General features: G+C 41.7%; 4 protein-coding genes across 7 annotated transcripts; 1 reads left to right on the forward strand and 3 right to left on the reverse strand.

Moving 5' to 3' along the window:
* Positions 1-10,170: 10,170 nt before the first annotated feature.
* On the reverse strand, positions 10,171-140,580 carry si:ch1073-396h14.1 (disintegrin and metalloproteinase domain-containing protein 10). Of its 2 annotated transcripts, none has more exons than XM_039767006.1 (16): positions 140,414-140,580; positions 129,658-129,808; positions 126,128-126,246; positions 116,792-116,932; positions 99,563-99,627; positions 99,342-99,464; positions 89,468-89,560; positions 86,998-87,166; positions 45,791-45,954; positions 45,149-45,311; positions 44,868-45,012; positions 43,470-43,653; positions 38,674-38,773; positions 31,643-31,854; positions 18,019-18,115; positions 10,171-10,596 (listed from the first exon to the last, which is right to left on the reverse strand). In XM_039767006.1, exons 1-16 carry the CDS (start codon positions 140,472-140,474, stop codon positions 10,505-10,507), a joined length of 2,079 nt encoding a protein of 692 aa, XP_039622940.1. In that variant the 5' UTR covers positions 140,475-140,580; the 3' UTR covers positions 10,171-10,504. The 2 variants fall into 2 exon arrangements, with proteins under 2 accessions (XP_039622940.1, XP_039622941.1); XM_039767007.1 differs by having other exon boundaries at positions 140,469-140,575.
* Positions 140,581-171,323: 30,743 nt separating this feature from the next.
* safb (scaffold attachment factor B) lies at positions 171,324-205,400 on the reverse strand. 2 transcript variants are annotated; one of them, XM_039767011.1, is made up of 22 exons: positions 205,316-205,400; positions 203,621-203,707; positions 197,332-197,419; positions 193,252-193,313; positions 192,948-193,172; positions 190,713-190,790; positions 190,017-190,044; positions 188,778-189,207; positions 188,357-188,406; positions 182,717-182,814; positions 182,340-182,489; positions 179,431-179,516; positions 177,965-178,029; positions 177,709-177,797; positions 174,255-174,400; positions 173,090-173,386; positions 172,850-172,987; positions 172,611-172,650; positions 172,439-172,527; positions 172,283-172,344; positions 171,950-172,010; positions 171,324-171,596 (listed from the first exon to the last, which is right to left on the reverse strand). In XM_039767011.1, the coding sequence occupies exons 2-22, from the start codon at positions 203,624-203,626 to the stop codon at positions 171,509-171,511; spliced, it is 2,376 nt and encodes a 791-aa protein (XP_039622945.1). In that variant the 5' UTR covers positions 203,627-203,707; positions 205,316-205,400; the 3' UTR covers positions 171,324-171,508. The 2 variants fall into 2 exon arrangements, with proteins under 2 accessions (XP_039622945.1, XP_039622944.1); XM_039767010.1 differs by lacking the exons at positions 203,621-203,707; positions 205,316-205,400 and adding an exon at positions 198,258-198,569.
* Positions 205,401-205,471: 71 nt separating this feature from the next.
* Positions 205,472-247,980, forward strand: LOC120537805 (calcium homeostasis endoplasmic reticulum protein). The gene is made up of 18 exons (XM_039767008.1): positions 205,472-205,628; positions 211,242-211,415; positions 215,019-215,188; positions 215,458-215,595; positions 221,257-221,408; positions 221,650-221,761; positions 222,924-223,013; positions 223,715-223,925; positions 228,219-228,412; positions 228,792-229,224; positions 233,715-233,953; positions 234,038-234,171; positions 235,106-235,192; positions 239,869-240,021; positions 240,262-240,372; positions 240,670-240,764; positions 242,970-243,155; positions 247,432-247,980. The coding sequence occupies exons 1-18, from the start codon at positions 205,604-205,606 to the stop codon at positions 247,467-247,469; spliced, it is 2,742 nt and encodes a 913-aa protein (XP_039622942.1). The 5' UTR covers positions 205,472-205,603; the 3' UTR covers positions 247,470-247,980.
* Positions 247,981-248,074: 94 nt separating this feature from the next.
* Positions 248,075-271,556, reverse strand: c10h19orf44 (chromosome 10 C19orf44 homolog). Of its 2 annotated transcripts, none has more exons than XM_039767012.1 (10): positions 271,470-271,556; positions 269,547-269,666; positions 264,331-264,461; positions 263,299-263,871; positions 259,655-260,033; positions 259,315-259,406; positions 258,801-259,236; positions 254,725-254,814; positions 250,886-251,052; positions 248,075-248,339 (listed from the first exon to the last, which is right to left on the reverse strand). In XM_039767012.1, the coding sequence occupies exons 3-10, from the start codon at positions 264,448-264,450 to the stop codon at positions 248,250-248,252; spliced, it is 1,947 nt and encodes a 648-aa protein (XP_039622946.1). In that variant the 5' UTR covers positions 264,451-264,461; positions 269,547-269,666; positions 271,470-271,556; the 3' UTR covers positions 248,075-248,249. The 2 variants fall into 2 exon arrangements, with proteins under 2 accessions (XP_039622946.1, XP_039622947.1); XM_039767013.1 differs by lacking the exon at positions 271,470-271,556 and adding an exon at positions 271,313-271,435.
* Positions 271,557-285,147: the final 13,591 nt, after the last annotated feature.

Raw genomic sequence — 285,147 nt, forward strand, 5'->3', positions numbered from 1 at the left:
TACTCTGACATCCTCATGGCAATGAGATCCACAGTTGCAATTGTAAAGTTTGACAACTTATTGTTGAGTGTGTACTGTCACAGAACGAGTGGGTGACAACGGCGAGACCTGATAGGGATCAGGAATGAGAAAAGAAGAAACAAGGGACAAAGTCGCGAAGATGAAAATGAAAGTGCGGCAAGGCCCAATGCACGATCAAAAAGGTCAGAGTTCAAGTACGAAAAGTTCAAAAGCAAAGGCACTGGCGGAAAGGTTTGGATTCGTATTCACAAACAAACAGCTGATACATCACGGCAACGAATACACGTACTTCAAAAACAAGATGGTGAGGAGGGAATTACAAAGCGTGACTAGAAATAAAATAAATGTTAGAAACTGTCACAAACAGGGTACTTGGGGGGGGTTAATGCACCCTTGGACACCAAATACTTTTTTGATGCACTTTTTAAGGAAATGTCACAATTCACTAAGAAAAAGTACTAGGGTGTTGTATCGTGTTAGCCATTATGAATGTAGTGAGAAGTCGAGCAAGATGACCCCTTTTAATGGCTAACTAAAAAGAGTACAATATGCAAGCTTTTGAGGCAATTCAGGCCCCTTCTTCAGGAAAGATGTAATAGAGATACTGGAGTTCCCTGTGTTTATATAGACATTAGGACAGATACAATATTGGAAAACCTTTAAGTGATACATCTTATATATAAAAAATCAATAGACCTCTTCAGGCTAAGATTCATTAAGCAAGAGAGGAGAACAGTGTATAGTCAAGATCTTTGGATAAGATAAACTGTCCAATAAAGTCTTTTTGAAGTTTCTGATGAGTTTTTCAATACAATGTGGATCTGTAGTCAGTATTGGTATTGTATGAGGAAGTCGGGAGTGGCAGAGAAGTACATAAGAGTTGTACAGGATATGTACGAGGGAAGTGTGACCGTGATGAGGTCTGCGGTAGGAGTGACGGATGCATTCAAGGTGGAGGTGGGATTACATCAGGGATCGGCTCTGAGCCCTTTCTTATTTGCAATGGTGATGGACAAGTTGACAGATGAGATTAGACAGGAGTCCCCATGGACTATGATGTTTGCTGATGACATTGTGATCTGTAGCGATAGTAGAGAGCTGGATGAGGAGACCCTGGAGAGGTGGAGATATGCTCTAGAGAGGAGAGGAATGAAGGTCAGTAGGAACAAGACAGAATACATGTATGTGAATGAGAGGGAGGTCAAAGGAATGGTGAGGGTGCAGGGAGTAGAGTTGACGAAGGTGGATGAGTTTAAATACTTGGGATCAACAGTACAGAGTAATGGGGAGTGTGGAGGAGAGATGAAGAAGAGAGTGCAGACAGGGTGGAATGGGTGGAGAAGAGTGTCAGGAGTGATTTGTGACAGACGGGTATCAGCAAGAGTGAAAGGGAAGGTCTACAGGACAGTAGTGAGACCAGCTATGTTATATGGGCTGGAGACGGTGGCACTGACCAGAAAGCAGGAGACAGAGCTGGAGGTGGCAGAGTTAAAGATGCCAAGATTTGCGTTGGGTGTGACGAGGATGGACAGGATTAGAAATGAGGACATTAGAGGGTCAGCTCAGGGGGGACGGTTGGGAGACAAAGACAGAGAGGTGAGATTGCATTGGTTTGGACATGTGCAGAGGAGAGATGTTGGGTACATTGGGAGAAGGATGTTAAGGATAGAGCTGCCAGGTAAGGGGAAGAGAGGAAGGCAGAAGAGAAGGTTTATGGATGTGGTGAGGGAGGAAATGCAGGCGATGGGTGTAACAAATCAAGATGTAGAGGACAGAAAGATATGGAAGAAGATGATCTGCTGTGGCGACCCCTAACGGGAGCAGCCAAAAGAAGAAGAAGAAGAAGAAGTGGGTCTGTAGTCAGGTTGTCTGTGTCAGTCCAAGAGATGCATACAATCCTCATATCTGGCCATAAAACTCTTGTCTCTATTTAAAACATGTTGTATTGTGATTTTAGCTGAGTTTAACTTGCTTGCTGTGCTCTGAAGTTGTCCATGAGCACTGTGATTCTAAAGTCCCTCTCGCAGTGTCCATGGCTGTTGAAGTGGGCTGCTACAGGAACATCTGTGTTCCCATGCTTGATGTGGAGCCTGTGGAAGTTCATTCTTTGTCGGAGTGATTGTCCAGATTCTTCCACATACAGTGCAGCGTCAGGAGTGTCTATATAAACACAGGGAACTCCAGTTTCTGTATTTTGTCTTGCCTGAAGAAAGGGGCTGAGTTGCCTCAAAAGCGTGAATATTGTAATCTTCTCAGTTATTTTTTATTCATGCAGAGAGCATCACAATTACTGCAGCGCTGGTCATTTTACACACTGCCAATTAAGCGTAAAAACTGTAAAAAAAAACTACTGCAACGATCTCTTATTATATGTACAAGGTGCAACTGACACCATTGATGAAATTCAGTAAATCACAGAGCCAACTGCACGTGAACTGGCTGCTCGCAAGCACACAGAGGCCAACGCTGATGATGCCGGCAGGCCAGTCTAGTGCAGCGGCTGAATCCCAGGGACAGTGGTGCTGATTCGCTAGGGGGGGAGGCGCCAGTGGTCATGAGCTGGCTGCTTAATGAATGTACGGCACGGACTGATCAGCTCCTGCAGGATGACAAATTGCATTGGGAACCAGTAATAGCTGGTTGTGGTGATTTAAGGGTTAATAACTGAAGCCCAACATATTAACCATAAATGTAGTAGAAAATTAAATTCTACATTCTATAAAACTTTCAACATGAACCATACCTAGAAATACAATTCATTTTGAGCGTTAATTTTGAGAGTTTCATCCATAATCTCGGATGTTGTATAACATGAGACACCACCTTAGAAAGTGTGGCACTGATGTTTTCTGTTTTTTTAATTTTGAGAGCTGCATCCATAATCTTGGATGCTCTATAATATGAGACGCTATTTTATAAAGTATCACACTTATGTTTTATTTGTTTTACAGTTTGAGAATGTCCTCCATAATCCTGGATGCTCTATAATATGAGACGCTATTTTATAAAGTATCACACTTATGTTTTATTTGTTTTACAGTTTGAGAATGTCCTCCATAATCCTGGATGCTCTATAATATGAGACGCTATTTTATAAAGTATCACACTTATGTTTTTTTTTTTAATTTTAAGAGTTTCATCCATAATCTTAGATGCTGTCAAGCAAATAAATGTAAAACGTTAATGTAAGAACAAAGTTACAAATTAACAACTAACACTGCAGCATTGTGGTGGTTGAGGGTAGCTTTCAATGTTCTCAGGTGCTGCAGAGCCCATCTTACACCATCCCCTATAAAAAAATATACCGTATATACTCACGCATAAGTCGGATCTTGAAACCCTAAAAATCGATCATAAAATCAGACCCCAACTTATACGCCCGTTCAAAACTACGACACATTTTTTTTTTTCACATCTTCTCGCATCCTCCAATCCCTCATCCATTTCTTAGACACATCGTATTTTGTTGCAGCAGCACAGCTACCAATTTCTCTTGCTACTTCAATGATGTTTAATTTCAAACCAGCTTCATATTTTCTTCTGATCAAACGATCCATCGTGGATAAGGGACGCTCTTACGATGAAGGTGTATGAGGGTGTGAGATACAAAAAACACAAAACAGTGCAAACGTCACTTCAGAATAGTTTGGGTATTACCGCGTGGTCACGTAGGCACAATACATAAAAAAAGGCTGTGTGCTCTGTGGTTACTATCTCAGGTGGGCATTAGCATATCATAATCCCTTGGACCAATAACTTGAGTTTTCCGCATTCGACTTATACGACCGACATTATAAAATACCAGAAATTATACAGTAACGTCAAGCCCCGACTTATCCGCAGGAGAACTTAAACGCGAGTATATATGGTATTAACAAGACTTCCAATATGACTCGGAGTCCTGCCATGTGCAAAAGTTCGCTGATGACACTGCTATTGTGGGCTGCATCAGGTGTGGGCAGGAGGAGGAGTACAGAAAGTTAATCAAAGACTTTGTTAAATGGTGCGACTCAAACCACTTACACCTTAACACCATCAAGACCAAGGAGCTGGTGGTGGATTTTAGGAGGACTAGGCCCCTCATGGACCCCGTGATCATCAGAGGTGACTGTGCAGAGGGTGCAGACCTTTAAATATCTGGGAGTGCAGCTGGATGACACATTGGGCATGACTGCCAATACTGATACTATGTGCAAGAGAGGACAGAGCCGACTATACTTTCTTGGAAGGTTGGCGTCCTTCAACATCTGCAATAAGATGCTGCAGATGTTCTACCAGACGATTGTGGCGAGTGCCCTCTTCTGCGCGATGGTGTGCTGGGGTGGCAGCATAAAGATGAAAGACGCCTCACACCTGGACAAACTTGTTAAGAAGGCAGGCTCTATTGTAGGATTAAAGTTGGACAGTTTAACATCTGTGGCAGAGCGACGGGCGCTAAGCAAACTCCTGTCAATCATGAAGAATCCACTGAACAGGATCATCTCCAGACAGGAGTAGCTTCAGTGACAGACTTTTGTCACCGTCCTGCTCCACTGACAGACTGAGGAGATCGTTCCTCCCCCACACTATGCGACTCTTCAATTCCACCCGGGGGAGTAAATGCTAACATTAATTTTACTTTAATTTTTTTCATTTTTTTTCATTTTATTACTATTTAATTTAATATTGTTTCTTTGTATCAGTATACTGCTGCTGGATTATGTGAATTTCCCCTTGGGATTAATAAAGTATCTATCTATCTATCTATCTATCTATCTATCTATCTATCTATCTATTATATAGTGCCTTTCATATCTATCTATCTATCTATCTAAGAAAATACATGAGCCAAAAGAACTAAACGAAGGTATGTTAAGAATTACAAAACAAACAGCAGACCTAGACTTTAAAACAAGAAAACAAAACCACAGTGCACTATGGGAAACAAACAAATTCCAAAGGTGAGACCGGCAACAAACCCTGACAAACCCTGCTTTACTCATCTCTAATTTTGCCAGCACAAACACTTGCCCTTCATGCAGGTGGCACTCTTGGGCTCGATCTTCACGCCTTTTTCTAAAGATATCTTTACACTCCGCATCATATCAGTATTCTCCTGTGTTTCATCCTTCCAGTTTGTAGGAGGGTCATCATGGATGGAGGACGGCACCCATGTTCATCTGAATGCTTACCCACACAAACATCTGCTAACCATCTGTTGCAATGATATACCGAACAGTGCCACCCATGTGAATGTGGTATTCTAACTGGGATAGACCACCACGCATCTAAGGATGAGTTATTCTAAGTGGAGTGGGTTCCCGGCCCCTCATGATTGAGTTATTCTGACAGGGGTGGTGTGTCATCCACATCATCGGGTTATCCTAACTTGAGCAGACTGCCACACCTATGAGGATGGAGGAATGCCCACTTTGATTGTGCTGTTCTGACCATTCGGATTGGTGCAATGTGTCAGTCACATGATCAGGGCACTGAGAGTGAGATAGAGGGCTGCTACCCACATGATCGTGTTATTCTCAGTGAATTAGGGTGCCACACACAACGTTGTTTTTGTTTTCCTGAGCTTTGCCAGACTGGATGCAATAAGTAATCTGTGGAAGTAGCAAGCTCCACTCGTATTTTAAATGAAAGAAGACTTTTTACTAAAAGTAAAGTGGGATTCGCACACTATGAATGCATGATTCCCATTTTGTGAATGTCGCCAGACCCTTTTAATAACACAGCCCTAGTTGATCTATGACATGCCCGCCATGTAGACTCCTTGGGCAAAAGCAGCACCCTTACTCTTTGATCAATTGAATTACAAAACAGGTGCCGTTTCAGATAAAGGTGGGTTTGTGCACCAGCATACAGGTGTGTCTTTGAGGAAGACAGTTAAACAAGCCGATCAATAAAACGTGATAACGTCAAGGCTTGTCCAAGCAGCTCGATCAAAGACTTACAAAATGTAACTTGATCCACAGACTGAGGTCAGGCTGCCTCCCTCACAAGCCTCACATGAACCCAAGAAGATGCCTCCTCCAAGTCCTAAGGCTAAATAAGGCTATCAAGATGCGGGAACAATGACTGGGCGCTATGCAAATCCACTTGGAGACTGACTCCAGGCATTCAGGGCTCCTTGGTGTGAAGACTAGTGGCACGTCTGCTGCCCCAACCAGACACAAATAGACAACACTAGCAGCTCAGTCCAACAAAAGCCTTTATGTCACAAGAAGGTACTCAGATCCAGAGTAGTCCCCAAGAACCGATACCAAGAATACCAATGCGTCCCTTTTCTTCAGGGCCTTGCAGCTTCTTTTCTTCTCCAAATACGAGCCTCACCAACCTCATCCTCCAACTCGGGCTCTTTTATAAGCCACACTCGGGAGCACTCCAGGTGGTTCATTAGGGAGGTCTGGAATTGCTCCTAGGTGTGGCTGAATCCCAAAGTAGGGCTGTGCAGCTCCAGCAGTTCCCAAAGCTCTCCCTTGTGGCATCCATGGATCCCAATGGGGCTGTGCTGGCAAATTGTAATTCCCACACAGCTCTGCAGGAATCCGAGGAACCATTGCAACCCGGCCAGGGGGTTTTGCCAAATAACATTTTGGGGAAAAGGGCTTCCCCTGGGAAGTCCTCTCTGACCATCCTTCCACCTCAGAGGCATCCTGGCTGGTGTCACACATGTGCGAGTAGGAGAACATTGTATGGACCAAGCGAAGGTAATTCCATGCCAGGCCAGGGGTTGGCAGGGTGCACTAAACCTTCTCCTGTTATCCTTGCAGACCAGCCGTGGGAAAACCTGTCTGACTCAGCGTTGATGACGTCACTCCCGGTTCCAGTGCCCAGAAAAACGTCACTTTCGGTTCTGATGCAAAGACTGACATCAGAAGGCTCTGAGGCTAGGGATCTGCACTGGCAATCGGAAGGTTGTCGGTTCGAATCCCGGAAATGCCAAAAGGAACTCTGCTCTGTTGAGCCCTTGAGCAAGGCCCTTAACCTGCAATTGCTGGGCGCTTTGAGTAGTGAGAAAAGTGCTATATAAATGCAAAGAGGTATATTATTATTATTATTAGAAGAATGTCACTTTCAGTTCCACCAATGTCACTTCCGGTTCCTACACATCACTTCTGGTTTGATCCTTTAAAGCCGCCATCTTTGCAAACCTTCAGCAGTTCAATTCTGGACTCCATCAGAGAAACATCTCTTGTTATAAAATCAACCCATTACAGCCAGGGATAATATATGGGTGGCTGCCCCAAACCTTTTCAAGTGTGTTGAGTCTGATCATTTTCACACTGGGTAATGGCGCCAGCCGCCATCCGTCACGTTGGAGAGAAGTGGGATGGACGTTCGAACTTCACTAAGATGCACACAAGCAGTTCAATCCTCCTTTGTCTTTATCAAGAAAACCCTTTGATATCAAGTAAGTTTCATCCATCAATCAATCGTCTAAACTTTCTGGAGTCTATCACGGCCGTGCTGACCATTAGGAAGTAGCCATACCCACCTAAGAAAGGGGCACACCTCCACTGGACCACTCCAAAGTCACCAAAGACCCAAACCTTCATGTCTTTGAGGTATGAACACCTCAAGAAAACTCATACAGGCTCAGCACGACTATGCAAAGCATCCCCGGAATTGTGAAGCAGCAACACTACTCATCGTGACACTAAGCTGTCCCACATTTATCTTGGCAATCATGTAGGAATATAAACTCACCGGCCTCTTTATTAGGTACGCCTTGCTAGTACCAGGTTTGGACCCCCTTTTGCCTTCAGAACTGCTGTAATTCTTCGTAGCATCGATTCAGCAAGTTACTGGAAGCATTCCTCCAGGATTTTGCCCCATATTGATATGACAGCATCAGCTGCACATCCATGATGCGAATCTTCCGTTCCACCACATCCCAAAGGTGCTCTATTGGATTGAGATCTGGGGACTATGGAGGCCATTTGAGTGCAGTGAACTCATTGTCATGTTCAAGAAACCAGTTTGAGATGATCTGAGCTTTGTGACATGGCATGTTATCCTGCTGGAAGTGGCCATCAGAAGATGATAAAGGGATGGACATGATCAGCAATCCTCAGGGAGGCTGTGGCATTTAAACGGTGCTCAGTTGGTACTAAGGGACCCAAAGTGTGCCAAGAAAACATCCCCCACACCATTACACCACCAGCCTGAACCGTTGATCTAAGGCAGAATGGATCCCTGTTTTCATGTTGTTGACCCCAAATTCTGACCCCAGAAATCGAGAGTTATCAGACCAGGCAATGTTTCTCCAATCTTCTGTTCTCCAATTTTGGTGAAACTGTGAATTGTACCCTCAGTTGCTTGTTCTTAGCTGACAGGAGGGTCACCCGGTGTGGTCTCCTGCTGCCGTAGCCCACCTGCTTCAAGGTTCGACGTGCTGTGCATTCAGAGATGCTCTTCTGCTCACCTCGGTTATTTGAGTGACTGCTGTCTTTCTATCAGTTTGAACCAGTCTGGCCATTCTCCTCAACAATACCCAGAGGACTGCCGCTCACTGGATATTTTCCCTTTTTCTGACCATTCTCTGTAAACCCCAGGCTGTGTGTGAAAATCCCAGCAGATGAGCAGTTTCTGAAATTCTCAGACCTAGGGTAAGCAGACATCCAGCAAAAAGAGGACAAGTCCTCCTTTCCGGCGTTGTGTCCTCCGCCCGGCAGGCACTGCCTAAGAAGGTGCAAATGTCCGACTTTCATCAATCACTGACTTGAGCGTGTTATTGGCTGAAATCATCTATTCCTGGACACAATGCCAGTGTTGAAAGAGCATTTCCTTGATCAACACACAGTGGCCAAAAGAAAGAAATATACTGTTGACTCTGTCCAAGGAATTCTTCTTACAAAGTTCAATTTTAAGAACGTTTCTCATCTGGAGATTCACGCCTGTGTTGCCGGGAACAATGAACTGCTGCGAAACATCCATCACCTCGTCTGAAAAGTATGAAACTGCATAGTTATACAATAACGTTTAATTCTGATGACTCATTTTGTCACCTGTCACATCAGTTGTTTTAAGGTTTTCATTGTAACACACAGTTCACAAGTGAATAATAGAACAGGACATGTTCTTCTTTGTGGTCCTTTATGACCTTCGGTGTCCTCCTTTGGGTTTGCAGTTATCTGGTAACCCTACTCAGATCAGTCCACCTGGCACCAGAACCATGCCACCTTCAAAGTCACTTCAGTCTCCTTTCTTCCCCATTTTGATGCTCGGTTTGAACGTCAGCAGGTGGTCTTGATGAGGTCTATAGGCCGAAATGCACTGAGCTGCTGCCACGTGATTGGCTGATTAAAGATTTGCATTAACAAACAGTTGAACAGCTGTATCTAATAAAGTGGCCGGCGAGTGTGTATATTATATAGTGACTTTCAAAGTGAAATTAACAGAAAGCTGGCCCTATGAAAAGAGAGCTTAAGAATCACTTCCATTCTTTAAATACAATTAATGACCTGTGCCACACGTACACATGGGAGGCAGCTAAAGGGCTCAAATAGTGACAGTTCCATGTCTGACCAGGGGGTGGCGAGGTGTACTGACTTTTTCTCTCAATCCTCTGTAGACCATTCACGGGAAATTTCACAGGGTACTAGTGGCCATGATGACGCCACTTCTGTGGCGCCCAAGATGATGTCACTTCCTGCCCAGACGACGTCACTTCCAGTTCTGGCCCCTGAGATGATGTCACTTCCTGCCCAGACATCATCACTTTCCGGTTCCATCATCTGTCATGACATCACTTCCAGTTCTTCCTTCCAGGATGACATCACTTCCTGCCCAGACTTTGCCACATTTCATCAGTTCTGTTTTGGCCTTTGAACCAGACAAAACTCCACAAAATCCCAACCATTTGCAGCCAGGACATTAAATACGGGTGGCTGCCCCAAACCTTTTTATGTCTCCTGTCCATTCTTGTGACACCTGTTTGCTGGCCATGAGTGAAGTCAAACGGGTCAGAGTGATGAGTGACCCACAGGATGTGAACGCTGGTAGGACACTGGTGACGATGACAGTGTGACAGGCCTGGCTGGTGTCACAAGTGACTTTGAGGCAAGATGGAGCAGCAGCCTGACTCGACCATCTTGTGGTGAAATCGTCCCTGGTGCTGTTAGGACGACGAAAAGAAGACGCGGAAAGAAAAGGAAATAAGGGGAGCTGATCCAATTTTTTTAAGGAACCTGCTTAAAGGATGAGGAATTAAAAGGGAAAGAAAGGACAACAGGCTAGCAGACATGCAAAGGGCGTCCACAATGTGGCTGTTTGTTAGGCTCAAAGCAGAAAGTCATTTTTGTAGTCAAAACCGGACAGCCACAAAAAGTAAGTGACCAGCCAGGGAAGTGTAAGGCCTGACGAATCCACCAAATAGGTCACCATAGCGAGTCTGTTCTGTACGGTCCTGGTCCAGCATCAAATCTCCTTCTGCTTCAATAAAGCAGGCACATTTACAGTAGGTCCCTCATTACAAGATAATGGAGAGAAGCTAAAGTCCAGAGTCCTGCTGCTCAAAGGGATCCACCTCGTCATCTGGGAATTGCTGCTTTCGTCTCCTTGGTCGGCCATTCTCTTCAAGTTCTGCGGAAACAACGGAAGCAAACTTATTGACAAATAAGTGGAATGTGGAGATATTCTATTTTTTTTTTTCTCAGACTGACATCCTCACACACAGACACTCACATCGCTCTGAAAGAAACGTCTGAGCTGAGAGCAGGCCATGCAGCCCACCAAAGCTCACCAGGCCTATCCACTTAACACCTCTAAAATAACATCAAGTCAAGATTTGAAAATCGTTAAAGTCCTACTGAACACCTACACTACCTGGTCGCTTATTCCAAGCGTCTGTGGTTCTTCGTGTGAAGAAAAACTTTCTAACAATTCTACAAAATTTACTCTTAACAAGTTACGGTGTCCCCGTGTTCTTGATAAACTCATTTTAAAGTCACCATCTCGATCCACTGGGCTACTTCCCTTTATAATTTTAAACAGTTCACTCAAGTCTCCTCTTCATCTTCTATTTATTATGTTCAGCTGGCACAGGAATTTAGAATGCGACTGGAAGACAAGGACGTTGTCAAAGAACCATAGCGAGGGTCGAAGCCAGGAGAACAACTATCAGTGACGTAAGCCAAGAATCTCGAGACAAGTCAGAAGGAGTGCAGAGAGATCAAAAAGCAGAGGGAACCAAATAAAGAAATGTCTTTCAAAAAGGGGTTTTAGAATCCAAGTAGTTGGATTGGGAAGCAAACCCCTGGATGACCTTTAATCCCATCATGTGGTGATTGTTAGGACACAACTTCTGAGGACACGCCCACTCTGGGGCAGTTCTGGCCACGGTAACTCAAAAGCAGTGCCGTCAGAATGGTAGTGACAGAGCAGCCCAAATAACAAATTAAAAGTATATTTCAAAAATAAATGAACACTATGGATACCTCAGGTTATAAAAGCCCCTAATGAAAGCAAACAAATCCTCAACATAGGAGTCTGCAACACTTTTGTAAAAACTGTAAAGGCTCAGCTCTTTTAATCTTTCCTCATAACTCATCCCCTGTAGCCCTGGACTCAGCCCTGTTACTCTTTTCTGGACCTTTTATAGCTCTGTTATGTCCTTTTTGTAACCTGGAGACCCAAACTGCACACAGGACTCTAGATGAGGCCTCACCAGTGTGTTATAAAGCTTGAGCAGAACCTCCTGTGACTTGCACCCCACACAACAAGGCGCTATATAACCTGATATTCCATTAGCCTTCTTAATGGCTTCTCAACACTGTCTGGCAGATAGTCGAGTCCACTATGACTCCTAATTCTTCTCATAAAGGTGGACTTTTAATTTTCTGATCTCACATTGTGTATCCAAAATAACATCAAGTCAAGTTCTGAAAGTCCCTAAAGTCCTCCTGTCTCCCACACTACTCGGTCACTTATTCCATGTGTCTGTGGTTCTTTGTATAAAGAAAAACGTCCTAATGATTGTGCTAAATTTCCCCTTAACAAGTTTCCAACTGTGTCCCCGTGTTCTCGATGAACTCATTTTAAAGTCACCATCTCGATCCACCGGCCTAATTCCCTTCATAATTTTAAACACTTCAATCAGGTCTCCTCTTCATCTCTCTAAAGGCTCAGCTCTTTTAACCTTTCCTCATAATTCAACCCCTGTAACCCTGGACTCAGCCCTGTTACTCTTTTCTGGACCTTTTCTAGTCCTGCTATGTCCTTTTTGTAACCTGGAGACCCAAACTGCACACAGGACTCCAGATGAGGCCTCACCAGTGTGTTATAAAGCTTGAGCAGAACCTCCTGTGACTTGCACCCCACACAACAAGGCGCTATATAACCTGATATTCCATTAGCCTTCTTAATGGCTTCTCAACACTGTCTGGCAGATAGTCGAGTCCACTATGACTCCTAATTCTTCTCATAAAGGTGGACTTTTAATTTTCTGATCTCACATTGTGTATCCAAAATAACATCAAGTCAAGTTCTGAAAGTCCCTAAAGTCCTCCTGTCTCCCACACTACTCGGTCACTTATTCCATGTGTCTGTGGTTCTTTGTATAAAGAAAAACGTCCTAATGATTGTGCTAAATTTCCCCTTAACAAGTTTCCAACTGTGTCCCCGTGTTCTCGATGAACTCATTTTAAAGTCACCATCTCGATCCACCGGCCTAATTCCCTTCATAATTTTAAACACTTCAATCATGTCACCTCTTAATCTTCTTTTGTTTAAACTCTAAAGGCTCAGCTCTTTTAACCTTTCCTTATAATTCAACCCCTATAGCCCTGGACTCAGCCCTGTCGCTCTTCTCTGGACCTTCCCTAGTGCTGTTATGTCCTTTTTGTAGCCTGGAGACCAAAACTGCACCCAGGACTCCAGATGAGGCCTCACCAGTGTGTTATAAAGCTGGAGCAGAACCTCCTGTGACTTGAACTCCACACGTCAAGGTGCTATATAATGGCTTCTGAACACTGTCTCATAGTTGATCGTGTTGAGTCCACTACGACTCCTAAATCCTCCTCATAAGGAGTACTTTCAATTTTCAGACCTCCCATTGTAAATTCAGATCTAACATTTCTGTTTCCTAACTGAATTTCGTGAAATCATATTGAGGGATGTGCATACAGTAATTTGTAAATCCACTCAAAACAGAAATTTCAATTCCATCTCAGTTCTTTCCCTAAATATATACACACTAGTCCACTGCCAAATGCCTGTCACTCTTACTACTTCACACAGGGACTGATAGTCACGCGGGTGTCATTGTGTCACATGAAAACTTAGTCACTTTAGTTATAGGGCCACTTTCTAACCAACAGGTCTAAATATCGAGGAGCGGCCACTCAGCCTTGATTACACTGAGGAGAAGAAAGCGGCAATCTTCCCACACAAGGTGCCCTAATAATTACTTCAGTTACACAAGAGATAAAGACACAGTATAGAAATGTGAAAGGAGCACACTGATCATTAAAGTATAAGATAAACCAAACAGAAGAAGATAATAATAGATAGCAACGTCTCGATGGATATAGTGTGGCCATGTGAGGGAATGATAGACAGACTTATAGTGATCTGGGGTGCCAACAAAGTCTTCCTGTTTAATCACAGGGCAAAATGAACAAAAATAATGCCCGTCATGGCGGGTGAAGTAGCCCTGGCTTTGGGCTTTCAACAAAAGAAATAGAGACAGTCACGACTGAAGGGTTCGTCTAGCGGTAGCTTCCTTCAGTCAGTGACGCCTCCTAATGGGAATCCAATGGCCTTATTCTCATGGGAGCAGAAGGGGTGGAGTCGGGTGTCCTTACCTTCTCGGGGCTGTGGGGAGAGAAGGAAAAAAAATAGTACTAGTGCCACGCCCCCTCCTGGTCCAGCAGGTCATTGCACACCTTGACATAGCCAATGAAGACATGCCATCATCTTCAAAAGCTTACTGAAAAGTTAGGGGTGGATGTTGTCCTGGCTGGCGTTTTGATTTAACAATTGATGTTATTCATTGGCCATGTTCTCTGACATCCAAATGAGATTTTGCTGCCTCTTCTGGTCCCTCAGATGTGTCATATTTATGTGAAAATTTCATGTGGGTCTTTGGGACATGTAACAGTGCACACATCTGATTGGCCAGCTGTCCTGAGGAAATCTTTGATATTTGTACAGGTAAAATACCGTTACAAGGAATATCTTTAGAACAACATTTTCATTACAATGAAGTATTTTTATGGTCCCGACAGGTTCTCCATATGACACGAGTCCGTAGAAATCTCATTACTATGAAATACATTCAGCAGATACTTTCATTACAACAAAGTGCCCAAAAGAGTGTGCATGTAAAAAAGAACTGAAATTCTAATACTAACCTTTAAGTATTTTGACATTCTTGTTATTCTTCTGCTGTGAAACATTCGGACCTGTCATCGTTTACACGTCTTAAACAACTATTATCATACACTGATACTTTCTGTATTATCTGTCTATTATTTATTTATTATCCTTCTATATAAAAGCGGTCGGGATTGTCCTTCCGTTCCCGTGAGTGCTACACAGGCGCGGAGTTTCACACGCCCGTCCATTTTGCAATGCACGATGGGATTTGTAGTTTCGTTGTTCCAGGTAAAAGATGATTTTCTACTCCAGACTGTGCGATATCTTCTTCTTCTTTCTTACTATATAAAAGCGGTCGGGATTGTCCTTCCGTCCCGTGAGTGGAAAGCGTAGCGGTATTCCGCTTATCACAGACTTACTACTTGCAGCTTGAGGTACGAAGTGACATGATGTGAGCAGAGTTCTGGTGCTCCCATCGTTCCCTTGCTTTTGTGCGCGATGCGCTGGAAAAATAGACAAAATGATGTCTCTGGAAATAATTAATGTTGATGGAGTACAAATGCCTCACCGCGTAGTAAATATCAGGGGGGCTCAAAAGGGCGACCTCAATATAGAAAAAAAAGTTTAAATTTCATCACAAAAATAACAGAAACTACGAGTATTAAAGTAATCCCGCTCAAATGCAATATAATCAAATTAATGAGTTTGTATAAAATATCAAATTGATCTACATATTGAATTGCCTTAAGAAGTGGTCAGCTTAAAAGTCGGTCGGCTTAAAAGGCCTAGTATTACATATTTATTGACTATATGTACAGTATGTATCTAGATTGCAAATACCATACATTGCATCAATGTTCATATTGCTTTCTACACGTCAGAATGGTTTTAGTACAATATTATATACTGTATACCCTGCCATTTTTTCTTAAACTCTGTGAAGTTCCTTGAGCATGGGAAAGGTGCTATATAAATACAATGTATTATTATTATTATTTATTATTATTGCTGCTACTTCTTTGTCTTGTCTTTGCACAATGGCTTGTCTTGTTTGTGTTTTAATTTTAATTTAAAAAAAAGCATCCATTGGAATTGAACTCATTGTCACCCTCCTATAGAAAAGTCAGACACAAAAAAACGACAACAGTTCACATTAGAAGAACAAAAAACTTTACATTTTTGCAGCTCTCGATTCCGGCAAAAAAAAAGGACGTTGCCAGTGAATTTGGAATTTCGCCATCGACGCTGTCAACTTTCTTGACAGACTGAGTGAAAAAAGAAGAAAAATCTCGGGTTGCAAACGTATGTGAACTGCTGCATTTGAAGACGTCGAAAAAGCCGTTTTGATGTGATTCAGTGATGCTCATTCAAGAAACATTCCTATTAATGCGGCACTCATTCAAGAAAATGTGAGGTTTCTAAACTCTCTTGGCACCTCCGTCAACGGGACAACATGCTGAAGAGCGTCCTGAAGTGCGATCACCGTGTCTGTCAAAGACTGTTTATATGTTGCCGGGGCAACAGCAGGCTCACAGCTCTACAGCGTCTCCTCACCGAAGCAAACAGAAAAGATCTCGATGGGTAATGCAAGGAACATTGTAAACGCAGATAACAGGATTACTTGGTCACTGACCTGGCCACAATCCTGCCTGACTGCGGTGTCTGTGTATAGTAAAATGGCAGATCACGCTACAATAAATAACCGTGCCATTCCTGTTTCAAGCTGAATAAAGCTGGTTTTGCTAAAGTACTGAGACTCAGCCTCATGTTTTGGGATGTAAGACAGGGACTTATAGCATGCCCACGATCTTTTAGGATTTGCTTCTGTGGTGGCTCACTACAGCGCTGTGAGCCTGCTGTTGCCCTGCCCCGACAACGTACAAACAATCTTCCACAGATGCTGCAATCGCGCTTTGGGACACACTTCGGCATGTCACCCCGTTAGGTGGGGAGTGGGGGGGATCACAAAAGAGTTCAGAAACCTCACAATATGCGTCTTTGCGGTCAGCAGCACTGGAGCGCCGCAGGGGGCTGTACTTTTTCCGGTCCTGTTCAGTCTATATACATCGGACATCCAATACAACTCGGAGTCCTGCCACGTGCAAAGGTTCGCTGGCAACACTGCTATCGTGGGCTGCATCAGGAGTGGGCAGGAGGAGGAGTATAGAAACCTAATCAAGGACTTTGTTAAATGGTGCGACTCAAACCACTTAAACCTGAACACTAGCAAAACCAAGGAGCTGTGGTGGACTTTAGGAGGCCCAGGCACCTCCTGGACCCTGTGATTATCAGAGGTGACTGTGTGCAGAGGGTACAGACCTATAAATACCTGGGAGTGGAGCTGGATGATAAATTGGACTGAACTGCCAATACTGATGCTCTGTGTAAGAGAGGTCAGAGCCGACTATACTTCCTTAGAAGGCTGGCGTCCTTCAACATCTGCAATAAGATGCTGCAGATGTTCTATCAAGCGATGGTGGCGAGCGCCCTCTTTTACACGGTGGTGTGCTGGGGAGGCAGCATAAAGAAGAGGGATGCCTCACGCCTGGACAAACTGGTGAGGAAGGCAGACTCTATTGTAGGCATAGAGCTGGACAGTTTGACATCTGTGGCACAGCGACGGGTACTGAGCAGGCTCCTGTCAATCGTGGAGAATTCACTGTATCTACTGAGCAGGATCATCTCCAGACAGAGGAGCAGCTTCAGCGACAGACTGCTGTCACCGTCCTGCTCCCCTGACAGACTGAGAAGATCATTCCTCCTCCACACTTAGCGACTCTTCAATTCCACCAGGGGGAATTATACAAAGTTATTGTCTGTCTTTTAAACATTCATTGTTATCACTCTTTAATATTGTTCTTTATCAGTATGCTGCTGCTGGAGTATCTGAATTTCCCCTTGGGATTAATAAAGTATCTATCTATCTATCTATCTATCTATCTATCGATCTATCGATCGATCTATATGAACAAGAAGAAAAGGATGATTTGGCTCCTGACTGATAACTGTGCTGCCCACAACATGCTTCCACATTTAGATAATGTTCACTTTGAATCCCCCCCACCCATTTGCACAGCAGTGCTTCAGTCATTGGATTTGGGCATCATTCGCACCCTGAAAGTGTATCATCGCAAGGAAATGCTGTGAAACATTCTCGTCAGCATAACTTGTAGGCAGGAGGAGATTAAAATGAACACGAAAGAAGCTATTGAAATGATTGGAGACGCCTGGACACAAGTTAAAGACAGCACTATAGTAACAAATACAGAAACTCATTACAACGTAATATTGTTTAGGTCCCTGGCAGTTCGTTGTAATGGAATTTTACCTGTATATCACTTTCCTTTCACAAGCTGTAAACAGCTTTAGATCCACATTTATTTTCCATTCTCAGATTATAAACTTAATTGAAACAATTTCTGATTCATATTCATTATCTATTCTCAGGTTATAAGTTCATTGAAACTCCTGCCTTAAGGTTATAAATTACTGGTACAATACAGAAAGAAGGCGTGAGACAGAAACACTTTCAACGGGAATTTCCTCTGTGGCTTTTAAGAGTCGTGTAAATTCAATTCATCCTAGTTTGTTAGAGCAAAACAAAAATTAAAAACGTAAGGTAAACCGCCTGCAGTTCAAAAAAATTGAAGATTTTCCACTCCAGGACACCATCCCTTAGTCACTTACCTGTTTCACTGTCTTCTGTGTGTCCAAACAAGAACACGGTGCTGGCCATCAGGGCTGACAGGGTCAGAATGGCGATGAGGATCACCCACCAGTGCGCCTGAGGGGAGAGAAGAGACAGAGTTAAAGGGGAGGGGCTCCACCGCAGAAATGAGGACCCTCAACTTCTCTTTGGCGTGTCCCCCAGTAGCCTTTGACTACATCTCAAGATATTTTCCAACATCGTATTTTGTTGTGCTGTTGACGTCCTCCAGTGATATTCAGTTTAATATGAACACATGCCAGGCCAGTATGGCTAATGCCAGGGGAAAAGAAAAATCTGTTGAAGGGCATCTGAAGTTCTGAAGAGGGGGTGTGATAACGCCTAAGATGTCTATTATCAACTGCATCCCAACACTGAGGGTTCTCATGGAGCGCAAACGCGAATATCGGCAGAGTTTCTTTAAAGCCTTTGTTGATTTTCGCAAAGCGTTCAACTCAGTTGATCGAGCTGCCATGTTGGACATCCTGAGGGTTTGCGGGATCCCCTGGAGGTTGATGGATATCATGGCTGGGCTGTACACTGGTACTGTGAGTGCTGTGCAGAGTGGAGGCAGGACCTCTGCGTTTTTCCCAGTTGATTCTGGGGTTCGTCAGGGGTGTGTTCTGCTCCTACTCTGTTCAATGCTTGTATGGACTGGGTGTTGGGCAAGGTCGTGGGGTCCAACGGCTGTGGGGCATCTGTTGGTGAAGAGAGATTCACAGATCATGACTTTGCTGACGATGCTGTGATCTTTGCGGAGTCAATGGAGGCTCTGATCGGGGCTCTCGAGAGACTCAGTGAGGAGTCTGAGTATCTGGGCTTGTGGGTGTCTTGATAAAAACCAACAGCCAGGTCTTTAATGACCTTTTGGGCACGGCCATCAGCAGAGTGTCTGTCTGTAGAGAGAGTGTCGACCTCATCGAGAGGTTTACTTACCTCAGCAGTGACATTCATGTCTCTGGTGACTCTTCCTATGAAGTCAGTAGACGGATTGGGAGAGCATGGGGGGTCATGAGGTCGCTGGAAAGGGCTGTGTGGCGCTCCCGATATCTCTACAATAGGATGAAGGTCCAAGTCTTTAGAGTCCTGGGGCTTCCTGTCTTGCTATATGGTTGTGAAACATGGACGCTATCCAGTGACGTGAGATGAAGACTGGACTCCTTCAGTACTGTGTCTCTGTTGGTTTGACTTCGTGTCGAATGAGTGGTTGCTCACGGAGTCCCGAATGAGGAGCATTACCTGCATTGTGAGGGAGCATCAGTTACGGCACTATGGCCATGTGGCGCGTTTCCCCGAGGGTGATCCAGCTCGTAAGATCCTCATTGTTGGGGACCCGAGTGGCTGGACCAGGCCAAGGGGTTGCCCACGTAACACCTGGCTGCGGCAGATGGAGGGTCAATTCCGGAGGGTAGGACTGGACCGCGTGTCTGCCTGAGGGGTTGCCAACCGAGATCCCGAATTGTTTCGACTTGTAGTGGGTACAGCAACGCAGTGTACCAGTGCATGCTCCACCAACTTGACTTGACTTGGGTGTGAAAAGAGGTCCGTTTTTAAATAAGTAATGAAGTGGCGGGTGTGTATGCGTGCAAGTGCCACTCCAAAGTTGATAGGGGTGCTCGGCTGATCACATGCAAATGTGAGCGGGTCATTCACACCTTGGAGTGGCACCCAGTCAGGCAGTATAGGGTGGGCCTGCACGGCAAACAGAATGAGATCAGATAAGGACAACGGAAGACTGTGAGTGAGCAGGATCAGGCTAGAGAGACAGAAGGGAGGCAGAGAGGTCGCTAGCCCCCTATGGATGAGAGAACAATTGGAGCTCTAGGGGGTCGAGCATCCATGCTGATTTATTTGGAGTTGCTGGTTCGATGGTGGTGGAATCTTTCCTAAGGGATCCACAAGATGGCAAGAATGTGGAAGGACTACCAAGTGGTCTGGAAAACTCCAACAGAGGCAGTCAAGATTGGGGGTCTGAAAGGAGCACCGCAGCAGCTGGAGTCTCCACCAGTTGAACCAGCCATGGGTGAGCTATGGAGAGACAGAGAGGAAATTGCACTGGACTCCTTCGAAGAACAGGGACCAGATGACTGTGTTTTATCCTGGTTTAATCTTTGGATTATTTGGTTTTTACCTCACAGATGGTTCATTGATTTTATTAATTTAATGAAGATGATTTTATGCGCTGCACTTTGGATTGGTTTTAATAAAAGCACTGAACGCATCTGCACCCACCCCTTGCCGATTGTGTGGGTGTCCTCATTTTCCCGGCTCATCTCGGTTTACGACACTCGATGGTTCCGGGTTCAAGAGGTTCCCGAAAGCAACCAGAGAGAGTGGGGTGGAGCTAACCCAGACCGTCACGAGGGGGAGGTGATATTTTGGTTGTCATGGAGACACTGCATCTACCCAGCCTTGTTGTGATTAGGAGTCACAAATATGGCGAGTTGGGTGGGAGGGCTCCAAAAATAAGCCAAGAAGCCGGTCCGAGACTTGATGCCAGACTTGACAAGCAGTTTACAGCCCAATCCCAGTCAAAATCCCATCCAATGCCACAACCTCCACCCCAGCACTGATCAGTCCATTTCAAGCAAGCAAAAAGCCCAAACCCACAAGAAGCAAACATCTGTGAATGTCAGTCCTCGGATTGGCCAGTCGATCCTTAATTTGCATGGGTGGGTGGAGCCAGAGTGTTACATTTTGAGGGTATTTTCTCCGAATGGCTAATATGCGAGGGTACAACTCACAGTGTGAAGCGTTTCAACGGATTTCTTTAAATAAATATGATGAACAGTAGAAAACAATTATGATCAGAATCCACTTGATGATATGTGTCGCATTTTTGTTTTCTTTCCAGGTGAAACAACATAACAGTGAAAGGCTGTGACCATGTGCTTCTGTAAAGGAAAAAAGGTTAAAAGGTTAATTCTACGCTAGAGAAGAAAGAAGGTTAAGTACACATTTCAGCTGTAAACCCTTTATCAGGTGCATCACTGAGACCTTCATTCACTTTGGCATGGAAATAACCTTTTAACCTTTTTTTCCTTACCACATAGTTATGTCACCACTAAACCAAGAATACAACACATTTTGGTCACATGACCCATTCTTTAATAAAAAATATGCATATCAAATGCAGAAATTGACTTTGCAGTTTATTAGTTTACTAGATATGCTACCTGACTAAGCCAGGTTAAAACCTAAGTGATCAATGTAGAACTCAGCATTAGCTCTTGCAGTGCACCATGCAATGCATATGACTCTGTTATATGCCATTTGGTGTGGGATTGGTATGAGATTTGAGAAAGCAGTTTTAACATTTGTGCACCAACTATTGGAATGAGTAATGTAGAACATTTTATTACTAAAAATGCCTGCAATGTACCATCTGTTGGAATGACTGAGGAATAGCCACTGTAAAAACACACAGACAGACACACAGACATTTAAGGTGACACTTAATTCATTAAAGTGAATTATACATGTTGTAGTCAATTAAGAAAAAAAAACATTTACCAGTTCTGTTGCTGACTTTAACCTTTATATTGTATTGAAGAACAGAAGAGATCAATTGTTTCAAAATTGGACTATATTCCCATAGCCCTGCGGTGGGCTGGCGCCCTGCCCAGGGTTTGTTTTCTGCCTTGCGCCCTGTGTTGGCTGGGATTGGCTCCAGCAGACCCCCATGACCCTGTAGTTAGGATATAGTGGGTTGGATAATGGATGGATGGATGGATATATTCCCATAGGTTCTAACACAGCGTTTTACTATATTTTAAAAAATTTTACATTACAAATCATGGTCCAACGGTAAGTTGAATGAACCATCTATCTATCTATTTATCTATTATATAGTGCCTTTCACATCTATCTATCTATCTATCTATTATATAGTGCCTTTCCTGTCTGTCTATCTATCTATTATATAGTGCCTTTCACATCTATCTATCTATCTATCTATCTATCTATTATATAGTGCCTTTCACATCTATCTATTTATCTATCTATCTATCTATTATATAATGCCTTTCATATCTATCTATCTATCTATCTATCTATTATATAGTGCCTTTCACATCTATCTATCTATCTATCTATCTATCTATCAATGGTATAGTGCCTTTCAAATCTATCAATCTATCTATAAAACTCTGTATTATAATGTAGCTAATACATCCATCCACCAATCCATTATCCAACCCACTATATCCTACGTACAGGGTCACAGGGGTCTGCTGGAGCCAATCCCAGCCAACACAGGAAACAAACCCCGGGCAGGGTGCCAGCCCACCACAGGGCACACCCCCACACACCAAGCACACACTAGGGACAATTTAGAATCACCAATGCACCTAACCTGCATGTCTTTGGGAGGAAACCTATGCAAACACGGGGAGAACATGCAAACTCCACGCAGGGAGGACCCGGGAAGCGAACCCGGGTCTCCAAACTGTGAGGCAGCAGTGCTATTCACTGCACCACCATGCCACCTGTAGCTAATACAATGGATTACATTTACTTTTGACGCAGATTATCTTCCATATAATAAATCACTCAGTGAGAAAATGTTGCGTAGAGCAGATGCTAACAGACTGGCTGACTACATTGTAATATCCACTGTTCAAGATATTAGATAAAATAATGAATTGAGTTAATCTGTCAGCTCTAACGCTGAGTACTAAATCCACTGATTGATCCGGTGCAGAGCAGCTTCAACTGGCAGCCCAGTGCCAACTTCCCTTTGACGTGTCTTCTGTTTTTGTTGGATTCAGTACAACTTTTCACATATTAAGCTCTCTTTTTTTCCCACACATCATTTGCATTTTAGTTCCTTTTATTGGAAATTTTCTGCTTTCCCTTGGAAGTCTTCCAAGCTGACAGTGACGTCTTGTAAGAGTGAGTGCACACCGGGTGGCTTCTCAGGTGGAGTCCTGAAAGATGTTAAGTGCCTGCGCCCGGTCGGGTTTTTATAATGTGACTCTCCCACAACAGAAAGCAGGTCCAGGATCAGACAGAGAGCTCACGCTACACTGACCATTGATGAATGTCACCTTTAACCCTGGCATATTAAAACCATGCCCTGCTGTGACTGGCGCCCTGCCCGGGGTTTGTTTCCTGCCTTGCGCCCTGTGTTGGCTGGGATTGGCTCCAGCAGACCCCCATGACCCTGTAGTTAGGATATAGTGGGTTGGATAATGGATGAATGGATATTAAAACCAGCCATTCTGGTGTGGCCCATCTCAGCTATCCTGAGTTGGCCATTGTGGTGCAAATTTTTCCACTGGGAATTGTTCGACGTAACAAATAAATCAGAGCAGTTTCAAACAATAATGAGATACAAAATGAGCCAAAACAGGACCAGCAAACTGTGTCATCACACAATATATGAACATAAAGAAAGGTGAAGGTCTCAGGGATGCTGATCTGCTCAGGTCCACAAAACATTTTACTTAGAAAAGAGAAAATCAACAATTTGGGAAATGTCTGCTAGGAGGTTGACTTTAATCAAGTCCTGGACACATCGCCAGGGGAATTCAAGCAACTTGCACTGCCACAGCAAAGGGTCTGAATACTTATAGAAATGAGCGATTTCAGCTCCGCACAAGCAGCAAGCAGCCTGCTCACTCATCCCCTGCCGAGGCAGCTGAAGTCAAGTCAGACTCTTTTTATTTGGGAGTGAGGTGTCTGGAGTCGTAACGGGTAAAATAATAATACCGCTATTTGGAATACGTACATCTCTTGTGTGTTCCACGTCTACAACGATCGGAGTAAATGCAGAAGTAGAGGAAATGCAATGCATGAAATGTTGAACACATACTGTAACTAAAACAGAAACTGTTTCCATGCTACAGTGGTGTGAAAAACTATTTGCCCCCTTCCTGATTTCTTATTCTTTTGCGTGTTTGTCACACAAAATGTTTCTGATCATCAAACACATTTAACCATTAGTCAAATATAACACAAGTAAACGCAAAATGCAGTTTTTAAATGATGGTTTTTATTATTTAGGGAAAAAAAATCCAAACCTACATGGCCCTGTGTGAAAAAGTAATTGCCCCCTGAACCTAATAACTGGTTGGGCCTCCCTTAGCAGTAATAACTGCAATCAAGCGTTTGCGATAACTTGCAATGAGTCTTTTGCAGCGCTCTGGAGGAATTTTGGCCCACTCATCTTTGCAGAATTGTTGTAATTCAGCTTTATTTGAGGGTTTTCTAGCATGAAGCGCCTTTTTAAGGTCATGCCATAGCATCTCAATTGGATTCAGGTCAGGACTTTGACTAGGCCACCCCAAAGTCTTCATTTTGTTTTTCTTCAGCCATTCAGAGGTGGATTTGCTGGTGTGTTTTGGGTCATTGTCCTGTTGCAGCACCCAAGATCGCATCAGCTTGAGTTGACGAACAGATGGCCAGACATTCTCCTTCAGGATTTTTTGGTAGACAGTAGAATTCATGGTTCCATCTATCACAGCAAGCCTTCCAGGTCCTGAAGCAGCAAAACAACCCCAGACCATCACACTACCACCACCATATTTTATTGTTGGTATGATGTTCTTTTTCTGAAATGCTGTGTTCCTTTTACGCCAGATGTAACGGGACATTTGCCTTCCAAAAAGTTCAACTTTTGTCTCATCAGTCCACAAGGTATTTTCCCAAAAGTCTTGGCAATCATTGAGATGTTTCTTAGCAAAACTGATGCCCTAATGTTCTTTTTGCTTAACAGTGGTTTGCGTCTTGGAAATCTGCCATGCAGGCCATCATTTAAAAACTGCATTTTGTGTTTACTTGTGTTATATTTGACTAATGGTTAAATGTGTTTGATGATCAGAAACATTTTGTGTGACAAACTTGCAAAAGAATAAGAAATCAGGAAGGGGGCAAATAGTTTTTTACACCCCACTGTATAGTAATAATTGACAAAATGTTGACGTGAAGTGTATGATGTGTGATGACTGAAGGCCAAATATCAAATAAACGCTTTCACAAAAGACAGAGCAAGACGAGTGTGCCTTCATACAAGAATATAAGCAAAGAAAAAAGAAATTGTTCAATTCACGTGTTATTGGCAATGTGGCAAAACTGAAGCCCAACTATCAATCGATACAATGAAGACACACCTGGTGCCAAGGTAAGAACCGCTGTCTCATAATCAAGAGCAGGGGTCCCCAACTCCGGTCCTGGAGGGGCCGTGTGGCTGCAGGTTTTCATCCTGCCCCTTTTCTTAAGCAGTGATCCTGTTTTTGCTGCTAATTAACTCCTTTTACATTCATTTTAATTGACTTGCTCTTGAAGACTCAGACCCCCTTAATTGTTTCTTTTTCCTTAATTTGCAGCCAAACAATAATGAGATACAAAATGAACCAAAACGTGACCAGTAAACTGTGACCATCACACAATATCTGAACATAAAGAAAGGTGAAGGTCTCAGGGATGCTGATCTGGTCAGGTCCACAAAACATTTTACTTAGCAAAGAGAAAATCAACAATTTGGGAAATGTCTGCTGTTGCACCATGAGAGCAGCAACAAGCCATGGAATTACAGGACGACGAGAATCAGCACCTAATTAACTCTGTCCGGGCTGATGTCGACTTTTGTCAAAAGGAGGAGTTGACGATGGTAATCAACTGTAAACTGTGATAGAACCAACCGTTACATTTTAGTTGGACTCTCGTTGCTAGAAGGGAAGTTAGATTCATTAGTTTGACCAAGATTCCCTGCACTCTCGTGAGTAGGAAGGCGCACACAACGGCAAAAATGGCACTGACATCTGGTGAGAGATCAAAGTGAATGCGTAAAGCAAAATCCTCCGTGGATGACGGTTTGCCTGTTATCTCTGAACTGGACTATGACTTGTAGGACTCAAGTGATCGAAAACGAATGTGAGGTTTCAGCTTCAGCTGATCGGTCCCCAGCTAGTAGTGGTACTGACAATGTTCACCAGGGAGGATCGCCACTTGACAATGATAAGAGGGAGAAACCAGAATGTAATGTACTGCGACCATGACGCGAAGACAGCCTGGCAGGAAGCCCGCCGCACATTCTTGGCAAACTGGCAGCCACAGCATGCAGCAACAGATGTTTTATGTTGATTTCTGAGTGAAACCATTGTTCATATTCAGCCCTCAAAGAGTTAAATAACTGATTGGAGTGAAAGTGGTTGCAGTTTGAGGCCCTGACTTAGCTGGTCTTCTGTCAGCTCACTCAACTTCACGTTTCATTTCTGTTTGGGTGCCATTTAATGAAAGAAATGAAAAAGTTTGGGGGAACAAATCCTAAAAAACAAGTCCATTCAAATGAAAGGTAAAGGAGTTAATTCGCAACAAAAACACGTCACCCATTAATTAAAGGGTTAGAATGAAAACCTGCAGCCACTGGGGCCCTTTGATGAATAGGTTGCAGGTTCGATCCCGGGTCCTCCTCTCATTTACCATTTTGAGTAGTGAGTTGCTATTATCGTTACTATTTACCACTTACACCTTAACACCTTAACACCAGCAAGACCAAGGAGCTGGTGGTGGATTTTAGGAGGCCCAGGCCCCTCATGGACCCTGTGATCATCAGAGGTGACTGTGCAGAGGGTGCAGACCTTTAAATATTTGGGAGTGCAGCTGGATGACAAATTGGACTGGACTGCCAATACTGATGCTCTATGTAAGAAAGGTCAGAGCAGACTATACTTTCTGAGAAGGTTGGCATCCTTCAACATCTGCAGTAAGATGCTGCAGATGTTCTACCAGACGGTTGTGGCGAGTGCCCTCTTCTACGCGGCTGTGTGCTGGGGAGGCAGCATAAAGATGAAAGACGCCTCACGCCTGGACAAACTTGTTAAGAAGGCAGGCTCTATTGTAGGAGTAAAGTTGGACAGTTTAACATCTGTGGCAGAGCGACGGGCGCTAAGCAAACTCCTGTCAATCATGAAGAATCCACTGCATCCACTGAACATTGTCATCTCCAGGCAGAGGAGGAGCTTCAGTGACAGACTTTTGTCACCGTCCTGCTCCACTGACAGACTGAGGAGATCGTTCCTCCCCCACACTATGCGACTCTTCAGTTCCACCCGGGGGAGTAAATGCTAACATTAATTTTATTTTAATTTTTTTCATTTTTATTACTATTTAATTTAATATTGTTTCTTTGTATCAGTATACTGCTGCTGGATTTTGTGAATTTCCCCTTGGGATTAATAAAGTATCTATCTATCTATCCATCCATCCATTTGCTAACCCGCTGAATCCGAATAGGGTCACGGGGGTCTGCCGGAGCCAATCCCAGCCAACACAGGGCACAAGGCAGGAACCAATCCTGGGCAGGGTGCCAACCCACCGCAGGACACACACAAACACCAATCACACACTAGGGCCAATTCAGAATCGCCAATCTACCTAACCTGCATGTCTTTGGACTGTCGGAGGACACCCACGCAGACACGGGGAGAACATGCAAACTCCACGCAGGGAGGACCCAGGAAGCGAACCTGGGTCCCCTAACTGCGAGGCAGCAGCGCTAACACTGCGCCACCGTGCTGCCCCTACCTATCTATCTATCTATCTATCTATCTATCTATCTATCTATCTATCTATCTATCTATCTATCTATCTATCTATCTATCTATCTATCTATCTATTATATAATAAAAGCTTACATTTGATTTGAGTCTGTAACAGCCGGTGTAAATGTATGGTACTTTATGGTAAACCTTAGCTCTGAAGGCATAGCCAAATGCAGCTCAGTCACTTCTTGGTGTCTTGTTGAACAAACAGACCCCGCAGTGTCTATGGTGGATGTTACTTTTCCTCGCACACAGACCTTCACATCAACATGTCATTTGAATGGTTTTTTTAATTCAAGGATCCAAGAATAAAACTGAATAAAAAAAATCGTTCAAATTAAAGCTGAAATAAAAAATCATTCAAATTCAGTTTTATTCAAGAATAATCGTTCAAATGACATGTTGCTGTGAAGGTCCGCGTGCGAGGAACAGTAACATCTTTTACAAGTACCATAAATTTACACAAGATGTTAAAGACTCGCATACATCAAATGTATGTTTTTGTTATATGATAACAATAATAGCAGCTCACTACTCAAAGCGCTAAGTACAGAAAAGATTTGAACCTATTGCCTCACCAATGGTAGCTTATCTACTGCGCCATCTGCGACAAGGCAGCGTTACCACTCTGACAACCGTTTGAAAATGAAACGCACAAACACACGTATGCAAACGTCTTTTACTTTGGACCGACTGATAGTTGGACTCCAGCAACATGTCAATTGAGCGATTTCTTTTTCTTCGGTTTTATTCCTGACTCGGTGGCACGGTGGCGCAGTGGTAGTGCTGCTGCCTCGCTGTAAGGAGACCTGGGTTCACTTCCCGGGTCCTCCCTGCATGGAGTTTGCATGTTGTCTGCGTGGGTTTCCTCCCACAGTCCAATTACATGCAGGTTAGGTGCATTGGCGATCCTAAATTGTCCCGTGTGTGTGTGGGCTGGCGCCCTGCCCAGGGATTTGTTGCTGGCTGGTTTGGCTCCAGCAGACCCCCGTGACCCTGTGTTAGGATATAGCGGGTTGGAGAATGACTGACTGGCTAACTATTCCTGACTCAAAGCCTACTTGTTTCGTTACACCTTTGGTGAAAGTGTTTCTTGGATGTTTGGGCTTCACACATCCTACACTTCACGTCAAAATGATGTCATTATTACTATGACATATGAAAATATTTTCTGTTTTAGCCGTGTGTTCAGCATTTCTTGACTCACATTTCCTCTGTCATTCTATACTAGCCGTCCCCCACTGCTTCGCCCGTATAGAAGTGAAACAGGACAGTGAAGAGGGCCCAACCTGGCTCCAAATTCCTGACGTCACACTTCCGCCTCCCCTCGGCCCGCAGCCTTTGTCTTAGATTAGCGTGACTTTTCAGTACAGAATGAATGAATCAATGGTAACAAAATGGTGTTTAAATAGCAGAAGGTATCATGGGAAAGGAAATGGTTGGCAGGAAGTGATGATTGGAGGCGGGAATATGGAAGCATCGTCATCAGGAGCAGACCGAAGCAATGGATCGTGGAACCGGAAGTGACGTCATCACGGCCATTTTGAAGCCGGAAATGAATGTTTATTTTTCTTCCAGTTTTCTGTGGGTAAGAAGAGATTTAGGTAAGCACCACGTGACAGTCCCTTGTCTCGCGAGATTTCACTCACCTTTAGGCTCTTTGACTGCCTCCAACTCGCACGTGTGTGACAATATATATAGTGTGATAGACGGCCGGCAGCTCAATCCGGCCAGGACGTCCCTGAACTGGAAGAATGGAGGAAGGCAGCTTTTCCAGGACACTGCCTCCCTCAGAACGCTAGATGGCAGCTCCCCTGGAAGGTAGCTGTGCCCCGGATTCCCTCAGGGCATCCTGGGACATGGAGTCCGCTTTCTCTGCCCTGTTGGGTGCTGCCAGGGGGAGCTAATAAAGGACCTGGGTACTCTTAATTCCCCTACAGCCCGGAAGTGCTTCGGAGTCAGGAGGAGAAAAGCCCACAGTTCTTCCGGGTTGCCTAAGGACTGATGATTCGCCATTTGACCCAGAAGAAGAGGAGGAGCACTTCCGGGTCAAGGAATATATAAAGGACTGGTTGAGACCCAGCAAGAGAGCTGGAGTTGGGATTGGAGTGTGACAGAGCTGCTGGGAGGAGAGGAGGAAAAAGGATTGTATTATTGATTATTGATTTGTGTATTATGGTGGTGGTGCTTTAAAGGCACAATTTATTGAGGAGAAAAGAAATTAAAATATTTCCTGGTGCTTTTTCCTGGTGTCTTGGACGTTTATCTGTGGGGTTTGAGGAGCGACAGCGGCCTCTAGTGTCACAATAGACATTTACACGGATCGTTATAGACACGGATAGTTACACAGAACTGTGACGGTGCAGGTCCTGCTCCATGCTCCCTCTTCTTGTTTTGGGAGCGTCTTGAACCCGCCACCATTGACAACGTAACCGAATGAGCTGGCAGAGGAGGATCAATCACACTTGGAGCAAGGGGATAGTGTAAAAAGTGTACAGTGCTTTTATTAAAACAAAACAAAAAAAGTTTGCAAATAAATATTGCAGGTCTCAAAGATCAATAAATAATCCATAAAAACAAAGAAAATCCAAATGTTAAAACCAGGCTTAAAACCAGCAGCAGTCATTGGGACAAATGAGCCAAGCACAACTCCTTCCATGTCACCCCAGCTCACCCATCACTCGCTCAACGGGAGAGTCTGCAGCAGCCGCGGTCCCCTCACTATCAACCCCCGTCTTGACTGCCTCTGTCGGCGTCTCCCAGACCACTCGGGGTCAGTTGTCCTCTCGCCTTCCCACGCAGTCAGCCCTCAGATTCCAGGAGAGGACATCACCTTGATCGTACCGACTTCTCACACATTCAATGGGTACGATCGGTCCCTCGAGTGCCAGTCCCTCGCCCTGACATGGGACCCCTGACTGCACTGACCTCTCTCTCTCTCTCTTCAGCCAGATGGCTAGTCAAATTGCACTGCCCCAATGCTGGACTCCCATTCTGCCAGTCTCTTTCCTTTTTCCTCTTTTCTTTCCTTTTTTTGTTTCATTTCCATTCTTCCCTTCTATGCCGGCCTGTACTTATACAGCTCCGTGGGTGCAACGTCTCAATTATGCACCGCAGGAAGCCGATAAAGCAATTGAGAAAGATCACACCATCATGTGTACAGGGCCATCTTAATGCACGGGCACAATGGGCAGTTGCCCGGGGGGCCCCACAAGCATAGGGGCCCCATGCTAATCAATGTATGTTGCGACTTACTGAGTGGTTGTGTAGGTAGGGCCCTCAGTGCCCTGCTTTGGCCGGGGGGCCTATAATGCTGTTAAGACGGCCCTGCAAGTGCAGTTACCTCATCAACTCCCCACAGTTGCGCGAGTGTGCCCACGGAGACCGAGACGGCTAATGGATTATTAAAAAACCCTGCCATTCCTTTGGAGCCGCAACATTACAAGATTGTTACAGACACGGACCATACATGAAATGTTGTGTATTTCAAATCGCGGCATTTCATTACCTATATAATTCCTTACAAACGCATGGCCAGGTAAACACTTCAGCACAGACTTCAGCTGTGAGGCCTGCAGCAGGGTGATGCCTTCATCTCACTGAATGGCGGGTGTAGCAGGCTGCATTCTGCTAGTCCACACTTTTGCATGAAGGCGCAGTGATAAGGAGCTACGAGCTTCTTGGCGTATGCCAGGAAAATTTAAGGAAGTCAGGGACAATGAAAAAAAAATGGTAAGCTTCCGGGATTCTAGTGTTAATAAGATTGCAAACATTTCTGAAATATGCTTCCACTTTGTCGTTATGGGATTTGTAGTGTAGATGGATGAGAAACATGGAAAACGTATCCATTAAAATGAAAGTGAAGGGGGCCTGAATACTTTCTGAGTCCACGTTATTGTGCAGTGGGTGGGCTTTGAACCCTTCAGTCTAGTGAGCCCAACCTCAGCTCTTTAGCCTCTCTGGCTGTTTTTCTAAGGCGAGTCGGCAGGATGAGCTTCCCATGTACCTTCAGAATGTCCACCCGTGAACAGAGAGGCGGCTTTCCTCTCAAGAGGCTTACCTTCATCCACTCTGCAACATCTCTGAACTCTTTCAAGTGCAGGAAGGAGTTCTTCAGACGTGCAAGGGGTCCATCCGCATCCACCAGGCGACAGGTGCTCAGCTTATCACAGTAGCCCTGCCGGTCTGAGCAGGGGGTACCAGCAGGGAGGGGAATCGGGACCTGCTGGGAAAACTCCGTAGTGGTGGCCTTCACACACGTGTCGGGATTTCCTGAGAACAGAAGAGCGAAGGGGAACAAGGTTAAGGGGGAAATAAAGATGGCGATAAAATGTTTGTCAGAATCTCCTTGAGTTTCTATTGTGCATATAATTTTTATTTTCCTCCTGTAGATCATACAACCCCACTGAAACAAATGACCAACATGACCCCCTACTCGGATATCATTCCCAGCACTCTGAAGACCAAGGAGTCTGTTGATCACAATCCTGCTCTGCTGCTCTGTGATGAAAGGGGGCGCTCACACTAACCGTCAGTGCATTTCCACCCACAGCTTCAAGAAGCCACTGAGTGAGGGCAACTAAAGCCCAGTCTGTACCTGGCACGTCACGGCTGGGTGTGAGGCGCTAGGTGGAAATGACATCAGATTTGTAGACATGATTCTGCGCACCAAATTTTTTCTAACTACATAGTGGATAATACATTTTATTTATAGAATAGAATAGAATGCCTTTTATTGTCACTACTAGCAAAATTACTCGCGCTTCGCAGAGGAGAAGTAGTGTGTTAAAGAAGTTATGAAAAAGAAAAGGAAACATTTTAAAAATAACGTAACCTGATTGTCAATGTAATTGTTTTGTCACTGTTATGAGTGTTGCTGTCATCAAGGATTTGATTATCATTATTTCTTTCAATCAGGTTCGTATTTGTGTTGTGTTCAAGTTACATTCCGTGTTTGTCAACCGTTGTAAAGATAACAGGTTTCATTCATCGAAGTGTTCACTACCCAAATCGGTACTCGTGAATCTAAGATGTTTAACAGGCATTGCCGGTATTAAGTTGTGGATCTGCCTGCGAATATCAGCTCGTCTTCCTCTTTATCTGAGACGTCACACACTGCATGCACGGGTTTACCTTTCCCAGTCCTGCAAAGTCAGTTCACGTGAGCCGCTCGGAGTACATGCATCGAAGCTTCTCAGCTGTGCTTGTGCTATCTCGTGCGATCTCCCGATGTCCACGGCTTTATTTAATGCTAGCTAAGACCCGGCACTTAAAAGTTTCTCTCGCACTTTTGCTGAGTTTGTGCCAAACACTATTCTATCCCTGACCATCTCATCTTCGTTTGCATAAGCACAGTCCTTCACCAGCAATTTTAACTCTGTTACAGCAATTTTAATTCCATTACAAAGTGATCCAAAGTCTCATTTATACCCTGCATCCTCTCATTAAACTTTTATCTCGGGAATATCGTATTCGTCGTAGGCATGACAAACGCCAGCGGCAGCCTGTCTATGAACTTAATTTAAACTTAAGGTTTACACCGTGCTTTGTTTCCGCAGTAGTTGCACTTATGAATATGCTTGTATGCGTCACTCGCTTCATATTCTTTTGCTGTCTTCTCAATTGTGTAATGCGTTTTTTGTTCAGCGCTCTTTGGAGCTCTTGCTTGTTCTCTGGGTACTGGGTTGACAGTCAGTTCACGTGAGCCGCTCGGAGTACATGCATCGAAGGTTCTCAGCTGTGCTTGTGCTATCTCGTGCGATCTTGCGATGTCCATGGCTTTATTTAATGTTAGCTAAGACCCGGCACTTAAAAGTTTCTCTCGCACTTTCACTGAGTTTGTGCCAGACATTATTCTATCCCTGACTAGCTCATCTTCGTTTGCATAAGCACAGTTCTTCAACCACGAATATTTAGCAGCAGCGTGTCTATTGGATTGCTGCCAACGGACAGCCTTATATGGGCAGGCACTCAATTACGTGGGAGGCGTGACGATGAGGGATGCAACTCCGCCTCACACGGTGACTGAGCTGCAGGCTATGGCCGTATATATGTACATAAGTAGGTTCCAGTTACGACCTTTACACGTAGAATTTCGAAACCTGCTTAACTTTTGTAAGTAAGCTGTAAGGAATGAGCCTGCCAAATTTCAGCCTTCTACCTACATGGGAAGTTGGAGAATTAGTGATTAGTGAGTCAGTCAGTCAGTGAGGTCTTTGCCTTTTATTAGTATAGATACACATGTACAATGAGATTAAAAGCAGCTCCTTCAGTGCAGATATATATGTAGAACACAACAAGTAAATAAACAAATAAACAAATGGTGCAAAAAGTTGCAAAGAAGTTGCAAAAAAAGTTCTGTGACGCTATATACATATGGAAAGAATAATAACTATTGCACTATTGGGTTATTGCATATAATTTAAATATTGCACAATAATGATGATCATGTGCAGTGAGCAGTGGATGTTGGACCCTGAGAGTAATGATATTGCACAGTTATTATCAATACCATTTAAATATTGGATATTACATAGTTCATAGATAGAAGGAAGTCCAGGGGTTGGGCGGTTAGACTGTGTAGTCAGTGCATGTGTGAGTTTAGAATGATTATGGCTTTTGGGGAAAAAACTGTTCTTGAGTCTGCTTGTCCTTGTTGTGATGCCCCTGTAGCGCCTCACTAAGGACAACAGGTCAAACAGATCAGAGCCAGGGTGGGAGCTGTCCTTGAGGATGTTTTTTGCTCTGCTGAGGTGTAAATGTCCATCAGGGAGGGGAAAGGGCAGCTGATGATCTTCTGTGCTGCCTTTACTACTCTCTGAAGTCTCTCCCTGTCTGCCATGGTGCAGCTGCCGTAGCATACTGTGATACAGTACGTCAGCAGGCTCTCGATGGACGAGCGCTAGAAGGTCAGTAGCAGGTTGGAGTCCAGGTTGTGCTTTCTGAGGACCCTCAGGAAGTGTAACCGCTGCTGAGCCCTCTTCATGACTGCTGTGATGTTGTCTGTCCAGGAGATGTCAGCGGAGATAAAGACACCGAGAAACCAGAAGGTATGGACCCTCTCCACACACTCGCCGTTGATGTAAAGGGGGGCTAAGTCGGTGCTGTGCCTCCTGAAGTCGACAATGATCTCTTTGGTTTTCCAGGTGTTCAGAGTCAGATTGTTCTTTGAACACCAGGCTGCCAACTTCAGGACCCCCTCTCTGTAAGCTGCCTCGTCTCCCTTTGAGATGAGTCCGACCGCTGTGGTGTCATTATTCGTAGGTGCCTTTCTAAATGCTCAAGGACACTGAACAATAGATAAAACACACATTATAAACAAAACTAAAAATACAAAAATTAAAATCAGAAAGAGCAATTGTAGTCAAAGACAAGAAGCAGTCTTAAATAGACGAGTTTTAAGTTTAGATATGAAAAGTGAGAATAAATCAATGTTTCCAAGCTCGGAAGGTAATGAGTTCCAGAGCTGGGGAGCAGAGCAACTGAAAACCCCGCACCCTATGGTGGTAAGATGGGCAAAGTGGACAATCAAGTGGATGGAGGAAGAGGATCTAAGGGTGCGGGAGGGAATGGCAACATGGAGGAGGTTGGTCAGATATGGAGGGGCGAGGTTGTGGAGAGCCTTAAAAGTTAACAGAAGGGTTTTGAATTGAATGCGGAACTTAACCTGAAGCCAGTGAAGCAGCTGCAAGGCGGGAGTGATATGGTGAACAGAGGGGGCTCAAGTAATGATGTGGGCAGCTGAATTCTGGACCAGTTGAAGTTTATAAAGAGATTTGCGAGAAAGGGCAAAGAAAAGGGAATTGCAATAATCCAGACGAGAAGTGACATGGCTATGAACAAGGAGAGCAGTGGTGTGGGGAGAATACGATTCATGTTACGCAGGTCTAAATATGGAGCCCAGGAGATGTTAATGATGTGGGACTGAAAGGATAAAGAGTACTGTCAAGGACGACACCCAGACTCTTAACCAGTGGGGAATGGGAGACAGTGGAATTATCAGTAACAAAGGAAAAATGATCAGTTTTGGATAATGTTGATTTTGTACCAATGAGGAGAAACCTCAGTTTTGTCACTATTTAATTTAAGAATACTAAGGGGCTCTGCCCCCTGCTCACTTTGCTCGCCAACCCCCGTGCTTGCGCTACGCGCTAGCATCTTAGCGGTTCTGCCGCTCACGTATGGGGATGCGGATGTACAATTTGCTAACTATTTTCCATTACAGTGAGTAATTAACCATATCAAAAAATACTAAAACTTAATAATTTGAATGTGAATTATGTTTCATTTTGCATTAGAGTTATTCATTACGTTATACGATTTCGTTCTGTTTGGCTTTGAAATTACTTACACTTTTACTGTCAATCTTAAGTAAAAACAATTTTTTTAATTCAATTTTCATCAAATCAATGTGACTGACTCTGTGTTTGGACTCTCATCGTAACAATGCAACGTATAACTTATTGAATTTCGTTTTTTTCTCTCTATTAAATAAAACGACTTTTTCGAAAGTTTAGCTCTGTAAATTGTCTTTGCAAAAGCTATTCTAATGGGAAACTGTTAAAGTTTTAATACAAATGGCATATCATGATCTCCTTTGTTGTATAATGTTATCCCCTGAAGATGTACTACATTACCTTTTTTGGATACATCCTTCTTTCTACAGTAATTTGTGCGGTGGAAGACCAGATGGTGTTAACGGTTGTAGATATTCTTTCATCTTCCACACCATCACCACCAACTGTTTCAGCATAGTCTATTGATACGCATTTAACCAGTTTGCAGTGTAACCGATCGACGATTTTCGCGTTAATTCGTTTGACTTCATCGTTTCTCGGTGCTAGGATTGCCCGTGTACTCATTTTTACTGTTGATAACTCTTCGTGATGAAATGTCTCGTCTCATTGGAGCAAGAACTGTGTCTGTCAAAAGCATTCACACAAATGAGCGGTGTCAGTAACGTGGGCACGGTTTTCTATGGCTGAGAGGAGGGCATGACTTGAAAACATCTCATGGCCAAAGTCTCGACTTGAAAAAATCTTCCAAAAAGTCACGTTGCAGGATTTTTTTTTATTATAATAGAGAGATTTGGAGAAAACCAGGATTTAATTTCTGCTATGCAATCAATAAGTGAAGAAGGTGGAAAGGAAAAAGTAGGTTTGGTAGTGAGGTAGAGTTGGGTGTCATCAGTGTAACAATGGAAGCTAATGTTATATTTACAAAAGATATTGCCGAGGGGAAGGAGGTGAATAATGAAAAGGAGGGGCCCCAGGACAGAGCCCACCGGAAGTAACAGCGGTGGGTTGGGATGTGAAAACTTTTAAGCTGAATGAACTGAGTGCGGCATAAGAGATAGGATCTGAACCAATCTAGTGGAGTGTGGGTAATGCCCATCGAAGATTATCAGGATGTGTCAGCCATGTATCCAAAATGGTGAATTTCAAGGACAGGTTGAGTACCAGAATGATGAATTTGATGCAACGAAGAAATGTGTAAGCATTTGAAATGCATCTGCCCTTCATAAAGGTCTGCCACTCTCGAGAATATTCCCCTTGCTTTTCCTTCACCGCTTTTGGTCAGTAGGTCTGACACTCCACCTTCTCCTTTCCGTCTCTTTAAAGTCTATAATAGCAGGCACAACTCTCCTTCCATCAGCAGAGCCTCAGATCCTTGTATTATTATTATTATTATTATTATTATGGCATTTAAATGATACTCAATTGGTATTAAGGGGCCCAAAGTATGCCAAGAAAATATTCTCCCACATCCTTACACCACCTTCACCAGAAGCTGGAACCATTAATACAAAGCAGGACGGATCCCTGCTTTCATGTTGTTGATGCCAAATTCTGACCCCACCATCTGAACGTCACAGCAGAAATCGAGACTCATCAGACCAGACAACTTTTCTCCAGTCTTCAATTTTTCCAATTTTGCTGAGCCGTGTGAATTGTAGCCTCAGTTGCCTGTTCTTAGCTGACAGGAGTGTCACCCGGTGTGGTCTCCTGCTGCTGTAGCCCTGCTGCTTCAAGGTCCGACGTGGTGTGCGCTCAGAGATGCTCTTCTACACACCTCAGTTTTAATGAGTGCTTAGTTGAGTTCCTGTTGCCTTTTTGTCAGTTCAGACCAGTCTGGCCATTCTATGACCTCTGGTATCAACAAGGCATTTTCACTCAGAGGACTGCCGCTCACTAATATTTTCCCTTTTTCAGACCATTCTCTGTAAACCTTAGAGACGGCTGAGTGTGAAAATCCCAGTAGATCAGCAGTTTCTGAAATTCTCAGACCAGCCCGTGTGGCACCAACAGCCATGCCACGTTCAAAGTCACTTCAGTCTCCTTTCTTCCCCATTCTGATGCTCAGTTTGAACTTCAGCAGGTGGTCTTGACGAGGTCTACAGGCCGAAATGCATTGAGTTGATGCCATGTGATTGGCTGATTAAATGTTTGTGTTATTGAGCAGTTAAACAGATGTGCCTAATAAAGTGGCCGGTGAGTGTAGCTTATTCAAACCTGTGAAAAAATTGCTTTACCTTGAAAATGCTGAAAATTCTAAACTTTAAAACCCCTGCACAGGAGCGTATTGGAAAGGGAATTGAATTTCCCAGCACTACATACTGCTCTGTCAGTGAAGCAAAAAGGGTCAAAGCCAGCAGATCTTAAAGAGAAACCAAAGCCAAGACACTCAGGTGGAAAGAAACAAGCAAGAGGTGAAACCTGAAAGAGACATCCAACGGTTTTTGATACTTGACTGATTGGATAAAGAAAAGAACCTTCAGCCATCTTTTTATCCTGTCATATCAATTACAAACAGAGGTCACAAATTCTGAGGTCACGGCCCTTGAAAAATGAGGAAGTAGACCAAATGACAGGAATTCAAGGACCTAAAATGGTGTCCAAGATGCTACAAAAACAGACTGCAGCACCTGAACTATAAGGAGTTGTGAGTAACTAATAACAGGAACAGAATCCTCAGCCTCAAAAACCCCCCAATACAAGTACAAGATAATACAATTTATATAGAAATGAATCAGCAGCCAAACCAAATGATGACACATTCAGAAATGACCCCGGACTCGAGTTACGTTTTCACCTGGTTTCTGGCAGCACAGGTTACACTTGTCTTTCAAGGAGGTGCCCAGACAGTCACACTGCTCCAGACCGTACTTCAAACAGATGGACCTCGCACAGATCTGTAGGTGGGCAGAAAATAAATAGAAGGTGGGTGACATAGAAATAAATAGTCGCCGGCCTTTAAACCAGGGGGGGGTATCTAACTGACCGCTTTTTTAAGTAGCAGTGAGAAGGACAGCAGGGTGCTGAGAAAGCACTGTATTGAGACAGCATCTCCACAAATTAGAGTGAGAGGCAGGGAGACCAGCAGAAGTCACATCAGGCGGGCACATAATGAGGGGCAGGCAAAGGTCTAAACCGAGAGGAAAGAGAATACCAGGGAACAAAGCAGGAGGACGACTCCGAAGAGAAGTCAGGGACAGAAGGAAGTCAAAACCGAAATGAAACCTGGCGCTACTTAACTACACTAGAAGATTTTGTTTGAGCAAATGTGTCTGTTGCTGCACGCGTTGGAATTCTAATGTAAATTTAGGGGCTTTCCCACCACAGGAACTTCTTTCAGGAACCTGGGACTTTTACAGCATTCCCCCCACCACAGGAAATCGGGCCATTGATAGTTCCAGGTACGTTTTTTAGTGCCTGCTTCAGGGTAGGTACTTTTCATTCAACCAGGAACAATCAAGGGTGGGGCTCGGGTGATGAATTGTGCTGATCGGTTGACCAGAAACACTGGCACCATCTTACAAATCTGTTAATAGTTTGGGATTTGGAGTTACTAGAAAAAATGGAGGGCCATTTTCATAGATGTCTTCCTGGTGCACTGAGTCCTGCAACGCATTAAAGCAATAATCTCAACCATTGAGTCGTGATCAGTTCAAAGCAGGAAGCTGGAAAGGGATTCCCATGAACTCCTGATTGTTGGGCACTTTACTCCACATCACTCTACGTAGCCATTTCTCTGACGCCACGCTATGCACTGCAGTAAAGCAATAATCTCTCCTGTGAAGACGCAATCTATCTATCTATCATATAGTGCCTTTCGCATCTATCTATCTATCTATCATATAGTGCCTTTCACATCTATCTATCTATTCTATACTGCCTTTCATATCTATCTATCTATCTATCTATCTATCTATCTATTATATAGTGCCTTTCACATTTATCTATCTATCTATTATATAGTGCCTTTCTCATCTGTCTATCTATCTACCTATCTATTATATAGTGCCTTTCACATTGGAAAAAATGCATAAATAAAATGTTTTATTATTACACATATTCATGATGTGAATCTCCCGTTCCACCACCTCCTAAAGGTGCGCTACTGCATTGAGATCTGGTGAAGATGGAGGCCATTTGAGTGCAGTGAACTCATTGCCATGTTCAAGAAACCAGTCTGAGTTGATCTGAGCTTTGTGACATGGTGCGTTATTCTGCTGGAAGTGTCCATCTGAAGATCATAAAGGGATAGACATGGTCAGCAAGATCTATCTATCTATCTATCTATCTATCTATCTATCTATCTATTATATAGTGCCTTTCTATCTATCTATCTATCTATCTATCTATCTATCTATCTATCTATCTATTATATAGTGCCTTTCTATCTATCTATCTATCTATCTATCTATCTATCTATCTATCTATTATATAGTGCCTTTAAAATTCTGTTTATCTATCTATTTATCTGAAAGTAACATTCCCCAACCTTGATGACAGGTGGAAAAAATTCATAAATTGAATGTTTATTATTATTATTATTATTATTATTATTATTATTGAGGGACATTCAAAAAGTTTCTGCACTTTTACATTTTCATTGGAAATGGTGAAGGCAGGAGGAGTAGTAATTAGGGTTACCCCTTAGCAGGTCATCATCAATGGGCCGCATCACATTAGCTTGAGCCAATGGAGGCTGTGGATTCTGGGGGTTCATGGAGCTTTTTCCTAATGAAAGTAATATAAGCTGCTGTTTTGTCTGACACTTTTACCCCACTTTACACCGATCATCTTCCACCTCACTGAAGAAAAAAAATGAGCACAGTAAGTGAATGAATGCATAAGCTTATTTGAATGTTTAAATGATATTTTTAATTTTGAAGGTTGGTTTAAGGCATATTTAATTAGACTTTATAAAGAGAAATGGGCTCAAGTAGATACTGAGTTGGTTTAAGTGGGTTTGTTGAAAAGTAAGCTGAAGGTATTGCATTGGTGACTTAATTAGAATGCAAGAAAGCTTTATATAAACAGGCTAGTGCAAAAGTATTCAATTCCCTGGAGTGTTGTCTTGGTTTTCTGCATGACAGGGGATTTGTGTACATGTTTGTCCATTTGGTATTTTGATGTGAACTTTTAAGCTGTGACAGTGCATTTCCGGAGACGGAGTGGACCTTTTCCTGTGGATATTTGACTGAAGAAGAAAAACTGAAAAGTTAATATTTGCATAAGTATTCAAGCCCTACACACTAATACTTTGTCGTAAACCCTTCTGCTACAATAACAGCCTTAATTCATTTGGAGTAAGTATGTACTGTACCTCTTTGCATATTTTCAAAAGTGATTCTTCTCCATACCTCTTGGCAGACTTTATAGAGAACCTCTAGGTTGGTGGGATAGCACTTCTGTACAGCAGTTTTGAAATAGTGCTACAGATTCTCAATAGCGTTAAGGTCAGGGCTATGACATGACCATACCAAGACATTCACCTTTCTGTTTTTGAGCTTATGCTTAGGATTATTATATGCTGAAGGATGAATCTTCTCCCATGCCATTGGTCCATAGCAGACTTGAACATGTTCTCCTGCAATGTTGTGTGGTAGTAATGTGCCACCACCACCTACTCAAAGCTTCATGATGCTCCAACAATGATGGATGGATTAAAAGCCAGAAGTCTACATGACCATCATCATCAAGTCCTTCTGTGAGAACCCTAAATCCAAAGAGGACTGTTTCATTTATGTTAGGTAGAATACCCAGAGGGGACTGGGTGGTCTCTTGGTCTGGAATCCCTACAGATTTTATTTTTTTCTCCAGCCGCCTGGAGTTTTTTCTGTCCACCCTGGCCATCGGACCTTACTCTTATTCTATGTTAATTAATGTTGACTTGTTTAATTTCTTACTGTGTCTTTTATTTTTCTCTTCTTCATTATGTAAAGCACTTTGAGCTACTGTTTGTATGAAAATGTGCTATATAAATAAATGTTGTTGTTGTTATTGTAATTGGGCATTAAAAAGTTGGTATCATGCTGGGAAAATTGCATCACAAACGAAGGTGACTGTGAAAAAGTGATGTGTTTTTTTTGAAAATCTTAATAAATAGAGTTAAAAAAAGGTGCAGAAACTTTTTGAACGTCACTCAAGATGTTATTATTATTATTATTATTATTATTATTATTATTGCACAATCCTTATATATAATTTGATACTATCCATATGTGTGGTGTTTGTATCAATACCCCGTACGTATGGCGTTCGCGTCAATACCCCATATGTATAGTGTTCGCGTCAATACCCCGTACGTATGGCGTTCACATCAATACCTCGACTCAATACAAGTTTGAACCACGCAATGGGACTCTGTCTCTGTAGTTAGAACATCACGTGGCAAACGCGGACGCAGTATTGCAGGATTGGCTAAGAATGTTCGAATGCTTCAGTGACGCCGCTGGAGGGCCGAGTACAGTAAGTCGGTGTTGGTTCAAGCAGATAACGGTAAATTCGGTTGGTTTTTGGAACGTTGCTTTGGTGGGGCGTACTTTCCAGGACTAACATCGTCGACTGACTTAAACCCTTCGACAGCTCCAGAACCGTAAGTAATTTAGAACGTATCGCCATTTGCTTGGTATGTCGAAATCTATCTTTGGGCAGTTCGGTTTTGGCATCCGTCCTTTTGACATCTATTGGCAAACTGAGTAATGACGGCTGGGTATTAACAACAGTCATTGTTTAAATTTTAGCCGATCTCAGATCTAAAATGACCACACCAACATAATTATTACTCCGACTCTGATTACAGTCGTAAAATACGGTTTGTTTTGGAAATTTATTTGCCGGAAAAAATCAAGTGAGGTGCGCCGAAGAGCTGAGTTCACGTCTCGCAGCCCCGTTTAAACAGGAAGCTCTTCATTACATCGGCCGAAAAGGTTTATTTTAAGCACAAATCAGTGCCATGATAACAAAATCATTTCAAGGACTTAAAAAAACAAATAATTCTTTGCAGAGAAAGTATGAATCTCACAAACGTAGAATTTGTAGCCCAATTCAATCGGGCTCCCAGTTGCTAGTAATGAAGTAACTGAAGCAAGTTCCTCTAGTCCTATAGGTGGCAGCAGGAAGGCCCAAGATGGAAGAACTGAAGGCAATGGTGAGTTATGTGTACCCGACATTTTAACTGGTAACAAGTAAGGAGGCCTGCAGTATGTCAATTGGCAACCAGAAGGCACTGTGGGCAGGGGGCCCTAGCAGTTTGTAAAACAAAAGCCCAAACAAGGAAAATGACAATCTACAGAGCACACTGACCTCAGAGATCAGAAGCAAAGGATTATTGAGAAACATAAGCAGGAAAACACAAGGAACTTGAGAAGATCACACAGTTTGAGGGGTAGAGCAGGACAGCCGCCCCTTTAATTCAGAGAGGGGGCCTGTTCACAGCTTACACACATACTTGTTGTGATTAGGGGATTCACTTTCCTCCCTGAATTTACCCACCTATCTTATTTTTAGAAAGGGCCAGAATAGGGGTGGGGAAAAGCAAGGCCACACCCCACTTTCACCGCATTGGTCTTACACAGCCTGGAAACATGAGATACTCACGCCATTGATGCAGACTTTGGTGCCAAAATTGCAGATGGTCAGGTTTGCTTTTGGAGGTGCTGGTGGGCAGGCGGCTCTCGTCCCAACGCATTTACTCTCAAAGGCGCACTCTGATTCCTCCTGGCACTTTTGTCCCTGCGGTTTGAAGATACACTCATTGCTGCAGCATTGACCTTGGCTGTGGCTGTGGAGCGAGAAAAGACATCAGACTGAAAGACGGAGGACTTCATGGAAGATAGAGAAGGGGGTGAAGGAGAAGAGCAGGGTTCAGGAAGCTCTGTCAGTCAAGAGCAGCGGGTGAGGTACAGCGCATTGGTCTGTTTATCGTTTGTAACGCCATTCAATTCCTCATTCAGTTCATCCATTTCAAGGCAGGAACTTGTCCTCTGTGGGACACTTATGTGCAGACCAGACATCATTTGACAGAATTTGTTGTCAGTGTGACCTGTCAAGATCTTTGGTGCTGATCAATGGCAAAAATCCCAATTGTATGTTTCAAGTCCATATTGAAACTTAATCATTTTGAAGGGCACTCTGACCTGACCCTGATAAAGCTGCACACCCCCCCAAAACAACACAAAAGATGGAGATTTTGTTGGCCACTTCTCCTTTGCCATCAGGCCTTAAGCAGAGCTATTGTATAATTAAACAAACTATTCTATTGCCATTGGTTGGAAAAATCTGTAACCAGTTCCAGAAAATTTGGTTTAATATACTTGCTGTTATTACACGAGATGAGTTCATTCCAGAAAGTGACTCGTGAACAGAATTGCTTATATTCCAAATTGAATTTTCCCATAAGAAATAATGCAAATTTAATGAATCCATTTCCCAACCCAGAACTGTTGAAAAACACACATTGTATACAGTGTGGAGACCAGCCTCGACATAGACAGGCAGACACCAATGGTTCAAATCACCACACACGTTTATTTACAGTTCTGTTCACAATAATCAGTCCCGCACACAACCTAGTGCCCCTGCACCACAAACCCTTAACCTGTCACACCAGGCTAAGAAGCTCCGCCCCTACTCTGAGCTCCGCCTTCCCGTGGTGTTGGATTGGTTTAGAAATGTGAACCTCCTGATTGTTCCCGCCCACTTTTAAGCACAATTTAACTCATGGTAGTCTGTATGTAAGTGTGTTTTATATGTCAGGCTCGGCGAGACTAGCTTCTGCATGGCTCCTGAAACTTTGGATGGGTCTACTGCGGTCAAAATGGAGGTAAACTGCTCTATACTGTTCTCTAGTGGCCATGTGAATGGAGGCAGTGTGTCAATGGGAATGATGGGTATAGTTGGCACAATGGTGAAGTTTAGCTGTGGATAACCAGGGGGTGACAGGAATCAAGCCAGGCATGGCTGATGCTCTTGATCTCCTTCTTCATTTTCACATACCTGCACTGTTTCTGGGGTTTCAGTTTGCACTGCAAGCTCTCGGGCTGCTTGGCACTATAGCAGCAAGGGTCCTGGTCATTGGCACCCACATCGCATTCTTCCTCAGCTTCCACAATTTGGTTCCCACAGATAGGGTGACCACTCTCTGAAATCATCATAGAAATATTTCACAAACACTTTTTTGTGGATTTTCTAATCCAGTTGGCAAATTTACGAGACTGGATTCAGCATTACTGCTGTCTTCCTTGAGTAGACGGGTAAAGCCATGGAGACTAACTTACCCACAAAGCACTGGTCCTTCTTGTTCATCAGCAGCCCACTGATTGCTTTGATGGTGCACGGAGAGAACTTGTTGTTATTCTCTTGACTCCCGTCAGACGCGTAAGGAAACATCAGGTAATTCCCCCGGTTGGAGCTTGCGACACACTCTTGGCCCTCATCGTGCTGTCACGGGAAACAAACAAATACGAAAAAATGACGTAGCCAGAAAGTGTGCCACTGTGATCTGTGGGTTTTATTCCACCTCACATTATTTTACATAAGATAGGTTTAGTACAAGCCTGCGATCTTTAACAAACAGTCTCAGGGAGAGTACGCCCCCTGCAGGATTCAAATGTTCGGGCACCTAACTTACAGATTTGATTGCTTTTGGGGAACCTTCAGGAACAGTTGCACCTGACTGGCACCGACATGTAGAAGGGAAGATGGGGAGAAGTTATAGAGTACAATACCTTATAAAAAGAGGTAAGTGTATGGGATTTGAGGCAACACATTAAAGAATACAAAAGGAGAAAGTAGAGTAATAGAGAACTCTACCAAGACATACGGAAAAAGATCTGATAATCACTTTTCATCCATTTCTCTCTCATAGGCTCCTACCAAACTCAAGCGGTCAAAAAGAGACATAGAGTATAATAACTTACAGGTGAGCCCAGGCTGTGTCCTAACTCATGGGCCAACGTTAAGTGGACCAGCCTCGGTGGAAGGTAGTGGCCATACTTCTGCAACGTGACCAGCCCGGTGTTCAGAGAAGCAAAAGATCCTTCTGTATGCTCATCGTACTTGGAACATATCCCTCCTGAGTTACCTGGAAGGTGAAGTGTACCATCAGAACGGACCACTAATGCAAAATGAAGCATTTCAAATGGTGAAGGAACAGCTGAGATTTCACATAAAAGTGTCCACATAGCCCCAGATATCGACACATGCAGCAGTCCATGACTCTGAATAAAGATGTGCATCTTCAACGGTGCAGGAATCTCCTGTCTTATATTAGAAAACTTTTTTTTTTATGTCAGTCAGTCATTGTCCAACCTGCTATATCCTAACACAGGGTCCTTTTTTTATGGACAATAACACTTTTTAAGAATTATAGAAGAAAGGCCCCCAAGTCTTTTCCCACCACAGGAACTTTGTTGTTTGGAACCAATAAGTTGCTCTATGAAGTAGGCCCTGGGCCACTCTTGCAGGGGCTCTTCTATCACAGGTCACTCCTGCCACTCTTCTCCACCCATCCACACCACCTTTACTCTCTTATTCACCCCTCTGCTGCACTCTCCTTTACTTTACACTGTTGCACCCAAGTATTTAAGTCCATCCACCTTCACCACCTCTACTCCTTGCAGTCAATCCACCACCTTGTACACCATCTCACTCCTACTGACTCTCTTTGCCCTTCTCTCCATTACACACCTCTCAACCTGCTGTCTACTCTCACCACAGACCACAATGTCATCCGTGAACATCACAGTCCACAGGGACTCCTGTCTGACCTCATGTGTCAACCTGACCATCACCATTGCAAGCTGGAATAGGCCGATTCTCAACGTAATCCCACTCTCACATTGAGCCATGGTGAATGGCACCTGCAAGAGTGATAGCAAAGGTCTATAGAACAGCAGTGAGACCAGCTATGTAGTATGCCTGAATTTTAAATCACATATTAATCAGATTTCTTGGACAGCAGTTTTTCACTTAAGAAATATAACAAAAGTTAAATCCCTTATAACTTTGCAAGATGCTGAGAAATGAATTCACGCTTTTGTTTTTAGTCGACTGGATTACTGTAACACACTCCTCGCAGGACCACCCAGAAAAGACATCAATCGATTGCAACGAGTGCAGAATGCAGCTTCCAGAATCTTAACCATGAAAGGAAAATCTGAGCACATCACACCAGTCTTAGCGTCACTACACTGGTTACCGGTGCCATTTAAAATTGACTTTAAAATCCTGCTTATGGTTTACAAAGCCTTCAATAATCTGCTCCATCTGATCTACATTACTAAATGAAGGTTGTATATATGCACGAATGCCAGAGGCCAGAAGCACTGAAAGCGCGTGCACACAGTGCCTCAGCACCCCAGAGTCAAACCCAGTGGCTTCCTAGAGTCAGTAGGTGGCGCCCAAACAACACAACCTGTAAACTAAACTTCAGGTCACAATACAACCGCCGCCCGAACGTGAACGCGCACACCACCGTATATACAACCTCCATCCATCCATCCATTTTCTAACCCGCTGAATCCGAATACAGGGTCACGGGGGTCTGCTGGAGCCAATCCCAGCCAACACAGGGCACAAGGCAGGAACCAATCCTGGGCAGGGTGCCAACCCACCGCAGGACACACACAAACACATCCACACACCAAGCACACACTAGGGCCAATTTAGAATCGCCAATCCACCTAACCTGCATGTCTTTGGATTGTGGGAGGAAACCGGAGCGCCCGGAGGAAACCCACGCAGACACGGGAGAACATGCAAACTCCACGCAGGGAGGACCCGGGAAGCAAACCCGGGTCTCCTAACTGCGAGGCAGCAGCGCTACCACTGCGCCACCGTGCCGCCCTTTATATACAACCTTCATTTAGTAATGTTTGTATATATGCATGGATGGCAGAGGCCAGAAGCAAGCCGTGCACAGTACAACAGCCACCCAAACACGAACGCGCACACCACCGCAGCTTGGTAGAGAACATGCGGTGTACAGATCCAGAATATACCAATTGGTTGTTGGAGCTTGGAAATGGAAACCTTACCAATGTGTCTGAACTTCACCCAGATACTATTCAAATCCCTCACGCCTTTATTTGTGACGACTTGGTAACAGAGGTTTTTGGTGAACCAATGTCATTAGACCAGATGCCACTTTCGACGCACCGGGCTATATTATGTCCAAAGAATATTGACGTTGACCAGATAAATAACCAAGTGATTGGATTGCTTCCTGGAGAACGCTGTGTCTTTCTAAGTACTGACAGTGTTGATTCTGAAGACGAAACTGAGCATTTTAATTTCCCATTAGAATATTTAAACACAATTAACCCGGCTGGATTACCACGACACAATCTTAACCTTAAAGTAGGGACAACAGTCATGCTATTAAAAAACCTTAATACTAAGCAAGGTTTATGAAACGGTACACAGTTGGTCATGAACAGCATGAGAGAAAATGTTATTGAGGCACAAGTGCTTACGAGATCCCATACTGGCAATACTGTTTTGATTCCCAGAATTGACCTTACAAGTTCTGACCTGGAATTAACTTAAACGACGCCAATTTCCCATTAAGGCTGCATTTGCCATGAGGATCAACAAATCCCAAGGACAAACCATAGACAAAGTAAGGATTTACCTATCTGAGCCTGTATTTGGACATGGACAACTTTATGTTGCCTTTTCAAGAGTCTGGTGTTCGTGTGACGTTACAGTGAAGGTTTTAACTACTCCATACCAGGGACAGCTGATTCAAAGGACAGGAAACCATCTTTACCAAAAATGTTGTTTATAAAGAAAATTTTGATTAATTATTTTAAATTTACCATTTTATGAATTTTTTGTTTCCAATTTACTTCATTTAAACCTTTGCACTCCAGACATTTTGAACTTAAATTATATAACAATTAAATTTCAATTTTAGTTTTAATAAATTGGTTAATTTTCGTACAAATATAATTATTTAATTAAATGAAAACATTCCCTGGACGCTCCCACCCTCTATCATCTTTCATCCCTCCAAAGATCGGAGGGAACAGAAAGTGATTGCCATTCTTGGATTTGCGATTCTTTAGAGAATCAGGGGTTTACTGGTACCTCAGAATGTCTGTCACCTTACACTCCAAATCGTAACCTCAGATCTTTAAATGAGGGTCTGCTTAGTATTCCAAGAGCTAAACTTAAAAGAAGTGGTGAGGCGGGCGGCCTTCTGCTGTTATGCACCTCAAATCTGGAATAGCTAAAAGGCTAAAACTCCTTACTTTATCATGGCTTTCTCATATTGTCAATTTAATGTGTAACCCTGATATTCTGTATATGGATTGAATGATCGTTTTTATCATGGCTCCGTACTAACCCAAACTTTCTCTGCTGTTCTTTTTCCAGTTTTCTGTGGTGCTGATCTGCACCCCTACCACCTGATCAAAACACCGTGCAGTCCCAGCATTGTTGGATTGAAGGTCAGAGGTCCACATGACCGTCTTCATCTAATTCTTTCACTTGAGGCCTGAAAGCCACGAGGACTGATTGAGATCATTTATGTTAGATAGAATGTCCACTGAGGGCTGGGTGGTCTCTTGGCATTGGAACCCCTGCAGATTTTGTTTTTTTACCTCCATCCTCTGGAGTTTTTTTTTTTTTTGTTTGTTTTTTCTATCCTCCTAGCCATCGGAACTTACTTTATTCTTTGTTATTTAGTATTGTCTAATCTTATTTGAATTTTTATATTTTTATTTTTTCTTTCTTCATCTTGTAAAGCACTTTGAGCGAAATCATTTGTATGAAAATGTGGTATAGAAATAAATGTTGTTGTTGTTATGGTTTGGTGCACAATATCAGTCTTGCTTATTCCACAACAAATAATTTACTGCACTCTTCTAGCTGAATGGAACTCACAAACACCCTGTAAAAATAACAGTCACTTCACTCTCACAGTGTTCCCAATCGTCCTCCAGCATATTGTGTCGTGTCCCTTTCCCCAGTTACCCCCATTATCATCTGCGAGGCGGTATTTATAATGCCATGGGAGTCTCCACCTGCCTCATCAAGCCTTATGGGACTTGAAAAGTATAATGAGAAAGTTTCATGGGTTCCAGGAATGCAGAGCTCAGCAAAACTATGAATACCCTGCTGTCAATCACCTGTGCAGAACCCACCCGCCTCTAGAGTGGCAATGCTGGCTATCACTATATTGTAATACTAGGGGGCTTACCCCCTGCTCGCTTTGCTCGCCAGCCACTTTGCATCTCTGCCGGTCGTGTTGTGTGGGGGGGGGGGCTGAACGCACCTCAAGGAGACACAGTCCCACTCCTCTGAAACCCCCTCTTAAACGGTGATAAAGTGGGAAATAAATACAGTATTATTTTTTTTTACCTCCTCTTTGCTCGATCAGCTGCTGCATGATCTACATCTCATGCAGTGCTTGAAACATTTAAAAGCCTGTACTTTAGCTGTCTTTGTTACCTACTATTTGTCTTTTATTTTTGCCCCCAGTGTGGTTAAATCTGTTGGCACAAAGTCTCATCTCGCAGGTTCTTGATATTTTAGTTTGTAATTTAAAAATGGAATAAGAATCTGAAAATCTAACAATAGCACATTAAAGTTTGATAAATTATGAAAAGAATGATACCAAACATAAACATGTAGGGTTTAAAATAAGCCAGATTTAAAGCGTGACTTAAAACCATTGCATGAAATCGTTGCACTTTTAGACTTTATATATATACTAGCCATGTGCGCCCAACTACGTTGTGCGCGTTAAAGTTGTCTGTGAAGGGCTCCCTGTTTAAACGCAGCTGCAAGTTGTGAACTGGGCCTTTCATCGCACAGCATTATGATTTTTTTATAAGGGAAACAAAATTACTAAAGAAAACCCTTGGACATTGATTCGATAGGAACAGCCTACTCGGAATCACTGTCCGAATCGTAATTATGTGGTGGTGTAGGAACATTTCTGCTTCTGTCCGTTCACAGTCCGTCTTGTTTTCACAACGCTATCATTTCCTCTGACGATGTCTTCTCAACCGTTCTCCAATCTCGCAGGTTGCTTTGTGACGATCCAAAGAGTAAGGCAATATACACGGAGCAATGGTTATAAAAGGGGGACACATAGGTATCCAGGCTCTTTAAAGCATAAATAGGGATCACTTCACTGACATGTGAGCAAGCCACGGTACAACTGTGAGACGCGCAGCACTCGCCGGCTACAATGTACCAATAATAATAATTTCCTGAACGTGCTGTTACGTTGTCATTCATTTTACCCACTGTCTTTTTTTCTTTCATTCATATGTTACGTAGGCACGTACCTTTTATCTTCGGCAATCTCATTCTCTAACCAGGCCTCAGGAGCTAACCAGCGTAACACTGTCCATCACCCCATTCGTTATTCCGACACATTATTGACATCCGTGAGTAACAACAACATACTAAACTGGAAGGTGGTCTACGCATGCGTGGAATTCGCGGACAAACAAAGATCAAGATCTAAATGAAGATCTCTTCAGTTAATTTAAAGCACAACAATTTGTTTAGTTTGAATGTCTGTGTTTTGAGGTGTGACTGGCGTACTACAGTCTTCAGTAGTATAAGCCTGGAGGAGATTCTTAATGCAATGCCTATGTTTTAGCTGTCTCTCTACTGCCATCTAGTGCTTCTTCTTCTAATTTATTCACGGACAAACAAAGATCAAGATCCAAATGAAGATATATATATATATATATATATATATATATATATATATATATATATATATATATATATATATATATATATATATATAGTCGATGACACTGTTAAGCACTGAATTACAGTGAGCCTTAGGTAGTCAAGACACTGGAATGCACTAAGATACATTGAGTCTTACGTGTAACCACTCCACCAATTCAAATGACACCCTGAAAGACGATGCCAAAGACTGGGCAGAGGATTAGCAATAAGGAGGAGTGGCTGAAAAGTCAGCAAAATACCAAACAGGTGTCAGCTATTAACATAAGGAATAATGAACATGAAGGGGCGTAACCTAATAAAGTGGGCGTGACCTGACTGAAGATGCTGAGAAATGAGTTCACGCGTTTGTTTTCAGTCGACTAGATTACTGTAATGCACTCCTCTCTGGACTACCCAAGAAAGATATAAATCACTTGCAACGAGTGCAGAATGGAGCTGCTAGAATCCTAACTGGGAAAAGAAAATCCGAACACATTTCTCCAGTTTTGATGTCACTACACTGGTTACCTGTGTCATTCAGGATTGACTTTAAAATTCTGCTTATGGTTTACAAAGCCTTAAATAATCTCGCCCCATCTTATATATCGGAATGTCTGACACGTTATATTCCAAATCGTAACCTTAGATCCTCAAATGAGTGTCTCCTTAGAATTCCAAGAACAAAACTTAAAAGAAGTGGTGAGGCGGGCGGCCTTCTGCTGCTATGCACCTAAAATCTGGAATAGCCTGCCAATAGGAATTCATCAGGCTGATACAGTAGAGCACTTTAAAACACTGCTGAAAACACATTACTTTAACATGGCCTTTCTATAACTTCACCTTCATTTAATCCTGATACTCTGTATATCCAATTCATTATAATAACTATTCATGGTGGTTTTTAATCATCTGTGCTAACCCCTACTCTCTCTTCTGTTTCTTTCCCCAGTTTTCTGTGGTGGCGACCTGCACCTCCACCACCTAATCAAAGCACCGTGATGTCCTACATTGATGGATTAAAAGCCAGAAGTCTACATGACCATCATCATCAAGTCCTTCCATGAGAACCCTAAATACAAAGAGGACTGTTTCATTTATGTTAGGTAGAGGGGACTGGGTGGTCTCATGGTCTGGAATCCCTGCAGATTTTATTTTTTCTCTCCAGCCGTCTGGAGTTTTTTTTTTGTTTTTTCTGTCCTCCCTGGCCATCGGACCTTACTCTTATTCTATGTTAATTAGTCTTGTCTTATTCTAATTCTTACTTTGTCTTTTATTTATCTTTTCTTCATCATGTAAAGCACTTTGAGCTACATTATTTGTATGAATATGTGCTATAGAAATAAATGTTGTTGTTGTTGTTGTTGAAGGGCGATCACACAAAAGGCGTGTGCCGCGGTATCTTATCTATGTTAAGCTATGCATTAAAATGTCTTTGTGCTCTGTGTGCTTTCTCTGCAGACACAACATGGCTGTTTATTATCTTTAGCAAAAGTCAAAACTGAAAATGAAAAGGCTTTTGGACTTTTGCATGATTCCCAGGCTTTGAATCCTATTTGTTGGGGATTTTCATTCTATAACAACTATAATCTGTTATGGGATACCCCACAAAACACCACATTGCAATAATCAAGTCGTGAGGTGACAAAAGCATGGACGAGGGTCTCTGCTGCAGTATCCAAAAGAAAAGAACGCAACCTTGAGATTTGGTAATATTATTAATGGGTGGTTCAAGGTGGAGTGCAGGATCGGCAATAACAACAATGTGCAAACAGAGATGCAATAAAACCTGGAATTTCTAATGAAAAAATGTCCATTTTCCTTAAAGTAGCAAGAGATGAAATAGACTAAAGCCTCACTAGCTTTTCAATCTTTAGTTTCAGAAAGTTATTAGACAGAAAGAGGGGCTAATAGTGCAGGAGGAGGTAAGGTTTGTGTGAGTCCTACGTGTAAATAAACCTGTGCGTCATCTGCATGACAGTGAAACCGTAGACTATGCCGTCTAATAATGGCACCATGAGGCCCCTGTCACACATGTGTGATTTGCAGACAGTTTATGGGCTCATGTTCCCGCTGGACCAGGGGTTGGTGTTGTCCTCTAACTCTTTCACCTCTACCCCTACAGAACAACCTCATATCACTTCCAAATCCTAGAAGACAACCTCACACTACTTCCTATTCCGGTCCCAAGAACCCACCTACTCCTGATGTCATATTCGGTCCCAAGATGCCACTCTACCATTGCATCACTTCCTGTCTTCTGGTGTTATATGCCAGCCATTTTGTTAAACTCTTCAGTTCTGTTTTGGACTCAGACGTATTTCCTTATCAGCAGTTTCCAAGTATGAAGTGAGAGACAAAAATGACCGGACTGGGCTTGGGGCTTTCCTGGAAAACTGTCTGAAGGTCGGCTTGATGTGAATCCTAGAACTTTATCCCCTCCTACACGCCCTCTCCAACCGCTGACTGCCTAGTTATATCCTGTAAATAGCCCAGCCAGTATTTGCACAACAATCGCTACACGAGTTGCCACTATAATGTTGGGTGAAAAAAGCGAACAGCGAAACAAGACAAGACAACTCTCCCGCGCACAATGCTTTTTCCATTCCTGTCCTCGATCATCCTCCCTATTCGCCCGATTTAGCTCCCTGTGATTTTAAACTTGTTCCTGAAAATCAAAAGTGACCTAAAGGAAACACATTTTACTTCGATGAATGAAGTGAATACAGAAACGACAAGATTATTGGAGAGCCTCAAGCAAGAAGACTTCCAGCACTGTTTCAATCAATGGAAGACACGTATGGAGCGGTGTAGAGATCCGGAGGGGGAGTCTGTAGAAAGTGACAATGCTTAGAATGCTGTAAGTCATCCATAAATATTTTTTTTTACCAATCTGATTATTTTTGTGTCTCACCTCATACATGGATAGATCCTCAACTCTTTCACGTGGCTTTTCTATCTTTTCTTACAACCCATATAAATAACATTCATCCCTTCCCATATCCAAATTTACAAACAGATATATTCCCTAAGGCTCACTTACACCACATTACACACCTTCAAACCAAAGTCCATTTGAGCAATGGACCCTAAACCCACCCCTGCACCGTCAGTTTTATATTGGACTTCAAAACCGTTTCAATCTGAATCAGGGTCCCACTTTAAGTTACCTAGCAGGGCAAGCGGGCCTTCCCCAAAGCTAAGATTTGCTTGGCTAACTCGTTGTTAGCAGATATTGATCCTAAAGTTCAGCAGACTCAAATATATCTTTTTAATAACTTTTTACAAGGTCTTCCTGATGCAATCGCTATATTAGATTCGATGGATGATCAAAGACAGATATGCTTTTAAATCCCCAAGATCACAACTCGCTTACGCCACTCTCCAATTCTGGCTAGCTCAACTTCATTTAGTTTTTCAGGCATACACGTTTTGGTTATATCTTTCTATTATAAAAAAAATTCTTGAAAGGATGGAAGGAGACGAGACGTGATTTTCTCAGAGAGACACTTTCACGTCCTGCGAGACAAGTCTTTGTGCCAAGAGATTTAACCACGCCCGGGGCTGGAAATAAAAGACAAAGAGTAGATGGCAAAGTAGATTGTCGTAAAGAATTCAAAAACGTTGGCACGATACACATGCAGAGCAGGTTAGAGATAATGAAAGTACGAAATTTCAAAAGTCTCAAAAAAAGGATAGTAAAGATGGCATTAGCACAAACAAACAGAAATTATTACTTGATGAAATAACAGAACAGCGAAAAGAGGTTGAATATATTGTTCGGATTTAAACTTTAAGTTGGGGACTTGTAGATCATCTAATTCGTGTTGCCATCAGGGATAAAAAAGTAGTGTTTCTTTCCAAAGAAGAGACGTATCCACGAGAAATAAAAGATTCCAAAAACGATGGCGTGGTACACATGCAGAGCAAGTTAGAGATAATGGAAGTACAAAAATTCGAAAGTCTCAAAAAAAGGTTAGTAAAGATTGCATTAGCGAAAACAAATGGAAATGATTAATCGGTGAAGTAACGGAACAGCGAAAAGAGATCGAATATATTGTTCGGATTTCAACTTTAGATGTAGATCATCTAATTCGTGTTGCCATCAAGGAAAAAAAAGTATTGTTTCTTCACAATGAAGAGGCGTATCCGCGAGAATTAAAAGATTTGTTGTTTGGTGAAAGTAAAATTCCGTGAGAGTAATCATTTCTCATTTTTGTTAATGCTATTGTCAGACACATTTCTTGTAGAGAGAAAGAAACAGTATTCAGTCACGGGCAGTTATAACTTGCATTGTCACGATGTAATTTCACACACGGACTCAAAATTCAATACGATATTGACGAAAAGGGAAAAGCGAAAAGAGATCGAATATATGGACATTAGTGATATGACAGGAGTACGCTGCATGAGATGCAGATCACACAGCAGCTGATCGAGCAAAGAGGAGGTAAAAAAAAAAACAATTGTATTTCTTTCCCATTGTACCCCCGTTTAAGAGGGGGTTTCAGAGGAGCGACTGCGTCTCTTTGAGGTGCGTTCAGACCCCCGCTTCACAATGCGAGTTACAGAGAAGTGAAGTGGCTGATGCGTAGCGCAGGCAAAGTGAGCAGGGGATGAAGCCACCTAGTTTTTTTATTAAGAAACAATTTTTTAGGTAAAATAATAAAAAAATTTAGGAAATATTATTGCAGCCTTTTTAAAAACATATTGGTTGGAATAATAGGAAGGATGCCGTAAAGCTTTATGATATATAGTGCCTTTACTACATATACAAAAATTTAAAAAGTTTTATTAAAACCCTAATGTTAAAGGTAGTTGATACCCTAATGTTCATTTTTTTTTAACTTTTAACATTTTTGAGTACTAAATTTAAGGGTGGCACAGTGGCATGGTCGGAGCACTTCTGCCTTGAAGTAAGGAGACCCCAGTTTACATCCCAGGTTCTCCCCATGACTGGGTGGGTTTCCTCCCACAGTCCACAGACATGCAGATTAGGTGAACTGGTGACACCAAATGGTGTCTGGCATGTGGGTGTTTGCCCCGTGATGAACTGGCACCCTGTCCAGAGTTCGCTCCTGCCTTGAGCCTTTCAAACGAATACTAAATGTATATAGCGCCTTACCTTGACACCAGTCCTAACCTTAAAAACACTTACCTGGGGGCAAATATCTTTTGTGGCCCTGAGGATTAAGAATAGAATAAGGACTTTTGGCGTTGGACCTCAAACTTTTCTTTTTTGAGCTTTTCGTTATATAGTGACTTACTGTACAACAACCCTTATCTTAAAAAGTTTTTACCTGGGGACTGTCACACCTGAGTGTGCAAGGACCACCTTCTGGGGCTATCAAAGGTAAACAATAGGGGGGTCGCTGTCGCTAAGGATATCCCCTTCTCAGCAACTGACTCTGCCCCTTCTGTTCTAACACCCATAAAAGCCAGGTACTCCCACAAGCTGGCGTCTCATTTGGACCCTGAGCTAGGAATGAGCACGGAGCTCTAGTACAAAGACCTTTTAATGGAAGGCCGAGAAGGCGGATATTTTTGTTCTTGCACGGAAATGGAAAATGAATCCACTTGTTTTGCTTATTTTATGTGTTGGAAATAAATGGAGCAACCCAGCTGGCACCCCTAATGTTTTGCCAGACTTTGTCATCTATCTGTCACCCGACCACAGAGCAATAAACCTCAAGGCCCTGAGGTTAAGGACAATGTGAAGGCTTTTAGTTACTGTATTTGCTGCACTCAACTTTTCTTCCACTTCTATGATTTTAACTGTGCAGAGATTTATTATGGAATACACTTCTCTTAGCTTCTCAATGCAGATTTTACGGTGCCCTCCATATTGTCTGGGACAAAGACCCATTTCTACTTGATTTGCCCCTCTGGTCCACAGTTCAAAATCGAACAATTCAGACATCATGATGGTGGGTTTCATTGCTTCATAAGATGCCTTGGCTTGTTTCTATCCTCTGGAGTCTGTAGCTGCCATTGTGTGAGGACAACAGCTGTGCCAATGAACATCAAAGAAGCCATTATGAGGCTGAAAAACAAGAATAAAACCATTGGAGGCATCAATAAAACCTTAGGATGACCAAAATCAACTGTCTGGAATATCAGCAAGAAGAAAGAACACACTGGTGGACTCAGTATTCACAAAGAGACTGGGAGGCCAAGGAAGACCACCACTGCTGATGACAGAAGAGGGTATGGTAAAGAGAAAGCCAACAAAACGCCTGTCTGACAGATCATACACAAACTTCAGGGGGCCAATGTGTGTGTGTCAGAGACGACTATCATATGACGACTTCATGAGCAGAAACACAGAGGCCACACTGTAAGATGGAAACCACAAATACAGGAGAGCAGATTACAGTTTGTGATGAAGGACTTCAAAGAGCCTGCAGAATTCTGGGAAAAGGTCTTGAGGACAGACGAGACAAAGATGAACCTGATCAGGGTGATGGCTAAAGAGTAAAGTGTGGAGATGAATAGGAACTGGCCAAGAGCCAAAGCAGACCACCTCATCTGTTAAAAATGGTGCTGGGGGTCATGGGCATGTATGGCTGCCACAGGTCCTGGCCCACTTCTCTTCATTGATGATGGAACTGCTGAAGGCAGCGGCACAAGGAATTCTGAGGTGTGTAGAAACATCTGATCTGCTCCAGCCTGTAATTCACTGGATGGGGCTTCATCCAGCAAGATAATGAGCCAGACAGACTGCTAAGGAGTTTAACAAAGCTAAAAAATGGAACATTTGGGAATGGCCAAGTCAGTCCCCCACTTTCAGTCAATTGAGCAGGCCTTCCATAGCCTGAATTAAAAACTTAAGAGGACAAGCCCCCCTAAACAAGCAGGATCTGAAGATGGCTGCATGAGAGACTTGGCAGAGCATCATGATGTCTGAGAATCGCAGACTTCAAGCAGTCATTGTATGTGAGGGATAAACGACAAAGAACTACAGTAAATATGACAACGGCTTTAACAGACCTGCCATTGCTTTGTCCAAACATTGTGGTGCCCTGAAATGGGGGATCATGTAGAAACGTGTCACCTCTACGTGGTGTGACCAAATGTCTGCAGATCCCCTTCAATGAAAGTCTGGGTTATGCACTTTAATCACGATGTCTGAATTGTGTGATTTGCAATCTTAAACTTTGGAGCAGAAGTGGAAATCAAAGAAAAAGGGGTCCTGGTCCCAAACATTATGGAGGGCACCGTATTTGTTTTACTGGGTAGAACAAGGAAGGTCCAAATTAACGCAGGCCATCGTGTCAAACGGACTCTTCTGAGTTCATTTTTGCGCACCCTAACCTTCCCTGTGTGATTATTTCTACACGTTGGTTCCCTTTGTGTTATTCTGACCAGGACTGTTCTTAGAAGATCGGCACTCATTGTGCTCTCAGTTGACCCCATTGCACGAAGCCGGGGGGCTGAATCAAAGAAAAACAAAAACACATGGCAGACCTTCTCTTTGAAGGGCAAACCGGTGATTCAAGCATGTTAATGGAGATCATGTTACCCAGTCAGTCGCATTACGTTCAAGAGAACAGTCATCTGGTTGGAATAGTCCTGCTGCTCTTCTCCGTCCTTCTTACCACATGCCACACATTCCAGTCACAGTCACATGCTTTCAATAAGCTTGTCAGACTTAGTGCAATGTCACCGTGTGTCCCTTTGTCTGAGGACTCATGTGAGCTCTTCCCATGGCAACGCTGGCCACGGCTCAGAGGGCTGGAATGTGAACACTGAGATCCTTCAGGGCAAGGTGAACGGCGGCCTCTCCCTGTCACATGCACGCTGATTAGACCCCCGCACACCCTCCAGCACAGCCAATAGAACGGCAGCCATTAAGACAAAAACAGCTGGTGTAACATCACTTAGCAATGACTTGGTGCCACCAAGCAGCCAACCATTGCACTGCAGGACTTACAGGGAGTTCTCCAATCTTGGTTAGCATCCACTCAGGTGGCCACAGCTTGGTCCAAGGAGTTTTCAGATTCCAATTTTCCTGATTTGACCGTGAAGCTCCAGGTGTGAGGGGTGCCCAGTTGAAGTCGCTAAAACAATCCGACCACATTCAGGTAGCTTAACGGCAGGCGATGGGGTTAGGAGGACCACAACATGGTCGTGGGGAATTCATGTCCTGATCCATCCATACAGGACCCTAGCAGATGTTTTGGACCTTTAAACAAAATGAAAGATCTGACTGTGACTATATAATGGGCTCACCATCTTGGAAGTTTTCACATTTTCTTGTTCTGCAGCATTAAAACATGGTGGACTTAATTTGGATTTTTTTCAGTCCGTTCAACAGAAAAAGACCCTTTAATATCAAAGTGACAACAGATCTCGGTAAAGTGGTCCAAATTAATGACAAATATAAAACACGTAATGATTGATGGCATAAGTGTTAACCTCTGTCAAGCCTTTACTTAGTAGATGGCAGAAGTGACCGCCTTGAGTCTGTGTGCTCAGGTCCTTTTCACTATCAGTGTTGCACATCTGGACTTTGCTGTATTTCCTCAATTCTTCTTCTCAAGCCCCATCAGGTGTCATGGGGATGGCACGTGAACGGCATTTGTTAAGTTCGGCCATCAATTCTCAGTAGGATGGAGATCTGGACTCTAACTCGACCACTCCCGGACCTTCACGTTGTTCTTTTGAAGCCATTCCTGTGTGGCTTTGGCTTTCAGCTTAGGCTCGTTGTCTTACTGGTAAGCAACCTCCATTAAACTCCGTCAACATTTCCTCCAGGATTTCTGTGGCTGTTACTGCATTCATTTTACCCTCACGTGTCTTCCAGGTCCTGCTGCAGAGAAGCCTCCCTACTGCCTGATGCTGCTACTGCCATGCTTTACGCTGGGGATGGTGCCACGTTCATGATGTTTAGTCTGATGGCTCAACTTTGGTCTCTCGTTTCTCGTATACATAGTATAGAGGAAGTATAGGAATCGAGAAAAAATTCCACCTCAGGATTTTGATGAATCTTGACGTTTTAGACCTTCCTGAGTCCCAAAATACCGTTTTTGAAATGATGCTTGTCGGTGTGTAAACACGATAACTCGAAAACGCTTTGGCCTGGTCAATGAGGTTTTGTACTCCTGCTTTGTATCAAAAATAAGGAATCCTATCAACTTTTGGGACAATTCCAGCGGCCGGAAGTGAATACTTTAGGGAATTTTCAAGTAAACTATGGTTATGATTACAGATAGATGATTCAAATTTTGTGTAGATATGTATAATGATAAAAAAGCAAACAGATATGAAATTTAAAAATAATTATTCCAAAGGAAGTAGTATTTTATTTAAACAACCCTTCGTATTTTTGAATCATGGAACTATAAATGTGTAAACGATATTAAAAACTGTATTCAATACAACGCATATTTTTTCAATAACTATTATTCATTTTATTTTAATTTATACATCACCAGTTTAACAATAACGTGTAAACATTGAACATGCCATGTAAATATAAAGATGTAATGGGAACAATAAGTTGCTACGTCCCCATCGTGTTCCTGGTAATACATTTAATTTTATGATTTTTTGCTTTATTTCCGCCATCATCATGATTAAATCCAATTTTACCTATAACAATTTATTGCAACAAATATATAATATTAACACTTTTTCTATGTTTTTAGGTGACTATAACTCTTGTTACTTTGCACAGTAATGCATATGTAATCATGAAAAAATTCCACCACCATATTCGACCTCCCTAAGTGTGAAAATATAATTTTAATGTAAAGTTTGATTATGCTGTGGTGGGCTGTGCACCCTGCCTGGGGTTTGTTTCCTGCCTTGCGCCCTGTGTTGGCTGGGATTGACTCCAGCAGACCCCTGTGACCCTGTAGTTAGGATATAGCAGGTTGGATGATGGTTGGTTGGGTTGGTTTGATTATAAATAGAGATAATCGATATTATCAATTAATTATGACGAGAAACAAAGAGATGATATTTGAGAAATATTGCACAGCTGGAAGTAGCTCTGATGACCTTTTCCTCTACGAGAATGTTGAGGGGAGCGCACTCCCGATTTATAGACCTGGTGGTATGGATGTTGGACTATCTTACAGACAGACCTCAGTATGTGCGTCTCGGGAACTGCAGGTCTGACATTGTGGTCAGCAACACAGGAGCACCGCAGGGGACTGGACTTTCTCCAGTCCTGTTCAGCCAACATACATCAGACTTCCAATACAACTCTGAGTCCAGCCATGTGCAAAAGTTCGTTGACGACACTGCTATGGTGGGCTGCATCAGGAGTGGGCAGGAGGAGGAGTATAGGAACCTAATCAAGGACTTTGTTAAATGGTGTAACTCAAACCACCTACACCTGAACACCAGCAAGACCAAAGAGCTGGTAATGGATTTTAGGAGGCCCAGGCCCCTCATGGACCCCATGATCATCAGAGGTGACTGTGCAGAGGGTACAGACTTATAAATACCCGAGAGTGCAGCTGGATGATAAATTGGACTGGACTGCCAATACTGATGCTCTGCGTGAGAGAGAACAGAGCCGACTATACTTCCTTAGAAGGCTGGGGTCCTTCAACATTTGCAATAAGATGCTGCAGATGTTCTATCAGATGGTTGTGGCGAGCGCCCTCTTCTACGCGGTGGTGTGCTGGGGAGGCAACATAAAGAAGAAGGACACTTCACGCCTGGACAAACTGGTGAGGAAGGCAGGCTCTATTGTAGGCACGGAGCTGAACAGTTTGACATCCGTGGCACAGCGATGGGCGCTGAGCAGGCTCCTGTTTTACCTATAACAATTTATTGCAACAAATATATAATATTAACACTTTTTCTATGTTTTTAGGTGACTATAACTCTTGTTACTTTGCACAGTAATGCATATGTAATCATGAAAAAATTCCACCACCATATTCGACCTCCCTAAGTGTGAAAATATCATTTTAATGTAAAGTTTGATTATGCTGTGGTGGGCTGGCGACCTGCCCGGGGTTTGTTTCCTGCCTTGCGCCCTGTCCTGTCAATCATGGAGAATCCACTGCATCCACTGAACAGGATCATCTCCAGACAGAGGAGCAGCTTCAGCGACAGACTGCTGTCACCGTCCTGCTCCACTGACAGACTGAGGAGACCCCACACTATGCGACTTAATCATCTTCTTCTTTTTTTTTTTTTTTGGATGGTCTGCTCTAGGCAGATTTCCAGCCCTGCCATACTCTTTCCATTTCTTCATGAATGGTTGAACTGGATATTCAGTCGCTTGGCTTTTTCATGTCTCCATCCCCTGACTTGCACTTTTCGTGGGGTTGCTTGGGATGTTCTTGAGTCTTCACTGTGTAGCTTAGCCCACCATACCGACGCACCACAAGTTGACCCTTCTACATTCCACATTAGACAACCATCAAGTGAAACCCCATACTGGTGACCTCCACTGAATTAATACCGGGATGTCTAAAACCAGTTGGCTGCACCAGTGATGATTTAGGAGTGTCATATTAAAGGGGGTGAATATGGTGTTTTTATATTTGTCGTTAGTTTAGACCACTTTGCAGAGATCAGTTTTCACTTTCGCAATAAGGAGTCTTTTTCTGTTGATTGATTTCAAAACATCAAATTCAATCCACTGTGATTTAGTGTTGTAGAAAACTTCCAAGGGGGTGAATACTCTTTATAGGGGCTGTATGCGCTTTTATATTATTAAAGATTTGAAGCTTTCTATTCTTGCCTATCCCTGCACAGGTAATAACTCTGGCCTGCCCTTAAGGTGGTCTCTGCAGCAAACCCTAAACTCAAATATGAACACAGTACCCCTTGCATGAAGGGTGCAGCCAGGAATGTATTTTGGATGGGATTTGAAAGTACAAGAATCAAAAAGCTGAGCGAGACCAATCAGTCCAAAGTGTCACAAAGTACATGTCAGGGGGCGTTAGGCCCAAAATCTTTCTATTCGGCTGCACCTGCGCTCTGCACCCTGATGTGCCAAGGAGACCAGTTTACAGACTCAGAAGAGACAGCTTATGAGCGAATTTAAATGTGAAGTACGAGGTGTGATCAAAAAGTATGGTGAATGTTGATGCCGAGCACCATCCAAGAGCAGCTCCAAACAATTCAATGCCAGTTCTGACAGGTCCATCCTAGAGCCGAGTTTGTGACCAGTTTCAACTTGTCGTCTGTGAGCCACTGTTGAGTTCAAGTGTGGTTTTCAAGTTTGTCGTTAATAATGGATATCGAGCAACGCATTAACATGAAATTTTGTTTCAAATTGCAAAAAGCTCAGGAAACCCATCAGATGTTAAAATCGGTTTATGGTGACACCGCACTGACAATTAAGACTGTTTACAAGTGGCTCGATCGATATCGTAATGGATCTGACCTCGGTTGAAGACGAGAAAAGATCAGGACGTCCTTCAACATCAATAACCGAGGAAAATGTTAAAATGGTTTCATTCATCATCATGACAACGCTCTTTGTCACACATCCCTTCTAGTACGACAATTTCTGTCGAATAAAAACATCGCACCGTGCGACTTCTGGCTGTTCCCTAAATTGAAAATGTCCATGAAAGGCAAATGATTTCAATCCATCGAGGACATCCAGGCAGCCACGACAGCCCAACTAAAGACTTCCAGAACTGCTTCGCAAAGTGGTGGGAGCTTTGGGAGAAGTGCGTTGGAAGTGGAGGAGAGTATCTTGACGGGGACTAGTAGTTGTAAATCTTTTACTGTACTAAACGTTTATTTTTTTTAAAACATTCACCGTATTTTTTTTATCACACCTCATACATGGCAAGATATGAAAAAAAAATGATCTGTTGTCAAAAATTAGTAAGCTAACTGGAACTCAAAGACCAAAAACCAGAGCTGGAATTTTTAAACTGGGGAGACAATTAGAAAAAGATTTACCGTATTTTTCGCTCCATTTAAGATGCACCTGACCATTAGAGGCACTTAGGTTTAGAGGAGGAAAACAAGAAAAAAATATTCTGAACCAAATGTTGTACTAATATATTTAATACAATATATCCATCCATCCATCCATTTTCCAACCCGCTGAATCCGAACACAGGGTCACGGGGGTCTGCTGGAGCCAATCCCAACGAACACAGGGCACAAGGCAGGAACCAATCCAAGGCAGGGTGCCAATACAATGTAGCAGAATAATATTTTAACCATGGAAAGTCAACAGCGGTATTAAGAACCTTCACCACTGTCATCAACAAATGAGGAGAGACTTGAAGGTTCAAGCACTCTTCTAGTTTTCTGGAAACCCCAAGAACTTCTCATCACTAGTGTCAGAATTTATGAAGCTCAGTTGCTCACAATCACTTTGCAGGAGCATTGTAGTACCTATCATCACCTGTCCAAAGCAGCATAACCTGTCCAAAGCCACCAGGGCACAAAGCACGTTTGGACCAATGCTCCCTGAAGTTAAATCGCCAGTCTAGTCCCATCTCTATTTGTAACGCCACAAAGCCCTTCATCTCATCTTTTGTTGTGGGTTTCCACTTCGAAAAACGAGAATTCGGTGCAAGCGCAGCCCACAATTCAAAAAATTGCTCTGCATACCCGTTTGCCTCATCCGACAGCAGCGGAAAGGCAGCCTGAAGAAACAACAGCCTGAAGTAGTTCAGCGGCTGGTAATCTGTCGTGTCCAACAGCAAGCCATGCTCTCTTGTGAAGTCTGGTAGCCAGTTTGGCTCCCACGGATCAATGTCTGGGTATTCCTCCCAGGCAAACCTTGCCGTAGGTGCATTGGCTGCGCAAATGCGCTCAGCTGGGGTGGCATCGGCTGGTGTCTGATCAGCTGATGCCGGCTCCTCACTCTCTCGCTCGATCTCCTGATCACTCTCAACAAAATCAGATTCTGAAAAATCAGAGTCCGACTCAGCGATAATGCAAAATGCAAAACATTGTCTGCTGAGTATTTTCTTTTCTGCACTCGCTTTGCTCCCCCATGAGATATCGATGCCATCTTGTCTTTGTTTACATTTCTTAACATATCGTAACTCACACACATGCAAGGATTAGATGCCGAGTCAATGAGTCTAACATTCCTCCAAGCAGAGAGGAAATGCCTGTAACGTAACTGTGAGTTTTGTCGCCATTAACAGCTGATTGTCGCCCTCTACCCCGGAATGTTGATTTTTGTCAAGTAATACACATCACGGTCTGTGATGCAATATACGCTCCATAACATGCATAGACATTTCCTCCCTTCTTTGGGGGAAAAAAAGTGAGTCTTATGGAGTGAAAAATACGGCAATTTGCATGAAGTGCTAGGAAATATCCACAATCTCGGATGCTCCGGTAATGCCTGTGCCAACCTTTAATAATAATAATAATAATACATTGTATTTATATAGCGCCTTTCCCATGCTCAAGGTGCTTTACAGAGTCTCAAAAAGAAACAGTAGGTACAAAATCTGACAAAAGTGAGTACACCCCTCACATTTTTCTAAATATTTTATTATATCTTTTCATGGGACAACACTGAAGATATGACACTTTAATACAATGTCAAGTAGTCAGTGTGCAGATTGTATAACAGTGTACATTTGCTGTCCCCTCAAAATAACTCAACACACAGCCATTAATGTCTAAACCGCTGACAACAAAGTGAGTACACCCCTGAGTGTAAATTGTCCAAATTGTGCCAAGTGTCAATATTTTGTGTGGCCACCATTATTGTCCAGCACTGCCTTAACTCTCTTGGCCATGGAGTTCACTAGAGCTTCACAGGTTGCCACTGGAATCCTCTTCCACTCCTCCATGATGACATCACAGAGCTGGTGGATGTTAGAGACCTTGCGCTCTCCTCCACCTTCCGTTTCAGGATGCCCCACAGATGCTCAATAGGGTTTAGGTCTGGAGACATGCTTGGCCAGTCCAGCACCTTTACCCTCAGTTTCTTTAGCAAGGCAGTGGTCGTCTTGGAGGTGTGTTTGGGGTCGTTATCATGTTGGAATACTGCCATGCGGCCCAGTTTCTGAAGGAAGGGTTCAGTATGTCACAGTACATGTTGACATTCATGGTTCCCTCAATGAACTGTAGCTCCCCAGTGCCGGCAGCACTCATGCAGCCCCAAACCATGACACTCCCACCACCATGCTTGACTGTAGAGAAGAACACACTTGTCTTTGTGCTCCTCACCTGGTTGCCGCCACACATGCTTGACACCATCAGAACCAAATAAGTTTATCTTGGTCTCATCAGACCACAGGACATGGTTCTAGTAATCTGTGTCCTTAGTCTGCTTGTCTTCAGCAAACTGTTTGTGGGCTTTCTTGTGCATCATCTTTAGAAGAGGCTTCCTTCTGGGACGATAGCCATGCAGACCAATTTGATGCAGTGTGCGGTGGGCGTATGGTCTGAGCCCTGACAGGCTGACCCCCCACCCCTTCAACCTCTGCAGCAATGCTGGCAGCACTCGTACGTCTATTTTCAAAAGACAACCTCTGGATATGATGCTGAGCACGTGGCACTCAACTTCTTTGGTCGACCATGGCGAGGCCTGTTCTGAGTGGAACCTGTCCTGTTAAACCACTGTATGGTCTTGGCCACCGTGCTGCAGCTCAGTTTCAGGGTGTTAGCAGTCTTCTTGTAGCCTCAGCCATCTTTAAGTAGAGCAACAGTTCTTTTTTTCAGATCCTCAGGGAGTTCTTTGCCATGTTGAACTTCCAGTGACCAGTATGAGACAGAGAGTGTGAGATCGATAACACCAAATTTAACACACCTGCTCCACATTCACACCTGAGACCTTGTAACACTAACGAGTCACATGACACCAGGGAGGGAAAATGGCTAACTGGGCACAATTTGGACATTTTTCACTTTTGTTGCCAGCGGATTAGACCTTAATGGCTGTGTGTTGAGTTATTTTGAGGACAGCAAACTTACACTGTTATACAAGCTGCACACTGACTACTTGACATTGTTTCAAAGTGTCACATCTTCAGTGTTGCCCCATGAAAAGATATAATAAAATATTTACAAAAATGTGAGGGGCGTACTCACTTTTGTGAGATATACTGCATATGTAACATTGGATACTAAAACACATAGATACAGGATATACAATGGCATTAAATAGAATAAAAGACAAAAAAGCAGGGTAAAATACTACATTCAGTACTAAAAGAAACCCTGAACAAATCACATCAGTTGTGATATAACACACACACACACACATTATCCTGAGTGTCTGGACAGAGAGGTGAACTGACAAAAGAGGCAGAATGTCAGGTGAAGTTTGAGCCTTCCTGAACAGATGAGTTTTCAGTTGTTTTATAAAAGAATGAATGGAGTCAGCTGATTTCATTAATTTTGAGAGGTCTTTCCAAAGTCAGGGCGCTATACAGCTGAAGGCCCCGGTGTCACCTGTAAAGTGCGGGTTAATGTGGGGCACAACAAGATGGCCAGAATCAGAGGACCTGAGTGGGCAAACAGGAGCAGAGTGATGGAGAAGCTCACTGATGGAGTCCAGTGTGAGGCCATTTAAAGCTTTGCAGGTTATTCATAGAATTTTATATTTGATCTTATAAGACACAGGGAGCCAATGGAGGCGAAGCAGGAGGGCTGTGATGTACTCACTGTTGCTGGTCCATGGTAGGACTCTTGCAGCAGAGTTTTGAATCAGCTGGAGCCGTGATAAAAGATTAGCAGCGGCACCTGCCGTTAGAGAGTTACAATAATCGATGTGGGAGGTGATAACAGCGGGGACAAGTGTCTCAGCGTTAGAATATGTGAACACGGGATACGTGACGGAGGTGAAAGTAAGAAAGTTTCTTAATGTGGTTTATGTGAGTGGAGTAAGAAAGGGAGGAATCCAAAATGACACCAAGATGCCTTGCATGAGAAGAAGGTCTGATGAGATCACCGTCAAGAGGGACTAAGGAGGAGATCATGTTCTTAAGTTGTACTTTCGTGCCAATTTGCAGGAATTCAGTTTTGTTTCAAGTTAATTTTAAAGAGTTCTGATCCATCCAGCAAGTTGTGAGCTGAGAAAGCCCTGATGAAGTCTCACTTTTAACATTGAAACAGAGTTGACTGTCATCTGCATAAAAATGATAACCCAGTCCATAGCTACAAATGATATGGCCAAGAGGGAAACATATAGATAGAGAAGAGCAGGGGTCCAAGGGACTCCTTGTGTGACCAGGCGCTGAGCTGGACCTGTGTAGTAAGTGTATAAGTTTAATATGTCACTGTGCAAATATGTTATAAATCTTCCATTTTCTACTCACATGTACAGAACCAGATTTAGCTCAGGGGTTCACCATTTAAGAACTGCTAGGTAAAGCATAAGACAAGACAGATAAAGACAGCTTGGGAAACATGCACTATTTTTCGTCTGTCAGAGTCAGCATGAAATTGTATCCTCTTTGCCTTGTTTGGAATGTCATGATTCACAGAAGTGGGGGTCTGCCCATGAAGAAAGAGTATAAAGCCTTGGAACATTGCCCGGCACACTTTTGAAGCTGACAGACGGATGGGAGATAACATCATCCGATCTGGAAAATCCTTCCAACGCAGCGACAAAAATGGCAGACTCTACACATCGGGCCCCCACTTCCGGACTGGGTTCTTGCCATTGGCTTCCTTCGTCTGTTATGCAGTGTAAGCCATCATTAAAGAAATAAAGCTAAGTTATTTCTCCTATGTGATTTCTTAATGCCGTATCACTAAGGGAGGGGTATCGCCTTTTAATATCATATATACAGTGGGATGCAAAAGTTTGGGCAACCTTGTTAATAGTTATTATTTTCCTGTATAAATCGTTGGTTGTTACGATAAAAAATGTCAGTTAAATATATCATATAGGAGACACACACAGTGATATTTGAGAAGTGAAATGAAGTTTATTGGATTTACAGAAAGTGTGCAATAATTGTTCAAACAAAATCAGGCAGGTGCATAAATTTGGGCACCACAAAAAGAAATGAAATCAATATTTAGTCGATCCGCCTTTTGCAGAAATTACAGCCTCTAAACGCTTCCTGTAGGTTCCAATGAGAGTCTGGATTGTGGTTGAAGGTATTTTGGACCATTCCTCTTTACAAAACATCTCTAGTTCATTCAGGTTTGATGGCTTCCGAGCATGGACAGCTCTCTTTAACTCACACCACAGATTTTCAATTATATTCAGGTCTGGGGACTGAGATGGCCATTCCAGAACGTTGTACTTGTTCCTCTGCATGAATGCCTTAGTGGATTTTGAGCAGTGTTTCGGGTCGTTGTCTTGTTGAAAGATCCAGCCCCGGTGCAGCTTCAGCTTTGTCACTGATTCCTGGACATTGGTCTCCAGAATCTGCTGATACTGAGTGGAATCCATGCGTCCCTCAACTTTGACAAGATTCCCAGTCCCTGCACTGGCCACACAGCCCCACAGCATGATGGAACCACCACCATATTTTACTGTAGGTAGCAGGTGTTTTTCTTGGAATGCTGTGTTCTTTTTCCTCCATGCATAACGCCCCTTGTTATGCCCAAATAACTCCATTTTAGTTTCATCAGTCCACAGCACCTTATTCCAAAATGAAGCTGGCTTGTCCAAATGTGCTTGAGCAGACCTCAAGCGGCTCTGTTTGTGCTTCCTCTGCATCACTCTCGCATACAGCATCTCCTTGTGTAAAGTGCCAATGGTTGAACGATGCACAGTGACTCCATCTGCTGCAAGATGATGTTGTAGGTCTTTGGTGCTGGTCTGTGGGTTGACTCTGACTGTTCTCACCATTCGCCGCTTCTGTCTATCCGAAATCTTTCTTGGTCTGCCACTTCGAGCCTTAACTTGAACTGAGCCTGTGGTCTTCCATTTCCTCAATATGTTCCTAACTGTGGAAACAGACAGCTTAAATCTCTGGGACAGCTTTCTGTATCCTTCCCCTAAACCATGATGGTGAACAATCTTTGTCTTCAGGTCATTTGAGAGTTGTTTTGTGACCCCCATGTTGCTACTCTTCAGAGAAAATTAAAGGAGGAGGGAAACTTACAATTGACCCCCTTAAATACTCGGATTCACCTGTGTATGTAGGTCAGGGGTCACTGAGCTTACCAAGCCAATTGGAGTTCCAATAATTAGTTCTAAAAGTTTTGGAATCAATAAAATGACAACGGTGCCCAAATTTATGCACCTGCCTGATTTTGTTTGAACAATTATTGCACACTTTCTGTAAATCCAATAAACTTCATTTCACTTCTCAAATATCACTGTGTGTGTCTCCTATATGATATATTTAACTGACATTTTTTATCGTAACAACCAACGATTTATACAGAAAAATAATGACTATTAACAAGGTTGCCCAAACTTTTGCATCCCATTGTATATATACAGTATATAGTTTCGGGTTATGTAACACGCCGCGATTACAAAAGAACTCATTCCAAGAGAGCTAACGCCCCCTGCTAGATACAACCTGCTGTTGCCAACACTAACAAACTCTGGCCTTACAGTCAGAGAGGACTTATATCACTGGAGGGTGGTGCCAGAGATACCCAGCATGCTCTCCATTCTGGACAGCTGAATGTCATGTCTGACCCGAGTGTCAAAAGCTGCACTAAGATCTAATAGAATTAATATGCTGGTCTGTCCAGAGTCTGCTGCCATAAGCAAGTCATTGGTTAACACGGATGATTTGATGACGTTGCATGTGTCATGTATTCTGGGGGATTTCAGGACAGGATTGTTCATGGAAACGACTGGCATTTTAATAAAGTGGGACAGAAAAATTCCCGAAAGCAGTAAATAGCTGAGAAGTAGAGTGTATTTCTCAAATATTCCTCTGAGCATCGTACTGTTAATCAGTCTGTCATTGTGCCAAGAAGACCAAGTGTGTATTTTAGCCATTTATTCCACAATTATGTTGCTGACTTAGCCGATTTATTTTTTCTTTTATCTCCAAGCCAATATGGCACGTTTTCAAGAGACAATGATAATCGCATTTTTTGACACTGACCGAGTTTGCTCCTATCGGATAGACTGTTAATCAGTGATATTATGGTGGACAGTTGAGAAAGCATCAGAATAAAACATCTGGAGAAGTGACATGCCCAAAACTGGATTTCTGTACGATGACAACGCACCTGCACACACCGTCGTGTCAGTCGAAGAGCTTCAGACCAAAACCAGTGCGGTTGTTGCTTTGCACTACAATCCCCCTCCACCCCCATATTCACCAGCTCACGCTCCAGGTGTCTTCTTTTCACTCCCAAAATTAAAACTGAAGACTAAAGCGAAGAAGATTCCTTATCCAATCTGCAGGTACAACACCTTAAAGACAAAATTCTGACTGCTACTCGTTTCTTCGTGATTCTCTTCGTTTTGACGTCTTAAATAGTTTTTCCTTCGATTTTTGCTTTTCATCTGGTTTTAGTGGCTAATTATATTTTTTATTGTTTTGTTTTGTTTTTACATGCATCTCCCTATTCATCTCTGAAAAATGTTTGTCTGTCTCCTGCTAAGTCAGTTTAGGCCCTGCCTGGCCCAGTAGCCTGCTGCTCATAGTTCTGAGTAAGCTGGACTCGGTGAGCCTCCTCTGGGCCAGCCATTGAAGCTCCCACCCTGCTTCTTGAGATTTTATTTTTTTTGTGGAGGCCTCATAAACTTCTTCTTCTTTCAGCTGCTCCCGTTAGGGGTTGCCACAGCAGATCATCTTCTTCCATATCTTTCTGTCCTCTGCATCTTGCTCTGTTCTTCTTCTTCAGCCAACGGTAGCCCAATTTCCGCCGGCACCCTGTTGGCTAACAGTACTGATGGCGGCCGTTGTTAACCCGGGGCTCGACCGATCCGGTATGGAAATTTGTATTGTCCACATATTGATTTGGCAAAATTTTACACCAGATGCCCTTCCTGTTGTAACCCTCCCCATTTATCCGGGCTTGGGACTAGCATGAAGAAACACGCTGGTTTGCGCATCCCCTGTGCCTGGGTTTTTGCTGTAATTAAGATTCCTTCCCACAATATTAGCGACATATTAAACTGCGGAAACAGGAACACCAGGGTCTCTGGAGATGGACACTTTCCTTTTTTAATGTTTAGAGTTTTTCAGACGCTCACTTGTCTTCAGCATTGCCAGTTAGGAGTCGCCATCATTCATTGGTTAATTCATGTCATGTGAATTCTAGGAAATTATCACAGATAGGAAACGAGTTCTTCCCATTAAATTGATTTGAATCATTCAAAAGGGTTCGTTAAATTTGACTTGATTGTATGGAATGTTATTTGCTTAAAATTAAAATCAATAAAAATCTCTCTATTATAAAAAAAATCTTGGAAAGGAGACTAGGGAGACGAGACGTGATCTTCTCGGAAGACAATTTGACGTCCCACGAGACAAGGCAGTGAGACAACATTTAAAACAAGTTCACGGACATCTAACCTAGCAATTGTTGGAATGCTTTAGGCAGACATGCTTCATGTGCTCCCAGCTCCTAAAACAACGACATGCAAAACACGCAGCTCGCCAGCAGTAGAAAGCCAGCACATGATCCGACCCCTTCTCCTCAGTGAGCGTTCAGCCCCCCAATTCACAACACAAGCGCCAGAGACACGAAGTGGCAAAACGGTAGCTGCTGTCACGCTTTGAAATGATCGACGCACAGCGCAAAAAGCAGAAAACACAGCTCGCCAGCAGCAACAAGCCAGCAGATGATCCAACCGCTTCTCCATAGCGAGCGTTCAGCCATACCATAACCCCCCATTAAACAATGCGAGGTGCACAGACACAAAGTGGCAAAAGGACAGCTGCTGTACAGGCTTTGAAATGATTGATGTGCAGCGCAACAAACAAAACACGCAGCTCGCCAGCAGCAGCAGCAAGACAGCAGCTGATCCGACGGCATCTCTTTAGAGTGCGTTCAGCTGACCCCCCTTCACAACGCGAGCAACGTTATAATTTATACTTATACGTTATACATTATACGTTATAAGTATTGTTTTTACAAAAGTTTTAAAGTAAAAGTGAAAATAATGCATATGTAACAATTCCCATGAAAATAACAATCTCTTTAAATTGTATATCCGTTAACCCAGCGTTTCTCAACCTTTACGTATTTGTGACCCGAGTTTTCATAACAGTTTTAATCGTGCTTCTCTAACATTTTTTGAAAGGAGCCCACTAATACCAATTTGTTCTTTTTTAATTAATGATGTATCATAGATGCATATTTTATTATACCTACTTAACTTTTATCGCCATTTATCAAACTCTATATTTATTTTTCTAGTATCAGAATGTAGTTTAAGTTAATTTGTTTTGGTTTCAATAGATGTGTTTTTCATATTTTCGATCCTTGTTTCCTTTTTTTCACATCTTCGCGCCCCCCTTTTTTGTTACTTCGTGCCCACCTAGGGGGGCCCACCCCACAGTTTGAGAACCACTGAGTTAAACCAAACCAGGGGGTGGGTGAGCGAAGCGAGCAGGGGGCAGAGCACCCTAGTATATTAAAAGAAATAATTGTATCAGGGTTTCATTTTTTTATTATTGTAATTGTTAGCAGTGGCACCCTGCCCAGGATTGTTTCCTGCCTTGTGCCCTGTGTTGGCTGGGATTGGCTCCAGCAGACCCCCGTGACCCTATTCGGATTCAACGGGTCAGATAATGGATGGATGGATGGATCCTGTGCTGCTCTGTATGTAGTGTGTATAGACTAGAAAGGTTTCATTCATTCATATTTTATTCATTTTCCACCTGCTTATCTGCAACAGTCTTAGCAGTGAGACCCCTATGTCCCTTTTCCCCAACCACGCTTGCCAACTTATACTGTGGGATCCCAAGATTTTCCCAGGCCATCACTCAGATATATAATCCTCCCAGCAAGCCCTAGGTCTTTCCCGGGGTCTCACCCAGCTACTCATAAAACCTCTACAGGGAGGCGTCCATATCAGATGCCCGAACCACCTCAAGTGGCTCCTCTCAAAGCAGAGGGTCAGTGGCTCCACTCCGAGCCTCTGCCAGACATCTGCGCTTCTCACGCCGTCTCTAAGGGAGACCCCAGCCACACTGCTGAGAAAGCTTATCCGTGATCTTGTTCTTTCTGACATTACTTAAAACTCATGAGCACAGGTAAGGGTGGGTTTTGAACAATTGTTCAAAATATTTAGAAGATCTTGTAGATGACATATGCAAAACAAAACGTGCCAATAATGATTGACCAAAACTGCATTACAGAGGACAATGCTAACCCACAAAGACGTGATTATGTGGCGTATCCTCAATGAAGTGTTGATATTTGAGAACTTGTGCTGTTTGCCAACTGTAAGAGGCCTTGAGATCAAGGAACTGCAGCTTTAGTTTCTCAGGTTTAGGTCAGTTCAAGGAAAGGCATTTCATTGTCGGGAGCTCCAGCCAAACCTTGCAGTCACAGCTCAAGCAACACGCCTCAGTAACTGCAGTGGAGCCCAGGAGCTTAACTGTCTGGAATTGGCACTGGGGCATGAGGAAGTCTGTCACACTTCTGTCGCATACTTGGCACATCCCCTCGTGTCTTTTTCTCCTGTCTGTGCACTAGGAGTGGTCATTACAGCACCTGCAGAAAGTGCTCAGACCCCTTCACACGTTCACATGTTATTGTGCTGCACCCTTATGCTAAAGTCATTAAAATTCATTCTTGTTAAATTCATCACATCAAACAACACTCAATACCCCAGAGGAACAATGCGAAGACAGAATGTTAGGAATTCTGGCAAATTTATTACAAGTAAAAAAAAAACTGATATATCCCATGGATACAACTTAGAAGAAGAAGTGGATAGGACTGGAGAGCTTAACTGGGCTGAATGGCCTGTTCTCTTGAATGTCCTACTGTGGGGACAAAAACATTCACAGCAAAGGGTCTCAAAAACTTGTGGCATATTTTGTTTGGCATTGTTTATTATATACAGATAATTAATGTACAGATAGATAGAGAGATAAAAAGATAGATAGATAGATAGATAGATAGATAGATAGATAGATAGATAGATAGATAGATAGATATGAAAGGCACTATATGAAACAAAGATAGATAGATAGATAGATAGATAGATAGATAGATAGATAGATAGATAGATAGATAGATAGATAGATAGATAGATAAGGCACTATATAATAGATAGATAGATAGATAGATAGATAGATAGATAGATAGATAGATAGATAGATGTGAAAGGCACTATATTACAAAGATAGATAGATAGATATTAATGTTAGTATAGATAGATAGATAGATAAGGCACTATATAATAGATAGATAGATAGATAGATAGATAGATAGATGTGAAAGGCACTATATAACAGATAGATAGATAGATAGATAGATAGATAGATAGATAGATAGATAGATAGATAGATAGATAGATAGATAGATAGATAGATAGATAGATAGATAGATAGATAGTGTCACACACGTGCGCATGGGAGGCAGCTAAAAGGCTTGAGTGAAGGCAGTTCGGAGGCATGCCGGGGTGTGGCAGAGTGCACTGACTCTTTTTCTCCCTTGCCTGTAGACCATCTGGCTCTCCTGACATCACTTCCGGGACTGAGCCAATGGAAGTCGGCCACACCAGCTCCAGTCCCTCTGATGTCACGTCCGGCTATGAACCAATGGTGGAAGACCACGTGCCGGATCCATATGACCTCACTTCCTGTCTCCCCCTTTAAAACCTGCCCCTTTTCCTTTGTTTCCTCAGTCTTGTTCTGGACTCAGTTGAATACACTTCAGTGCTGATTATTTGATAAAAACGACCTTTTGCAGCCAGGATACCACATTATACGGGTGGCTGCCCCAACCCTTTATCTGTCCATGTCTCGTTCTTGTGACAATAGATAGATAGATAGATGTGAAAGGCACTATATAACAAAGATAGATAGATAGATAGATAGATAGATAGATAGATAGATAGATAGATAGATAGATAGATAGATAGATAGATAGATAGATAGATAGATAGATAGATCTCACTGAGACTTACGTGTTTATGATTTATGTGATCATTTGAAGACGTGTCATATTTCAATTCGGACCCTATGTCTACATCATGTGGTGTCACAGTAGGACGCGTGTCTAAGTTTCAACTTAAACTAATGACATTCCGACTGGCATGAATGATGCTAGTTAAAGGCAGCATTTTTCCCCATTGGCATCAGGACTTTTGCTTGTGTTTTCCGACTTTAATTCTAGTTTTGTGTTTTCCTTCGTTTGACAGCTCACCCCTCTCTGTCTGCGCTCGTCCTCCGTGCATTTCACACGAACGACATTGTAAAACATCTTTTCTAAAGTGTCACAGTTTGTATATGCTGGCCATCTTTGAAAGAAAAAGAAACAATCGAAGTTCTGTTTATCTTTTGATGTCTTCTAAAGGAGAACGGCAAACACCCGTCAGACACGCCAAGGGGCACATGAAAGGCAACCCAAAACTAAAGAGCGAATCAACCTTGAAATCAGTAAACAGACAAAAAGTCAAAACCTGGCAACTCACATCAAACGTACACTAAGGTTTGATTGTTCCTTTTGTTTTGAAAGATCAAAACAGGTGCCACAATGGAGAGCACCATCAATCTATACACTTTAGGGGATGTTTAAATGTTTTTAGCTCTGAATGGTGATTCCCAGTGAAGCTGTGTGCAGAACTGACTGAGGCAACCAGAATCAAAAGGATGAGATGTTATTCAGACGTTGAAGGGAAAACAAAATCAAAACCAAGAGCACAAACCTAAACATCAAGTGCGAATGTAGCCAGTCCACAGAAGGATCTCTCAGTTCTGCCCCCTTGCTTTGCCTGATTAACCATCTCATCTTTTTCTTTTAATTTCTCACAATAATCTGTGGACATGTGGTGTGTCCTGGTGTATTCAACAATATTGACAATAAACATCGTAACGCATGAACACCTGAGGACCACCTTCCTGGCTCCAATGAGGTCAGTCATACCACCCCAGGATGAGATTGGGCACCATCACTAACGATCTGAAGTCCAAAGAGGTCGTCTAGTGCTCTCCACCAGTGTTGCCAGGCCTGTGTTTCCTCACTCAATTGGATTATTTTTTGATTGTCTTTTGTTTTCGCAGATTGCAGTTTTTTGGGCTACTTTTTTAAAGATGATGTAGTATTTTGGGCTATTTTTGAACCCCACTCCACCACATTTTTACTATATTTTTCATCCATCTGGCACCCCTTCAACTGCTATTTGCACTGTTCTTTACCGTTGTAAAATGCCCACCACTGTTCAGTGAGATGAGAATATATGCATTCTATCCCTCTGAAATATCTCTGAAGGTACACCTCTCCCCCACCGGGCTCTGGTGGTACGTATCAAGCCCCTCATTCTGATACCAGAACTTCCTTTTATTGTGCTGTCTGCACGTTGTTCAGTTCTTTTTTTTTTCAAGAAATTAAATGGGGTTGACCAGGTTGACTCCCCACACATTTTTGCGGACCCCCTCACCCCTTCGGATCACGACAGGCCATTTAAAAAACACAGCCTGTATTTTTTTTTTTTAAATTATTATTACGGAAGATTTTTTTACTATTCCCTGAATTTCTCATTTATAGCATAACAAATAGGCATTTTTACTAATAAAACAATACTAAATTTTAACTTATATAGCACCTTTCCCATGGTCAAGGCGCTTAGGGATAAATAATTAGAACATTAGAAAATTAGAACAATCTGGACACGAACAGACCATTCAGCCCAACAAAGCTCACTGGTCCTCTCCATTTAATTACTCTAAAATAGCATCAAGTCGAGTTTTAAAAGTCCCTGAAGTCCTCCTGTCTACCACACTACTTGATCGCTTATTCCAAGTGAATGCGGTTCTCTGTGTGAAGAAAAACGTCCTAATGTTTGTGTGAAATTTCCCCTTAACAAGTTCCCAACTGTGTCCCCGTGTTCTTGATGAACTCATTTTAAAGTCACCATCTCGATCCACTGCACTAATTCACTTCATAATTTTAAACACTTCGGTCAGGTCTCCCTTTAATCTCATTTTACTTACAGTAAACTCTAAAGGCTCAGCTCTTTTAATCTTTCCTCCTAATTCAACCCCTGTAGCCCTGAATCAGCCCTGTTGCTCTTCTCTGGACCTTCTCAAGTGCTGTTATGTCCTTTTTGTAGCCTGGAGACCCAAACTGCACACCGGACTCCAGGGGCCTCATGTATAACGCCGTGCGTAGAACTCGCACTATAACATGGCGTAAGCACAAAAGCCGAAATGTGCTTACGCACAGAAAAATCCAGATGCAGGAATCTGTGCGTACTCCAACTTCCACGTTCTTCCGCTACATAAATCCTGATCAGCGTGAAAACTAACGCTCGTGCATGCGCATTATGTAACGCCCCAAATCCTCCCAGAATTACGCCTCTTTGAATATGCAAATCAATATAAATCGCCCTTAAGCGCAGCCTTCTGTGAAAAGACAATGGGAAAAGCACGGGGAAAATATAAGAATTTCAGCGAATACCAAGTGGAGGCAAAGGAAAAACATACTATTTGTTCAAATAAACCGTAGTATAATCAACAAAATGAAGTTGATCGAGTGGCATAGCGTGTTGGAGAAACTTGAAAGCTCACGTTCACAAAATCGCACAGTGCCGGAAATAAAAAAAGAAGTCACATATCAAAGTCGCCGTGAAAAGAAGAGTTGTAAGCCCACTGTCTGAGTGTCATATGAAAGTTTATTAGGGTACAGAGAAAAAAGGCACACGGTGGGGAAAAAGCACGAAATGTCAACTTCAATCTCGACATTTCCACTTTAATCACGTAGTTTATTTTGTCATTTAGTAGAACATTATAAACTTCATCTTAAAATCGTTTAATTAACCAGTTTCTCAAATCACATCGTAATTAAAGTAGCACGTTAAATGCTTTGTTTTGTATTTGATCTTCTATGTGCTCTGTGTGTGTGAATCACTACTTGCTTCTTAAACTGGCTCTCTTCCTCCAACTGGACACAGAGTCCATTACATTTGTGATATTACAGCTCTCTGAATAACTAAAATACTGAGATGTATACGTGATGTCATTTTCATGATGATAGGAGCTAAAGCACGTTATTAAACATGTGTTTCACTTCGATGAAATAATTTATTGTCGAAATTTGTCGCGTTTTTAGCTGTGTTGTTATTTTCTCTTTCTGTTTTATATTCAATATATATTGGCGTAGCCGCCACTGCAGTCAGTGCTTTTCTTTCCCCAAGTAACCGATCGCCACACAATCAGCTCTGTAATAGACGTTAAGCCATCTGTAAGCTTAGCTACCGATTCTTCAAAACGCTTAAAGAACATTGAAATATCTTCGTAGTACATGTTTAATTATTCTATCCTTCACGACACTCCCAGTGAAGAATATAGATTATTTAAATGAAGTTAAAGTTTTATGTGTATAATTTAACAAACATATTTTGCTGCATTTCACCTTAAAAATGATATCGTCATCATATGTAAATACGCTTTATAAAGTGGCTCAGGTTGTGAGATATTATAACTGTAGTGCAAGTTTACAGTGAGGTGATTGTACTTATAAGTACAAACAGTTCTACAAGGAGCAATTGATTGAGTGCATTTAAAGTTCTTGGGATTAAACTGTTTCTGAACCGCGAGGTCCGTACAGGAAAGGCTTTAAAACGTTTTGCAGTGGCTGAGACAGCGTGTCCTTAAAGCTGTATACCGATAATTTCTTTCCGATCAGCTGCTGCTGTGATTCACACTCAGATACAGTGATATAAATACTCGAGTGGTGCAGTGAGAGTAATATGGAAAAAGATGATCTGCTGTGGCAACTCCTAACAGGAGGAGCTGAAAGAAGAAGAAGAAGAAGGAGAAGTGAGAGTAACAACGCTAAAGCAGTTATGGTATTTGGAATACTATGGCTGTTCCCTGGACCATTATATTGTTACGAGTTAATTACAATCAGATGCATTACACTAATAAACAATATGCGGTTAGTTTCTGTGTATTTATAAAGCCGCGTCATGAAAATAATGAGTAATCACACAAGAACAGTACCATTGCTTTGACGCTGGGTGCCGCCAGTTTGCAAAACCGAGCGGAGAACTTGCGTCGACAAGGCATGAGGTACCGTGGAAAAGTGCGTGGCTTTACGCCAAGTGTAGGTTTTATACATCGCGATTTGAACGTGGAAAAGTTCTTACGCAACATTTCTGTGCGTACGCACCGTTTATACATGAGCTGGAGCAGAACCTCCTGTGATGTGTACTCCACACGTCAAGGCGCTATATAACCTAACATTCTGTTAGCCTTCTTAATGGCTTCTTAACACTGTCTGGCAGTTGATAGTCAAGTCCACTATGACTGCTAAATCTTCTCATAAAGGTGTTCTCTCAATTTTCATACCTCCCATTGTGTATTCAAACTTCACATTTTTACTTCCTATGTGTAATTCTTTACATTTACTGACATTAAATTTCATCTGCCACAAATCTGCCCAAGCCTTTCAACTGTCCAAGTCCTTCTGTGATGATATAACAGATTCCAAATTATCTGCTAATCCACCTATCTTGGTATCATCTGCAAACTTAACCAGCTTGTTACTTATATTCCTATCTAAATCATTTATACTAATAAAAGGCAAAGCCCTCACTGACTGACTGACTCACTTATCACTAATTCTCCAACTTCCCGTGTAGGTAGAAGGCTGAAATTTGGCAGGCTCATTGCTTACAGCTTACTTACAGAAGTTAAGCAGGTTTCATTTCGAAATTCTACACGTAACGGTCATAACTGGAACCTACTTATGTACATATTCAGTACCCAAATGTGGCAATTGGCACCACGGCCCACCTGCCAAGTTGTTTGCCTGCCTATGGTAAAGTAATCCCTGATGGAGTATCACAGGAATCATGGGAAAGAGGGGTCCTTTCTTCGGAGCAACGTTTCAGCCGTGGAATGGCCAAATGGGGAGGCAGCTTGATGGATGAGGTCTCCAGAACTCTAAAAATATCCAAATCTTATTATGTGATATCATCTACTGTTAAATTTTGCTCCGTACTTCTAAAATTTTTATTATTATGCTGTATTAAGGATTTGTTCTGTTCTGTGTATTGTATTGTATTGCCCCCCTTCTTTTGACACCCACTGCATGCCCAACCTACCTGGAAAGGGGTCTCTCTTTGAACTGCCTTTCCCAAGGTTTCTTCCATTTTCCCTACAAGGTTTTTATTGGGAGTTTTTCCTCATCTTCTCAGAGAGTCAGGGCTGTAGGGCTGTCAAGAGACAGGGCCTGTTAAAGCCCATTGCGGCACTTCCTGTGTGATTATGGGCTATACAAAAATAAACTGTATTGTATTGTATTGTACATATATACGTCCATAGCTAGCAGCTCAGTCGCCATGTGAGGCGGCGTTGCGTCCCCCATCTCCACGCCTCCCACGTAATTGAATGCCTGCCTATATAAGGCCGTCCGTCACTCCAGTCTCTTCATTCCCTTCTTTGCTTCGCCACGGAATTTACGTCTCCCTGCTGATAACTGCAGCCTTTTTATTTAATCCACGGCTTCTCCACTGTCTTATTGTTTGTTTATTACGATTCTAGTTATTGTGTAGGTATTTTAGACTTACTTTACATTGTTCAGGTACTCATTTCTTTTATCGTTCCAACCGTACCCCCATTAACATGTCTATCGAGGTGATTACCATCGATCAAAGAACTGTCACTTACTGAATGGTTTCCATGCCCGGAGATGGCACCTACCTTTTCCATTCTCTGTGTTACATATTGCACGGCCATATCAGGCTCACTCTTGATATCCGGAGGAACATTGTGTCTTAAGTATTCACCTTTGGAGAACTGCCAATGCCTCTTAAACATCTTAGGTTCACAGGTGACGATTTGAGTAGTGGACACTTTGACGTTTATGAATGTTTCAATGCTCAAAAGCTGGGTGCGAAGTTATCGATGAAGCCGGTTGTATGCTTACAACGCTTGACAGAAGCCGAGTGTCACTTCAACACAACAAGTCCTGCAAATGCTAACGTAATTGAAACAAACCATGAAACTCAAACTGATTATGACAGCAGCAATCCAAGCTGTGAGAAAACAGTAAAATGGAGGCGTGTCAGACGCCGTGCTACATTTTCTGATGCAGCTAGACGAAAACAACTTTGTGACACTACCGCTAAATACTCGCAGGCAAATCCACAAGTTCATAGAGACGCTGTTGCTAAATACTTGCAGGCAATTCCACAACTTAATACCGGGAATGCCTGTTAAACATCTTAGATTCACGAGTAGCGATTTGGGTAGTGAACACTTCGATTAATGAAACCTGTTATCTTTACAGCAGTTGACATACTCGGAATGTGACTTGAACACAACACGTCCTCCAAATACAAACCTGATTGAAAGAAATAATGATAATCAAATCCTTGATGACAGCAACACTCAATAACACTCACAAAACAATTACATTGACAATCAGGTTACGTTATTTTTAAAATGTTTCCTTTTCTTTTTCATGACTTCTTTAACACACTACTTCTTCGCTGCGAAGCGCAGGTATTTTGCTAGTTTATATTTATTAAAAACAGCAGCGGCCCTAGCACTGACCCCTGCTGGTCACCACTCTTAACATCACCCAATTCTGATGAGGTTCTTCACACCATCACCCTCTGCTTCCTGTGTCTGAGCCAATTCTGCACCCATCTAAAAACATCACCCTGAACTCCCACTTCTTTTAATTTGATGCCCACCCTCTCATGTGGCACCTTATCAAATGCTTTCTGAAAATCAAGATAAAAAATCTCATGTGCTCCACTTTGATTATATCCTTGTGTTAGAACATTTGAACAATCTAGACGAGAACAGGCCATTCAGCCCAACAAAGCTCGCCAGTCCTATCCACTTGTTTCCTCCAAGAAAACATCAAGTCGAGTTTTGAAAGTCCCTAACATCTTACTGTCTACCACACTACTTGGTAGCTTATTCCAAATGTCTATCGTTTTTTGTGTAAAGAAAAACTTCCTAATGTTTGTGCGAAATTTACCCTTAACAAGTTTCCAACTGTGTCCCCGTGTTCTTGATGAACTCATTTTAAAATACCAGTCTCGATCCACTGTACTAATTCCCTTCATAATTTTAAACACTTCAGTCGTGTCACCTCTTAATCTTCTTTTGCTTAAACTGTAAAGGCTCAGCTCTTTTAATCTTTCCTCATAATTCAACCCCTGTAGACCTGGAATCAGCCTAGTCGCTCTTCTCTGGACCTTTTCTAGTGCTGCTATGTCCTTTTTGTAGCCTGGAGACCAAAACTGCACCCAGGACTCCAGATGAGGCCTCACCAGTGTGTTATAAAGGTTGAGCAGAACCTCCTGGGACTTGTACTCCACACATCAAGGCGCTGTATAACCTGACATTCTGTTAGCCTTCTTAATGGCTTTTGAACACTGTCGGGAAGTTGATAGCTTGGAGTCCACGATGACTCCTAAATCCTTCTCATAAGGTGTACTCTCGATTTTCCAACCGCCCATTGTGTATTCAAACCTAATATTTTTACTTCCTATGTGTAATACTTTACATTTACTGACATTAAATTTCATCTGCCACAAATCTGCCCAAGCCTGTATGCTATCCAAGTCCTTCTGTAATGATATAACGGATTCCAAATTATCTGCTAATCCACCTATCTTGGTATCATCTGCAAACTTAACCAGCTTGTTACTTATATTCCTATCTAAATCATTTATATATATTAAAAATAGCAGTGGCCCTAGCACTGACCCCTGTGCAACACCACTCATAACATCGACCAGTTCTGATGAGGTTCCTCACACCATCACCCTCTGCTTCCTGTGTCTGAGCCAATTCTGCACCCATCTAAAAACATCACGCTGAACTCCCACTTCTTTTAACTTGATGCCCAACCTCTCATGTGGCACCTTATCAAATGCTTTCTGAAAGTCCAGATCAATAATATCATAAGCTCCACTTTGATCGTATCCTTTTGTTGCCTCCTCATAGAATCCCAGCATGTTAGTAAAATATGACCTCCCTCTTCTGAACCCATGCTGACTGTTCAGAATAACTCCTGTCCTTGCCATGTGTTGCTCAATCTTATCCTTAATAATTCCTTCCATTAATTTTCCTGTGATGCTTGTTAAGCTTACTGGCCTATAGTTGCTTGGATCTGCCCTGTCACCCTTTTTATATAATGGGATGATATTTGCCATTTTCCAGTCCTTTGGAATCTCTCCAGTGCACAGTGACTTCCTAAAAATATGTGTCAAGGGTTTATATGCATATGCGGTAGCTTCCTTAAGAACTCGAGGGTAAATCTTATATGCTAGCTGTCCCCCGCAGCTCTGCCCACATAGTAGTGAATCAGGACAAACTTTAAAAACAAATAAAGACACTGGCATTGCTAGCTAGGCGGAGGCAAGGTACCCTCCAACATGTCGCTAGAGGTAGAGCAACTCAAACGGAGGCTGGCGCGTGAGTAAGGAGGGCACTGACAGGCTCCCCACTCCTGACGTCACGCTTTCCCCTCCCCTTGGCCCGCAGCCTCTGTCCTTTGATTAGCGCGAACAAATCGCTCCTGCAGGAGAACTATGATTCTTAGCGTGATAAGAGAAGTCGCAAAATCAACCAGGATGTTCAATCAAATTATAGAGAAAAACTCAACCTAAATCCATTAAGTAGTTCTCTCGTGAAAAGCGGACAGACAGACAGACGTTGGATTTTATACATATATATAGAGAGAATAACTAATTACCAAAATCTTTGGAAAGGCAATTCAGAGACATCCCCCCTTCCAGGTAGGTTGGGTGCCAGTGAGTGTCAACAATGGAGTAACTACAACACACCTGGACAATTCCGGGACCACCACAGTCAGAATAACCTTCTTTGATTTTTCCATTGTGTCTCATCAACTGGGGAAGAAGCTCAAGGAAATGAGTCCTGCTGCCTCCACAGTCTCCCGGACCACGGACTACCAGACCAACAGACAGTAATTTGTGAGGCTGGTGGTGTGTAACACTGGACTCCACAGGGGGGCTGTCCTGTCTCCCTTCCTGTTGACCCCTCTACACAAACAACTTCCAGCACAATATCGGTGCTTGCCACCTACAGAAATTCTCAGATGACTCGTCCATCAGACTGCATTAATATGAGTCAGAGTATGGGTGGCTTCAGGAAGACTTTGGTGGTGCAGATAGGACCACCTAGAGATCAACATCAGCAAGACAAAAGAGTTGGTGGTAGACTTCAGGGGTGCCAAAGACTCATCACCATTCAAAGGGAGAATGTGGAAGTGGTGCAGAGCTACGAGTAACTGGGAATCACATAACCAACAAACTGGGCAGGTGAGACAACACAGTGGCACTGTATAAGAAGGACCAGAGCTCTCCGGACTTGCTAAGGAGACTCAGGACTTTTGATGTGTGCAGCAAGCTGCTGGAAATGTTCTACCAGTCCATAGTGGCCAGTGTGGTGTTCTACACTGAGGTCTCCTAGACAAAGAAACCTGAGCTCAAAAGAAGCACAATGCCTGAACAAACTTATCAAGAAGTGCTGCTCCATCACAGGACCAATTCTGGACACACTGGCAGCTGTTGTGATGACAAAATGTGATGCCATGATGAAAAATCTCCTTCTGTAGGTGCTCTCTCTTGGAGCACAGTGTGTTAAGAAGCTCCTCTGTGGGTCGTTTCTGCCTGCTGCTATCAGGCAATTCGGTGCTTCCTCCTGGGATGTCGTGCAAATGCCTAGAGACATGCACATGTGTCCCATCCATGGAGACTTTTCAATAGCAGCAATACGAAAGTGACAAAACAATCTTCAAGAATAAAAGGAAAAGAAGAATACGGCTAAATATTGCAAATGATATTTCGGTCCTGCCATCTGACTTGAAGAAAATGGAGTTACAGCAGGTCTAATGTTTGCAGTAAGGACAGAAGCACAAGGCACTTGATGTTTGGATAAGAAATAAAAAGAAAGGCGCGATATTTGCATGCAGTGCTCCGCTTCACCCTCATTCCACTCAGGCAGATCTGTCCGCCCTGATCCTGCCTGCCAGAGGAGACGCCAAGGACACAACACCCATTGAGGCCCCTGCTATGTGTGTCAGGAAGGAGAAAGAAAAATGTTGTCAAGCTGTCCATCCAAAGCAGTTCGGCTTGCCCACCCTCATCCAAATGTCAAGTCCAAGAAATGTACACAATCTGTGTTGTTTATAAAGTGGTGCAGATAATTGCTACAAGTACATGACTTGTGTAGGAAGCTGGGCAGCGAGCTCAGCTAAGGTGTTCAAGTCGAACTTCAAATGTGTGTCACCCATCTTTAACCTCCCTGCGGTGGGTTGGCGCCCTGCTCGGGGTTTGTTCCTGCCTTGTGCCTTATGTTGACTGGGATTGGCTCCAGCAGACCCCCGTGACCCTATAGTTAGGATATAGTGGGTTGGATAATGACTGACCATCTTTAATCTGCACCCAGTGCTAATGCAGCGCACTTACCCGGCTTCCCCTCCCAGGCCAGACCAAGCACCCCACTGTAGTCGCGGTTCGTCAACAGGAAGGATAAGCAGTAACTGTTCCAGTTGGTTTCCGAGTGCATCATCAGGAGCTTCTCAGGACCAATGAAGGGAGAGTATTGTGGGCTAGAAGGGTCGTCCTCCGAAATGACCTAAGAGATGGAGAAAGTGTTTATTTTAAAGGGCTGCTTATATAGTATGTACAATGGGGAATGTAGGGGGCGCTCCAGCTCTCCAAATCCAACACAAACAGGTTCAGACACTGGTTATAAAAGCACTAGAGATTTTTAATTGTGGGAAGCACCACAGCCTCAAGCACAAACACAATAAGCACACAGCAATACTGTCTTCTTCTCTCTTCCTCTCCTTCTGTGCTGGTCACTTCTCTGCCTCATCTGCTCCTCCTGGCAAGCTTTGTCCTTCTCCCTTCCCGAATGAAGGCTTGTTTTATGCTCCACCCGGAAGTGCTTCAGATAACCTGTTAGCACTTGTGGCGGAACAAAGTAGGGCTCTGCAGTCTCTGCAGCACCCCCGGAGGCCTTCACTGAGCCCAACATGGCTGAGTCAGTAAACTCCAAGTCCCATGATGCCCTGTGGGAATCCAAGGCACATCAGCAACCCAGGAGGGCTGCCATTTAACGATCTAAGGGAGGTAATGCCCTGTAAATGCTCTCTCCTCCAGTCCTTCCATTAAGAAGGCATCCTGACCGGGGCCCTTACCCAGCCATTCACCACAGCATTATATGACAAAGGTGAAAAATCTTGGCTTGAATTAGAGAGCCGCTGATGTTGATCCCTAGCCTGTAGGAGGCAGTAAGATGTGTTCAGAGCTTCTCAGTTTTCAGACCTGCAGATGTCCATTTAAAGGCCTTGACATTCAAAGAGCAGGTTCAGCTTGTTGTGTCCATAGATCCAATATGCCAATTGAAGTTTGGTCATTCTGATGTCCCCCTGATTAAGTCACCAGCATTCTAGGGTCAGAATGAGTCACTCATTAGAATATTAGTACAGCGTGAATCATTTCTGTTCCTGAATTAATAAACGTTAATCAGAATGACTGAACTTATCTCCTGCGAGTGCCATTTTGGATGAGCAAGCGTACCAGCCAGGATGGAGGTTGGTTTCTGGCCAGAAAGAGACACCACAAGGGAAAGGGGGGTGTGTGTCTACTGGCCTTAGTATATTCCCCCCAGGTGTACACAATGGAAGCATCCCGCCATAGGAATATCCCCAGGGCAGGCTGGGAATTACAGTCCCACTGGACAGCCCTGTTAGGGTTCTTGGGTACCGCCAGGGGGAGCTGCGGAGGATCATTACAATAAACTTCCAGTGTGCAATGCTGTGGCACCAGAAATACTCCACTGTATAAAAGAAGCCAAGTTTCATGCAGAATCAGAATGAGTTTGGGAAAGGAGGTGAGGGAGAAGGAAAAAGATTTATTGTTGTGTTGTGTTATTGTGGAAGAGAAGAGAATGGTGGAGGTATAGAATAAAGGAAATCTTGTATCTGAACCCAGGACTGTGTTGTGTAGTTGTGTATGGGGGTTTGGGGTGCTGATAGTCCCCTACTGGTCACAACTAATTTTTGCAAATATAGGTCCCTGCCAAATAGACGGCCAGGAATCCTGCCGACTACGCCAGTTGTGACTACTGCTCCTGACTTTGACTGCCCTTGCATGAACCTCGCCTTCTTTTATGGCAGACCGAGAAGTACTTCAGGTGCCATAGTGTTGCACGCTGGAAACACTTCCAGGTCTATTGTAGCGATCATCTGCAGCTCCCCCTGGTGGAACCCAAGAACCACAACAGGGCTGTCCATTCCATTGGGTTTCACAACAGAGGGATGCTGCCACTTTGTGTATGGGGGAAGACTATAACTGTGGGTGGTAGACACCCCCATCCATCCATTGTGGCGCAGCTTCCTAGCCAGAACCTAACCTCTATCCTGGCCCGGGACCATTCAACACGGCATTCATACTCCCTAGGCAGTAACAGACATATTCAATCAGTATTTCAGTGAGTGGATCAAACATTTTAGTTTTAATTATAATGTACCACAATGTATTCACTCATTAGGGGTCAGTGTACGGCCTGACAGACATGGGGACATGGGACTGAGTGACTGAAGCTAAAACATTACAATTCCACTGTTTCAGGAAGTTCTTGTTTGTCATTGTTTCCTCAATTGCAGCGATTACCAATGAGTGATTCGTTGCTTATTGCTCGCTGGAACGCAGGTCTTCTGTTTGCTTCTTCAAGCCCCACAGCACCACATCCAGATGACAGCAGGCCAAACTGTGACAAGAAGTCTGTTGCTGTAATCAAATTAACTCTATTACTGTGCGCAACACTGTGTGCCTTTCCCATGAAAGCCGGAAAGGGAGTCCCACTTAATTATCCTGCTGGGAAGAGTTGACAAGAGGAAAACAAGCAGAGAGCGAAAAGTATACTTACATTAAGTGTTTTCACCTTAAAGTTGATGTGACGGATGCCATCGAAATTCGTCTTGTCGTAAATGTCGTTCACCGCTCGCAAGTAATTAGCAATCTGTGAGGGAGAGAGATACAGAAGGATTGGCTGTAAAGAGAATTAGGACATGTGAACTGCTATCCGGGATCATTTAAAGATGTCTGTCTGTTTATAGAAGAGTCACTTAATGCATATGATTGGCCAAAGGTATGCCAAGTCCTGTGTCTCTCATCATACCAACATAAACCTTTATAAAATTAAACAGACAAAAATGCAATTAAAAAATGTTGAGTACCAGAGGGTAGCCATGTTTAAGAGCCATTTGTTGGAGTAGAAGGAAAACAAAGCAGTTGAAATCATTGACTTCGTCCCCAAAAGTGCACCTTCTTCAATGTCTAGTCTCTAAACTGACTGCATGTTTCCAGTTCTAGTGGAGCTTTATAGATGATAAAAGAGGTGGGACGAGAGAAGGAGAGAGAGAGAAACCTGAGGCTGGAAGAGGAACACGTGGAGGCAGCAGTATCACACCCAGTTCCTTCCCCTGTGTGCCCATGAAATCAGTCCCCATCAAATGCACACCATATTTAGATATTTGAAAACCTTACCTTATTCCTTAACAACCTCTCAGTTTATTTTCTCAGATTCTATTAACCTCACGTTAAGTATGCATTCAAAGTTTTACGCGTCAGCATCCTTCCACATACAAATATATTCTCATTTTTACCTGTGCCCCCCGATATGTGATAATCATAAGTCAAATAAGTCAAATTTCCCCCTGGGGACAAATAAAGTTCTATCTATCTATCTATCTATCTATCTATCTATCTATCTATCATATAGTGCCTTTCTTATCTATCTATCTATTATATAGTGCCTTTCACATTTATCTATCTTTCTATCTAGATAGATAGATAGATAGATAGATAGATAGATAGATAGATAAGAAAGGTACTATATGATAGATATATAGTGCCTTTCATATCTATCTATCTATCTATCTAATAGATAGATAGATAGATAGAAAAATAGATAGATGTGAAAGGCACTATATAATAGATAGATAGATAAGAAAGGCACTATATGATAGATATGTAGTGCCTTTCATATCTATCTATCTATCTATCTATCTATTATATAGTGCCTTTCCTATCTATCTATTTATCTATCTATCTATCTAAGACACATTTATGCTATTTCCATTGTAGGAGGAAAATGGGCATCAGAGATGAGATGGGGAGAAATACCTTACCCAGACAGGAGGCCAGTGTGACAACGCAGACAGATTGACCAGTGGAACAAATAAATAACTGTGTATCCGACTGATATAAGTTAATGGAGGCACCAGCAGAAGCCGAGAGTCAGAAGTGGTTTCATCTCTCATATGCCAGATGACAGTGGTCCTCATATGGGAGCCCAGTTGGGACACCCACAGGGGAGATGCAGTTCAGAAGTGCAGCCCTGCCGGGTCCCTGGGTATCGATAGAGGGCACTGTTGAGGGAGGGCATCCCTACATTCCGTATAGTCCGGAAGTGCTCCCTTGAAAACATGGCATGGCAGGAGAAGCATTCCTGGGTCCAGCATAAAAAGGAGCCCGTAAGTGAGTCAGAGATAGGAGGCAGCAGCCAACACTCAGCGGAGTGAAAGAGGAAGATGGTGATTGGTGATGTATTATTCATTTATTGTAAAATTGTGGTTTATTTCTGAGAGGTTTCTGTAGAAGTATCTTGTGAGAGGATAAAATCTTTGGTTTGGGGTTCTCTGGCACCATCATCTGGCCACAGCATATACTGTATCACCTTCAGAATGTAATTTTTCATTTTTTTTTCTTGTTTACTTGTTTTTCCTGTTTTTATATTATATTTCTGTGCTGATTTTTGCTTGCTGTCAGTAAATTCTCATCTTTTTAGGATATTTTGCTTTGGGTTGTCTCAACAAGCCAGAGGTTTACGGTTGCCCTCTCTCTTTTTTTAAACACTTAAAAGTCTTTCTTGAACTTTTAAAGGCAGCCTCCTGTTTAAGAGTCTGGGCAGGCCGAAGCCTGCAGGTAGTAGTTGAGGGACGGCGGCCAGGAGTCAGGCCATTTCTAAGCAGGTCTATGAAGGCCTGGGGCTGTGTGTGGATTTTCTGGAGACCTAACACACTGTTTATCTCATGTTCAGGTCTCCAAATCACAACACTTGCATTTTCCTCTTGTTTTTACTTTGCTTAGGCAGTAAGGATTGTGCCTTGGGGGGATGACCCCAGAGTTAGTAGGGTCATGTGACTGATGATGCACTCTCTTGGTCCACTCATATCTTCATTCTCACTCTGTTTTTTGCTCACTCACTTAGTTGCTCGTATGGCCCAACAGGACCATCCACATAGGGACAGCGACCCATGAGGAGTTTCCGGCAGTAGACCTTAAGGCCCGTCTGCCTTTTTTTATATTGTAGAATGAACATGTTTAAGAAACGCTGAACTTGTTCACACATATCACCTCATGTAATGTTAATAAAACTCCTCCAGATGATTTTCACACACACTCCCTTCTCCTTACTTCTTCTGTGAGCTCCATTTTCAGCTCATTTTCATGCACGCCAGCAGCCAGGGTGCTCATTTTTATGTTTCCCACGGCGCCGTTTATCATATCCTGTCAGTTTGTTAGTCTTACTCAGATTGAGCAGAAAGAGCCTTTGATGGTGAGATTTCTTTTTTTTTTCTTTTTTTTGAGAAGATAAATCTTTGTACATATAAATGCAAAGACTTGCCGGCAGAGACAAAACAACTTAAGTATAACTGCTAGCCATATGCAAATCATTGATTTGTATTTTTAGGTCTTTGATATACATTCTTAGAAGAAAGTGAAAAGTCCCTCATACTTTTAATAAGGAATAAAAAAAAAAAATAATGGATGTCAGTCCATGAACTGAGAGAAAAAAGAGACATGCATCGACTGCTCGGTCAGAGTAAAGTGTTGAAGAAGAGGAAGAATTTGAGTAGGACAAAACTTCATTAGAGCAGAGTGTGGGCCACAGCTAATCAAGGTGATGATGGTTGGACTAACGGAGGCCTCGGTAACATTTCAAAGGCTGGTGAAGCTGGCACTGAGGGGGCTTTCATAGGCAGCTCGTATAGTTTACCTTCATTTTTAGACATTCATTTGATGACCACCTGGGACACTTAAGACAAGATCCCCTCCCTGTCTAATAGTAGATTCCATACAGATTCAGATTACGAGGGTGCATGGGAGACGGTTTACAGACATAAAAAGGTAAGGAAGACTGAAGTTTCAGGTGAGGTCATGGCGCCAGAGAGTGGCAACATGTTACATGATGATTTGTACGTGCTAGTAAGAACTTCAGGGTCTTCCGTTGTACAGTAGCACTGCCACATATGGAGTGTATTGAAATGTTTTACCTGTGGGTGTTGAACTATATCTTGTCTGTGTTTTGTGTGCTTTTCATCACTTCAGGATTAGGAGTTGTGAGGCAGTGATTGACGGCATTGCCTTCATGGGCAGGATCTGGGAGGCCCAACAAGCCAATGAAGGGTTGGAGTGCCGAAATTAAAACCGGCAAGAAGGAGGAATAGTTGATTTGTGTTGCAAGGGAAATAGGACGGACACTTTCGACGGCGAAGAAAAAAAAGTACAAACGTCTCGCCCCGATGCTGGGACAAGGTTAGTGAGGTGGCCACCTGCACACCTTTCATTATTTCTTAAGACTGTCCCTAGGTTCTAGACTGCCAATTTCAGAGGGTGAGATCTGTGACCTTTTTGTACTTTCTCGTATATTAAGTATAGGGATAGAATGTAATCGTCCAAAAATTCGATGTCAAGATTTTAATGAATCTCAACATTTTAGACCTCCCTGACTTTCTTGTATGTGAAGTATAAGGAAAGTATTGGAATCGTCCAAAAATTCGATTTCAAGATTTTGATGACTCTCAGCGTTTTAAACCTCCCTGACTTTCTCATATGGGAAGTATAGGAAAAGTATTGGAATCATCCAAAAATTGAATTTCGAAATTTTGATGAATCTCGATGTTTTAGACCTCCCTGACTTTCTTGTATGTGAAGTATAAGGAAAGTATTGGAATCGTCCAAAAATTCGATTTCAAGATTTTGATGACTCTTGACATTTTAGACCTCCCTGATTTTCTCGTATACAAAGTGTAGGAAAAGCATTGGAATTATCCAAAGATTTGATTTAGAGATTTTGATGAATCTTGACATTTAAGACCTCCCTGAGTATGAAAATAAATTCTGGAATTATATCTGTGTGTCTGTATGTGTAAACACAATAACTTGAGTACGCTTTCACATAGGTCAACCAAATTTTGCGTACAAGTATTAGGTACAAAATGTAGATTTCTATCAACTTTCAAGCTATTTCCGTTAACTGGAAGTGGTACTTTACCTTTTACTTACACAACAAGTGTGATTTATTCAACTTTACTTTTATAATCATTTTTCAATATAATATTAATTTGATTTCTTCTTAATGGTTCTTTAATGTACATAATATAAAAATCTTTGTTTTTTCAAGTCACATTGAGAGTTTTGTGTATATTTATGTATGTATGTAGGGTTTGTTGGGACTGGTATCCTTTCTAACAAAAAGTGGGAATTTGGTGTGTTTTAAGGGCTTTTCTATGTATATGGGATGGGCATTTGACAATTAAAGGGGACTTTTATTTTGTTTTTTCTGTTGTAGTGAGCAAAAGTGTGCGATTGTTTAGTTAAAATATATCTGTGTATGCAAAATTTTATGTTGTGTTATTCCATAAATGTTTCCTTTTGTTTTTGTCTTTGCTTAATACTAAGGTTTGAGGGGAGAAGTGGCAGGACCATCAGGTCCAATGTATTAATAAGAACTTGACAAGTTTATCGTTAATGTAACATTGTCCTCTTTGAGCTTAGGGTAATCATTACGCTATGTCCTACACAAAGGTACAGATGGATAAATATGAAAAGGCACTATAAAAAGAGAAAGGCAGATAAGGTGTTGTCTAACTCTCTGACCTGGCACCTTTTTATTTGTCTAATATAGAGCCTTTCACATCTGTCTCTCTCTTTCTCCCTCTCTCTTTTCTTCCCTTCAAATGAAATGAATACTTGACTTGTTTTGTGCCCCTAAGAAACTTATTTGAATTAAGCGATACAACATTAAAAAAAACAGTCAAACATTTTTCAAATTTGCAATGTAAATTCTAAAAACAAAAACTTCAGATGAGAGAGCGGCTGCAGTACTCTGTGTGCTAAAGTGCAGCCTGTGCCCAGCTTGACGCCTTTTTTAGCACTGCTGCCCATCTGAGGATTTTTCCCGACAATGCAGCCTTCCACCCCTGTGAACCAAAGATGCTTTTCAGGAATCGGCTGCCTGGAACACAAAGGCGGCACTTGAGGAAAAAGCTGCCGACTGTGGGCTGCGTGCCGGCCTCGTGGAGCATGTCTGAAATACCAAGCAGCCTGCCCGGCTCTTTTGGGCCCCCTTTGCTGAATTCGATGTGCAGCTACTCTTCAGATTTGCATCGACTTGTTCTTGTCAAGATTTGTTTAGTGTCGTCTGTGTGTTGGGTTTTAATTTGATTATCAGACTTGATGAATGTGCAATATTTAAAGTTTTTTATAATGTGAAAGTGAATTGCCTGCTGAACATCAAATTTATCAAGAGGGGCCTTTATTTGGCAGACAATTCATGAATTCTTTCATTTATGTTCTGGCTTGTCTGATGCCTGTGGATGTTTTCAATGTGAAATTTTAAAACGAGTCACAGGGTCTAAAATGGTGCACCTACAGCATGTGTGGGTTCAAGTTTGTGCAGATCACTTTTGTAGCACCACTTTATTTTCAGTTCTTGGTCTGTGGTAACCTGTGAGAGAACACTTGAAATGACCCCCAGACCTGTAAGAAGAGGAGTCAAACTGACCGGTGTGAATAAGAAATCACCACAAGGGGGCCTTAGAGCTGCAGACGGCCAGCGGTGCACCATACATAGACAGGGCCTCAGAATTTCTGGGTTCAAGTTTGTAGTGGCAGCTGACAGAGAAGGAGATCAGCCATTGTCACCAGGATGCACTCCGTTCACAGTGTTCACAGGTGGTTTCTGTGCGGCTGACTAACGGAATTCTGCCATCTGGCAAGGAGACCACTTCTGAGCTCGGAGTCACAGAATCGAGGCTAACAACCAGCAGCTTACCACAGTGTAAATCTTCGAAATTGAGTTACTATGTTGTGTGAGTCCACAGCAATTCATTTGGTGACGAGGATGGGATTTATATTGTGGATGGGTGGAGTGTGGTGGTGACGCTGTGCAGAAGAGGTGTGGGCTGACAGAGGGAGAATTCAGCCGATGTCGCCAGGATGCAATCAACTCACACTGTTCACAGATGGTCTCTCAACAGCTGACTAATGGTGTTCTCCTATAAGTTCACTCTGCAAGGAGACCACTTCTGAGCTAGGAGTCACGGGATCGAGGCTAACCGCCGGCAGCTCACCACAATGTAAATCTATGAAACTGAGATGCTACGTTGTGTGAGTCCACAGCAATTCATTTGGTGACGAGGATGGGATTTGCACTGTGGATGGGTGGAGTGTGGTGGTGACGTTGTGCAGAAGAGATGTGGGCTGACAGAGGGAGAACTCAGCTGATGTCACCAGGATGCACTCCGATTGGGGTGTTCACAGGTGGTTTCTCAATAGCTGACTAATGAAGATCTCCTATTAGCGCATGCTGCAAGGAGACCACTTCTGAGCTAGGAGTCACGGGATCGAAGCTAACCACCGGCAGCTCACCACAGTGTAAATCTTCTAAACTAAGATACGATGTAGTGTGGGTCCACAGCAGTTGGTGACAAGGATGGAATTTGCACTGTGGATGGGTGGAGTGTGGTGGTGACGTTGTGCAGAAGAGGTGTGGGCTGACAGAGGGAGAACTCAGCTGACGTCACCAGGATGCACTCCGATTGAGGTGTTCACAGGTGGTTTCTCAATAGCTGACTAATGAAGATTTCCTATAAGCTCACACTACAAGGAGGTCGCTTCTGAGTCAGATGTCAAAGGTTCTCAACTGACCACCAGCACTTCACCACAGTGCAAATCTTCAAAATTGAGATGCTATGTATGTAGTGTGAGTCCACAGCAATTCATTTAGCGATTTGCACTGTGGTTGGGTGGAGTGCGGTGGTGACATTGTGTAGAAGAAGTGTGGGCTGACAGAGGGAGAACTCAGCTGATGTCACCAGAATGTGCTCCACTTGCAGTGTTTGCAGGTGGTCTCTCAACATGACTAATGGAGGTCCCCTATTAGCTCATGCTGCAAGGAGACCACTTCTGAGCTAGGAGTCACGGAATCGAGGCTAACCACCGGCAGCTCACCACAGTGTAAATCTTCGAAACTAAGATACGATGTAGTGTGGGTCCACAGCAGTTGGTGACGAGGATGGGATTTGCACTGTGGACGACTGGAGTGTGGTGGTTATGTTGTCCAGCAGAGGTGTGGGCTAACAGAGGGAGAACACAGTTGATGTCACCAGGATGCGCTCTGCTCGGGGTGTTCACACGCGGTCTCTGTGCGGCTGACTAATTATGTTATTATGTATAACAGAAACATGTAAATACCTTAACATCAATATAAAAACAGTCAGAAAGGTGAGGTGTCCATGGCTGTACTGACCCAAATTTAGTTCACATCCTTCATGTGACGTTTTTTAAAACAACCACCAATGCACAGCCCTGTGTTGCAGTTTGCAGAGTACAAGTGTGTGTCTTGGCACACTTTTCTTTCTATATTTTTTTGTTTTTCTTGTGCAAGCAAGGGTAGAATGTCAGTGCCTGATCTTCATGATAAGTGTACCCCTCATGTCACTGTAGACCACCCCAGTGCAAGGCTTAGTTGTTTCCAAATTATTCCCTGACATAAACATTGATAGCTGCTGCGTTGTGAACAGTGCTTAAGAGGAAGAGTCTTTCTTATCCTTCCACTTGACCACAATCATTTTGCCTTGCATCCTTACTGATAATAAAAATAATAATAATAAAAATCTTCTTATATAATACGCTACCATGGCTGTTCGTGTGTCTGTCCAGGATTTTAAATCACCTGTAGCTCGCAAACCTTGAAATTTGGTACACATCAACTACGCAACATCTACTTTCGGATGATGATTTTTATTACTCTTTTTATTTTCATTTTATTTTATTGTAGAATCAACTCTCGGCAGCGCGCAGCAGGGCGGCTGTGTGACGCATGCGTACAGGCGCCGTTCACATCCCTACCACCTTCACCGTCACTTCCCCTACCTCTTCATATCTTTAATCATTCTTCAGGCAGATTGAAGATTTAAATGCCAGCTTAAGTGAAAAATTAAAGTTTCACTGCTTCAGTTTCAGTTTGTTCTAAAACTGGCTTTACAGCTTTTCCGTTCCGTTTGAAGGCTCCGCCCCACTCATAAATATTGATGAGTTACCATAGAGTGGTAAAATGCATAGAAATATTCTTTTTTTTTTGCAAAAAGGTGTTATCTTTTTGGCAGCACAATACTGCACCATTTATTATTTGGCGTAATGCTGTACATCGGACCTTAACAGCCAATCCCGAGTTATACTCTGGGTTAATCGTCTTTACATCAGGCTTTACATAGGCTAGAAATTAACACCAAGGGAGTCAGTAGTTTGGATGGAGGTAGGCAGCTTGTTCCACCAGCTAGGAACTACACATGAAAAAAGAGTCTGTTTACATTATTTAGAGGTGGCATCACCCAGATGCCATTCTTTAACAGACCTGAGTGGGTGAGAAGGAGCACAGAACATCACAAGTCACAGACCATTGACAGGCATCAAGGATTTGAACTTATTGTGTGTTGTTAGTAGGGGCCAGGGCAGTGACTAGAGAAAAGGAGTGACATGTTCCTACCTCGGCTGGTTGTCACCAGAGATGCCTCTCCATTTTCAATCATCTACAGTGGCTCAGTAGCACATGTAGGTACTCCAGCTAGTAAATAGTTGCAGTAGTCAAGATGTGATGAGGCCAATGCTGGGACCACAAGTTGTGTCGCGCTCGCTCTCTCTCTCTCTCTCTCTCTCGCTACACAGGGAGAGACTGAACACGTGCGGAAATCATCGGCGTGCACAAACCAAAAGGGAAACTGGCTTGTTCATATACCGAGTGTGTGGTTGTGAACAGATGAAAAAGTTTAGCGAACTTTTTGGTCGCAACCCGATTTGTACATGTTCAGAGACGTTCATGAACCAAGGTTCCACTGTAGCTGGTTATCAATCACCACCCACAGATGGGGTGCTGAATACACAGACAAGCTGGGATAACAAGGAGGTCCGTCTCCACCAAGTTCAGCTGGAGTTGGTGCTGTGATACCAACGAGACATATGGAGTTTCTTGCGTTGTCCACTGAAGGGAACAGCAGGCACTCATGCAGCTGTCTGATGTTTTTCATGAATTCTTTAGTTTATTTTTGAGGTTTTACATCCCCTATAATTTTTTTTTATTTAATTTTGTTATTTTGTTTCCCTGCAATGCCATTTTGGACTTTCATGGGTGCTACCATTTTGTCTATCTCAGCTTCCCAGTTGCTGAAGAGTAGATGAGCCAGCACACATCCTTAGGGTATCCCTGTGCATGTCTGACGCACCCTTGACCCCTCTTCTTCATCAGGACAAACAAGTAACCACCTTACATCCAGGGCTGGCAGGAGAGACCCCAGTTGTCTACGGTCCTGAATTGAAATAAGCAGGTTCACCAAATACAGAAGATGGTTGAATGCAGGTTGAATATTAAGACACACATCTTTCACGTGGTGTGTATATAAGGAATTCCCTTACCCAACCAACTGGGTGAAGGAGCCCACAAAGAGGATACTGACCTGCGCAACCACCGCCTCAGTACTGCCAAATCTTTTGAAAAAGAGAAAATCAGCTCTCAGGTACATCAGGCAGCTTGTCCTTGCATAGTCGACTGTTCTCTTCGAGCGAAGTACAGGAGCTTCCTTTCAGCAGAAGAAGAAATAAGTGATCAATAGAGTGTTAGACATGTTCATCCTGGGAAATATTCAACCACATAAAAATATACGTCGGGTCCCCCTACCTGTTGCACATATCGTTGTAATTTTTCGCAGAAGTGTGATGTTCCAGTCTCCAGCTGGGAGTGGTCTGGAAAAAAAAGTGAACGCTCTGCTTCAAAACAGGGTCATTGAAAAAAAATAGAAAACTATAATAATAATGACATACATTTATTGTCTTAATATAGGTCTTTTGGTCTTGTATACGATGGGGGAACCCAAAAGTCACAAGAGTTTTTTTTTTCTGGAGGCATGAGGGGCGTTAGTTCTGATGCTTACTGGCTAGACGCGTGTACTAGACTGCCCTCTGCATCATCTGGCCAAGCAGCATCCTTGAAATGCTCAAGCGATTGAGCGATGCAGTGCAGAGTAAACGACCCGAATTGTGGCGATCAGGCGAGTGGCTTTTGTGTCATGACAATTCACCCGCCCTCACAGCATTGAGTGTGTGGAAGTTTCTCACGTAAAATGGGATGACAATGGTTTCCCACTCCCCCCCACTCCCTGGACTTTGCACTCTGTGATTTTTTTCTTATTTACAAGAATGAAGAGGACCCTTAAAGGAAAGCGTTTTCAGGATGTAGTGGAGGTCGAGAAGCAAACGACGGAGGCACTGAAGGCTATCACTTTGCAAGAGTTTTAGAACAGCTTTGAACAATGGAAAAAGCAGAGGAACAAGTGTATTGCGTCTCAGGGAGAGTATTTTGCGGGTGATGAAATTTTGGAAATGTTCTGAGAAATATAGCTTTTTTTTTAAAATCTCATTCTTTTTGGGTCCCCCCTAGTATACAGCAGTGGCCAAATGTTTTGGCGGTGGCACAAATGTCGTCCATCCATTATCCAACCCGCTATATCCTAACTACAGGGTCACGGGGGTCTGCTGGAGCCAATACCAGTCAACACAGGGTGCAAGGCAGGAAACAAACCCCGGGCAGGGTGCCAGCCCACCACAGGGTGCGCACACACACACACACACACCAAGCACACATTAGGGACAATTTAGAATCGCCAATGCACCCAACCTGCTTGTCTTTGGACTGTGGGAGGAAACCCACGCAGACAAGGGGAGAACATGCAGGAAGTGAACCTGGTTCTCCTACCTGTGAGGCAGCAGTGCTACTCACTGTGCCACCATGCCACCCACAAATGTTGTGTTTTGCAAAATATGATGCTTCAGTTTTTGTGGTGGCAATTTCCATTGGTTTTAGATTATTGTGCAGAGTGATCAGATGTATATTAATTCATTACAAAGAGCTTTATTAGCAGAAAAAGTTCACTTTATCACAAAAACTAATTTTCATTTATGTCGGCCCTGGCATAAAATGATCAGCTGAAAGTGCCCAGCGAGCACCGGGACCGTCTCCTCCTGAGGGGTCAGTTACAGAATGGTGTTGCCACCAGTGCCACACTTGCTCAGTATTGGCAGCAGGTGGGTGTGCAGTGAGGTGAAGACTTTTGGACAATGGCCTTGTGTCAAGAAGAGCAGCAAAGAAGCCCAAAACATCAAAGACAGGCTGAACTTTTGCAGGAAATACAAAGATTGGACAGCAGAAGACCGGAGCAAAGTTCTTTTTTCAGATGAATCCTCCTTCCGATTGTTTAGGGCATCTGGAAAATTGATTTCCAGAGAAGGAAAACGTGAACGCTACCCCGAGTCCTGTATCACTGTGCCAACATTGATGCATCCTGAGACAATCCATGTGTTGGGTTGCTTCTCACCCAAGGGAGTGGGCCCACTTACAATTCTGCACAAGAACCCTGCCATAAATATGGTATCAAAACATCCTCCAAGATCAACTTCTCCCAACAATCCAGGCTCAATCTGGTGATGATCTGTGTATTTTCCAGCATAATGGAGCACCGTGTCACACGGCAAAAGTGATAATGAAGTGGCTCGGAGATCAGACCACTGAAAGTTTGGACCCGTGGCCAGGAAACTACCCAGATCTTAACCGGTGGTCAGTTCACAAAAAGCGGATGGACAAGCAGGAATGCACAAATGGTGATCAACTCCAAGCACTAAAAAGGCAAGAATGGACCACCATCAGTGAGGATTTGGCCCAGAAGTGGATATCCAGCATGGTAGAGCGAATTGCAGAAGTTACGAAGAAGAAGCGCCAGCACTGTAAATATTGACTCTTTACATACATTTGATGTATTTGCCAATAAAAGAAACTTATGAAATGTTTATAATTGTTCTTCAGTATTCCATAGAAACATGTGGAAAAAATCATCCGAAAATGCTGAGGCGGCAAAGTTTGAAAAACACAACATTTGTGTCACCACCAACACTTTTGGTCACTACTGTAGGTGTCCAGTTGGGGAGCCCTTTGACATTTGCTACCGAGTATGACATGGCAGGGATGAGGGTCAGCACCTCCAAATGTGAGATCTTGGTGATGCTCTCTCCAGGTGAGGTGGGAATAACTGCCCATAGTGGAGGAGTCAAAGTATCTCGGGATCTTGTTCACGAGTGATGGAAGAAAAAAACGTGAGATCGACCAGCAGATGGAAGTGGCAGCAGCTGATCCGCAGATGCTCTGCTGGTCCATCTTGGTGATGAATCTAAAGACCAAACTCTCCGTTTACCCGTCAATCTGCATCCTCGCCCTCGCGTGAGGACATAAATTGTGGATAATGGCTGAAAGAAGGCGATCGCGATTGTAAGCAAAAGATATCAGTTTTCTTCAGGGCTGACACTCACCTATAGGGTGAGAAGCTCAGTGATTTGGGAGAACCTCACAGTAGAGTCGCTGCTCCTTTGAAGTAAGAGGAGCCAGTTTAGGTGATTTAGGCATTTCGTAAAGATGACCCCTATGTGGTTCCCCCTAGAGCTGCTCTGGGCGCATCCCACTGGGTCGAGATGTCCTTGATGGGTTATATCTCTTGGCTGGATTGGCAATACCTTGTAATTCCCCAAGAGGAGCTGGGATCTGTCACTGGGTGAAGGAAAATCGGGGCTGACCTGCTTGGCCTGCTGCCTCCATGACCCTCACAAGGCTAAGCGGTTTTGGTAGATGAGATGAAGAAACAATAAACGTATTAACATTTTGAACATGACACTGTATTCATAATATTAATTAATCAACAGTTATCAACATGGGAATAGAGCCTAAACATGGCGGTAAGAGCAGCACAGACATCACGGAGGGTGCAGTAAATGCACACATGCAGCAAAGCAGAAACCCACAAACATGTGTGGAGTTCCCTCAGTGTGTGCTCAGTATAACTTGTATAGGATTGTCTGTGCCCACGTCATCTATAATCCTGGCACTGGTGACGTCATCTCACTCTGCTTGGAACCTGCTTTACTAGCACAAAGTCAGTCCTGTCACCGTCGATGTGTGATTCTTCACTGTGATATCAGAACAAGAAGCCGAGTCATTTCCAGTCTTGCTCGGAGATGAAAGGATTTTCTGCTCTTTCTAATACCTACAGTATACCGCCATTTTATTTAATCTGCAACTTTTCAGTTGCCTGTTTTGGTTTTTTTTTAATCCCTTAATCTTGCTGAGTTATCACATCCTTTCCGTAATAAATTGCAGGTTTCACTATCTTATCATTACTACAATAATAATGTCGAGATGCTTATTGCTCATGATATAATTACAAGGTCATACTGGAATATCCTGTTGAATTTCCAAAGTTGGGTGGCACTGTGGCACAGCGGTAGCGCTGCTGCCTCTCAGTAAGGAGACCTGGGTTCGCTTCCCGGGTCCTTCCTGTATGGAGTTTGCATATACTCCCCGTGTCTGTGTGGGTTTCCTCCCACAGTCCAAAGACATGCAGGTTAGGTGTATTGGTGATCCTAAATTGTCCCTAGTGTGTGTGCCCTGTAGTGGGCTGGCGCCCTGCCCGGAGTTTGTTTCCTGCCTTGTGCCCGGGATTGGCTCCAGCAGACCCCCCATGACCCTGCAATTAGGATATAGCAGGTTAGATGATGGATGGATTGATATATATATACAATATGCTTCCCGTATGGTGCTTTGCATACTTGAAAGCCCAAACAGCACGTATTGATTTTTGATTGTTTGCTTTTCTCTCTCTCTCTGGCATTCTCTGCTCCTGACGCGCACTCATTTGAAGAGAAGATATGTTTGCATTCTTTTAATTGTGAGACGGAACTGTCATCTCTGTCTTGTCATGGAGCACAGTTTAAACTTTTGACTAAAGGGTGTTATTTCATGTCTAGAGTGCTTTAATAATGTTAAAAAAAACGTATTTAGAAGGTCGTAAACAGGTTTTCTATGCTCTTAACTGCGAAAATATTAGATTTATAAATAAAGAATCCTACTTCGCGGAAATTCGTTTATCGCGGTAGAGTCTGGAACAGATTAACCGCGATAAATGAGGGTTTACTATATATATATATATATATTGTAACAAAAAGGGGGCGCTATCGCTCCCTTGAACCATTGTCCAAGACGTCAGACACCAGGTAAAAGTCCAATAACCCTTTTTATTTGGATAAATACAGTGCACAAGCACACAACTCTCCACAATACTCATTAAACTATAATCAATACTCAATCCTCCACTCCCAGACACGTTGCCACCCTTCCACCCAGCTCAGCTCGTCGTCTGGAGTTCCCAGAGTCCTTTTATATTCCCTGACCCGGAAGTGTTCCCAGTCCCCAGTCCATGTGATTCCTTAACACTTCCGGGTCAGATAAAACGTCTTCTTTACCCCGGAAGCACGTCACTTCTGCTGTCGCTTTGCCTATGACGCACTTCCAGGTTATAGGGCACATGTGACTCTCTGGGCATCCCTGCAACGTCCTCTGTTGGCCCCTGGGGTATCCAGCAGGTTTGTAGGGGAAAACTCCATAATCATGATTCCCTGCTGGTATCCAGGGCACCTCCATGCTGCAGGGAGAGGTGGGGTTATTGGCCAGGCTGACAAGCCGGCCATAGACCACAATAGATATAGTCACACATGTGCACTTGGGGAACAGCTTAAGGGCTTGCATATATCCATTACTCCCCTGGAACACATGAGGGCGCTAAGCACTAATGATTTCTTTCCTCCTTTTCCCTCTGAAGAAGGGAAAACCATGACATCACTTCCAGGGTCGCTCCACCTAGCCACGCCTCTTCCTCCCAGAAACCATCACAAACGGAAACGTAGCCTACTTGGACAAACTCTGTGAAAAATAATAAGAAGTTGCAAAAGATTGCGCGTAACACGCATTTTTTTGCCCCTTTTGTGCCTTTCAATATACGGGTTAAGAGGTCCCGTGCCGCTCAGATTCACACCGCCGTAGGAACGGTGATTTGTTTATTTTTTTGGTGGGGATCCCAGGAACGCACCCAGCCCTGGCCCGACTTGCACCACTCACACACAGAGACGTGAATCAAATAAACAGCCATGCGGTATATTGAACGAAACAAAAGCACAAACAACAAATAAACAGGTAACTCTCCCTTTTCACCACGATAACGATATTAAATGCTAACACAACAATAAACATTTAACATTAAACACTAATGAGCCATTCCATAAGCAGTCCAAACGCAACAGTAGCAGATGAAGTGGACTGGAGGAAAAGGTGATGATCCAGGGAAGTAATGTATAACAGTCCTGCCGGTGGTCCTGATGCGATGTGTTATGATTTGTTATTCTAGATGTACGCCGAATCAGCCTGCACCTTCTAAGGCTTCTGGCACTGAGCCTAAGCGCCAGAAGAAGTTTAAAACACTCCAGGAGAAGGTTGAACTACTGGATTTGCTCCGGGAACTGAAAAGTTATGCTGCAGTAGTGTGCCACTATGGCATTAATGATCGCACCGCACGCTACATAAAGAAGAACGAAGCAGCGATCTGGAGTGTCTTATCTGTAAGTTTCTGTGATAGTGGCAAAAAGGTAACGACCTGGAAGAAAGGAAAAAAAATATCGTCAGGATGGAATCTGCCTTGGCATTGTGGATCACCGACTGCAGGAAGAAGCACATCCCCTTGGACGGTAACATCATCTGCGAGAAAGCACAAAAATTGTACCAGCAGTTCGCTACAGGAGACAATGTAGAAACTTCCTATCGCAATGTTCGTGAAACCTATAAAGAAAAGCCAGCACGAGACCCCAAAGATACGACTCCGCCTGAAGCGCCTGAAGAAGAGGCGCCAACCGAGGAGTTTTAAATTCTCTGCATCGTACTGCACAGCTACTTCATCATCATCATCAATATCGTTCATCATTGGTGAGTACTCGTACATTTTACTGTATTTTAATTAAATAAAATTATTATGTATTTACTCTACTTATAACAAAGAAAATGACAGCGCATAGCAAAGAAAACGCGCTTGCATGACTTACAGTACGTATAGCGCTAACATTGGCATTTTACATTCTAGCACCGCGGGAGACATAGCAGTACAGTACTGTACAGAGGACACCTTTACCTTTACATTCTGTTTTTAGGTAATGTATTACTGTATTAAGCTGAGTTTGCCACGAAATTAAAGTGCTTTGGGGGCATACTGTATTTAGGGTGGCATTTAAAGGCATTTAAAAGGCATTTTTTAACCACATTCAAAAGTCGCGGTTTTTTACAATTTGCGGGTGCTCTAGGAATGTAACCCCCGCGAATTTTGGGGGTGTACTGTATATATATATATATATATATATATATATAGTGGGGGTACAGCCCGGACACAGACTAGCAGACATGTTGGTTCGCCACACACGTTTTATTTTCACTATTATTTACAGTGCCGCAGCACCAATCACCCCTTCAAGTCCTGGCCGCACAATGATGCCTTGCTCAGTCCCCAGACCGCCTCTACTCCTCTCCTCCGAGCTCCGTCCACTTCCATCCGACTCTCGCTCTCGACTGGAGGGAGGCGGCCCCTTTTATACACGCCCAGATGGGCTCCAGGTGCTTCCTGAGGAGCCTCCGCCGACACACCCCCATGTGGCGGAAGCACCAACTGTGTAGCCGGAAGTCCTCCGGGTGTTCTTACTCCTCTTCCCCCCAGCACTTCCTGGTGTGGCGGAAGTACTCGGTCCAGGGTTCCCAAGGCACTGGGGCACCCCCTGGAGGTAACCACAGGCCCCTACAGGGTTGGGCTCCCATGCCCTTAACCCATGGCCCCCAAAGCAACCAGGGTGGTGGCCCCCACGTGATCCACGGTGGGCGTAGACCCTCCTCCGGTTCCTCAAGGCGTCCCGGCCGGGTCGTTGCACCTGGCATCCTTGACAGTGCCCCACAGCCAGCGAAGACCACTCGGGAGGAGCGACACATCCCGCGAGGGCAGCTTACCCCCGAAGCGGGTCCTACTCCAGGGCAGCCGTCGCATGAGGGCAGGTTCCCAACGTAGAGGGTCCTATTGCACGTCCAGGGTCCAGTCCTGCAACAAACAGAAAGACGGGGGCAGAGCCGCTGCCTGGACACCCTTCCCTGGCGTCCCCCTGTGCCATGCACTGGTAGCACTCCCCCCTCCGACCGGCACCCCGGCTGCCCTGGAGTAGGACCCGCTTCGGGGGTAAGCTGCCCTCGCGGGACGTGTCGCTCCTCCCGAGTGGTCTTCGCTGGCTGTGGGGCACTGTCAAGGATGCCAGGGGCAGAGGAAACCCGTGAAGTCAGCAGGGAGGAAAGGACTGGAGGCAGCCCCTTTTATACACGCCCAGATGGGCTCCAGGTGCTTCCTGAAGAGCTTCCGCCGACACACCCCCATGTGGCGGAAGCACCAACTGTGTAGCCGGAAGTCCTCCGGGTGTTCTTACTCCTCTTCCCCCCCAGCACTTCCTGGTGTGGCGGAAGTACTGGGGTCCAGGGTTCCCAAGGCACTGGGGCACCCCCTGGCGGTAACCACAGGCCCCTACAAGGCTGGGCTTCCATGCCCTTAACCCGTGGCCCCCAAAGCAACCAGGGTGGTGGCCCCCACGTGATCCACGCTGGGCGTAGACCCTCCTCCAGTCCCTCAAGGCGTCCCGGCCGGGTCGTTGCCCCTGGCATCCTTGACAATATATATATATATAATATATATAGGGAGTCCTCAGGTTACAACATCTCAACATACAACACTTTGAGTTTATAACACTCACTCCCATAAAAACGTAAAAAAATTGAGACATGAGTGTTTTGGCTTACGCCGTTAGCATCGTACTTACAGACTACGTGGGCGAACTAGTTTGGTTGCACGCGAAGGAAGTGTTCTATTTGTGTTGCTTCGTTTGGTGACTTATCATGGCTCCTAAACCAAAGGCAGAGTCTTCAGATGGTAGTTCTTCGAAGAAGAGGAAAGCCATCATGATGGAAGTGAAATTAGACATTGTAAAGAGATCAGAAGGAATAAAGGGAAGGAATTTTTTTACACTCATTTTTTGTTACTACAGTACAGTATATTTATGTCCTTTTCCTTTTTCTGTGGCTTAGTTGTGTTTTTATGTTCTAGATTATGATTTTGCACATTTGTTAGGATAGGTAAGTAACTTAGGCTAGGGTGTGTTTCGACTTACACCAAAATTCGGGTCACATCGCTGTTGTAGGAACGGGACTGTGTCGTAACCCGAGGACCCCCTGTGTATATAATAATAATTGTTCTGCCCCACATGTTGTTAGCTATGAGCTGTTATTTGTTGAGCTGTGTTCCCCCTTCATTATTTATTAACATACTAGTCAGTCACGTCCCATACTCACAGTGGTGTCATAAATGTCTATGAAACTCACGTAAAGTATGTAGGTCCCATAAGAAACATTTGAATACAATACACCCCATGTGTCTCCCCTTTATCCCCTTTATCTCTTGTTTCGGTAACGTCCGAAGCGTATATTTAAGGTATATACAGTAAGCCCCTGGGTCTGGTTAGTTGTGGTACCCAGCAATATGAACCTCTGTCTAGGTGCTTCTCTTTGTCTTGATCCAACCATGGAAATCACTCGCCTTGTAAGTGTCTTTTAAAGCTGTATTTTTTAATGTACACTGTCTTCTATGTACTGCTTTGTAAATCATTCTTTATTGTCTTTGGTTGTACACCTGCCGGGATAAACTCTGCCAGCTGAAAAATGAATTAAGCGGATTCAGGGAATGGAATAATGGAGAATGTAAAAGTGGAAGGGCAGCACGGTGGCGCAGTGGGTAGCGCTGCTGCCTCGCAGTAAGGAGACCTGGGTTGGCTTCCCGGGTTCTCCCCGTGCCTGCATTGGTTTCCTCCCACAGTTCAAAGACATGCAGGTTAGGTGCATTAGTGATTCTAAAGTGTCCCTGTGGTGGGCTGGCGCTTTGCCCGGGTTTGTTTAAATAATAATACATTTTATTTATATAGCGCCTTTCCCATGCTCAAGGCACTTGTTTCCTGCCTTGCGCCCTGTGTTGGCTGGAATTGGCTCCAGCAGACCCCCAGTGACCCTGTAGTTAGGATATAGCGGGTTGGATAATGGATGGACGGATGTTTCTTTTGTATATATTTCAGTTTATAACGAAGTACGTCCAGTAAAAGCCTTCAAGAAAGCTCACCCCTTGTCATTTTTATGTGGATCGGCCAAGTTGTTTAAGCTCTCTGCGGTCGCGCTGCACGGATAGCACAGAGTGAGACAGAAAATAATAATGTATGTATTGTGAAGAACAGCCGGGTCCCATGCCCGGCAGGGACGCCCCTGCTACTTATGTTCCGGGGGAGCCTCCATGGGCAGTCCAATACCTCTCCCCGGGACGCTTGGTGGCAGCCTCCCTGGCCGACGGTGATTCCCCAACCGCCCGCAGGGCTCCATGGGAGATGGAGTCCTCCACAGCTTGGTTGGGGCCCGGGGTGGCCGCTAGGGGGGGCTGTCTGCTTCCCACAGCCCAGCTGGACGAGCCCAGCCACCACCACTCGACAAGCCAGAGTTGGGAGGAAGGAGACGAAGCTTGTCTGGGAGGAGTGGTGGAGAGTTGTGGTGTTTGAGTTTTGTGCTTGGTGATTTTGGGACTGTGTGGCACGGGGAAGACGTGTCCCACAGCTGAAGAAAAATAAAAGTCATTGTACTTTTTATACGTGCCCCCGTGTCTTTCTGTGTCGGGCCAGGCGCCTATATAGCGCCTTTTCTACAGTATATATCTATCTATCTATATCTATATATATATATAAATATAAAATCAAAAACATTTGTCTGCTTGTCTGTATGTCTATCCACGTTTCACGAGACAACTACTTAACGGATCGGGTTTTTTTTTTTTTTCTAGAATTTGCTTGAACATTCCGGTTAAATTTTGCGACTTCTCTCATCGTGCTAAGTATCATAGTTCGCTTGCAGTATTGATTTCTTTGTGCAAATCCGAGGGAAAGGCTGCGGGCTGAGGGGAAGGGGCCAGGCCCTCCTAACTCAGGCGCCAGCCTCAGTGCGAGTCACTCTGCCTCTCGCCACGTGTTGCCTCCGCTTAGCTAGCGATTCCTGTTTGTTCAGCAGACATTATCATCTAGAGATTGTTACGGAGTAACGTTTGACATTTTTGAGAGAGGTAGATCAGAGCTCCGTGTGTTTTAGAGGGTATCTGCTGATTGGCAGAGATATCACGGCCACGTGCTTTTCTCCCATCAGCGCTGAACATGATCAGATATACAGTGGCAGCGTTTGACTTGGGAGCGTACCTCCCTTCCGCTTGGCCAGAATTATATTTTTTTGGTTTTTAAAGTTTTTCCTGTTTCTGTACTACGTGGGTGGAATGGCGAGAGACCACTGTAAAAAAAAAAAAAAAATGTGACAGTATTTTTTAGGTCTTTAAAAATTTTATTTTTACGATAAAAAACTTGCAGCTGGGTTGCCAAAATTTTACTGTAATAAAGAAGGTGACAATATTTTTAGGTCTGCCGTACAACTTTGTTTTTTCTTTGCAACACATTCAAACAGAAGGGAATGTTTAACCATACCCAGAAATTCATGTAGTGTAATAAATATGCCAATCAATAAACCATTAGAAAGTACTGTCAGGGTCAAACCGCAGTACACAGCTTGCATCAGTAAAGTAACAACAACCAATAGCAAACAGGTACCATTTAATTATACACATTGAAAACAATTTAATGTTTAAAGAAACTAGGGTACAATGTCTGGTGGGGAAGAAAAGTTTGCTTTTGTGGTGTATGGTTTCCTACAGGTGTGCCAGCTTATTGAATACAGCCAACCATAAATCAGCTTCCATAACCTCAAAAAACCTTCAGCAAGCAGGGAGAAATATGTCTGCTCACTAACTGTGTTTAAGTTTTTTTGCCCTACTATTCGAAGGTATGCGGTTCACCAGAAACAAGATAGTAAAAGGGGGCGTGGCCTTATGTAAAGATCGTAACCGGTTTTAATGAAACAGCGCTTTACCGTTTGACATTTTATGGTTGTTTACCTTCGCTATTTAGCAGTTTTACATTGTAAAATGAACAGAATTTTTCAGTGTAATTGTAATGCATCAGTAAACGGTATTTAGCATATTCTGACGGTAGAAAAATATCGATTTTACAGAACTTGGCTGTAAAAAATGACGAAATGTATTGTTTACGATATACAGGTAATTTTCAGTAGAACGTAAGGTAACTTTCCTTTTTTAAGAAAATGTCTTTTACTTTTACCATTTACAGTATTTTTACCATTAAATTTACTGAAAGGGGTGGCACAATGGCACAGTGGTAGCGCTGTCGCCTGGCAGTTAGGAGACCTGGGTTGGCTTCCCGGGTCCTCTCGTTTGCATGTTCTCCTCCGGGTGCTCCGGTTTCCCTCCACAATCCAAAGACACTCAGGTTAGGTGCATTGGCGATCCTAAATTATCCCTGGTGTGTGTGTGCCCTGCACTGGGCTGGCACCCTCCCTGGGGTTTGTTTCCTGTAGTTATTAACAATTGGTGGTGATCTGTCGTTGAATAATTAATTGAAGGAGATGGCAGTGGTTACCTAGACCTCATTGCTGGTTGCAAAGCGGTCCTCATTACAGTTTATCCTGGTGCTGCAGTTTCCTCCCACAGTCCAAAGACATGCAGGTCAGGTGCATGCAGGTGGGGTTTGTTTACTGCCTTGCGCCCTGTGCTGGCTGGGATTGGCTCCAGCAGACCCCCATGACCCTGTAGTTAGGGTATAGCGGGATGGATAATGGATGATACTTAATATATGGATGATATTTAATATATATATGTTAAAACTAAAGTGAAATTCAAGGGTCCTCATCTCACTTTATGATCCACGAGGACACAGCTACCGCATTGTGGGTGTGCCATTTATTTTTTTCGCTAGGGTCACATCTTAAAGTTTTCATGCCAGGATGAAAAAAAAAAAAAAAAGAAACCGAGCAAGTCAGACACAGAGGCACCAGTTTATCAAGCGGAGAAGAGCGTTAGCCATAAAGCTCTTCATTAGGAGCGTGGGTTTCATTTTTTTTACCTTCTCTCACACTGAGGTAACCTGACTGTCTTTATCAGAGACACGTGTGGTTTATTGGCTTGGCTTCCCATCAAGTGCTCCGTATCAAAGTCCTCCAGACATTTCAGGAAATGATTACTGATCTGTCACAGCGGGCAGGAGAACACAAAATACTTGACCTGCTTTCGAAGAAAACAAAACCCTGTGGTTACACGGGCAGATTTTCTTGGCCCTCTTACTAACTTACTAACAAATGTAGCTCGATGGACGGACTTGAATCAACCGGCCTCCTCTCATTTATTAGCGACACAGGGCACCCACCTGCCTTCTGCTCAGGACATACACAACGCTGAGTGCGTCTGCATGCGCTTTAATAACCCGCTTAGTCACAGTTTCTAAAATGGTCTGGTAACAGTTAGAGAAGTTGGGCTATTAGTCTTTGAGAAACCCTTTTAATAGACAACGACTTCTCCACAAATTACGTTACCTCTCTGATCATGTAAACCCTTAACCTGGTTACACGTTTGGTCTTTGTAGTCTGCACATGTCTCTGTTTGCCTGCAAACTGAAGCATTAGAAGAATCAAACAATCAGGAGAAGAACAGGCCATTCATGTTAACAAAGCTTGTCCCATTCTTGTCTGATATTGGATTCAAGCTGCTCAACAGTCCTGGGTGTTCTTTGTCATATTTTTGTTTCATGTTTTCAGCTGGTGAAAGGTCTCGACTGCAGCAGGCCAGTTCAGCACCCAGACTCTTAAGCCATGCTGTTCTAATGGATGCAGTATGCGATTTAGCATCCATCTTGCTGAAATATGTACGGCCTTCCCCAAAAAAGACATCGTCTGGATGAGAACAGATGTTGCTCTAAACCCTGTATGTACCTTTCATCATTGATGATGCCTTTCCAAATGTGCAGGCTGCCATTTCCATAGGCACTAATGAACCCCCACACCATCAGAGATGCAGGCATTTCAACTGAGCGCGGATAGCAGGCTGGATGGACCCTCTCCACTTTAGTCCAGAGGACGCAGCATCCATGTTTGCTAGAAAGAATGTCAAATTTTGATTCGTCTAACCACAGAACAGTTTTCAACTTTGCCACTTTGTTCATTTTAATGGACATGTCTATCTATCTAATATATAGTGCCTTTCACATAATCTATCTATCTATGTGTCTATCTATCTGATCTTTCAAATATATCTATCTATCATATAGTGCTTTTCATACTATCTATCTATTATATAGTGCCTTTAACTCTATCTATCTATCTGTTATATAGTGCCTTTCACTCTATCTATCTATCTATTATATAGTGCCTTTCACTCTATCTATCATCTATCTATCTGTTATATAGTGCCTATAACGTTATCTATCTATCTATCTATCTATTATATAGTCCCTTTAATATCTATCTATCTATTATATAGTGCCTTTCACTCTATCTATCTATCTATCTGTTATATAGTGCCTTTCACTCTATCTATTATATAGTGCCTTTAACTCTATCTATCTATCTATCTATTATATAGTGCCTTTCACTCTATCTATCTATCTATCTATCTGTTATATAGTGCCTTTCACTCTATCTATCTACCTATCTATCTGTTATATAGTGCCTTTCACTCTGTCTACCTATCTAGCTATCTAATCTTTCAAATCTATCTAACTATCTATCTAGTATATAGTGCCTTTTTATATCTATGTATCTATCTAGCATATAGTGCCTTTCACTCTATCGATCTATCTATTTATCATATAGTGCCTTTCACTCTAACTATCATTTAGTGACAGTCTATCTATAATAAAATTTGTCTGTAATAATAATAACAACAATATGGCCTGCCATTCGCCACCATTCCTATGATCATATATCAGTAACAAGTCAAGGCGGCTTTACGTTTTTACTTTTCCTGCACTGGAAGGCCCTGAACACGTTGCACCGTCTGCCATGTGCCAACTCCCAAATTGGGACAGCTGCGGGGCGCAAGATTTCCTGGCTGCGTGCCTGGCAGCTGCACAAGTCAGAGGGAAACACAACGTGATTGTCTGTCTTTCGGCTACTGGATCATACACTGCAGTGGTGGGAAAAAAATGGTGCTGACTTGTAGCGCAGCTGAGCCATTCAGCTGTCCTCCGGCCATGTCAGCCTGACAAGGTCTAAAGCTCCCTGTGCGACGATGAGCACTCGGAGTGAAATGGGAAATCCTGCCCAGACGAGTTAACCCCTTCTGTGTGTAGTGTGCATACCCAACTCTGACACAACAGGACCGCTCTGAAATGTCATTTATTTCTTTAGCACGTTTTCATACAAGTGGTGTAGCTGAAACTATTTTACAAGACGAAGAAAGAAAAGATTATAAAAAAATTGAAATTTAAAAATAAGATTAGGCAATACTAAATAACAAAGAATAAAGTAAGGTCCGATATCCAGTAGGACAGAAAAAAAAAAACAAAAAAAAAAACTGCAGACGGCCTGGTCTCCCATCAAAGCTTTGCGCCTGACTTGTGCCCGATGCTGCCAGGGTATGAGCCTGACTGAATTAAAAAAACAAAAACGATGGACAGAGATTTAGCAGATGCTTTCAGACCAGTCCTGGTGGTAATCAAGACGACAAGAGTGCGCGTCTCTAGACAAACAAGGAGAGCAGAATCAGTTATTTGGCACCCCCTGGAGGTTGCAACTTGTATTTCTGTTCACTCAGGAAGCTCATACAATACGTCCCTCCATACTGTGCACAAGTAGGTTGAGGGAGGCAAACACTGCCGTCCGGAATAAGAACCAGCTGCCAAGGCAAGAGAGACAGATTCAAATGGTCTAAAATTGGAGGTGTGCCAGGCCTGGCAGCCATCTTCACAGCTGCTCTGAAGATTCATCTCCACTCCTCTGGTTTGCTCCTCTCAATGAGCCAATTGACCGAAAGTGAACATCATTTTTATTTATTTTTTTGTCTGTTGGGAGGAGGTGTACCAGTGTGGGGCCATCTTAACATATTGTTGCACTGGGTTCTGGACGGGGGCCTCAGGCACATAGGAGCCCATAATGTTTCTGATGCCTATGTATATTTCTGTTCTGCCTGGGGGCCTATGATACTGGTAAGATGGCGCTGGTACCAGGAGAATACCCACCCAATCAATCCAGTAGATTTAGTTCTGAATGTTGTTTTCCTCCATGAAAGACATTAAGCAAAGCTTTATCTTGTTTTTTTATTCATGCACTCTACTAAAAATAATTTAAAAACCAAACAAAAAAAACTGCATGCTCACAATTTCCTTGTTTTGCATTCCATTCATGTCACACTGTGGGAAACCAGCAAACCTGCCAGTGTGATGGAAACCTGGAGGCTCAAATTTCAACCTTTTATTCTCTACTCAAATTTCTGTTCTTGTTGGCTGTGAGCAGGAGACCCTTGAGATCTGGACACTTCACAGTAATCCTCCCGCGCCAGCCTTGAATTGGCTCTCTCTGCCAAGGAGTGTTTGCCCGTAACTGCCATTATTAACCTACTTCTGCCTCTGCCTTCCAAAGACCTCCTTTAAAATACTGGCCTTGCACACGCTAATGTGTACCCTGGCATATCTGTGTGGGGATGGGGACCAGCAGTAACTGGCCATCTGGGCATCTGAACTAAACACATGAAAAACACACACGCTGAACTGAATTGAACCGAAATGAATGGATAGAAGAACTCTGACTGATGGGCTGGAGTCGAACCTGCGTCTGTTTATTAGCATTTACACATCCACTGTATCAGTATGATAGATAGATAGATAGATAGATAGATAGATAGATAGATAGATAGATAGATAGATAGATAGATAGATAGATAGATAGATAGATAGATAGATAGATAGATAGATAGATATGAGAGGCGCTATATAATAGATAGATAGATAGATAGATGTGAGAGACACTATATAATAGATAGATAGATAGATAGATAGATAGATATGAGAGGCACTATATAATGATAGATAGATAGATATGAGAGGCACTATATAATAGATAGATAGATATGAGAGGTGCTATATAATAGATTGATAGATATATAGATAGATAGAAATTAAAGGCACTATATAAAAGATAGATAGATATGTGAAAGGCACTATATAAAAGATAGACAGATATGAAAGGCACTATATCATAGACTACTTGCACTTCTTGTGTTCTGCCAATTCCAGTTCAGGTGACACTGAGGCTTTGACGTTCCTTACTATTTTTCTGGTGGTCCCAAGCAGTAGTTCCAGCCCAGGGGTCCCTTCTTCTCTAAGTCTCCCTTTGGTTTCCTCCTGGCCCACCTCCCATGTAGATCTCATTTCCTGATGGTAGACTCATGCACTTTGACATCAACAGTGGCAAGCACTACCTGGTGGTCCCGTGATGAAATTCTGCCATTCTGGAAGACGTCTTTCAGCATCTTGCATTGTGCTGTTGGGATGTCATTTTAATTTGACACATGTGCCATCAGTGGGGTCCCTGCACTTTCTATTTATTTTTTTATCCTTGTGGAAAAGATGACGATGGTAAAATTAGATGCCATCATGAAGAAGTTCATTCCACCACGGTATGCTAAGTGGCACCTCTGGGTGGTCTTTTCTGCCCATTGCTATTAGGCAAGTCAACGTTTCCCCCTGATGTATTTGTTAAGTTTAATTTATTTATTTCATTGATTGATTGATTGATTGGCTGTATTATCTGTCCAGTCTTGGTGTTTCTGCTGCTGTATTCATCTGAATGGGATTAGTAACGTTTATCTAATCTAATCTGACGATATTAACATTCTGTTGACAGCATATACAACCTGGTTAAGTTTGCAGGTGATACCAAAACTAGTTGGAAGAGCAAACAATTTAGACAGACCACATTTTGGGAAGCAGCGGTGAACTGCATCATGGGAGGTATGGCGGCACAGTATTAAACATCACTGTTAGTACTCACCGACGTCGTCCTGGTGGTAAATAACCGAGTGGTATTCCCGTTGGCTCACAGGCTCCACGTAGAAAGTTCCATTGGAGGTCTGGATGAACCCTTCAAAGCGGCCGGAAATGAGTGAGCCATGGCAGGAGGAGTTGGCGTCCCCTGTGGGTGACACAAACACAGTTTCATTTAGCACCCTCTTGTAGGGGAACACCATCCTAGACACTAAATTCAGAGTCGTAGTATAATTTCGCTTGAGTATGGTCGACATTTTGAACGCGAGGACACACACGGTATATCACAGGTATACTTTGATTTGTGTCCCTTATGACTGAAGACTCAACATTTCCTCTGCTGCGGTCTCAGCGTCTGATAGGGAAACACGGCACAGAGCGCCTTCCTTGTGATTTTCAGAATTTTCTTTCCATATCTTTTCCATTTGGAATTCTTCACGCTGTGTGGCCGGCCTTTACAGCACCGCTAAAGTGTTGAACGTGACCCCCGACTCTTTCAGCCAACGGTGTCCAAACAAATTCAGCTACGGCAACCAACAAACCTATCTGGGAACAGCTGGACAAAGCATTCTTCACAAAGACCCCACTGGGAATTTAAAAAAAATGAAACGAGCCAGCAGAGAGGTAGGTGTGTGTGCATTTAGCGGATGACTTACATGAGGTCACTTCATGGGCCTGCGTCTCACCCGACGTGGGAATCTTAAAGTCCATCCAGAGCGTCACCAATTGTAGAGTTGGGCTTGAGAAACTAAAGCTGACAGGGGCTGGGATTGCTCTGCCAACGCGTGTTTTATAGAGCGCCTTACATTGGCGTCACACTTACAGAGGGCTAAAATGGCCTCTAAGTCAAGTGTCGCAATTGGCGTTTTTATTTTATTTTTTGGTGAGCTTTCAGTAATGGTTTATAATAAAGTATAAATTTTGCCTGTGTGCTTTTTTTTTGTCAAATTATTTTTTGATACTTGTGTTTTGTTTTTTTTTTTTGCTTAAAGGCTTCTTGCAGAATCAGAGAGATAGAAAGATATAGATATAGAAAGGCACTATATGAAATAGATAATGAGGTGACCCCTGCTTTGGAGCATCTCAGTTACACAGTTTCTGGAACCAAAGGGGCGGAGTCAGTTGCCCTTGCTGGCAGTGCCCCCTCATGTCCCGGAGTGGTAGTGCGTACCCCTGATGAGCCTGGTAGGTAACCCTCTGACGTGCAGGGCTGAGCTCCAGGAGGAGAAGCGTCACTGCAACAATCTGCAGTCCAGTTTGCAAAAAGGGTACTGTGGACTATGACCTGGCCAATACCCCCAGGCCACCAGAGGGAGCCCTCCCTGCAGCATGGAAGTGCCCCAAATGCCAGCAGGGAATCATGGACTATGGAGTTTTAATGCACAGCACCGCTGGATAATGTCAGGGCCGCCAGGAGACGCTACAGGGAGGCACAGAGACGTGTATTTTCCCTACAGCCCGGAAGTACGTCCGAGTCACACGGACAGAAGAAATGACGTACTTCTGGGTTGAAGAAAAAAGGAGTTTTTATCCAACCCGGAAGTGTTGCCAGTCACATGGACAGTGAGAAGAGAAACACTTCCGGGTCACGGACTATAAAGGATTGTGTGAAAACCCAGACGAATGAGCGGAGTTGGGAGGAAGGGAACAATGCGTCTGGGTGTGGAGGATTGAGTAATTGATTATTGTATTGACTTATTATTGTATGAGTATTGTGGAGTGCAGGGTGCTTAGTGCACATTATTGTTCAAATAACTTTAATATTTGGACTTTTAACTGGTGTCTGGCGTCTGGTCTAAGGGTTCAAGGGGACGACAGCACCCCCTATCTGTCACAGTACCTAAGCAGTGCTTCCCAACCTTTTTACATCCAAGGACCCCTTTTCCAGTTGCATACGTATAAATTGCACACCAGCAGCTTATAATATGTAATATCGCAATGCCATTAACTACAATTGGTTTCATTTGATAGATCAGGGGTTCTAAAACATTTTAATCTGAGGACCCAAATCAGTGCCATACTCAGGGCCGGATTAGCCATTAAGACAAAGGAGCCTGTAGTTATATGTCAATGTCAACTTTATTTAAATAGCACATTTAAAACAACATAGGAATGCTGGGGCTTTACAAAAAAAAAAAACATACAATTAACATGAATAGAAATAAAATAAATGAACATAAATAAAATAAAAAATAAATAGAAGTAATGTTATATAATCACAAAGAGGAATCCATCAGTATTACTAAAGGTCACGGAATGCAAGTGAATAGAAATGAGTCTTTAATCTCGCTTTGAATTGTAGACGACTCCGTTATGTGACGAGGTAAAGAGTTCCACAGGCGAGGCTGTCAAAGTCCTGTCTGTCCCCTTAGTTTGACACTCGCTACGAGGGACAACAAGAGACAACTGACCAGAAGATCTAAGCACACAATTCAGATAAATAGGCAGCAGCGAGCCCATGTAAAGATTTAAAAACTAGCAAAAAGACTAAAATCAATTCGAAAACTGACAGGCAGCCAGTGTAAAGAAGCTAATATCGGAGAAACAGAATCAGACTTTCTTGCCCCAACCAGAAAGTGAGTGGCACCATTCTGGACCAACTGTAGCCTACGTATCAGAGATTTACTAATCCCAGAATACAGCGAGTTGCAGTAATCAAGGCAAGAGAAGATAAAAGCAGGAGTAGCTTTCTCAAGATCCCTGGAAGATAAAAAAAGGCTTGATCTTACCTAATAGACAAAGCTGGAAAAAGCAACTCTTGACTACAGAATTAACTTGTTTCTCAAAAGAGAGGTTACTGTCAAAGATAACACCAAGACTGCGGACTTCAGGTTTGCAAAAGACAGAGAAAGAGCCGAGAAGTCCAAGACCAATTTAAGCTTTAGCTGATGGACCCACGATAAGCACCTCCATTTATATAAAGAACACACATCCAGCAGTGGGATGGCTGAGTGTCTGGAATAAATAGATAGATAGATAGATAGATAGATAGATAGATAGATAGATAGATAGATAGATAGATAGATAGATAGATAGATAGATAGATAGATAGATAGATAGATAGATATGAAAGGCACTATATAATAGATAGATAGATAGATAGGAAAGGCACTATATAATAGATAGATAGATAGATAGATAGATAGATAGATAGATAGATAGATAGATAGATAGATAGATAGATAGATAGATAGATAGATAGATAGATAGATAGATAGATAGATATGAAAGGCACTATATAATAGATAGATAGATAGATAGATAGATAGATAGATAGATAGATGAAAGGCACTATATGATAGATAGATAGATAGATAGATAGATAGATGAAAGGCACTATATGATAGATAGATAGATAGATAGATAGATAGATAGATATGAAAGGCACTGTATCATAGACTACTTGCACTTCTCTGGAATAAGTAAATTAATTTTGATGTTATATGGCGCCCTGTCTGGGATTTATTCCTACCTTGCGCCCTGTGCTGGCTGGGATTGGCTCCAGCAGACCCCCATGACTCTATGTTAGGTGTGGTGGTCGGCGGCCGAGCGGGGGCTGTGCCCAGTTGCAACACCTGGACGGACCAGGAGAGGGACCTGCCTGGTTTGGGGGCCATGGGGTCTGAGCATGGAAGCTGAACCCTGTAACGACCTGTGGCCACCGCCAGGGGGCACCCAGACGATTGTGGAGCCTTGGACAGTAGCGCTTCCGCCACACCAGGAAGTGTCGCAGGAAGTCCATCGGAAAGCACCGGGAGCACATCGGGGTGAATATAAAAGGGACCACCTCCCTCCAGTCGGCAGCTGTAGTCAGGAGGAAGAGGACAGAGCTCAGTGGAGAGGAGTGGAGGTGGTGAAGGACTTAAGAAAAGGGTGATTAGCACAGGGGCAACTGTGTGTTGTAAATATTTCTGTTAATAAATGTGTGCTTGATAGAACTATTGGTGTGTGCCTGTCTGTGTCCGGGGCTGGACTTCTACATAGGATATTGCGGGTGTGGCAGATGACCAGGGACCTTGCCCCACCGCGATGCCTGGATCACGGAAGGACCGCGAAAGGGGCAATATCTCGCCTGGTCGCAAGAGGGCAGCCCCCCTGATTTCCAACAAGGACCACAGATACGGAGCTGGGAAGCTCAACCCTGTGGGGGTCCGTGGCCCAATTAAGGGGCTGCCTGGATGGTTCCTGAGCCCTGCAGGACAGCACTTCTGCCTCATCAGGAAGTGATGCCGCTCCAGGAACTGTGTATGCCTGGAGTGCTTCCGGGTGCAAGGGATACACTTCCGCAACACCAGGAAGTGCTACTATCACGGAGCACCTAGAGCACATCCGGGGCCGGATGAAAGGGGCCGTCTCACTCCCTTGTGAGGATCCAGAGTTGGATGGAGGAAGACGGAGCTTGCGAGAGAGGAGTGAAGGTGGCCAAAGAGAGTTAAGACTGAGGAGTGGTGAGTGAACTGGTGGAACCAAACTGTAAATAAATCTGTGGGTTTTGGACATTTGTGTCGTGTCTGTCTGTGGACGGGCTAGCTGTTACACGGGTTGGACAATGACTGCCTGTGACGATGCGGGTTCTGCTCCATACTCCCATCCAGCTCCTGGGAGCTCTCGAACCCGACACCATCAGCAATGTCACTGATGAGCTGGAGAGTGAGGCACAACAATGAAGCAAGGGGATGGTGCAAAAAGTGCAAAGTGCTTTTATTAAAAAATCAACAACATCAAAAACAAAGTGTCCAAATAAATAAGTGCAGTGTCTCCCAAATCTTCAAATAAATAATCCAATAAAAACAAGTGAACTGTGGAGGTTAAAAACACACTAGAAAAATACTTTTTAAACGAGGTTAAAATAACGGTCTTTCTTTTAAAACTAAAGCCAGGTGCATTCTTCTGCTGGTGGCTCCCCTGCTTCTCCCATTCGGGCCCCGCAACAGGGGAGTCACCCTACCAGCAAATGCAGCTCCTTCAATACTGGTCTGGTAGCCCAGTAGTGGTGTAGTGGGTGAGGATTTGGACTTCAAGCCCTAAGGTTGTGGCTTCAAATCCCACTACTGACACCAAGCGACCCTAAGTAAGTCACTTCAACTCCTCGTATTGCAATTAGAAAAACCAAAAGATATGGAACCAGTTGTATCTTGGAACTTGTAAGTCACCTTGGATAAAGCTGTCAGATAAATGTAATACTTGGAGTTATTACTTTATTATAGTGGCTTACTTGGTTAGCTAGTTTTCTTTGACACCAGCACAATGTAACGGCATTTCTTATACCATGAACGTATTTTAGTTAGCGTGCTGTAGTGGTTAAGGCATTGGGCTTTTAAACCCTGAGGTTGTGGCTTCAAATCCCACTGCTGACACCAAGAGACCCTGAGCCAGTCATGTGACCTGCCTGTGCACCAGTCGGAAAAAGAAAGGAAAGTAAAAAAATGTAAATGTAAATGCCACTGCTACCGCTCTACAAAATGTGCTGAGCCATATCAGCCAAAGAGGGAGCTATGGAAGGCTGCTCTTCAGAGACTACAGTTCAGTATTTAATACAATAATCCCTGACATATTGCTAAGCAAGCTGACACACTTAGGCCTCCCTCTCCTGCTATCTGACCAGAGCCACAAAGACCATTAAGGATCCTTCACACCCTGCCTGCTCAGCACCTGTTTCAACTCTGGCCCACTGGTCGGCATAATAGATCTTTGAAAGTACGGACCGATAGATTCAGAAACCGTTTTTATCCAATGCCCATAATACGTTGAACAAAAATAAGCAAATTAAGGCGGGTTGAATACTTTTTGGTCAGTGTTTGGGAATGGACTTATACATACTGCTGCTGCTCTCGTGCAGCTACTCCCCAGTGAAATGGCATTATTTATTTTATTTATATTGCTTTCAGTTTTTTTACCTAATTTGTTATTAAGTATATTTTTACAGATTTTTTTTTGTATTATGCACTGATTTGTTTTTTACAAAAGTAATGTCGTTTGGGTTTTGTACCCAGTTGGAGTGTCACTCATAATTTCGTTTAAAATTATTTTACAATGACAATATAGGCTTTCTATTCTATTCTAGTCTATTCTATACTGTTCTAGTTTAATTTAGTTTATTCTATTCTATTCTAGTTAAGCTTATTCTTTTCTTTACTAATCTAGTCTAATTTAGTTTATTCTATTCTATTCTATTCTATACTAATCTAGTTTAATTTAGTTTATTCTATTCTATTCTATACTAATCTAGTTTAATTTAGTTTATTTTATTCTATACTAATCTAGTCTAATTTAGTTTATTCTATTCTATACTAATCTAGTTTAATTTAGTTTATTCTATTCTATTCTATTCTATACTAGTCTAGTTTAATTTAGTTTATTCTATTCTATTCTATTCTATTCTATACTAGTCTAGTCTAATTTAGTTTATTCTATTCTATACTAATCTAGTCTAATTTAGTTTATTCTATTCTATACTAATCTAGTTTAATTTAGTTTATTCTATTCTATTCTATTCTATACTAGTCTAGTTTAATTTAGTTTATTCTATTCTATTCTATACTAATCTAGTTTAATTTAGTTTATTCTATTCTATTCTAGTTTAGCCTATTCTTTTCTTTACTAATCTAGTCTAATTTAGTTTATTCTATTCTATACTAATCTAGTCTAATTTAGTTTATTCTATTCTATACTAATCTAGTTTAATTTATTCTATTCTATTCTATTCTATACTAGTCTAGTTTAATTTAGTTTATTCTATTCTATTCTATACTAATCTAGTTTAATTTAGTTTATTCTATTCTATTCTATACTAATCTAGTTTAATTTAGTTTATTCTATTCTATACTAATCTAGTTTAATTTATTCTATTCTATTCTATTCTATTCTATACTAGTCTAGTTTAATTTAGTTTATTCTATTCTATTCTATACTAGTCTAGTTTAATTTAGTTTATTCTATTCTATTCTATTCTATTCTATACTAGTCTAGTCTAATTTAGTTTATTCTATTCTATTCTATACTAATCTAGTTTAATTTAGTTTATTCTATTCTATTCTATACTAATCTAGTTTAATTTAGTTTATTCTATTCTATTCTATTCTATACTAATCTAGTCTAATTTAGTTTATTCTATTCTATTCTATTCTATACTAGTCTAGTTTAATTTAGTTTATTCTATTCTATTCTATACTAATCTAGTTTAATTTAGTTTATTCTATTCTATTCTATTCTATTCTATTCTATACTAATCTAGTTTAATTTAGTTTATTCTATTCTATTCTAGTTTAATTTAGTTTATTCTATTCTATACTAATCTAGTTTAATTTAGTTTATTCTATTCTATTCTATTCTATACTAGTCTAGTTTAATTTAGTTTATTCTATTCTATTCTATACTAATCTAGTTTAATTTAGTTTATTCTATTCTATACTAATCTAGTTTAATTTAGTTTATTCTATTCTATACTAATCTAGTTTAATTTAGTTTATTCTATTCTATTCTATTCTATACTAGTCTAGTTTAATTTAGTTTATTCTATTCTATTCTATACTAATCTAGTTTAATTTAGTTTATTCTATTCTATACTAATCTAGTCTAATTTAGTTTATTCTATTCTATACTAATCTAGTTTAATTTAGTTTATTCTATTCTATTCTATTCTATACTAGTCTAGTTTAATTTAGTTTATTCTATTCTATTCTATTCTATACTAATCTAGTTTAATTTAGTTTATTCTATTCTATTCTATTCTAATCTAGTTTAATTTAGTTTATTCTATTCTATTCTATTCTATACTAGTCTAGTCTAATTTAGTTTATTCTATTCTATTCTAATCTAGTTTAATTTAGTTTATTCTATTCTATTCTATTCTATACTAGTCTAGTCTAATTTAGTTTATTCTATTCTAGTCTATTCTATTCTATACTAGTCTAGTCTAATTTAGTTTATTCTATTCTATTCTATACTAGTCTAGTTTAATTTAGTTTATTTATTCTATTCTATTCTATACTAATCTAGTTTAATTTAGTTTATTCTATTCTATTCTATACTAATCTAGTTTAATTTAGTTTATTCTATTCTATTCTATACTAATCTAGTTTAATTTAGTTTATTCTATTCTATTCTGTTCTATACTAGTCTAGTCTAATTTAGTTTATTCTATTCTATTCTATACTAATCTAGTTTAATTTAGTTTATTCTATTCTATTCTAGTTTAGCCTATTCTATTCTATTTTATTCTACCCTGTTCTTAATGCTTTTTTGTATTATGTGTTGTAGCATTGGCTTGTTTTTCACAAAAGTAGTGTAATTTTGGTTTTGAACCCAGTTGGAATGGCACTCATAATTTCCTTTTAAATTATTTTATAAAGATGAAGATTTATATTTTTCTTCTGTTCTTCCGCCCCCATGGCACCCAGCAGGGCTGTGAAGTTGAACTCCATCTCCCACGATGCCCTGCGTGAACTGCAGGGAGGACTCCATCTAGCGGTCTGGATGTGTTGGCCAAGATAAGCTGCTGGGCATCTCTCACAGCTTCAATATACTTCCGCTAAACTTCTTCACCCACCCGCCACTCGTTTGTGCTGCGTCCTCTTCATTTTTAGTCCTAGTGTGCTTATTAAAGTTCAGTAAGAACTTGTCGTTTTAATTACTTTTAGACACGATTTTGATCGCAGCAACATGTGGAGGGGGTTCGATCGTCGATAAATAAGATTTTGTTTTTCTCCAGCCTAATTAGAGTTTTTTTTTTTTTCTGTCCTCCCGGTAATCTGACTTTACCCTTGTCTTGTTGTTACTTATTCTTTAATATTATTGCCTAATCTGAAAAATTCTCATCTTGTAAAGCATTTTGAGCTCCATTGTGGTATAAAAAGGACGTGCCATAGAAATAAATGTTGTTGTTGTTGAATTGAAATCCTAAAAAAGCCTCACTAGAGAAGCTGACTTCAATTTTACATCTACTGTGACAAACGGGCAAACAATCGGACTGTCTGTCTGCTGTTACACGCAATGTCCACACCCTTTGAAGCGTAAACAATTTCATCAAATCCATCCATCCATTATCCAACCCACTATATCTTAACTACAGGGTAACGGGGGTCTAATGGAGCCAATCCAAGCCAACAAAGGGTGCAAGGCAGGAACAAATCCCCAGGCAGGGCGCCAGCCCACCACAGGGCACACACACACACACCAAGCACACACTAGCGACAATTTAGGGTGCACCTAACCTGCATGTCTTTGGACTGTGGGAGGAAACCCACGCAGACACGGGGAGAACATGCAAACTCCACGCAGGGTGGACCCGGGAAGCTAACCCAGGTCTCCTGCGCTACCATACCGCCCGTAAGCGATTCCTTACCTTCCAATTCTCCGGAGTAGAGATGAGATAATGTCGGCAGTTCTGATCGATTTGTGAAATGAACCTGGAAATCTTCTGTAAATCCAGAGATGTCGGGTTTCAGCCTCATCTGGAAGTGCCTGGACAAAGTGACATATAAAAGGCGTGGTCAGCAGCTGGAAAATCAGATGTAAAAGAGAGCTGGTGAGCTGCTACAAACAACGGAGTTAAAGGTAAGCAATTCACTTGTTTTCTTAGCCTTATCCGATTTGGAATTCCAAGACGTTAAATGGGAAATGTACGGGGATGAAAGTGTGTGTAAATATTCTTTAATCCTACGTGTTGTCACCAAGCTGATCGGAGTGCTATATGGGCGGGTTGGACCGTGTAGAATATGTGTTGTCATTTCTACACGGTGTGACCAAAATGTCTGAAAATCCCCTTACATTAAAGTCTGCAATGTGCCCTTTAATCACGACATCTAAATTGTGTGATTTGTCATTTTAAACTGTGGAGCAGAGTGGGGGAAATCCACGAAAAAGGGGTCTTTGCTCCCAAGCATTATGGAGGGCGCTGTAAATACATATACTAATGAAGCACTGCTTTGCATTTATGGAGGCACTCACATCATACAGCTAATTATATGATAAACGCATTTTTAGGAGTCTTATCGCAGACAATGGGTACCGACTGGCCTCATTTCCAGGGCTGTGTTCAGCTTTTTGGCTGCTGCTGTAATTAAAGCCTCATAACTCCTAGAATTTTTAATTAGGTTTGAGAATGGATAGATCTAAACATACAAATTTTTCCTCATACACTCGTGTTTCTAACAGCTACAAATAACTCCGCTTTTTAGGATTTTAGCAGATGATAACAAAATGCCCCTCATATTCTATGTGGAAGGTCATGAGAAAACTGACCAAAGTTCCCCAGTGGGATTTATGTGAGGAACGCAGCACAGCACACTGGAAACTAAAAGGTTTTCCAAGAAACTGAGAACTCCAAGTACAGAGCCTCCTGGAGGAAAGAAAAATGAGCAGAGAACAGAAGGTGACAGGAGGATCTGGAAGCTTCACCAAGCAGGGGAAAAATAACATGTCCTTCATTATACCATGGAAGTGAAGAACACGTGTTACACGTACAAAGTGACCTGAAATAGTGGAGCAGTGGGAGGATAGAAGAGTGGGAAAAAAACAGAAGAGAAGTCTACTAGAGAAAGAGAAAGGTGACATAAACAATAAAGAACAATACAGACAGATATGAAAGGCACTATATGAAATAAAACAAGGGAGATAGATAGATAGATAGATAGATAGATAGATAGATAGATAGATAGATAGATAGATAGATAGATAGATAGATAGATAGATAGATAGATAGATAGATAGATAGATGAATGAAAGGCACTATATGATAGATAGATAGATAGATAGATAGATAGATAGATAGATAGATAGATAGATAGATAGATAGATAGATAGATAGATAGATATCAACTCCACTGACAAATGAGGAAAGACATGCCTACCAATGAAAATGTCGGATTACAGTCACATGATTTAAATGACAGGTGTTGTTGATTCGTGAAAAAAACACAATATTGTGTATCCATGAAGCTCGGTAAAAATTAAATCAAGAGATTGTTAATTATAACGGTGACATTGTTTTCTCAGTTTGCCGAAAACTTGAAAGATGTGACGTACTTGGTTTTCCTATCATTGGTGAGTAGTTCACTCCTCTCAAAGGTAGCGAACCAGGAGTGGACCGACATATCCGCGACTCCTGGCTAGAGGAGAGCTCTTGGAGAGGCTCATGGCCTTTACTAAGGTCTTCCTAAGTTCACTCCTCTCAAAGCCGTCTTCCGTCAGCTGGCTGGAGCAGAGCTTTTATTACGTCTTCTGACCCCTGCTAAGGTATGCCAAGGAGGACACTGAGGTAGCCAGCCTCAGCCATTGTTACAGTATGGCAGAGTGAATGTGAACTCCTTATGGAGAAGGTAACCTGCCCTTACTAAGGACACTAGTTTAGTTAAAGAGGTTAGTACTGCATTTAGGCATATCCATGATTACCTTCTCTGCCAACAAAAGAAAGAACCTTGAAGGTCTTTTTGTGAACGCTTACATGATAAAGTACCTCTCGATTTGGTTGAAATTAAAGAAAAAATCAGCCACTGATCACTTCATCGACTTCATTTCAGCTTTGCTATCCATCTTTTAACATCAGCAATACTCCCATCAATACATCCTTCTGTAACCAATTCCACCACTTCCATTATTGGTGGCCACACAATTTCAATTTCAATTCTCTAGTAAGATTGACTGCTGCAATGCGGTGTTCACTGGATGTTCAAACTGTTCTTTATTCAGCTTCCAGTTAATCCAAAATGTGGCTGCAAGAATTATTACAAGAACAAGAAAATACGAACACATCACTCCAGTTCTTAAATCCTTACCATGACTCCCGGTTAAGTTTAGGGCAGACTTCAAAATCCTCTTTTTAACATATAGGCTAAAGCCTTAAATGGCCGATGTCCGGCTTACTTATCTGAACTTATCACGACTTAAAAACCTGAATGCATGTTAAGATCTCAAGATGCCAGTCTGCTTCTGATTCCAAGGGGGAAGGTCAAGATTTTAGTTACAGGGCCCCTAAACTGTGGACTGGTCTGCCTGCTACTATAAGAGATGTCCCCTCAGTCTCAGCTTTTTAAATCCCGGCTGAAGACTCACTACTTCAGTTTAGCACACCCTGACTAGAGCTGCTGATGAACTGTGCAGACTACAAATCTTTGTTGTCAGACATTAGCACTAAAATCTAAGTAACATGATAGTTCTAATTTGTTACTGACCCTCACCCATTCTGTTTCTCTTCTCAGTACTCAAATGTGGCACTTGGTGCCACTGCCCACCTGCCTGCCTAAGGTAAAGTCATCTCTGATGGTGAATCGCAGGAGTCATCAGGTAGAGGGGTTCTTTCATCGTATTGGCTGGCCCAGCACTGAATCAGCTGTGGAATGGCTTGATGGCCGAGGTCTCCAGGACTCTAAACAAATCCAAATCCTATTATGTGATATCGTCTACTGTTGAATTCTGCTCTGTACTTGTAATATTTCTATTGTATTGAGGATTACTTGTGTTCTGTCCTGTATATTGTATTGTCTCGTATTGACCCCCTTTTTTTGACACCCACTGCACACCCAGCCTACCTGGAAAAGGGTCTCTCTCTGAATTGCCTTTCCTAAGGTTTCTTCCATTTCCTTTTCCCTAAAAGGGTTTTTTCCTCATCTTCTTAGAGAGTCAAGGCTGGGGGGCTGTCAAAAGGCAGGGCCTGTTAAAGCCCATTGCGACACTCCTTGTGTGATTTTGGGCTATACAAAAATAAATTGTATTATATTGTATAATTGTTTTTCAATTCAGGTTCAGGTGGGTCAGGCGACTTGCTCAGGGCCACAAAGACAGGAGATGTGGACATCCCCAGAGTACGCAGTCAAGCATTTTACCTTCTGGGCCTGGCCGAGTGCCACCAAACATGTCACGAACAAGTGAACGTACCTGTGGTAGGCAGTGAAGTCCAGGCTGACTCGCCGATCATCTTCATGGATGGCCCGCTTGGCTCTCTGATGCTTCATTTCAAGGGCCTCTCGGCTGTAGGACAGGCCTTCATAATATCTAATGAATGGACTCGGCCCATTCTCCGTGGATCCTGAAAAATGAAACATGATGCACGTCTATGAGTTTCAGTTTTTGTCTGCTGGATTAACGCACGTCCTTGTCAACATGTCGCAGCACAAAACCTCAAAGTAACATTTGCCCCCAAGATGCTGTGCAGGAATTTCAAAAAGAGGCAGAAAAAAAAAGGAGTGAGGGGGCAAAAAAAATTCAATCCATTATAAAACGCTGATGCCATCCAGCTTTGGGTTTCCCGTTCAGTTTCAGGTCAGTTCCTTCAGTCCAATATGGAAAACCAAATCAGCATCTAGAAATTTCACTAAATTGATTTCCTAAAATGTCATTCAGCTTTTTAGATATTTGAAAGTAGCATCCATAGACAGCAGAGCAGGATCTTCAAGGTCAGCTCCGTTACTCCATCTCCCATAATGTTGGAAGGTGAAGTGTTAGGAGAGGGGGAATGTTTCGCCTACCTTGGTTGGGCACACGTCAATGGTAGAGCCAGGATCAGCAGCTAAAAAACGTTTGGGGATCCGGAGAACCGTTCATCACCACCAAGATCAGGTCCTTCAATTAAAACGTGAAGTCAAGTCCTACTCTACGGAGCCAACACATGGAGGACCACCACAACCATCACCAGAAAGGTCCAGATATTTACTAACACCTGTCTGATAAGGATCATCTGGATTCCCTGGCCAGATGTCATCAGAAACCAAGAACTATGGTAGCAAACAAGGCGAGAGCCAGCGGAGGAAGAGGTTCACAGCGGCTTTGGAGGTAGTTAGGCTCCATCTTTGTGAGCCAGTCTCAGACACCACAAGGCAAGGCCTCACATGGAAAGAGAAAAAGAGGCCAACCAAGGATCTGGAAGCAGATACCAAGAGGACGGACCACACCAGGGGACAATTGGAGAGGCTGGCCCTAGACAGAAATGCCTGGAGAGCTCTTGACCAACAGGGGCAAAAGGACTAAGTAAAGTAAGTATGAGAGCCATTTCAAGATATTTCACATGTAAGTCCTGCACTGGACCCTTTCCTGGCCGGGACGCCATAACAGAAGGACAATATGGAAGAAGGCACAACCCGGCCGGATTGGTGCTGTTTCAACATTCCATACAAAGGGATAGATAGATTAATGGACAGTAGGGGAGCTGGGATATAAAGAGCAGTTTAGTGCTCCACTGGTGTGAACCCAGTAAGGACACACGCAGTGATGTGTGGGAGTCGTAGTCCCGAGGGACAATCACGTCGGGGTCCTTGGGTGGCACAAGGGGATGCTCCCTGTTTCAGGAAGCTTCCATCTAACCCGAAGGTGCTTCTATCAGGTTATGCCCTGTGTGAAAGATGGCTGGCCATTTATCCAGGCCAATACCCCCAAGCCGCCAGGTGGAGCCCTCCTTGCAGCATGGAGGTCCCCAGAAGACCAGCATGGCATCATGGACAATGGAGTTTTTATGCAAAGCCCTGCTGGATGCCGTGGGGGCCACAGGAGGGAGCTGCAGGGAGGACCGAGGGCTTCTTCGTGCCCTGTGACCCGAAGGTTCGTCATAGGAAGAGCGACGGACTTCCGGGTTGAAGAAAAGGACTATTTACCCTGACCCGGAAGGAATAAAGACTTGTGGACTGTTGGGCAGAAACACCCCTGGGTCAGGGAGTATAAAAGGACTATGGGAACTCCCAGACAATGAGCTGAGCTGGGTGGAAGGGTGGCAACGCGTCTGGGAGCTGGAGGATTGGTTATTTGTTATTATTGTGATTTATATGAGTATTGTGGTGGAGAGTGTGCTTTGTGCACTGTGGAAGAAAAATAAAGTCAACATTTGGACTTTTACATGGTGTCTGGAGTCATGGACAGGGGTTCAAGGGAGCGAGAGCGCCCCCTATCGTTCAAAGTGGCGTAGCCGGCAGGATTCTCTAGCGTCATTTGCAGAGGACCTGAAACAAAAATTTCTGTGGGAAACGAGCCCTGAACAGACAACGGACTCAGGAATCGTCACAGCATCGCCTGAACCCGAAAATTCCGAGTCCAAAATGGGGAAGAAGAATGGCAAGCAGAGCAATATCGCCAGCGGGAGTGACCTGTGTGTAATGGCTGACGCTCGGGAGGAGTTAAGGAGCGGCCTTTCAAGTCCGGAGAAACCTCCAGGATTCAACGAGCGCTCTGAGGTACGTGATGGGAACGTTATAGAGAATCCTTTTGTTATAACTCACTTTGTCCTATGCATGTACCTCGGAGAAGATCACCTGGAGGCTCCGCAGGGAAAAGGAGACTGCCCTGGAGACAACGGCCCGCTCCTGTCGGAACCTGAGCACAGGGGAAAGGACTTCCGCATGATGGCAGCCGACGAAGGACACGGTAGCAAACCCGGTGCATTCTGGGAAGGAGAAGCTCCGCGTCCCGCTGTTTGCGCCTTCGAGCCCGAAGGAACGGACTTGGTCTTTCCGAAGGGAAGGGGAGGCGAGCAGGCATCGCCAACCCACAAGAAGGTAAGGAGGGTCGGGAAGTAGCTGATCGGGATGTCGCAAAATATTAAAGACAGACCGCAGTTCGCCGAAGAAGGCAACTCGACCCTCTGAGAACTCCAAGTCCCAGAAGCCTCCGCGAGACCCGTCAGAGCACGTGCCTGAAGCGGGCGTGCTCATTGGCTCCCGGCCAGCAGAGAAGACAGACAAGGAAGTAAGTCTTATGCCGGTCGAAATAAATAATGACTTGCGGGAACTTGAACGGTTAATCGAGCCCGTAGCAAGTTTCTTACAGGTCCTGACGACCATTGAAAAGATCGTCGGGGAGTTGGGAGCTGCATCCAGAGAGCCGTTGGAGAAGGTGAGGGCCTACGTGCGGCAATTTGGTGGGGAGCCTCCCGTAATGAATAATGCAGCGCTACAGGTAGGCGAGACCCGTATCGTACATAATAGAGGGACGCAGTGTGATCCGGGCCCGCGTTTATTAAGTAGCGGGTGCCAATACACGCCGTGCCCTACAAGAGAGGCCGGTACGTTAACCGAGTAGTCAGCGGAAGGGCTAATCGATCCGAGGCAGCTAGGCAGTGCTGATTCCCGGAGCAAGACGGCCCTTAAGACGCCGCCACCGGTAATTTGTAAATCAAGAGGGGTGCAGACAGTAAAGGGGCTCTCTTCTTGTAATAGAGAGACCCAGACTGTATATAAGCCCCAGATTAAACAGGAGGGCTCTAAGATTAAACCGAGGTCTCCTGACAAGAAAGGAATAGAGACAGAAATAGAGAAAGCACCGTTAGAGGCGGCAGGGGTTTCTCTCCCAGCAAGACAAGGGGCGGACCTAACATTTCCTAATTGTTTTCAGTCCCGCAGGGGGAGAATACCAGGAGGACAGAGGCAGTGTTACGGGTGCCGAAGGTTGGGCCATATTTGGCGGAACTGTCCTTGGAGAGAGGGGGACAAGATGTCGATTTGGACTAATATTTCCCCTAGGTTCTCCAGGGACCAAGATGGTCGAATTAATCAAGGCTCAACCAGAACGTCCTCGTGGAGAAAGACTTCCCTCTCGGGGCAGGCCGCTCCGAATAATAATTTGTCGCTGTGGGGGGGAATGCTGTGAAGGATGGCCGGCCATTTATCCCGGCCAATACCCCCAAGCCGCCAGGTGGAGCCCTCCTTGCAGCATGGAGGTCCCCAGAAGACCAGCAGGGCATCATGGACAATGGAGTTTTTATGCAAAGCCCTGCTGGATGCCGTGGGGGCCACAGGAGGGAGCTGCAGGGAGGACCGAGGGCTTCTTCGTGCCCTGTGACCCGGAGGTTCGTCATAGGAAGAGCAACGGACTTCCGGGTTGAAGAAAAGGACTATTTACCCTGACCCGGAAGGAATAAGGACTTGTGGACTGTTGGGCAGAAACACCTCCGGGTCAGGGAGTATAAAAGGACTATGGGAACTCCCAGACAATGAGCTAAGCTGGGTGGAAGGGTGGCAACGCGTCTGGGAGCTGGAGGATTGGTTTATTGATAATTATTGTGATTTATATGAGTATTGTGGTGGAGAGTGTGCTTTGTACACTGTGGCGACAAAGTCAACATTTGGACTTTTACTTGGTGTCTGGAGTCGTGGACAGGGGTTCAAGGGAGCGAGAGCGCCCCCTATCGTTCACACCTGGTACCTACTCCTGGGTCATTAAAAGTTTTTTCCACATTTTATTCGCCCAAACAAAATAGAGCAAAATTCTGAAAAAGTGAAGCACATGAGTCAACAGCGTGACTCCAAACTGCTAAACTCTAAGCACAATTCCACTGACCTCAACTCAGATATCATTCAAATTCACAGTTTTGCACATCTCTGAACACGAATTGCACCGTTTTAGCACACTTTGTTCACTTTGAAACACTGGCCTCCAAAACGCAACACCCTGACAACCAGTTAGTCTCGTTCATGTCGCTCCTCGATTGGAAGATCACTTCAGTCAGGGGGTCAGGGAATAACAAGGCCTCGAGTGAATTCTACAGGAAGACGGAGCAGCGAGAACACAGAGGAAGAGGAAGAAGAAGAATCAGAGGAGGAGGAAGAGTGAGAGGAGGCCCAGCAGGCAGCGGAGGCCATCCAGGATGAGGAGGAGGAAGAGGAAAGTAAAGGCGAGCCAATATTTCCAATGAAATACGTGCCACTTGGGTGGACCATTTAATCAATCCTGGCCTAACCATGACTGAAGCTGGGCGGCGAGTCCAGCCGAGTTTGAGACGCTTCACAGCAGCCTCAGCTAGAGAAGAGAACGGGTAAGTAACCACTTGAGAAGTTTCACAGGACTCTCTCCAATAATGACAGATAGCATCACGTTATGGTTTCTATGGATATCTACAGTGCTCACAGAAGTATACCCTATAGTGTAATGTTTTGTCTTACACTTACGTAGCTGTACGGTGTCACGCCTCGTGGAGTGGCAAGCTTGGCACCAGACTACACTTTGGGCATCTTGTAGTTCAGGGCCAACCGGGATTAGACTTGAGGGAGTTGTCAGACATGGAGTCACTGACACAAAAGTGATATTTTCCAAAAACAATAGTGGGTTTCATTTACAAGCTGTAAGCCACTAGGGGGCGAACTGCATCCCTAACCCCTGACACCGACAGGCAGGACACAGGTTCAACTCACCACCCGTGTTTTTTTAGAGCTTTGTGCATAAAATGCCAACACCACACCAATATATAGTCCCTTCTTACTGCCAGTCCATCCGCCTCCACTCCTCCTCAGGCTTTGTCTCCTTCCTCCCAACTCTGGCTACCCCAAAGTGAGGCGGCTCCTCTTATTCAGGTCCTGGAAGTGTTCCAGGTGGCTCCTTAGTATTACCTGGAATCACTCCCAGGTGCGCTGGGGGTCCTCTAAAGGGCTCCCCCTGGTGGCCCCCATGGAGCCCAACTGGGCTTCACCAGACTCCAGTTCCCGACATGCCCTGCGGGAATCCGTGGTGCCACAGCCACCCAGGAGGGCTGCCCTCTAGTGTCCCAGTGGAGGCATTGCCTCATCAATGCCCTTTCCCCTGGACCTTCCACTCTGCTGGCATCCCGGCCACCCATCATAAGTTGCACAAAAAACACAAACATGATGTCCCAATCAAAAATAGTGTATGATCTTTAAAGTGAAACTCTGCCAGTCCTAAAATGAAAAATAATCCATCATCAAACCCGCTATATCCAAACTACAGGCTCACGGGGTCTGCTGGAGCCAATCCCAGCCAACTCAAGGCACAAGGCAGGAAACAAACCCCGGGCAGGGTGCCAGCCCACCACAGGGCACACACACACACACACATATAAGGGACAATTTAGGATCGCCAATGAACTTAACCTGCATGTCTTTGGACTGTGGGAGGAATCCCACGCAGACACGGGGAGAACATGCAAACTCCAATCTGAGAGGACCTGGGAAGTGAACCTGGGTCTCCAAACTGCGAGGCAGCAGCGCTACCCACTGCACCACCATGCCGTCCATGAAAAATAATTAAAGACAAAAATTATGTATACACAAAAACAGTGGTCTTTCTAAATGAAGAAAATATGATCAGGAAGAAGCTTCATTAAACAAAATTCAATGAATCCCAAAAAACATTTACAAGGAGAAGAAAAAACCCCAATGAATATACAAAAAAAAAAGTGTACCACAACCCGGACTATATAAATACCTCCACTAACAATATTACAACAATATATTCTTATATACAAAAAGAAATTATATACATATTCGGCACAAGCAGCCATGCTTGGTACATTTTGAAAGCTAAGCTTCACACGACTGAGCACATAGACGGCCCCTGTAGGCGGGAAGTGCCTTTTATTTCACAGCCAATCCTGCGTCACGCCACTTTCTTTGACCAATAGCGGCTGATGCTGTTGCACTCTGTGCATGTCCTATGCTCAAACCCTGCAAGGAATGTATTAAATAGGCTGGTGGCCTTGTGTACGCGTGAGCATGCGTGAGAAATTTCAAAGTGAACAGGGTATCATTACAAGTGTGGGCACTCCAGCTCCCCAGATGCCCAACACAAGCAGGCATGGACACAAGTTAAAAGCACTTGTGGGAAACTCTTCTCAACAAGCATTTCCCACCACCACAGGCACAAGTACAATCAAGCACTAGATAGCGCACAGCAGCTCTTTGTCTTTCTTTCTCTCTCTGCCGCTCGCAGCCTCCTCCACTCTTCCTCCCGACTCTGACTCCTCCATGTGAGGCAGGCAGCTCCATTAATCTAACATCCGGGGAGTGCTTCCAGTGACATGACACAACAACTCCAAAGCACTTCTGGCTGAGGTTCTAGCCCTATGGAGTAGGGAGTGCCAGATCCCACATATCCCCCTGACGCCCCCCCACAGGATCCAACAAGGCTGTCCCCTGGGACTACAATACCCAGCATGCCTTGTGGACACCCGTGTGGGGATCCAAACATGGGCTCGCTGCCATCTAGCATCATGGGGGAGACAAAGCCCCATGTAAGCTGTCTTCCCCCTGTTCTTCCACCTCAATGGTCTCCCGGCCGGGTAAGAATACAAGTCATCCTTCACACGGGTGCTATCTTAAAATGTATCTTAAAACAGTTGTATTTTCAAATATCTGTAACTCATTTTTAAGATACCTTAAAGAAGAGAGTGCAGGCAGGGTGGACTGGGCGTTGACTGGGTGAAGAAGAGTGGCAGCAGTGATATGTGATAGAAGAGAAGCTGCAAGAGTGAAACAGAAGGTCTATAGAATGGTAATAAGAAAAGCTGTGTTGTAGGGCTTGGAGATGGTGGCTCTGACGAAAAGGCAGGTGGCAGAGCTGAAGATGATACGATTTTTGCTTGGAGTAACAAGGGCTGATGGGATCAGGAATGACAATACAGGTATGACAGTTTGGTGACCAAGTGAGAGAGGTAAGATTGAGATGGTCTGGGCACATGCAAAGGATAGAGATGAGGGGTACATCAGGAAAATATGAGATGAGGATGAAACCGCCAGGCAAGAGGAAAAGAGGAAGGCCAAAGAGGAGGTTTATGGATGTAGTGAAGGAGGACAGGAAGGCAGTTGGAGGCAGAAAATGATATAAAAAACAAGGAGAGATGAAGACGGATGATTCTCTGTGGTGACCCCTTAGTGGGAACAGCCGAAAGAAGATTATCCATCCATCCATCCATCCACTCATTATCAAACCCACTATATCCTAACTACAGGGTTTGACTTGAGGGTGTGTGCGTGTGCCATGTGATTGTGAAGTCACTGAGGGGGTACAGGGGGTGCAGACCGCGCTGGGTGATACCATCAGATGCGGTGACCCCTAAATTACCATCCATCCATTATCCAACCCGCTATATCCTAACACAGGGTCATGGAGGTATGCTGGAGCCAATCCCAGCCAACACAGGGTGCAAAGCAGGAAATTAACTCCAGGCAGGGCGCCAACCCACACACCAAACACACACTAGGGACAATTTCAGATCACCAATACACCTAACCTGCATGTCTTTGGACTTTGGGAGGAAACCCACACAGACACGGGGAGAACATGCAAACTCCACACAGGGAGGACCTGGGAAGTTCCCACTGCGCCACCGTGCCGCCCATTATTATTATTATTATTATTATTATGTTACCTATAAAAGATACCTGAGAAAAAGACAAGTAATAAAAATAACTGTTGTCACACACGTGCGCATGGGAGGCAGCTAAAGGGCCCGAATGACGGTAGCTCCATGCCGGAGCAGGGGAGGTCGGAGTGCATTAACATTTCTTTTTCTCCTGCAGACCAGTCACAGGAAATCCCACCTGGCCCCGATGACATCACTTCCGATTCCAGCCCCGATGACCTAATTTCCTCTAACTTTAAAAAACCGCCATTTTGTCACCTATGCATCAGTTCTGTTAGGAACTCTGCAGAAAACTCGTTTCTTTGCCTTACCAGCAGCAAACTTCAATATACGGGGTGGCTACCCAAAACCTTTTGTGTGACCCTTTTTCCTTTTTTTTTTTGTGACACAGTATTTGATATCTCTTTTCCTATGTGTACCTTCAGTGACTTTTTCTTTTTTTTATACCCTTGCGTGTCCGAACCTTTCTTGCCTTGCATGAGTTGCTGTAAAGCCTGTCGATATTTGCATGGTGCCTCACTCGCCTCTTGTCCATTTTTATACTCCTCATCTGAGATAGATAGATAGATAGATAGATAGATAGATAGATAGATAGATAGATAGATAGATAGATAGATAGATAGATAGATAGATAGATAGATAGATAGATAGATAACTTTATTAATCCCAAGGGGGAAATTCACATACACCAGCAGCAGCATACTGATAAAAAACAATACAGTATTAAATTAAAGAGTGATAACAATGAAGGTATAACAGAAAAAAACTTTGTATAATGTTAACGTTTACCCCACCAGGTGGAATTGAAGAGTCGAATACTGTGGTGTCTCCTCAGTCTGTCAGTGAAGCTGCTCCTCTGTCTGGAGATGATCCTGCTCAGTGGATTCTCCATGATTGACAATGAGTCTGCTCAGCGCCCGTCACTCTGCCACAGATGTCAAATTATCCAGCTCCGTGCCTACAACAGAGCCTGCCTTCCTCACCAGTTTGTCCAGGCGTCCATCTTCTTTATGCTGCCTCCCCAGCACACCACCGCGTAGAAGAGGGCGCGCGCCACAACCGTCTAATAGAACATCTGCAGCATCTTATTGCAGATGTTGAAGGACGCCAGCCTTCTAAGGAAGTATAGTCGGCTCTGTCCTCTCTTGCACAGATCATCAGTATTGGCAGTCCAGTCCAATTTATCATCCAGCTGCACTCCCAGGTATTTATAGGTCTGCACCCTCTGCACAGTCACCTCTGATGATCACGGGGTCCATGAGGGGCCTGGGCCTTCTAAAATCCACCACCAGCCACTGTATGCCATCTATGCCATTACTCCTCCTCGTCCGTTTCACACTTGTACTTCCTCTTTCGATTGCATTACCGATGCCAAATTGACCAATCTCACTAAAGCGGAACTGACCAATCAGATAGCTTGGAGGAACCGGACACACACATAGACCTAAGCATTTTATTATATTTATAGTAAACTAGTGTCCCCCAGGGCTCCGTCCATGTAGAAGTGAAATAGGACAGTGAGGAGGGTCCTGCCCACTCCCCACTCCAGACGTCACGTTTCCCTCTACCCTCGGCCCACAGCTACTCTCTCGGATTAGCGTGAATATAGCGATGCTGTAAGTGAACTATGATTCTTAGCGTGATGAGAGAAATCGCAAAATCAACCGGAATGTTCAAGCAAATGATAGAAAAAAAAACAGATCTAAATACGTTAAGTAGTTCTCTCATGAAAAGCGGCCAGACATACAAACAGGCGGATGTTTGACTTTATATAAATATATATATAGAGAGAGATTATTACTTGCAGGGTCGCAGCCAATTGGATGGCCAATAGTTCCTGGTCATCCCTGACCACTTGGGAGGCACGCAGCCATTTTTAAGGACAAGCCTACTGCATATTTGGCTGAAAAATGGCTGCAGCTCCCATGTGGCCTAGTGGACTAGCTGGTGATCACTAAGACCTTCTCTGACCACCTTTAAGACCCCATCCAGAATGGGATCTCCAACTCCCAGAGGGCCTCTTTGGCATCCTGTCCAGCACAACTCCAGGATGGCACATTGGCATTGTTTCCGGGCAGAGGCCTTAACCAGTTCCTGAATGGGAGGATAAAAACCCTGCAGTGCACCTCCACACCCTGCATGTCCTTCACAGCATTTTCTTAAAATCTCTGGCGTTACCAGTCTGTCTATTTAATTCCTACTTATGTTATAGCAAAGAAAACCAAAAGGATTATGACAAAGTCATTTTGATTGCACTGTAGGTTTTCAGTTATTTTTTGATTGCTATTTTGACCCCCCAGTAGTCAATACTGACCCCATACTCCTTACACTGTAACCTACTACTTAAAATTTACATTTCCAGCACAGCAAAAGCTACGATTGTTAACAAAACAGAACAAGTCTTCTCGTCTGCAGATCTGAAACACTCGGCCGTTGCGCCTGAAAACGGCAAGTCGAGACAGGAAGGCAACACTTAAACCTCACAGCCATTTTCTCCTCACATCCCCTCATTTACCTTCACGGCTATTCATTAAGCAACATGGAAAAAGAAGGACTCACCCACACTGGAGAAACATAGTGGAAAGGAGAGGACTAAAAATAAAGAGGTAGGCACCTTCATGGTGAAGATGTCGCCATGAAGCTCTTCTCAACTATGCGGGACCCCAGGGCACATTCTCCAGGTACTTCCTTAGTCGGAGCTGCACGAACACGCGGAGGGAGTCACATCACAGCCCCAGGCTCCGGCCTTGTCCTGTCTTCTTCACCACATCCCGTTATCCGCGAGGATGGTTTGCCCATCCCAACAAAGGAATGCAGGAAGGCGAGTTTGGAGAAGAGCTGACTTAAAAAATAAGAATTCGATTTATTCCAAACAGGCTGAGGACTTTGTTATATAGTGCCTTTCACTAGCCAACAGCATGAGTACATCGTAAAACAAGACAAAACAGAGACCATAGTGTAGCAAACACTGGAATAGTAGGCAAGACTAGAGAGATATATGAGACCGAGTATGAGACCGAGTCCGAGTGAGACTGAAATGGAAGGTGAAGCGGTTGGGTCTTTTATAGGTGGTGGGCAGGAAGAGGCAGAAAAGAGGTCAGTAGGAGGGCATAGGCTGGCAGCAGAAGCAGGTGGAGCTCTAATTGGTTTTCTCTTCAGGGAATCTGTGAAAGACGAAGAAAAGACATTAGTGCAGCTCATCCATCCCTGACCGCTTCCCAAGCGGTCGTGTGTGACAACATCATCAAGGAATACATCCATCCATCCTGCTATATCCTAACTACAGGGTCACGGGGGTCTGCTGGAGCCAATCCCAGACAACACAGGGTGCAAGGCAGGAAACAAACCCCGGGCTGGGCACACACACACTCACCCGGGACAATTTAGAATCGCCAATGCACCTAACCTGCATGTCTTTGGACTGTGGGAGGAAACCCACGCAGACACGGGGAGAACATGCAAACTCCACACTGGGAGGACCCGGGAAGCGAATCCAGGTTTCCTAACTGCGAGGCAGCAGCGCTACCCACTGCGCCACCATGCCGCCCTCAAGGAATACAACACTAAGTAAGTAAAACTGAAAGGCACAAATACGACGACATCTACACAAGATCAAGAAACGGCGGACAACAAAAATTCTGCTTTGAATCATCATCATCATCATATCTTATCACGCCACTGCCGTATCCAGGTAAGATGGGAGTCATCATCATCCTTAAACTCTTCGTCGGTGCATGTAGGGCCTCGGGAACATTCACGGAGAACGTGGTCCATTGTTTGAGCGGGCTCACCACATTGACATTCGGTGCTTGTTGTGAGGCCCCATCTAAATAGGTTGCCCCTTGCTTTGCCCACCTTTGACCTAACTTGGGTAAGTGCTGACCCAGTCTTTCCTAGAGAGGGATGCTCCATTGTGCAGAGGCTCTTGAGAGGTAGGAAGAGCTTCATTGGGAGGGCTCCGGTCAGTCTCTCACCACCTCTCAAGCCTAAGCGTTGTGGACTGCTTTGGATTGAGGGGTTCCACTGTGGCGAAGCTCCGACGAGAACGTTGTTGGCAATCTACTTCCTGGTGGTGGTGGTGGAGTGGGTGTCTGGAGTCCATCAGTTGCTTGAACCTTTCTACTCTTGAACGGGTTTCTCGTCGTATATGGGGAGGTGCGATCCCGGCCAGCCTGTATAAAGCAGGAAGGCACGTTGTTGCTAATGTGCTGGAGATGGTACGGCAAGCACTATTTAGCATAGATTCAACCTTGTTGGCATGGGCTGACCTCGCCTACACTGGTACACAATTTGAATAATTATAATTAGAATGTAAAGCACTTTGAGCTACTGTTTGTATGAAAATGTGCTATAGAAATAAATGTTGTTGTTGTTGTTGTTGAATAACAGAGTGCCATGGCCATTGATCACAGGGTCTTATGGTCTGCTCCCCAGTACGTGTTTGCTAGTTTGCTAAGGAGATTATTCCTGCTGGATATCTTCTTTTTGAGTTTAAGAATATGTTCTTTAAAAGAGAGCGTCCTATCCAGGGTGATGAATTTCTCCTTGGGATTAATAAAGTATCTATTGTGGAGGTTGACCCGGACGCAGACAGGCTAACACATTCATGTCACCCACAAACACGTTTATTTACAAATATATACAATAATAATTGGTCACTCAGACCCCACATTAGTGCACAAACCCCAAAGTCACAGTCCTGGCCACAATGCCTTTCTTCGGGCCGCCTCCACTCTCCTCTCGTGCCTTGTCCTTCTTCCACCCGACTCCAGCCTCGAATGAAGGGAGACGGCCCCTTTTATACAGTCCCCGGTGAGCCCCAGGTGTTCCCGGCATTCCTCTTCTGGCCACGCCCCAGCATGGCGGAAGTGCCGGTTGTCCTCCCGGCAGCTCTCCGGGTGCCGTCCTAATTCTTCCCCCCAGCACTTCCTGGTGTGGCGGAAGTGCTGGGGTAACAGGTCCCCAAGGCATTGGGGCGCCTCCTGGCGGTGACCACGGGCCCCTACAGGGTGGAGCTTCCATGCCCTGTACCCATGGCCCCCAAAGCAACCAGGAAGGCGACCCCCCCGTGATCCAGGATGGGCACAGACCCACATCCGGTCCCTCATGGCGTCCCGGCCGGGTCATGGCCCCTGGCATCCCTGACACTATCTATCTATCTATGCCTAAGTAAACAGGATGTGTGGTGTTCTTCAGTACTTCATTGTTCCATCTGATCTCTACAGTTGTGTTTGCTTGTCTGTTGTTACAATGGAAGGTACAGACTTGTGTCTTCCCTGGATTGGCATTAAGGGACCATTTAGTGTAAGACTCTGAGAGGATGCGGAGGGCATTGGTGAGTCTCTTTTGGATATCTTGGAAGGAAACACACTGGGAGGCTAAGCAGAGATCATCTGCATAAATGAACCTCCTAAAAACAGAGGTGTCGAACTCCAGGCCTGGAGGGCCTTTTCATTCTAACCCTTTTCCTAATCAGCGAGCAGTTTTCACTGCTAATTCACTCCTTAATTTTAATAGCCCTGTTTTGGAGGATTCAGTCCTCTGAATTGATTTGTTTCCTCACTAAATGGTAGCCAAAAAGAAATGAGGCGTGAAACGAGCTGACGGATGATCAGCTAAACTGGGATTTCAAACTCCAACCAACCTCTTAATGAGAAGCCGATTCTTGCTGTTAATTAAACCCGTTATTTCATTCCATGGCTTGTTGCTGCTCTCATTCTGTCACAGCAGACATTTCCAAATCTGCTGATTTCTCTGTTTTTTTCTAAGAACACCAAACGTCAAAATTGTTTGGTGACCTAAGAGATCAACTTTACCGAGACCTTCACCTTTCCTTATTTTTAGATATTGTGTGATGGGCACAGGTGAGCTGGTCATGTGGCAGCTCATTTTGTGTCTCATTATTGTTTGGCTGCTAATTAAGGAAACAGAGACAACTAAGGGGCCTGAGTCAAGTGAATTAAAACAAAGGCAAAAGAAGTTCATTAGCTGTGAAAACCAGTCACTAATTAAGATGGTTAGAATGAAAACCTGCAGCCACTGCGGCCCTCCAAGACTGGAGTTCGACACTCGTGTCCTAAAACAATTGATCTCTTCTGTTCTTCAATCTCTATATATAATCTTCATTTGGATCTTGATCTTTGTTTGTCCGCGAATGAATTAGAAGAAGAAGCACTAGATGGCAGTAGAGAGACAGCTAAAACATAGGCATTGCATTAAGAATCTCCTCCAGGCTTATACTACTGAAGACTGTAGTACGCCAGTCACACCTCAAAACACAGACATTCAAACTAAACAAATTGTTGTGCTTTAAATTAACTGAAGAGATCTTCATTTAGATCTTGATCTTTGTTTGTCCGCGAAGACCACGCATGCGTAGACCACCTTCCAGTTTAGTACGTCGTTGTTACTCACGGATGTCAATAATGTGCCGGAATAACGAAAGGGGTGGTGGACAGTGTTACGCTGGTTAGCTCCTGAGGCCTGGTTAGAGAATGAGATTGCCGAAGATAAAAGGTACGTGCCTATGTAACATATGTATGAAAGAAAGTAAGTGAGTAAAATTAATGACAACGTAACAGGACGTTACGGAAATTATTATTGTTACGTTGTAGCCGGCGAGTGCTGCGCGTCTCACAGTTGTACCGTGGCTTGCTCACATGTCAGTGAAGTGATCCCTATTTATGCTTTAAAGAGCCTGGATACCTATGTGTCCCCCTTTTATAACCATTGCTCCGTGTATATTGCCTTACTCTTTGGATTGCCACAAAGCGACCAGCGAGATTGGAGAAAGGATGAGAAGACATCGTGAGAGGAAACAACAGCATCGTGAAAACGAGACGGACTGTGAACGGACAGAAGCAGAAATGCTCCTACACCACCACATAATTACGATTCGGATAGTGATTCCAAGTAGGCCGTTCCTATCAAATCAATGTGAAAGGGTTTTCTTTTGTAATTTTGCTTCCCTTATAAAAAATCATAATGCTGTGTGACGAAAGGCCCAGTTCGCGTTTAAACAGGGAGCCCTTCACAGACAACTTTAACACATGCAACGTAGTTGGGCGCACATGGCTAGTACAAAACAAAGGTTAAAGTCTACATCACAACTGGTAAATGTTTTTTTCTTATTCGAGTACAACATTTATAATTCACTTTAATGAAAGGACAAGTGTCTGCATCTGTCAATGTGTCCGCCCAGTTGCTATATCTCTGTCATTCCAGCAGGTGACACGTCACAGACGTTTCTAGTAATTAAAGATTCTGCATTTTTCATTCCAACAGGTGGCGCATAAACATTAAAACTACTTTCTCGAATCCCATACCAAATGTCATATTACAGACATATGCATCTTATGGTGCACTGCAAACGGTAACACTGAGGTCTTTGTTTTCTTACTTAGATTTCAACCCCCCTCAGACGGGTAGCACAGCTAGTAAACACTAATAAAAGGACAAGGGTCTGTGTTTCTGTCTGTGTGTCTTTCCAACAGATGGCACATTACAGACATTTTTAGTAATAAAATGTTCTACATTTCTCATTCCAACAGTTGGTGCACAAACATTAAAACTGCTTTCTCAAATCTCATACCAATCCCATACCAAATGGCATATAACAGAGTCATATGCATTGCATGGTGCACTGCAAGAGCTACTGCTGAGTTCTTCATTGATCACTTATGACTTAGTCAGGTAGCATATCTAGTAAACTATTAAACTGCAAAGTCAATTTCTGCATTTGATAGTATATTTTTTATAAAAGAATGGGTCTTATGTGAACAAAATGTGTTATATGCTTAGTTTCGTGGTGACATAACTATACGGTAAGGAAAAAAAGGTACAACACAAGTAAAAACTGAAAAGTTGTGAGTGCATATGTATTCATCCCCTCTGCTATGAAACCCCTTTATAAGATGAGATGCAATTAATTAACTTCATAAATCCCATAATGAGTTGATTAGGATCCAGCTGTGTGTAATCACATGATCCGTCACATGACATCTGGATAAATAGACCTCTTCTCACTCTGCAACACCACTAAGCAAGCAACATGAAGGTCAAGGATAGCGATTTTTTGATTTTTTTTTTTCTTTAATTGCAATTCATTCCAGAACAGAGGGTCAAATTCCAGCTCATGATCATCGACAGAATGACAAGAGGCAGCCCGTCTGGTGTCACGGGTCAGAGCGTTATCAGAGGATGCAGAACATTCCATTCGGATTTGGGTCTCGTTGCCCAATTTAGATGTTGTAAGTTGCCTCCTCCTAACTTGTATTGCACTGAGTGTGAAATTGGAAGGCGCTGTTTAAAAATATAAAAACACAAGCCCACAAGTCACTGAGCGCTCCTGCCTTGCCAAGTAGTTCTGTCAACTTTTCCACTTCAGCCGCAAGTGTGAGCCAAGTTTTAATTTCCATCTAAAAATAAACAACAAGCTGTGACGTTAGAAATGCACCGGACTGACATACAATCAGTCATAAGGTGTTTACAAGCACTAAAATGTGCCAAGTGACATAAGAACGTAACACGCTTAAAATACAATAACTGAGCGTTTAGTAGACGGAGATCCAACATGACAGACCCTCAGGAGAGTGCGGCTCCTACAAGTAGCTGGAAGTGACATTCTCAGAATAACAGACAAAGAATGGAAAAGTGCCCACCACTGCCAGGGGTTATCTGCTGTTTGTTATGTTCTAACGCCCTGCCAAGGCCTCACCTGCTGGCTGACATTTAGTGAATTTCTAGGGCCGATGGGATAGGAGTGCAATTCTGTAACGGGGCATGTGAAAGGCGCTATATTATGGGTGGAAAAGGTGAGATAGATAGATAGATAGATAGATAAAGAAAGGCACTATATGATAGATAGATAGATAGATAGATAGATAGATAGATAGATAGATAGATAGATAGATAGATAGATAGATAGATAGATAGATGTGAAAGGCACTATATGATAGATAGATAGATAAATAAATAGGCACTAAATATTACATAGATAGATAGATAGATAGATAGATAGATAGATAGATAGATAGATGTGAAAGGCACTATATGATAGATAGATAGATAGATAGATAGATAGATAGATAGATAGATAGATAGATAGATAGATAGATGTGAAAGGCACTATATATAGAGATAGATCCCATTCTGTTGATCATCACTGAGATGTTTCTACACCTTGGTTAGAGACCACCCGAGGTCAATTCAGTGGACTGCACATGATTAGGAAAGGCACACATCTGTCTTTAGAAGGTCCAACAGTTGTTGAAAATCAGTCCTGCCTGGAGAGCTTACAGACAATGGCCTTCACAATTCTTAAATGGAAGACATTTGAAACAACCACAACTTCTCCTAGTGCTGGCTGTATGGCCAAACTGAACATTCGGGGGGAGAAGTGCCATAGTAAGAAAGGTCACCAATAACCCAATGGACACTGGCTGTGCCCCAGAGAGCCTGTGTGGAGATGGGAGAAACTTCCAGAAGGAAAATTACCACTGCAACACTCCACTAATCTGGGCTTTAGGTCAGGGTGGTCACCTAGGAGCCTCTCCTCAGTTAAAGACACATGGATGTTCCCTTCGGCTTTGCACATGAAGGACTCTCAGCCTGTGAGAGATAGAGGATTCTCCGGTCTGATGAAACGCCAATTAGCGTCATGTCCAGGGGAAGCCAAGCACTGCTCATCCATGCAATTCCATTCCAACGATGAAGCAAGGTGGTGGCAGCGTCATGCTGTGAGGTCGTTTATCAGCAGTGGGGTTGAAGGAATGCTGAATGAAGCGAAGGACAGAGCGACTCTTAATGAAATCAGATAAGGAGACCCTAGGAATGGTCAGAAGGTCCAATGACCCTAAGCACAAAGTAGAGAGGACACAGGAGTGAGAATGTCCTTGAGCGGCCCACCCAGAGCCTGGACTTGATTCCGACTGAACATCTCTGAAGAGACCTGACAGTAGCTGTCCACTGGTGGCCTCCATCCATCGTGACAGAGCTTGAGAGGATCTCTAGAGGAGAATGGCAGAAAATCCCCAAATCCAGAATGGTGAAGCTTGTCAGGTTGAACTCGAGAAGACTCCAGGTGGTAATTGCTGCCAAAGGGAGATTCAACAAAGTAATGACTAAAAGGTCTGGACACTTGTGCCCATGTGAGATTTAATTTTTAATAAAATGTATAAAAACATCTAAAATTCTGTTTTTGTTTTTTCATTCTGGGGGTATTGAGTATTGCTTGATGAGGGAAAAACTGAAATGATTTTACCACAAGGTGGCGATGTAACAAGATGTGGATGGGGTTGAATACTTTCCAAAGTATTATTTATAATTAATTTCCAAAACTGAAGTTATCGTAGGCTGACCGTAGACCCCATTCCAGTAAGCTCATTGAGTGCAGCGTCAGTTACAGTTAAATACAATAATGTCAAGTGAGTGCAATTAAACAGAAGTATAAAAAATAACAAAGAAATGAGTCAGGTGAGCCCAGCTGAGCTGCAGATGTACAACCCAAGTAGTCTTCCATTTGCTCGGCGTTAACGACAGGCAGAGACAGTGCAGCTGCCAGGAGTGGGGGGGCTAACTGACAGATTCTTCCGCCTCCCACTCTTTGGTAAGGGAGCAGATCTGCCAGTGCCCTGGAGTAACCACCCAGTGGGAGGGGCTGGCCGGCAACTGGCCTTTCTTAGGGACAGCCCACCAACCAAATCAGGCGGCCTGCAGTGGCCAATGGGGAGGAAGGGCTCGGCTGAACTCGACCTGCTTGACTTTCTGCAGCCACTTATTTGTGTCATGGAAAACGAGAGCAAAGGTCAGAATGAGGAATAAGAGAATCAGAAACAAAAAATAAATAAAAATGCATCGGTGAGGTGACATTGAGGGAAAAAAAACAACAAGCCTTACACCTACTTGGCACTTCTCCATTCACTTAAAAGCAATGTGTCGTTTGCTTTTAGAAAGACACCCTATAAAATAATGGACCTTTGAAAATGTGACTGCACTGGCACGACGGGTGGAAATACTTAGTATTTCTTGATCATACCTAAGGGGCAGTCAGGCTTCAAAAAGACACTCCATGAAATACTGCAATTTGTGTGACTTTGATTACTTTGTATCTGAAGAAATCATCACAAAGGCGCTAAATCAAAATATAATTGCGCATATTTTTTAAAGATGTTAGAAGTTATACACTCACCTAAAGGATTATTAGGAACACCTGTTCAATTTCTCATTAATGCAATTATCTAATCAACCAATCACATGGCAGTTGCTTCAATGCATTTAGGGGTGTGGTCCTGGTCAAGACAATCTCCTGAACTCCAAACTGAATGTCAGAATGGCAAAGAAAGGGGATTTAAGCAATTTTGAGCGTGGCATTGTTGTTGGTGCCAGACGGGCCGGTCTGAGTATTTCACAATCTGCTCAGTTACTGGGATTTTCACGCACAACCATTTCTAGGGTTTACAAAGAATGGTGTGAAAAGGGAAAAACATCCAGTATGCGGCAGTCCTGTGGGCGAAAATGCCTTGTTGATGCTAGAGGTCAGAGGAGAATGAATGGGCCGACTGATTCAAGCTGATAGAAGAGCAACTTTGACTGAAATAACCACTCGTTACAACCGAGGTATGCAGCACAGCATTTGTGAAGCCACAACACGCACAACCTTGAGGCGGATGGGCTACAACAGCAGAAGACCCCACCGGGTACCACTCATCTCCACTACAAATAGGAAAAAGAGGCTACAATTTGCACGAGCTCACCAAAATTGGACAGTTGAAGACTGGAAAAATGTTGCCTGGTCTGATGAGTCTCGATTTCTGTTGAGTCATTCAAATGGTAGAGTCAGAATTTGGTGTAAACAGAATGAGAACATGGATCCATCATGCCTTGATACCACTGTGCAGGCTGGTGGTGGTGTAATGGTGTGGGGGATGTTTTCTTGGCACACTTTAGGCCCCTTAGTGCCAACTGGGCATCATTTAAATGCCACGGGCTACCTGAGCATTGTTTCTGACCATGTCCATCCCTTCATGACCACCATGTACCCATCCTCTGATGGCTACTTCCAGCAGGATAATGCACCATGTCACAAAGCTCGAATCATTTCAAATTGGTTTCTTGAACATGACAATGAGTTCACTGTACTAAAATGGCCCCCACAGTCACCAGATCTCAACCCAATAGAGCATCTTTGGGATGTGGTGGAACGGAGAGCGTGCCCTGGATGTGCATCCCACAAATCTCCATCAACTGCGAGATGCTATCCTATCAGTATGGGCCAACATTTCTAAAGAATGCTTTCAGCACCTTGTTGAATCAACGCCACGTAGAATTAAGGCAGTTCTGAAGGCGAAAGGGGGTCAAACACCGGCTTAGTATGGTGGTCCTAATAATCCTTTAGGTGAGTGTATATCCTGAAGAACTTTTTGCAATATTGTGTTTTATTGCTCATAATGACCCGGAAGGGGGCAGAATGATCGATTGAGAGATGGAGTAAAAGAATGAGCCTCTTTACACCGATTGAGGCTGGGTGGCCCTGAAAAGGTCTCTTCAACGACTGCTCATGTCTTCGACAGTGATACGCACTCCCGGCTGCTTTGTCCCTTTGCCCACTCCACCCACACCGCCCGGGGTCGAAGCAAACCCGTATACCACACTTCTCTCCCCGGCTCAAGCCAATGGTCCAAATCTGAGCCTCGTTGGTGGTCACACATCCGAGCTGATGGACCCCAGAAGCTGGGAGACGCGTCTGAAGTGCTCTCCTCTACCTGCTGTTCACGGAGCTGCTATACAGCCGACTTCCATAGGTATTCCTGTCTGATTGGCAGTCTGTGGTCACCTGAGGAGCGTATCTGTCTCAGGTCTGGACCCCGAGGGGCTCTACAATATGAAGTGCGAGGTACCTCACTATTGAAAAATGTAAATGATCGTAAAAGAATTGGAGTGTCTCAGATAACAAAATGGTGAAAAGATGTTTAGCATTGAAAGAGCCAGAGCTTATACTGGCAGCACTGGGCACAAGGGGCACTGGTCCATCAAAAAGCATTGTTTAATAAGCAGTGCTTATTCAATTGTATTCGGCTGCTGGTGCATTTTCTTAATGGTGAAAGGCAATATGGGCGGCACGGTGATGAGTTATCACATCCTTTCCGTAATAAATTGCAGGTTTCACTATCTTATCATTACTACAATAATAATGTCGAGATGCTTATTGCTCATGATATAATTACAAGTTCATACTAGAATATCCTGTTGAATTTCCAAAGTTGGGTGGCACTGTGGCGCAGCGGTAGCGCTGCTGCCTCTCAGTAAGGAGACCTGGGTTCACTTCCCGGGTCACTTAAGAAACATAAGTAAAGTTAGACCTCTTATGTCATTGAAAGATGCTGAGAAATTAGTTCACGCGTTTGTTTTCACTCGACTAGATTACTGTAACGCACTCCTCTCAGGACTACCCAAAAAAGACATCAATCACTTGCAACGAGTGCAGAATGCAGCTGCTAGAATCCTAACTAGGAAAAGAAAATCCGAACACATTTCTCCAGTTTTGATGTTACTACACTGGTTACCTGTGTCATTCAGAATTGACTTTAAAATTCTGCTTATGGTTTATAAAGCCTTAAATAATCTCGCCCCATCTTATATATCGGAATGTCTGACACCTTATATTCCAAATCGTAAACTTAGATCATCAAATGAGTGTCTCCTTAGAATTCCAAGAACAAAACTTAAAAGAAGTGGTGAGGCGGGCGGCCTTCTGCTGTTATGCACCTAAAATCGGAAATAGCCTGCCATAGGAATTCACCAGGCTGATACAGTAGAGCAGTTTAAAACACTGCTGAAAACACATTACTTTAACATGGACTTTCTATAACTTCACTTTTAATCTTAATTTAACTTAATCCTGATACTCTATATGTTCAATTTCCTCAAAATAACTATTCATGGTGGCTCTAAAATCCGTACTGACCCCTACTCTCTTTTCTGTTTCTTTTTCCGGTTTCTTTGTGGTGGCGGCCTGCGCCACCTCCACCTACTCAAAGCATCAGGATGCTCCAACAATGATGGATGGATTAAAAGGCAGAAGTCTACGTGACCATCATCATCATCAAGCCCTTCTGTGAGAATCCTAAATCCAAAGAGGACTGTTTCATTTATGTTAGGTAGAGGGGACTGGACGGTCTCATGGTCTGGAATCCCTACAGATTTTATTTTTTTCTCCAGCCGTCTGGAGTTTTTGTTTTTTCTGTCCCCCCTGGCCATTGAACCTTACTCTTATTCGATGTTAATTAATGTTGATTTATTTTGTTTTATAATTGTGTCTTTCATTTTTCTATTCTTTAATATGTAAAGCACTTTGAGCTACTGTTTGTATGAAAATGTGCTATAGAAATAAATGTTGTTGTTGTTGTTATTGTTGTCCTCCCTGCATGGCGTTTGCATGTTCTCCCCGTGTCTGCGTGGGTTTCCTCCGGGTGCTCCAGTTTCCTCCCACAGTCCAAAGACCTGCGGTTTAGGTGGATTGGTGATTCTAAATTGGCCCTAGTGTGTGCTTGGTTTATGTGTGTCCTGCGGTGGGTTGGCACCCTGCCCGGGATTGGTTCCTGCCTTGTGCCCTGTGTTGGCTGGGATTGGCTCCAGCAGACCCCCGTGACCCTGTGTTTGGATTCAGCGGGTTGGAAAATGGATGGATGGATGAAAGGCAATATACAGTCTATATATATATATACATATAATACAATTTATTATTTGTATTACCCAAAATCACACAAGAAGTGCCGCAATGGGCTTTAACAGGCCCTGCCTCTTGACAGCCCCCCAGCCTTGACTCTCTGAGAAGACAAGGAAAAACTCCAAAAAAAACCCTTGTAGGCAGTTCAAAGAGAGACCCCTTTCCAGGTAGGTTGGGCGTGCAGTGGGTGTCAAAAAGAAGGGGGTCAATACAATACAATACACAGAACAGAACAAATCCTCAATACAGTATAAAAATAAAAAATTTAGAAGTACGGAGCAGAATTTAACAGTAGATGATATCCCATAATATGATTTGGATTTGTTTAGAGGCCTGGAGACCTCATCCATCAAGCTGCCTCCCCCAGTTGGCCATTCCACAACTGAAACAGTGCTGGGCCAGCCAATCCAATGAAAGGACCCCTCTTTCCCATGATTCCAGCGATCCTCCATCAGGGGTGACTTTACCTTAGGCAGGCAAAACAACGTGGCAGGTGGGCAGTGGCACCAAGTGCCACATTTGAGTACTGAAAAGAGATATACATAGAAGCGAAGGTCTGTGATACAGCTTGCATATTTATAGCTAGAAATCCACAAAGGGAGAAGTTGAGTCAGGTATCTTAAAATAGTTTGCTATTCCTCAGCTTTAAGCTGCCACCAGGAGTCATCATCAGTGGAAAATGATTAGACATACAGGAATCAAAGGTAACATATAGCAAATGCAGAAGGGTTAGATTTTTATATATATATATATATATATATATATATTGTGGTAGATAGGGGCGCAGTCGTCCCCTTGAACCCTCAGACTTGACTCCAGACACCAGGTAAAAGTCCAAAGTTTGGATTTATTCTAATAATCCAGTGCACAAAGCACACTCCACTCCCCAAAACTCATAAACACAATACTCCAATACAATAAACAATAATCAATTCCTCCAATCTCCTAGACGCTTCGCCACCCTTCCTCCCGACTCAGCTCACCCATCTGGGTTTACCATAATCCTTTATACTGCTTAACTCGGAAGTGCTTTATTCCTCAGTCCATGATTCCCCATCACTTCCGGGTTAGATAAAAAGTCCTCTTTTGTTCATCCCGGAAGTACGTCGGTCCTTCCATTCCCGTGACTATGACGTACTTTCGGATTGTAGTGAATACCAATGTCTCCGGGCCTCCCAGCAGCGTCTCCTGGTGGCCCCCGTGTTATCCAGCACGGTTGCACTGGAAGACTCCAATTCCCATGAGTCCCTGCTGGAATTTGGGGCCCCTCCATGATGCAGGGATGGCTGCACCTGGTGACCTGGGGGTATTGGCCGGGATGACTGGCCAGCCATATCTTACTATATATATATATATATATATATATATATATATATATATATATATATATATATATATATATATATATATATAGTAGAGTCTCGTTTATCCGACATAAACAGGCCGGCAGAACGTCGGATAAGCAAAAATGTCAGATAATGGGAGGTGTTAAGAAAAAGCCTATTAAACATCAAACTATGTTATAATTTTACACATTACAAACCTCGGTTCACGAACATCTCTGGACACGTACAAATCGGGTTATGACCAAAAAGTTTGCCAAACTTTTGCATCTGTTCAAAACCACACACTAGGTATACGAACGAGCCAGTTTCCCTTTCGATTTGTGCGTGCAAGAGAGAAATTCTACCCCGGAATCTGAACACTGCTTTGGAATCTGACCGCCCAGCACATTGTTCGTGTGTGTTTGTACGTACTGTAGAAGCTAGGCCTTGGACACAGACAGACAGACACCGTATGTCCAAAACACACATGTTTTATTAAACAAAGGTCCTGCACACAACACAGTGCTCCAACACAGTATTCAGTTCTTCTCTTGCCTTTCGATGCCTCTACCCTTATCTTCCCAAGCTTTGTCCTCCTTCTCCCGACTCTGGCCCTGAATGGAGTGAGGCGGCCTCCTTTATAGTGCACCCAGAAGAGCTGCAGGTTGATTAGCCTCCGGAATCCCGCTCCTCTTCTAGCAGCAATTCCGGGTGTGGCAGAAGTGTTGCATACCCAGACACTGGTGCTGTCCAGGTGCCCCCTGGTGATGGCCACAGACCCCCAGTGGGTTGAGCTTCTGAGCTCCAAATCCGTGGCCCTGATGTAAACCCAGGGGGCTGTCCTCATGTGTCCCGAGGGAGGTACTCCTGGTAGTGCGCCTATCCCCCCGGTCTTCTCTTATAAAGGGTGTCCTGTCCGGGCAGGATCCCCAGCTGTCCATCACAGTAGCGCTCGGGCCACCCATATGCTTTGTCATTCAGTTTCGTTCCTGGAAGCTGTAGTGAAAGCATCTCATGTGATTTTCGTTGCTAATTTCATGCTTTTTTGCCTGTTTTTTTTTATATATAACAAGTTAGTGTATTCACCATGGGTACTAAAAAGTGTAGTGAGGAAAATAAGGGTAAGAGGAAAGCCTTCTAAGCAATAATCTCTCTCTCCTCCTCCTCTAGCTTCCACATGCACCATCATCATTCCTTTTAAAGTCATTAGTCATCAGCCAATCAGTCATTGTCCAACCCGCTATATTCTAACACAGATTCACGGGGGTCTGCTGGAGCCAATCCCAACTAGCACAGGGCGCAAGGCAGGAACAAACCCCAGGCAGGTCGCCAGCCCACTGCAGGGCACACACACACATACATGGGACAATTTAGGATCTCCAATGCACCTAACCTGCATGTCTTTTGGGAACCCAGATGGGTCTCCTAACTGCGAGGCAGCAGTGCTACCACTGAGCCACCGTGCCACCCAGGTAAATACAAGGTTTTTATATTTTTTATTTTATTAATTTACATTTTTATTCAAATATTATTATTATTTGTTAATATTTTACCTTAAAATCCAGTATATTTACTGTTAAAATCGTTTTGAGAATTCAAGTTCGTGGGACCCAGAAATGGATTAATTCAGTTTCTATTTTTTTAAAGGGGAAAAATTGTCTTGTAACTCAAATGATTTGGAACTCGAACGGGGTTCTGGAACAGATTAAGTTTGGATTCCAAGGTATCACAGCATATTATATATATATATATATATATATATATATATATATATATATATATATATATATATATATATATATATATATACTGTAGTTGTGAGTTGAGGGTGTGACAGAAGTGAAGAGGAAATGTTGGAGTGTCAACTTGGTCACCCCAAGCAATAAAAGATATAGAAAATAACAAGCACTTGATGGCACAATAAAGTAACAAAAGCAACAATTAGCCATTGGCTGAGGTTCTAAAGGCTCTGGAGAGCAGGGTAGGCTTCAGGGTAGGAGCGCCATAACAAGGGAGTCTCATCTCCTGAATAAGACGTCACCTTTTGGGTGCGCCTCGTTTTAATATCTCGTGGACCAGAAGGGGCGGGGTCAGTGACTTCAGTGGGCATCTTCTCTGAGTTGTGGATGACAAAAGAGACGGGTCTCCCTGTGGGGTGGACCTTATCTTTGATGAGCCCGACAGGTGACCTTCTGATGTGTATGTGTGACACATCATGTATGTAGCCTCCACTCCTCTCTCGTTAGCTCCATCTTCTCCCTCCCAACTCCGGCTCCTCGAATGGAGTGAGGCGGCCCATTTTATCCCTGTGATGGTCTTCCGGCAGCACTTGCTAGTGTGGCGGAAGTGTTGCCCTTGCACCCGGAAGCACTTTGGGTGAACACAGTTCCTAGTTCGGCAGCACTTCCTGGTGTCCTGGTGATGTGTCCTCCAGGGCTCCAGGACCATCCACAGGGTTGAGCTTCTAGCTCCATCTCCGTGGCCCTGATGAAATCCTGGGGGGCTGCCCTCTTACACCCAGGGAAAGATCGTGCCCCTCTCCCGATCTGTCCTTCTTCTAGGTGTCCAGGTGGGGCAGGATCCCTGGTCATCTGCCACAATATATACATATATATATATATAATTGTATATATACATACATACAGACACTCCACATTTGATGGCCGAGTTTCATTCCTACAACTAGGTCGTTAAATGAGTTGGTCGATAAGCGAAGTGTTGCCCCTTACCGATATTTCTGGTAGTACTGATACCCTGATTATGAAGCCTGGGGTTGGGTTGCTTCCTGCCTTGCAGCTCACACTGTCCGGTGGGAGGCTTTGGACCCTCATTTGGTGTGGCGGTGCTACACTAATGCCACGTTTACGCTCTATTATTAAACAGGCATAAAGTCAGAGTTTCCGAGTTGGGCTGTCGCCTGTTTACAGTATGTAAGGCACTATATAAGGGGCAGATTATGTGAATTGGCGATCCTAGATTGGCTCAAGTGTTTGGCTGGGGTGTTTCTTTGTTCACCCTGTGATGGACTGGCGTCCTGTCCAGAGTTTGTTCCTGCCTTGCGCCCCATGCCAGCTGGGATGGGCTCCTGCAGACCCCTGTGACTAAGAACTAAGCAGGTTTGTAAATGACTGACTGACTATATAAAGTTGATGTGTTGTATCTTTCCTTTTGAGCGTCTTCTTGGCACTTGGCTCGACTAACTCTAGTATTTTGCTTTATTTCACAAATCAGAGCAGTGCTGTGCTTACTGTGTAAGGCACATAAAAGCTGATCTGTTTTAAATTTCCACCTGTTAAAATCATATTACAAAAGAGTGAAGGCTGGATATCGTCACTGGCACGTCCATCCTCTTCTGTCCGGACTCATCACTTGACCTTCGGCCGGGAGGTCAAGGTCCAGTCTTCAATGGTGTTCAATCCTCGTCCCCTGATGTTTATTCTGACTTGAGCCTACTCACCTAAAAGATCTGGTCAATGATTTGCAAGGGTTTAGACATTACTGGTGCCCAGTTAAGATGTTTTGTACTCCCTTGGGGTCTTCAGACGGTTAGTCAGTCTCCAGCTGAGCGGGGACGGCTGCGTCGGACTCACCCACTTGACCGCCAGTGTCCGCATGCCCGTCACACCACATCAGTTTCATCTCCTTCTTATGACTCCAGTGGAAAATCTAAAGGATAATTGCAATGCTAAGGTCACAAGGCGCTCATACATTTCTTCATCCTGTTAGAATGATGACTGCAGGAAGGAGGTGGGAATGGCCTGTCCACTTTATGAAAGGGACGCCAGTCGGCATTAAATTCACAGACGTCAAGTGAAAAGGACATCTGTCTGGGAACAACTGCCAAGTTCTTTGGGATATTTTGACAAGTACTCACGAATTACCATGTAAAAGTCAGCCAGAGGGCCGACAGCGAGGGGATGGGGGGCTCCAGTCCACTTGACCACGGGTTCAAATCTCTTTGTTGTCTCCCCTCTTTGTTTGACCTCACCTTAAGAAAATCCCTTAAATGGTTCCAAAGTGTGCTGTGCACTTGAAACACTTTGATTCGCTCTCCATCGTGAAAGGCGCTATATCAGAGAAGGGCTCGTTGGTTATACAAAGTCACTTTCTTTCAAGTCATTTTCAGTAGATCTTTTTCTTTTCTTCCAGTAGCATGGTATCACCGCTTCAGGGCATGGGGTCAGATGCCATCTTGGTTAATGTCGGAGTGAAGTTCATATTTCTTCTTATGTCCATGTAGGATTTTATTAAGGTACCCCCATTTTACTTCCACATACCAATAGGAAGGGCAGCACTGGTTAGCGTCCAGGGTTCACATTCAATGGGACATCTTCTCCTGGTGTTGGTCTGGTTTTCCAGCAGACCTTCCAGTTTCCCTCCATTCACTCTAATTTTGACCCATTTGATTGAGTGTGTGTGTGTGTGTGCCATGTGATTGTGGAGTCACTAAGGGGGTACAGGGGGTGCAAACCGCACTGGGTGATACCATCAGATGGAGTGACCCTTAAATTACCATCCATTATCCAACCCTCTATATCCTAACTACAGGGTCACAGGGGTCTGCTGGAGCCAACACATGGCGCAAGGCAGGAAACAAACCCCGGGCAGGGTGCCAGCCCACCGCAGTACATCCATTATCCAAACTGCTATATCCTAACACAGGGTCACGGGGGTCTGCTGAAGCCAATCACAGCCAACACAGGGTGCAAGGCAGGAAGAAAACCCGGGCACGGCACCAGCCCACCACAGGGCACACACACCAAGCACACACTAGGGACAATTTAGGATCACCAAGGCACCTAACCTGCATGTCTTTGGACTGTGGGAGGAAACCCACACAGACACGGGGAGAACATGACAACTCCATGCAAGGAGGATCCGAGAAGCGAACCCGGGTCTCCTAACTGTGAGGCAGCAGCGCTACCACTGCGCCACCATGCCAAATTACTGTCTATAAAATTATTGTGCAGTGTCTCTGACTGAAAAGACCCCCAATCCACGCTTGATGAAATAATTGAGTGTCCGCGGGCTGAAAACACCCAATGGGGATGCAACGATCAAGCATCCGCAAGCCATTAATGGTGAGAATTACTGCATCACTGTATTTTCTGCATTAAATGGCTGGGTGGTCAAACACTGCATTGTTAACAGTGTAATAAACTCTCTGTTAAGGAGTTCTGCTCATCAGGTAACCCAGGGGGCTATGGGGGTCTTAACCCAGCCTTGGTTACCACACTGGGTGTCACCATCAGAGGGGATGGCACTCTATAAAACTTTTGTGCACTGTTTCGGGCTGAAATGACCCCATCAACTTGATGAAATGATTGAGAGTCCATGGGCTAAAAACACCAAAGTAGGGGGACACCGCCCACACCACCATCTCGGTATAACAATTGAGTCTCCAACACATCATTAAGAGTGGGAATTACCAGACTACCAGGTGCCCATGCGCTGCATTGTCTCTCTATTATAAACAAAATCCTGGCAGGGAGACCAGGGAGACGAGACGCGATCTTCTCGGAAGAGACTTTAACGCCACGCGAGACAAGGCAGTGAGACAGAAGGACAGCTGCTGTACAAGGATTTAAATGATCAACGAGCAGCGCAACAAGCAGAGCACGCACTTTGGCAGAAGCAGCACAAAGCCAGTAGCTGATCCGTCTGCTTCTCCTTAGCGTGTGCTCAGCTCCCCCCGTCACAATGCGAGTGGGAGAGACACAAAGTGGTAGGAGTGTGGTGCGCCTGTGGAGGGCGTGGAGCAAAGCAAACGAGAGCTGCTCATCTCAGAGAGACACTTTGACGACACGCGAGACTAGACTTTACAACCTTAGGAAGCAAAACCCATGAGACGATGACTTTTGCACATCATGCCCTACATACAAACAATTTAAAACCAGTTGACGGACATCTAACCTCGCAGTTGTCGGAATGGATTTGGCCGACACGCTTCATGCGCTCCCAGCTCTTAAAACAACAACAAGCAGAACACGCAGCACAATAGCAGCAGCAAGTCAGCAGATGATCCGACCGCATCTCTTTAGCGTGTGTTCAGTCCAACTTCACAACACGAGCGGCAGAGGAGCGAAGTGGCAAAAGGACAGCTGCTGTACAGGCTATGAAATGATCGACGTGCAGTGCAAATAAGCAGAACACGCAGCTCACCAGCAGCAGCAGCAGCAACAAGCCAGCAGATGATCTGACCGCATCTCTTTAGCGTGCGTTCAGCACCCCCTTCACAACGCGAGTGAGAGAGAGTGTAGCGCGCCTGCGGAGGGGGTGGAGCAAAGCGAACGAGAGCTGATCATCTCGGAGAGACATTTTGACAACACGCCAGACTAGAGATTACAAAACCCGTGAGACAGTGACTTTTGCACGTCACGCCCTACTTACAAACAATTTAAAACCAGTTGACGGACATCTAACCTCGCAGTTGTTGGAATAGATTTGGCCGACACGCTTCATGCGCTTCCAGCTCTTAAAACAACAACAAGCAGAACATGCAGCACACCAGCAGCAGCAAGTCAGCAGATGATCCGACCGCATCTCTTTAGCGTGTGTTCAGTCCAACTTCACAACATGAGCGGCAGAGGCGTGAAGTGGCAAAAGGACAGCTGCTGTACAGGCTATGAAATGATCGACGTGCAGCGCAAACAAGCACAACATGCAGCTCGCCAGAGCAGCAGCAGCAGCAAGTCAGCAGATGATCCGACCACATCTCTTTAGCGTGCGTTCAGCACCCCCTTCACAACGCGAGTGGGAGAGAGTGTAGCGCGCCTGCGGAGGGGGTGGAGCAAAGCGAACGAGAGCTGATCATCTCGGAGAGACATTTTGACAACACGCCAGACTAGAGATTACAAAACCCGTGAGACGGTGACTTTTGCACGTCACGCCCTACTTACAAACAATTTAAAACCAGTTCACGGACATCTAACCTCACGGTTTTAAGTTATTGTTTTTACAAAACTGAAAATAATGCATATGTAACAATTCCCATGAAAATAACAATTTCTTTAAATTGTTTATCTGGTAAACCAAACCTGGGGGTGGGCGAGCAAAGCGAGCAGGGGGGTAAGCCCTCTAGTTTAAAATACGATTAACTCTCTGTTAAGGAATTCTGTTCATCAAGTCACCCCGTGGCCTGTGGGGGTCTTAATGCGATCTCGGTTGCCACACCAAGTGACACCCAAATGGCTGTCTATAAAATTTTTGTGCACTGTTTTCGGCTGAATTGACCCCACTAACTTGGTGAAATGATTGAAAGTCCATGGGATAAAAACACCAAGACGAGGAAGCCCCCCTTCCCATTTGATGCAACAAGGAGGGCAACTCCACCCACCATTAATAGTGAGAATTACTATGGTGCATTAAATGACTGCTGTGGTGGGCTGGCGCCCTGCCCAGGGTTTGTTTCCTGCCTTGCGCCCTGTGTTGGCTGGCATTGGCTCCAGCAGACCCCCGTGACCCTGTAGTTAGGATATAGCGGGTTGGATAATTGATGGATGGATTAAATGACTGGGTGTTCACACAACAAGTTGGCTAAAGAATGACCAACTCTCTGTTAAGGAATTCTGTTCATCAAGTCACCCAGGGGGCTATGGGGGTCTTAATCCAGACTTGACTATCTAAAAAATTTTTGTACACTGTTTTGGTCTGAAATGACTCCCCATGATGAAATGACCGAGTGTCCTTGGGCTAAAAACACCAAGGGGGTACTGGGGGACCCCCCCCCACACACACCCCTAATCCAATGGTTGAGTCTCCCCGTGCCAATAATAGCAGAAATAACCGTAATGCATTAAACAGCCAGTTGTACATGCACTGCATTGTTTGCAGTATGATCAACTCTCTGTTAAGGAGATCTGCTCATCAAGTCACCCAGGGGGCTATGGGGGTCTTAATCCAGACTTGACGGTCTATAAAATGTGTGTACACTGTTTTGGGCTGAAATGACCCCAACAGCTTGATGAAAGGATTGAGAGTCCCCTGGCTAAAACTACCAAGGGGGTGGGGGGGTTGCCCACTCCCCATTTGATGCAGAAGTGGGGGTAACTTCATGCGCCATTCATAGTGGGAATTACTGCACTGCATTAAATGTCTGGGTGTCTGTGCCTGGCATTGTTTAAAGTATGACTAACTCTCTGTTAAGGAGATCTGCTCATCAAGTCACCCAGAGGGCTATGGGAGCCTTAATGCAGCCTAGGTTTTGGTCCAGGGTAACACCAACAATAGTGATGCCACTGCCCTGTGATAGACTGGCACTCTGCCTACAGGTACTTCAGCCATTGTTGGGATCGGGCTCAGCTGCCTGCTGGTTTAAAAAGCTTAAAATCGATTGGCCACTCTAAATTGGCCCATTGTGGACAGAAGGATGAGAATGCCCAGCTGTGGACTGGCACTCCTTTCAGAGCTGAGTCCTGCCCAGTACATGGAGCTGCCGGGGTAAACTATGCCAGCTGAAAAATGAATTAAGCGGATTCAGGGAATGGAATAATGGAGAATATAAAAGTGGAAGGGCAGCACGGTGGCACAGTGGTACTGCTGCTGTCTCGCAGTTAGGAGACCCGGGTTTGCTTCTCAGGTCTTCCCTGCGTGGAGTTTGCATGTTCTCCCCGTGTCTCCCTGGGTTTTGTCCCACAGTCCAAAGACATTCAGGTTAGGTGCATTGGCGATCCTAAATTGTCCTTGGTGTGTGCCCTGTGGTGGGCTAGTGCCCTGTCCAGGATTTGATCCTGCTTTGCGTCCTGTGTTGGCTGGGATTGGATCCAGCAGACCCCCATGACCCTGTGTTAGGATATAGCGGGTTGGATAATGGATGGATGGATAATGAATTGATGGATGGATAGATAAAAGTAGGATATTCACAGGGGAGTGCCGCCTCGTAACGAGGATGCCAGTGTCCATGTGTCCAAGTCCTCCCTGTGTGGAGTTTGCATGTTCTCCCTGTGTCCACATGGCTTTATTTCCACAAGGAAAAGATGTGCAGGTTAGGTGATGTGACACTGGCCTATGTGTGTATTGTGTGTGTGTCTCTCTCAGAGTTTGCCATATGACACTGCTCAAATGCTACTTCCCATTTACCTCGGAAACTGGATGATGCAGTTGGGAAAGTTATCGCACACGTGTTGCAATACAATATTAGGAAAACCAATATGGACATGTCCAGGTAAACGTTTGCTGTGCTTGCTCCACCACAACAAATTGCAGTTGATAACAATGCATTATGTTGTACAGTATTTTGTGCATCAAGGCACCGTAGCATCATGTCCGCAGATAGAAGTTGGACAGCCCTATGTGTACGACTGACATAGTTAGACACAAACTGACAGAAGTGCTAATAAACCATACAAGTTTGCAGTGTACGTCGCCATTTTAGATTGACGTCATAATCTGAAGCGGGACAAAAATTTAGATTTAACAGTTTCCGAGTAAGAAATCCGATTTAAATTGACGCTCCAGTTGGAAATTCTGACTAGAAACTCGCGCAAACGGAATCCAGCAATAGTAAAGTTGGCTTGGAAGACTGATGAATGGATGGAAAAACAAATGTAAAATGTGCAAACCGGGCCGGGGTTCAAGCGCCCAGTCTCCTGTCGGTTAACAAGCAGCAGCCAGCAAATGCACACATCTACATATAGCATCAAAAATAGAATTAATAAAAACGCACATCATACTCCATCGCATACCAATCTGCAACTCACCTTCAAATATCTCGCCTGCTTGAATCAGACATCGTACAGCGGACAGCGAGAGACGAGCGTAGCGGATGAAACCTGAAGGGAGTGGTGGAGAAAGAGCGACATCTAGTGGTGAGTGAGAAGACAGCACTGACTGGGTAATGCTCGTCCATTTACAGGTGCTGGTCATAAAATTAGAATTTCATGACAAAGTTGATTTATTTCAGTAATTCCATTCAAATCATCAATATTAAAAGAAATAAACATTTGAAATACATCAGTCTGTGTGTAATGAATGAATCTAATATACAAGTTTTACTTGTTGAATGGAATTACTGAAATAAATCAACTTTGTCATGATATTCTAATTTTATGACCAGCACCTGTGTAAGTCAGCTTTCCGTGTTAACGTCCTCGTTCCCTCCACGTTATAAATGGAGGCAAGGACACCATGAGGTCGATTAATGCTGTGCGTGAACTGAAGTTTAAAGTTTCTGTCTATCTATCTATCTATCTATTATATAGTGCCTTATCTATCTATCTGGAGCAAAAGTTGCAGAATAACAGCATGAAGGAAGTGTGGGATGGGATGAAGATCATCACTGGCTGCAGCTCGAAGCGGGGTGCCATCATCGAGGGAGACGTGGAGAGAGCAAACCAAATGAACAACTTCTTTAATAGTTTTGACCACCCTAACCCACTTTCACCTCAGAGTACTTCATCCTCCAACCATCCTTCTTCTGATACCAGCATAGGTGAGACATCCCCACCCACAATTACAGCAGCCCATGTGAGCAGAGAGCTGAGGTGACTTCGTGCCAGCAAAGCAGCGGGTCAAGATGGTGTATCGCCACGACTGCTGAAGGCCTGTGTGTTGGAGTTGGGGAGTCCTCTACAGCGCATCTTCAACCTGAGCCTGGAACAGGGGAGAGTCCCGAGGCTTTGGAAAACATCTTGTATCACCCCAGTCTCAAAGGTATCACATCCTAGTGAGCTGAATGACTTCCGGCCTGTTGCTTTGACGTCACATGTGATGATGACCATGGAGCAGCTGCTGCTTCACCACTTGTGGCCACAGGTCCGTCACGCCCTCGACCCTCTGCAATTCGCATACCAGGAGAAGGTGGGAGCGGAGGATGCCATCATCTATACGCTACACCGATCCCTCTCCCACTTGGACAGGGGCAGTGGTGCTGTAAGAATTATGTTTCTGGACTTCTCTAGTGCCTTCAACACCATCCAACCTCTGCTCCTTAGGGACAAGCTGACTCAGACGGCAGTAGATTCATATCTGGTGGCATGGATCATGGACTATCTTACAGACAGACCTCAGTACGTGCATCTCAGGAACTGCAGGTCTGACATTGTGGTCAGCAACACAGGAGCGCCGCAGGGGACTGGACTTTCTCAGGTCCTGTTCAGCCAACATACATCAGACTTCCAATACAACTCGGAGTCCTGCCACGTGTAAAAGTTTGCTGATGACACTGCTATGGTGGGCTGCATCAGGAGTGGGCAGGAGGTGGAGTATAGGAACCTAATCAAGGACTTTGTTAAATGGTGCGACTCAAACCTCCTACAACTGAACACCAGCAAAACCAAGGAGCTGGTGATGGATTTTAGGAGGCCCAGGCACCTCATGGTCCCTGTGATCATCAGAGGTGACTGTGCAGAGGGTGCAGACCTATAAATACCTGGGAGTGCAGCTGGATGATAAACTGGACTGGACTGCCAATACTGATACTCTGTGTAAGAAAGGACAGAGCCGACTATACTTCCTTAGAAGGCTGGCATCTTTCAGCATCTGCAATAAGATGCTGCAGATGTTCTATCAGACGGTTGTGGCGAGCGCCCTCTTCTACGCGGTGGTGTGCTGGGGAGGCAGCATAAAGAAGAGGGACGCCTGGACAAACTGGTGAGGAAGGCAGGTTCTATTGTAGGCACAGAGCTGGACAGTTTGACATCTGTGGCAGAGCGATGGGCGCTGAGCAGAGTCCTGTCAATCATGGAGAATCAACTGCATCCACAGAACAGGATCATCTCCAGACAGAGGAGCAGCTTCAGCGACAGACTGCTGTCACCATCCTGCTCCACTGACAGACTGAAGAGACCTCACACTATGCGACTCTTCAGTTCCACCCGGGGGGGTAAACGTTAACATTATACAAAATTATTGTCTGTTTTACCTGCATTGTTATCACTCTTTAATTTAATATTGTTTTTTATCAGTATGCTGCTGCTGGAGTATGTGAATAGGATTAATAAAGTATCATCTGTCTATCTATCTATCCTTTTCCACCCATTATATAGCACCTTTCACATACCCAGGTACAGCGTTGTACTCCTCTTCCATCAGCTGAGCCCCTAGAAATTCATTAAATGTCAGCCAGCAGGTGAGGCCTTTCATTTCTATCTATTATACACTCACCTAAAGGATTATTAGGACCACCATACTAATACGGTGTTTGACCCCCTTTCGCCTTCAGAACTGCCTTAATTCTACGTGGCATTGATTCAACAAGGTGCTGAAAGCATTCTTTAGAAATGTTGTCCCATATTGATAGGATAGCATCTTGCAGTTGATGGAGATTTGTGGGATGCACATCCAGGGCACGAAGCTCCCGTTCCACCACATCCCAAAGATGCTCTATTGGGTTGAGATCTGGTGACTGTGGGGGCCATTTTAGTACAGTGAACTCATTGTCATGTTCAAGAAACCAATTTGAAATGATTCGAGCTTTGTGACATGGTGCATTATCCTGCTGGAAGTAGCCATCAGAGGATGGGTACATGGTGGTCATGAAGGGATGGACATGGTCAGAAACAATGCTCAGGTAGCCCGTGGCATTTAAACGATGCCCAATTGGCACTAAGGGGCCTAAAGTGTGCCAAGAAAACATCCCCCACACCATTACAACACCACCACCACCACCAGCCTGCACAGTGGTAACAAGGCATGATGGATCCATGTTCTCATTCTGTTTACGCCAAATTCTGACTCCACCATTTGAATGTCTCAACAGAAATCGAGACTCATCAGACCAGGCAACATTTTTCCAGTCTTCAACTGTCCAATTTTGGTGAGCTTGTGCAAATTGTAGCCTCTTTTTCCTATTTGTAGTGGAGATGAGTGGTACCCGGTGGGGTCTTCTGCTGTTGTAGCCCATCCGCCTCAAGGTTGTGCGTGTTGTGGCTTCACAAATGCTTTGCTGCATACCTCGGTTGTAACGAGTGGTTATTTCAGTCAAAGTTGCTCTTCTATCAGCTTGAATCAGTCGGCCCATTCATTCTCCTCTGACCTCTAGCATCAACAAGGCATTTTCGCCCACAGGACTGCCGCATACTGGATGTTTTTCCCTTTTCACACCATTCTTTGTAAACCCTAGAAATGGTTGTGCGTGAAAATCCCAGTAACTGAGCAGATTGTGAAATACTCAGACCGGCCCATCTGGCACCAACAACCATGCCACGCTCCAAATTGCTTAAATCCCCTTTCTTTCCCATTCTGACATTCAGTTTGGAGTTCAGGAGATTGTCTTGACCAGGACCACACCGCTAAATGCATTGAAGCAGCTGCCATGTGATTGGTTGATTAAATAATTGCATTAATGAGAAATTGAACAGGTGTTCCTAATAATCCTTTAGGTGAGTGTATAATGCAAACTATTAATTTGTTCAAATGAATTATTAACTCATTTAAACAAATTACTAACTTGTTATTTTTATTTGTTTCCCTGACTCTTATTTCAGTAGTACGGAGACCATTTTTGTATTAATTCACTGTAACAGATTATTATTTCTTTTCCACCTTGTAGTTCACTTTATATTAAGGAGCCTTGTACGGTTTTCCTGGCATAGACTTCAGTGAACCGTTACGTGTGTTTTAACATCAAGAACTGGAAGAGGAACTAATTGGAAGACCACCTTGGTTGAAACAGTTCTTTGAGGAGTCCTGAAACGAGTTTAAAGCTCAGAAGTTATGAGAATGGATTTATGGGATTTTCTCTGAGAACGTGATATTCCAGAGTCAGTGATGGAAACTTTGATAGAAGAAAAGGTGCGTTTAAAATTTAGTTGATAATGGCACTGAACAGTGTAGAATATATTGACCCCCCATTCTCTCCCAATCCGTCTATTGACTTTATAGGAAGAGTCACCAGAGACATGAATGTCACTGCCGAGATCAGTAAACTTCTCGATGAGGTCGACACTCTCTCCGCAGACAGACACACGGCTGACGGCCATGCCCAAGAGGTCAATAAAGGCCTGGATGTTGGTTTTTATTAAGACACTCAGACTCCTCTCGAGCTCCCCAAACAGAGCCTGCATTGACTCCGCAAAGATCACAGCAAAGTCATGATCTGTGAATCTTTCTTCACCAACTGATGCCCCACAGCCACTGGACCCCACGACCTTGCCCAACACCCAGTCCATCCAAGTATTGAACAGAGTAGGAACAAAAACAGACCCCCTGACGAACCCCAAAATCAACTGGGAAAAACGCAAAGGATCTGCCTCCACTCTGCACAGCACTAGCAGTACCAGTGAGGATATCCAGTAACTTCAGGGGGATACCACGAAGTCTTTTAGGCCGAGTTTATACTTCACACGACGTGACGCTGGCTCCAGCGGACACTCCTGCTATGCAAGCGTTTTACTGTTTATACTTGTGCGCGTACTTTACGTAAATCTGGAGAAATCCAGCAGGTGGCAGTGCGAGATATCACGGTGAAAACAGGCTCGGCTTCGCTGCGTTGTGAATTGCCTGAAATTCCGATGACACCTTACCGCAATATCTCTGAAAAGGATGTTTAATGAGTAAATCCATTAATCCAAGGATGTGTCCATTCCAACAAGCATGGGGCACGAGGCAGAAACAATCCTTGGACAGGGCATCAGCTCATCGCAAGGTGAATAGAAGCACTTACATACACTAGCGTCATTTTAGTGTCACCAAATCTGCATATCTTTGGAAGGAAACCCAGCAGGAAAACGTGCAAACTGCAGGCTGGGAACACCAGGGACGTGACTCGCTGCGAGTCAGCAGCGCTACCCCTCCGCCACTGTGTCACCCATATGTGTGTAATTTACAGTATTCATTATTTAAACGAAATTAACAATTTATCTGTAAAATGTAACATACATACTTTAAAACATTTCATCACGAAAGCGATATCAAGTATAAATCCAAGGATTCTAAACGTGCAGAGAACTGGAATATCAGAAATGTAATGTGTTCTTTGTTGCGAAGTATTGATGCTTGCCACTGCTGTCCGGTCAGGAGGAAGCCATAGAAGCGCGTAGCGATCAACAACTGGGTCGGTTTAAAGATGATGTTTATGACGGTCTGCTGCAATCTCTATATATAATCTTCATTTGGGTCTTGATCTTTGTTTGTCCGCGAATGAATTAGAAGAAGCACTAGATGGCAGTAGAGAGAGCTAAAACATAGGCATTGCATTAAGAATCTCCTCCAGGCTTATACTACTGAAGACTGTAGTACGCCAGTCACACCTCAAAACACAGACATTCAAACTAAACAAATTGTTGTGCTTTAAATTAACTAAAGAGATCTTCATTTAGATCTTGATCTTTGTCTGTCCGCGAATTCCATGCATGCGTAGACCACCTTCCAGTTTAGTATGTCGTTGTTACTCACGGATGTCAACAATGTGCCGGAATAACAAAAGGGGTGGTGGACAGTGTTACGCTGGTTAGCTCCTGAGGCCTGGTTAGAGAATGAGATTGCCAAAGATTAAAGGTACGTGCCTACGTGACATATGAATGAAAGAAAGTCAGTGGGTAAAATGAATGACAACGTAACAGCACGTTCCGGAAATTATTATTGTTACGTTGTAGCCGGCGAGTGTTGCGCGTCTCACAGTTGTACCATGGCTTGCTCACATGTCAGTGAAGTGATCCCTATTTATGCTTTAAAGAGCCTGGATACCTACGTGTCCTCCTTTTATAACCATTGCTCCGTGTATATTGCCTTACTCTTTGGATTGCCACAAAGCGACCAGCGAGATTGGAGAAAGGTTGAGAAGATATCGTGAGAGGAAATTATAGCGTCGTGAAAACGAGTCGGACTGTGAACGGACAGAAGCAGAAATGCTGTTACACCACCACATAATTAAGATTCGGATAGTGATTCCGAGTGGGCCGTTCCTATCGAATCAATATCCAAGGGTTTTCTTTTTTTAATTTTGTTTCCCTTATAAAAAAATCAATGCTGTGCGACGAAGGGCCCAGTTCACGACTGGCAGCCGCGTTTAAACAGGTAGCACTTCACAGACAACTTTAACACGCGCAACGTAGTTGGGTGCACATGGCTAGTGATAAAATAAACTTGGAGTTTAAAGTGGGCATTTTGAGATTGAAGCCAAAGCTTAACACTTTATTCACAAAATACACCTCTTCACAGAGTCTGCAAGTTTATTTCTCTGTGGATCAAATACTTTGCAGTAGATTCTGATGATGGCACAGAAGATGGTATGCAAGACTTTTAAAATGTATCGTGTTATTACGGTCGGGAATATGCGACGCTTTAATATAAAAGCGCCATGAATGCATTTGTATTTCGGCATTTTGTTTAACATCGAACCATTCATCAAACATCGAAGCAGGCACATCAATCCCGGAGGATCCTTCAAGTGGCTTTCTGTCACACGTTGATAGTAAACAGACTCTGATGTCACATTCCAACTTTTATCACCTATTTTTTGCCGGGACTGTTTAACTCAAGCAGGTCCTCAGAAATATGTGACGCGTGCGCAACTCCTAGAGGACACCTCAAATGAACACTGGGAACGCGAGGCAGCCATGATGCATGCGCGTTCTGAACGTGAAATATAAACGAACCTTTAGAGGTGTGACTCCAGCAGAGAGGATTTCCCACACACACACCATGACACTTGCCCCTCCAAACGTGACTTTTTTTTTCTCTAGCTCAACGTCAAACACTCTTTCCCACCACTAGCTCAATTAAAGTTGCTTTCATCACTGAAATTAACTATGAAGCAGTTCTCCTCAGCCCACACAACATGCTCCTCAGTAAAGACCAGGCTACCATTTTTTTAATCTCCTTGCTGATGAGAGGCATGGTCACTGCACAGTGTGCCTTCAGTCCCAGTTCTCTCATGACGACGAGACTACATCGAGACAAATTCTTGCCCAGTCCAGCACTGAACTGGTGAGCAATTCCAACTGCAGGGTTGAACCGGTCTGCCACCGGTCATCTCTGTATCTTCCAGTTTTCTTGTGTGCTCATCTCAAGAGTGAGACTGGCCTCCCCACCCCAGACCTGTATGAATGTTTCTTTGCACAGCTTTATTACTTTCATCTGAACAACCCCATCACCACGTTTGGAGCCTATCAATGGAGACGAATTGGTTAGGGTTGCCTGGTATTTGAAGACATTGGCAGATCAGAACCAGACTTCTGCTTGCTTCATTTATTTTGTTTAAATATTTTGCGATGTGGGACAGCTATTACTGATGAAATATGACTAAAATACTGTCTCTCTCTCTTCATGTTGAGAGAACATTCAATTTTGATCAGCAGTGACTAAACATTTGTTCTCTAATTTTGATCGCTAGTGTGTATCAACATACAAGTTGGTTATGTCTAAAAGAACAGCTAGATATTTAAGAGACCATTTAAAGCAAAAATGGATTACATCTATTTGGAATTTATTGTTTTAAACAAAGGAAATCTGGAATGACAACAAAATGTGAATGTAAAAGTGACAGATTTAAAAACCAAAAAGTTTAATTTAGTTACATACGTAACACTCCTCACAAAGGAAGCATTTAATAAAAAAAATTCCATTGACATGGCTCGAACTGACAACAGCAATAAAAAAAAAAGTGCACACATATTGGAAAAATTACAGGTTCTTATTTATATATATATATATATATAAAAAAAATTAGTAGCGTCTTCCAAATGCTCCACCCTGCATCATCTGGCCAGAAAGATTCTGAGAACCACCACCGCCCTGCATATAGCCTCCATGGCTGAAGGTGGAAAAGAAAATTTAGTTATTAAACTCCATGTAAATCTGAACACAACACACAGGTTTTGTTACATAAATCTAAAACCCTATTAAGCAAAATATTGGGGGTTGTGGGGGAATCAGGAAATGAATTAAGTCAATACAATGTAAAAGATTACACCCAACATACATCAAAACTCAAGTTTCAAAGTCAAAAGATTCAAGTCTTTTCATTTAAAACATTAAAAAAAATAATCCTACTCAAAACCAAGCAGAAATCAGCTGTGTGACCAACTTAACATTTTAAACAGTGTTTTTAACAGAAATCTATGAAACTGATAAGATTGCAAACTGAAGTTTTAAAGAACAGCTTACCCAGCTAATCCTCCTCGATTCATGGGTCCCTGTCCAGAATGACCAGGCATGCCTCTGTCTCCTAAGGGTTACAAATTATATATAAGCAATACACATAAATCGTTATGGTTTATTAAGTTACCTACTGTCCTACTCAATTCAGTGAACAAGGACTACAAGAAGGCCTGTCAATGGTCTGAGCAGTGTTTTTTATAGCATGGTTTAAAGTGCAACAGGACCACAAGATAAATCCTCTGTCAATCAAACCATGCAGAACCTTCCACAACCTCAACCATCCAATGCTCCCGTTTACCCAAGTATACAATCACAGAGAAGTGTAAAATGAGGACTTACCTTGCCAGCCACGATCTCCCTCCATTTTTCTCCCATGATCCCCAGTCCAATCACGGCCATCTCTGCAATTCGAAAAAACCCCAGACATTAAAGGTAAACTGCAGTGGAAAAACAAGAGCAATAAAATTCACACACACAAAGATGGCAATATCCTACCTTTGATTTAGCCCTCGCTTGTCAAATCCACTGTTCCAGCCATCACGAGAATCACGACCGTGACGGTCAGGGCGGTCTTCAGAAAAGTGCTATTAAAAAAATAAGTGCAATTAAAAAATATCTATATATCAAATGAGGACCCAAAAAAAATCTTGCAAATTACAATACCAACCTGTCCATCCCTGTCCATAATTGATCTTGACCCATCTCTCCTGAAGAACAATGAAAAAACATTTACTTTAAGCCAAATGCATACTCAAACTACTGATGCAGGTTGTATGTAGCGAGAGCAATTTTTAGAATGATTTAACAATTCAAAGGATTTTCCAAAATTAAGATTAAAATCATTTTCCACAAGCTCAAGTAAAATGAAGTTTTGGCCATCAGCATAGCTATCTGAAAAAAACCTACCTATTCATAAGCAAGTCCTCCTGATATCGGCCTCTATCCCGGTAATCAAAATCCTGGAATCTCTCTGGGCGGCCAAATTCAGGACCTCGACCATACCTATCATCAAGGGCCAATCTTTTCTCATGCCAGTCTTCTCTCCTGCAGTGACACATTCCCACAAAGAACACAGCTAAGCATTTTAAAGGATCAAAAAAAGATGATTTTAAAAACAGCAGAAGGCTTGAAAAAAGATTTTTCTACCTTCCATCCAGATCATAAGGCCTCTTCAATGGGCGTCGCTCCTGTTCAAAACGCAGCTGCTCCTGCTGCCTTCTCAGCTCTTCTCTCTCCCGTTGGATACGTTCTTGCTCACGCCGTCTTTCATATTCTATCCGAACACGTTCTCTCTCTAGCCGTTCACGTTCCCGTCTTTCACTATCAAGGCGCTGCCTCTCTATATCCAACCATCTGCGCTGTCTGATCAGTCGTTCTCGCTCTTCTTTCTCACGGAAGAGACGTATACGCTCCCGCTCCTTCTGATTATCTCTGTCTCGATCACTAAAAACAACCCATATATGAAAGAACATTAAATAGACCTTATCAAAAGTTTGTGCAATCAAGCCAAGGGCAGCAGAACCATGTGTTTAACAAAAATTACTCTAATCAACCTAACATCCAAACATTTATCAGCGTAACATGTTCAAATTACTCTTTATAGCCCAATTCTACATGAATTCACTATGGAAAGATCAGTGGTAAAATACTGCCTAAACTTTTAAAGCATGAGAGATGTCACTACTATTTCACCTACTTCAACCATACACCAACTTAAAATATGTAAATGATATTTTACGGACGGGCGGCACGGTGGCGTAGTGGTAGCGCTGCTGCCTCGCAGTAAGGAGACCCGGGTTCGCTTCCTGGGTCCTCCCTGCGTGGAGTTTGCATGTTCTCCACGTGTCTGCGTGGGTTTCCTCCAGGTACTCCGGTTTCCTCCCACAGTCCAAACACATGCAGGCTAAGTGGACTGGCGATTCTAAATTGGCCCTAGTGTGTGCTTGGTGTGTGGGTGTGTTTGTGTGTGTCCTGCGGTGGGTTGGCACCCTGCCTTGTGCCCTGTGTTGGCTGGGATTGGCTCCAGCAGACCCCCGTGACCCTGTGTTCGGATTCAGCGGGTTGGAAAATGGATGGATGGATATTTTACGGAGATGCATATTGAAATTAGCATTCACCCTTCTCTGTGTACTAGCTTAAGAAACCAATAAAGACAAAAAAGTCAAAGGTAACTGGTACAGGATCATGAAATTAAACTCCATACACCCTACTGTAGGAAAAAAAAAAGTGCAAGACAATCCTAGTTGAGACATTAGAAACAAGACAGACAAGAATGCTCAAGGAATAGTTACAAGCATAGTTCAGAATTTACCCAGAGTGTCTGCGCCTCTCCACCTCCCGAATCTCTCGTTCCCGCTGCCGCTGCCTCTCTCTCTCTCTTTGTTCTTTGATCTGATCAAAGGACAGGATGTCCTTCTTATCTTTGCTTGAGGACTTGCGATCACGACTTTTGGAGCTCTACATCATAAAAATTCACAAGTTTACTTCTTACCGCCTACTTCTTAACAGTTAATGCTCAAGAATGTCTAATTTCTGCATTTAATTGGCTATGAACATTAATATAGCTAATTAAATTTAAACAAGCTCTATTGAATAATTAGGAACATAAGTGATAATTAATTTTGCTAAACCTTACACAGAATCAAAGCTACAACAATTCACCAAAGGCTTTGATTCAAATGAGAAATGCATTTAAGGACTTTATAGTGTAAAGTTATCAGAACAAAGTGACAACAGACTCATGATAGGATATATAGCAACTTCACCCGAACACTAACACATGCCTCATATATTATAATTAGCAGGTATTAACGCAGTTTAGAAACTGTACAAAGGGACAATTTCTCCCAGATAGGTTAAAAGTAGAACAATATAGAGAATTCTAGTTAGTGCTGGGCAGTATTACCAAAACTCCATACCACAGTTTTTTTCAAAATTATACCGGTTTCACAGTATTTTGACGGTTATTTTTTTTACCATGCATGAGTGGATGTTAACCACATTTTCCATTCTACTGCAATGTCTGCAGTAGACTGGCAAAGAATAACCTATTCCACTGTCATGAGAATTGTACATTGTACAAAAAAAACCAAAACATTCTAATGTGCACACAAGTATTAATACAGGTTTGCATGGCCCCATAAAGTGATAGTTTTCAAAGGGGTGGCACTAATGAAGAGAAGGAATCACATTGCATGACATTTGCTGTCAAAATATAGAACATTTTTATATAACAAATTTTGCAAACAACTTAAACTATAATTTTGACAACATATTTTCAACCATCCAAAGAGGCATTTAGACTTAGTAAAATATCCAGAGGTGCTTGCCAAAAGTTGTACTGCACATCTTAGAAAATAGTAAATATTTTTTGTAAACCAACTACACTTTCTGTTCATGTTAACAATCTCTGTCCACTGACATGTTAGTGACTTTTTAAACAACTTTACCATCTTTAAACTGCATATTAAAACTAATAAATACATAATAGTGCAACTTCCAGTAATAATACTATTACTTCAAGATTCAAGCCCAGGTGCATTACACAATATCCACCAAATTAAAAAATAAAACAAGTGCAACTTGGTGATGACATCTTTACCAACTGAACCATTATTAAGGCAAATTGCATTAATATGGATCTTGCTTCAAGCTAAGCTACATACATAAATAATAAAACTGCAACTTGCATTTATAATGCTATTTATGGTATAGCCCTACAGAATCTTATTAGGGCCTCACCAAAGGGAAAAAAAAATAAATACGGACACGAAAAAAAAAACACTGTCGAGAATAAAGTTAACATGTCGACTTCCACTTTATTCTCAGTTTACTTTGTCATTAAAGTAGAACGTCGAAAACTAAACTTCATCCTAAAATCAATGTTTAATTTACTAGATTTTCTCAAATCCCGTCATAAGTTAATGGACCACATTAAAAGCTGTGTGTTAAGTGTTCCCTGACCCAGTTGTTAATCGCTACGCGCTTCTTAAATTGACGTCCTCTACACTAAGAGGAGGCGCAGGCAGCGATCGCCACACAGAATCCATTCACTTTATTCTATCTCTGCTCTCTGAAAATTTAGAATGCTAAGATATATACTTGATATTTTCAGGATGAAATGCATTAAAGCAGCTATTAAACATGCACGGTAGTGTGGCAGTAGTGCTGCTCCCTTGCAGTAAGGGGTCCCCAGGTGTAGGTTCAGTGTAGAGAACTTTATGGCAGGCTCCAAAAAACTGGATGTATGAATGGGTATTGCACAGGTTTAACATAAATGTTGTGTAAATGTTGGGTTCGTGATCTGGTGGTCGGAGACACGAACACAGAATTCAATGGATGTTCATCTGAGCGGGCTTTCTTAATTGTATGCGTGCCTTCTCTGTCTGACTTACCAAACTTCCAGTTCCTATCCTTCCTTTTTCTTTCTCCACATAACCAATCACCACATAAACATCTTTGTGAGATTAAAACTAGATATAAACTTAAACCACGGAATGTTCAGAACTTAAAAAAAAAAAATCTTCGTTATACATGTTTAATTATGCCATCTATTCAGGGCTGCGCCCATCCCAGCAAGCATTGTGTGCGAGGCAGGAGCAAATCCTGAACAGGGTGCCAGCACATTGCAGGGTGAATACGAGCAACACATACACTAGCAGGGTCAATATAGCATAACAAAACCCCACATCCTACATGCCGTGCTTCAGTTTCCTTTCAAAGTCAAGTAAACCCACCAGAAAAACATGCAAACCCAAGGCTGGGAACACCCGGGACCCCCTTGCTGCAAGGCAGCAGTGCAACCTTCACGCCACCACATGATTAATACCTGCTTTAATGCATTTCATCATGAAAATTATATCAAGTACTTATCTTAGCATTCTAAATGTTCAGGGAACAGGAGTATCATGAAATGAACGTATTCTGTGTGCTGCCTGCGCCACAGTTTAAGTCAGTTTAAGAAGCAAGAAGCAATTAAAATGGCTCAGGGAACACTTAACACAAAGCAATTAATGTGCTATAATAACTTATGACGGGGTTTGAGAAAATACAGTAAATTAAATAATCATTTTAAGATGAAGTTTAGTTTACGATGTTCCTACTTTAACAAATTACAAGAATAAAGTCAACATGTCGACTTTAATCTCGACATAAACGGCGAGAATAAAGTCAACATGACGTCACACTATTACACAGTACCCCAGATACATTGCACAGTATTGAAAACATAAAGTACAACTTGGTTTGCAGTATTATCCAGTAGTATAGAAACAGTATTCACACATTTGAACATAATGGTCCACATCCGACCTTTTAAATCCAAAGTATCTCCAGACAACAGACGGGACTACTTTTTCCAGCAAAAGTTCTCCTGTGTCATCTTGTTCAACTTTATCTGCTACAGCTTCAGTTTCGGAATGTTCTCTGTTCATTTTCACCGCGCAACACCTCCACTACCGCATGTGGTCCATTGCATGCCTGTTCATCGGTGAGCAGTGAAAAAGAGCCCAGCCCCCGCGTAACACCTCTACTAACGCATGTACTCCGTTGTGTGTGTTTAGCGGTGTAGCAGTGAAAAGGGTCCCCCTTAAACAGTTTCCCGCTGCGCCACGTTCCGAACGTTGTTTAGGCAATTTAAACCGCTGTTGCGGTATAGGGAAAATTCATATCATAAAAATGAAAAACTTTACGGTATGAACCAGTATACCGCCCAACAATAATTAGTTATTTAAACAAACACCAGAACAACAAGAGTTTCTACATACATGTCGGTCTTTACTTTTGGTCTTGACACTTATGACTGGTTCTCCTTTAGATTTGTCCATTACCACAGTTCTTTCAGTACCACGATTACCTGCAAGTAAAAACAGAAAAGCATGACCTGAACTAATTCAGCTTGAGGCAGACACTGTTCAATTAAATTTAAACAAGCTCTATTGAATAATTAGAAAACTACGTGATAATGCCTTTTAAATAGTAAGGTATGTACAACAGCATAAAGTTACACAAATTAGTTCTTACCTTCCTTTTTATCTCCTGCAGCATCCTCTTTTTTATCACCATTTTCTTCCTTTGCACCATCAGACCTATGAAATAAAAATTAAAATTGTTAATTATGCCAGTTAAAGACAAAGAGGCTAAAAAGCAAAAAATTGTGTGCCTCAAACTTTGAACCAGTGGTTACTACAAATCTTGCAATAACTAAAACAATGAACGTATTAAAAGTTTACATTATATCACAAGTTTTAAGAGCTTTGTTCCCACATTTTAATCATACCTAATGAGCACAATTCAAATGCATCCTTCTGCTAGGATATTTTAACTAGTACAATTCAGGGTTTGAATTTCACTTCTGGCAACAAGTTCACTGAACTGAAGACCACCCTAAGCAGCTGAAGGAGGATCAGAAAGATAATGGACTCACAGAAAGCAACTGCTTGCAACTTTCACAACACTAAGTGTCACTAAGAAAAGAAGATTAAAAGGAACAGCTCGAGTTACAACTAGATCTGGAAGGCCAAGAAAAGTAAGATGCACCAGGATTTAGTTGTCACGGGAATAAGTGGGATACCAGTCTGTAAAATACAAACATTATGAACATAGAACAGCCATTAGAAAGAAACATTACATTTGATTTCACCAAAAAAGTCAATGTCCAAAGTATGTACACTTAGGACCAAGAGTCGTAGTTGATGAAGAAAAAAAATCTCTTCAGTGACAATCAAAAGGTACATCAACAAGGGATTTGAAGGATATTTTGCCAACTGTTACACGTGGAGTGCATATATTACACTTTGAGGTTGTCATACATGCCACATTTGCATTTTTACTATTACATTCAGAAAATAAACAGCGATTAAACATCATTGAATTTTAAATTAAATCTTATAAAGATCACCAGGGAGCCAGTTAACTCCACACTGTTGAAATCAACACAGGAAATAAAAGTAATTAAGAATAACGATGTTGGGTATACTGTGCCGAGTACAGGGAAGGTTATTAGTATTTCAAATGAAGCCTTGTTTTTTTTTTCTGTAAATTAACTGCAGAAAAGAGTAATTCTCCTTAACTACAAGAAGCAAAAGATAAGAAAAATAAAGTTGTTTCAGTTTAAACAAAGTGAGAGTAAGAGGCAACATGCTAGTGTTCAAAATCATGAGATCTGGTACAGTAGATGCCATGTTGTTAAAAAGTAAAATGTGGCAACAAATGGAAGCCAATTAAAGGCAAATTTCATAGATATACCTTTTCTTCACAAAGACAAATGGATACTTGGAACAAATAACTGACCACTGTGATAGACAGAGGCACAGTGGAGACCTTCAAAGCTGAAAAAGTATTAAATAGCTATTAGCTAATTAGGCTCAATAGCTTAAATGTCAAAATGTTAACACCAGTTACAAAATCCACATATGGGAAAGTTGGGTGTTAATATTCTGAAAAACTTGCCCCGAGTTTAAGCAATCTATCAAATTTTCCACACTTACTTTGAGTCAGATGAATGATGTCTGTCACCAGTTTTAGAGTCTCTCTTAGAATCTGAAGGTTTTTTCCCTGCTGGTTCATTTTTTGCCTAAAAATTAAAAATAAGGGTTACTTAAAAACACAATACAGACTACAGAGATGCATGCCAGCTACTTGAGAGTAGAAAATGCATGCAAAAGCTAACAATGAAGTACTGCAAAATTATTTAATGCAACAAAACCTTGGATTAATACTACCCACACAAATTTGTGTACTCCTAGATGCAGTAAAACTAAAAAATCTGCATCACTTGAATGAACTTAAGTAAGCCTTGAAACTGGAAAAACGTGATAAACCTGCATCTTCATTAAATGTTTACTAACCTACCTTTCAATGTACCACAGAATATCTAGAAAAGAACAAAGCAGAAACAATTCACTAGAACATGCAAGACCCTTTTGACCCTGGGAACAATTTTTTGTACAGTGATGACCTTAAACTGCAGTAATTTAAATGTAATCTTCCCAAAATTGTGTAATGAATATTGCAGCAAATATGTATACTTCACATTTAAGCAATGTACATAATAGACGAAATATGGTACTCATCCAAAGAGAACTCAAAAGGTAAACTGGCTGATAACAAAAAAAAAAGCTTTTTAGCACCTGATTTTTAAGCATTATGGTAATGTAGTTAGTGCCCCTTTACACTAGGCATTATGGTAGCAGAGCCAATGTGAAACAAAGTGGAATATTAAATTGGAAAAAAGGAATCTGAGAAGTTTTCCTGTGCAATTAAACGGCAAGAAAAGCTACCTTTAATGAACTCAGACCTTTTTATTTTGTCCTTTAAACTGTTTGACTTCAGACAATGAGTTTGTTAAGAAGAGCAGCTTACATTTTTAATTCAAAAACGATGGATTAATCCTTAAAAATGCTTAGTAAACAAAAGGCTTGTTGGATAAATGGCAAAATGAGTAGTATTTAGTCATTAATCCTCATTACGAAGAGCTTAAATATTTGATATATTTGCAGCTTTTTAAAAGTTTTTAACCATTTATTTGTATTAGTACTGTTGCTGTGTGTTATTCAGCTTAAGTTCTGGCAAGAAACAAGAACTACATAATAAAATGGTAATCCATATTTATAATTACACCCCAAGAATTACAAATGTCTAGCTGATAAACTAAAGAAGAAAGCACACCTGTATAATTATAGTAAATGTATGTTTTTACAGCAAAAGGCTGTAATGCAAATAAAATTATCAAAAATGATTAAAACCTGTAAGTGCATGTACACGTGCTTAATTGCCAGACTGAACTGTCTGTGCTAAGTATACATATTTTTTGTAAAGAAATGGTGAAAACTACTTTTAGTTGGGCCTTTTTCCCCAGGTAGGCACATAAATTAAATATGACAGGTTATAATTAACAAAAATATTTTTCTTTCATGCTGTGTATTATAGATACATATTTTATTATGTACGTATTAAGGAAGTTTTATTATTTTTCTGGTTACTTAAGCCTACAGAATTTCATTTTGTTAATAGAAATGAAGAGCTGACACCTGTGGTTTATAGTTTAATTATAAAAATACACTTTCAACAAACTTTAATATACAGTAGGACATAAGGCTTCCATGCATCTAGTTATGCAGGAGCTTTGTGTAAAGTTTTGTTTAAAGGAATAAAGGGAAAAGAAAAATCTGAATTGGAATTAGTCCAACAAACAACATGAAATCAGTGATCGGTATCAGCATTACAGAGCATCCCTACTGCAATTGTGTGCAAATTCTTATATTTGGCAGTTTGATGTGCCGGCTGGCTTGTTGTACAACACTCTGGAATATTTTCTGTAAAGCCTTGATATTTTTTAAAAAGTTAAATATTTACTTCCGAAAGAAGCATGTTTCCTTGTCAAATGTCTACAGCTGAAAACTTCATAATTTAGTTTGGCAGTACCATGTCACAGATAACATACAATGGCCATTGCTCCCTCTGCTTCACAGTAAACCTATACGTCAGAAAATACGGACTGTATGATTAACATTCCTGTTCAGCTTACGTTTTTGGGATAAACATTGTGAAGCATATACTGAACTTGAATAGTTTATAGTCTGTGATCATACAGATTCATTTAAGAACTTGTCCATGTTTGCTGGCCATTTAAAGAAGCATACAGTGAATAACAGGTAGTCATCTGCTTATAACTGAACTGTCAGTCAATTCCTCAGTATGCAGGAGCAAAATGTCCTCTTGGAGAGGTGCAAAACTAAAATTGACAACCCCTAAAACAACTGATTTTTTTTCAATTTAGGCATACGCCAACTACCCAACCCATGGGTTAAGAAACACAGATCTAGGATAAACAATTCCATTTTGAAGATAAATTTAAGGGTGGCTAAAAATTCTCCTCCTACCTCAAAAGCTGGCCTTGCTTTATAGAATATCTCAGTGCACACCAAAAAGTATAATGCCATTAAGATACTAGTGTTCTTAAGGTGGGAGGTACAGTGTTCAACTCCAGGACTTAATTATGTGACCCATCTTGCTTAAGTAAAAGAAACACCATCTGTTAAGGTATGTAAATTTAGAATTCTAAATTATTTCTTTTTTGCGGTAAACTTGCCATATCTCATTTATGTTTAACTGACTTTGCATTGCCATGATTTTTTAAATAAGATTTCTGTTTAATTTGAGATTTATGTAAATACCTACAGCTTAGGAGCTTACTGATAGTGTTATAAAACTTAAGCACTAACCAGAAAACTTCAGCTAATATGATCAAGATTTAAAGCTTTAATAATATGACAAGACGATTTTCTATTTGAATAAAATCCTACAGAAAACAAAAAAAAAAAAACACTGAATTATAAAAAAAAAAAAAAAAAAAAAAGACGCTGTTGGTTAACAACTAGGAATTTTAAATACATACTCTTTCCACCGAAATCATTCTCCCATGCAGCTCTGTTCTATGAAGGTGACTAATACATTTTGTTGCTTCATCAGTTGAAGACATTGTGACAAATCCATAGCAGCGGGCACCAGGACTACGTGCATTGGTCACAACTTTAGCACCAATAACCTTAAAAATAAAAATGAGAACTATGAGTCCCCAAACAGAGATGCACCTAGCATCCAGAACTTGTTAAACAGTAGGATAGGTAAGAAAGCAAATTAAAGAAACAATAACTGCCTCTAAAAGTAATAAAAGCAGTTTAGTTTAGATTTCCACGGAAAAATGTCTTAATGTAAAAGTACAATTTTCAAGGCTGTACTATCAGACACAAAAAAGCAGGAAAAAAACACCACCTTGCCATATTTGCTGAAGAGATTCTTCAAGTCAGTTGCTCTTGTGGTTGAAGACAGTCCACTAACCCACAAATTCCTCCCAGAGCTACTAGTCTGGCCTAAATGAGAGAAAGTTAGCATGTTTTATAAATATTTAAATATGTTCATACTTGCAATCACATCGCAAAAGTCAGAAATTACTCAATAGCTACAATTACTAGGTACTGGTTAATGAGGCTTAAAACGAATTTACTAAGACCTTTACCCTGTTGACAAATATTTATCAAATCATAAAGCTGCAGGCTAAATCCAGGCTGTACTATTCCTACATGCCATACAAAGAAAAGAATGTGAACTGCCTTCAAGACATACCTAGCTAGTCTTGTATAACGGAAGGATATACAAACAAATGGGATGTAATTAAGCACAGTGACAACAGCACCATTAAAAAAAGAAAAAAATCCAAAAATAAGAAATCAGGCGTGTTCAATGTTACATTGCCCAATTTAATCAACTGTGCTTTATTTCAGCTACGGGAAAGCAACCTTTATATGATGCTCAGAATGTCCAAAACTAATTTGAAACTGGTTTAAAAAAATAAGTTTAAAGGCAATAGTGCTAGTCAGCAGCACTGAGTATCTGTATGTAACATGTGATTTCACTTTTTATGTGGTGGAGAAAGGATAGGAAGTGTGGACTAAGCGTGGGAATAAATTACATGTACAGGATTGTCTCTCTGTTAATTTTAAGTCTTTTGTACTGAATTTAAATAAATGCTTCGAGACGAAAGCTATTAAACCACAGAGGTTACATAGGACAAAAAATGTAAAGCAGCTTTGATTTTAGGAAACAGACATTTCACTTATCTCTTAAAGGAGGCTGGTGACAGTTGTACAACTACAGAGCAACTTTTAAAAAAAGTCAGTAAATTAACTTAGCTGGATTTGACATGCAATCAATAAGAGTTCCATTTTTAACAAAGCTTGGGGGCATGTTTCCCCAAAATGGCCACCATGGGATATCTGAATAAAAATAATCATTAATTTTTATTAATGTGTTAATAACTGAAAGAGAAATTGTTCTTCGTGACAAAGATAAAAAACAATCAAAACTTGAAAACAAAGTTATAAGCACATTGCAAAAACAAATGATTGGGTAAAACATTTAACAGTAACCTTTTACAATTTTAAACATTTTAAAATGCTGCTGCACATAAATGGTCACAAGGGCAATAAAACTCCCATGGTTCCTTTAACAGTAGCTGCGTAATTATAAACAAAGTAAAAGGAACATAAATCAGAGTAGAAGGACTGCAAACAGAAAGCTCCCAGGATTGTGCCAATGGGGGCAGGTATTATGGGTTGTTTGGTGCTGTGCCATTCAAGAAATTACAAATGCATTCATATAACTCAGGAGGGGAAAAATAAAAAAACAACTCATCAAGAACAGAATAACCTATTTAACACATGCAGCTTTTTTCCATAGCGAGTTTAATTTCTAGCATTTCTTAAAATAATGCTGTCTAATTAATCATTTCAGTGCTAGTACTGCCAACTGCCAAGACAGTTTTGTTTTCTCTTATAGCTTTGAAGAAGAACTGTACTTTATCATGGGACCAAATAAAAAGATGCTTAGTGTGTGCAGATACGTACAAGTTGGCAAAGAAAGCTTTTGCCCTTCAACTCCACAGGACATTTCCTTCCTCCCTAAACTCATCTGAGTTAGGATGCATAAGTGTGACTAGTAATCCACTTATGTCAAACTTCTCACCTGTCACTCTCCCACTTGGGCACTGCTTCTGGCAGTAAAATCTGTTTTAGAGCAGATCACATAAGTGTAGTTTTGGTGCGAGGTTCTTGTAATAGATGATAGAAAATGTTAAATGTGATACAGCTTGTTCTATAGTATCAATCTGTTATAATAATGTGACATATATCTTACTTTTATAAATCTAAATTTGTTTATAGTAGAAGTACAGAGAAGTAGAAATAGTTAACCACTGGCGAAACTAGGGTTAAAGTGTAAAATGTTGGAAAGGGCAGGGTTCTCTCCCTCCCACTGACAAACAATTGAAAAAAGTCATAAGTTACATACACTCGCTCACCCGCCCGCCCATCCATCCATCCCTCCATCCTGTGCAAATGTGTGTAACTCATACAAGGGAGATGTGTGCGTTTGTATCTGGGGTGTGACAGAGTCTGAAGAGCACAAAATCTATTTTTTTGGATGAATTCAGATGGAGGCAAACAAATTGGTTCTGTGGGGGAAAATAAAGCGCATAATTTTGAAAAGACACGTAAGCAACTTAATACAATGTGTTCCGATAATTATGCACAAAATGTGTGCTTTAGAGTTTGTTTTGAAATGTTTCTTGTTGCATGTCATTACCAGGTTTTGGGAAAAAAAAAAAAAAAATTTTAAGTTTAACTTGACTGATTTTTCCCATTTTCCATGCAATTTTAAAATTGTTCCTTAAAAACCATTAAAGAATATAAACAAGTAAGATGTAATGCAGACCTGTTGCAGAATCAAAATGGATTGAATAGGCTGTATGAATTAAAGGGTTACAGTAATACCTCGCTATATCGCGCTTCGACTTTCGCGGCTTGACTATCGCGGATTTTAAATTTAAGCACATCTAAATATATATCACAGATTTTACGCTGGTTCGCGGATTTCTGCGGACAATGGGTCTTTTAATTTATGCTACACGCTTCCTCAGTTTGTTTGCCCTGTTGATTTCATACAAGGGACGCTATTGGCGGATGGCTTAGAAGCTACCCAATCAGAGCTTGCATTACATATTAACTAAAAATCCTCAATGCTAAGATATGCTTCCGGTGCGGTGCTCGATTGTTTGCTTGTCTCTGACTTTCTCTCACCCTCTCCGACATTCTCTGCGCCTGATGGAGGGGCTGTTTGCCTAGTGGATACGGACGCTCCTCTAAAAAATGCCGCTTTATCGCAAAGCTTCCAAAAGCTCTCTCTCTCTGACATTCTCTGTGCCTGACGGAGGAGATGTGAGCAGAGGGGCTGTTTGCACAGAGGCTGTTTCTCGGGACGCTCCTCTGCAGCGGCAAACTTAAAAGCACACGTATTGATTTTTTGATTGTTTGCTTTTCTTTGCGAGCTCTCTCTCTGAAATTCTCTGCTCCTGAAGAGAAGATCTATTTGCATTCTTTTAATTGTGAGAAAGAACTGTCATCTCTGTCTTGTCATGGAGCACAGTTTAAACTTTTGACTAAAGGGTGTTATTTCAGGTCTAGAGGGCTCTAATAATGTTAACAGTGTGAAAGAGTTTATAATGGCTTAAAATATATAAAAATAACTACACAAACATATGGTTTCTACTTTGCGTATTTTCATCTATCGCGGGGGGTTCTGGAACGCAACCCCCGCGATCGAGGAGGGATTACTGTATATCAAACATTTATGAAGTACTTAAGAGGAAATTTGAAAATAGGAATGTATATAAACAGAGTAACATTAAAAATATCAAAATAATTTATAGGCTATATCGGCCAGACCTACATGAAACCATAGCTTTTCCATAATTGCACTGAAGGACACACTGTAGAATTGAAACAAATTATTCACTCTCTGTGAGTGGTTTGATAATTGATCACACCACCGACCAAGTAAAATGAGCTTCATCATTGTTTGGAAGTATCATCTTAATGCTAAGAGACTATTTAAATTGAAATATAGGAACAGCTAATTTTAGATTAAGGAGGAATGCACATAAACCACCACATTAACCTCCGTATCAGCTGTTTTTGGCAAGCAATTAAGCTGGATGAAGTGTGAAAAGTAGTTTGTAAATAGTACACTGTTAATGGAAAACGGTAGACACTGTGAATGTAGGTTTAAAGTGGAACCAGTATTCGTATGTTCTGTAGAAAGGGTAAACAGTATTATAAACAACTGCTGTGTCAGATAAGCCGAAGATAGCATTTAACTGTGAAACAGTGATGATGGGATGCATTATTAATTTGTTGTAATTAACATAGTATTAAATGATTGATTCACTCTAAAATGATTTTTTTTGCAAAATAAAAAGAATGCCTAATGACATAAACCACAGCTATCAGAACTGTCCAGAAAAACTACTATTGGGGAACCCCAACACCTTCCCACTTCCAAGAAATACATAGTGTAAATCTGAATGAAGATACAAAAGATCTGGTTACCTAGATATACATATGGCTCACCCAGGAGAAAATGCCTCCCCCTCTATCCTTAGTTACTAGATGAGGCATTTACCTGCAAAAGCACCCACGTGGAGTTTCATCTTGTGGATAGTTTAAATGCCACATTTTCTATGATTGACATCGACTACCATTTTAAAAAAGGCTATCAAATCACCAAAAAAAAAAAAAACACCACGGAAACATGTCAGAACATGGACTATTTCGCTTTTCATTTTTCAAGGAACATTATATTCTCTGTCTGTAACAGGTGGAAAGCATACACCAATTTTACTAGATTTCAGGATTGTTAACTCAAGTTTTTAATTTACTCATAAGGTCAATCTTCGCCCAACAGTATGGGCTCCCATTGGTTTTCCAAGATTAGGAACCTTCTATGTTGCACCAGTCTTCACGATTTAACCCATCTCCTGTCAAAGAAAATCTGAAACACATGATTCTGCCCTTTGTTTCTTGTTTAGAAGAGGTTGCCAGAGAATTGTACAAAGCTGAATTCAAAGTTTTTGCCAGCTTGCTACCCGATCTGCATTAAGACTTCAACTAAGTGTTCTTGAGCAAAACAGCTTCCATCTTCTTTTCATTTTAGATTTGCGGAGAACTGGAATAGTTCATGGACATACAGTTGCTGCTCAGTGAAGGAATGGGCTTTTCTGAGTACTGCTATTTGTCACTAGGCAGAATCAACAGTTCCAAATACTTCTCATAATGACAAATTCTCGAACTAGTCACTGCAATGAATGCTTGCTCCTCCCAGGTGTGCATGGCTGTACTGTCATATCCCAAAAGTGTGCACTTTATAATAACCAGCAACTTTAAACAGTCTCAGTGAGAGCAACAGATAGTATGTCCTACAAAGAAATGTTGCTTTATGCAAGAACAACTGCCAGAAGACCCTGAACTAGAAAAGGTAGGTTCAAAGTGGACAGATTAAGTCAGTGCTCTGACACAACTTCACCCTGGGAACCCTTAGAAAACTACTCTAGTTCTAGAGTCTTTGCTACAAAAGAGATGCCAAACTTCACAGAAGGATATCAATGTGGCGTTGCATGGAACACTCACAGATGTACTATTTTGTGCTTGTGTGATAAATCACTGCTTTTCTAAGCTATGTAAAACAGCTGAACCAACTATCAACCAACAGACCAAGACACCCTAAGGGGGGAACTTGCATCTCAATTTCAGGTTACTGATGACTTGCATTCAATATTTATGATACTGACCCAGCTTTACCTTACTGTAAATAGTTTAGAAGAATATTTTCTCCACTTTGTACTTCATTAATAGGCAACGCACTGCCCAGCATTATAAGAAGCACATCATGTTTAACACTCTTTCCCAATATGCTTTTAACTTTGCCTATACAACAATTGGTCAGGTCATGTTTAAATGAATTAACAAAATTAACTTCTGAGATTACAGTAATTTAAATTGTTGCTTCAATTTAAAAACATACCTTTATCATCTTTTGTCGCAGTCTTACCATGCTTTTCCTCATTCCCAGGGCTAAAGACAGAAAACGCAGGTTATTTCCAACTATAAAAACAAGGACCATATTGAAAATTGCAAAAACCAAAATACCTACCTTGAACCACAGCTTTCAAAGGCAAAAATGTTTAAGGTAACATACTGTGCTCGAGGCCAGAAAGTTTAATTGTGAAATAAACTGCACTGATATGCTCAGGTTGAAAAGCAACCTTTGGAAGTATATAAAAAAGCATTATTTTAGTTAATTTAAAACTAATCATGAAAAAATTACACGCAATGATGAAGATAGAACCAATTTGACCTGCTACTTTGCACAGAACTTTGGTTATTTTAATAAGGACCAATGAAACAAAAGAGGGTTTTTTTCTAAAATGTAGGAAACAACAAACCTCGTCTTCTGATCAGCGCCCTCAGAGACGGGCTCTTTCGTAGCGGCCAAGTCCTCAGTTTTCTGGCTGTCTTCCGTTTTCGCTGCTTCTTTCTTGATTTCATCGTCTGCTTTTATGATCACTTCTGATTCTGCAGTATCCCCTTCAGTTTTTCCCGCTTCTTGTTTAACAACGTTCTCATCTTGGTTGCTCTTGCTATTCGCAGAAATTGTTTGTGTGTCCATTTTTTCATTATTTTGTTCTGTGTCCTTAAATTCAGTGTTACTCTTTTCCGCATCATTAGTTTCACTTTCACACGCGACAGTGTCTGCCTGAACATTGCATGAAACGTCTTCTGCCTCCAAGGTAGTAGCATCTTGAGCAGACGGTAGCTCCAGTGGTTCTTCGTTAAGTTGCTCAGATTTACAAGACCCGGCTACTTTTTCATTTTCTACGGATTTAACAGGAATAGAATGGCACATAGTTTAATTACTACTAAAACATAGCATTTAAATGTGGAACTAGCATGGCTGCCACGGGACATAGCTGCTTCCCCCACCCCAAATTCTAGGCAGAGACTGGAAACCTAAAGAGCACAAAATCCAATACCACTATAAATTTCTAAACCTTTAACAAACAAGTTGAAGACCTAAATTTGAAGGCTGATGTCACAAATCGATGGACTCCAGTGAAGCAAAGTCTTCAAGAGAAGGGAACTCTGTCCATGATGAAGCAGAAGTAGCTTTAGGTAAATCTGAACGATTCCTTTATTAGCATTTTATCTGGATGCAAGTGTTCACAAGGAAGGTTCTCTCCCAGGACACATACAAATTAAATTGAGAACTAAAAGTTGCTTCATTTTCATATAACCATTTCCAAGATTCAAATGTCCAAAACTCCTCTTCTGGCTTCTTCACGTTGTTAATCACCTACACACAGCATATCACCTGAAATACCTGCCTAATGGTTCATTTCCTATGAATACAGAGATGGCAGTGCTCATGAAAATTACTGTCGCTGGAGAGAAGTAGGAAAACCAAGGTAGCAGAAACTCAGAGCAACAACTCTTGCTCTAAAATGTAATTATTTGCTTGCTAAACAGTTAAACCTTAAATATTTACATGAACCAACACTCCAGATCCAGTAATTCTTTCTTTAGATACCCAGTCTCTACAAAAAGAAACAGTTTAACCAAAAAAAAATACCAAAGTTTTGTACAAAAAGATCAACCAGTAAGATTGTGACAGACATTAACAGTACCTGCACCTCCAGAAGAATCTGCTGACCCCTGTCAAGAAAAAACACATTTAAATCATACAAAGCAAATCACCAAAAGCACACACACAAAAAAAACATATATAAAAAATACTTTAAAAACCCACACTTAAAGTTGAAGTGTACTAAAAAGTAAAAAATAAGTCTCATACATCACATGCAAAACAATTTTTTTTTTTTTTTTTTTATACGAGCGATGCATGAGATTTATTTTTAGTACACTTTTTAACTTAATATAAGCTTCTTTAATAAAAAGTATTTATATATATATATATTTATTATTTTTAACTTTTTAGTCTTGGGTTTGTTTTAGTATAATTTTGTAATCAATGTTTTAACACATCCTTTGATGTTTATATACCACGCATCTACAAAAAGTGGATAATATTTCTATCCATTACTAGCGCCATCTATTGGTGAATCTTGAACTATCCTTCATATGAACAATTTAATTAACATGGATTAATTGATCAATTAGTGAAATTGATTATTGATTCATGTATTGTCATCGGAAGTGAGTAAGTGTGCAAAATTTCAAGTCATTTGGACAACAGGAAGTGGGTTAAATATCAATTACAAGATTTGTACCAGCCAACAAACCGGTGAAGTATGGTAATAATAATAATAATAATAAATAAAAAAAAACTGTCAATCCACTCAACAGGGGTGGGGAAAACATACCTTCTTTAACTGGGCTGGGTTCACAGAAGAGCCTTCATTTGGATTGTCTTCATTAGTATCAGCACTGGAATTGTCTTTCTATAAGAAAACAGAACAAAAACTTGACATAAAAATACATATGGTTAAGTGATTACATTTTTCCATACATTTAACACAATGTGCAACAAGTGGCTTGTTTCTGTCTTTCAAATTAGTATGCTGGAAACTAGGCACACTATCAGATACCCTCTCTCCCCCACAATAAATAAATAAAGACATCTTTTGACATAAAGCCTTCAACTCCTTTCACATTTGAGAGTCATGAAAAGCTTGGGTTAATCAAGTATTTACCAAGATTGGTTCAGTCACATGTTTAAAGGTGTCCTAGCATCTACCCATGGAAGGTCTATCCTTGGTAATGCGGTGGGGGAACCCTAAAATTTGAACAAAAGGTTTGGCAACTATAGACTGCTCTATTGTTGACGTCTAGCATAACATTGTGAAAGCAACTTCATCCAATTTAGGATTAACTGGAAACAAGGTAGGAAATTGCCATAGAAGTTCAATAAAATATGGCAGTTGGCTGCAAAAGCACATTAACACTAAAGATCATAAGCTGAAAAACAACACTGATTAGTACATGATAGCAATAATGTAAACATTTACGATATTGCAGTACACAGTGTAAGCACCTCTGTTAGCACCATCTTTGGTAGTAACTGGGCATGGTATGCTTTTCCTTAGCTGTGTAGAAAGAGTGCTTTTACTTCATAATCCCAGTTAACTTCGTAATGGTTTCACAAACTGTTTTTGTTAATGGATCATACTAGCTGCTTGAGTGACTTCAAACAAGCTCACTAGCATGGTCACTGGTGTACCTGCAACGATGCTTACAATATTTCCATCAATTAATTGTTTGGCTCTAATTCACAAATTCCAATCTTCAGAAATTTCTGGGAGCACTACTAGAACATGATAGAAAAAGCAAGGGTTTCACACACAATGGACACCCCTGGGTAACAGGCTAACATGGGTAAACCCAGAAAATGGACATTAAGCCAGTAATGTACTAGGTCTTCATCAAAGAATTTGATGGGGAGACTTGACTGTAATTTCTGTCTGCACTGATGAGACACACACCCACCCACCCCTAGTATTTACTGGCACACACCCTAGATAACTGTCAACTGAAACTTGGCCTTGTAATCAGCATCCCTAAAACAGAACTCAAGCCACAAACTTCACTGCTTATCACCGATTACTGATATATCCAACTATCAAAAAAAAAATTCTCAAGCCTTAAAATAGTCTATGGCAATAGGCTGGGGTTTTTAACTTTGGATTGGAGGTTATTACAGAAATAAAATTCTGTTATGTAAGCATCAATCATATTTCAAACCTTTCCTTTTGCTAAACAAAAAACTAACTGAAATAAGAGGAAATTGCAATATTTGATGTTAAATATGTAAGCAACTTTAAACTGCTTCCTCTTTGTTCACAGCTACAAAAAAAAAAAGAGAAAAAAAAGAACAAATACCCAAAACAGATTAACGACAGACAGAATAATCAATAATTGAAAGTAACTGAAAAATATTAACAAGTAGCATTTATTTTTCTTTTGAAAACATATTTCAGTTCACCAACAGCTTTAAGAAACACACACAAGTCCCTACAGCCTAGAGGCTATCACTACTGCCAATGTTGATGTACACAAGAAGTGAATACCTGCTTTACACATTTGATCTGTATTATGCCCAACAGTACTTTTAATACACTTGAGTTGTTCTACAGCTGGATACACAGTATAGAAACAAGCACTAAGTTTAATTTATGACATGAAGCAAAAAAGATTTTATACTTCACCTCCTTCATCTTTTACTTTTCCCAAGCTAAGCTCCATTTAACTCATTTTAAGGCTCTTACACCTTCCCTAGCCTTAACCACCTTTGGTGCTCTTGAGCAAGGGCTTTGAATTGTGCCAACTCTATGCTTACAGCATTAAAAAGACTAAAACAGCTCACACACCATTGACCACTGATATTATCATCATGATTGGTCAAACTGCATCACCATAAAAATGTGTAGTGTTGCAGCTTTAAAAGTAATCTCCACCTTGTTTACCACTATGTTATGAACCTAAAACAGCCATAGCCCAGGGGAAGACAGTCTATTCATAAAACAATGACTAAAGCAACACCCCCATATCATGCCTCTAAACATTTCTTGGGATAAACATGCTTAAATTCAAATACTAACCTCCAGGCTTTCATCTGACTTTGGCACAACCACAGCTTGTGAATCTAGCAATTTTATCTTTTCAGATGCCCCATCAGCTCCTTCCGATACAGAGTCCAAGGTTCGATCAGCATCATATTCTTCACATTCTGCAGGAATACCGTTATCAATCTCCGCTTCATCCAGTACGCTCATTTCCATTATATCCATATCATGTATGTTGTCAATGCTTGCATCAATGTCATCCTGCAACAAAGAATTCAATTTAACCTCTACAACAAAACATTTTATACTAATCAAAATCAATTACATTTACAGTGCCCACCTGGCCGTCTGCAGAATCTTCCTCCATAGTAATATCTTCAGAACCTTCCTCAACTTTCCTACCTAGAATAAAGTAATGTGTTAGTTATGATTCATGTACATTTGACTTAGAACATTTGGGAGGCAAATGGTTAACACTGCCACCTCGCTAATACAACTTATGTTAGCAACCAGCCCCCCAATCACTTCTGTGACATTTGCACATTCTCCGGAGGAAGATGTATAGGTTTGCCTCTAGGCGCTCAGTTCTTCTCCAATCATTCAAAATACACGCTTGTTAGGTTCACTTGTAACTTCAAACTAATCCAGTGAAAGAGTGAGAGAGATGGTAAGGGGTGTGTTGGTATGCCATTTAACTTGCCTACGACTGGGATACATAAATGTGCATAAATAAAGTATTTTTTTTAAAAAGCAACTTTCTTATTGAATCAGTGCATTTTTTTAATTTAAATAAGGCAAATCAAATCACTTCTGAAACCACGTTGAAGAAAAGGTACTCTGGCCATTTAAACAGTACCAACTTGTATTTACTGCACTCCAAATCCAAAATTTTAAGAAGCGGAAAAGCAGCAGAGGCCACCGTTTTCGGGCTCTTGTTTATTGTTTGGCTGGAAGAGAGTCCAAACTGTAGAAATTATGCACGTCTTTCAAATGGCATCTTCAATGTAACTCCTTTTGAGTTTTATTCAATGTCAGTACCAGGCAAGTAGTTTTTCCCAGGGTAGTTGGGCCAAAAATACAAGGGGAGGAATGTGAATCTTGAATGATCATCCTCCAGTGCTTGCGAGTGTGGGCACAGCTAGACTATTCTGGACTGGTCCATCCAGGTAGGGTCAGTATTTAGTGCTGCATCATTCATGTTTAATTTATACCTCTTCTCATTTTTAAAATTAATGTAGCAGCTACTACATGCTAACATTTTACCAATGCATGATACCGACTTGCTATTCACATAAACACACTAGAGTGTGTCACTATGCACGGGCCTATAAGAAGCCCAGTGATGGGACTGGTGACCTGTGTAGGAAGGAATCTTTCACCCATTGCGTCCAACATCACCGAGATAGGTAAGCAGTAGACTGAATCTAAACTGGATTCGGCAAGAAATGGCTACTTAAAATTTAATACAAATGAAATGCTAACAAAGCAAATTGGAAAACAAATATATGTAAATTCATGGCTAGCAAACTTTTAAAGATTACCAAGGACTTAACTAAACTTGCAAGCTTTTATATACATGCAGCCTTGTTTAAGCAAACATCAAATCGGTCAGCCAAGCCACAAAGAAATTACTGAAAACAAATGTCCCTTTTGACTTTAAGACAACCACTCATTATGTGTAAAAGAAAGCAGCACCCCCAGTACCTTTCCAAAACAGGAATAATGCTGCAAAAGGGTAAACAAATTTCTCCACTGAGATACTGCCAAAAAAAAAAAAAAAATCCGTAATACTTTTTTTTTTTACATTAATGGATGACTAATAATTAGGAATATTACACTACTTCAAGCAACATTGTGCAGTTTCAATTTTGTGATTTAAAAATTAGATGATGTGCATCGTGGATATATAAAATGTTCATCGCCATGACATGGAATCTTTCTAAGCACTAACAAAAAGTTAAGCATTCTTTATTCTTCTTAAATACTCTTTTTTAAAAAACAAAGTATGTAGTCAGTATCATACATGCATAACAAGCACTGGCCTTAGTTTAAGTGTGTGTGTGACCAAGCTCAGAGTAACCTAAATAATGGAAACAGACAAAATGGAAACTGATGATACACCATTGTCTTAAGTCTGATGTCTGGCAGCATTTTGTGTTTGCTGTTAAGAGAAAATAGCTGACAAAACGAAGACCATTTGCAAGTAATGAAAGTGAGGGGACATAACATTACAGCAAAAACTATAAACATTCTAAACCATATACTCCATCACAGTGACAAATGCAAATCACCAGCTGGAAAGAAGCAATTGTCTAAAGGTCAAGCATCTCTTCCAATTGGCAGCACTGCTTCCAGACGAGTGAGGGCCAAAGAAATAAGGTGTAGTAGTATTGGGAGTTTAATTGCGAAGGACACAAGACAACTTTTTATTGTTGAGAATAAAGGGGTTTCAGCTTGTTCATGATCACGCTGCAGCCAAAGTTCAGCATTCCCTCATACCAACACTGCACAATGAGGGCAAGAGGGTTATTTATAAAAAAAATTAAAAAAAAAAGAAGCAAAAACTTGCTCTTATATTCTGTTTCAAAATCAGGACAATCCACAGAAGCTCTACGTCACTATTCCGCACGTTCCATTCGGCTTTGGCAAGAAAGGCAAATTCACCATCCCCCACACAGCCTAGCTTGTGGCAATATCACTATTCCAAGAAAAAAGCATGCTAGTTTCCCTTGACACTCCATTTTCATCCCCAATCACTGCCTCTCATTTGCTCCTTGCATTGAGGGCAGGCTGATGCAGTTCCTCTGTGCTGCTCCAAGTAGTCCTATTTGAATGCCTCTTGTTAGGACTCTTTTGGGGACAACTACTTAATGGAGCTTTTTGGCCAGACCATTACAATGCATTTTGACTACAACCACGACAAGGTGATTGCTAATCTGCTTTCACAAAAAAATTAAGATTTTCAATCTAAATATATCACTTTAAACCATCAATTTAAATTAAACATGTACTCTTAAGGTAAAAAGCTCCGTGTTAACCTAGAATATATACATTATCACCTATATAATATTCATTTTAGAAATTATTTAAATTTCATAAATTACACTGATGCTCCTCTGCCACATCTCCCAAGCCAACCAAAAAAAGCACATGAACTGACAAAACCTGAAAGGTGAGACAAATCTAATTTACGAGAATCCTACACCACAGGAATGAAACATAAGGGAGTCAATAACGAGCACTTTTCATACTCCAACAAAAACTAACATTTAAGCCCGGAATGCATGACACATTAAGCAGAAAACTGAAACTAAATTATATTTAACCAAAAATAAAATACAAAAAAACTAAATTAGGACAAGCAAACATAAGTGAACAGCTGAGATACACATTTACAACTATAAACTGTGGGCTGGGATGGAGATGGGTCTGATTCTCCAAAATAGGGAAATTCAAGAGATTGTTCCTTTAAAGCCTGTGGGTTACCCACAAGAGTACAGGTGTAAATGCCAATTCCTACCAAATGCAATTTAAGATTAACTATGCAAATATAAAAAAGCTAAGGGAACACATCCACGTAACATGATGGAAAACTTCCACCTGAAGAGATGCTGATGTTAAACTCTCTCAAAGGTAAGCTCCTGTTCCCACATTAATCCTACCAGAAAAAAAAGAAATGCAAGTGGCCATCAATGTTCCACAAGGATGAAAGCAAAAAATTAGCCTCTGAACAAAATGAGGTGAAAATGAAGCCTGCACCATTTTTGGCAAAGGAACAGCAGCAATCAGTAAAGCAGAGGGCAACTGCCTTGAGAGGGAAGAAAAATGTATACAGCCTCTTAAGAGATTAACTGCAATGAAAATTTGGAAGTCACAACAACTCTTATGCTCCAGAATTCAAAACTATGCCCAAAGATGGAATCCACCATCTGCAGATATATCAAATTAGGGAACCAATAAACAAAGTACTCACTTTTAAAAGAAAACTTTTTAGAATTTAATTTTTTTTTGGTCTCTTGTGCATTTGCTAACTGATTACCAACACACTATATCACTTACATTCTTTATTACTAAGGCATTTTTGTATAGTTTTATTTATGCTGCACAAATATTTTCCAAAGTTAACGAATGGTTTGGGCAGTCATAGAATGTTTTTACATTTGATTGTATTTGTCATTATTATTCATTGCAACCTAGCATTTTATTTCACATATGTTCATCTCCTTACGCTTTCGACACGATTACTGTACAAATTAAGCTACTAGCCATCAATAAGCCCGCTGGATATTAACTAGCATCTTTACTGGTAGGGTTGCGAAAACAACCAAGGCTAAATGCTAGAAAAGTTCTAAACCACCTGAAATAAATGGGGGTTAATGGGGGAGGGGGGATCACAATAAAAAAATACTGTTTGACTCACCTTTGCTTGTTCTCTTGGGTGTTTTTTTGGAAGCAGGGTCCGGAGTAATGACTATCTCATCCGGATTTGCCCCCTCATCCTCTAAAGCCTATAGAGGGGAAAAAACAGTGATCATGAAAAGTACAAGCGCACAGGACACATTGCCGAGACAATGTCTACCTTTAGCGATCAAAAACGTGGTCATGTTTTAAGTGCTCAAGACTACACTAGAGTCAGTTCGAGAAAACAATTGATCTAATGTGCAATGTTAGGTTCGACAACTATCACTCAGATACAAAAGTTAGGAGGAAAATAAACCGCGATTTTTAAACATTTTTTGAAATGGTAAAACTTGCACTCGTGGTGAACCAGTTCATATTTTATCTTAACTCTGAGTCTAAATCACATTTTATAAACACCTCTTCGTTATTTCTGACGATCACGCCTTGCTGATCACATTAGTAAATGGGGGAAGTAATCGTCTTTAAGAAAATTGATTTAAAAAAAATACATTAGTGTGATTCATCAGACCGATTACAAACTATTCTGCGCTTTTAAGCACCGTCTACGCACTACCAGGTAAGTGTGCAGGAAATATGTAATACTGAAAATCACAACGCGATGCTGTACATAACCGTAATTCTCAACACCCATGAGGTTTGGAAAGCAGTTACGTAAAAAGTAATGCAAAAGAACAAGTTTTGTTTCTTGCATAATAAACTTTATACAATATAAATGCCATTTACCCAGATTTCTAACGATATCTTTAATTAAACGAAATCACTGGTTAAATAAGACAAAAAAGTAACAGAAAATAACCCGCGGCCTGCATGAAATGGAGACAAAGCACGCCATCTTGTTCGAATACCATTTCAGATATTACAGCATCTTTTTTCATTTTGCAAATCCTACCAAGCAACTGCTATATTTAACAGCCTTTCATGTACCTTTCGTAGTCGATCCAGCAATGCACTCTTGTTACCGTTGGTGTCGAGATTTCTTTTTTTCAGTTCACTTTTCAGGTCTATAACTCTCATATCTGAAAGCTTTCGCACCTCACCTCCTTCACCAGATACGGTAGACTCTAACGCACCGTCCGCCATTCTGGATATACTTCTGTCGGACAAGTGGCAAAATTAAATAATTGTGTTTGTATGCTTAAAAAATCTCCCCAAAAGTATGACTGGCGAGATATAGAGCCGACGTTCACCAACGCAAAATGGCGTCGCTCTCCTTCTCTCTAGTTAAGAAAAGTGAGGTGGAGGGCGCGTGCGGCTCAACCTAGTGTTCTTGCGCAGGCGTATGAGGAAGAAGGCGGAGCTCACGTCTCGACCGTTTCGCGCGCTACGCAGGCGCACAGCGTCCTGTGCCTCTTTTCATAGCGAGTTTGAATCCTTTCTCCTAGCTGCTGGTATAGTCAATGATGGATGGAAAACTCTATTCGTTCATACGCTCAAGCTAATCAACCAATCCTTGTCAAAATAATTTGTATGATCGATGTCAGTAATGCATACCGAATCATACGTGCTTGATAAATTGATTTTGCCGTGCCACACAAAACAACCGTATCTCTGTGTTTTCAACTTAACAGGTAATGTCCGTTTATATGGAAAAAAAACATTTGTAATCTCTTTACAAATATGCATATTTATGAAACATATCTAGCGACAAAAATATGAACTTCCATATTACAGGAATATTTAACTTTTTGTTTCCTGCGATAATCTACATGTGATACATCGGGCGTAACCCCAGAGCTATCACATTTACTCTGTTAAGAAGACAATTTGAATACAATTAAAGTAACATTAAACCACCTTGAACAATTCAAACCCAAGCACTTAATCAGAATTGTTTAGACTTTTTTTTTTTACAACTGGTGTATTAGAAGATTTAACAACAGGTCTTGAAAGTGTAACTATCCCCACTACAATAAATGCCTTAACTGTACATACAATCTCAATCAAAACTTCGGACACACCAAAAAAAAAAGTTTTTGATCGAAACTGATATATTTTTAAATCCAGATACCATTAAAGTCATGTCACCAGCGAATTCCTAGTGTTTCTAATGGCTACTACTGCTTGTACTAATTTTAACTTAATATTTATGACTGTGAAGCCCCATTTTCAGCAGACCAATCATTCAGTGTCCTACTGGTGAACTCCCTTAGCTTGTCCTTAATTACTCATGTATACATGGCAATTGGTTATTACAGAAACTTTTGTAATTGTATTTGCACTGCTGAAACCTGTTATTCTGTTAACTTGGATTGCAAGGTACCAGCATTCCTAAATTTCAGTTTCCTGTTTCAGAAATAGCCAAACTTGAATGGCATTCAAGAAGCATGTCAATCTATTGTTTTGTTTTTTTTTTCTAGAATAAAGGTTATATCCATTCCAAAAGATTGCCAAAAAGCTGAAGATTGTGTCTAATACTGTGTTGAGAGAAGAGGGCAAACTGGATCTGACCAGGATATAAAAAGAAGGGGAAGGCACAAGTTTACAACTGCATCAAAGGAGAAGTAGATCACAGTGTGTATTTTGAGAAACTAATTATTGAAAGTCCTTAGTTGACTTCTTCATTAAATATACGCCAAATACCAATGTCATCTGCAACTGTGAAAAGACAACTCTGGGATGCTGACCATAATTTGCTTATCAATTAATCTTTGTCTAATAGCTATGTTTTGTGTCCATTTTAATCTTTTCTTTTTATTTGTCAGTTTGAGATGTAGCTTTTTCTTTGATATTCTGCCTCTAAGGCCAGTATCCCGGAGATATCTTTTCTCTGTTGCAGATGACACAATGTACTGTATATTTAATGAAGACGCCAACTCAAGACCTGTAAGGTGTTTGTTTCTCAAACAAAAGACTCTGATGTGCTTATCCTCTTCTGCAGTTGTGTACCTGGGCCTTCTCCTTCCATTTCTGTTCTGGTTAAATCCAGTTTTCCCTCTTTTCGCAAGACAATAATAAACACCTTTGAATGAAATCATCAGTTTCTTGGAAATCTATAGCATGGAATACTATTTATTCTGGGGAAAAAAAACAATAGACTGAAATGTTTCTTGAGAAAGGTATTTCATTTCGGCCATTTCTGAACCCAGAATTGAATTTAGAAATGCCTGTCTACTTTGCAACCCAAGAGAAAAGAATAACAGGTTTCATATAATGTGAATTTCCCCTTGGGATTAATAAAGTATCTATCTATCTATATGTGCTAATGGAATTGCACAGGTTTCTCTAATAATCAGTCAGTCACTTTCCAACCCGCTATATCCTAACTACAGGGTCACAGGGGTCTGCTGGAGCCAAACCCAGCCAACACAGGGCGTAAGGCAGGAAACAAACCCCGGGCTGGGCGCCACCCCACCGCAGTCTCTAATAATCAGTTAGCATTTATACATGACTATTCAAGGATAAGCTACAGGAGTTCACTATTAGGACTCTAAATGAATGGCCATTGAAAATGTGGCTTTGCAATCATATGCGAGCAATAAATTAATTTAAAAAACAGTAATTTCAACCAGTAATAGCCACTGGAAACATTTGTAATGTCTTGGCCATATTTCTAAATTAATTTAATGGTATCTTGATTAAAAAAGGTATCAATTTATATCAAAACATGAAAATTTCTGGGTGTGCCCAAACTTCTTACTGGTAGTGTATACAGAAAGATTAAAATTGTTTTCCTCCCATGTATCCTAATTTTTGTGTCCTCGATATACATAAATAAAAGACATGAATTACAGTGTCTTGTTAATCACTGTAATATGGCTGTCAGATCGAATGCCATTATTCAACTTGAATTCTAATATATTTGAAAAGTCTTATTCGAAGGCAAAACTTGAATTCAACCATAAAAGAACAATCTTAAATTTTACCCTAAACTAATTTTGTCATTGTGTGTCTTTAGACACACATCAGTACTGTCATATTTTTCAGATTTTTTGCACATCCCGTTCCCTGATCAGCCTTTTGATAATTTTGAATGGTTAGCCTGCTTCTGCTTCTTAAACACACCCTTTACAATGCAGTTTGAGACAGGTTCTTCTACCCCACAGCTCTGTATTTTGATCAATAGTCCACTAAGAACAGTTTTTTGAAACATTTTCCCAGCACCATAAATGTATCATTCTGCTCCTGATCTTGTTCCAGTTCACTCTTAAATCCCCACTGAAACAAACAAACTCTGCTTGACTTTCTCAATAATGACAACGCAAAATAACTTCCATATTTCTGATTTTCCTTTTATAGTAAAGGGCTTATAATATTACACTATGGATGTGGTAAGAGAGGAGGACATGCAGGTGATGGGTGTAACAGAACATGATGATAAAAATGATTTCATACCTGTAGTTCCAACATTTGAACACCTTATGGTGTTGGCTTCATTATGGAAAAAGTTTTGTGGATCAGTACAATTTGATTTTATATTCACAGATGTGTACAATTAAAGCACTATGGCACCATACACCTATTAGTTATTAACATCAAGCAAATAATTATTTAATTTTAAATAAAAAGATGAAACTAAAGATGAAAGAATTTAACTGAAGACTCGCCTCTCCCCTCGTCCATTTGTGAAAAGTCCTGTCTTCACTTCAGAAATATACCATTATAGGAATGGGAATGTGTTTCATGTTTGTAATGTGCGCTGATTTTTACAGAAGTACGTATTTACCAATTGTTATTAGCAAAACAGCCTGTGTTTTGCACATTTTGAGCACACAACTAGATAACTGACATGTGGATTATGTGACATAAGTAACAGTATTTTTTTTCTTTTTTCTATGGATGTTTTAAACATCATTAGCCACCATTTAGCATTGATCACTATTTGGTCCTGTATATCAAATTTTTTTCATTTTATTGTGCGTGAGAACATGAGATTTCTTCTCGGCCAGCACTACAAACTATATGAGGTACAGTAAATGACATAAAAATATTTTTGGATGGCTTATTCCCTTAAGTGATAATGACTAAACTTTAATCAAAATTCAGAACCTTTTCGTGTTTTGCTGCATAAACATTCTTTCGGTTTTTTGCAGTTAGGTCCCAGTTAATAAAAGACTAAGACATTTCATCAGTCCAAAATTTAAATCTGGGTATTGAAAAAGCATTGTTATGTCTTTTACACACTCCCACTCTTTTTATTATTCATATATACAACCAGAGCTGTCTCTAGAAGGGTGCAGGGGCCCACTTATCCGGTTCATATACATTTCTAAAGTTTAAAGGGTTTGCTCCTTATGCATTTAGACATGGTACAGCAAATGCAAAAAATGTTTCAGGGACTATTTGCTCATCCAGGAGGGCGTCGATGACGTTTGTTAAAAAAATGTGTCCATTGATATATATGAAGTAAGTGTTCCACTTTTTAAAGGTAGCAATTTTATTTTCAGATAGACATACACTTCTGCAGTATGCATATTGGAGGTTCAATTTATCAAGAAAAGCAATTTTGTTTAGACATGAAACACATTAGGAGGATGAAATGCTTTCAGCACATTATGAACCATTAAACTATCAGTATCGTTTATGCAAAACATAAGAACATAGAATATTATTTAGAGAATGTCACTTTTGTAGCTTTTACTTAAGTGGAAGCACTGCAGAGCTACAAGTACTTGGGGTGTCACACAAACAACAAACTGAACTGGTCTGACAACACAGTGGCACTGTACAGGAAGGGCCGGAGCAGACTTGACTTAATAAGGAGACTCAGGTTTTCTGATATGCGCAGCAAGCTGCTGGAAATGTTCTACCAGTTCATAGTAACCAATGTGGTGCTCTGTGCTTTGGTCTCCTTTGGAAGCAACATAGGCTCAAAAGAAAAACAATTCCTGAACAAACATATCAGGAAAGCCTGCACCAACACAGGGTGAAACCTGGATGCACAGGAAGCTGTTACGGAAAAGAGGATGATGGGAAAAAGTGAATGCCATCGTGAAAAATTCACTCCATCTCCTCCACGAGGTGCTCCCTTGTAGCCACCGGCTCATTCCACCATGGTGTGCTAAGAGGTAACTCTTGGGATCTTTTCACCCAATGTACTTAAGTTTATTTATTAACTGATTGATTGGATGTATTATCTGTCCTGTAAACCTGTATTCTTGTTTTTTATGGTTTTGCTGCTGTATGCATTTGAAATTCCCCATGGGATTAATAAAGTTTATCTAATCAATATAATTAGATCTTCATAATACAAACTTTATGTGTGGATGTAACCCATTCTGCTATTATCTCTGCAAGTTGTACCTAAGGAAGTTAAGGAACACTAAACCATCAGTTTTCTCAGTACTTACGTTCATTTTAAGTTTTCTTTTTCAACTTCTGACTTTTTCGTGCTCAATAGGTGATTTTTTGTGATCATCAATCATTAATTTACAGACCTGTACAAATAAGCAGATGCTAATAAGTTGAGAACTTACAAAACATAGTCAGTTAACATGAAAAAGAGAACAGCAAATACACCAAGCAACAGTGTTCTCTTAAAAATTTAGTTATGGCGTTCAAGCAACTGATGTCCATGGCCCATTTCAGGCTGTCGTGGCAGCATTAGATGCAAGGCAGACATGCCTGCTTTAAAGGGATTCATTCAGTTTGAGGCAAAGGGCTCAACCAGTGGTCTGGCAGCATAAATACAGGGAACAGACCAGAGGTACTGCAGGACTGCCATTATAAATCACAGAAGGTACCACATAGCATTATCAACATGAAAGTACTTAAATCTCTAAGCATGATTTTTCTAAAGTGGTTTTCCTATGTTTCCTCTGACAATCCAAACATGTGCAGGGTAGGTGGACTGGCAATGCTAAATTGGCCCATTGTGTGTGTGTGTGTTCACTAAGCAATGGCCGTGCACCTTATGCTTGCTGGGGTAGGCTGCAGCTTCCCTGCGTCCCTGTTTAGGATAAAATGGGTTTGGAAAATGACAGAATGAACTAATGTATCTACTTAGCAATTAGTACATCTAAAATACTCATCTAAGGTCACTTTACTACAAGACGTTGTTCTGAACCATGGTCTTGTTCACCTACAGTAAACACAAATGTAAGAAGACCACACTTTTGGTATCTTTAATAGGCCCCCTGAAAGTTAGAAATTTAATTTTTAGAATGTCCAGAAAAGAGGAATAAGGTGGGGGCTTCAGTGGCATCAAAACTTACCCAACCCAAGATACAGGCCTATTTTATTGATTGTAAAAGGAGATTTAGTCATGCAATCTCAAGATGTACATTTCAGACTGATTGCTGATTCTAACCTCACTGTATACCTGCCAGTGTATGGTGCTGGCATATCGAAGGTTGTTCCTGCCTTCCAACTGATGCTACCAGGTTAGACTCCATTCCCATGAACAGGAAAAACACCCATTGTTAAACAGATTAAACAATTACATTTGCGTTGATTACTTTTTTTCATTTTCATAATTTAAACACAAGCAGGTTAAATGACTTGCTCATGGTCACACTGCCACTACCAGGATTTGAACCCACAGCTTCAAGGGTTGAAGTCCAAAGCCTTAACCACTACATCACATTTCCTGTTTTTCTAAATGCAGAGTAAACGTTTCAGAAACTTTTATCATCAGAACAATACGTACGGATGTATTTGAAAATCTCAGGTGAAAAATGCCTTAGTAAATCACAACATGGCGAGACTTGGGGTATACGTAAGCCAAAGACAGGTTGCGTAGTGCAAGTGATTCGTTTAAACACAGAAAGCAATGTATTTAAATAGTATTCAATGTTTTCAAATTGCTTTTCTGATTCAGATGCCAAGGAAGTTGTAGAGATTTACCAACACAATGGTTATTTTCATACACTTAGGATCGTGTTCGCCATTTTTAGTAAATCACGGAACTTGCCAATGCCGACCCTCTCAGTGCAAAACGACACCAATTTTATTTTTCCACAACCGTAAAAAGTATGTATTATACAATTAATGCCATTTAAACATGAGTTACTTAAAACAAATACGTTAAATCAGAAAGCATCCACCTGCAAACCGAGCAAATGCGCAAATCCCCCCAGGATGATCGGCGCAGCTAACGTTCAATTCCAACAGGCCTGATAGTGGCGGGAGTGCTGCAAACGCTCGTGACTACTGAGCGCATGCGCGTGTGTGAACGCCGACGTATGACGTACTTCCGACGTAGAGACGCTGGAGGCGGGTGCGTGTATGGTGTAGCTCACTCTTGAATGTGTTGTTAGTTATTTAGTTTGTTTTTAATCTTTCTCTTTTACCGTGAGCCGGGGGACCCCTCCTGATTTCACAGGTTAACAGCTATGGACATGCCGCCACCTCCTGAAGGTAAGGGCTGTAACCGGGCATCACCTGTGGCACGGAAATCTGGTGCTTTGCCTTAGAGGCCTTTTTGTCGTGACGGCTGTTGGTTGTGACCTGTAGGAGAAACAGTGAGGCAGACCCGCCAAGTCCTTAACGCGTTTTCAGGTTTTCCAAGAATGTGTATCAGGAGGGCTGGGAAATTATTTTAAGAACAGTTATTATAATTGTTCACAATCGGTATATTTTACAAATGCATACGTGTACATTGGTATACAAATGGTATGAAGGATTGGATGTTTTTGTCACACTTGTTACATACATATGTATGTATGTATGTATGTATGTATGTGTGTGTGTATACAGTATATATGTGTGTATATATAATTATAATATATAATAGTTTTGTGTGTATATATGTGTATATATATATGTGTGTGTATATATATACAGTATATGTGTGTGTGTGTGTATATATGTATACACACAGTATATATGTATGTGTGTGTGTCTCTCTCTCTCTATATATATATATATATATATATATATATGTGTATGTATATATATATATATGTGTATGTATGTATATATATATATATATGTGTATGTATGTATGTATGTATATATATATCATCTTATATATGTGTATATGTATAGATAGATGTAGATATATATTAGAGGGTGGTTCAGATCTAATTATGCATATCCAGATCGTCTGGATGACTTTGATTTATGCAGGGACGATTCCAGTTCAGCGTGAAGAAGATTCTTTATATCGTCAGTTCGCACACTTCTCGATGGTCCGAGATTTTTTGGGTGATTTTCTATGTAATAAACTTAATAAGATATAGCGTAATGAAAATTGCGTAATTAGATCTGGACCACCCTATATATACATATTTCCCATCTAATTCAAAAGCTGAAATAGGTCAGGATGGTTTATCTAGGGCAGTAGTTATCCGCTAAGAAAGGAATTTTTAATATATTGAGATTTAAGGTTAAGCCCCCCCACCCATAAAAATAATGACTACACCACAATCTCAAAAATGCCTTAATGGAATTAATTAACGTTTGGTTATGTTATAAACAAAAGAAAATTGGCCAATATGTTTTTTTTTAACTTGTTGATGCATTTTTTATTTGTTGGTATTTATTAATATTATGCTAACTTATAGGCCCTGGACTGAGACTGTGCTTTATGCAAAAGAAGGATGCTGCAGAAGTGATTGACAGGCCACATAAATAGCACTACGAACCAAATAGGGTGGACAGATACCTGAACACAGGGCATTGTCCTGGAAAGGAAAAATAAGATGTGATCATGTTGTAAAATGGAAAGGGAAATTTTGATGAAGCTCAGTGGTTAGCATGCCCTGTTTTTTGCTTTTGAATACCGGCTCTCATCTTGGTTATCGGTTCTGCTCTGTCGACCACCAGCCCGCAGCTGTGGCACTGAAACCAAAAACACAACTGCTCTTTGATCACAGTGCTGTAAATGCCAGGACAGAACAGTCAGTCTTGGATAGTGGCTCTAGAATTTCTAATAGGGAAGCCACAGAAACTGTCATGATGCTCGAAGCTAGTGCTCTGCACTCTTCACGTTAATACATCAGCATAACATGGAGGGTACCAGCAGTTATGTTTCCACTTCAAATACTGCTTTGCATATACATTTTCATTTGTGGACTTTAAAGGGGTACCACAAACAACTGATGATAAACACATAAAGAAATATTGTATTTGAGTGAACAGTGTAAACAAATGAAAACTGCAATCATCTAATAATTACAATAATATTCACTGAAATGTCACAGTATTCCTACTGATTCAATTGAAAAGCTTGTTCTAGAGTAAGCAGCTCCACTGACCTAATAATATTATTATTATTAATTATTATTTGATTGATGCCTTCACCCAGGGTAGCTTACAGCATTTAAGGTGCAATTGATTACATTTCTTTTGTTTTTCCAATTGGAGCACAGGCAGATGGAGTGACTTGTTCTTGGTCACATGGTGTTGATATCTGGCTTTGAATCCACAACTTTAGGTTTTGAATTCCTTGGTCCAAAGCTTAACCACTACAGCCGTGCCTATGCTAATGATAATGAGCATAGCTGAACAGAGTTGGGGTGCTAAATATACAGGCTGGCTGGGATGAGAAGAAGGTCTGTCTTTTCCAGGTTGTGCTCCTACGTCCTAGTTGCAGTATCAGTGAAATGTAAGAAGATTCTAGGTGATATCATGTGGTCCTCTGTTGGGAATGACAGATAAAGCTGGGTGTCCAGGGCATAGCACTGGTAAGAGACGCCATGGGACAGGATGATAGGGCCTAGTGAGGAGGTGGTAAGAGAAAAGAGGAGAGGGCCACCCCCTTACTTGCTTGCTGCATCCTTGTCATCTCTCATTGTCAGAATGATTTGCACAAGAGGTAAGACTCTAAACATCTCAGGGCAGTACCAGTAATGCCAAGGTCAGAGAGAATGGCAAAGAGGGTCTTGCTTTTGATTGTGGCAGAGGCAGAGGAGAGAGATCAAGGAGGATGAGGACAGAGGACATGTTGGTAGCTCTAATCTACTATAACATGTCTGCAGCGGTAAGTAGCACTTTCTTGGTGGAATGACCCTTCTTGAAGCTGTTCTGTTGAAGAAAGGAAGAGACTTGGTTACATACAGTTAAGTTGTTATGCAACATGCCCTGTGCTATACGCCTTTTTGTATCTAAACATTAGAGAAAACACCAAACTAACCTACATTTTAGTAAAATAAAGTAATTTTTAGGTCTTAAGGCTAACAACTGATTAATAATTTTATAAGCTGAAGGCCTGGTGGTACTTGTTTTTTACCTCACCTGTTTGCTTTTTGTATTTAGACTGCACATTCTGACTGTGTCTGAATGGGTTTAATTTTATTTCCCTTCCCAAGAACTTGTGCCTTAGATTAACTGGTGATTAAACCTGCTCAAGCTGTTGTATTTCACATGATGCGAAATTATTATATTTCAGAGGTTGAAATAAAAACTGCAAAAATTAGATAGTATTAGTATTTAGTCATTTCAAATAAAAGAACATTTCTAGTCATTCATGAAATATGATAAGTCTATTGACAACAACTTAGGAACTATTCCATACCAGTTACCAGAATTCATTTACTTCATGATATTACTGCCCTCTGAACATTTAGAATGCTAAGATGTATACTTGATATCATTTTCATGATGAAGTACATTAATGCATCATGAATTCTAAATGTTCAGAGAGCCTTAATATCATGAAGTGAATGCATTCTGTGTGGCGATCGCAGCCTGCAGCTCCTCTCAGTGCACGAGGAATTCAGTTTAAGAAGCATATAGTGATTAACATGGGTCGGGAAACGCTTACGAAGCATTTAATGTGCTACATTAGTTATGACGGGGTTTGAAAAATCTAGTAAATTAAACATTCATTTTGAGATGAAGTTTACAACGTTCTACTTTAATGACTAATTAAAGTACTTTTTTTTTTTTTCTTCACTTTGTCCATATTTTTTTTTCTTCCACATAGCCCTAATACTCTTCCATATCTTTTAGATAGATTGAACTTTTTGTCCCCAGGGAGAAATTTGGCTTTTTGCAGAAGCTCTTCAAATAAAATAACATTCAGAAATAAAAATAAGTAAGAACAATGGATTTTAGGGCTTTAGATCAACAATAGATTAAAGCAGCAAACTACACAGTTTTGAGTTGGAGAACATGTCAAATTTTGAGACTGCAGTTACTGGATTCCGTTGCTTTGAGGATGACAGATTATATGGTTAGGCATGACAGGGGATGATGGGCCACACAACTACCTCATGACTTTTTAGCACAGTTATAAAGTTACAAAGTATTGTGAGCTCGCTCCATTTTGATAGACAATTAATGTGCTCCCTGACAACATGGATGGCTGTATGAATGTTTTCCAGTTATAACAAGTTCAGCCACAGTCTTGGCCCATATTTTTGGATAGACAAATCTCTCTTCTGTTTGCACAGTCCAGAACACCTGCTTTCATTAATTTATTGTTAGCTCTTGAATACACAGGAGCTCATCTCTACTACTTAATACAAAATATGAACAGTTTGATTTGGCTGAATTGCTGGGGATGTCGAAACATACAACTATCAGACAAGGATGCACACTGCAATTGGCTCCAACATGCTAAAATTCTGTAAATGAAGACTACAGTTGTGACAAATGCTTTATAGTAGGTAATGCCATGACATCCATGCCTTGGATCTCTGAAGAATTATATATGTTACAGCCAAAACCCGAAATCAGCCAAAGCGGGAAGTGTCCGGCCAAAATGGGAAATGGCTAATGTCGCTGTAAATTGAAACACAAATGTCTGATCATTTTCTTGGTTTCGGGATTTGGCCAGCCAGTTTACGAAATAGCATGGGTGAATCGGCCAAAGTCGAAAAAAAAGGCATGAGCAGCATTTTGTTGTGCACTTAGTAGTGCAATTGCATTGAGTGTCGCCTTGGTGGCTCTTGTTCAGAAAGCAAACGCCACTTGGTTGTTTCACAATTATTAAGATTAGGTATATAAGTAGGTTTCACATTTCTGTTATCATTTTAGCCCTAAAATAGTGACTTAACATCAAGGACCTATTTTATTGACCTTAAGGTTAGTGTTTGGGCGAAGGGAAGGCCGTCTTAAGTGGCGTCCGCTTTCTGAACAAGACCCGCCTTGAGCAGAGTCTCATGCAGAATGGAAAACTCACTTCTGAATCTGCATCTGAAATTTTTAAGCATCTTTGTACCTTGAGCGGACAGTCTTACATCAGCACATCGAATTTTGGTCAGGGAGTTCTCGCCACTTCACGAAATGGCCAGCCGAAGTAGCATATACACTGGCCATTTCTAGTAATTCAGACTTTGGCCCCACCACTCGGCCAAAATGCGAAACGGCCAGCCAATTCGGGAACTGGCCGAACTTCGGGTTTTGGCCGTAACATACATATATAAGTATATACATATATATGTATATATAATTTTGGGGCCTGTTTATATTCCAAATGAACAAAAGTACAATTGTTTTAAAAGAATTTGTTAATACTGTTTGGCATAATGCACTGGAAGAAAAAGATAGACTTATTATGTTAGGTGAAGGCTGTTGTTTAGGTCTTTTTAGAGCATTAAAAATATTGTAATGAGAACAGGCAATTTCTCCAAAATGACCTCAAGTTTAACTTTGTAGGTCCCTAAAGTCTTGCTCTCTACTGCTTACTTACCATCTTATTTAAAGTATTTAATTGGGCTATTTAAGTTGAATTTGAATAAATCTTCAGATAGTATTATTGTAACTCCTAAATACTCCTAAATGTAAACTACTGTGAGACAGGTAAAGTTTTCAAATTTCAGCTTACATATAGAGCTGTTTATGATTTTAATCAAATGCAGTATATTAACTGAATTAATTGACCAGCCTGGGTGTAATCATTTCAAGAAGGTTTTCATTTAAATGGTTTATTTGCAGAAGTCTCTGTCTAGCTAGCAAGCAAGCACAGATAAGGACACAGACACTTTAATGCAAGTAGCATGACATAGTTAATTTTGTTTCAGTTACAATGCAAGAAAGACACACAATTGTTTTATAATTTTTTTTTTGTTTTTGTTTATTAAGATCAAGAGCTGAGGAATGTGATTGACAAGCTTGCTCAATTTGTGGCTCGAAATGGACCAGAATTCGAGAAGATGACTATGGAGAAACAGAAAGAAAACCCAAAGTTTTCCTTCCTGTTTGGTGGAGATTTCTTCGGTTACTACAAATACAAACTTGCTGTGGAACAACAGCAGTGTGAGTTTTCATTTTAATTTTTAAAGACGGAATTGGAAACATAGTATACCCAGTATCTACGTGATATCTCACTATGGGGGCTTTCACACTTAAATGCTTTAAACAAATTATTCTAAACTATGGCCTTTGTAACTCTTGGGGCAGTTTCATTTGAACTCTCTCATGCAAAAAAACTGTTGGTCCTGGCTCATCTAAAAATTAGTTTGATCCCTGCTATGGACCTTTATCAAAACTGGTCACTTAAAAGCCATTAAGTGTTAATTATTTAAAGTATCCGATTAATAGTTTATTTTGGGGCTGGCATGGAGGCTCAGTGATTAGCAGTGTTACTTAATGGTTCAGATGTCTTTGGTTTGATTCGTGCATCATGCTGATACCCGTTTGCAGTTTATAAATTTTCCCTCTGTCTATGGAGGCTTTCCTCCACATCTCTAAAAACATGCTTGCTAGAGTAATCAGCATTTCCAAATTGGCGAGTGTGTGTGTGTGAGAGTGAAAGGGCCATGTCATAGACTTGCATAGGATGTTTTCTGCCATACTTCCAGTTTTTCCAGGATTGGCTTTGGCCTTGACCTCACTCTGTAACACATTTTAATATGTTAGTTTGCTGTGGATTAGTATTCTAGTAAGAAACAGTCTGTTATGCAGACAAACACAGAAGCCTGCTAAAAACAGATCCCAGAAACTGGCATGGATTGCGAGAGAGTATAAAAGCCTAGTTCATGTTTATAAAGAAATTTACAAAAACCTTGGGAGAAAAAGTATAAGCTCTGAAATATTTAATGTTTTTGTTGGCAGCAAAGCACTTAGTAGACTTACTTACACACAAATATTATAAATTAATGCATAATAATACTGTGGCTTTAAGATGGATTAAAAAAGTCTCTGATAAACAGGTGATTAGACACTTCTCAATTTCTTATTATTCTTCATTCATGGTATTTGCATGTTCCAATTCTGAGTGAGGCATTTATGCATTATGGGAATTTTCAGAATTACTGTTTTTGATGTCACAACTTCCAGCTTTATTCTATTGACTTGCATTTTTGATGAGAATTTTGGAGGTGAGGTAACTGTTGATTTACTGCTCGACTTGTACAAAAACACTTAATTCTTTTTTAATGTGAAAACATGAATAAAATCAGAAAAATCTCTTAATTAAATATTTTGCCTTCCTTTGACTGCCAGGCATTAGCTTGTTTTGAAAAATGCTTTGCTACTCACAATGTGCCTTTTTGAAGCAATATGTTTTGGCCTCTTCTGTGAATTGTGTGATCTTTCCCTGTACATTTAAGTCCTTAGTTTCACATTACCTTTCCAGTTGCCATTAAGAAGTTGCAAAAACTATTTTCACCGAACTCTTAATATATTTTTACATAAACCATATTACTACTGATAAAAATCTTTGGCTAGTTTATCACAATTGTGTGCTGAGATTTTTAAGGTAACATTTTTCTACTTACTACTTACTACTGCCAGAGAGTGGCGATATGTTGTGTTTTGATTAGCACATATAAGTAAGAATTTTGCTGTACTCGCACATGACAAAAATAAAAATTTTAGATCTTAATTTTAATTACATTTTTTTTATTTGCACTTCGTTGTTACACTGTGGACCCCGAGCTTTGCAATTTCGTCTGTCTGTATACTTGTATATGGTTACAATGGCAATAACATTCGCTTTGACTTTGACAGTAATGGCCCTGTAAACCTATATGGTATTTCTGAAAACTGGAACATGATGAATGTATGAAATGGGTACACATAGCAGCAATGATGACTTCTGAATACGTTTGGTTTAGAAAAGAGCAGTTTCAAGGTACACAAGTATATGATAGTTTTCATAGACTTAAAGATTTAAGTATACACTGATAAGTTTAGAAGCATTTCTTCATGTCTAATTTTCATTTCTAGTCTCCTTTACAAAATACTTGCACTCTATGTAAAATTACTAGATCAGTTCTTATTAATCCATTAATCCCCACAAATTGTGGGAGTATTTGCAGTCAATTTAATAAATTACATGTTGTCCTATTAAATATGTTAAAAGTTCCATTCTAGCAGTATTGTTCTGCATTAAGCAAATGTATCCATCTGCTTCAGTGGAACCTAAACTGAGTTTATTATTATTATACTGTAACTAAATACAAACATTTTTTTTCTTAGATGTAATGTTTGATTGTTTTGCTCAAGTCAACGATTAAACTTGAATACTAACTTATGATGCTTACATCAACATATTAAAAACACTAATCTCTAATTATAGTAAAAAAATTACAAAAATATTGTGCAATATTAAAACTTTAAACTTTACCAGAATGATTTCCTATTTACCTTCACATTAGTACTACTATCATTGTCTTGTAACATCTACTGATTTGTTTAACTTAAACAAAAGATAATTGGTATGAGTAGCAGCGCACCTTTTCATTATTAGAAATGTATCTATGTTGTGACCTGTAGGGGGCGCACTTGCACCCCCGACACATCCAAACCACAAAGTCATGGGTTCAAGGAAATATGTTTTTAATTTAAACAATACATTCTACAGGTTTCTATCACCTCATAAATTAGTCACAGTTCAGTTCTGTTTCGTTTCTTTCCTTCCTTTCCTCATTCTTTCCACCTTCCCCCTCCACCAAGCAAGTCTTGTCCACTTCCTCCCAACACTGACTCCTTGATGTAGAGGAGGCAGCTTCTTTTGATAATGTAAATTTGCCTAATGAGCCCATTACACAGGAGACCACTTCATAGCTCAACTGAACTTTTTTGCCAAGTGGGGTTAGAAAAGTAAAACTGCAAAATCAAAGTGTGCGAAGTTATTTGACATGTATTCGCAAAGACCTACTGGGGTGGTCAAAGCAAAAAATACTTTCACAAAGTTCTGTTTCACAGTTGTACATCGTTAATGCAACTGTAGCATTTAAAATAATACTCCACCTAAAAGTATATTTTTTATAATATTATTTACACTCAAATTCAAGACCTGCCTCTCCCCCTCATTAACTGGTCAGGAGTCCCCTATAATAAGATTTTGGCAAAAATGCATGTGTTTTTTATATATTCTGAATGTATGACTGGATGACTTGACGTGTGAATTATGCCACACAAGTAACATGCGATTTTTTCATGGACATTTTGTATTGTTTGCTATAGGCCAGCGCTGCTCACCATTGGGTTATGTTCTGTAAGAAACTTTGTTGTATTTTCTCCACAAAAGCAAGGTTAAAATATATTAAAGTCCAAGTCTTTTTCATTGAAAGTAACCACACACTGGTTTGAAAGCTTTTTTCATTACACAGTGTATAAATAACTAAAATGCTTTTTTTCCCTAAAATTATCAGGATAATGTGTAGTTAGTTTTGATCAATTTAGATTCTGCTTTTTTATATAAAAATTGGATCATTCTAGTTTCAAGGGTCTTCATTAAGTCTTCATTTTTCTAACAGATCAAATGCAAGCCTACAGATTGGTTATCCAGATTTTCACCTGCTTATCTTCTTAGCCATAATAATCTTAAAGAACAAAAAACCTTCACATCTGTATTTATGTATTGCTTTGCATTGATTCAATTTTCTTCCCTCATTTTTGTACCGTCCTTAGTGCTGTGTAAGCAACAAGGACAGGACACTCCAGATCCCCAGCCCTCATTACAGAACCTCCCACCACCTCCTCCACCAATCCCACCAAACACCCCTTCAGTGGATGAACTTATCCAGCAAAGTCAATGGAACCTGCAGCAGCAGGAGCAGCATCTGCATACACTTCGGCAGGTACGTCTTGATTATTTTCTTACGTTTTTTTTACACTTTGCATAAAACATAATAATAAATGTTTCTCGATGCCTAATTGTTTTGTAGTTGTATTTGTGTGCATTCTTGCAAATATGCCTATGATTGTTTTATTCTGTTAGATAATAGAGCATGGTCTTTTAAAAATGAGATAAAATCAAACAAAACAAATTTTTAAGATGTTGAACATCCAGTTCATTCCAGAAATTACAAGAGGAAAAGTGTATGATGTTTTGTTTCTGTACATCAAGGAGCAAGTTACTGCAGCCATTATGCATGCCATGGAGCAACAAACAAAGAAGCTGTTAACAGAAACTCAGCTGGACGTGAACGAATTTGACAACCTGCTGCAGCCCATCATAGACACCTGTACAAAGGATGCCATCTCGGTGAGAGTTTTAAAGCATATGTATGTTTTATCGTCACTCTGAAAATAAATTTGTACAAGTGTGACTGTTATCTAGCTAAGCAGTAGACTGTAGCCTCCAGAAAAAGTAATGTGTGTGTAATGTCAGTGCAACTTATGTATGGTGGCATTCATTAAAATATTTGCCTCATTTTTACTGGTTTTTATTTGCTTTTTTTCCCCTTTTTTCACTAAACATTTCCTGATTTGTTTTCACCTTGTTTGTATAGATTGCAGTTTTGCAATAAAGGTGGAATAAGTTCTGACAGGATTTATCTTGGTTTCATTTTTTTATTTCATAAAATCTGCAATTTTATATCCACTGTGCTTTTTACAGTATTTATTCTTGTTAAACCTTCAATGTATGTTCATTTTAGAGATGAAGTATAATATTAAAAAAAAATCAGTTGCTCTTTTTAAACTTATTAAATAATAGGCAGTGAACGCACAATACTGATTTGAGTACATCGGTTTAAAGGAATATTTCACTTAAAATATTGCACACTTGTTTTATTATCTTCAGAAATATCCATGGGCAAGTTCCTCAAAGGGTACTTTCAAAGTGACTTTACTCACATTCACGATGCAGATATTAATTAATCTTTTTATAGTTATATTTGATCTGTTGACACCAGAAAGTTTTAGTGCTCCTTGTGTTATTCTAGAAAACATCCATCACTGTTATGTAAATGCTCATTTATCTTTGTTTTAATGATTGCACTTTGTAAATGTGACATGTTTGAAAGGAACATTTTTAGCCCAGAAGTATAATCATACAAAAAACATCAACCTGCTGGTGGCCTAGTCTCACAGGGCCAGACATGATTCTCAAATGAGAATTTGGATAACCTGTTAAAAAGTTAGAAGTGAATAGCGGTGAAATCCTGCACTGCAAAGGTTTCTTCCTAAACCCCCAAATTACTCCAGTCCAAGATGTTTAACCCACCGGGCTTTCGGGGATGGAGCAAAAGAAGCTAAACAAAAGACTTGACTGTGAGAGAAAATAAAATGCTAAAATTGTTATCAATTTAGTAGCTCAGTAGCACAAATGATAAAGGAGACAGACACACACACGCATCACTGCAGCTATGTGGCTCAACTCTGAAGAAATACATCTGTGTGCTATGATATCATTCTGTCATTTTGACTTTTGCCTCACTATGTGGCATAACAACAGCAAACAGAATTTAGTTAAGCATTGTGGACTATGACTATGAATATGCTATGTGTTACAATACCTTGGCTATATTATGGAATGGCATGTTTGCATTTCCAGTTAGGCAGTAATGTTAACCTTATTTTGTTACTTGTTTATACGTGTAGTCAGAAGTTGGGTGCTGAGCACCTTGTCCATGCTTTACTTGTGTCATTAGCAGATTTGTTGATTGTGGCATTTTAAGTACTGAAATATGCATTTCCTATGACACTTTGTATTTAGCTCTCTTAAAGGCAGTCTTTTTGATTGGGTGTGACACATTGTTTACTTCAGATGCATATTTTCCTGTTCGTATTTTCATGAATATAACTGCCAATTCTTTCAGCCTTACATCGACTCCCACAGTATTGCTGCAACTGAACAATACAGAACACATACAGTACCTGCAACAACATACCATTCATGTTTACCACTCATCCATTAGTGTTTTCAAATGCCATTGTTATAATTTGATGTTACAAAAAGGTTTCTGCCTTGCAACAGGTTAAGTTTATTTTTAACATATGTAATGTGCTCTTTGCACATGCAGCACATACTTGTATGGATTTTTTTTTTCTTTTGGAGATTTTTCAACTGTAGACAGTGGATTATAATGAGACGCTTGCTCTCTGTCGGACCAGGTTAACAAGAAGACCTCCGCTGTTTTCAGTTCAGTTTAGAAATATGACTACCAGTAAGCCGTCAAATTGTTCCCACACAGTTTTAAGTAAAATTCACTCGTGGCCATTTTCCAGGTGTTTATATTATACATCTGGTGTCGGCAAGACTACCTGGTGGTTCACTTAAATTGCCACATAAGAACACTGAGACGCTCACCTATGACAATTTCATACATAGCAGTAATATGCTTGCTTTCTAGAATCTGATCATGGGCATTATTAAACATTTGCTTTATGCTGTATATTATGTGTTTTTTTTGAAGTTGTAGTTTCCACAAAGCAAATTAAATAAATATAGTATATGATAATGATAATAATGAAATGATACTGTAATGTCTTCTCTATTTAAATAATTTAGAGACCTTACTCGGCTATACAGCATTTGTGCATAAATGTATTTTTCACTTCTTATTTTTCTTCAATCTGCTTTCAGGGTATCTGTTTACAGTCAATTCCTATTTTGATGTATGCCTATGTCTTTATGACTGCTGTTTTAGTTATGTGATTTTTAGCATTTAGGAAGCTTGTGCATTTGGTTTCTTAAGAATCCAATCTTTGGCAACATGAGCTCCCAATGTGGAGTGACTAATGGACATTTTTAACAATATTGCATATTACTTTTTATTGTTATTGTGGCTACTATCATAGAAATGTTTTTATAGCCTTTTTTAATTAAGTTACTTTTGCTGTACGTAAGCTCAGGTATTTCTAATGTCCATGTAATATAAATTGCATATAATCAACATGGTAAAACTAGAAGTGTACTCTTAAGCTGTCATGTATTATTGTGGGATGAGTAGTAACGTTCGTTACTAGCTTGACCAACTCTTGCAAAGCTTACTTTTAATACATGTACACAGAACATATTCACACAGCTATGTGTGAATGATGCCTAACTGCTAGTCACTCTGTGGTATTCCATATAGGATCTCACCCATTTAAGTACTGTATGAATGACTCTTGCACTGCCAGTTACTCACTAGTACTTCACACAGGGACAAGGACTCGCTGTTTTCGGTACAAACAATGTGCAGGTGTCCCAGAGACACATGAAGGCTCTTACACCTTTTGGTGTAATGCCACTTGCCAATCAACAATGTCCTACTTCTTCTGCACTGTTCCTCCTATTGGGGTGACCCCCTCAGGCTGATAATTATGTAGATTGGCACAATTGGCAATCTGCCTTACACCAGGTGCCCTAAAATTGATTTTATTACATCAATCGCTTAAAATATACAGACAAAGTATTGAAATTTCAAAGCAGTATGGTATTTATTAAAGTATAACAACACCAGTAGAAGAAAGTGAAATAGAAAATATATAGCAAAGTCTGGATGTATATTTTCATTGAGGATTTTCAGTAAGGTTTCTATAGTGGATGTTGTTCTGGACAGCGTTTTAATTCAGCAGTCTGTGTGATGGATGAGCTATGTTCTTCAGCATTCTGATTAAATGGTCTGTTTCTCTTTTTGACGTGTCTAGGTCTCTGACATTGCTTTCACTTGTCATCTCTTCCTGATCACTTGGGTGGGCTATTATTTATCTATGTCAAAAAGACACATGGGGTTCAGATCCATGTGACATTATACACATATGAAAGCACCATAAATGATTTTGGTAACAAGACATATGCATTAAAATTATAAGTGATTGGTTCAAGGCAAAACAAATGTACAAATGTGTTTGGGTAAAAAGAGCGAATGTAGATGTAGTTAGATAAGAAGATGTTTTTAATGTCAATTGCCTTTTTACATTAGTTAAGTTTATTGCTTCTAGGGTATTGTAAATTAGTTAGGTTCTTTTATAGTTAATCATCATTTGTTTGAGCAAAATTAAGTTAGACTAGATTGAATAAGCTTTATTCATCCCATGAGGAAATTCAGATACAGATGTCGGAAGAAACATAAAAAACAAGGATACAGACTCGCAGGATAAATAGTACATCCATCCAATCAATCAATCAATCAATCAGTAAATGCTTGCATACATAAATTCACTACCAGTCAAAAGTTTTAGAATATTTCCGTTTTTATTTAAATTCACAGTTTCATTTTAATAAGCAATGGCAAATAAAAAAAATAATTCAAGGAATCATTAAGTATACATAATTTTATTCAACTTTTTGATTCATCAATCACTTTTGATTAATGCCATTCACTCTGTGCAAACCATCAATGCTGCCTCCAGCAGAAGAACCTGAGACCATCACACTTCCTCCTCTTCCATGTTTGACAATTGGTGTCACACACACACACACACAGAGGAAACATTCTTTCACCAACTGGACAGCGCACAAACACCCTGCTTGATGAAACAAAGATTTCAAATTTTAATTCATCGGTCCATAAGACTTTCTTTTAGTCTGCAATAGTCCACAGCTGGTATTTCAAGGCCCTATTTTGCCCTTGGAAGGATTTTATTTCTTACTGTCACTCATCTGCAGCACAAAGTCTCCTCTGTTAAGCTGTGCTTGAAGGTGTTGTGCTGTGAGGCACCGATCATGCAAGCTGGTGACCCTCAGAAAGGTGTCTTCCGAATGGGTGGTGACTTTGGCTCTGCCAGATCTCTTCCTGTCAAGAGTTTCTTTCCGTTTCCAGTTGCCTTTGGATTGTGTTGGACACCACTGGACTCACTAACAGTTTGATTTTTTTTTTTTTTTTTGCAATTTCTCCAAATGAAAGGCCTATACTTCTAAGGGTAATACTGCTCAGTCTCATTTCACTTGTTAATTGCCGTTTTCTTGCCATTATCACTGGAACATTGTCCAAGTAGTACTTCAGAGGGTGTAGTAAAACAGTCTGCGCCAACTCTGCTTTAAGACAGACAGGGTTTTTAAGTAATCAACAGACGTTGGGACACCTATACAAAATGTTTGTTTTAACTGTCAAGGCTTAATTCACTTAAATTACTGCAGACCATCTATAGGTTGTAACCTATTAGTTGTTCCCTGAAGAAGGCTCATTTGTAATATCCTGAAATTTACTTTTTTTCAGTTTTTGCTAACCTAGACTTTAAATTTAAACCTCTGGCAGTTTGCTGCTTAAATTTTCACCAGATTAGGTCATTTGTTGCACTTCAGCTGATTAAATTTGAAGAAAAATGGAGGTGTTCTAAAACTTTTGACTGGAAGTGTACATACCTACATATATAAAAATGTGTATTGTGTGTATATTGCCTGATAGCAGTAGGCAGAAAAAAACCTACAGAGTTTCTTCTCACCACACCATGTTGGAGAGGGGCCTCCAGGAGGAGATTTTACTTGATGGCAACCAATTTTGCCACTATCCTCTTTTCCACAACCACTTCCAGTATGTCCAGGGTTCACCATGTGATGGAGCAGGCTTTCTGGATAGGTTTGTTCAGGAACTGTACTTAATAGAAGCTGTCTGCAGTTATGAAAAGGATGATTTTATCCTCCAGGTCACAACATAGCAAAGCACTGAATATAACTTGAGAAAATGGCAAATATATGTTAGAAATCTCGTAAAAGTGATTGTTGTATGACTGAGGATATTTAAAGAGTTTCTATAGAGTTTTTTTGTGTCAGCCATTAACAATAATTTCTCCTCAAGCACACCTAGGCTTTTAACTGCACAAAGAAATTAGGGATGCTCTGATCCATTGGCCTTCAATCTAAATCGGCCAATTTTCACGAAAAAACACTTGATCGGTATCGGCCTTAAAAAACCTGATCAGAGCGTCCCTAAAAGGAATGCTTATGTCTTACCACAAATTACAACCAAACTTGTTTTCATTCATTTATTTTTAGGCTGGAAAGAACTGGATGTTTAACAATGCCAAAACATCTCAGCACTGTGAATTAATGGCTGAACATTTGCGCAATCGCATCACAGCTGATGGTGCTCACTTTGAGCTCAGGCTGCACCTGATTTATCTCATCAATGATGTCCTGCACCACTGGTAAGTAAAACTACTAAGTTTCTTGATAAAGTCCAGTTGCTTGCTGTAACTGAATGTAATGTCACATATTTGAAAAAAAAAAAAAAAAAGGTTGCCATTGTCTTTGTTTCATATCAAGTGTTGCTGTTCAGGCTGCTGGTTGTTTATTTTCTTTCTTGATCAGTACATTCTCACAATACTGACTTCTAAGGTTATAAAGCCAAAGAGTCTGTTACTAATATGTTCTTAACTTTTCATTTAGTCAGAGAAAGCAGCAACGGGACCTGCTGACAGCTCTACAAAAGGTGGTAGTGCCCATTTACTGTACAAGTTTTCTTGCTGTAGAGGAGGACAAACAACAAAAAATTGCCAGAGTGAGTTTGGATGAATTAAAAGGAGGAAAAACTAAGGGTTTTAAGCTGTTGATGATGGTCTAATGTACCAAAGGTGGTAGTGCCCATTTACTGTACAGGTTTTCTTGCTGTAGAGGTAGACAAACAACAAATAATTGCCAGAGTGAGTTTGGAGGAGGAAAAGGTTTTTAAGCTGTTGACGATGGTCTTCACCTGGAAACAAACACGGTGAAAATAAAAGAGTGCTATTCTTATAAAAGATGTCTGCAGGTCTCATTGTTTGGTAATATTTTTTTTTTTAGCACACCAAAATCCAATGCATTTGCAGAATTGTGCAACACATTCCTTTAATGCTAAAAGGTTTGTTTTAGGTGGGAAAATACCCATTAACTGTTCATCAAGTGCTCATATTTAATGGCTATTTTTCACATAGGCAACTGTAATGTGTAGTTAGTTTCACACTTATCTGTAATTTGTATTAGCTAATGCATTAATGTAAGCAAGAGTTTCCAGCTTTGCAAAAATTTGAAGGAAAAAATAATTCATGATATTTGTGCAAACCTTCAGCCACTGGTATAACAAGTTAATGGATTATTGGTTAGAGACTTGCCATTAAATAGTCCAATATTATTTTCTTACACAGTAAATTATTTGGGTGCCCAACTTAATTTTTTTTTTTCATGCATCCCATGAAAAGGGAGGATGTTTCAGTGGGTTAGTTAAATATTAAAAAATATATATAATTTAATATTTAAAAAGTTAAAAGAGCAAAGGTTATGATTAAAGTGTCAAAGCCCAAGATATTTTCTGAGAACAAGGCTACCCACTCTCTTCCTGGGCATTCTTACGTTATGCATTGAAATGTTCACTGATGCATAGAGCTAAAATGATGCCATCTGTAGTTTGGTCTGTCCATTACTGAAGGCTGTCTGGTTTGTAGGAGGTTGGATATAGAGTTACAAGTTATAGATTATTTTATTTTATTTTATTTTATTGTATTGTGGGTTTAATATTTGTTCATTTTCTCAGTTTGCCCTTTTTCCCCAAAGGAACTGGGATCTTTTCAGTTAAGTGATTAAAAATAAGAAAAAAAAATAGCCTCTTTGCATATTTTCGCATTTTTTTCATTTATTAATACACAAAGTTGTTCTAAATTATCTTTTATGTCTTTCTCTGAATTTAGCTTCTACAACTCTGGGAAAAGAACGGTTATTTTGATGAGCAAATAATCCAGCAGTTGCAAAGTCCAGCCCTTGGCCTTGGACAGTACCAGGTGACCCATCTTGTCTGACTTTGTTTATTATCCACTCCATTTTTTGATGATTAGAATATCACTAGCACAGTAGCTGTCCTGTCTTATTTTTACATGTGGTTTCATTTTTTTAATTTTCTTCTGTGTAGTCAGGTAAAAAAACAACATAATGGCAGTGCTTAGCTTGGTGCTCACTTCCCTGTGGTTTCATAAGATGTTAGACCTAAACTACATTTCCAGATAAAGTTAGAATAAAGCATCTCAGGTTGAGAAGTGTATTGATCTAACTGAATTTTAAATTTAATTACACATAGTGTGATGTAAATACACTTTTACAAACAGATATTTTAAATGCCTCTGATTTTAATTGATATATTGGTTGTATACCTCATGGAAAATGCACCCATCTTTTTACAAATCATGAAAAAACAAAATTTATTAAAATCTATATGCCATAGTATATGCCTGTGGTAAGTTTAAAAGGTCAGTGATTTTTAAAACCTAAACTTTTAATCACTTATGGAGTAAACCATGTCTGGCTACTAAAATATCAATTAAGGCGTAAGTATAATATTATTTTTTTGGCAGATCAGAAATCCATAGTGACCCTCATTCTTGGTTATATCTGTATTTGTTGTGGCTGGTCTGCATGCACAGCTACTTGTTTTCAATTTTCCCTAGTAACTAGTTTTTGCTAATGTTGTGTTCTATTTTTGCTTTAGGCGTCTTTAATTACAGAATATGCTGCTGTTGTACAACCTGTCCAGTTAGCATTTCAGCAGGAGATTCAGACTCTGAAAACCCAACATGACGAGTTTGTCAGTACTTTAAAACAGCAGCAGCAACAGCAGCAAGCAGCTGCTCAGCTGGCAGCTGTAGAAGCTGAAGTGAAGCAAGCCCCACCCCCAGTGACACCCACAGCCCCTCCTCCAGGTAGGAAGCCAACATTTGGTGATCTTTTTTTTTTTCTTCAGCCCAAAAGCAAACAAGCAGTCTAAAGCCCATGTCAAATTACGCAACTTCTAGTCGTGCAGTATATCACAACTTGTTGACTACAGTAACTGATCTCATCGTCTGACCATGTCCGTTTACACAGCTGAAAATCATTGGGCATGTCAAATTTAGCGACAGTTTGATGTCTTTCCAGCACAGCTGTTCCCTCTATTTTTTCTGACAAGCAGAGTGGTGGCTCTAAGGCTAGTGATCTGCACTGGCAATCGGAAGGTTGCCGGTTCGAATCCCGTAAATACCAAAAGGAACTGTGCTCTGTTGGGCCCTTCAGCAAGGCCCTAAACCTGCAATTGCTGAGCGCTTTGAGTAGTGAGAAAAGTGCTTTATAAATGCAAAGAATTATTATTATTATAATATGCTGCCTGGTGGAGCCAGTAATATATAAAGAGTTAACAGGTATGGCAGTTTGGTCGCAATTGTGTCCCCTTCTTCCCTCTTCATTCCCTCGTGTTATGTAACCCAAGACATCAGGGAGACACCAGAGAGAAGGGAGGAGAGGCATGATGTTGAGTGGTTACATATTAAGTGATCGATATCCTAAAGACCTTTTTTGTTGGAAATGGAGGAAGATGTTGGATGGTAGCATGGAATCTAGGCACAATTAGGAAGTTCAGTGTATCCTTATATAGCACATTCACATTTCATTCACAAATTCATTGTTAACTGTGCAATTAATTATGTATTGGGAGCAAAAATACTATTTACTGAAAAATACTATTTCTAGTTTACTTCATATTTTGGCTATTACACTTTCATAAAGTATGCTCATTTTAACTGCCATACTTGTGCACCTACTGGAAAACTGCACAATCTGTGGTATAATGCAACATACTTAAACTTGGATATGTGGTTTTCACATTCTGTATACAGTAATATCACACATATCTCTGCATTATATAACTGTAAGGAGAAAAATCTGTATTTACTAGAGTGCATTTAGTGTAGTGATCTATCAAGCCTTTTACAACATGCAAGAAGGACAGTGACCTTATTTTAACCTTGTTATGTTTAATTTCAAATTCCTTGCTTTACAATTTGTGCCGATTCTAAGTATACTTGCAGTGGATTCTGAAAGTATTAAAACCCCTTAAATTTTTTCCCATTTTGCTATGTTGTAGACTTATGCTAAAATCATTTACATTTAACATGTACATCTTTAGGGATGTGGGAAGAAAACTGAAGCATTCCAATAAAAACTATCAGAGACACAGGGCTTGCGTGCAAACTCCTTTGCACATAATACTTTTAATTTCAATCACCAATTGTAATAACCAGAGAATTAACACTTTTAAAGGAAATGAAAAAAACCGCATCAATCAGTTGTGTAAAAGAAGGGTATTCGGAATCTAAACAAAGAAGACATGTTTTTTACTTGGAACTACAAGTATGATGAATAAAGAGACTGTTCTTCATGAAATAGGCTGCAGGCAGTATTTTGAAAGTCAGAATTTTAAGCACCACATTTTTGACCTACTAAAAGTTTTCTAGAAGAAGATTAAACATTAGTGACAGAAAGGCTTGATGCTAAATAGTCAGAGAAGTAATTAAATAGTAAACCTGCTGCCACTTCAGGGCTTACCTTGTCTCTCTCTTATGAAAACAGAAAGAGAAAAAATAATTTGGGTAGATAGTACTTTATTTGTTCTGATGGGGAAATTTGGCTTTTTAAAAATGCTCAGTAAGTAAAAAAAGAATTAACTGACAAATACACACCACAGTTACAAAAAAGGACACTTCTGAGTTGTAGAATATGTAAAGGATGTCACTACCCACATTGAATGAACACAATCGCCTGTAAAAAAAAAAAAAAAGTCTATGTTATGAGATCCAACCTGTCATTATGTGGACCTCCACATACCTAAAGTATTGTACTATGTTCACATCCACTCCTTGAATTGTAAATGGGCATAGAGGCTGTTTGGTGTGGCAAAAGTCAATTACTAGTTCCATGGTTTTGCTTACATTGAGTTATAGACAATTCTTCAAGTTCTCTACCTGACTCCCCTCCTCTGTTTCATCCCCTATGTCAATACACCTATATATATATATATATATATATATATATATATATATATATATATATATATATATATATATAGTATATATATATATATATATATAGTATATATAATATATATACTAGCAAAATACCCGCACTTCGCAGTGGCAAAATACTGCATTAAAATTTTTATTAAGAAGAAAATTTAACCTTTTTAAACTGAGGGAAAATATGCCAATAATTATTTGTTAAGGATCTCTTTGTATACCACATTGTCAGTTCGGCCCTCCGGTTGTAATATGACCAAGGTGTGCGCTGAGCTTACTCTTGAGCATGTAACTTACAGTTGGCCATGTGAACAGTAATCTTGTCTCAAATCTCACAGCTTGGATTGCTGCTGTCATAATCGGTTTGAGTTTCATGGTTTGTTTCAATTACGACAGTATTTGCAGGATTTGTTGTGTTGAAGTAACATTCGGCATCTGTCAAGCGTTGTAAGCACACAACTGGTTTCATCGATAAAATCACATCCAGCTTTTGAGAGTTTAAGCATTCATAAACATCAAAGTGTCCACTACTCAAATCGTCACCTGTGAATCTAAGATGTTTAAGAGGCATTGGCGGTTGTCGAAAGGTGTAAAATATTTGGCCATTTCGGTACACTTGAAAGCGACAACCGAACAATTCAGCGGCAGCCATCAACTCGCATGCAGAACCATAGGTGAAGGGCTTAAACATTCCACTCTTCTAGTGCTCCTGTGTAGTATAATCTCCTGTACCGTCATCAGTCCACACCTTGAACCTGTCCCAGTCATTCAATACATAAGACACAATGTTCCTCCGGATATCAAGAGTGAGCCTGATATGGCCGTGCAATATGTAACACAGAGAATGGAAAAGGCAGGTGCCATCTCCGGGCATGGAAACCACTTGGTAAGTGACAGTTCTTTGATCGATGGTGATCACCTCGATAGACATGGTAATGGGGGTTGGAATGATAAAGGAAATGGGTACCTGAGCAATGTAAAGTAAGTCTAAAATACCTATACAATAACTATAATTGTAATAAACAAACAATAAAACAGCGGAGAAGCCGTGGATTAAATAAAAAGGCTGTAGTTATCAGTAGGGAGACGTGAATCCCGTGACGAAGCAAGGAAGGGAATGTAGAGACCAGAGCGATGGACGGTCTTATATAGGCAGGCAGCCAACAATGTGGGAGGCGTTGGGATGGGGGACCCAACCCCACCTCACACGGTGACCGAGCTGCAGGCTATGGACGTATATATGTACATAAGTAGGATTCAGTTAGTGTTGGGAACCCGTGTACCAAGTTTCTTGAAGATGGACCCATAAGTAACAAAGACTGTTGAAAAGTTCAATATGGCGGCCGACAGTGGCATCATACCACCAAAATAAGTATGTACATTGGTTTCAGTTAGCGCAGGGAAGCCGCCTACCAAATTTCGTGAAGATGGGGCCATGAATAAGAAAGTTCAATATGGCGGACGTTGTTGACCGTTACGTGTAGAATTTCGAAATGAAACCTGCTTAACTTTTGTAAGTAAGCTGTAAGGAATGGGCCTGCCAAATTTCAGCCTTCTACCTACACGGGAAGTTGGGGAATTAGTGACATTTGGAAAATTCAATATGGCGGCCGACAGTGGCGTCATACCACCGAAATAAGTACGTATATCGGTTTTGGTTAGCGCAGGGAAACCACTTACCAAATTTCGTGAAGATGTGGTCAGCCTTCTACCTACACGGGAAGTTGGAAATTTGGCGATGTTGGAAAGTTCAATATGGCGGCTGATAGTGGCGTCATACCATCGAAATAAGTAAGTACATCAGTTTCGGTTAGCGCAGGGAAGCCGCTTATCAAATTTCGTGAAGATGGGGCCATAAATAAGAAATTTCAACATGGCTTAACTTTTGTAAGTAAGCTGTAAGGAATAAGCCTGCCAAATATATATAAAATGTGTGTGTATGTGTATATATGTATGATCCAAAGATACAGGTTTTGAAATTTTCTTTTTTTTAACGTGTTAATTCTTGAAATTCCTACCACAATTCCCTCCCATTTCTAAGAAAAAAAAATTTAAAGTGTAAATATATCAATATGCTTCTGTATTCAATGTTTTTTCTTTTTTATCTCTGGTAAGATAGTAATTTATAACATTTAGTCATTACTGTTAATCATGTATATTTCACCCCAGCAAATCTAGTGGAGCCTAAGACAACCCTGGCACCTCCTCCAGCTGCAGATTATGATACACCTCCACCTGTTGCACAGGATCCTGTTCCACCCACAGCCGCTGCTGCAACCAGAGTGCCAAATGATCCCATTCCACCTTCAAAGCCCACTTGGTTTGAACCTCAGCATACTCCAGCTTGGAACCAGCAACAGCAGGTACTAGGAGAAAGTGTTTGTGAAGCTGAGCAGGATGCTCTCTTGGGTCTTCTTGCTTGAAGCTGCCTTTTCGAGATAGATGGGCTCTTGAAATAAAGGTGCCTTCTGGGTTTTGTTGTCTCCAGCCTACAGCTGAAACTTGATTATATTCTTTCATTATTAAATGATGACACTAATTATGTAGTCCTTTTAGTTGTTTTAGTTTACATGTAGGTAAAATTCATACACATTGATGTTCCTGTAACTTACTAGAGTAAAGGTTTCCTGAAAATGTTGAAAATACATTTGTGAAGTGCTTTCATAAATTCTTAGTGAATAAATTGTATTTTTTGTTTATTTATTTACTTATTTATATATATGTGTGTATTTTTTTATTAAGCCATTTGAGCAGCCACCCTTCCCACCTCCTCAGGGGCCACCTCCATGCCCACCGTGGAACAGCCACGAGGGGATGTGGAATGAACAGCGGGATCCAAATCCAAACTGGAATAACCAACGGGAAGCAGCACCTTGGAACAATCCACCCGAGCCCAACTGGAACAACCAATTTGAAGGACCTTGGAACAATCAAGCTGAGCAGCCACCATGGGGACAGAGGGAACCTCCTTTCCGAATGCAGCGGCCTCCTCATTTCCGAGGTCCGTTTCCACCACACCAGCAACCCCCGCAGTTTACCCAGCCTCCTCATCCACATAATTTTAACCGCTTCCCGCCACGATTCATGCAAGATGATTTCCCACCCCGCCATCACTTTGATCGGCCACCGTATCCACCTCATCGCTTTGACTATCCACAGGGGGACTTTCCTGGAGGTAAGGAATGACGATGCAACAGTAATATTGGTCTTTAAGTAATTATTATTATTATTTTTAAATATGGTGTGCTGAAGTCCTAGTGTATTATGGTAAAACAATAATGGTAGAAAGAGACTTCGGTTCTTTAGCAGCCCAGTGCCTTTCTGCTTGTAACTCCCTCAAATACCAATAAAGCCAATGTTAGAATGTTAAAATCCAAAGCTACTATTCCTTTTTGCCATATGCAGAAATGTCTGAATTCCATCAAAAGGTCACAATGTGAAAAGATGGTGTCTTTAAACATAAAGTGAATTTCCTGGCAGCTTTCTCTGTACAACAGTGCAAAACTGAGATGGCGTCCTTCTAAATTTGCTATGAGGAGGCACATAAATGTCTGCCAGTGAGCCATTTTATATTATATTAGATTTGATTCAACTTTATTGTCATTGAACACACTACAAGTAACATGACAATGAAATGCAGATTTCCATTGAATCAGAAGTGCAAATAAAAGTTAATTAGCAAGTCAAGTTGGGGAGCATGCACTGGTACAGTGCCATAGTGCCGTAAGTGACGCTCCCTCACAATGCAGGTAATGTGCCTCATTCGGGACACCATGAGCAACAGAAAGGTTAACCAACGGTACCCAAGGATTTTCCAGAGAGACACAGTACCAAAGGAGTCCAGTCTTCATCTCAGGTCACTGGATAGCGTCCATGTCTCACAACCATATAGCAAGACAGGAAGCACCAGGACTCTAAAGACTTGGACCTTCATCCTTTTGCATAGATATCAGGAGCGACATTTTCTAAGTAATTAGATAAATAAATCTATATAAAACAGTGATGGATTGTACAGGCTTGTGTAACTCAAGAGTATATATACTGTAGAATGATTGAGTTAAGATAGTGTATACAGCAAGTACAGTATGAATAGAATAAGTACAGTAAAGTATAAAAACAGTTTAAATAAACAGTAACATGCAGAAAATTACACAGGTACTAAAAAAGCAAAGCCCAGATAGTCCTAGAATTAAGTGTAAACATGATAGACCTGAGAGTGTTACAGAATTCAAGTTTGTAGGCGTATGATTTTTAGGTGTGTTGGGAAGGGAGCAGTTAGCCCAGCTTTTTGAGTTCTTTTTGGATTTTGAGTTCATTAGGGTGACAGCTACAGGGTAGAAGGTGTTCCTGTGCCTGCTGGCACATTGGCTCCTATACAGCCCTTCAGAAGGTAAAAGGGTAAGAACACTATGGGTGGGATGAAAGGAGCCTCCAATGATGTTATATGTCCCCAGTAGGCAGTGTTTGCACTGGAGGTCCATAATGGCAGGTAACAAGACACCAGTGATGTGCTGTGCAGTTTTCACCTCCAGTCTGAGAGCATGCATTTACCTTGCTATACTATAATACAATTGGTCAGAATGCTACAGAAGGTGTGATGGTAGAAGTTCACTTGGATCTGATGAGACTTTATGCAGCCTCTTTAGAAAGTAAAGAGAGTTTTGTGCCACCTTGACCAGGGAGGAGGTGTTGAGTGACTATGAAAGATCCTCAGAAATATGAACGCCCAAGATCTTAAAGCTAGAGATAAACTCAAGCTCAATCCTGTTGATGAAGATGTGCCCGCAGCCTCTGAACTTCCTGTAGTCCACAGTGAGTACCTTGATCTTCATGATATTCAAGGCCAGGTTATTTTTGGAAAACCACATCATTAGGTGCTTGATCTCTTCTCTGTAGGCTGGCTCATCATTGTTACTGATGAGGCCTAATATTGTGGTGTCATCAGCAAACTTAATGAATGTGTTAGATCCATGTGTGTGGGCGCAGTCATACATAAAGAGGGAGTAAAGTTGGTACTCTGTACACAGCCCTGTGGGACACCAGAGTTGAGGGTCAAGGTTATCTAACCTAACAGACTGGTCTGTTGGTCAGGAAATCCACAGCCCAATTACCGAGGGAGGGAGATGCTAAAGACGGGTTCACAACTTGTGACGAACTTGGAGGAATTGATAGTATTAAATTCTGAACTAATGCCAATGAACAGAATAGGTGCCAGTGTTGTCCACATGGATCAACAACAACATGTATTTCTATAGCACATTTTCTTAAAAATGATGAAACTCAGAGTGCTTTACATAATGAAGAAAGAGAAAAAAATCAATAAGAAAATAGAATTAGGGAACACTAATAAACAGAATAAAAATAAAGTCTGATGGCCAGGGAGGACAGAAAGAAAAAAAAAAAAACTCCACACGACTGGAGAAAACAAAAATATAAACTGCAGGGGTTCCTAGGGCACGAGACCACCCAGCCCCCTCTAGGCATTCTACCTAACATCAATGATCTCACAGTCAGTCCTCATGGTATTCAGGGTTCACATGGAAGAACATGATGATGATGATGATGGATCAGGGCTCTGTGAAGTGCCATAGAAATAGCATGTTTGGATGATACACAAACATATGGCACCTTTTATAGCAAACACCACCACAAGGTGATTTACAAAGAACACAAGTAATATAAGGTGATGACTAATTGTATGTATAAATGCAACATGGGAATCTTTTTGCTTCTTCAGAAATGCTGCTTTGAGGCAAAAATGGGGGATTAATGGTAAGACAAAGGAGCCTGTAGTTATATACAGTACACACATCCAGAAGTGGGATGGCTGAGTGTCTGGCCGAAGTAAATTCATTTTGATGTTATATGGCCAGTGAATGATGACAGTGTTCATTCAGGTATGAATTAATTTAAATGCATCCTCGTCAAGTACACTTCTACTAAAGAGCCTAGCATGCTTTGCAGTAATTACAATATTTCCAAAAGATGTACATCTTTAAAACATAACATAATATTGTAACAAAAAGAAACATGATATACAAAGCTTTGTTTTTAATTGTAAATGTCGTCCTAAGATAGAAATTCTTACAAGGACCCAATTGTACAAAAAAAAAATTTCAGGATCTGAAAGGTGAAAAAAATGAATTTTTGTGTATAATGGTAATGTTATTGAGAGTTGCACGTGTCCTCTTTTCATAGAATTGCATCAATCCATCCATCTCATCTCTCTTATTCAGCACATTTCCATCTGTTTTATACATTGCCCTTTATATCTTCTTGACACTTTTAGTGTCTTTGAAATCTCTAAGCTGTTCAGCACCTTATCCACAAGAGAGTCACACTGCCTTGCTACAGAATAAGTTGACATCATAGTAAATGGGAAATTCATAGCCAAGATTTAACTGAATTGGAAACCGGGTCCTACAGTGTTGAGTAACACAATTCATGGTCCTTGAAAAGTTTTAATTTCCAGAGATATACAGGCTAAGAAAATTAATTCTAGGGTGATACTGCCAATGAATGTCCATACTGTAATTCGTACATGTCTTTGACAGTAATGACACTGTCAACCGGGGTGGGCAGCGTCAATCCTGGAGTGCTGCAGGTTTTTGTTTCAACCAAGTTGCTTAATTAGACTGGCAAGGACTGGTTTCTAAGTCCTTCTTTAATTTTATGGATTATCCATCTTCAGTGTCAGGTTCTAACACCGTAGATTGTTTTCCTTTCCAAGGATATCATCCAAGTGATTTGAAGCCTAAAATGCATAATTTTTAGTTTGTCACATTTTTCTCTTAAGTGTGTATAGTGTATGATGAATCCACAGAAGAGTAAATGGAAACAAGTTAGATGGAAAACTACTGGTCCCTTTGTCATCTGAATCTTATTGTTAATAAGGAGCCACCAAAAACAACAATTGCAACTGTTTAAGACTGAAATAAGCAATTAAGGGTGTGGGACCTTGACTAGCGAGATCACTTAAATGAAGCATCAAAATGTCACTTGAGCAATACGTGTTTTATCAGCAATAATTGACATCTCATTAAGAAACTGAGTTGGAGCAAAAACCTGTAGCCACTGTGGCCCTCCTGGACCAACACTGTCCACTGCTACTCTAAACCTATAATTATACTTTGCAAGGGGGTTTTCAGTTAATGATAGGTAAAAAGAAATGATGTACAATTAGTGGTAATGAAAGGCTCCTATAAAAATAGTTGACATGTGCTATTTGTTGGGGCATTTCCCTTCCTCTTATCTAAAGAGAAAACCATTTGTGCTGAATAATGCACAAAATTTGACAGGTAGCCATAGCTACTTTTGGACACCAATGTTTATGAAGCACACATAGCTTTTGGTTTACAATTTAATGTCATTGGCAGAGTACAGGGGTGGAATATAGACTTATTTAATTTTGGCAGTTGTTCCACAGGGCCCTGCGACTTGTATACATACAGAAAATGCGTACAAACATTTTTTTTTGTATCCTTTCGTTGTTGGGCTGAATATTTCTATTCAGTAACAAATGCTACATTTCATGATAGTTTTGACATTTTTGCATGTCAAGCATAAACCGCATTTGCATCTTATCCTGCTTTTGGATAGCTTTTTTAAGCAAGAATTGTTATTTTGATTGATTAAAATATTACCACCTTTTTATTTATTGTTCAGATATGGGCCCTCCTCATCATCATCCTGGCCATCGAATACCACCACCAGGAATGGAAAACCACCCACCTTGGGCAGGGCCACAACATCCAGATTTTGGGCCACCCCCCCATGGCTTTAATGGACAGCCTCCTCATCTGAGACGGCAGGGCCCTTCTCACATGAATCATGATGATCCCAGCTTGGTGCCCAATGTGCCCTACTTTGACCTGCCTGCAGGGCTTATGGCCCCTCTTGTCAAGGTAATATGTGGCATGGTTTTTCTTTTCTTTCAGACATTTTATTTAAGAGTGCCTTTTTTGAATTTGCATCATTGTTTTTATTAGCTTGAGGACCATGACTACAAGCCTTTGGACCCTAAGGATATTCGCCTTCCACCACCAATGCCCCCCAGTGACCGGCTGCTTGCTGCTGTTGAGGCTTTTTACAGCCCACCTTCTCATGACAGACCAAGAAACAGGTTTGGTCATCTTACAGTTCTTTCTTGCTGAAATGCTGGCTGGCACTCTTAGAATTATGCCAATGCATGCATTCTTTTAAGTTATAGTGTTGGGTAAACTATCAAATGATATTGGGGATTGAATGCTATAAAAATGTTCATGTTACGGTAACTAATTAAATAGAAAAACACAAGCTTAAATCAAATGTACTGGCGTGAGGTGACTTTAAGAGTACCATAGCAGTATTATCAGAAAATTACTATTGGTGAGTGCAGAGGCTAATGTAATGTGAGTTTTTATTATGCAACTTCAACCAGTACCTGCATACAGATACAGGCATGGTGTCTGTGAAAAATGCACGTCATTAAACATACGGTCGTATGTACTCTAGTGGAAGCAAGATACAGTAGATACATTACATTTTTTTTTATTAATGTTCAGTTCAGATTCAAGGGTCTATTGTTAAGTAGGCTGCCCTGTTATGAGCTTAATTGTTATCCAGGTACAGCTGAGTAATAATTTGGAAAAGTTGAATCAGGTTTACCTATTTTGACCTGGACTTATAGCCCCCCCAAAAGGGCAAAGTACTGCAGTATTTTTTATAGGCAAAGCCGGGGCTTTGGTCAAAGTTCGATAACCTGGATCAGGTTATAATGTAAACGCAAACTTTCTAGGTCAGGAAATTTTGGTGCTTAATATCTAATCTAGATTGCAAATAGTGTAAACATGCACTTTGATTCTCTTTACGTTGAAGATCTCTGTTATTTGTGGTGTACATTATTCATTTCCCTCCCATTAACCTCCACCCCAGTTTATATTTTGTGCTTTCCTTTTACTTTTCACTGGTGACAGACACACAAATGGAAACTGTATCTCCTTCCTCCTTGTGTTTTGAGTATAATTTCCTCCCTTAAGCTAGTGGTTTGCAATTTATTTATGTATTCATTTTATTAGTGAGGGATGGGAACAGAATGGCCTGTATGAATTCTTCAGAGCAAAAATGAGAGCAAGACAGAAGAAGTCTCAAGATAAACGAAACAGGTGAGCTGAAATGTTATTTCATTGTGTTTAGTAACTAATGATTTTTAAATTTTCCGTGCCCCATTATGCATACAACCAATCAGTACTCAAGCCTTCCACCCCACAGGTGTTTTTTTAAAATAAAAAAAAAAAATAAAAAACTTAAGTATTTTCATTTGAGGACTGCATTAGCTGACAATAATGAAAATATTATGAGTACTGCCACTAGACATATACCACTGACCCTGTGTGGAAAACTGAAAACTGCACGGCTAATTTGTATGCATAATTAGCCATGTGCCACAACTATGAGTCAAAACAAGCCTTAAAGGAGTCCTAACCGCCCTGCCAACCACCTCAGAAAACACAGGAAACCCTGTGAAATAGTAAATATCCAAATATTTATTACTAAAGGCATTTTATTGTTATTGATGGAAGAAAAAAGTGTGATGCATCTGCACATATACATGGGAAACAAAAAAGATGTTTCAGCTGCACCTGGATCCACAACAGTGGAATGAGCTGGTCTCACACTGCTGTTTCATGGCAAAGCCAATATATGACCGAAGATTGGGACTCTGTGAACACAAAGATTTATATATACAGTGGAACCTCTAGATACGATCACCTCTGTATACGAGAAATTCAAGATAAGAGGAAAGTATGAGTGAAAAATTTGGATCTAAATACGAGCATTGGCTTGCGTAACGAGCCACGAGCCAGGCTGTGGTTATGCGTGACGCGTTTCCCAATCGGCCTCAACTCGGGGATTCACCCAAGCTGACGCTGCCAGCCCATCAGCTCACTCAGTGTTCCTTGTTCTCCCATAGCGTGACGATCTACGAGTTTGTGCACTTGTGATTTCATTGTTTCGCTGTAGCAGTTCACCGTATAAGCGTATCCAAAAATATTGCGGACATGCAGACGGAAAATAGGAGACGATTGCCCTCAAGAGGAGTACTCTTGGCTAACTAAAAAGATTACAATATGCAAGCTTTGATTACATCTTGCCTGAAGAAGGGGCCTGAGTTGCCTCGAAAGCTTGCATATTGTAATCTTTTTAGTTAGCCAATAAAAGGGGTCATTTTGCTTGGCTTTTCTCTACCCTCAAGAGGGGGGGGGGCGCGTGAGTGAGCAAGAGAGATAAGCAGAGGGAGACGCACGAGAGAGAAGAACCATCAGCTTAGTTATGATCACATGACACTCAGACAAAGTGTATCCACACGTATTTATCAGTGTTATTGGTTAGGAAAATTGATTTTTATGTTGATATTTTTGGGGGTGTGGAACGGATTAACTGGATTTCCATTATTTTCAATGGGGAAGTTTTGTTCTAGATACAAGAAATTCGCTATACAAGCTCAGTGCTGGAACGAATTAAACTCGTATCTAGAGGTTCCACTGTATACTGTATGTATATTTTTGAATTATTACTAGTTTGTGGCCATTTGTTGTATTTTGTTTGTGGTTATTGTTCAGTCTGTGCATTTTGTTGTGTGTGGCACAGTGCTTGACACTGCTGCCTCTTAGCTTGGATCACATTTCTGGCCATAGGAATCAGTCCATCATAGTTGGCAGATGCTTCCCTGGGCCTTGGGGCACTTAAAAGACAATCGCACTCAAAACTAATTCAGTTCCTTTTTCCCATTGACTTCATTGTATTTTGCGGAATTTGGAAAACTTCCAGAACATTTCTGTGATTTCAATAAACTCTGGGCAAAGTTAACTTTGTAGGGTTCACTCATAACTTTTTTTATGATCTAAATCTTATTTGCTGCCTGTCTATTATGTTGCCTGTGTTTTGTTTTTCTTAGTTTTAACACATAATACAAAATTAACAGGCCATTTTTTATTTTTACTAGTGCCTGAAATTCTTAATTATAACATAAAAAACAAGTTGGTATTTTTTAGGGATAACAACCAGTAATTACTGAAACCCAGCAGTGGAGCGTTTTCATCAGCAGATCCAACATTTAACATGTATGGAAATGCAAATCTGTTTTTCTCCCCGCATGCAACAATCAAGTCTGTAGAAAAGGCAAAAGCACTTTGTGGGGTTGGTGGCCATTCCTGACACATGTACAATTTTTTAAAAAGTGAGTGCAATGTTGGCAGCAGCACGTCTGAAGTTGACCTACCATTTCCTTCATAGGATAGTCAAATCTGTGGCCCCATGCTAAAACACTGCTTATTTATGGCAGTGGTGCAACTTACCTTCTTTTCATTTTTTTCCCAATTGGATTATTATAAGCAGTCTGTTTCAATTCTCACTACAGGTTAGTTGCTGCAGTGTGCTGTGCAGCACAAATAAACGAGAAAAACCACTATACCCCAAATTGCTGTGTGTATGTGGGAAGTACATCCGATTTTATTGCCAAGTGTAAATGTAATCCAGCCAAAGTATATATGGATAAAATTTAGATGTGAAAGGCACTTTAAAGGGGGTCTTTGGGAAAAGTAAGTTATTGTGGGACCATATTTAACATGTCTTATATAGTAATGAAGTGGGCTTTGTATGTTTTTTGTAAGTTTGATACCCCATACTCTAGTTTCATTCTTAGTCATTTTAAGTATTTTTCTGCTATTTTGTAATCATTTTTCGTTATCTCTCATGTCCTCTCCCCTGGTTTACTGGGGCTTCCTAGTGAGCTGTGGCCTCCCAGTTAAGTGAACCAAATACTGGCTTAGACTTGTTTATGTTTCATTTGAAAGAACCACCCCTTTGCTGCATTTACACTTGTATGAGGAATCGGAATCAGACTAAATGCCTCGTGTCCGATCTATTTCTGTTACAAGCAAAAATGCTAAAAGATGACATTACTTACACATTGATTACAACACATAGTTTTGTACTTGGACACATTCAGGATGTGGATGAATGACTGCAGTACATAACTTTTCTTTGTTGTATTTTTATATTTTTTGCTCTGGCGTTTTTTTTTTTTTTTTTTTTTTTTTTTTTTTTTTTGTCGGGACAGGTTTTTCAGTAGATGCCAGACAGCTATAATAATTTGCATTGATGTTCTCAAATCATATTAAATGCTGTCTTCTGCTCAGACAGCATCCAGTTTTTTACAGTTTGTCTTTATTCCATTGTACTTGTATCTCTATTTTGCAGAAAAAAACAAGTACAGGCAGTCCCCAGGTTACGTACCAGATAGGGACTGTATGTTTGTACTTAAGTTGAATTTGTATGCAAGTCGGAACAGGTACATTACTTTAATAAATGCTATTGTTGACCGACTGTAACCAAGTGCTCTGCCAATGAATGATGGAGTTTCATCTCTCTCTGACCTTTTTATTATTTCTACTTTATTTTCAATGGTGATGGTTTTTCTCTTCTTAACTGTATCACCAGCACTTGCATCAGATTTGTGTTTCAGAGACGTTGTTGAAGGGTGAAGACAAAAGGTTAAGATGAGCTCTTCTGCACAGCACGTCTGATGTACTGACAAGAGACAACTTCCTGTTATGTATGTAACAGTACAAGCAGGCTTGCTATTGAGAATGAATGGGGGCATCGAGGGGCGGTTCATCACTCGCCCACCACACAGTCACCTACACTACAGTATGCTGCCTGTAGCGTCCGCCCACCGAGAACGAACACGGTGTGGCCAAAGGCAGGTAGTGAATCCCCCTCATTCAATAGGCAGCCATCTGATGTACACTACAATGCTAACCCGCCCCCCACCGCTGCATTAACCCTCAATGGCCTCGATTCAGCCACAACAGGGTCACTGCTTGCAGCATTACCAGCCACCCACCAAGAACGAACGGGGCAGCCATGTGTGGTGGGCAGGCAGTGAAACCGCTTGCCGCTGGGAGCCGCCCGAGGGACACTACACTGCACGAGCAGCGAAATCACCCCCCTCCAGCCTCCATCCAACCACCATTTGCAGCATTACCAGCTGCTCACCCAGAACGAATGGGGCAGCCGTGTGTGGTGGGCGGGCAGTGAAACCGGGAGCCACGCAAGGGACACTACACTGCACGGGGAGCAAAATCGCCCCCCTCCAGCCTCCGTCCAGCCACCGCTTGCAGTGTCCCCAGGCCGAAGATGACAGAGTGGCAGTTACTGAGGTGCATGTGTCACAGCTGCGGCCTCGTTTGTAAGTCGACTAGGTCAGATGTCCGTAACCTGGGGACTACCTGTATAGTATAGCACAAAAAAACTCCAGAATGAATGGTTAAAAAATACCACCTACATCGGTGCTTCGACTATTGTCTTGTGGACTGCAGAATAAATCAGGCTAAACTATTGAAAAAAACACCTTATTGAAAATGTTGAAATGGTTACCACATGTGTAGACAGGACCAAGTGACTTGCAGATAATCTCAGGATGTTCTGCGAACCTCATGGGGAGAAAGAATTGTAAAAATAAAACAGCAAGGTTTTTAAGGCTGCTTCAGCCCGGGTAACGGTTGATAGTGGAAAGTAGTAAAAATGCAACTGCAGCAGGAAAAAAAATATGGCAGTTAAACGGGAACTAGTTTTCTTAAGCTCCTATTGATAATAGAAAGCAGCATCATATGCTACGATTATTTAGATCCACTTTGATATCACAGGTACCGAACAATTATTTGGGAGAAGCACATTCTGTTCAGATCTTAGCCTATGCAAGGAAAGGTCTGACTCTTGGTTGTTTCAAAAAGCTAATGAGAACATTTTCTGCTTGCTGCCTATCTCACTTTTCCAGTTCCCGTGGCAGTCCCTCCTGCAGCCGTTCCAGAAGTCGGGGCAGGTCCTCATCTCGCTCCAGCTCCCATTCCTCCAAGTCTTCACGTTCTTCCTCCAGATCCCGTTCCAGATCACATTCACGCTCCAGGTCATACTCACGGTCACATTCCAGGTAAGGAAAAATGTGAGTCTCTCCTTTGTGTGGATTGTTAGGGTGCTGATCTTTGTAACCATTGCTAGGAAATTTAGGTAGGAAACTTTATGTCCTTTCAATAATTCAGTCCAACACCTGTACTTGAAGTAGAATATGCTTCATAGTATGTGTGATGTGGTCCTATGTATGTGTGCCTAATCTGCTTCTGTTTGTCACTGTAACCGTTAAATGGAATCTCTCTTTCACGTAACTTTTTAGGAGTCAATCCCAGTCATCACGCAGCAGGTCACGCTCCAGATCAAGGTCTCGGTCTCGCTCATACACTCCAGAAAAGAGGAGGAGGTCAAAGTCTCGTAGCCCAACACCCCCGTAAGTAGCTGTCAAGACCAACTATAGGGTGTTTTTCTTCTTCAACAAGGAGTTGCCCTTGACAAAGAAAAATGCACTGATAGGGATCTCGGTTTCTTCATTTACTGCCAGTTTTTGGTGCCTTATTGTCTTGTATTGCCCCTTTATGTTCTTGTTTTTCATTACTCAGAGGGTTAGGACTTGATTTTCAGATAAGATTAAAATGAAACCGAGCCATATATATTAGTCTTAGAGAAATGTTTGCCAGTGAAGTCTCTGTGTCTGACTGTTTCATCTTGTATGACTGTATATTTCAAGATCCACATCTGGACTTGGCACCGTTCCTCCTCCAATAATACCAGATCAGAGGCTGGGAGAAGAGAATAAGGGTCACCAAATGCTAATGAAAATGGGTAAGTATCGTTATGCTCTGTTCAAAGCAAAAATGATTCTGTAGATTGGTTTCAGAAAGTATTCAACCCCTTTGCTTTCTTCACACTTTCAGCGGTGTAGATTTCGTCTTAAATGTGTAAATTGGTATTTTTGTCCATCAATTTAAACTCGGTAACCCATAACAACAAAATGAAAACATGTTTTCAGAAAGATTTACAGATGTATTAAAATCAAAAACTGAAATCTGTCATTCCTAGAAGTATTCAGGCACCTTGCTTTGGTACTCCAAATTGTGGTTAGGTCCATCCTGTTTGCTTTAATTCTCTTTGAGACATGTCTAGAACTTGATTGTCCATCTTTGGTAAATTGAATTGATTAATTGATTGAATTGAAAGGAATATACTACCCAAATCCAGGTGTGCAAAACCTGTATGGACTTATCCAAGAGGACTTGAAGTTGTAATTGCTGTCAAAGTCTACAATGTAATGAATTATGGGGCTGAATACTTGTTTAAATGAGAGATTTCAGTTTTTGTTTTTTGTTTTTTTTTTATAAATTTGGGAATCTTTCTTAAACTTGTTTTAGCTTAGTTATTATTAGGTATTGAGTGGAGAATGATGGGCAGAAATGGCAGATGTATCCATTTATTAATAAAACACCAGCACTTAGGGCGGTACGGTGGTGCAGTGGTAGCGCTGCTGCCTCACAGTAAGGAGACCTGGGTTCGCATCCTGGGTCCTCCCTATGTGGAGTTTGCATGTTCTCCCCGTGTCTGCGTGGGTTTCTCCCACAGTCCAAAGACATGCAGAGTAGGTGCATTGGCAATCCTAAAATTGTCCCTAGTGTGTGCTTGGTGCGTGTGTGCATGTGCACTGCGGTGGACTGGCACCCTGCCTTGCACCCTGTGTTGACTGGGATTGGCTCCAGCAGACCCCCGTGATCCTGTGTTAGGATATAGCGGGTTGGATAATGACTGACTGACTGACACACCAGCACTTGTCCTTGATTAAGCAAATAGTTATTTTTAAAACGAACCTGAAAAGACAACAGTGTTTTCTGGCTCTTGATAATCCTTTTTTAGGCTTTGTAGTACTCCGGTGCTAGCACAGCTCCTTCCCTGCCTTTGTTTCTCTATGCTAGGCCTCTGGTTTGACCTAAAAATATTAAACTTTGGGAATAAGACCTCTTTAGTGTTCCATATGCATGGTAAACATCAAGATTAATGTTGATTGGCTAAATTCACCAAAGCGTTATTCACAGCATATATGCACAGTTTGCAAATTACCTTTTCTCATCAGTTATTTTCCTGGAAATTTGCTGTGCATCCAGCTTGGATGACCATTTTTCCTTAGCACCCCATAATGCTTTGGGAGGCCAGCATGAAATCGCAGAGCTCTAGAAGCTATACCCAGAACTTTCACACATGCATACCATAAGATCACTGCCCAGTCTCCTTCACACATACAGTACATGATACAAAAACCTGATCCAGCCAGATTTATACCCCACATGCATTTAAAAAATATAAACATTCAATGTTTTTATTTGAGGGGTACATTAGCTGACCATAAAGAGAGTTTTAGAAGTACTGCCACTAGACATATAATGCTGATCCTTTTGGTTCCCTCAGTCTCTCAGCACCACTCTTACCAGTCAAAACAAACCTTTAAGGGGCCCTTCCCTTCCTCTAATCAGAATAAAAACCTGTGAAATAATGATAATAACGAAAGATGAATTACTATTTACAAGGTGTTTCTATCTTTTTAATGAAAGGAAAAAGTGCAGAGGATCTGCACAGATAAAAGTGGAAACAAAAAAAGGTCATTACAGCTGTGCCTGGAGCCACAGCTTCAAACAGTGGAACAAGCCAGTCCCACGTTGCCACTTTGTGCCCCAAGATCAGAACGCTATAAGCGTAATTTTTTTACTTTATTTTCTTTCTTATTGCTAGTTTGTGGCCATTTGTGGTATTTTGTTTCTGGTTATCATTCCATCTGCATCTTTTGTTGTTTGAGGCACATTGGTGCAGTGATTAGCAGTGCTGCCTCAAAGGTTTAGATCACATTTGTGGCCACAATGAATTGGTCCAGCATAGTTGGCAGACACTTCTCTAGTCAACTAGTTCCTGAAAATTTCTGTGATTTTGCTGAAGCTCGCTGCAAAGTGAACTCCGCAGGGCATTTGCGCAAGATTAATTTTCTCCCCACAACCCCCCTAACTATAGGCTGGAGTGGATCTGGTGGTCTTGGCCTCAAGGAGCAAGGAATTCAGGATCCCATTAAAGGAGGGGACGTACGTGACAAGTGGGACAAGTACAAAGGTGTGGGTGTCTCTCTGGATGATCCATATGAGAATTACAGGAGGAACAAAAGCTACTCGTTTATTGCACGCATGAAAGCAAGGGATGAAGGTAAGGCTGCAGTATTACTTTTCTACTGCTCTATTGTTGTGTTTTTTTTATTTATTACTACAGCTAAACCTATCTTCTTCCTCAAATCTTCACATCATTCTTGTAGAAAAAATATAAATCTCAAAGGTTCTATCCACGTCCATCCCTGTTATGTAGAAAAGTCAGAATAATGTACTATTTGAATATCCTAAGATGAGATCAGAAGGGCTTCCCCTTCCATCTGAGAGATGTGCAGGTTAGCACAGGCTGCTCTGTATGAGTACAGTGAGTAGTTTACAGGTCTGTGTTTGCGTGAGTGCCCTGAAATGTATTTTGCACCCTGGCAAATCACTGAACTGACTTTCCAAGATTCGTCACTCCTGTGTTTTGCACATACACAGTTGAGGCCATAAGTTTATATACATCTTGGCTAAAAATCTTCAGGCTCAAAATTCCCCAATTTCACACACATCACATTACCAAACTATGCATGTGTTAACTGAGTGAGTGTATTTACTTCATTTAAGTTTCTTAAGAGTGTTTCTCCAAAATAATGATAGATACAGATTTATTTCAGCTTTAACCACTATGTCAGATTTTCAGTGGGTTAAAAGTTTACATACACCAAATTGATTCTCTGATTAAACAGCATGAATGACTCAATGAGTTAATGTTATTGCTTTTAGCAGCTTCGGAGTTGCTTAATGTCATTATTAGTGGCTAACTGGGACACTTGTGGCTATATGGAAGAGCCTGTCTGTGCAGCCAGTGCCACCTTATGGTAAAGACAATGGAGAATCAAAAGAACAGAGTCTTGACCTTAGGAGGAAAATGGTGGATCTTCATAAGTAGGGTTCCTCCTTAGGATCCATCTCCAAAATGTTCAAGGTACTAGGTGCAACTGTACAATTATATGACAATATAAAAAAATTGGGACCATACATCCTCAGAAAAGTAGCACAAATTGACTTCCAGGGATGAATAAAGTTTGTTTCGAAAAGGGTCAGCAGATCACCAAGACAAAAACTAAAGAACTGGTGAAAGAGTTGAAGACATCAGGAACAAGAGTGTCATCATTCACCACCAAGAGAGTACTTCATTACCACAGCCTGAAAAGATGCCAGTCAGTGAAAAACACAGTCCTCCAAAATCAACATTAAAAAAAATGCAAGAACAGTTTGCAGTTGCTCACCAGGACAAAAGTGTAATATTTTGGTGTGTTCTCTGGTCAGATGAAACAAAATTTTAACTCTTTGACCATAATGATCGATGATATGTATGGACGCTGGTGGATAAGGCTTTTAATTCAAAGAACACCATCCAAACTGTGAAGCATGGGGGGAGGCAGCAACATGTTGTGGTGGTGCTTGGCTGGGAAGGGAACTGGTGCACTTCAAAAAAAAACTGATGGTATCATGAAGAAGGAGCATTACCTGGAAATTTAAAAGCAATATCTCAAGATATTGGCCAGAAAGCTAAATCTTGGTTGCAAATGGGTCTTCCAGCAGGACACTGATCCCAAGCATACTTCCAAAGGGGCAAAGAAATGACTTGCACAAAACAATGTGACGGTACTGAAGTGGCCATCACAAAACCCTGACCTGAATCACATTGAAAATCTGGACTGAACTGAAGAAACATGTCCAATCACGGAGGCCGACAAACTTGACTCAGTTAGACCAGTTCTATCAGGAGAAGTGGGTCAGAGGTCTGGGAGAATATTGTGAGAAACTTGGAGATGGTTACCCTAAGTGTTTTTACTTCCGGTTAAGCAATTTAAAGCCAACATCATGAAATACTAACATGGTGTATATAAACTTTTGACCCAATGAAAATCTGGCATAGTGATTAAAAGCTGAAATAAATCTGTCTCTTAAGCATTATTTTGGGGGAAAAAATCCTATGGAAATTAAGTAGATGCACTAATGGACTTAACATATGAATCATTTGGTAACATGACGTGTGAGGTTGGGGAATTTTGCGTTTGAAAGTTTTTAGCCAAGGTGTATGTAAACTTATGGCCTCAACTGTACCTATGGCACCAACGGAGTGTCAGTCCATTGCAGGCCCCTTTTACTTACACTGCAGTCAACTTATGTGGGGTGTTCCAATAATTTATCTAACCTATGAAAATAAATTTCAGATGATCAAACTAGCCTCATTACTTCAATACACTTGGCCCACCTTGCCATCAGTGTTTTAATCCCTTTTGGAATAGAAAGATAAATTTTGGTTCTCCAGCCAACCTGTTACATTCATCATCATTGGAAAATCACCATCCAAGTTGGAAATTGTTCAGGTTTTGAAAGAGAAAATAATCACTAGGGGGACTGGTCTGGACCGTACGTATGGTGGATGGCTGAGCTCTATGAAGCCACACTCCCTGATTGAAGCCTTCGATTTTGGGGATTTGTGGGAAAGTGAGTTGTTATGACGTACCAAAACGCCTACGGACGGTTTCAATTTCTGATTAATGGCCTTGTGTAACGACTTCATTGTGGCTGAAGAATAGATTTCTCTGGTGATGGATGCCCTGTGTGACATGAATTCCAATAGCAGAACACTCTTTGTATCCCTGAAATCTTTCACAAAGACTTTTCCAGCTAAGTGCTGCACACAAAATTTCTTGGGGGTCAAGAATCCCTTATACTTCCATTGCATGGACCGCTGTTTGGTTTGAGGCTTATAGTGAGTTCACATTTCCTCCACAGTAACAATCTGTATGTTTTTTTTTCGAAGTAGTTGTAAGTTCTTACGATTAAATTCCTGACGACATGCTTTCTGATCTGGTGTCAGCTTTTGGAGGAACCCATCTTGAATTGGTCTTTGACATCATTAAATGAGTACGGATGATTGTAGAAAATGTGCCAGCTGAAATGCCTTCTTCATGGGCAGTAACATTAACCTTAATATGACGATCTTCAATAATCTTGGCCTCCATGTTTTGGCAAATTAAGGGTTCACAATGCTTCTACAGGATGCCCCATGTGGAGGGTCATGTTCAGGTAATTCACGACCCCATTTAATTTGCTTGGCCCAAAACGTCACCTTATACTACAAAGGTGCACCATCACCATACACAGCCTCTCTTAGATTTCCTTTGGCTTCTTCTTTTTCTTTGTAAGGAATTTAATGACAGAACTACACTCCCAGTCAGTCGGTTTTCTTGTAGACTCTCTTGGTGAGTGCTTGCTATGAAGTGACCTCAAAACTGCTTGTGTGGTATGCCAAAATATGTCCTCATCTCCTGTGACAAGTTCAGATTTGTAACACAAATCAAATGATATCTCGCATAGATAAATTATTGAACACCTCTCATAGAGCCACCAGTTAACCAAACCTACACAACTTTGGGGACGTGGAAGGAAAACGCAATGAAAACTCAAGGGCAATGCACACACTCCAAAATGACCAAGCATGGGATTAGGATCCTGGGTGCTAGATCAAAGATGCAGCAGTGCTAACTAACTACTGCATTACCATGCTACCCTTAAATAAAACTAATAATTAACATAAATAAGTTTGAAAGGTCCATCATTCTGTAACTGTAGTTGATGAAGACATTTCCCTGTTTATAAATTTCAATTCTAAGCGACTACACGCAAAGATTAGTAAAAGTTCATTTTCACAGCTATATTGCCATTACCAGGTGGTGGAGAAAATGGGTAAATAAAACTAAAGCACCACCTGGAACTTCAAGGAGGAGTGTGAGCAGACACCACTTTTGATGGTTCCACACTTATCTGCTTTAAAAAAAAAAAACCTATACAGATATGTTCAGTCCCTCCTGTTGAGAAGTTTTCACAGGCGAGGAAGAGTAGATTGGGTGGCACGGTGGTGCAATGGGTAGCGCTGCTGCCTCGCAGTTAGGAGACCCAGGTTAGCTTCCCGGGTCCTCCCTGCATGGAGTTTGCATGTTCTCCCCGTGTCTGCTTGGGTTTCCTCTGGGTACTCCGGTTTCCTCCCACAGTCCAAAGACGTGCAGGCTAGGTGGATTCGCGATCCTAAATTGTCCCAAGTGTGTGCTTGATTATGTGTGCCCTGCGGTGGGTTGGCGCCCTGCCCGGGATTGGTTCCTGCCTTGCACCCTGTGTTGGCTGGGATTGGCTCCAGCAGACCCCCGTGACCCTATGTTCGGATTCAACGGGTTGGAAAATTAATGGATGGATGGATGGAACAGTAGACAGTATTTTGTGACTGTGCTCTACAGGTCATCTCCTGGCAGAGGCTGTTACTTTCCTACTTGCAGAATACCAAAATGGGCACTAACGAGAAGCACTGCTGTCTTTTTCCACAGTTAAACCGGACCCGCAAGAACAAGCAGAACAGGAGTAGCCACTCCCATCACATCAGGTTCTGCCGTGTCTTTGTGTTGTCTTTTTTTTTTTTCTGAGATACTCTCTACTCTTTTATTACAGAAAACAATCATTCTTAAAATCATTCTTACTTTCAAGTTTCTCAGCTTCATTTTCATGCAATGTGCAGAACTATTTCCTGTCGTATAAACTGGACTTTACTGCCCAGACATCTTTTACTTTAAAATAAGTTGGGAGGATTTTGAAAAACTGTTTCTTCTGAAAATTCATACCACCAGAGCAGCTTTTTTTTTAATGCTGGAAAGTACAACCATCTATTTATCGAGTATATATGGTAATATGATAAATATGAAGAGTTTTGTAGTTTTTAAACAAAAGCAGATGTCACCATCTTGATTTGAGCTATAGAGATACTTTGTTTTTTATTATTATTTTTTTTAAGCCATTAATTGAGCTTACATTGTAAATTGTTGATAGGTCTCTCAGTGTTACATTTGTGTTACCAATAAAACTTCATTATGTTAAATTGTGCTACTGGCCTCCGATTTGTTTCAGAGGTAAGAGTGCAATAAAAAGCCACACTTTCCATGATGATGATGTTAATAAAAAAAAAAAACCATAAAATTGTGACAAAAGAATTTTTAATATCTCAAAAAGATTCAGAATAAAAAAATATAAATCCTGGCTTTGTGCCCTTTTCTGCAAGTCCATTCTGTTTTACTGTAGCATGTCATGGCCTTGTCTCTTTGTGATGAAGCTCAGTTTGTAACCTTAGCAGATTCTCCTTCAGATTGACACTTCAGATGTAGTGGTACTCTTTCATCTCCTGAAGCACCTCCTTTAGAGCCTGGCCCACAGTCAGCTCTGGTGGCTTGTGACTTTGGATGAACTGTAAAAGGTAGGAACAGTCATTCAGTGTATGAATTCCATTTCTAAACGAGTCCTTAAATTTTTGAAGAAGCAGAATGTTTACCAGACCTGGCAGTTTATAGGGATAGTGTAGTATGGCCATTTTACATACAAGTGTACAATAAAAATACATTAGTAAACCTGTCTGGCTTCATGTTTAAGGGTCTGCAAAGTTGGTCCTGGAGGGCCATAGTTGCTGCATATTTTTGGTTCAAATCAGTTTCTTAAAGAAAAGTCAATTAGTGCTCCAGTAACATTTTTATGTTTCATTTTAGTTGAATTACTTGGTAAGATTCTCCACCTTAAATAACTTATACAAGTCATAAGCAGCTGCATTCACTTCTTCTGGTTGTTCTATCTACTTTATATAAAGTCATAATCACTTACTTGTCTGTCTGTTCATCAGTCACACACACCTAGCTGAAGTGATTTTCATGATATTTTGCATTGCTTTTGGTCCAACTTAAAATATAGGCCATATGGTGTATCGGGGGGTGGCACTAAAAAAATCGGAGCAAGAGTGCACAGTGTCTAATAGGAGGACACAGTCATCAGTACACAAACTTTTGTCCGTGCCAAAGTGAAAACTCATCTAAGAACGCAAATAATGTTTTCTTCTTAGTTAATTTGTATAACAGTTTTATTGTCATGCTGGATTACAGCTTTTACTAAAAAGTACCACCCGCAAAAAAATAAACACCCCAACAAGCTCAACAGAAAAAATGATGGTGCAATGCCTCACACATTAAAGGAACACTTCTGCTGGATCAAGAAGGTAAAGACTGCAACGGCTAAAAAGTCAAATGAACTGACTGTGATTTGAATCGTTTTAGGTTGTATGTCTCTATTCTGTCTCTAGTCAAATTACAGCAAGTTAAATCCTTTTAGAAGTAGAGAACTGGGAGCAGACAATGGTTTGTGATCCCGGCAGGAGCAAGCCCTTGACCTTTGTTAGGGTATTTAGACGGAATTCACATTAACAGGCTGAAGTAACTCAAATCCAACCTTTTGCTCTCATATGGTAGAAATCTTCAGTTTTCAAGTCTGCGTGGACACAGATATCTGATCTTTTAAATTTAGATTTGAGTCACTTCCATATGTGGTCCTAGATTGGGTATGTATCCAATTCGTGGCCATGTGACATGAATAAGAACGGTCAGATTGGTACTCACATGGCTTTTTTTTGCCTATACCATGGGCAGAGTGCTGCCACCATTAGCCAGCACTAACAACGTTGCAAAAACAACAATGGAGGAGAACTACAAGCTGTGAAAATAGTCACGGTCCCAACATTATTGGCTCCGTTTTCTTATCCAGAAATCTCTTGGTACAGTGGTGTCAGCAGTAGCCCCAGAAAACAGAAAAGCTAGCCGTGCTGCTTTTTTTTTTCCTGTTTTCTTGACCTATCATGCATAGCTGGTGGAATGTTTGCCATCCTCCAGAGCAAAATGCAATGCATACATTCGCTGCTAGCACATCCATTCCATCAGTTTTAATACTATGAGTTGTCTTACAAATATTTTTTGTAGATAACGCAGACGACTCGTGCACAATCAATATGCGCGCGCATGCTGTTTTGGAGGACAGATGTGTTCACATTACAGTTAGATACCGGTCAGTTGTACTGACCCGTCAAAATAGGCAAATCCTATCTGAGGAAAAAGTCAGAACTGAGCAATGAGGTTTGTAGTGTGACTGTAGCGTTCATCCCTGGTACGACCAGTTTATCCTTTGCAGTGAGGAAATGGAAAAAAATTGGTCTCAGCCATTGTTAAGGTATTAAAGTTTATCCTGTGCAGGGGTGGAAAACTGGGAATGAGAGTGATGTCATCAGCATGCCACCTGCATTGTTTAGGGTTCCAGAGGTAAGTATTGCAGGGTGTTCATGTAAAGTGAGATTAACTCGGGGACATTATTTAGGCATTTCTATGATTAAGTTGTCCACCAATAATAAAAGAGCATTAGAAGTCTAAATTGCCTTTCGTTGACACTGCCACTATAAAATATGCTCTTTTATGTTTAACTTTCTTTTCTTACTAATTAGCACACATACGAATGATGCTGAGGTAGGAAGAATATGACAAAGGAAAGGTAAGCATTTAAAGCTGTGGTAAAAAGTATGCATTTCAGATTTTTTTCTAAATGTAATATACTGTCCTATATTAATGAATGCAAAAATAAGACAAGAAAAGCTTGCTAATGAAACAGATTAAATAGAGGGGAAAATGACCTGACAATGGTCAAACTGATTGGAATGAAAACCAGCAGCAGGGTAACATGAGAACCCTCCCCTAGACTGGCAAATTCAATACCAGTAAATAATTGTTATGTAATGTTTTCTCCAGACTGCATTTAATATATATAGCACCCTTCACACATAACGGTCTGTAATCTGTTTAACACATTTTTAAAGATACCAACCACTGTAGTAAAAAAAAAAAAACAAACAGAGAGAGTCAGAAGAAACTAGACAGTGTATGCCAAAGTGAGAAAGACCCTGGGCAAGGGGCATGTCTTAGGATTTACCTGCTTGGTTTCTTCCAACGTTGTGTAGTGATAGTCATCGGGACCAAGTGACTGCAGCACAGATGAGTACATTTGTTGACTGCTCTCAATAAATTGTCGGGTCAAAGCCAACTGCTGCCTCAGCATGTCATTTAGAGCAAACACTGCAGGACTGTAAGCAGTCAGAGCTGTAGAGACACAAAAAACCTGCCGTGAAAAAATGGCCACTTAATGCCAGGCTTCCTAAATCAGTACCTAAGTAAGAACAAAGTCAGACATGATCCCCTTGAACCAGTGCCAGTTGTTCTCCAGGCTATTGAATGAAGAAAGCAGAGAGCACCAGATCAGATCATGTTTTCTTCCCTTCACATCACCTGCCCCCTCACCATTGTTGTTGTGACATGTGGCAACATTACATGGGCACAAGACCAGTACTGGAGGACACCACATGGCTGCAGGGTTTTGTTCCAACCAACTTTTGTTTTTAATTGGAGTCCTAGCCTAATTAAGTAATTAGTTAAGTAGTAGTTTCTAAGTGAGGGGTAAATGTAGAAATTACAAAAGGTAAGTTTGGTCAGTTTTGTAAGAATACACCAAGCATTTATGTATGTTACATGGGGATAATTAATTTAGTGGTTTTGTTTTTGAAATTTTCTTCATTGTCATGATTTTTGTTCTGCTTTTCCAGCTGTTCTGGCTGATCAAGTCATTATTTCTTAATATATGCACCTTAGCAGGTCTGATGTTAAAGTAAATGGCAGCCTTTCAGCATTCAGTATTGTCTGCCTGGCTCTCCAGTCAACTTATTAAATATCATTAATAGGATATACTGTACTTAAGAGGGAAGACTACACAGAATCAAGTTACAAAATGTACATCTGGTGTATCATGCAGGTGCATTTGAGGGCTGTGCTAGCACTGTAGCCCTCATTGCATGAAGATTAGTAGGTTGGTTCTAAAACCTTCTTAATCTGTTTCAGGTTGTGGGGGCCAAAGGCTAAAAATGGACCTGCACAGGCACCACACACACATACCTTATTCATACATAGTGACAATTTGCAATTAACATAGCATATGTAATAAAAAAACTTCTTATAATAATTTCCTTCTGTACTTTAGCATGTCTGCCATAGCAAATTTTTATGAAATGGGACTTGCAAAGCAAGCATGATAAAGCAGTTATGACAAATATTTGGGAAGAACAGGCAAAATGTATTCATGCGAATGATCATTATGGATACCAGGCAAATGTGGCACACTGATGGTAACTTACCAGGGAGACCACATTTTCAAAGACACCTACAGGGACACTTGTGGAGCTTGTATGCCCAAACATAAAGCCCATCCTCGTTTGTTTAATGCCTGCTTTATGTCGTCATTAACACCAATGGATCAGGACAGGGTGGGGAAAAAAAAAATAACAGAACACTTTCACAAATATAGCTCAGCTGCCTCGCAGTTAGGAGACCTGGGTTCGCTTTCCGGGTCCTACCTGCGTGGAATTTGCATGTTCTCCCCATGTCTGCGTGGGTTTCCTCTTGGTGCTCCGGTTTCATCCCACAGTCCAAAGACATGCAGGTTAGGTGCATTGGCGATTCTAAATTATCCCGTGTGTGTGCTTGCTGTGTGGGTGTGTGTGTACCCTGCAGTGGGCTGGCATCCCACCCGGGGTTCGTTCCTGCCTTGCACCCTGTGTTGGCTGGGATTGGCACCAGCAGATCCCCGTGAGCCTGTGTTCGGATTCAACGGGTTGGAAAATGGATGGACTTTCACAAATAAGCACAAAGGATTCCACACATCGCCTGAAGTGGAAGCAAGTTTACATTTACTTGGCTGATGCCTTTATCCAAGGCAACTTACAGCAGTTATGATACAATTGGTTACAGTTCTTTTTGGTTTTTTTAAATGGAACACATTAGGTCAAGTGACTTGTTCAGGGGTCACACAGTGTCAGTAGTGGGATTTGAGCCCACAACCTCAGGGTTTGAAGTCACAAGCCTTAACCTCTACACCACACTGCCCAAGTGCCAGTGCTGTCTGTTTTTGTGTATTTCTTGTTCCCCCTTGTGATGTTGTTCAAATTTAACAAATTGTTAATCAAATGGGCCTCCAACTTGGAACAGCATGCACAAAACTATAAATATTTTGTAATTACAGTACGTTGGATTCATCAAAACAATGTTTATTAGATAGGCTGCGTTTTTTGATATTCTACAGTAACTTGATAGGACACATAGGATGACCAGACATCCTGATTGCAGGCTAATAAATAATAGTGTCAGTGAAATTGTGAATCATTATAATCGGCAGCTAATGCAGTTATGAGGCTGGTTTAGTGTAAGGTACCGGAGTAAGAACAAAGTCAGGCCTGATAGCCTTGAACAACATAATATTAGTAAGTGCTGGCTGTTCTCCAGGCTATTGCATGAAGAAAGCAAAGCCCACATCCTTTACTGATCATTTACTGAGTAAATGTTGATTTAGTCTGTGCATATTAGCTTAGCTAACATGGCACAGGGTACTTCATTCATATCTAGGTAACCTTTAATTTGCTTGCTTGTATTTTATACTTTTACAATTTAAAACTTCACTCATCTTGCCCGTTAAGACTTAAAGCATTGGGAGAAGTGAAATGCTGATGCAGTAACAGGTTCTCTTCTGTTTGTGATCAATTTGCTAATATAGAGTTTTCCACAATCACATCTGGATTTGCATATGTAGGATTGCCCGCCTGTGAAACTTTGTGACAGCAAATGACTTCATACCTGCACAGGCAAACTTGTATCGGAGATCTGTTTGTCATAAGTGGTGGCTATCTGGGGTAAAATCAAGGAAAATATACAAAATATATGCTGGAGTAACCACTCTCAAGGTATAACTGAAACAGTAAAGTAAATCATTGTTGAAATGGCACATTTCTCTGTTTTTAAGATGGACAAGTTCTTTTCAGAGAGAGATTCTGAAATTTCAAATCTTTGTACAGAGTCATCTGTTCGAGACATATCAATGAAAACTCATCCGTCTCGACAAATTTCCCTGAAGAACAGAACAAGTGTATGACATTTCAACAAAATTGGTCCATTAGTGGCTAAGGTGTTTCATGCTGACAGATAGCTGTTGCAAAAAGTGCTTCAAACACACTGACAAAAGGCAAATTATTAGGAAAACAGCAAAAGAGACTTGAAGCATTTAAAGCTATAGCAACAATAGCATTTTCTAAATCCATTAAAAGTCAAACATACAGACTTTTGTGAATGCAGAAAAAGAGGACCAGCAAATCATTCAGAAAATGACTCGCTTACTGATAACAACATTTATTTATATAGCAACGTGATATATAAATGTGAGTAGAACAAAAAACGCAGTACCCAGGACCAAGTTTGAGAACCAGTGCCCAAGAAAAACAACCCAAATCTTGTGCTCCATGGTCTAGCTGTCTTCATGTTTTAAGATTCTATCACATTATACAAGCTGTCATATGACATGTCCCATGACATCTGGGCCTAGTCATGTAGTTTGACATGCCCAGGATACGAGTCCAAGCAGTCTGGACTCTTCTCAACAAAATCAAAATTGATTTTGACTTAAATCACAGGGAGGGGCTCATGTGCAGGTGGGAGATGACAAGTAACAAGTGCTCACCTGGCACTAAAAAATCACATAATGCAGCTATAAGGAATAAGAAACAGAGGTGTTTTGGACCTCAGTAACGGAAGAGAGAATTCGTCTCTCTGATGTTTTGAGTTGGATGTAAATTTCACATCCCCTCCAATTAAAACACGTGTGATGTGCCACCAGCTTAATCTTCCAAGACCCCTCCTCGAAATACCCCCCTGTGGGAATTTCAAGCATTAGTTTACCTTCTATGGCATCGGGGCTGACGGCATGACTGGCGATGGGTGTTGGATCCACATACGACATTCCTACGGATGGACGCAAAACAGCATCACCTTATAAAGAAAGAAAAAAAAAATGTAATAGTGCCTTCCACATTGATTTTTATCATTCTAGTAAGGTGCTTCACTAAAGGCCTTAACTCAGATTTGTCATATGTACTCAATCCATTGATATTCTTACTTTGCACATTAGGAATATTATAATAATATTATCTTACAGTCTGTCGTTCGCTTTGTGGGTGATACATCATCCTGTACAGAATTTGCCTGTTAATTAGTTATGTTCATATAGCGCCTGTCTGACCTGCTCAAAGCACTTTATACTTAGACACTGGGGAGCCACGTCAGCCACCACAAATGTGTAGCATCCACTAGAACAGGGGTCCTCAATCACGGTCCAGGAGAGCCGCAGTGGCTGCAGGTTTTTGCTCCAACCCAGTTGCTTAATAAAAAGCACGTATTGCTAAAGTAACACGTCTGCTGCACTTTAGTGATTTTGAGCCCTTATTGCTTAATTTTGTCTTAAACTGCTATTTTAATTGCTCCTTATTATCAATAACATGCAAATGACAAAAGAGAGCAGCATTTCTCCATTTAGCTTATTTACATTTACACCTGTGTGTATTTATCTGCACTATTGGGTTTAATTAAATACTTGGAAGAAAAATGAAGAGTAAAAAAGTGAAGGACTGAGAATTACTCGTCCATTTTAGCCTTCAAATCATTTGCATGATAGAAAGGGAAAGAAAATCTAGGATATGAGAATGACCGGACATAGCAGAGTTAATTTAATTTCATAGCTTGTTAGTGCTTTATTGGCAAGAATTGCTTTCTAATTAAGCAACCAGGTCAGAACAGAAACCTGCAGCCACTGCGGCTCTCCAGGACTGGGATTGAGGACCCCTGCACTAGAATGATGCGACAGTAGATATTCCAGCACCAGTATGCTCACCACCCATTAGCTATTCGGTGGAGAAGGGCTGAAAGAGATAGTTGGCCAGTTAGAGACCAGACGATTAGGAGGCAGAATAGACAAAGTCATGGTAGGCAATGTAGCCAGGACATTGGGGTACACTCTACTGTTTTTGAGTGAGATCTTTAATGACCACATGGAGTCAGAGATCGGTTTTATATCACATCCAAGGTATGTTGATTCAGTACAGAAGTGAAAATATGAATGGATATAAAAGTTTAAAGTGGGTAGAATAAGTGTAACTGATAAAGCTTTATCATCACCATCAGCACTGTGCACACAAAACCACATTGGTATGGCGAATGCCTTCATCCTAAAAGACAAACAAATTACGATGTCCATTTGGGTATCATCTCTGGATCTGCCCGTACCATGGTGCATGAGGAGTCGGAGTCAGAGTACCGTAAAGTTTGCACTACTCAACATCCTTTAGTGGATCTCTGCAGGTTTCACTCCCTTTTGCCCAAAGAAGTCTCACCACACGATGTGTTGTTCAACAAGAGTGCAATCCCACAGCGAGCATCCATGTTCATTTGATCTTGGCTTCAACTAGACTAATGGCCGACTGCTATGCTATTTGTGTTTGGACTACCATAAGCCATCGCAAATGTTATATTGTGTCAGCTTCTATTCATTGCGGTTCCCGCATCATTTTCAAATTGCCTTTACTTTTTGATTTCCACTCGTAATTAGGAAATGTTTAGTTTTTTTTTTTTCTTTTTCAATTTTTAGCTGGATTGTATTATTATAATTGGATTATAAAGATCCTGATTTTCAATCAATCAAAACAGAACTGCTATTATGACTGCCAGGAGGTCTGATGCTCTTCTCCTATAAAGCTGTTCATTTGGTCTACCTGACACTGACCTTGCGTTTTTGCCTCCACATCCGTTACATTCTCAATTTCAGTAGTTGCATTAAGTCACAGGTTTGAGGTTCCAAGGATGAAAAATCGGTTCAAATTCTCGCTCATTCCAACGGTTATTAATCTTGTAGATAAGTTCAATTTTCATATCCACGGGCTTAAATTATGCAAGTATTTGCATCCATCATCGGCCAAGTCTATATGTTGGTTGTATTTTTATTTCTAATATGTTTCAGCCTTACGTATTAGGCTCACTGCTATATGTGACCCAAACACATTTGTGAGGGTTTAAAAATTTTTGATAGCTTTTATCACAACCATTTTTTTGTTCCCAATTAAAGCAAACTTCAAAATAATTCAAGTATTTAATACAGAACCTTTCTCAATGGATAACATTCATATGAGCAAAAACGGTTTGGTGTTTGGCTGTGGCAGGACAGTCAGCACAGAATGGTAGGCCTCTCCCAATTTCAGGGCCATCTGCTACACAGCATAACACAATTATAATAAAATTCTAATAAAATGAGCTCCACCATTAAAAATGGTCAAAATGGATTTACAGTGGGATGCAAAAGTTTGGGCAACCTTGTTAATAGTCATTATTTTCCTGTATAATTGTTGGTTGTTACGATAAAAAATGTCAGTTAAATATATCATATAGGAGACACACACAGTGATATTTGAGAAGTGAAATGAAGTTTATTGGATTTACAGAAAGTGTGCAATAATTGTTCAAACAAAATCAGGCAGGTGCATAAATTTGGGCACCGTTGTCATTTTATTGATTCCCAAACTTTTAGAACTAATTATTGGAACTCCAATTGGCTTGGTAAGCTCAGTGACCCCTGACCTACATACACAGGTGAATCCGAGTATTTAAGGGGGTCAATTGTAAGTTTCCCTCCTCCTTTAATTTTCTCTGAAGAGTAGCAACATGGGGGTCACAAAACAACTCTCAAATGACCTGAAGACAAAGATTGTTCACCATCATGGTTTAGGGGAAGGATACAGAAAGCTGTCCCAGAGATTGAAGCTGTCTGTTTCCACAGTTAGGAACATATTGAGGAAATGGAAGACCACAGGCTCAGTTCAAGTTAAGGCTCCAAGTGGCAGACCAAGAAAGATTTCGGATAGACAGAAGCGACAAATGGTGAGAACAGTCAGAGTCAACCCACAGACCAGCACCAAAGACCTACAACATCATCTTGCAGCAGATGGAGTCACTGTGCATCGTTCAACCATTCGCGCACTTTACACAAGGAGATGCTGTATGCGAGAGTGATGCAGAGGAAGCACAAACAGAGCCGCTTGAGGTCTGCTCAAGCACATTTGGACAAGCCAGCTTCATTTTGGAATAAGGTGCTGTGGACTGATGAAACTAAAATGGAGTTATTTGGGCATAACAAGGGCGTTATGCATGGAGGAAAAAGAACACAGCATTCCAAGAAAAACACCTGCTACCTACAGTAAAATATGGTGGTGGTTCCATCATGCTGTGGGGCTGTGTGGCCAGTGCAGGGACTGGGAATCTTGTCAAAGTTGAGGGATGCATGGATTCCACTCAGTATCAGCAGATTCTGGAGACCAATGTCCAGGAATCAGTGACAAAGCTGAAGCTGCGCGGGCTGGATCTTTCAACAAGACAACGACCTGAAACACTGCTCAAAATCCACTAAGGCATTCATGCAGAGGAACAAGTACAACGTTCTGGAATGGCCATCTCAGTCCCCAGACCTGAATAGAATTGAAAATCTGTGGTGTGAGTTAAAGAGAGCTGTCCATGCTCGGAAGCCATCAAACCTGAATGAACTAGAGATGTTTTGTAAAGAGGAATGGTCCAAAATACCTTCAACCACAATCCAGACTCTCATTGGAACCTACAGGAAGCGTTTAGAGGCTGTAATTTCTGCAAAAGGCGGATCTACTAAATATTGATTTCATTTATTTTTTGTGGTGCCCAAATTTATGCACCTGCCTGATTTTGTTTGAACAATTATTGCACACTTTCTGTAAATCCAATAAACTTCATTTCACTTCTGAAATATCACTGTGTGTGTCTCCTATATGATATATTTAACTGACATTTTTATCGTAACAGCCAACGATTTATACAGGAAAATAATAACTATTAACAAGGTTGCCCAAACGTTTGCATCCCACTGTAAAAAATAAATAAATAAAAAGTAAAAATGCTCCACCAACCTCTGGCCCAGCTGTAAGCAAACCCAGGGGTCTGCGTCTGCACAGCGATTTCTCGTGCCTTTGGCCGTTTGCATGGGGCTGGGGTTCCAGACCGGGACCGAGTAAGCGTTCGAGCCGAAGATGATGAATTAGACGAGTGGGAGCTGCTCCTAGACGTTTGGGAGCTGGGCGCTTCGGACCTTGAGTTGTTGCTGTCGCTATCGCTTTGCTCTTCTCCCTCCAAAGACTGCCCCTCTTTGGAGACCTCTTCCTCGATGCTGTCAGCAGGTGAACCCACACCTAAGTGTTCGGAGATTTCACTGATGGACTTTTCTGTGGGGATCTCGCTTTCAAAGTCACTCTCATATGTGGCTTCATGCTCGGTTGCAATACGGGGCTTTTCCTTGTCGGGCACGCGAGTTCCTCGGCTGCCCTGTGTCGTTTCAACCTTCACCGTCTTTGAAAGAGAAACTCTATTACTAAAAAGCTATTAGAGTCCAAACTGAGTAGTTAATAAAAATAGCGGCAACCATACCTGTGCCCGTTTTGCATCCGATTTGTCAGTCTTCACCTTCTCCTCCAGGGCGGGCTCCAGATCATCAATGGTCATTATATTCATCTTAAAATCTGAAAGCATTAAAAAAACAATGGGGATATCCAGCATCGTGGGAATTGCGGCCTGGGCTCTCCAGTTTCGGAAAGCAGAATATGAACAGTATGAGGCAATAAAAACTTTTTTCTTCCTGTTGTTATTAATCAGAAAGGCACCCCGACAAAAGAAAAACCCACCAGTGTTACAAATCACATAAAGACCCCTCCACTCTGTTACTTTCACCCAAGTATTTGCATAATTTTCCGCTAAGCCCAGCACTTACCATCTGAACTTTCACTTTGTTCACTAATCTTGTCCTCTGTCAGCCCTGCCTCAGCGTACAAATCCTCCACAGACCTGGCATCACTCCTAGTGGACAAAGATGATGAAGACCTCCTTAGCAATCTCGCCCTCGGTGACAGCACCCTCCGAGGTGAGTGGCCACTGGGTGGAGTAGGAGTTGGGGAACGGACTCCTTTAGGAGAGCTCAAGGAAGAATAAGCGCGGAACCGGCGAGGTGACGGAGTCCGCATTGAGTGCATTCTGAAGCCTGGGTGCCGTGGGGAACCTTTGCTGGGTGGGGAGGGAGATCTGGAAAGGGACTGATGAAGGTTCCTGTGGAGAGGGGTGGTGGAACGCCGCTGCCCCAACTTTAAGAAAGGCTGAAAGAGAAAAGGAGGATCGGGTCAGCACTGCAGCATGACAGACAAGTGGAAAAGCAGTCCTGGACATGGTGCCAGTCCATCACTGGGCCTGGAATCACCTATTAGCCAATGACACAAGAAAATAAGCAATTTGACAAATGAGAGGAGACCATTCAATCCATCAAGTCCGTTTGTTCAGCTAATAGCTAAGCTGTCCCAACAACTCATCCAGATTCTATACTTTAAAGGTTGTCCATGATTCTGTAGTTTATTCCAGATTCCCGTGACTCTGTGTGTAAAGAAGTGCTTCCTGGCTTCAGTCCTAAATGGACTTCCCCTTAATTTCCACTGGTGTCCTCATGTAAATGATTCACATTTAAAATGAAAAAATTCTGCTGGATCTACTTTATCCATACCTTTGAGAATGGTAAAGACCTGGCTTAGGCCCCCACGCAGTCTCCTCTGCTCGAAACTAAACAGGTTTAACTGCCCAAGTCTGTCAGAATACAACATGCCCTTAAGTTCTGGAATGCACTTGGTTGCTCTCCTCTCTACAGCTTCAAGCGCTGCTGTGTCTTTCTTGTAGTGTGATGACCAGACCTGCACACAATACACCTCAGTACCTGCTGTCTCCCCAAGGATTTTACCATTATCTGCAAATTTCACAAATTTACAAACTACATTGCAATCTATGTCACTAATATAAATTAGAATAAATGGTGGTCCCAAGGTCAGCCCCTCTGAGGGAATCCACTAAAGACCTCACCCCACATGGAGCATTTGCCTCTTACTTATACTCTTAGGGCCAGTTTATACTTAACGCGACGCATTCTCCTCTGGACGCGTACTGTTTATACTTCGCACATACTTTATGTAAATCTGGAAGATTCCACCAGGTGGCAGTGTGAGATATCATCACAGTGAGAACAGGTTTGGCTTCGCTGGGTTGTGAATTGCCCGAAACGTCCATTAAATTTTGAGGACACCTTGCCACAATATCTCTGAAAAGGGTGGATGTTTAATGATCACATCCATCAATCCAGGGATGCGCCCATTTCAGCAAGCATCGGGCGTGAGACAGAAACAATCCCTGGACGGGACAACAGCTCATTGCAAGGTGGACACAAGCACACACAATACACTAGCGTCATTTTAGCATCACCAAATCCCCAAACCTGCGTGTCCTTGTAAGGAAACCGTAGCCCGCTGTGGAAACCCACCAGGAAAACATGCAAACTCCGCGCAAGGAACACCAGGGACGGGACTCCCTGCGAGACAGCAGTGCTATCACTCCGCCACTGTGCCGTCTGTCCCCACGTGTGTAATTATTAACAGCATTCATTATTTAAGTTAATGATTTACCTGTAGCACGTAATATAGATAGTTTAATGCATTTAATCACGAAAGTGATATCAAGTATAAATCTAAAGATTCTAAATGTACAGAGAACTGGAATATCATACCTTTAATGTGTTCTGTGTGGCAACTGCTGCATGCCACTGCTGTCAATACAGGAGGGAGCCCCCGAAGCACGTAGCGATTAACAACTGGGCTGGTTTAAGACGAGGTTTACGATGGTCTACTCTAATAATAAAGTAAACTACAAGATTAAAGTGGACACTTCGAGATGTAAGCCGAAGTTTCCACTTTAATCACAAAATACACTTTTTCACCGTGTCCCTAACTTTTTTTTTTCTCTGTGGCTGAAATACGCGGCCGTTCATAATGTTGCTGTTGACGGCGCAGAAGAAGGTAACGTGTTGTGTCATTACGATGGGGAATATGCGACGCTGGAATATAAAAGCACCGCAAATGTATTTGTATGTCGGCATTTTGCTTCACCACATCGAACCATTCATCAAACATCGAAGCGCGCACACCGATCCTGTACGATCCGCGAAGCGGCTTTCTGTCACATGTTGATAGTAAACAGAGACCCTGATGTTACGTGCCAACTTGATCACACTGCTCCCCCCTGACTTTGTGCTGGTACTGCAACTTGCACACGCATCGCTTTAATTTCTGAGGACGTGCTCAGAGGCTGCGTCAAATGAACCATGATGTGTACGCGTTCTGAGCGTGAAGTATAAACCGGCCCTCACTCTTATGGAATTACGTAAATAGGATTGACGAGACTCTTGGGCCGAATGGCCTTTTCTCATCGATATTGTTCCAATGTTGTATACTAATGTGCACATCATCAGGATATGGAAAATAAATCAGAGTACATGGGAAAAAAAATATTCAGAGACAAAAGGAGAAGGTGCAAACTCCATACAACAACCAGGCAGAGGATTCAAACCCAAGAAGCTGGATCTGCGAGGCAGAGTAGCACCATAGGCAGGCTCTATTGTAGGAGTAAAGCTGGACAGTTTAACATCTGTGGCAGAGCGACGGGCATAAAGCAAACTCCTGTCAATCATGGAGAATCCACTGCATCCACTTAACAGTGTCACCTCCAGACAGAGGAGTAGCTTCAGCCACAGACTGCTGTCACCATCCTGCTCCACTGACAGACTGAGGAGACCCCACACTATGCGGCTCTTCAATTCCACCCGGGGGGGAGTAAATGCGAACATTAATTTTATTTTAATTTTTTTCATTTTTATTACTCTTTAATTTAATATTGTTTCTTTGTATCAGTATACTGCTGCTGGATTATGTGAATTTCCCCTTGGGATTAATAAAGTATCTATCTATCTATCTAGACGTCGTGGAAAAAGGGTTAGTAAATGTCAAGCACTTGTTCAAGCATATCAGGAAACCAGTCACAGAACAACAAAGAGTAAGAAGGTTCTGGGTGATGGTTCAAGACATTGCCTGTGTATTATGTACCCAGTAAGTGGGACCCTGAGGTGGTTCAACGTGTGGTGGGTGCAGCAACACGCCATATTAACAAAAAAAAAAACCCAACCTCCTCCTCTTCCTAAGTCTTGACAAATGTCACACATACAGGAACACAAGAAGTATTGAAAAATATTGTAAAGGACCAAGAATATAGAGAAATTGTACTTTTATTTTGGCGTATGTAAGCTGGTTATGTTGTCTGCTAAAACACCTTATGTCTTTTGAGCCAATCAGAGTGATCAATAATTGAACCAATCAGAGTAAGCAATAATTCAGCACTGTTATGCGGATTCCGTATAAATAAAAACTAATAAATAAAACTGTGGTGTAACCCCATGCCAACCTAAAGCGTCTTACATAAAATGAAAGGAATAGATTTGACATTTTGACTGGCCCATTGTTTTGCAGGGAACCAATCACCTGCCAGAATACCCACCATGTGTTCAGGGCTTTGAGGAGTAAAGGGTCTTCGCCGATTCTCCTCAGACATTTCCACTGAGCTCCCCAACAATTTCTTCATATCTTCTTCATCGCTGTCAGTGGCAACCGTAGATTTGGCTTGTTGTTTCAAGGCTTGTGGCTTCCTTTTCAGAAACTGATCACCTCTGCCATTGTAGTCACCACTGGAATGGGCAGAAAATGGCAATTCATCCGAACTCATTAAGCTCATGTCTCGGTCTGCCGATGCTGCCGCAGCACTGGCTAACCGTCTGTTCTTAATTCGGCTCTCAATTTGTGCCACTTTGTTCAGGGCAGCACTGGTTGAGCTCCGGGTATTGGGTCCTGGTCCTGGTTTGATATTTCTAGCTGCTGGAGGCTGGCTGCTCTTCACAACCTGTGGTGCCTTCTTGAGAAATGGGTTGTCCACCGAGAGCTTCGTGAAGGCTTCCTGGGCTCGCAGGAACTGATTCTCTTTTGTTTCCAAGTCGGGATCATCACCCGGAAAGCCGTCCAGATTCTGGCTCTCTCTTAGAGACCGGGTCTTCCTAGTCAGAGCCTCCATGTACTCCTGGAAGGTTTAACAAAGAGGAATGTTGGTAACAGCTCTTTAAAATTCTTCAGCAGGCAATAATAATAAAAAATCTCAATACCCAGTTCTGAAATAAATAGCTATAAACAAGCGTAAGAACCAAGCCAATTCAACAAATGAGACATTCCATGTATTGTCATTAGTAGAGTTGAGTGAAAGTGTAACTTTCACGTGCTAACTGGATCACTTCGATCTCCTTTAAGGAGGTGGCACATTATTTCTATAGCACATTTTCATACAAATTATGTATCCCAAAGTGCTTCACAAGATGAAGAAAGAAAACAGAAAAATATAAAACAAGATTAGGCAATGCAAAGTAACAAAGAATAAAGTAAGGTCCGATGGCCCGGAGGACAGAAAAAACAAAATAAAAAATTCCACCTCAGCCATTACCCGGCCTGCCTCCACCTCAGCACATCAATGAGAGCTGTCACTTACCTGCAGCTCATCTTTGGTATTATCTCGATCCGCACTCCGCACCCTCTGCCCAGACAGCTGAGCCTGTGCCCGGGCCAGAGCCGAACTTCGTGGGGCTTTCTGATTCTTCTGATTCCACATTTTTGCTTGAGCTGCCAATCAGACAAACAGGTTACCAGTTACCACTCAATGCCCGTTTAGTCTAAAACTGTGACTTGGAATTTTATACTGAGGTGTGGCAGAAAAGTAATGAGACTGGCAACACTGTAAGCGATCTGGCAATGCTGCGCTGTTGTCCTTGATAGAGCACGTGTATCAGTACCCTCCCATAGCTCAGTGCGAGTTTCAACTCCTTCCGATAACTATGTGATTTTTGTGACTGCTATTGGCGAAGTTGTGTTTTTGGTTGTGCGTCACTCAAAATGGAACAGCAGAATTTGGAGCAACGGTGTGCCATTAAACGGCCAGTGTGACGTGGTGCTGGGCGATATGACAATATATATATCGTGGGGACGATAGAAAAGTGTCTATCGTCCTATTTCTCTTCTATCGTTTCTAACCTAATTTTATCAATTACTAAAGAAAATATTGCATTAAATAGGCTATGACAAATGAATTATAATGTCTTGTCGCTATGCAATGCATCCTCTACCCTTTATATAAGTGATAATCAAGAATAAAAATGAACTTTTTCGCAAAGAAACTCCATCTTGTGGTTTTGTGACAGTTCAGTTAAATGTCACTTCAAAATAAAGTTGCAAAAAAAAGTATGCAATGATATTTTTGTCAAACTTTTCAGAGAATAACTGGAAACGTACTTTATTGTGGGTGGTATATCGTGATATATATCATTATTGTGATATAAAATAATCCATATCGTGATATATGATTTTTCCATAACGCCCAGCACTAGTGTGACGTTTGAAAAGTTAAAACAGGCCTATGGGGAACATTCTTTATCCCGAGCTCAAGTTTTTCAGGGAGGCCTTCAACTTCGAAAACCAATGAAAACATCGAATGTGTGAACACTCTTGTGAGATCAGACCGTCGTTTAACATTAAGGATGTTGAGTGAACAATTCAATTTGAACAGATTTACCGTTCATCAAATTTTGACTGAACATTTGCACATGCGAAAGGTCTGTGCCAAAATGGTGCCGAAAAACCTCACAATTGAGCAGAAGGACAATCGAAAAAACGCATTCCTGTGGTTCCCCTGCCCCCTTATTCACCTGACCTCAGTCTGTGTGACCTAAACTGAAAAATGTCCTCAAAGGACGTCATTTCGGGACTTTAGAAAACATCCAAAAGAGTGTAACGGACATGCTGAAGACCATACCGGTTGAAGACTTCCAGCGCTGCTACCAACAGTGGGAACAACATCTCCATCGGTGTGTAGCTGCCCAAGGGAACTACTTTGAAGGGGATAACATTGATGTTTGAAAAAAAATAAAAACTTTGGTAAATAAAAAATCAGTCTCATTACTTTTCTGCCACACCTCGTAACTCGCCCCATGAGGCTTAGTGAAATGGCTTCATCTTAATAATGTCAATGAACTTATACATCATCGTCATGGCTCGTTTAAGTAATTTGAGATTGCTTCACCTTTACTGTAGGTTAATGTATGCAAATGTTGCGGACACTAGCAATTTGTTTGTCTGCATGTAAATCGTCCCCCCCCCAAAAGTGTACTTTGTTTGACTAGTGCAGGGGTGTTGAACTGCAGGCCGCAGTGGCTGAAGGGTTTCATTCTAACCCTTTTTCTAATTAGTGACCCGTTTTCACTGCTAACCAGGATCCTGAGCGGTTTTGTCGTGTGGTGAGTGCGGCAGTGTGCTGCACCAGTGGGGGCTCCCCAACCTGACCTGACCTTTCCTTAATTACTGTCCCTGACAAAAGTCTTGTCGCTTGTGTACAAATTGACCTGAAGTGTCGCTAAAATAAACTGCTCAAAAAAATTAAAGGAACACTTTGAAAACACATCAGATCTCAATGGGAAAAAGAAATCCTCCTGGATATCTATACTGATATAGACTGGCTAATGTGTTAGGAACGAAAGGATGCCACATCGTTTGATGGAAATGAAAATGATCAACCTACAGAGCCCTGAATTCAAAGACGCCCCAAAAATCAGAGTGAAAAAATGATGTGGCAGGCTAGTCCATTTTGCCCAAATTGAATTGCAGCAACTCCAAATTGTACGCAGCACTTTGTATGGCCCCTGTGTTCTTGTATACATGCCTGACAACATCGGTGCATGCTTCTAATGAGATGACAGATGGTGTTGTGGGGGATCTCCTCCCAGATCTGGACCAGGGCATCACTGAGCTTCTGGATAGTCTGAGGTGCAACCTGGTGGCATTGGATGGACCAAAACATAATGTCCCAGAGGTGTTCTATTGGATTTAGGTCAGGAAAGTGTGGTGGCCAGTCAATGGTATCAATTCCTTCATCCTCCAGGAACTGCCTGCATACTCTCACCACATGAGGCCAGGAATTGTCGTGCACCAGGAGCCACTGTACCAGCACAGGGTCTGACAATGGGTCCAAGGATTTCATCCTGATACCTAATGGCAGCCAAGATGCCTTTGTCAAGCCTGTAGCGGTCTGTGTGACCCTCCATGGATATGCCTCCCCAGACAATCATTAACCCACCACCAAACTGCTCATGCTGAATGATGTTACAGGCAGCATAATGTTCTCCATGGCTTTTCCAGACCCTTTCACTTCTGTCACGTGCTCAGGGTGAACCTGCTCTCATCTGTAAAAAGCACAGGGCACCAGTGGTGCATCTGCCAATTCTGGTATTCTATGGCGAATGCCAATCGAGCTGCATGCTGCTGGGCAGTGAGCTCAGGGCCCATTAGAGGACATGGGGCCCTTGGGTCACCCTCATGAAGTCTTTCTGGTTGTTTGGTCAGAGACATTCATACCAGTGGCCTGCTGGAGGTCATTTTGTAGGGCTCTGGCAGTGCTCATCCTGTTCCTCCTTGCCCAAAGGAGCAGATACTGGTCCTGCTGATGGGTTATGGACCTTCTATGGCCCTCTCCAGCTCTCCTAAAGTAACTGCTTGTCTCCTAGAATCTCCTCCATGCCCTTGAGACTGTGCAGGGAGACACAGCAAACCTTCTGGCAATGACACGTATTGATGTGCCATCCTGGAGAAGTTGGACTACCTGTGCAACCTCTGTAGGGTCCAGGTATGGCCTCATGCTACCAGTAGTGACACTGACTGTAGCCAAATGCAAAACTAGTGAAAAAACAGTCAGAAAAGATGAGGAGGGAAAAATGTCAGTGGCCTCCACCTGTTAAACCATTCCTGTTTTGGGGTCATCTCATTGTTGCCCCTCTAGTGCATCTGTTGTTAATTTCATTAACACCACAGCAGCTGAAACTGATTAACAACCCCCTCTGCTACTTAACTGACCAGATTAATATCCCATAAGTTTCATTGACTTTATGCTATACTCTGATTAAAAAGTGTTCCTTTAATTCTTTTGAGCAGTATATATTTCTAATCAAGATTTTGTTACAAGAAATGGGTCATTTCAATCCCATCAGCGTTTGTAATAATGTTTCAGTGCAAAACGAAACTGACAAAAAGTATTCTAATATTCACAGCTTGGTAAAGCCCATTGAGTCAATTTTTGGCAAGACATAAGTGTTGTCGCCTTGTCATATGAGCTTCACCTGTGACTAATAATGGATCAATTAGGTCTCAGGTGTGTATAAAAAGAACCCCAATACACTAGACCTTCACATCAACTGCAACTAGACCTCTGCAAACATGCCTAAGATTCACCCTGAGACTAAAGTGTTGATTATCAAGAGGCTGAAGACCAAATCCACTGCAGATGTGGCAAACACCTTCAATGTGTCTCAGCGTCAAGTTCAGAGGATAAAAAAAAGATTTGAAGAGACGTTTTTGACAAGCCCAGGTCAGGAAGACCCTGCAAGACAACTGCTCGAGAGGACCGTTTGTTGGCTCGAAAATCCAAGGCCAGCCCATTTTCCACTGCAGCAGAGCTCCACGAGACCTGGTCACCTGAAGTCCCTGTGTCAACCAGAACAGTTTGTCGGATTCTGTCTCGAATTGGCCTACATGGTCGAATCAGTGCCCATAAGCCATCACTAAACAAAAGACAATTGAAAAACCGTGTGGCATTTGCCAAGGCCCACAGCCTGCTAAAAGGATGGACGCTGGAAAAGTGGCAGAAGGTGGATTTTTCAGATGAATCTTCTGTTGAATTACACCACAGTCACCGCAAATATTACAGGAGACCTACTGGAACCCGCATGGAGCCGAGATTTACCCAGAAAACATTGAAGTTTGGTGGAGGCAAAATCCTGGTCTGGGGTTACATCCAGTATTGGGGTATGTGAGGGATCTGCAGGGTGGAAGGCAACATCAATAGTCTAAGATACCAAGAAATCTTAAGCTACCCAACCATAAAAAAGGCCAAATTCTGCAGCAGGATGGTGCTCTATCGCATACTTCCATCTCCACATCAAAGTTCCTTAAAGCGAAGAAGATCAAGATGCTCCAGGATTGGCCAGCCCAGTCACCAGACATGAACATCATTGAGCATATGTGGGGTAGGATGAAAGAGGAAGCATGAAAGATGAAACCAAAGAATATTGATGAACTCTGGGAGGCATGCAAGACTGTTTTCTTTGCTATTCCTGATGACTTCATCAATAAATTGTATGAATCCTTGCCAAACCGCATGGATGCTGTCCTTCAAGCTCATGGAAGTCATACAAGATATTAAATTTGGATCTCACAGCACCACTACTTCATTTGCTGACATATTTTTGGATTTGCAGTCAAGTTGTTCATTTTCTGTATAGGCGACAAAAGTTTTGTCTTGCCCAAATTTGACCTTTCTGTCTTGATTAAATGATAAATCTTTTTTCAGTGAAACTAATTTATTTCAGTGCATTAAACGTCATTTGGGAGGGCTTTAGCTTTTCATATGAGCTATTTCTAACACCAGTTGATTAATTAAAAGGCAGGTTAATAGCAGGAGCTTCTACAAAATAGAGAAGCGACAAGACTTTTGTCAGGGACTGTAGTGACCAGTTTTGGCTGCTAATTAACTTCTTTTCCCTTTATGTTAATTGACATGTTTTTTTAAGATTCAGACCACTGAATTGCTTCATTTTTTTTCTTAAACAGCACCCAAACATTAATGAGAAAGTTGCTTTAGCAGAACAAATAAGTCCATCTCCATACCTGCTCTGTCCAATCCAGAATCGTGTGGGCTGGTGGTTGTGTCAGGAGAAGGTAGAAATCAACCTTGGATGAGGTGCCAGTCCATAGCAAAGCAGTCTCACTGGCTGTGTAATGCGAGGTCTACATGGAAAAGATAAAAAAAAAAACAGAATATAAGTAACTTGACGACCAATAATCCAGACTCCGCAGTGGGGTGGGTGGGGGGAGGCATGTGGCAAACCATTCTGACTTGGCACTGAGCGCAAGTCCACATAAATAAGAGAGGGTTAGAGTCAGGAAGGGCAAGGCCAAAAACCTCAATGATGGAATCAATCCAACCAATCAGCTTCAATAAACGCTAGGGAGTACCCCGTAGGGGGCGCACAGGGGCCACACCTGACCCCTGTGAAGATGGAGTGAGGGCTACCGGGCCACAGGTGGGCTCAGCTAAACAAGTTAGTCCAGAACATTTGAAGGAAAAGGGCTTGACTGGGAAGGCGGTGCACGACTGAGCTGTATGGAGAATGTTGATCAAGCACAACGACCCCACATAGAAGTGGAAGAAGAAGAAACGATTTGGGGCTAACGAAAGGAAACCAATCAGTCCATTTCGGCTATTCTGAAATGAAATCAGATATTCTCTGAAAGCTATCATGCATTTAATTCAAGATCACAAACACGTTTTAAGCAGTGTGGCGTAACGGTTAAGGCCTTGGACAACAAACTCCTGAGGTGCTAGTGACAGGGTGTGACCCTGAGCATGTTAACTTCACCTGTCTGTGCTCTGGTTAGATTAGAGATCTCTACTGGCACGTACACTGTGAGGGTACAGATGGGGGAGGCGGATAGGGCGGCAGGGAACTATGCACAAGCAATTAGACACAAAGATGAGATATAAATAAAAAAATACAGTAAATAGGAGTAGCAAGTGCAAAACAGAACCAGGAAAAAATCAGATAAAAAATAAATGTAACCAATTGCATCTCGATGTTGTAAGTCGCCTTGGATAAAAGTGTCAGCCAAATAATATCAGCGGCATAGAAAAGCTTAGTGAACAATTTAACACGAGAACCTAGTGGTCATGGAGGCTATACTGAAAAATAAAAAACTTGTAACGTTTTACTGGCGTTTCGTTTCTCTTACCACGGCAGGCTCACACTTTTCTATCACCTCGCGTACATAACTACAGAAAGCCAATTACCAGTAAATTATACAAAAGAAGCGACAAGGCAAGGAGCAAATCTGAAATGGAGCATCAGTCCATCGAACTGAACACCGATCAGCACTCTTTCACGCGATTATTGCGACTCATTTTCCTTAAACTGGACCAGATGGATTATTCGAAATAGGATTTCTGAAGTCAAAATTTACTTCATCAGCCAAAGAACTACAGAGACTGAAACACGCTATCAAGTGCAACGCAACGATCTGAAACGACCCGAAGATCGATCTAATGCATTTCATATCGATCGATCGATATGAAATGCATTATATAACAGATAGAAAAGGCACTATAGAACAGATAGAAAAATCCTTATTTGTCCCCAGGTGGAAATTTGGCTCTTTACAGAAGGTCTTTAAATAAATACATACATAAATTGGTATAACACGGTCGAAACAAAATTTTAAAATAGAAAGAAAACGTCTGACTTGGCAGTCCCAGTGAGGCATTATACAGGATAAAATGGAATTTACAAGTTCCCTCTAGAATGAACCTTCATCCTGTAGAAATGCCGTCTTTGTACGTTGTCTCTTTAGCTGTGTCTGATTGATTGCTTTTTACCCACCGACATCTGTGGCCGAAATACATTAACTGTTGCGACGAAACTCGATTTCCCGGACTTACTCCATAATGATAGTATGTTTTGTTATTTTATGCAATATTTATTACAAACGTAACGTCGACATAGCAGCCCACCAACTCAACCTGAGTGCCACTCTTACCATTCAGCTCCGCTACACCACAGCATTGCCACCCCGCCTACAGGGGCTGAGTGTGTGCTAAAGAAACCGACTTCCGGTTCACCCGACTTGCGTCTGTGTCAAAATAAAAGTCCCGAACAAACCTCGTCATGTTTCACTCACTATTATAGTTCTTTGTACAATTATTGCTAATAATAATCATCGTCATCATCAAAAACAACAATAAAAAGGCAATAAAACAGGAGAACATATCACAGGACAACATGAAACAAAAGCATTGCCGGCAGACAGACGAAAACCAAAAAACAGCTTTAAAAGAGTTAAACAGCAATAGATTCCATATTTTTACATTCTGAAATAGTTTGTAGATACACGTTTATCCATCCATCCATCTATCCATTTTCCAACCCGTTGAATCCGAACACAGGGTCACGGGGGTCTGCCGGAGCCAATCCCAGCCAACACAGGGCGCAAGGCAGGAACCAATCCTGGGCAGGGCGCCAACCCACCGCAGATGCACGTTTATTTCCACTTTAAAATATTCAAAAGCTGGACTTATTTCAGAATAGTTCATTTTGTGTATATAACAATGTGCCAATATTGTGATTTAATTAATTACAAATGACATTTTGTATTATTTTAAAGTGGGGTTGTACCTAAAATAATAATCTGCATCCACATTAGGCTCTTTTTTAATCTATACAGGAGTTTGTTTTTTTTTTCCAATGGGACATAACCAAAACAAATGATGAATAGTTTCAGGAATATTGTCACAAACAATTTTATTTATCAACTATTTTTAATTGTAAATGGCTGGAGTCTTTACAGGATCACTGTGATGAATGATCTTAAATGTGATCTCCATCACTTTATTAGTTATATGGCACTTACTGGGTATCATCCACTTTTTTTTTTCCCAATCAGTTTCCCAAATAGAGAATTCTAATGTACTGCAACAGTGAGAGTGTGGTCATCTTGCAATAAAGACCTTCAAAATCTGATTATTAAGTGCATCATTGCATAATTCTGGCTTGAGCAGTTTTGCTGAAGGTGTAAGTGGTGCCCCACATTTGCTTTGAGAGGGATCATCTCTACCAGAGCGACAGACACATGGAGACCTAGGGCCTCATTTATAAAACTGTGTGAATTTGAACGTGAAAATATGCGCCTGCCAAAACAAAAAACAGCAAAATTTAGATGCCAAAAAATATCTGATTTCTTAAACGTGCCATAGGCACAGATCCACATAATTTACCTTTTATAAATCAAAATCGCCTTGTAAATGTGCACAAGTCAATGTGCCCCAAGGCTGTCCTGAAACATCCATATATGGAGTATGCTAATCAACCTCATGCATATGCAATCACAGTGCTGCAGAACTTCATTGGCTGATAGAGCAGCCTGCAACCCGCCCCCTGCATTCAGGACTACCAGGCTGCTGACGGTGCAAGATCACCATTTACTGTTTTAAATTTACCTCAAGAGGACTTTATACATCTTCCGCTTTTAGGTATTCATGAGCCTCTGCCACACCAACTCGCCTTTTCTGAGTTTTCAAGTTGTGCCAGTACTTCAAGTGATCTTTACAACCGTAACGTACAAAATACAAGCAAGGAAACTCAGTCTCAGCGTGGCTCTTGTAATTTATCTCACAAGCGGCCGGTGTGGGTGAAGCCTTCAAAAACACCCATTGAAGCAGGCTTGAATCCCACCAGAGGATGTGCCCAGAAAAGGCAGCCTAGCTTCTACTTGAGTGCGTTCAATAATATATACTGGACACATTCAAAATGCAACACAAGGAAGAGGATCACCATCAACCCCTGGCTTGTATACAGAGGTGGGTGGAGAAGCCAAAAATTGTATTCAAGTAAGAGCGGCGTTACTTCAAAATAATATTACTCAAGTAGAAGTAAAAAGTAGTCATCCAAAAAATGACTCAAGTAAGAGTAAAAAAGTATTTGGTGAAAAGATTACTCAAGTACTGTGGTGGGTTGGCACCCTGCCCAGGATTGGTTCCTGCCTTGTGCCCTGTGTTGGCTGGGATTGGCTCCAGCAGACCCCCGTGACCCTGTATTCGGATTCAGCGGGTTAGAAAATGGACGGATGTATGGATTACTCAAGGACTTAGTAATTGTTTGATCTTAATAAATTATTTATTTTTTTGAAATGTTGTAATACGACAGACAAAAATATAAAATAATGTGCAAATTCTGCTATTTCCAAATAATAAAATAAAAAATGAGTAAAAATAAATAACATCTTTACAAAATAAAGATGCACAAATAACACAAGGTTTCCAAATCTCCGTTTGTCACAACAAAGCTTTTGAAGCGAATACTGTCGTGGCGAAAAATTCATCATCAGAAGGCTTTTTACCTAAAAATAAAGGCTATTAGGACTCGAGATAGACAGACAGAGTTTTAAGGCTTTATTGCAATAAATCAACCACACGGACTCAACCCAATTCGACCGAATGAGACTGAGCCCCGATCATTACAGCCATTGAAGTTTTTATAACAATTTCTTATCGTTTTTACCTCGTTCCATTAGCTCATTCTGCACCTGGTTTTACAGTCCATTATTCCTCTTGGTGTCTGTTTGGCTTATTTTGATTGGTCTAAGACTGGGTGGATGGCTTCCTTTTACCATCTTTGGGCTTTTTCTTATGTCATTTCCTATCTTTTCTGACCTCGCTATAATGAGCTCTCTTGCCCATCTTTTCTGACTCACTTTTACTCCTGTCCGGCCAAACTTTAAGCTTGCATGGGAACCCTTATTATCTCCTTACGTTTCCTATCACTGGCCCCCTTGTGTAATTTGTTATCTTTCTATGCTGTTCCCATTTTTTCTAACTGGCCAAGGCTTTGATTCCATATATGGGTTTCCTCTCATCGTTTTCTTTCTTAGACCTTCCAAACTTTTTATAATAGTGACCTGAAGCTTCAGCTTTAATTAAAAAGAAGTCTAGTATGTGCTTTCATTTGATCATTGCTTGGCATGCTTGATTTGTCTTCATTTCTACACTAAAGTTAATTGCTAATATATTCTTCTAGTATTTTTGCTAAGATTTTCTCTTCATGCATTATGTCAGCGTGACCCTGCTTACGGCAAAAGCCTTTTGTTGCCTTTCTGCTGATTCATCAGCCCAGCTGCTTTCAGAGGCCTCTTCTCTGTGCTATCGCTTCCTAGCCTTGAATCAATCTACATGCTCACGTTAGGTCAGATTATCTCAGGGCACAACGTGAGCTACCACAGCTATGCTGATGACACACAGCTGTACTTATCAATAGCGCCTGATGACCCCGACTCTCTTGATTCACTAACACAACGTCTGACTTGTATCTCAGAATGGATGAATAGTAACTTTCTCAAGTTAAATAAAGAGAAAACTGAAATCTTAGTGATTGGCAATAATGGATACAATGAGGCGATTAGAAATGAACTGGATATATTAGGATTAAAAGTCAAGACGGAGGTAAAAAGCTTAGGGGTGATTGTTGACTGTAATCTGAATTTTAAATCGTGTATTCATCAGATCACTAGGACAGCATTTTTTCACTTAAGAAACATAAGTAAAGTTAGACCGCTTATATCACTGAAAGATGCTGAGAAATTAGTTCACGCGTTTGTTTTCAGTCGACTAGATTACTGTAACGCACTCCTCTCAGGACTACCCAAAAAAGACATAAATCACTTGCAACAAGTGCAGAATGGAGCTGCTAGAATCCTAACTGGGAAAAGAAAATCCGAACACATTTCTCCAGTTTTGATGTCACTACACTGGTTGCCTGTGTCATTCAGGATTGACTTTAAAATTCTGCTTATGGTTTATAAAGCCTTAAATAATCTCGCCCCATCTTATATATCGGAATGTCTGACACTTTATATTCCAAATCGTAACCTTAGATCCTCAAATGAGTGTCTCCTTAGAATTCCAAGAACAAAACTTAAAAGAAGTGGTGAGGCAGGCGGCCTTCTGCTGTTATGCACCTAAAATCTGGAATAGCCTGCCAATAGGAATTCACCAGGCTGATACAGTAGAGCACTTTAAAACACTGCTGAAAACACATGACTTTAACATTGCCTTTTTATAACTTCATTTTAACTTAATCCTGATACTCTGTATGTTCAATTCATCATAATAACTATTCATGGTGGCTCTAAAATCCATACTGACCCCTACTCTCTCTTCTGTTTCTTTCTCCGGTTTCTTTGTGTTGGCGACCTGCGCCACCTCCACCTACTCAAAGCATCATGATGCACCAACATTGATGGACTGAAAGCCAGAAGTCTACGTGACCATCATCATCATCAAGTCCTTCTGTGAGAACCCTAAATCCAAAGAGGACTGTTTCATTTATGTTAGATAGATTGCCCAGAGGGGACTGGGCGGTCTCATGGTCTGGAATCCCTACAGATTTTATTTTTTCTCCAGCCGTCTGGGGTTTTTTTGTTTTTTCTGTCCCCCCTGGCCATTGGACCTTACTCTTATTCTATGTTAATTAATGTTGACTTATTTTATTTTCTTATTGTGTCTTTTATTTTTCTATTCTTTATTATGTAAAGCACTTTGAGCTACTGTTTGTATGAAAATGTGCCATATAAATAAATGTTGTTGTTGTTGTTGTTGAATCACAGGTGTTCTCAAACTCTTATCCTGTCCAAAGCTGGTCTCGGTGTATCAATTTTGCTGTTCTTTTCTTACTTTGGAAATTTTAATGTAAGCCTAAAAAATAATGCAATATAACTGATTTTTTAGTTAACTATTTGCTAGACCTATCTTATTTGCTTAATCATTCTAATTTATGCTTAATCTAATGTTTTAGAAGCTTTTAATTACTTTTAATGGCTCTTCATGTTAATTTGCTATCCTCTCATGCTAATATAAAACATTTTCCTTCTACAATACCTACAGTAGGTGACATGTCTGTCTGAACAGTGCAGACTACTTACAGTGACGAGATCTCCTGCACACTGACAGGATAATACTGCATATTCACTCGCCCTCTGTTATAGTAAGTTTGTTATAATATTAAGAATTGTGTCACTGTATCTGTTTTAGATCTTTTTATATGTATTTTTCACTCTTTTTCTGTGTAACATGCCATAAAGAGCTGAGCCAGGGCAGACAGGGACAGCTGGAAGGCTGTGTTGTAAACCCTAAAAAGGACTAAGTGTCATTTGAACCGACTGTTTGATGTTCAGCACAGAATTGTCTGCCTTGTTTGGAAATGTAATCGGAACTTGGTCGTGTAGAAAACAATATAAAAGAAGCTGGAGCTTTGCCAACTTTGAGAAACTGTGTGGGCGAAGGAGATTGGTCCAAAATCCACCTCCGTTGTGACAAAAAAGAGCAGTTTCTATACGATCGAGTCCCCAAAGAAGTCCTCGGTGAAATGAAATTGGCCTGTTTCTCCTGTCTGTACAGCAACGTGAGCCGCATTAAACAAGCTAAGTATATTCTGTCTTTTCTGTGACTTTGTTGCCGCCTATCGCTGAGAAGAGGGTGTGAACTTGGCCCGGACACAGACAGGCGGACATGTTGTTTAAAACCACCACACGTTTATTAAACACAATTATTTACAATAAAGGTCACTCAGACCCAGTTCAATGGTCACTCAGACCTAACCACGTGCACAAACAAACCCCAAACAGTCACAATCCTGGCCACAATGCCTTGTCTTCGGGCCGCCTCCACAGCTCCTCTTGCCTCGTCCTCCTTCCACCCGACTCTAGCCTCGAATGAATGGAGACGGCCCCTTTTATAGAGGACCCGGATGAGCCCCAGGTGTTCCCGGCATTCCTCCGTTGGCCACGCCCCAGCGTGGCGGAAGTGCCGGCTATCCTCCTGGCTGCTCTCCGGGCGCCGTCATAAATCTTCCCCCCAGCACTTCCGCCACACCAGTGCTGGGGCAACAAGTCTCCAAGACATTGGGTTGCCTCCTGGCGGTGACCACGGGCCCCTACAGAGAAAGGCTTCCATGCCCTTGATCCGTGGCCCCCAAAGCAACCCAGAAGGCAAACCCCACGTGATCCAGGCAGGGCTCTGACCCTCTTCTGGTCCCTCCTGGCGTCCCGGCCGGGTCATGGCCCCTGGCATCCCTGACAAGGGATATCGTCTATATTATTTATAATTATTTAAATATAGGTTTATTAAAACACTGCAATATAAAAGAACATATTTCCAAGTAGTTAACACTCCCATCGGAAACACCCTCCAAATAGCACAGCTGTTTACCAGGACTGTCTGTGTCTGCATGTTTGGTTCAGACGTTCTTGTTCTTCAGTCAGTGAAGTGATGGTTTAGCTTCAGCAGGAGTTGGCTCTCATTTTTCATATACAAGTGGAACCTTGGATTGCGAGTAACTTGGATTGTGAGTGTTTTGCAGGACAAGCTAAAATTTGTAATACATTTTGACTTGATAAACGAGCGAGGTCTTGCAGTTGTCGGCCGAGCGTCACGTGATCACAACTGAGCTGATGGCTCTTCTCTCTCTCATTGCGGGCCATCATCAGTCGGCGTGCCTCACTCATATAGTCAACATCCGTACGAGCGTTTACTGTTTACTACAGCATGGTGACCACGTGTGTGTGTTGTAACGTGTGAGTCCCCGTCTTGCGCCTCAAAACACGAGGCTGAATATCAATACTTTAGCGACACCATCTTTATTCAGCTTGAAACAGGAACAGCAAGGTTTATTATTTGTAGTGGGATCTGCACAGCAGTCAGTCAGTCAAGTAATACTGTGCCCTGCGCATTTATAATATTCCTTGTCCCTTGTATCACCCATCGACGGCAGGCGCTTATAGCATGTCCGCGATCTTTTCGGATTCACTGCTACAGCGCTGGGTGCCTGCGGTTGCTTCGGGACGCTCTTCTGCGTGTCGTCCCGTTGGGTGGAATCCCACAAGAGTTTACAAACTCACTCACACCAGCCATGATTCTTTTCAAAGGTAAAATGCAGGTTAATTTGTTTTATGTATTTTTACTTTATATTTTGTATGAATAGTTTTGGGTTGTGGAACGAATCATCTGAGTGTCCATTATTTCTTACGGGGAAATTCGCTTTGATATATGAGTGCTGTGGATTGTCGAGGTTCCACTTGTATTCTTTCTTCCGCTGTCTGTGAGGAGTTTGTGCCGCTATGCCGCCACAGTTTGTGTGTGGTCATATGACTGCATGGCTACGTCTGATTGGTGAAATGGAGCCATGTGATTATTGTTGCCACGTCTGATTGGTAAAACAGTCATGCTGTACATCTATTGGCGACTCCTCTGTGGCAAAATACAGCGTTTCTAATGGAAAAAAGTAACGACTTGAGTGTTGCCCAATGTAGCGGAGTAAGAGTAGCGTTTCTTCTTCACAAATGTATTCAAATAAAAGTAAAAAGTATGGTGCAGTAAAACTACTCTTAGAAGTACAATTTTTTTAAAAAGTTACTCAAGTAAATGTAACGGAGTAAATGTAATTCGTTAATACCCACCTCTGCTTGTATAGCACAATGTCACAAGAAATCTCTCTATTATAAAAGGAAATCCTGAGACGAGACTTTCTCGGAGATCATTTCAACTCCTGCGAGAGATAATATCAGGTCCCGCGAGATGAGACTTTTTGCCAAGAGATTTTGACAAGTCCCGCCCTCCTCTCGAACATTGACAACCACGCCCACGGTCCAGTCACTTCTCATTTGTGTGAATGCTATTGTCAGACACAGTTCCTGCGCTCTCAACTCCAAGCGGGGTCGGAAATAAAAGACAAAGAGTAGAAGACAAAGTAGAACGTCGTAAAGAGCTTCAAAAACGTTGGCGCGGTACACATGCAGAGCAGGTTAGAGATTATGTTACGCCTGTGTACTGCTCCTTTGCTGGTTTTGCGGGAAGTGAAAGCGCTGGCTGAGCAACAGGTGATATTAATCACTAATTAAGCCTCTGGGAGGGTCATGATGTATAAAAACCTGTTTTTTACCTTTGGAGGGGAGTCAGGTTTTGTGTTTGCTTGTGTGTTTTCTTTCCCCTCTTCTTAGCTTTTCTATTAATTACTCGCGCGTGTAAAATTTTATTTTACACCCCTAGACGTCTAGTTTTGTTATGTAAACTTTTCTTATTTTTGGGTAAATAAATGGAGTTTTCCTCAAGAATGTGGTGTTGTGCCAGTTTTATGTTGCGATTTACGAGCCAGTCGTAACAATTATGAAAGTACTAAAATTCGAAAGTCTCAGAAAAATAATAGTAGAGATCGCATTAACACAAACAAATGGAAATTATTACTCGGTGAAATAATGGAAGGAAAAAGAGATTGAATATATGGACAGAGGGGATATGAGAGAAGTACTGTATGTAGATATTGTTTGGCCTTAAACTTTAAGTCGGACACTTGTAGATTGTCTAATTCGTGTTGCCATCAGGGTAGTGTTTCTTCCCAATGAAGAGGCGTATCAGCAAGAATTAAAAGATTTGTTGTTTGGTGAAAGTGAAATCCACATACGCGAGTGGCAGAGACATGAAGTGACTGGTACATAGCCCCTGCCCGGGGCGTGGCAAGCAAAGCGAGCAGGGGGCAGACGATATGTAACGATATGTTTCAGCCAGGATTCCTCAAATTCTTGTTTAACGTTTGTTTTTGTTCACTTTGGATTCTTTTGTTTCTGTTAATATCATTACTTATTTGTGTATCTATGTATCTTTTGTTATGTCCCATGTGTTTTGCAGGTAGTTCTCCAAGAGGTGGGTCCTCCTGCCCACCACTGCCAGGCTCTGCCCACAGCCCTGTTAAGGAGCGGGTTTCCCACAGTTCCTGGCGGTTCATCTGAATGCGCTTGGGAGTTGGTGAGTTTTTATGATTCTTTGGATTTTGAACATTTTGCTCTATTTCTTGATATCGCCCAGGATTTCATATTGGGACTTTTCAGGCAATTCCTATTTTGCCTTTTTTGTGCTCTATGGAGCTTCCTGTTATTTCAGAGCGTTATTTTTAAGAATAAATCTCGTATTTTAAAGAGCATTCTACATGGCCCTCTGTGTTACTAGCTGGGCTTCTTTGATGGGATTTCCCCTTCTAGTGGGCATTTTTTTTTTTAAGTATTTGGGGTTTTACATGTCTGGAAACTCCCAGACCCCCAGGCCACAGAAATAGCACCACACAAACCAACAGGGTGGACAGATGACAGGAGACGGGGGGTTTTGGGCAGCGTCCTGAACCGGAGAAAAAGGGAAGTGATCACCTTATGAAATGGATAGAAAGAGAAAGTTCAGCAAAGCTCAGTGATGAGCAAGCCCTTGTATTTTATTGTTATTTGATCCTATTAGATGTGCACTGGCTCTCATCTTAGTTATTCATTCCACATAGTCGACTTCCAGCCCAGTAGTGACACTGAAAACTATAAGTGGGACCCAAAGCTGTGACAACTTAGAGGGCTGGGGGGTGAGGGGAGTGGCACATGACAATTTATCAACATAAATGGAGCCCCCTCTGTGTATACTGCAGAAATTATGGACTGCACACCTTTATGCTTTCATAAATGGCGACCATCGGGTGTTGGTACTCAGACAGTTTTATTAAAGTTGAACAACTGGTGGGTGACGACTTGGTCCCCCCTCTGCCCCGCCCAGTATCTGGAGTGCACGCCCCCTCAGATCCATAAACGATGCCCAGCTGTGTACATACAGTACATTATGGAGCAAGACAGGTGACTGCCCATGTTGCCCAGGCCTAAATCCGCCACTGCCCATAAAGATCTCTCACCTGGCCTGTGTAGCGTTATGCTAAGCACTGTGTCACCATGACTCGACTACATAATAATAATAATAATAAATTTTATTTATATTGCACTTTATATTTAACAATCTCAAAGTGCTACAAAATAAGAATAAATTAACAAACAAGATAATCTATAGAAATAATTTAACAAAATGCCTTTCTAAAAAGATGACATCCTCAGATTCACTTAATTTAAATTAGGTGGCTATCAGAGCCTATCCTGGCAACACTGGGTATAAAGCAGGAACTGCGCATGCCCATTTGTGTGCACCCCTGTAACAGACCTATTCAGGACTAATTTATAGTTTCAAATTAACCTAACAGGCACTCATTTGGGAATGTTTGAAAAGAAATAGCAGAAAACCAAAACACAAATGTGGAGAAACATTTAAACTCTGCTAATACAACTGGGGAGAAGGTGCCCTCACTTTATAATGCTGATTTCATGCAATCATTTTGAGATGCTTATTTTATTAATTATTTTCTTTTAAATTATGCACTCATATTTTGATGTTAATTTCATGCACTTTTTTGTTTTATTTTGTGTTATTTTTATCCACTCTTTTTTTAAATATTACTATTTGATTTTTTTTTCACTCTCTTGTTTCGTTTGCTTTTGTGTTTGGCCTTTCCTGGCCACCGTACCATTCAGTCTGAGTGAGTAACGCTGAGTCGCACGGGGACTTTTATTTTTGTTTTTCCGGCGGCTCCGATGAGGTGGGCGGGGTGATGTATTGAAATCTTTATTTTTAAAGATAATTCCAATACTGGCCGTACAAAGGAATCAAGGAATAAAAAGCTGTGCTTTTTCATCAAGTAATAACAGGTTAGTTTAAAGCTAAAGTGTTATACCAACGATTGCGTTTCTTTGTCGATAGTTGCACGAAAAGGAACCGAATTATGCAGAATAATCTTGCCGTCCCCGCCCACTGGCGTCTTTACAGGCGTCAAGCGATAATTGTTGCCAGAGAGACCGCGCGAGCCACGCCCCTTCCCGCGCTCTCTCCCTCTCTCGTTACGTTTTAAACGAGAAGTAATATCCATTGTATTTTCTGCTCCGCCTTTTATACAGTATTCCTTGGCGTTGGAGTCATACATACTACACAGCCTGCGACTTGCTTAATCATCTACTCTTTGCTTTATAGTTTCATCGAGTACACCATAAAACGCCTTATTTAAACAAACTTTATAAAGCTGCTCACTTCACTGTTCATATATATCCCGTAACATTAAAAAGTCGATGTCTTGTTTAAGCGAGGTAGATTTTCACTTTTAATTAGTATTAAGTGTAGTATTTAACAAACAGAATGTATTCGTTGATGCATTGCCAATTAGTCCCATCCCTTTTGTGTCCCCAAGACTGTGACAGTGGCATTTCATTCATTGCTTCAGTGGCCCGTACAGTCTGTGCATCTCAACCCTGTTTAGCATCTTTGTAATGAGGTGAAAAGGGCGGTGCAGACGTCGGTTGTGCAGGAACTGTGAAACACAACCACGTCTGACGATCCTGAACAACTCATCCGGCATCTTGTTGAATCCGCGGACAGATGAGTTCATGCTGTTAGGAAGGCCATCACCCTACTGGACAAGCGGAGCTTACAACCTGGCAGCTTGGCGTGTATATAAACAGTAAAAGGCTGTCCATTCTGGGATGATACGGTGGCTCAGCTGCATTAAAACTCCACAAACACCAGCTTGATCACCACATTTTCACTGCCCACATATGATGTTTCCGTCCACGCTCTTTATTTTGTCCCAGATTAAATTAATTGGTGACCCTATGATAGTCTAAATTAGTTATCTTAGTGGTGGGCAACATATCCCATCCAGGGTGGGTTAATATCTTCCACTGGATTCTCCTGAGAGACTTCAGTTCCGTACCGTCTTGTAAAACAGCACTGAATTCGCAGCAATTCTCAGCTATGGGACTGGCTCTGGACCAACAGGGTGCAGCAGAGGAGGAGACAACGAAGATAAACCCGATAGGCATTATGAACAAAGCTGCACATCCTCAGGGAGGACTCTCAGTCAATGAATTATTCAGCATAAGTGTCTCAAGAAACACGGGCCGTGCCCCTTCATATGTACAACAATACACCAGAGCCTGACTGAGACTGGGAGCTCTCTTTAGACAAGTCACAAGTACTGTATGGCCGGGTGGTGCTGTTTGTTATGATATGAAAAAGGCTAAACTCTCCTTTGGCACAAAATACTGTCTGTCTATTATATAGTGCCTTTCATTTCTATCTATCTATCTATCTATCTATCTATCTATCTATCTATCTATTATATAGTGCCTTTCACATCTATCTATCTATCTATCTATCTATCTATCTATCTATCTATCTATCTATCTATTATATAGTGCCGTTCACATCTATCTATCTATCTATCTATCTATCTATCTATCTATCTATCTATCTATCTATCTATCTATCTATTATACTGTATAGTGCCTTTCACATCTATCTATCTATCTATCTATCTATCTATCTATCTATCTATCTATCTATCTATTATATAGTGCCTTTCACATCTATCTATCTATCTATCTATCTATCTATCTATCTATCTATCTATCTATTATATAGTGCCTTTCATATCTATCTATCTATCTATCTATCTATCTATCTATCTATCTATCTATCTATCTATCTATTATATAGTGCCTTTCATATCTATCTATCTATCTATCTATCTATCTATCTATCTATCTATCTATCTATCTATCTATCTATCTATCTATCTATGTACACTATATGCCATTGGACAGGCATATGTTTGATTTAAACTGACCTCTGTTATGATGGATCCTGCCCGTGCCCCTCATGTCTTTGCTTATTTATTTATTTATTTATTTATTTTCTTGTGTGTCCACGTGTCACATTTGCATTTCTAGATAAAACCATCTTGTTTTGTAACAGCAGTTTGCAGTAACCCTGAAGTGTAAGGCTGCCTAATCTCTTCCGCTGGGTTGAAGTGCGCTGTTGTAACTCGGCAGGCTAAAGTGTGTCAAGCCTTTCAAATCATCAGACGCAGTTTCTCATTCGAGACCCCCCACCACCTGATACACTGCACTTTGCATCCTTATTGTATGTTCATTCTCAGCATGTGCTGCACTCAGAGGAGCAGAGGGACGAGTAGACAGGTGCAGATAAGAGAGCCCAAGGATCTTAATGCTGTGTGTGAAGAATCAGAAGGAGCCGTCATCAAATATATTTCATGGGAGGTGCAAACACAAAGTCCCCCTACACACACCTATGCCAGGAGTAGAGACCCTGAGAGATGGCAGGTGTGGTGAGGGGGTGCACGAATCTGAGAGAGACGCAGTGGGCTGAGGGGAAGGAGCCGGGCCATCCTTACTCACATCCGCTTAGCTAGTGAACAAGAGAACTACGTAACGGATTTAGATCGGGTTTTTCTAAAATTTGCCTGAACATTCCGGTTGATTTTGTGACTTCTCTCATCGCGCTAATTAATAATCATAGTTTGCTTGCAGCAGTGATATATTCCCGCAAATCTGAGACAGAGACTGAGACATCAGGAGTGGGGAGTCGGCCCACGCTGGCCATGTTTTGGAGTGTACCTCGCCTCCGCTTAGCTTTTTGTTTATTGATTTTTAAAGTTTGTCTTGTTTCGCTACTACTTGGGCAGAGCCGTGGGGACGAGCAGTAAGTTATGATTGTTTTTTTGCAGGACCTAAACTAAAGTGTTAACAGTATTTTTATATAATAACTAGCTGTGTAAGCCCCTGCTGTAAAAAGCCCGGGGTCCTAAAAACTATTGAAATCGTCAGAGAAAAACTGAAATGTAGAGATGTCAGGTAATTGAAAGGAACTACTCTGGGCGCCTCTCTCCTTGGAGGATTCGTTGTGCCGACGAGTGCACCTCGCTTGTGTATTAACAGCGGGAGGAAAAGTAAAAGGGACACCATTTTGCCG

This window comes from Polypterus senegalus, chromosome 10 (genome assembly GCF_016835505.1).
Source record: "Polypterus senegalus isolate Bchr_013 chromosome 10, ASM1683550v1, whole genome shotgun sequence".
NCBI classification, from domain to species: domain Eukaryota; kingdom Metazoa; phylum Chordata; class Cladistia; order Polypteriformes; family Polypteridae; genus Polypterus; species Polypterus senegalus.

Excerpts from the sequence above, each read along its gene's own strand:
- LOC120537805 (XM_039767008.1), top strand. The coding sequence starts at position 205,604 with ATGGACATGCCGCCACCTCCTGAAG. Across the intron at positions 215,189-215,457 it reads ATCTGCATACACTTCGGCAG|GAGCAAGTTACTGCAGCCAT; the intron begins GTACGTCTTGAT and ends CTGTACATCAAG. Across the intron at positions 229,225-233,714 it reads ACAGGGGGACTTTCCTGGAG|ATATGGGCCCTCCTCATCAT; the intron begins GTAAGGAATGAC and ends TTTATTGTTCAG.
- si:ch1073-396h14.1 (XM_039767006.1), bottom strand. The coding sequence starts at position 140,474 with ATGAAGGTGCCTACCTCTTTATTTTTAGTCCTCTCCTTTCCACTATGT. Across the intron at positions 129,809-140,413 it reads ACTATGTTTCTCCAGTGTGG|GATCCACGGAGAATGGGCCG; the intron begins GTGAGTCCTTCT and ends TTCATTTTTCAG. Across the intron at positions 45,013-45,148 it reads GAAGGACCAGTGCTTTGTGG|AGAGTGGTCACCCTATCTGT; the intron begins GTAAGTTAGTCT and ends TGATGATTTCAG.
- c10h19orf44 (XM_039767012.1), bottom strand. The coding sequence starts at position 264,450 with ATGTGGAATCAGAAGAATCAGAAAGCCCCACGAAGTTCGGCTCTGGCC. Across the intron at positions 259,407-259,654 it reads ACAAAGTGAAAGTTCAGATG|ATTTTAAGATGAATATAATG; the intron begins GTAAGTGCTGGG and ends TAATGCTTTCAG. Across the intron at positions 259,237-259,314 it reads CGGATGCAAAACGGGCACAG|ACGGTGAAGGTTGAAACGAC; the intron begins GTATGGTTGCCG and ends TCTCTTTCAAAG.
- safb (XM_039767010.1), bottom strand. The coding sequence starts at position 198,413 with ATGGCGGACGGTGCGTTAGAGTCTACCGTATCTGGTGAAGGAGGTGAG. Across the intron at positions 172,988-173,089 it reads CCTTATGATCTGGATGGAAG|GAGAGAAGACTGGCATGAGA; the intron begins GTAGAAAAATCT and ends GTGTCACTGCAG. Across the intron at positions 171,597-171,949 it reads AATCGAGGAGGATTAGCTGG|CCATGGAGGCTATATGCAGG; the intron begins GTAAGCTGTTCT and ends TTCCACCTTCAG.